The sequence below is a fragment of the Amyelois transitella genome, chromosome 5 (assembly GCF_032362555.1).
Source record: "Amyelois transitella isolate CPQ chromosome 5, ilAmyTran1.1, whole genome shotgun sequence".
Lineage (NCBI taxonomy): Eukaryota > Metazoa > Arthropoda > Insecta > Lepidoptera > Pyralidae > Amyelois > Amyelois transitella.
This window is the reverse complement of record NC_083508.1, coordinates 5,914,428-6,202,785: the sequence shown is the minus strand read 5'-3', so window position 1 is coordinate 6,202,785 and position 288,358 is coordinate 5,914,428. Positions and strand designations below refer to the sequence as shown.

At 35.1% G+C, this 288,358-nt stretch overlaps 11 protein-coding genes and 1 long non-coding RNA gene across 30 annotated transcripts; 7 read left to right on the top strand and 5 right to left on the bottom strand.

Moving 5' to 3' along the window:
- Window positions 1-37,877: 37,877 nt before the first annotated feature.
- LOC106131870 (mucin-2) lies at window positions 37,878-72,921 on the bottom strand. Its single transcript, XM_060954807.1, has 7 exons — window positions 72,609-72,921; window positions 53,133-53,210; window positions 49,343-49,384; window positions 48,664-48,870; window positions 47,809-48,081; window positions 39,759-46,962; window positions 37,878-39,299 (listed from the first exon to the last, which is right to left on the bottom strand). The coding sequence occupies exons 2-7, from the start codon at window positions 53,194-53,196 to the stop codon at window positions 39,194-39,196; spliced, it is 7,896 nt and encodes a 2,631-aa protein (XP_060810790.1). The 5' UTR covers window positions 53,197-53,210; window positions 72,609-72,921; the 3' UTR covers window positions 37,878-39,193.
- Window positions 72,922-129,506: 56,585 nt separating this feature from the next.
- LOC106131857 (telomerase-binding protein EST1A) lies at window positions 129,507-156,629 on the bottom strand. 3 transcript variants are annotated; one of them, XM_013331090.2, is made up of 26 exons: window positions 156,559-156,600; window positions 155,322-156,412; window positions 154,672-154,796; window positions 153,901-154,100; window positions 153,422-153,691; window positions 153,063-153,183; window positions 152,605-152,861; window positions 152,193-152,324; window positions 150,302-150,405; window positions 148,155-148,365; window positions 147,373-147,862; window positions 147,174-147,284; window positions 146,323-146,430; window positions 144,998-145,084; window positions 144,535-144,596; window positions 144,106-144,257; window positions 140,054-140,214; window positions 138,869-138,942; window positions 138,417-138,514; window positions 136,957-137,119; window positions 135,109-135,226; window positions 134,371-134,547; window positions 133,448-133,601; window positions 132,954-133,190; window positions 132,110-132,276; window positions 129,507-130,748 (listed from the first exon to the last, which is right to left on the bottom strand). In XM_013331090.2, exons 2-26 carry the CDS (start codon window positions 156,313-156,315, stop codon window positions 130,704-130,706), a joined length of 4,818 nt encoding a protein of 1,605 aa, XP_013186544.1. In that variant the 5' UTR covers window positions 156,316-156,412; window positions 156,559-156,600; the 3' UTR covers window positions 129,507-130,703. The 3 variants fall into 3 exon arrangements, with proteins under 3 accessions (XP_013186544.1, XP_060810926.1, XP_013186546.1); XM_060954943.1 differs by having other exon boundaries at window positions 155,322-156,629; XM_013331092.2 differs by having other exon boundaries at window positions 148,155-148,353; window positions 155,322-156,629.
- Window positions 156,630-157,425: 796 nt separating this feature from the next.
- LOC106131908 (TAR DNA-binding protein 43) lies at window positions 157,426-166,426 on the top strand. 3 transcript variants are annotated; one of them, XM_060954944.1, is made up of 2 exons: window positions 157,426-159,098; window positions 160,792-166,426. In XM_060954944.1, the coding sequence occupies exon 1, from the start codon at window positions 157,603-157,605 to the stop codon at window positions 158,833-158,835; it is 1,233 nt and encodes a 410-aa protein (XP_060810927.1). In that variant the 5' UTR covers window positions 157,426-157,602; the 3' UTR covers window positions 158,836-159,098; window positions 160,792-166,426. The 3 variants fall into 3 exon arrangements, with proteins under 3 accessions (XP_060810927.1, XP_060810928.1, XP_013186638.1); XM_060954945.1 differs by having other exon boundaries at window positions 157,426-159,111; XM_013331184.2 differs by having other exon boundaries at window positions 157,427-158,767.
- A 2,548-nt stretch (window positions 166,427-168,974) lies between these two features.
- Window positions 168,975-178,553, top strand: LOC106139046 (uncharacterized). The gene is made up of 6 exons (XM_060944500.1): window positions 168,975-169,236; window positions 174,916-175,139; window positions 176,184-176,373; window positions 177,026-177,227; window positions 177,569-177,766; window positions 178,291-178,553. The coding sequence occupies exons 1-6, from the start codon at window positions 169,019-169,021 to the stop codon at window positions 178,462-178,464; spliced, it is 1,206 nt and encodes a 401-aa protein (XP_060800483.1). The 5' UTR covers window positions 168,975-169,018; the 3' UTR covers window positions 178,465-178,553.
- On the top strand, window positions 169,531-171,270 carry LOC132904455 (uncharacterized). The gene is made up of 2 exons (XR_009657593.1): window positions 169,531-169,773; window positions 170,625-171,270. It is a non-coding gene; the product is annotated as an uncharacterized LOC132904455 (long non-coding RNA).
- Window positions 178,554-218,612, bottom strand: LOC106139045 (protein phosphatase Slingshot). 6 transcript variants are annotated; one of them, XM_060944494.1, is made up of 11 exons: window positions 218,321-218,612; window positions 216,826-216,960; window positions 216,660-216,746; window positions 212,587-216,467; window positions 193,347-193,412; window positions 186,895-187,066; window positions 186,324-186,487; window positions 184,987-185,052; window positions 183,832-184,026; window positions 180,783-181,052; window positions 178,554-180,569 (listed from the first exon to the last, which is right to left on the bottom strand). In XM_060944494.1, exons 5-11 carry the CDS (start codon window positions 193,409-193,411, stop codon window positions 178,751-178,753), a joined length of 2,751 nt encoding a protein of 916 aa, XP_060800477.1. In that variant the 5' UTR covers window position 193,412; window positions 212,587-216,467; window positions 216,660-216,746; window positions 216,826-216,960; window positions 218,321-218,612; the 3' UTR covers window positions 178,554-178,750. The 6 variants fall into 6 exon arrangements, with proteins under 6 accessions (XP_060800477.1, XP_060800481.1, XP_060800476.1 ...); XM_060944498.1 differs by lacking the exon at window positions 218,321-218,612 and having other exon boundaries at window positions 193,351-193,412; window positions 216,826-217,170; XM_060944493.1 differs by lacking the exons at window positions 212,587-216,467; window positions 216,660-216,746; window positions 216,826-216,960; window positions 218,321-218,612 and adding an exon at window positions 197,528-197,878 and having other exon boundaries at window positions 193,351-193,412.
- Window positions 202,566-205,971, top strand: LOC106139123 (serine/threonine-protein kinase PLK4). The gene is made up of 3 exons (XM_013340498.2): window positions 202,566-203,025; window positions 203,104-203,196; window positions 203,566-205,971. The coding sequence occupies exon 3, from the start codon at window positions 203,663-203,665 to the stop codon at window positions 205,682-205,684; it is 2,022 nt and encodes a 673-aa protein (XP_013195952.1). The 5' UTR covers window positions 202,566-203,025; window positions 203,104-203,196; window positions 203,566-203,662; the 3' UTR covers window positions 205,685-205,971.
- A 182-nt stretch (window positions 218,613-218,794) lies between the features above and the next one.
- On the top strand, window positions 218,795-221,999 carry LOC106139047 (large ribosomal subunit protein uL23). The gene is made up of 5 exons (XM_013340382.2): window positions 218,795-218,941; window positions 219,357-219,808; window positions 220,074-220,201; window positions 220,853-221,029; window positions 221,870-221,999. The coding sequence occupies exons 1-5, from the start codon at window positions 218,911-218,913 to the stop codon at window positions 221,952-221,954; spliced, it is 873 nt and encodes a 290-aa protein (XP_013195836.1). The 5' UTR covers window positions 218,795-218,910; the 3' UTR covers window positions 221,955-221,999.
- A 4,438-nt stretch (window positions 222,000-226,437) lies between these two features.
- On the top strand, window positions 226,438-246,258 carry LOC106139073 (NADPH--cytochrome P450 reductase). The gene is made up of 12 exons (XM_013340420.2): window positions 226,438-226,875; window positions 232,527-232,713; window positions 232,803-232,952; window positions 234,161-234,285; window positions 234,690-234,881; window positions 235,607-235,734; window positions 235,972-236,213; window positions 239,239-239,436; window positions 242,694-242,857; window positions 244,662-244,836; window positions 245,034-245,191; window positions 245,454-246,258. The coding sequence occupies exons 1-12, from the start codon at window positions 226,685-226,687 to the stop codon at window positions 245,596-245,598; spliced, it is 2,055 nt and encodes a 684-aa protein (XP_013195874.2). The 5' UTR covers window positions 226,438-226,684; the 3' UTR covers window positions 245,599-246,258.
- Window positions 246,259-248,979: 2,721 nt separating this feature from the next.
- On the top strand, window positions 248,980-256,517 carry LOC106139072 (NADPH--cytochrome P450 reductase). Of its 8 annotated transcripts, none has more exons than XM_013340414.2 (11): window positions 248,980-249,060; window positions 249,354-249,493; window positions 249,593-249,708; window positions 250,205-250,387; window positions 251,817-251,944; window positions 252,372-252,586; window positions 252,769-252,966; window positions 253,163-253,326; window positions 253,499-253,673; window positions 253,757-253,914; window positions 254,403-256,517. In XM_013340414.2, exons 2-11 carry the CDS (start codon window positions 249,386-249,388, stop codon window positions 254,545-254,547), a joined length of 1,590 nt encoding a protein of 529 aa, XP_013195868.1. In that variant the 5' UTR covers window positions 248,980-249,060; window positions 249,354-249,385; the 3' UTR covers window positions 254,548-256,517. The 8 variants fall into 8 exon arrangements, with proteins under 8 accessions (XP_013195868.1, XP_013195871.1, XP_013195872.1 ...); XM_013340417.2 differs by having other exon boundaries at window positions 249,012-249,178; window positions 249,380-249,493; XM_013340415.2 differs by having other exon boundaries at window positions 249,013-249,178.
- A 1,472-nt stretch (window positions 256,518-257,989) lies between these two features.
- Window positions 257,990-264,424, bottom strand: LOC106139071 (A-kinase anchor protein 1, mitochondrial). Of its 3 annotated transcripts, none has more exons than XM_013340410.2 (8): window positions 264,258-264,424; window positions 262,374-263,206; window positions 261,958-262,198; window positions 261,737-261,876; window positions 261,433-261,610; window positions 260,997-261,215; window positions 260,337-260,470; window positions 257,990-259,940 (listed from the first exon to the last, which is right to left on the bottom strand). In XM_013340410.2, exons 2-8 carry the CDS (start codon window positions 263,181-263,183, stop codon window positions 259,869-259,871), a joined length of 1,794 nt encoding a protein of 597 aa, XP_013195864.1. In that variant the 5' UTR covers window positions 263,184-263,206; window positions 264,258-264,424; the 3' UTR covers window positions 257,990-259,868. The 3 variants fall into 3 exon arrangements, with proteins under 3 accessions (XP_013195864.1, XP_013195867.1, XP_013195866.1); XM_013340413.2 differs by having other exon boundaries at window positions 261,433-261,604; window positions 264,258-264,423; XM_013340412.2 differs by lacking the exon at window positions 264,258-264,424 and adding an exon at window positions 263,569-264,136.
- Window positions 264,425-269,210: 4,786 nt separating this feature from the next.
- Window positions 269,211-269,804, bottom strand: LOC106139063 (eukaryotic translation initiation factor 1A, X-chromosomal). The gene has a single exon (XM_013340402.2). It carries the CDS (start codon window positions 269,681-269,683, stop codon window positions 269,237-269,239), a length of 447 nt encoding a protein of 148 aa, XP_013195856.1. The 5' UTR covers window positions 269,684-269,804; the 3' UTR covers window positions 269,211-269,236.
- Between the last annotated feature and the right edge of the window lie 18,554 nt (window positions 269,805-288,358).

Below are 288,358 nucleotides of genomic sequence, written 5' to 3'. Positions count from 1 at the left end.
AAAAATACCAAGGCAGTTCAATACAAAGGTTTTACGTAAGACACACGCAGGAAATGATCTTATTTTGTTTATTGTCAATTAAAATTTAGTTTCTCTGCTATCAAATTTCAGGAATGTATTATTAAACATCTTTGTGAGATTAATAACCAGATTTAAAGAAGGAACGTACTTACTAACAATTTTCTTGCATTTTATAATAGTTCCAAAATAAGGATTCAAAACCGAAAACGCTGTGGATTAGAGAAAGTGGAAAAAGCCAAATGTTGCAAAGGCCTCTAATGGCAGAGTGTGCCAATGATAACATGCAACTTGAGAGAGAGAGAAAGAGACAGTTCCGAAAAAGAGCTTAATAATCAAAGATTTATATCAATATTTAAATCGCACCGAGTTATAATCTCAAAGACTTCCTCATTTGGCAAGCCTTTATTTCGGCGAAGCTAAATATTTAAAATATCTCACTCGTTCCTTGTATAAAATGAAGTAAATTTACAAAAGATATAAGATAACGTAAGTTTTGTATAACTTTAGTTAGTACAAATGCTCACATTACTTATATAATATGCCAGTTGTTTGACAACCATTTCTATAAATGAAAAAGTTTTTAATTAGAAACTCCGAAGGCTCTATTCCCCTTGCCTTTGATAGGGATTTAAGACTGATAAACGAAAATGAACTGTTTGGAATGAACATGGAGCATACTTTAGCTCGTTGTGAAACCTTATAAAATCAACCAACTCTCGACCGCGGATATGGATACGAAATGGATTAAATTAGTTGTTAGTATAGTATGACTGTATCGACAAAATATATGTACGTTGGTATTAAAACACGTACATACACATATTACGTCTTTATGCCTTACGGAATAGGCAAGACCAATAGAAACATGTCTTGGAGGCTACCGTTTAGCCATCTCAAAGCAGAGAAAAAAATCTTTAAAAGTTTAAACGCCTTTTCCTTGATTGACTTTTACAATACGTATCAGAGAGAAGTAGTTGGCAAATATAATGCAATCACCTATCAGACTAAATAATAAATAGCAGCTAAACTAAAATAAGCTTTACAATTACGCTATAGATACAGACTATTACTGAACATGAACCAATTCTACCAATGAACTTGGGGTGAAAATACATTATTGTATGAATGTATGTTTGTTATGTGATAACTTTCGAACCGGTTGATTTAGATTAAACTCATAAAGTAAGTAAATAATTTTTAAAAATTCTAAAATTGGGAATCTAAATGTTTAAGTAAATTAACATTAAAGTTTACTGGGAAAAATAATAAAAAATGTGTGCTTCTCTCGTAGCACTGATATAGAGCCTCGTAGGTTTGTCGTAGCACATTACCTTTGGAAAGGTCCTGTGATCATTGAAATATTAATTAAGTATATGAAACACTAGCTGTGCCCGCGACTTCGTCCGCGTGGAATAGTTACTTTGGGCACCACTGAAGCCTTCAAGGATGAATAAGTTTCCCCGTTGTTTTTTTTTCACATTTTCCATTATTTCTTCGCTCCTTAGTATTGATGCAGCGTGATGTTATATAGCCTAAAGCCTTCCTCGATAAAAGGTGTATTCAACGCAAAAATAATTTTTCAATTCGAACCAGTAGTTCCCGAGATTAGCGCGTTCAAACAAACACACTCTTCAGCTTTATAATATTAGTATAGATTTCATTGTTGTCTTATAATAAAAAAGCTAATGTTTTTGCATTTTAATGTAATAAACTTACCTTCGAAGGGTTGTCGTAGCGTTGTATAAAATTTGCTTAGGAATTATTTTATGACCAAAATTGCATTTTTCTTTTATTTTAAAGTTCGATCTGTAAGCAAAATTTTGATCTCTCGCGTCTTCGAGTTTATTTAGATCGTACGATAAAATTAGATCGACACCCAGATAAATAAGTGGCACGGCCGTACTATTTGATTTATTTGCTGCCTATTTTAATATAAGTTTTAGCGAAATAAAAATAATGGAAATTAAGGCAGTATACTTTTTGGATTCTTCGAAATCTAGGTACAATGGTATATATACTTATTTTTTAGAGACAAAAGGTTAAAGTAATCACTACATATTATAAAGTAAAGTCACCCTATATTCTCTGTCTGTATGTATGCGCCAATCTCGGAAAGCTGTGGACGGATTTTGTTCTTGTTTGTAATTTTTGATAGAGAGTTTTCTGAGGAAGGTTAATATTTACAAATACTATCCGTGCATAAAAGGAATAGGCTTATAAACTTGGGATTTTTCTTCTAGGCGATAGGCTAGCAACCTGTCACTATTTGAATCACAATTCTATCATTAACCAAAAAGCTAAACGTGGCCTATTAGTCTTTTCAACTTTTAAGTGACTTGTGCAAAGCCGGGGCCGGTCGCTAGTTTGAATTAAAAATGGAATGTAAATTATACCCTTATAAAGACATCAACGAGCTTAAAATCTGCAAAAAAAACTTTATATTGCACAAAATTAAAGTTAATTACAATGTTTGGTCTCTCCAGTTCCTAAAATAATCATCTGCGGAATTATTATTATTTCTAGCAGTGTTAAATAAAATCATAGTTAATTTGACAATTGAAGTGGGAGTTCCTGGATGTCTCCTTCTTACTACATACATTCATACCATCACGCCTGTCTCCCATTAGGGTAGGCTGAGACTATGAATTTCCACTTGCTACGATTCTGACAGACCTCTTTCTCCCTCTTCCGCTTCTCCCACACTCACTCTACTCTTTTCGTGCATATTCGACGATTAATGATATTCCTAACATCTCCTTTTTTTAAGACCTTCGAAATTCGGTCCTTGAAAGTTCGACGAGGCCGGCCCTGTCCCTCTTTTAGAGTCAGGTATGCCTTATAAATTAATTTCATTAGTATATCTTCATCCATTCCCTCGACATGTCCAAATCGTCTAAACATACCCTTTTCAATTTTGATCACCATGTCTTCTTTCGCTCCACACATTTCTTTTCAATTTTTTTTTAATCTAACACCACATATACTTACTTCTTAAAGCTCCCATTAATTATCTCTATTACTTATTACTTATACTATCCATTCCATACTTACCTATATATGTAATGAGAAAATCTGTCTCTTTCTTGTGGTTTTTCAATTTGACCATGAAATTTCATACACACGTAGCCAGGAATACTGGAAAGAACTCTCTCCAGAGGGTATGGGATAATCAATTAATTTGCGTAAGGGATAGGTAGGTAAAGAAAGATAAAATCTATATTCTTCTTCTTATTATTCCTGGAGAGGTAGCCCGTTGCGCCTTTTTTAAGTATGATATTTGTTATAGGGAGAAAGCTAGCTATATTTAAACTCACCTTATACATATTGTATATCTTGTAGGCTCTTTCCTGTTCGTCTGTCGCTGTTTGACAAGATTCCATTTCGGAAGATTCAAATACACTGTTTTTGAAATACGAGTATAACGGTCCATTTACTAGCTGGAAATAATTATATTAGAAACACTATCGTAGTCAGTATGCTATTACTATCGTAAGTAACTTAATAAGTGAGTAAATATTATAATAAAAATAACGTAACGATTTAATTTTGCTTTACATATGTTTAACCATAACTGTCATTATTAAAGTCGGCAATGCACGGTCGTCCCGCAAGTTGCCGACGGACTTTGTATATGAGTAATGGAATGGATTATGCTTTTTTGTATTTCTACTACGTTATAGATAATATGTTATTATTTGATATTTTTTAAGACGTACTTAAAAACTTTTCAGTTAAATCTTGTGATTAGAAAACTGTTTTAAAAGTTCGAAACTTTCTTAGTCAAGAGTTAATTACGATACTATTTCTATAACTAAAAGTGTCTTTTCAACAATCGTACCATTACTAATAAATATACAAATATGAAAACTAATAAAACAACAACAACAAGTTCAATTAAACGCGTTGAAGGGTGAATCAAATTGTTTGCTATTAGTCGGCCAGTAATTACAGTTTTATCAATGGAATGCGCGTAAAAACCGGAGTGTCACCAGCAGGTGAGCCGAAGCGGTTAGCGGCGTAGCCACGTGGGCGGCACGCGGGCCCGTCTCGGGACAGGCTGAAGCCGCGAGGGAGCGCCCGCCGGAAACCGAGGTGTACCGGGGCTCCTCGAGTACAGCGAAGTGGCGACCCGCGGCGCGCTGCCCCGCGCCCGCACCCCTCACCCCGCACATGCACTGACTCCGCAGCCTTCGTCTCCACACCACACCACCCCGCATACTATGTTTGCCTTAATCGCAAATTAAGGTTCCAGTAATGTTTTCTGTTAAGCTTAGAGCTTAATTTGACGTCATTCATTACAGATTCCGTTCGCGCACGGGGAACTGGAGATTGTTTTATAGTTATTCCATTTATATATCCTTTATTATAGACATCTAAAAACACATACATATAAGTCAGCTAGGATTAAAAAATGTATATTTTACGTAGTAAACCAGTAGGTACTGTGATCATTTTCTTGCATTCTTAGCTAACGCCTTTTACATACACATGATGACCTTACATTATAAATTACTCTATTTCACAGCTCTTTTTTTTAAGCTAAATACCAATTAAATGGAAAGCGTGAATAACAGATCGATCTGCTAATGAACAGCTCATTTAAACGTATAAGTAATCGAAGTAAGCCTGAGAGCAGAAATTTAGCATATTTCCCGTTATTCTCACTAACTTAACAACAGCTAAAAATAATGAGGCATGGCAAGCCATGCATGCATTGGCATGCTAAGATCAAGGTTTTTACACGAAGCGACTTCTGTCTGATCTCCGCAATTTTTGCAGGTAAACGTATTAGTGATCATGGTTACATATCCAGTTGCCTGAATCTTTCTGTTCTGAAGGTTTCCTTACGATTTTTTCTCACACCGTAAGAGTGTCGGTTACCTTAGTGCACCGTACAGATTCGACCACTGACGCTCTTCTTTGTGAACATAAGCTTATTGGCAAGTTAGCATGTCCAAGATTTCCAGCAGTAATAAGAAGTCCTCATCGATTCGGACTATAAAAATATTTATTCAGTAACAAAAAACATTCTGTTACTTTTAAACCCTGTTGTTTTAAATTTGTGCCGTGTTCCCGGCATCAATACAAAAAAGAATAAGACCACTCCATCTCTATCCCATGGATGTCGTAAAAGGCGACTAAGGGATAGGCTTACAAACTTGGCATTCTTTTTAGGTGATGGGTTAGCAACCTGTCACTATTTAAATCTCAATTCTATCATCAAGCCAAATAGCTGAACGTAGCCATTCAGTCTTTTCAGGACTGTTGGCTCTGTTTACCCCGCAAGGGATATAGACGTGACCATATGTATGTATGTACATTTTAATGGAGAAAGAATTTTCATGATCGGTTTATAAATTTACACAATGTGTGCGGTGCCCAGGTTCGAACTATCGACGTCTTACACGTACACACATGTATACTATTCCTGTCTTTAGTGGTCACTAAGCTTCTTAGAAAGTCTGAGGAAATGCGCGTTCGGCGGCGGAAGAAATTGGTGGTCCATTCAACAAGTGCAGCAGCATGACCTCCATCAGGGAGAAATGGTCATCTTTGTGGGACGCGCAGTGGTGACTTCCTCCAACACTACATGACAACCACGACTAATCTGTCAAGTGTGTAACGTTTGAGAAGAAGAAGCTCCTTAGATAATCCAACAGGTGCAGAATTGAGGAACAGACTATGATAAGAAAGATGAGGATTTAGCAAGTTTAAGATTGTATTGCTATAAGCTTAAACATATGCTTACTTAGCTTGGCCCACAAGTTAAAAAATGAAATCTTGTAAAATATTCTTGGTAGGTATCTCCGCTGTGCGCCGTTAGCTAAAATAATTTAAAGAAATATCTAGTTAGTAGGTTGTAGTCTCTGACTACCCCTCTGGGAAGAGGTGTGATTTTATGCATGAATGTAAATATCCAGTGAAGTACCAAAAAAGTACTTAAGAAGAAATCATGCCGCTATCACGGCATTGTAGAGCAGCATTAAGACCATTGAATGATATTAATTTCCCACGGGTGTCTCGAAACTGAATATTAATTTATAATAACTTTACATATCTATACATACATTGAATTCATTTCTCTCTTCTCTTAAAATTAACGGTAGAATGTAAGTGCTACAGTCTTTTCGGGGTTTTGAACGGTATTTGCTTTAATGAACAATGCCCGGAAATTTAATGCTGGTCTAGTAGAGAAGAAAACGTAGTATGTGCTAGATGGTTCCCGCGACGAACGTACCTAAAAGTCCGTCAAGGGAAAGGTTTATTGGGATTCTACTTTAGGTGATATGCCAGAATTCATATCTGAATATCAATCATTATGCCATTACCCGTCCATTCGAGATTGTTGGCTCTGTATACCATGTACGAAATATATGTAATAGCGTTTGTTGATTTTTCGAAAATTAGGAGTGATCTTATGGTAAGGAAACCTTGAAAAATTAGTAAGTAGTGCACATGAAATGTTTCCTAACAATGATACCAGACGGCCGCTGTAAACAATCCGTACTGGAAATCTGTAAACAAGTCGGCACTATCGCTTCGAATCTGTGTCCCACGCTAAAAAAGTTGTTCCATATCGGTGTAGTGTGATTGTGGGCTCGTGGCAAGTTGTTGCGGTAGATCGCAATGGTGTTGAGTAGGTCGGTCTATTTGTGGTGACAAGGCGTGGGTGCCGTGCCGCGTGTTCAGAGCTGGAGTGGCAATGACCTTGACACTAAGCGAGTGGCCTTGGGTAGCACGTGGCGGCTGACACCCGCTGTCTGTTGTCGGAACGCCGCCGCCTTTCCCAGGGGAGCCTATTGTGGACACGCCCCCGGTAGCATTTTCCTTAACGACGAATATATTTTTGAATTTCAGGTAATAACCGTAAAATACAAAAGATGTTCAATATGTTGGCGATGGCATGAAAAATTAAAAAAAATCCCCCTTAAAATAAAAGAACTATCCGAAAATTTTAATAATTTTAGACCAAAAACTTTGGTGTGCTTTCCGGTAGGTACATTAGAATAGAACCACTCCATTTCTTTCCCATGGATGTCGTAAAAGGCGACTAAGGGATATGTTTATAAACTTGGGATTTCTCTCGTAGGCGATGGGCTAGCAACCTGTAACTATTTGGCCTTTCAGTCTGTTCGTGACTGTTGGCTCTGTCTGCCTGGCAAGGGATAAGGACGTGACTTTATGTATGTAAAAAGCTTTTGTTCCATCTTTACTCGTAAAAATGTGTGATTTTTTAATGATTTTAACTAATTAGTTTGTCATTTATCATGATTTACATAATAAACTATAACCATGAAAAAAAGCCATATAGGCAGACGATATGGAAATTATTATATACATTGTCGTCTTCTCGATACTATTTAATTAGTTATGCTTCATCATGACAGTATAAGAATACAAAACACGTTTAATTTATTGAATAGATAATAGCGAGGTGTATCCACTTCATGCCAATGTGTGAATGGGTGCGATTCAGAGCGTCGGCGACGTGCGGCAGCGTGTCGAGTGCGGTCGCCGCGGGGCGCGCCGCCGGTAGCCCCGCCCGGCCCGGCGACGGCGATACGTTTACGAGCCGACACTAACTTTAAGTGACCCCGCACTCGTGCGCCTCACTCTTGTTTATATCCCATCCCAATGAAAATAAAAGCGACGTCACTTCCTCCGCTTTTCTCGGAACGGAAGCGCTCAGCTGATTCGTGTTGATGACCCTTCGGTTACGCTTGCATGCTTAGCAAAGATTATCTCGCTGTGTATGTAGTATCTCTAAGTAGCTGATGTATGTAGTTAGTTCAATTGTATTTTTTCAAAAGAATATGTTGACTGCATCACAAGAATCGGGATTGATTGGGCGAAGATCCTTGTCTCGCTTTATACATCATTTACAATTATCTCAATAACAAGAAATTCATGTTATTGAACGTAGCATTCATGCAGAATTGTAATTTCTGTTAGTTATTAGATATTCTTGTTAATTAAAACATTGTATGCGGTAGGTTGTAAGAATTACTGTATGCGAAACCGTGGTATTAGTACAAATAAATGTATATACTTTGTCGCAAGTTTGCAAAACTCTTCTACAAAAACAAAGAAAACCAAATAAGTTTCGCAACCAAACTTAAGATGGATTCATATATTTTCTTTCGAGGGCATTGAGTCAGTAGTACGAGAGTAAACAAGGCATGGGTTAGTGTTCGCCGGCTGCGAAGAAAGCGTGTGGTATGGTGACGGGTACTATACGGATTAATAAAATAAATATTAAATAGATGGAGATACGTCAACTTTCGTAGAATATTAAGTTCGCCCGCTAATCAGCTTTAATATTAATTATGTAACATTTTACAAAGTTGTAAGTGGAAAGATAATGTAGATAGTCATGAATACTAAAAAAATCAAGTCAGATTATAATCTCGCTATGTCATAAGTATCAACTATTTATTATACTTGGCTTATCAACTTAACCAATCAGGAGAAGGTAATATGGTATTATAAATTATATAAAATTCACTCGAGTAATTTTCTGCGTATTTTTTGTTTTGTGATGGTGGCTGCCGGTGGCGAGCGTGGAGTGGCATGAATGGACGCCTCTTTTTATCGGCACTTGTCGAAAAGACCGGAACGGTTACAAACACCTGTAATTTTCTTGTTTGTGATTGTCAATCACGTAAACGGCGTTCATTCATGGCGGCCTTACCGGTACAAATTTGTAATGTGTTGGTTAATGCTTTGTAAAAGCTCAGAAAGGTCAAGATTTTAAGTAAGAACTTATAACCGGCGTAAACCTAAACCAAAATACGAGTCTTTGTAAGTTAGAAATACATACATATACATATTACGTGTTTATATCTTACAGGAAGTATAGCAACATATGTCTCTAATAGACTCAAAAAGGGTTAATAATTAGATTTCGTTTTTCATTATGACCTGATCGGGAATGGAATCATAGGTTTTCTAATAACATTTAGAAAGTACAAGACAAAAGTAAAAGTCGCTACCATAAGCTACTATAATTACGAGTAATTAAAATAAAGTCTAAAAATGCCCTAAAATTTTTGCGTTGCATAGTTATTAATATACCCAATGGGTCACAGGATGACCGTGTCTAAGGATGTCATCCTGTGACCACGGTCGGTGCAACCCGGTCAAAACGTAAGGAAAAAACAGTACGTTCGCGTTTACGAGTATACATTGATTAGTCTTAAAGTATTTTAACTGTGATTTAAAAGTCGCCCGCACCCAACTCGATTCCAATTATTGAGATACGGAAATTAATTTTAAGACTACATGTACTACCCGTACCCGTATAATATGTCTCAACAGTACATTCTCTACTCTGGCAAATTTTCTCGAAAGCCAACGTATGCCTTGAAAAGAAAAGCTAAACTACGTGCTATGAAAATGTTCTCTCTTATTACTTTACATTTTCCCAAAATTGACAAACGTGACCATTTTTAGTTTACACGGTATTTCAATAATTGGTTCGATATTATATAAAAGATACAAGCGACGAGTTTGTACGAAAGGATTGATTAATGTAAATGTATAAAGTAAAACAAATATTCATGGTTTGTGTCAGGTTCCCGATGATGTAATGGTGGTCAAAGAATCAACAAGAAAAGACATTAAAAGTAACTAAAATTTTCAAAAGGATTCTTAAGAAATTTCAAATGGTTAAAGGACTTCATGTTAGAAATGGAAGAAAATCATCCGCTGTGGTTTCCGGTTTTTATCAGACTATTCCATTTATTTATCATGATTCAGCACGGGTAAGGTTCCCCTACAAAGGTTGCGGAAGAAGACATTAGGCGGCAGTAGCTTTATATGAAAAGCTAACTTACCCAATCCGGGATCATGGATAAAAGACGTAAACCGACGATGTAACCGGGATTAACGCAAGGAGGAAGAAGGCATGTAGGAAAAACGAAATATAAGGCAACAAACTGGAATTGTATTTCTGTCAGGGATACTAGTTAAAAAATACGTTTAATTTCATCAGACTGCTACAAAAATTGCTACGAACAACGCTACGAGAGTGCTACGAAATGAAGCATGATGCAAATTGTTCACATCCGTTGCGTCTTCACTTATAAAAATTATAAATGTGTTTCTTAAGATACAGTACATAAAAAAATACATACATATAATCACATTTTACTCCTTGGTGTTACGGTGTAGGTAGAGCCTCGGAAAGATTGAAAGGCCATGCTCAGCTGTATGGCTTTTCAATTGGCGGACAGGTTGCTAGCTCATCGCCTAAAACAAGAATACCAAGTTTTTCGTTCGACTGAATTTTACAATCTGCACTTTTTATATTCATTTTTCTTGAATATAAATGAATGCATTGTATGTATGTGACCGTAATAGCAAATATCCATTCTTGACATAAACGGTAAGAATTGTCGGCCACAGAGGAAAGAAGGTTATCACTTTTTTATAATTGTTTGAATGCGTTTGACCTCAATATGCTAGTAATCGACAGAGGTGGTGCATGCAAGCTTAAATAGTGTCTATTCACTCTTGCATTGAAAACCCCCAAGATGTATGTAGCGAGGAATAGTACATAGAATAATAAAAGGAATTTCAAATCACAGAGATCATGCGAACCGCATGATAAACTAGAACATAGTGGTTTATTAGAATAGAAAACGGTTCCTAGAGCATCGGCAGAAACATAAAGGTGCTCAATTAAAAAAGCGTGATGTACAGGATACAGGTTTTAATAATAAAATATGAGAAAACATGCATATTTAGGCATCTGGGTGCATAACCATGATCCAGTATATGTGGGTGAGGCTCCGCTGGAAATGAAGATGGAAAATGCTTCGTGTAAAAATTTGACTAATTAATCAAAGATCATGGTCAAAGGGGCACCCAGAGCACCTCTCCAGAATGGTGAGAATGTAACTGGACCAATGCCAGGAAAACTAGAAACTTCTATCCTTTACATTAGATATTGAAGAAAGCAACTAAAGGTTAAATTATTAGAGGAAAAGGTGCAATTGTGGCCCCCGCATGTATTTTGGCCCCCATTGATATTAATACTTTCTAATAACGCCATATCGCATATTTTTGGTGGAACTTAATGCTGGTTGTGACAGCAATATTTAGCACCCATCAAATCCGTCAGAAGTCACTTCGTTTATCCGTCATTTGAATCAGTCGAAACACGTTTGTGAGAAAACTTTATAACTGCTGTGATTTTAATTGCGTAAAAATTGAAAACTATCGAATTTGTATTTTTGTGTTTGCACGTTATATTCATTGGACATTCTTCTGCGGGATTTCAAAGGTAATTATGAAATTTAAGCATTTTATAAATATGTTAGGTATGTTTGTTTTGATAATATCAATATTTATAATGCGACCCCCTCACACTGGTTGTATTGTGGTCCCGGGGGTCACATTACATGTAAGACCAAGAAAGGTGTTCTACCTGGATCGATTGGTAAAGTCCATCCATTTCCATCGAATTTGTTCACTGAATGGTTCAGGCATTTCATTGATAAAACAAACCCAAGTGTGGAATCTCCTATATTACTTATCTTTGACGGCCATTACAGCCATTCTCGTAACGTAAAAATAATAGAGTTAGCTCGCGAGAACCATGTCACTATTATCAGTTTCCCACCTCATACAACGCACAAGGTCCAACCTTTGGACAAAACCTTCATGGGCGCCGTAAAATGCTATTACAGTGAGGAGATTCGGAAGTTTCATTTGCATTCTGAAAGATTGCTGAAACCTTTCGACATTGCTGAGCTTCTTGGCCGAGCATATATTAGGAGCACGACGGGAGAAATTGCAGTTAATGGTTTTCGTGCAACTGGCATCTATACTTTCAATCCTCAAGTATTCACAGACGTCGATTTTATAGCGGAAGCATCTAGCAGTGGTCAAACATCTTCTATGCCTGATAATGATGATACAAGTCTTGATGCTGGCCAATGTCCACCAGGCATAAATACAGAGCCACAAGAACCGCAGAATAGTTTGATTCTTCCAGAGGACATTCAGCCAATACCTCGGGCCAAGACTAGGACTTCTAATCGTGGTAGAAAGACGACAACAGCAAAAGTAATTACATCATCGCCTTACAAAAATCAACTGACTGAATCTTTGCGCTTAGCAGAGACTCGAGGACGAGCGCGTGGACGAGGACGCGGACGTCCTCGTGGAGATGGTGTCAGCGTGATCGCGGTGGAGGAGGCACTAGCCAAGCTGGTCGGCGCCAGAGAGATGTTACATCCAGCAGTAGCTCTGACAGTGAAGCAAAAAAAAAACCGATTCCGGTGATGACAGCTCAGATTTGAATAGAGTTCCTGAAAATACAGATGTTCTCTGCGTGTTCTGCGAAACCAACTATTCAAATGACAGACCTGGAGAGCAATGGATACAGTGTCGGAGTTGCGAATTATGGGCTCATACAGCCTGTGCAGGTCCAGAAGGCGACTATTATAATTGTGATTTTTGCCGTTAGGTTTCAATTGTGCAATACATTTAATATGACCCCCCAGGGTGCCACATAACCATCACTTGATCTCATTATGCCAAATTTGATTACTTAAGAATAAATATTATTTCTGATTATCCGGTACGAGTTTTATTTATTCCATAGTTAAATATGCATAAACAAATGATTGAAGAACCCTATAAAGTATGTTTCAAGTTTTTAGGTACTTTACTTTTTTTATAAAGCCTCAAAAACAAAGTGGGGGGCCACAATACCACCTTCTCCTCTAGTAACTTCCAAGGTAAGAAATATCAATATGTTTTATGTTGATAAAATAAACAAGACGAGGACAAGGAGTAATAGAGATGCATCTAAACTATTTCTTTCACGCTGTTGTTGGAAGATAACAAGTATAATAGCCGCTAATTTAAATGGGAACATGCAATGATGAGACTTCCTTTCTCCTGTGAATGAATGATGTAACAGATGTGAAAATTCAAAGCAAAAGTAAGTATTAAAAAATGTCTTCGAGTTCAGGATGAGTGAACTAAAATACCTTATGTCTTCATACTTGTCACCAAATGAGATTGAAGTAATACGAGTACGAGTGAATAAGAACATGTCATCAGATTTATTTTATTCCATAGAGATAGGATTTGCAGGACTGTTTTACTTGTATGAGACATGTGAATCGAGTTGGAAAAGGTTGCTGGAATTTATTACGTCTTGTGAAATGAAATAAATTTTCTTTACATGAAACACTCTCGTGTGTACAGTGGGTAACGAACCACGAATGTATGCATACTATATTAATTTAAAAAATCCTTTACAGATTAAAAACACGACTGTCATAAATACCTTTTTTACTGATATGGTTTATGTCGATATCTTCTTAGTGGAGGTTAAAAATATGTGACGAATGATTATGAAATTATGGTAGTAGTGCTTACTTAGAAAACTGAATCTCTACAACGTGAAACATATGAACATATAAACAATTAAAGGATTTGAAAGAAGAAAGTTATATACGTACATTCATAAAATCACGCCTAGTATTTTCCGGAAGCGGAACAACCCTTCCTTTTTTCCACTTGTTAGCAAGATCCTTGCATACCCATAAACACTTAAAAATATATACAATACGTCTGTATTTATAATACAGGTTTTAAATTATTGTGGTTTATTTAAATATAGGTAAGCACATAACGTACGATGACATATGATCCCTGGTAACCGAGCTACTGAAAACCAGCGGGCTATTGCTTCGTCTGCACGGCAGAATATTCTTCTACCACTCAATTCTCTTCAAGATTAATTTCACTTAGGTATGATATCTTAGTAGAGTGACAGAAATTTAAATAACAAATGTTATACGTAAATTATATAAACAATTAATCATGTTATCAATCCAATTCTTTGTCTATAGTAGTTGAAGTTAGTTTAAACCAAAAGATAAATCGTCTAGGCAAAACCTAGTTTTATGATATCTGAAACACAACTTTATTACCACATATTTACCTTAGATATAAACATATCTTAGTTTAGAAAGTTCTGATATTAGTTAGGGTTATATTTCACCGAAACAACTTTCCCTCGGATTGTCTGCGGAAATTGTAATTTTCGGAATGAAGTTAAGTTAAATATTCTCTACCACATCGAGCTCTGAATCCAATTTATTTGGGGACACAAACACGATGAGCCTGAAACAGCCTGAAATAGTATTTCTCAACTATACAGAATACCATTTAATAAAAAGCTATACATATTTTGATGTTGTCTCTTTCTCTAAAAAGGTGTTGGTTAAACTAATTACTTCTAGATAGTATTCAATTCAAACTTATTATCCGGGAACACCGTTAAAGGCCCTGATAAAGCAATGTTATGTGGTATGCGGAGCACTCTAAACGCGATACAGATAATATAATAAAATAAAATTGCGATGCGAATTCGTGAGAAAATTTAAATAAATGACTTTTCTGTTTGCACATAAAAAGAAATATATTGCGGCACAATGAATGTTGGGGGTGGTGGGGGAGTGGGGACGTCGCGAAGGGTGGGAAGGGGGGCGCGGGCCCGCGGGGCCCAGGGGGTGACCCACTTTAACGGGACAAGTAATATTACTTTTTACTTTTAGGTAACTATTTCATGTTTTATCGCGATAATAACATATATGTAATAATATATATTATTATGCAACTCTCCCTCTTAACACATTTAAATATTTGTCGAATACTGCAAATCAATAACCGCCTGTTATAAAATTCAGAAATCCGTTGGCATAAATGAGATAAACTTTTGATGGAATCTCGAGTTGTTTTAAATTCTATTTATTTTGCTTAATTTAAAGTTAAGCTCACTTAACAAACTTTAGAGACTCTATAAATAATGTGTTTGCTCCAAGTGTAAACTCATAATATTAAATTTAATTTTAATTATGTCAAATAAATTTTAAAAGTAAATTGGATACTCGTTAATAAATTGTAACTTTGATCAAAGTGATCACAAAGCTAAGTAGATAGTATTTGAACCTATACTACTTATCTGCGTTATTGATGAAGGTTGTTTACTTGAACGCTTGTGTTAGGTACATACATATGTATATGTTTCGTTATAAGGACCTTTACGATACTCCCTTGTTTTTGTGAAGCAGTGTGTGTATATTCAATTGAATTAATTATGTTTCCCGGCATATTAATTTTAATATCTGGCGCATAATTGTTTTAGGCATGTGTGCTATATTCAAAATTAGTGAATAATTTAAAGTATAGTTGTTATATTTGTATAAAAGTTGTAAATCTACGTTTAGTTCAGGCTCTTTAGAATAGGACGACGGCTTTTCTTCCTGATAAGAAAAAAGGCATATTCCTCTATTGGCAGCTTCTCTGTTGGGCTGTTAGCGGAGAAATAACATAGTGCTGCAGCACGTTCTCATCGCGTGCAGACTGTAAGTCAGTCGAGGAAAAGCCTAATAAACTTTACTTATTATTTAGCATTGCCCAACCCGTCACTATCTACCTAAATCTAAATTCCATCTCTTATCCGTTCAGCTGAACATAGTCTTTCAGTCTTTTCGAGACTGTTGGTTCCGTCCATTCCGTGAAGTATAAATACGGGATATACGAGTATGTTGGTATGTCATTTTGATCTCTCTCTTGTGTCATAATCTCTATGGGTTTGGGTTCAATTCCTGTGAACCACTAAATTGTGATTTTCAGCTGCTGGGTCGTAGTTACTGGGTCAATGAAATTAATTATAATTCGACCTTAAAAGATAATCTCAGCATAATGATATGACTCTGAGATGACGGTACATACATACATCACACCTCTTTCCCGGAGGGGTAGGTGTGACTATTAATTTCACTTGCTACGATACCTATGTAGGGATCATATTTTGGTTATTATAAATAATATGAATGTATTAATAAATAAAATACAATTTTAGGAACAAATGGACAACTTTTCCGTTTTTATGTATAGAAATGCATGCGCGGAACTCTTTCGTCCCGCCATAGATTTGGCGGACGGATTTTGAAAAGTAAAAAGATTGTGTTTTGTCCGTTCATTCCTTAACGCTTGTAAGAGTATACTAATTTATTTCTTCCATATTTAGCTTATATCTTTTCCCGTCTACTCTTCCTCTGACTGCGCTTCGCCTTTTATAAAGTAAGCCTTCAAATTATCGCTTAACCTGTACACTTACTCCGTCTTCATTAACATTCATCAATTTTTTTATGCAAGCTCGTCGGTTTAGGGTATCCTTGACTGCCCTTGCACTATACAACGTCACTGATTTCATCAGGTGAGTGATCAATTTAACCTTGGAAGGGCCAAGGTTAAATGGACACTGGCCTTATAAAATTTCTTAGTTAACCAAAAATCCATCAAAAAATTTGCTTTTCTATCTAGTCACTGTATCTTCTTACATCACAAAATTTCCTTAGCAGTGAACCTGCTATCATGCCTCTTCTGCTGCACCCAACTTTCACTACCCTTACATTTAGATTAAGAACCAATAAGCCTCTATACCACCTGAGAACCTAAAATGCTCTGATGGTGATAGAAAAGTTAAGATTCTTTGTGTGTCGTTAAATCAATCGATCAATCAATCGATTTAACGACACACAACACCAAACACAAAGTAATTAGTTTTATAGAAAAAGTAAATTCCGTAGTGTGTTTCTCGTCTGATCTGGTAGATATTAAAATAGATAGATACGAGTACGAGCTTAACCAACTGAATCGTGAATCGGAAAACTATTTCTCGTAATCCTTCATTATTTTGATAGAATTTTTATACTACTACTAATAATTTGCAATTGTATAAATTAATTATTGTTTCGTGTGTTCCTTTTCTTTTCTCGCTAGTTTTTAAGAATACAATAGCTGAAATATAAGTTAAATAAAATAAATATATACGGAGCAAATTACACAGATTAAGTTACTCTAAGTAATTTTGAGACTTATGTTACGAGATACTAACTCAACGATACTATGTTTTATAACATTTAAAACTCAGACCAATCAGAGAAAGTCCCAAGTTTTATCGACAGCATACAACACAAATCACAGAATCTTTCTTTTTGCTTTTAGTTTAAAATATAACGTAAAACCTCTTTATTGTGTCCTCACGCAACCGCATCTAATTGATTTAGAAAATTCTTGTTTTAAAAATTTTCCATGATGTTAATCTTTATTAACGTTATCTTTCGCATTATAATTCCCAACTTTAATATTTTACTTTCGTATTAGTCATATACCTACTACTACATAAGTAAGTAGTATAATAAATAAAAAGGAAGGCATTAATGAATTATTGACTAACTGCCCGAAAAGTATGAGACTGCCTTTAGTATTTGAAAAGTTCATGAGAGCTCAAGGTAGTTAAAGGGCAATAAGCAGAAACTTAATCAAATAGCAAAATATACTTTCGATTCAAGACCAGTAAGTTTCGATATAAAAAGAGAAAAAAAAAACACATGGTGAAAGAGGCAGGTGAAAGCTAATGTAACTATAAAAATAATTAAAAATATACCTATTGAGGTAGGTATTCAGATCACTTTGGATTCAATTTCTATCAAATACAATAGATAGAGCTATCACAAAACGTTCATTGGACTCGCACGTGACTCGCAGACATACACACAACCATACACATAGAAAACTAATCCAGACAGAATTACAGTCGGTTATATCGGTGCGGATTTCATATCCACTTCCCTTAGAGATAACACTTCAGCTTAATCGTGATTTATATTCTTGCTATGTAGCAATGTACGGTTGATTGCCGACTATTTTGTTATTAATAAGATTATTTTATCTTTTTATTGAAAGTTTCATTCTGTCATTTGGGGATTAAACGTTAACTTAGAAATTAGCCTTAATTTTTACGGATATATATTAGCAACTTGGTTTTGCTTGCTTTGTCTATGTGAAATTACGAAAGGAATGCAAGCTGCAAATGAATAAGAAAACCACTATGTTATTTTCTTGACATATACGGGAATAAAACTCAAGACCCCATGATTCACGAGCAGAGACTTTGGAACAAACAGACTAAGCATTCTCAAACTAACAATCATTTTATACATAACAGCTTTGTAACACACATATATCACGTCCCTTTCCATTACGGGGTAGACAGAACCGCCACTCGATAAGACTGAAAAGCTTGTATGGCTTAAATAGCTTTTTGAAACTTGGTCATAAATTTTTAATCCCATGAAGAAAATAAATAAAATGTCAATCATACTTGTAAATTAAAACTGAAAAAAAAAACCTTCAAAATGTTCAATAAATTAAATATAACTTTATTTTCAGTAAGTATTTATATTAAAACTTGATTCATTCGTTTCCGTGAATGGCAGCGAGCGAGGGTTGGAAAGCTATTGTTTCTATATAGCTGTTGACCTTTTTTAATTAATTCCACCCGCTTCGATTAATGAGATCAAAAGGGTTGCTGCTATCAGATAATGGACACCGAAAGTAAAGCTGTTAATGCTAACCAATCGAATATAATACCATTAATTTTCTTTTATAGTGATTCTGATTCACTTAGTTACTTTTAGATTTAATTGTTGGGTTTAGAAAAAAAGATTTTAAGACAAAAATATTTAGTACCTACATATCTCGCGTATTTCAGACTGAAAGAAGCCTCTCCGATACGAAAGCGTTATTGTTTGTGTATCTATGGGACTGTTATGAAAACTAATGTAAGTATTTGAGTAATTTGAGGAATGAAACGAAGACGAGTGCTCGTTTATAAGCGTGATTTAACAACTCCAGCATATTGATTTTTACGTCGCCGTGGGCCCACCCCCTCCCCGCGGGAAGAGTTGTGCACGGGGGTAATGCTAAAATGCTTGTTCCCCTATTTGAGAGTACATGCTGGAGGGACGTTCAACCGCGTATGCCAGAAAACACTGTATTTCTTATTCATTTTTATAACTACATTTTACTTATCGTGAACAGTTTACATAAGATTTACGACCGGATGCGTCTTCATTCGAACGTGAATGTGACACACTTTCTATCGTATACTCTTATCTGTAATGCATTGTGTTTTAACAACTAGTTTTGTGATAGTTTTTCATGTTTTTTTTTGACAACAACAATAAGTTTCGACTGTGAAATGCCTTATTTTCTTAGCCTAGGTTAGTTTCTAATCACAAACACAGCTAAAACAATCTGTCTTTTAGACGAAATTCTTAAAACTATTTAATTTGGAGAATCCTAACATATGTTACTTCATTAATGCTGTTTAATTATTTCTAAGCAAACTGATTGATCCCTTGTTCTATCCGAAATAAACAAAGAATAGTAACTTCTACAAAACTTGGATTTTTGAACAAGAAAAAGGAAAATTCTGAAAACTGAGAGGCCGTAGTTGTAAGTCCCCGCGAGTTTGTTCAGCCCCACCCGCGCACTTTTCAGTGGGCCGCCCCGCGCCGCACCCTTCGCTGCACCCCATGTGTTATTCTCCGCTCCGTCCCGCGCCGGGACGCTCCTTCATTTTACTCCAATTTACAACTGAAAAAATTCAAACAAACATTTCTGAAATTAAATCTAACGTTATGTAAGCTTGCCGGAAAAAATTCACTCAAATACGTGGATTAATAAATAACCTTCATAATATGCCTGCGTATGTTTTCAATAAAACAATATACCTATAAATATTAAAAGGTTTTCCAAAAATAGTACTTAATAGAATAATCGATGTTATGATACGTAGAAAATTTCTCTTGATTAAAGTATAGAAAGGTAATTCTATTAAAATTTTTAACAACGACGTCTTATTCTATAGTTGTGTTGTTTTTGATAACATTAAACAAAACCAATATTTCTATAGGATGTAACAGGAAATTACGTATTTGGCAAGTGGGTAGGTGGAAGTTGGCAACATACATCTAGAGTGAAATTTAGTTTGGTAGGTATAATAACAGAGGGGTGCCACCCCAACCCGAGTTTGAAAAGGAAAGCTTTTAAGAGCTTTTTGTTTTGTAATTAATTATGTTTTTATTTACATTATTTTTACAATGTTGTAATTTTATGCCGGTTTGTTTTACGTTATGTATAAGATTGAAGGTTCTGAACACTTATGGTTGATATGGAAAACCTAAGTAATTTTCAAGCAGCGTAGTTGGGTTTACTCCAAAATTTCAAATTGCTTCAGTTTTCATTTATAAATTATAAACATCATGACAGTTTAAATATTTTTTTATATGGCATTTAAACACTAAAAAACACAAAAAATAAAGGTTATCCTAATATGTATTTTCGTTTAAAATACATTTTAAAATTGGTTTACAGTAATGAGAAGAAATAGAAAAAAAGGAATAATAGATCTACTTATATCTTTGAAATATATTTTTTTGCAAAAAGACGAATCAAGATTAATTACTTTAATTTAAGTACCCCTAAAAATTTTACTATACCTTTGATATAGACAATAAAAAATCACGTCTTAATTTCTTATGCAGTAGGCAGAGTCAACAGCCACGCAAAGACTGAAACTCTACGTGCAGCTGTAGGTATGGTTTAATAATAGAATTGAGATTCAAATAGTGACAGGTTGCTAGCCTATCGCCTAAATGAAAAAAACCCAAGTTTATTAGTTTATCTTTTAGTCGCCTTTTACGACATTCACGGGAAAGAGAGCGGTCCTTTTCTAAGGTTCCAGGAACCGTACGGTACTCCCGGAAACCACACGGCACTATAGCAAACAATATTGGCTAATTTTATCCAAAATGGAACATGGTGAATGGAGCTTTACATGCCTTTATAAGCAGTCAGGCACTGTCCAAAAAGGCCCGCGTGGCTGTGCATAAGGGCGTGTTGGTCCCAACATTAATGTATGGGTGTGGCAAAAGAAGCACGAAAGCAGAATAAATGCTGTGGAAATGAGAGCGTTAAGGAGTATGATCGGTGTGAAATTGAGTTATCGGATGTGAAAGGAGATGTAGTAACAGGAATAGAAAAGGGTATGTTAAGATGATTTTGTCATGTGGAGCGGATAAATGAAAGCAAGTTGACTAAGCAGATATACAAGGAGAGTGTGGAGGGAAAGGTCGGATTGGGAAGGCCTAAACGAACGTATCTTGATCAAATTAAGGACGTCCTGGCAAAGGGTCAGGTCAAGAGTACCCGAAACCGCCGAGCTTGCATGAAGCGAGTTATGAATGTGGATGAAACGAAGGAAGTCTCTGCCTACCCCTCCGGAAAAAAGGCATGATTTTATGTATGTATTTATTTTAGTATGTATGTTTTTTAAATTTAAACTTCGTATTTTCTATTTTTCTTCGAAAGTACGAGTAAAATTGTATTCGATTTTTAAATATTGTCAATAAGACCTTGCATCTTTTTCAGTGATTTATGGAGACATTCATTTTCGTAGCGTAACGTCATCTATTAAGCAGGTCATTGTATTTAGCGTTTTTATATATTAATTACCTACCCCTCCGGGAAAGAGGCGTGATTTTATGTATGTGTATATATTAATTATGATGTGTTTTTAATTAGGATCCCTTCTTATTTCTTGAATTAATTACCTAGTATTTTTTTGTATGTATCACTGAAACAAAGTATAGAGCCGTTTTAATTTGACTATTTTTAAGAAAAAAAAATCAAAATGATAAGTTAGAAAAGTTAGCCTGATATTTTTGAACATACCTAAGTATAATGTAAAATTTTATAGATATTTTCCTCTCTAGAACTAATAGGTCACCGATATTTCAAGCATCAAAGCTGAACAAGCATTAAGATTTTTAAATTACGTTCGCCTTACTTATTGATAAATTATAATATCATATAATTATATTTTACCCTGAATGAATATGGGTGTAAAATATTAATTGGCACTGGTTTAATCTAGGACATAGGCATATGAACATTTTTAATAGACACATATAATATATAATCTATTAACTCTACTAAGGCACAACCTAAAGACTTGTACAATCATTGTACATGGATATATTAAGTACTAGCTGTGCCTTCGTCCGCGTGGAATATTTATTTTGGGCACCATTAAAGCCCTCAGGGATTCAATTTTCCCCCTTTTTTTCACATATTCCATTATTTCTTTGCTCCTTATAGTTGCAGCGTGATGTTACTCGTATATAGCCTAAAGCCTTCCTCGATAAATGGTCTTTTTAACGCAAAAATATTTTTTCAATACGACCCGGTAGTTCCTGAGATTAGCGCGTTCAAAGAAACTCTTCAGCTTTATAATATTAGTATAGATGTTATTAGGTATAATGCTGTCGTACAATGATAAATGAATTTTAAATTTCGTAACTTATTTGCAGGCAAACTCAGCCTTGAGTTCATTCAAATGACGATAACAATTTTTTAGTGAACAGATTTTGATGAAACAAACTTGTAATGTTTTTCTGAGTTAAAACAAAGCAACTGGTGAGTTTTAAGTAAATCGGTTCAGTACTTTCGGAGATAAGCGTGATCATACATACAGACAGACACAAAAATTTTAAAATAAATTTTTGCTTTCTATGATTCTTTCTAAGCGTCCCTCTATCCATTTCAGTCAAAAGTACTATATGTACAGACAAAATATTTTTACTGTTTTATTATATGTATAGATGAACATTTAGCAAAGAAGAAATATCAAACTTGTGAAAGTGAATATAAGATGAATGTATACAAGTACTTTCAAATGTCTTCTCTATGCTGACGATGAGGTGAAACTGGCGTTATCAAAGTACAGGAGATGGTAAAATGTACGTATGAAACTTTGAAGACGAAAGGAATCAAGGAACTTATTTTAAAAGACATACTAATCTGTTTAAAAAAGAGGCGGAAATGATAGTGATTTAGTTTGGTTTCTTATATTTATATATCTAAGTTTTAAATGAAGCTATTTAAAGCAATAAGAACGATAATAAATCTTGTTCATTAAAGCATTTTGAAAACGTTGTACATTACTTATAAATATATCAAGTTCTTTCTTTTTAACTTCCGACGCAAAAACAGGGGTGTTATAGGTTTGACGTGTCTGTCTGTTTGTGGTATCATAGCTCACAAACGGATAAAGCAAATTTAGTTAGAAATTTTGGCATTTATGCAATAATTATTAGATAGGAGCCGGACACAAGATTTTGCTTTTTATTCACGGTAACCGCAAAAATAACGTTAAACAGGATTATGCCTTTGTTGTTAGTTAAGTTAAAGTACAATAGCATTAAGTTATAAATGATATTATATGTTCATACATAATGAAATCTTCCATTCGTTGTCTCTAAAGAAAAAGTTTTAAATTGTTTCTCGATGTTAATAAATTTTAAACAGATAAACCTGTACATCTCGGACTCACGGCTTAAAAAACGAGTATCGTGAGTATAGAATCCAGACGAAAAAAGTAGTCGTGCAACATTTCACAAGGCACAACGGCCCGCTGCACTGGCATTGTGCGCCTTCACAATATCACAGACCACGGGCCACGGGCCCACAACACAACGCAATAAATACAACACGTCCTCTGCGTCATTTCAACAAATCAAATGCCCTACGCAAACAAACTCAAATCGACAATTCCAGCCAATTTAAATTTTATACCCTGAACAACATGAGCGCTGCAACTGAATGGGAATAAATTCTACATGGAACGAAATTAAATTACGCAGCAGTCGTAAAAAAATAATCACCTTTTGACTGACTTGGGGTGGATTTAATGCGAAATAAATAAAATTAATTTCTATGAGCTTAACATAGAAAAATCAAAAATACGACTAAAAAGTGCAAGTCTAATGGTTTGTTAATCAAATCATATTATTTTATTTAAAAAATCTCATTTAGAACTTTTTTGATAAAATATTTAATTACTTACCAATACTTGTGCATCAATATGACGGAAAATAAGTTTGATTGTCGTCAGTCAGGGTCACTGGAGTACATCGAGAGCTCCGTCGTCCCAAAGGGAGGGGTCGCAAACAGGTTATGACCCCGACAAGTAACTTGCTCGAAGCCTCGTATGCAACCAACTTGAAAGATCTTCCGCCGTAGGGAACACGACTTTTCCCTCTTTTGTTTAAAGACCAACGAAAAGAGAATGAGAGCTCTTCATACAATGGCGATGTTCCGTGACTCGGTCCTTTCTATCCCGAACTGGGATAAGATGAATAATATCTTGCCGTGATTTTTACTCGCAGGTGACTTATAATATACCTGCTGATTGACTTTGTCTTACGTTATTTATAACAAAGGTGTTATAGAAACATTTTTAATTTCTGTTTTGAATAAAGATTTTGTGAATTTTTTTAGCATGTTAGGACACTCATTTCTTATAAAATTTAGATTTTTGCATCTTGGTATGTATGGAGGGTCATGTGAATAGTTAAGATTAATTCTTCTTGCAGTTTTCAACGTAACGTTGATTTATAGTTGTTGGGTTGACTTCATTTATCTGTGCTTGCATTCTGATACATACGTCTAAACCAAAAAGCAGTCTAGATTACATAACTCAAGTATTTTGTATGTAAGAAAAGTCTTATCCAACCCTCCAAATCGAGATAATTTATTAAACAGAGAGATTATGAGTAATCAGAAGAATGCCATTTATTATTCTATATTACTAACTTGCATAAATTCAATAAAGCTATAAATTGTACGTATTATAAATTATACATTTACTTGAGAAACGTACACGGCTTTACTTCTAATCTAAGGGAATACCCAAAAAACCCTTAAGTGGACCCCTACGTCACAAAAGATATTCGTATCTGTAAGTATAGTTTCAGGTACTGTAAATTATTAGCAGAAATAACTATAACCAAACTAACACACCTTAATAAGCACTTAACTAATTTAGAATTTGAATCTTGTTTTGGGAAAAACAATGCAGCGATTTGTTTAAATTTTTTTTTCCACGCTTATATTTTACTGCAAACGAATATATTTTCAATATTACCACATAATACTCCATTGTTCTTCAGTCCGTTGATATTTCTCCAACATTTCCAATGCTCGGACGGTATTTAAGTGATACACATACCTAGCGATGCATGAATTCCATAAAAAGAATGTAACAGCTCGCTATTAAACTTGGTAATGTAATCGTTTTATACGTTTTTTCACCTACAGTTTAGGGATGTTCTTATAAGGCTTTAAGTAGTTATTCAGCACAATGTGGCAAAAACAATATTTTCTGAAATGTGATTTTTACGATTTTTACGGATACACGGTATATAAATGTTAAAAATAGTAGAAATGTAAATAGGATAGCAACCTGTCACTATTTGAATCTCAATTCTATCATTAAGCCTAACAGCTGAATGTGGCCTATCAGTCTTTCAAGACTGCTGGCTCTGTCCAACTCTCAAGGGATATAGACGTGATGATTAAGTATGTATTTATTTGATATTATGATAGTGTAAAAGGTATATGTAATTAAGTAGGCAGGTTTTTTCAAGTACGAAATATTGTAAAAAACAAGAAGACCAGAAAAAGCAACTCAATATACCGCTATCTAAATTACTGTGGTCTATTTTCGCAATCGACTTGTCTTTGCGGTCGAGAATTTTGTTCTTATTTTTTATTTGACTCGTCGTATTTTTTGATTTACCCACAATTTTTACATGGAAAATTGGAGATATAAAATATGTAGGTTATTTTTAAAATTACCGTGTATTCGAATATTCTGATAATTTATCATAATTAGGTGTTCATCTCCTTTTTATCTGCGGTAGAAGTTTATCCAAATAATAGGCTGAAATGGTAAACCATACATACCTATCTGACTAATTCCTTGGGAAGTGTAGGAGGCGCTCAGAGAGAATATCTTGTTTTTTCCTCGGGAATAGGAAATAAATGAGATAATTCGTTTGTCGTACGGGCGTAGTTGCAGATTATTTAGTAGCAAAAATTGTTCCCGGAAAGTCCCATATTAAGTGAGATAAATCGAAGTCAGTCGGAACTCAACTATTTTGTAAAATAAATATCCCTTAGTGAGAGCACGAGGGTGCCATGTTTATATCTGTTACGAAATGAAACCATACAGTTCACCGTGAACACTATAGACGCGCCATCTGGTGGCCATCAACGACTCAAGAGAAATAAACTATCTGGAAAAATAAACAAAACCAGTATCATAAATAGACAGATCTGTTCAATCTAAACAAAATTTGACATCTTAAAATATATCGTTATTTAGTTTACGACTTGTATATTTTTTAATTAATTTTACATTTGAGTTTAGCACTGAAGAAAAAGAGTAGTAGTATGTAATGTAAAGTAGTGTGGTTTTTTCGTCTGGCTGAGTAGAAGAAATTGGTTAAGTTTATGTAACTCAAAAATGTACCTACTTTGACATTTTTGAGTAGGTTGGAGGTAGGTTGTAGGCAGGCAGACAGTCGACCGTAATTTTTTATAGCAAGTAAAGTACCTACGGTAAGATGAGATAGAGAAAGAGAGAGAACGATCAGATAGAGAAAGAGAGAGAACGATCTGAAAGAGGCAACCTCCAAACTCCAAAGATAATCATTTACATGTTTGATACAGCGTACCATTGCACACATAAGAAATTATAAAATATCACTGTATATTTTTAAAATTATTTCATTTAACTATGCAATAAAAGTTAATCAGTTGCTGACTCGTATAAACATTGTTTAGTCTGAGCGTCGTGTATACAAAAATGAAATAAAAAAGTAAAAAGAGACTAAAAATTGTAGAACCGGTCCCTGGCATCGTAGCGCGGGCCGCGTCGGAGGAGTGACCTCAGTTGGCCTTGACAGCTGTGTTCGTGAGCCTCTTGGGCACTCTCGGCTGATTCAACCACTAACATAAAAGTTAGTGTGGCTTTCATTGTCACCTATAGAGCAAGTGCAAGACAAGAATATCATCTGAAGCGGTGAATTGTGTATCTAGTACGATAGAACTTATAGTTTAATTTATCATAGATTAACTAATGCACTTTGTACTTATTACTATAGAGTTTCCATTCAAAGTTCCACTTGGTGCTTTAGTACTTCAGTATCGCGTAAAATTTATAAGCCCTGCTAATTATTAAAAGTTTTCTTTACCAAAAGGAATTCCACTACAATTCTGCATGCGTGATGTACTTTTACATATCCAATATAATAATAATAATTATAAATTAATAATACAAGTCCAAGTATGCTCTAAGAACCGCTTCAAATTTTGATGAATATGTGCCAAACATTTTATGCGCGTAAGATGCACTTCATACATTTTAAAGTTACTCTAAGGCCACTAATAACTTCACTACATCATTACAATGCTCTCGCCGAGTAACCAGGCGTTACATATTATCCACTCTCGCATTCTCCGCGACTCGACGTGTCGTCAAAACATGATTTGTTGGCCTTCATTTGTCTCCTGAATTAAAGTGTTTAGGTACTCTTTACATATACTTAATATACTTGAGCTTTTATACCATAAACCTTCATTAAGCCCTTTCAATGTATATAAATTGTATGGGCTATGCTATGGTGGGAATTTACAAGCATTTAAGTAGTAACGATGGTTAAATTGTAAGATAACACGTATTTTGTAAGGATAAGTTATTGATATATAATATAAAATACCTACTTCACATATTAGGACGTTATATAGTAATTGCCTTAAATAAGATATTTCTTCCCTATTAATTAGTACATATTTCAATTAAATTCCCGCTATCCTTATGAATGCCTAGTGTATTATGTAAGTAATAATATGTCCCAAACAATGATTTAAAAAAAAAATTGTATGAAGAAAAATAAGAAAAAGCTATGTTGTAATAATTCACTGGCATAGTAAAAATGGGGTCTTGAAAGTTTGAATAACAGGTATAACAATACTAAGATCGTACGGGCAAATGTAGCTATTGACATAAGTGGCTTGCCTTAACATCATATCGGCGGGACAATGGGCATTCCAGTGACGGGGAGGGGAATGAGGCGAGGAGGGATCGCCGTGTCCCGTCTCGATCCGACCCATTGTGGGGGCCAATAATAAAATGTTTTCAGGAAATTAAAATTTAATTAGTATCTAAGTCTCTGTCTACACAATAGGGAAAAGGGCGTGATTTTATGTATGCATATATAATCAATACTTCCATATTTATGTAAAACTTCTATGTAATGCTTTATTTAATTATTATTATGTGCTAAATGTTTTTTATAAAATAATGTATGGAGGTCGCTTAAGCCTGGAGGCCAAATATAAATAGGCTTTACGCCGCGTGAAAACGAGGGTAACAGCTATGAGTAAGCTCTATAGGTACTTATGTACTTAGACAACATGTAATTTGTAGCAACGGTTACGTTACTATAGGTAAAGTACAGATACTCGTATCTAAATAATATTAATGATAATACCTAGTACACTCAAAAAACTTATCACTAGTTACAATACGAGTATATATATGTAGATATTTTACAATGCCACATGTTACTCCAAATAAAATTATTTGTCACGTGTATCACGCACGATACCAAGAATATTTTCGAGTAAAATATAAAGTATCAATACCTTAGTAAGTATTTACTGTATTTGTTCTTACAAAGTACCTAATGATGAAAATCAATGTCGGTCTTGTAACTTTATGTTTGAATTTCATAATTATTACCTTAGCTACTTATATCATATTTACATGCTTGACTACTAGAGATCCCGGCCCGGCTTCGAACGGGTAGCATTTATGATAAATGCATGCAAACTTTAACCCCTCATTTTAGTATTTAAGAGATAAATTTATGAAAAAAATCCTATGTTAGAACGCGGGTTTTTAACTATGTACGCATACGAAATTTCATTCGTTATACAGACAGATATACAAAGACAGACTTTCGCATTTACATAATATGTATTGGTAAGGGTTTCTGCCCATGTAAGGGTCTGCTGGAAGAAATTTGTTTTTCGCTTTAAACTCTACCTTTGCATTTTTGTACAATGCACATAAATCGTGTTTAGATATTTTTCTCATACGCAGGTTACTATCCTTAAAGTTACTTATGAAATACCAGTTCCAAGTCATAAAGCGTATTTAGGTTTGTTCAAACTTAAGAACCGGTTCTTAGGAGAGAAATTGTTAACTGTACTTAATGAGTTCTTAACTAAACACAAATATTACAAAACACCGTGTACGCTGCCACAGACGTGTTATGATGAAAAATTTTATTTGCTTCTAAATAAACAAGGACTCCTTCGTAGCATTTATTTTAAACACTTAAATAAATACGAAGTACTTACTATTTAATAGTTTTAATCACTATCTCTTAACTACGAAACCAACTAAACAAGCCCACAAAAAAAAACTGGTTTATTTAATTATACTATGGAATAGTAATTTTTTTTTAACATACTCTTTCCCGGAGGGTTAGGCAGAGACCACATCTTTCCACTTGCCATGGTCGCTGCACACTTCTTTCGTTTCATCCACATTTATATCTCTTTTCAGGGCACTCTTGACTCGACCTTTTGCTAGAACGTTTCCAATTTTATCAAAGTTCGTTTTCTTTATTATCAAGATTGAAATTAGGCTCAAAATCCGACTATGACCAAGATCCAGAAGAGGGTAAGTCAGGTAATTACGCGAATGATCTCCGGAACTATTCTTAGTTATGGTCAATGTATTACTAAATGAAAGTGCTTATTCCTTAGGTCGGTTTTTATAATATTCATGGAAAAAAATGGACTGATTTTATTCTTAATAAATAACGCGTCGATGAATTTTTTAAAAAGCTAGATATAGTAGATAAATAAAATAATTCAAAAGGGAAATTACTGCTTATTAATCTAAATAAAAAAATGCAATATCGAACCCAACAAAACAACTCAAATATGCTTGTATTGCTGCTGATCGTGGAATTATATATATGTTATAATACAGACTAGTGATTTAGTACAGGTTTTGCTCGCGAGGATCTATATTTCTTAGTTCGCGAGGAGGGAAGACGTTATGACTGAAACTCGCGTCTTTAGAATAGTTTGCGAATTTCATATTTTGCAACTTAAATTTAACTGTTTTTCAAGAAAACAATTTTGGGGCAAGATATTTACTAACAGAAAGCTTAGTAAAAGACAAAAATAAATGAAATTTTCAGAGTAAAAAAAATACCGTGTTAACTGTACCTAAAGTATTTTTCTCTTACAGACATGACCTTTATTAAACTCACTTTTATAATATGATGATCGATGCTTCACTTTTGTGGTAATTTCGAAATTAATGTTTAATATAAATGGTAATCTTGTTTCGAGTCGTTAAATTTGCAAATTTCACAAATAAAATAACATTATATACCAAAAAATATAGATTCTCACAACTTTTGTTCTATTTCACGTTTAAAGTAATTTAATTAATAAGATTAAATTTAAAAAATTGTATTAATTATTAGAATTTATAATACACATATAAAAAGAAAACAAGTAAATAACCTAAAATAAGTAATCAGACGCAATATATAAATATTTCATGAATCTCTTAGGTTTTCCTGTTCTTCCAGCAAAAGTAGGTTTACTCACACTACAGGAAATCCAATTCGCTGTGTCGTACGTACGCGCGCACACAGCGACGCTTGACTTGAGGGAAAAATAAAATTTCTCGCTAAGTTTATAATGGGAAAACTTTGAGAACCACTTAATTATGTTAATGTTTGAAACAAAATTTTAGAAGAGACGTTTAAACATAGCAATGATTTAATTTGATATACTCACTTATTTTGATATTAGAATTTATTTTACCTAGGTATGTATCTGTTAAATTATATTAGTTAGTGGACTCCAGAGTTTCAAGATTGTTATGATACATATCATAACAATCTTGAAACTCTCTTTCTCGTATTACTGTAGTTTTCCTATTACTATATTATTATTGAGCATTATTTATTTATTTAGATAACTATCTATACTAATATTATAAAGCTGAAGAGTTTGTTTGTTTGTTTGAACGCGCTAATCTCAGGAACTACTTACTGGTTCGAATTGAAAAAATATTTTTGTGTTGAATAGACCATTTATCGAGAAAAATTGGCTTTAAACTTGAAGTTAAATTATAAAAATATAGTAAACGTGGTAGATTGTTTGAATTCCATAAGCGTAGCAACATCGAAGACTCTGATACTAGGCACATTAAATATGTTTTACATCTCAATAAAATGGTCATAAAATGCATTTCTTATGAGTTCTTATAGAAAGCACGATGAATCGATATCCACATAATGTTAAATTTTGTTAGAATGCCGAATACCGGAATATCAAAAATAAATAGGTATGAAATTGTAGATAGAAATAAATCATAAAACATTACCTCATTTTCATTTTAATGAAAATATCATTTCCTTCCAAGGAGGTATATCCAAACTTTACATCCGTCATTTTGCATGGGCCAACGGTCGAGTGGCGGAGGCAGGGGTGCAAGGGGGTCGGCGCGGCGGGTGGAGCGGCGCCACCCGCGGGCTCCCCGACCCCCTCGCGGGATCGATACGTCATTTGAGCTGGTCGCCATGGAGACCGCGAACCGAGCGGGGCGGCGCCGCGGCTTCGGATGGTGGGTGCACGGGACTCCACGGAACCGTTCGAGCCCGAGCCAAATGAAAAAATAGATACAGCCTTATTTGGGACAAATCCCTCTATAAAAATACGTCACTTAAGATGACATGGAACTTTACAGATTACTAGCTGTGCCCGCGACTCCGTCTGCGTGAAATAGTTATTTTAGGCATCATTAAAGCCCTCAAGGGCCAAGGGTGAATAATTTTCCGCGTTTTTTCACTTTTTCCATTATTTTTTCGCTCCTAATAGTTGAAGCGTAATGTTTTATAGCCTAAAGCCTTCCTCGATAAATGGTCTATTCAACACAAAAAAGAATTTTTCAATTCGAACCAGGAGTTCCTGAGATTAGCGCGTTCAAACAAACAAACAAACTCTTCAGCTTTATAATATTAGTATAGATTTGAATACTTACTAATTTTTTTTGGCGGGTGGTCTTTAAGAGCGTCGGTGGTAAATTCTTTAAAGTGTTCATTACAATGGGTGATGCGCAGGCACAAGGTTAAATCCTACCTAGGCCAATGACCCTTTTTAAGTTACCTAAAGTTCTCATTCGTTTGAGTGCTAACTGTTGCTCTACCACTTGCAAAGGTTGCGAAAGTGAGATACTTACTGAGGGTAGTTACATTTTTTTTAAATCCTGACTTCAACCAATCCAAAATCAATTTTAAAGGCTCCTTGCAGCGAGGTGATGATGGAAAAGGAACTAACACCATGAGAAAAAAAATCGCAGGTGCTAAGGATATTTCAAGATTCATACAAAGATAGGTAGCCTTAAGGTAGAAAAACAAACGCGTTATTCCTATATATCGTTGGCTACTTTAAAATAAATCTAATTAACAAAGATCTGCCCAATTTAAAAAGTTTACTTCTAACACCCTTTCATTTTGTTTTGATTTTTTTTAGTGTAATGCCCCTCAAAGTGCGTGTTTTTCAAGACGAATGTAGATCTGCCAAATTAAGTTTTGTTTGAGTCTATAATGGAAACCAATTCATGGCTCCTGATTGTCTATCCAATCTGACATATGCATTTTTTTTTAATCAAGGGGTATTTCAATGCCAACCAAAGTTCTTGTGAGCAACAGTAACCCGCAGTGTAATCTCGTAACAGCGAAGAGTCTAAATCGCGCAAGCAAAGATTTCACGGATTGGAGCACTTATACATCCTCCGACATAACATCGTCGGAGCCGTTCCTCAGATATAACACCTAGCCTGACGGAAGATCTTTCCTTTAGTGGTGGATGAGGCATCATCATCGCTCCCGCTACAGTTTTAAACAATCCGGTGAGTGGACGACGAGCAATCGTATAGCCCATTCCTAATCCTGAGGGGTGCTTTTGTAGACAGTCAAGGTTCCTAAATACGCAGATACTTCTGACATTTGAATGTTGTCGATAGCGCTTGACTGTATCAAAATATATAAAATAATAAAATTTTGTTAAGCATCATTCCTTCATGATAAGGGAGATTCTAAAATTAATGTCGACGTATCGAATTATGGACTATTAAGATAAAAATCTTTTAATATTATCGTGCTCTTGCTTACTATACTTACCCAAAGGTCTTAAAGGAGGCCCCGTTAAGACCATTGGTTAAGTCGTACCATAGCCTGTTCCTGTGCCTTCGTTATGAGAAATTTACATCATTTAAAAGATTTTTTACTTCGTGGCAAGTGAAAAGATATAGTCTCTGCCTACCCCTCCGGGAAGAAGGCGTGATTTTATGTATTATTTTTATTAAATTTACAAAAAGAAAAATGTGGAAGAAATGTTGGGTAATGTGTGTAAACAATTAAATTTACTTATTTATTGAATGAATGATTGATTATTATCTATCTAATTTATAAAACATATTTTGTAATGATTATATTACTAAAATAAAATTATCTAAGTAGTTTTATTCCGAATTAAATTTATATAGGCACTGTTCTCAAATTGTGTGTATGTTTTCCTTTCTGTGTAAGAGTTTCTGTAAAAAGCTCCATGATGACGGGAAAATTATAAACTCACCCTTTCCAATTACTTTTTTATTGTTCGCTAACCTGAACCTCAATTCCTTATTATGTGAGATTTTTTTTATTTCGAGTGACCAGAAGAATACGGAATCCCTGATGAGTGAAACTGCTTTGTGCTTGACCATTTATTTATATTCAGTCTGCTCAATTCATTTTACATGCACATTTTGTATTCTACGAAACAATTGAATTAGTTTTTTTATTATCTATTGCTGTAGATGTATTGAATCTTGTAATGCAAATCACTCTAGTATATTTATGTACCCAAAATATGGGTTATCTTAATATAATCGATGTCTCTCTTAGTGGGAATCTAGTAAAATAATTAAGTAAAAAAAAAAAAACAAATGAAACATGAATGTTTTTAGTAGAAAATCTTTCTATTTTTAATTTTATCCGTGGGAAGTCGAGAACTCAAGTGGGAATTTCAAGAAAAAGGGTTGATGGTCTCTGCATGTCCCTGCAGGTCTCTCCTATACTTATAGTTTCTAGGGTAGTTTATCTCTCTTTGTAATACCTAGATACTTATGCAGTTGCTATCTGGCATTTCACATGATTTTGTATACAGACGTTTGTTTGTATACAGACGGTATGCAGTTGCACTTTAAGCATTTTTGTATATAAACCTGTGTGATTTATAAATTATATCGTCATTTTATTTAAGGTTATATTTAATAAATGATTAAAGAAATAGTCGACAAAGATCGACAAAAAATGGGTCTAGTAGTCCTAAATTGGTAGTTTTAAACCAAACTAGTTTTTCTTTATAAATTAATAAGAGAAAGCCAAATGAACCTACCAAGGTACCTTGAACAAATTGGGGACGTCCTGGAGAATGGTTAGGTAAAGCTTTCACTTAAACGGAGAGAAAAAGATATATAGGGATCGTGTAGAGTATTGTAGAGATGTATGCTCTACCCACTTCTCCAGGAAAGTAGTGTGATTTCAAACCACAGTCTCATTATATTAATACATACATACATATGGTCACGTCTATATCCTTTGCGGGGTAGACAGAGCCAACAGTCTTGAAAAGACTGAATGGCCACGTTCAGCTATTTGGGTAAGTGATAGAATTGAGATTCAAATAGTGACAGGTTGCTAGCCCATCGACATCCATGGGAAAGAGATGGAGTGGTCCTATTCTTTTTTGTATTGTTGCCGGGAACCACACGGCACGTGTATAGTGTTTACATAAGAAAAAAATCCAAGATCTATTAACAAACAAAATTATATAGTCTGGCGAATCCTAGAAGACTTCTTGATGTTAGGTTTCCTATTCATAATGAAGGCTCACTCGGTAAAGGTATAAAGAAAAATAAATTAAAAGACAGAAAAACAAACAGGAAACAAATTAAGAATCTCTCAAAACAGTTTGCAAGTACCGATAGGTGCCTACTTATTATTGTACAATACAATCTACAAATACAAACTTTCAAATACGTGTATTTGCTTATACAAACAAGAAAGTTAGCGAACAATATAAAAGTAATGGGATAGAGTGAAACAACTGCACGGGTAGAGCCTTGGCGTGAAAGAGACGCAGTTATTCAAATCGAGGGTACATATTTCTACATAGGTAACAAATAGCTTGATAAGAAAAATGTGGACATTCCGATATAATTTTTTCTTCTTCTTTTGTTCTCTGCTCGTATTTTTAATTTATTAGATTAAAAATGAGAAGTTGTTTGGTATACAAATAATACACCTAATGTCTAGTTGTTTAAAACAAAATAATCATACCTATTACGTAATGGCGTTAATGAGTGAAGGTATACTTATAGAGTAATCTGTAAAACATTACATATTTGACTTTAAAATTCAGCTTACGAGTATAATAGCTTGAACGTAGATTGTCACTAAATATGGGTATGATTTGCCCTGATCATCACAGGTGTTCAAAATCTAGGTAAGAGATATTAAAACATCTTGTTGATTTAATCACGATACGGCATTTCCATATTATGATTATGGAACAAAAAGTAGAAAAGTTGAAGAGAGTTGCAGGAGCAACTTCAAGAACAGGTATTTACACTGTTTGAATATTATGTAGGTTGTGCAGGAATTTTAAGATTTATAAACTATACAAAATATGAAAATGTACTATAAACGTTTTTTGATTCTAGGTGCAAGTCTTTTGATCTGTTTTTACAGCTAAACACTGAGTATGGATACACGATATAATAATAAAATTTTGAACAGTCTTCAAAAAAGCAGGACGCTTTTTAAGTTATTTTTTAACACTGATTAATGATAAAATATTGTTATTTTTGTTAATAGCTTGCCCGTTTAATTAATGTTGTTTTGAAGAGAATGCTTATAGCAATAACTAAAGAACGCCCGCAGCTTCGCCCGAGTAATACGGAACTACTCTCTTTGTGCATCCGTGAACCTTAGGTGGAACCTTCATTTCAAACTTCTAGACGCAGTAGTTATGGCTGTGTGTAGATAATATGTTAGTAAAGAAGTCAGTCAGTTTCTCTTTTAAAATTCTGTACCTAAAAGGTTAAACCTTTTAGGTACAGAATCCTATTAATTAGCCTCCGCTGTCTGTATGTCCGTCTGTCTGTCACCAGGTTGTATCCCATCTCAACCGTGATAGCTAGAAAGCTAAAATTTTCACAGAAACAGAATTTTAAATAACAATAAAGTAATTATTAAAGGTAATAAATCTATACAAACGTAAATTTTTTACAATTTTTTGGGGGATTTTGTAAATAGATAGAAACGTAAATATAAAAATTAGGTACTATTTAAGTAACAAACGTGATGATGGTACGGATGGCGAGGTCGAACACTTGGCCGGTTTTATACTTATATTCAGATTTCAGTTTTAAGTACAAAATGAGTTAATATAAGTGTATAATGGCTTTCAACTTAGTAGTATTTTAGTTAATAAATTCTTTTTTTGTGGCGATGAAAGTCATCAAACATGCAACAGATGCTTTTGCAGAAGTGGTTGTTACGCGGTATTCACTAAATAATGTAGAATATTGGCGCAGAATCTGCGCTAAATCTGTTTTTGAATTCAATTGACTCCTTACATACTAACTCGTACGCCGTATTTCGTATGAAATGAAATGACTTTGAGGATATATTTACTTGTTTAACTATGTACTATTTGAAGAATGTAGTAGGTACATATTATTTTACTTAAACTATTGGCTATGTCAACCTCGTAGTACAAATGTTAAGAAAGCCCTAAGTGCTATGATCATAATATTTTAAACAAAATTTTAGGGATATCACTCGTTTCCATCCCAAAAAAGTTATTATGAATAGTATAGACATCTATCGGATTCATATTGAACTAAATCCTACAGGACCGACGCTATGCTATCCCGGATTTAAATAGTTCAGCCCCATATCGCGGGAAGGCGTTAACTGAATAAGAGATACGCCAAGATACATAGGATACGCCAATATAAAATTAGCAAGATTATTCGCGACCGTTGACAAGGTATATGACTTAAATTCCTATTATTGCTTTAACTTTTGTAAATAGACGTATAGGCCTGGCACATGATGCTCCTTTTACCTTTAACTGTAATAAGACTGCGACACTCCATTTTAATCTGAATATATATATATATATATATGAGCGTTGTTTGTGACCCGGAATGATTTTAAATATATATATAATATATATATATATATATATATATATATATATATTTAAAATCATTCCGTTACTGGGTCACAAACAACGCTCACCTGAACCGCATCTAAAGATTTGATATTTGACATGGCACGTTAAGTGGTCAAGAGGTGCACTAAAGAGGATTTCCCGAAATCTTACGGGAAGGTTTTATATTATCCGTCATTGCATCTTGACCTTGAAAGTAGCTTATGCTGAAAATTATCATTCAAATCGAGAGAAAGTTATATAATGACCTTTTTTATAATCGGTTGAAAATTGAAATTAATTAGTTGTTCTGACTCCGCTTTGGCAAAATAAATAAACTCCTGTAAATATATAATAAATACACGGAGGCCCCATTCTATGTGAAAAAATATACCTATGACTTTCTGATAGAGAAAAACAAAATGTTTGTATGATTTTCCCTTAAAATATTTTAATAGCAAATACAAGTTTGAATCGATGCTAAGTCAATCAAAGTACCTACCACCATCACAATTATCATAACTGAATATTCAGTTACTGAAAGGCTATATTTTGAAATACCTACGTCTTGATGACAGGTCAATGGTAAAAAAAAAACACGTTCTTGACCGTCAGAATCAGGGACTCTGATTCCGACGGTCAAGAAGATCCTTATACAGGATAACTTAGGGGAAAAAATTGAAAATACGTTACTTTAATTAGCCAATTCTTTAACTTCAGATAACTAGTTGGTTAGGTTATAGGGTATAGAATAAAAAAAGTAATGCCTGATTCATTTGAAATATTTTATTTAAACTCATTTTGCACAGATAGCTACTCGTAGTATAGCTAGACTCGGTAAAATATAATTAAACAAATTAAATCAAATTTGATTTATTTCGTAGTGAGACTTGTTTGAATCAGAAAAAAATATTACTACAATCACGAATAAAAATCAATAATTTTATAACTATTGCTAGACTTCAAATAAATAAAAAATAACTACAACGAGTATAGACAGATTGAGATTGGTACGGATGAATGCGGCGAGGCTAGCGCGGCCGCAACAGCGAGCGCCTCCGTACCCGTCTCGCTCTGCTTTGTCGACATACGTCTACCAGCACTTTATATCAAAAGTTACAAAAGATCCTACAATATGTTTACTATCGTTTTATGACATTGTATAAACGTCTTTACAAACGATTCAAAATATTGACCACTATTACTAATTAAGTGCTAGTAAATATCATGCCTTATAAGAATTAGAGAAAACAAGACGACATGCGTGTCGTTTTCCGTAAGACTCAAAGGTAGGAAAAGCGTTGGCCGAGGCTCCATGCGGACCGCATCGACCAACACTTTTCTCGTTATCGCAAAGGGTCTTTGTTACTTCTAAAATTATAATAGTCACTGGTCTCAAAACATGGCTTAAGTACTATACACCTAAAATATATAAATTATTACAAATTAAGTAAGGCATTTACAACATCAGGGTTCCTTAAGTTACTTCATATTTACACGATACTAGATCGCTTATTGTAACATCGTGTAAAAACAAAGAAATTGACTAAAAATTATATATCGGTAAAACAAATAAGTATACATGTAAAATGGTCAAGATTTCGGCGATCTATAGACCTACGAAGCTTGAAGTTTGCACACTTGTGAATTACTTTCAAATGTACAGCTTCGCTAGTCATTACAATATATTTAGAAAGACATCCACCACGAATATCTTATCATAAAGGCATAGTCGTTTACAACTTAGCACTATCGTTTGGCACTGACTTTTGTTAATAAATACAAATAATTATAAATTAGCCTTAATAAAGACTCAATGTATTGTTAAAAATTCAGTTTTAGAAATTTAAAATTTAATATTTTAATCACAGTCATGATTTTTCCATTATACTTGAGTTGTGCCACGACACTTTATGAACGTTATAATAATATCAATTACTATTTATATGACACGAAATCTTAAACTACTCCGTCGTGATTTGAGCATTATAATTGTGCATAGAAGAGTAGAGGGATGTTATCACACAGGCGCTTCCTCGTGATGGCGTGATGACGAGAGCTGCAGAGCTGCTGGAAGATTTCACCTTCGCCGCTTGGCGGACACAGCGGCTGCTATCATTTGTCTAAGCATCGGTTCCGGAGTACACGCCTTAGGATCGCATTTCATTTGACCGTCTCCTCCACATCTGAAAATATTTATTTATAGGTACATGTGTACTTTTAAATATCCTATTTGACAAAGACTTTCTGCGAAAAAACGCATTTCTTTTTTGCAAAACGCTCCAAATTTGTTTTTCTATCATACATCTGTGACATCTGTGTGTTCAATATGTACCTACCGCTCTTATAAAAGGAAAAAAGGTGAAGGAGACTTCATATTATTTGTCATTACTTAGCCGAATCCACTAATACTTTATTGCTGCATATTGGAGCAGCGGCATGTATAAAAAATATTGGAAGTGTTCCTGTAAGAGTGCTACAAGTGGTAACAACGATCGGTCACATTACGATGGGGTTAGCATAAAGTGCAGCCCATGCTGTGGGTGGTGTGCAAACATTACCTCTTTTCTAATATCAGAAAATTAGTAAAGATGGATTTACTTTAAAGGTAATTTAAAAAATTATAATAAAAAAGGGAAACTTACGTGCAATGTAAACATGGTCCAGAAGATGCGCGCACTACTTCGCCTACTTTGTATGTGTGGCCTTTTATTTGACAGCCTCTTCTTTGCACTGCACCTTGATAAGCATGTGGGAGGAAGTGTGGTGGCAAGGTTGTTGTCGTCGTGGTTGTAGTTGTAGTGACGTTGAGCGTACTGGCCATCGATACGGGACACTCGTAACGCGGACAGCAAAATCCTTGTATTGGCTCTTCGTGACAGCCGTGTATGGGAGGAGGACAGCTTTGTTGTAGACAAATAATATCACTTCTAAAGCAGAAACAGAAGTCACATGGATCATCTCTCGGTATTTGTTGGGCCGATACATAAACTTTTCCTCCATATCGACAAGTGCCAGGTCCGAATGGTTGATTCTCATCTTCGTAGTCGGGTTCTTGGCCGTAACCTCCAGTGGCACTCGGTGAGAAATGACTTTCATCCTCATGTCCAGGTTCTTCTTCAGTCGGTTGTACTTCGTTGAAACCAGGTTTAGGAACTTCTGATGGAACAACAGAAACTTCTTCAGGAATATCATGTGGTTTTGTAGTTTTATCCAAGTCTACTGAATGTGTAGATGTTTCAAATTGAACCTTTGGCGTCGAAGGTTTTGTTGTAACCGATAGAAATTCTTCTTCTGGAGCTGTCGTATCGGTAGAAATTTCTATTGGTTTTTCCGTTTCTGGTTTAATCTGATCAGGTATTTCTTCATCTGGAAGAGACGGTTTTTCTGATTCAGATAAAGAAACTATTGTTTCCGTAGAGGAATATCCAGGAGTAGTATTTTTAGTCACATGTTCATCTTGTTCATTTCTTTCATCTTGAATATCTGGTGTAGCATTTGTTAATTTATTGGAAAGATCTTCTTCCTCTATATATGACGGCGTACTTGATAAGACTGGAATAGTTGTTAATTTTTCAACATTGTGATCAGATTTCACTGTGGACGTTTGTTTTTCGTTATAATTTGTGAATTCTTCTATAGAAGGTAGAGTTGTTGCTTCTGCGGCTATTTCTAAGTCATTTACAGGATGTTCACTGGAATATGTCATTTCCTGGTCTTCCACTTCAATTTCAGGCTTTTCAGGTTCATTTGTTACTGATTCTGATACAATATCGTGTTTTGTTGTAGATGTTTCTTTCTCCTTTTCTTTAGATTTAGCTGTTGTAATTTCATACTCGTCACTCGGTATTTCTGTTTTCTCTGTAGTATAGTCTTTGTTTAGTTCTGTTTCATGTTCTGGTATTGACACTTCGGAAACTTCGGGTTCTTTGGTTACAATTTCGTGTACCTTCTGGTCGTCAGAGATTGCAGGTTGGGATGTTTTAGAATCAAATGATGAAATCGTAGTAGCTTCTGCGACTATCTCAGTGGTCGATTCTCTTACTGGTCCTTTAGTTATTTCAGTAACATGTGATAAAGTAGGTTGACTTGCCTCCGATTCGTTTGTTACTTGATCCGGTTTCGATGTGGAAAGTATCGAAACTTCTTCATCAGCAATATGGTCAGAATCAGTTGTTGATATTCTTTCGGTTGACGATTTCAATTCAATGTCTTGATCACTGCTTGGAACCGGTTGTTTAGTTATAGGTGTTTCAGTTGTAAATTTGTGTTCTTTTTCTGGTTTAGATACTAGTGTTGTAGTTTCATCTGTTATTTCATTTTCAACATCTGAAGGTTCAGGTGTGTCTTCCGGAGATTCTTTAATATTAACATCAGTTTCTGGTTTTTCTGTAGTATATTCTTTTTCAGGGAATGGTTTGAATATTTCTTTGTCAGGTTCTGTAGTGTCAATTACTACCGAAGGTTCCGTATCCTTATTATCATCTAAAGCCTCTGGTTGCTTAGTAGAATATTCCATGTCGATGTCTGTTACCGATTTTTCAGTGGAATGTTCTGGCTGGAATTCATTTTCAGAAATTGATTCTGATGGTAATGTAGAAGATAAATGAGTATCAGCTTCTGGTTTTTTCGTGATAAATTCTTGATCTGTAGTTTCTTTTTCAGTGATAGAAGATTCAGGTCTACTAGTAACTATTTCTGGTAGCGATACTTGTTCAGTAGAAGATACAATCTCAGTTTCTTTTATTGTTTCTAAAATGATAGGACTTTCCGTTGTATATACTTGAGCTGGTTTAGCACTCTCTGTTAATGGAACGACTGGTTTCTCAGTAAAAGGTTCCTTTGCTGGCGTGCTTTCTTTATGATCAGTTGGTTTCACAATCTCTTTATCCGGTTTGACTTCATTTTCAATAATAGGTTCATCTGGTTCTTTAGTTTCAGTTGTTTTGTCTGTTACAGTTTGTTCATCGATGCTTGGTTCAGCTGATTCAGGTCTTGACGATTCTTGTTCAGTCGTTGGTTTTTGGTCTATGTCTGGCCTTTCTGTGGTATGTTGTTTATCTGAGTGAATTTCTATGTCACTAGTTTCCGGTTCCTCAGTGCTAAATTCGACTTTTACATCTAGCTTTGGTTCTGTTACTATTTCTTCTGTTCGTTTAGTTGTAAATTGATCAACATCAGTTTCTTGAATTTCAGGTTTGTCAGTTTGAACAGGTTCTGAAGGCAAAGCTTGATGATCAAGTTCTGATAGTTGTGGCTGATCTGTAGAATAATCTTTTTCAGGTTCAGTTTGTTCACTGGAAGTTTCCTGAACTAAATTGTTTTCAGGCTTGGTTTGGTCCAAATCTGATTTCAATGTGGTACTCTCATCTTCTGGTTTGTTGTCTGATGGGTGTTCTGATATCGTTACCTGTTCGGTTTCCACATCTGGCTGTTTTGTCACTGTTTCATCTTTTATTTTATCTTCAATATCAAATGTAGGTGACGTTGTCGTCCGTTCAAATTCTGTTTTAGTGTCTAGGTTTATAGTAGTTAAGTCATGATATGGTTTCTCAGTGTCTGCAGAAATCGTCGTTTCTTGATTATTTGTAGAAGAAGAAACGGTTGAAACATCTAACATGCCATTATGCTCAACTAACTCGATCATATCTGGCATAGTTTCTGAATATTGGATCATATGTTCCGAAGTATGTTCCGGTAGTTTGTAAGTGTCAGTTTCTAATTCTACAGATATTGATGGTGGTTCAGCTTCCGTTGGGTTTGGTTCTAGAATAGCCGAAGACTGTGTATGCGATTCTTCGGCCGTAACCGGTTTCAACTTTACTGCGTTTGGTTCCAGTGTGGTTAAATTTTCTTCAGTTCCGGTCTCCTTAATATGTGATTCTGGCATTTGCGTTGAAGTAATATCTTGGTTATCAGTGCTGAATAATTCAGTACGCGTTGTTGTATACAATTGCTCTTCAATTGGTTGTTTAGTACTTGATTCGGATGATGCCAAAGAAACTGTTGATTTTTCTTCAGTAGGATAAGTACTTGTTACTTCATCAGTTTTTGTTGCTGGTTCAAAGATATCAGTAGTATCTTGATTGTATTTCCTGTTATCGGTTGTTGATATTTCAACAAATGACTCAGTAGGTTTATTTGAATCATATTGCTCAGTAATTATATCATTTGACGTTACTACTTCTCCGTCTTGTCCTGGTGCCATTGATTCTATTACTGATTTATCAGTTTGAACTTCTATATCTGATGTCGATGTTGTTGTTTTTATCTGGGACTCTGTTGATGCTACAATATAAGGACTTTCAGTTGTATCTTTATCAACCATATCAGGTTCTGATTTGTCATCTACTGTTGGATGCACTGGTATATATTCGGGAGTTTCTGGTTCAATAGGTTCTTGTGGAAGCAGATCTTCTTGCTGTGTTATGAGAGATGGTTCTTCTGTATTAATCTCAACTTGTTCTGTGTAGGTTTCTTCGAACGTCAGGTTAGGTATTTTATCTTCTTTATTCAGAGGCTTTTCCGTTACAGACACATCTGTTTCTAATGAAATGAATGACGGGTTTGTTGTTGAGTCTATATCTGGTGATGTTATTCCGTCTTGTTTATGTGGTTCCATATTATCATCTTGTGTCTCTGGAGACGTTGTTTGTAACGTTGGTTCTTGCTGATGTATACCGGAAATGGTTGTCTGTTCATCGTGTTTATCTGTAGAAACTTCCGTAGCACTACTTGGAGAAGTATAAAGATCTGGTGTTGCTGACGTACCTAAGCGTGTCTCTTCTGTATTCTTTTCGATAATTTGTAGCGATGAAGTTGTAATCTCTTGATCCATTATGGAAGCTTCTACAGGAGTGTGTGTCGTTTTTTCAACATCTGTGGGAGATTCTGTTTGAGAAATTTCTGTTTGACTTTCTTTTGTAGGTTTACTAATAATTTCTGTCGCTTCTTCTTCTGGCTCTTTGGTGTATTCATGTTGTTCCACTTTTGATGTTACCTCTAGTTCTGGTTTGATAGTACTTTCAGGTAAACCTTCCGTATCTGACTGAACTAAAGTCTCATGCGTTGTAGATTCAGTCGTTTCTTTTTCTGGCTTTAAGTGAGGTGATATAGTAGTTGATTTAATGGTTTCCTGAATTTCAGGCAAGTTTTCTGTTTGTTTCCCTGGTGTCGTTGTATCTTCATAAACGGACTGTTCATCTGGTAATTTTGATGTTTCTGTTGCTGCTTCATTTTGCTCAATGTTTTCAGTTACCTCTGTAGTTTCAGGAATAACTTCTGGTAACAAAGTAGGCATGGATTCAATGTCAGACTCATGTCTGCTCACTGTTTGTTTAATCAAATCGGAAACAGGCGTGGTGTCTGCTACTTGTTCATATTCCGTGGTTTCTACAGGCAAATTGGTGAAAGGTCTATCAGTTATTTCTAAATGTTCATCACTATCATGAAGTGGTTTTTCTGAACCTGCTTGTGGTATGTCAGTAGGTATTACAATGGTGTCCTTATCTGTGATGGCTTCTTCAGCTGGCACTGATGTTTGTGTATATTCCTTATTATCATATTCTGGCGATTTAGTTACATCTGGCTGCAAATTATCTGTAGTTATCGAAAATATTTCTGTTGATTTATCATGTGTTGTTATAATACTCTCAGCAGTAGGTATAACAGTACTTTCTGGTTGGGATATACAATCTGATCCATTACATTCAGAAGGCAACTGTCCTGAAATATCTGGAATATTAGTCTTTTTGCATTCTTCATCTAAACATCCCGATGATTGTACATCTTTACTACTACAATGATCGCCCTCACAGGAAGGTATCACTGGGATAATCGCGGTAGGAATCTTACAGTTTCCATCTTTGCAATCAGTTGGTTCAGTTCCACATGATTCATCCTTACACGAGGATTCAATATCGGGAATATTAACGGTTTTACATTCTTCTTCATTTTCACATGGTTTAATGGGAGGTTTTACACAATTATCATTATCACAAGGTAGCAACGCACTATCTCTATCAATCGGTTGCGATTGGCATTCACTATCAGAACAACCCTTGGGAGGAACAGATGATATTTCGTGTGGTACTGGTTGAATAGCCCCATTACATTCTTCGGAACTACACTCTGGTTTGACATCAATCTGTACAGGGGTTTGTACAATACCATTACAACCTTCTCCTCCACAGCCATTAGATTCCGGAATATCACTAGGCTTAGGCATACAATCTTCACTATTACAATTATCGGAAGGCATGGGTAATTTATCAACTTGTTGCACTTCACATTGATCATCTTGACATTCAATCGCTGACGCAGGCGTGGAACTTGTTGTTTCTGACATTTGGCTATGAGGTTGAGGAGGTATTGTTTCCTTAGAGCCATCACACACATATGTAGGACAACAAGATTCTAATGAATCATACGTGGGAACACAATTGTTCATATATTCTGGTGGCGGACTGCAGATTATGGGATCACATTTGATAATACTACTTATACATTTGCAATCAGTTTGACAGTTATTAACGCTTGGTACAGTGCTTTCATTATTATACGTTATACCATTTTGTAAGCAATCTCCTTCGCCTGGTATTCTTCCCGGACCTTGAGCTGTTGAAATATCTTCAATTTCATTTTCTTGTGCATTTAATGTTGTTGTTTCAAATTTATCAAGCATTGAAGTAGTCACTGATTCTTTTTCAGTATGATCAAATGAAGTACCAGATTCTTTATCAGATTTATCGCTTGCAGAAGTTGAAATTTCCGTTACTATTTCGGTTTGAGTAATATCCATCATAATTGGAGTAGTGAATTTAGTTTCACTTATAGTAGACATTGGCTCTTGTTCTCCTGTTACCTGTTCTTGTAACAAATCCTCTTTAGTAACTCTGGTAGATTCAAACAAAGGTGTGCTTTCTTTGGGTACCTTTTCAGTAATAGTATAATAAGGTTCATTGGTAATTTCTTCAGGCATTTTTTCTGTAATGACATCATGTGGTTCATGAGACTCATCTTCTTTCCTGAATGCTGATTCTGTTGTATGTACAGACACTTCTTCTTTTTCTTTAGCTGGTAGAGTGGTGTATTTATTATCAACGTAAGTTTGTTCCATTTCATGGCTTGTATGTGATTCTTCAGAAACTGTTGTTAATTTTGCCACTGGTGTCTCCGATGACTCTGTGACATCAGTAGGAATAGTATTAAATTCTCTATCAGGCTCGAAAGTAGTATCGTCGATTCTAACAACCGATTCAGGAGTTGTCTCTGTGTGAACAATTCCTTCGGTGTTTGAAATAATTTCATCAATTAGACTAGGGGTTTGTCTTTCTGTCTCTTCAAAAGATTGTGAAGTAGAATAGTCCTCTCCACTTCCTTCAACTTCGGACTCAATAGGAGGTAATTCAGTTGCAGGTTCAAGTTCTTCTTCTTTTCTATATCCACTGCCTTCATCAAATACTTTTCTTGTCGATTTTTCAACTGATGGTTCAGTTGTAAAATCGAGCAATGATTCGGTAGTTACCTCATCACCTTCACAAATATAAGTATCGGGGCAGCATTGGCCATCACGAGGTGGTTGAGAAGTACAATTTTTGCCTTCATTTTCCATAGGAGTACCACATTCTTGAACTACACACACAATATCACCTTTCATACAATAACAATGTTCACAAGCTTTTTCAGTCTTTATTGATGTTCCATCAGGGAATATTTGATCATTGTGAACGCAATCTTGTGTCATTTGTGTCACTGGTGACAAAGTTGTAGTTGTCAATAAGAATCCAGGTGTTGGTCGAACTGTTGTAGACATATCGTCTAATAGTGGCATTTCATCTTCAGGATGATCTGAAAATTTAAGCATATATTATTGAGCTTTGTATAGCATAGTTTTTATAGCAGTTCCATCTACAGGGTGACTTTTAATTCAACTGCATAAATTTAACTGTTAAGTCTGCTCATCTAAAGACATTTATTTACATGTTTCGTTTTTTCTTTTTGTAGTATTGGTCTTTAATAAAGCGTGTGACGTAGTTTTTGAGGGTTTTTTAAATGTGAAAATGATGACGTTTAATTTAAATAAAAATAGGCTCAAATGGCTCAGAAGCATGGGTATAGTCTATGTTTAAAAGAATGCTGTTGTTTTCAATGTCACCCTATATAGTGCTTCTTTGAATTCAATTTTATAAAAATGTTAAAATAAAAAGTGTAATATATATAAAGTTATTACAGACTTTTTTGTGGCTAGTAGACATAGGTTAGGCAAATAATATTATCTAACACTAACATTCTCAGGTTACAGGTTTCTCTTGAGTCGCGAGGGTATTTAATACCTATAACCCTTTTCACTCATTTCGGTTATCGCTGCACACCTATTTATTTATGTATATTGTTTATTTATTGTAGTTTTTATGTATGTTATTATAATTATTTTACTATAATTATTTTATTTTATATTTTGTGTAGGTTAAAATAAATTTATTTAATTTGACCCACATAAAGTTCTCTGTCAGACCCAATGGTTGACTGGTAGATAATGCTTTTAGCATTAAGTGCTTCATACATTTGTATTCTGTGTAATGAAGTTTAAATAAATAAATAAACTTTAGTACAAAAATTAAATAAGTGATCCTCGATTTGTAAAAGACGTTTTTGTTTTATATTTCAAAATAATATTTCAAAAGGTATATTTACCGCATGAGTATCGAACTGGACAACAGACATCCTTATGGTAAATAGGAGTACATCCATCAACGTGTAAAGTACACTCTTGCATTACACAAGTCGTCATATTTCGAATGCAATAACAATGTTCGCATGGTTTGTTCGGAGTCGGAGGCACCTTCGAGCCTTCAGGGAAGTATTTTCCGTTTATACTGCAGCCGTATTTGTCCAGCTTGCCGAGACCAGTTGCTCCATATTCAGCTGGCGACGAAGTTGACGTTGATGTGAGTAGGTCAACTGGAACTAAAATTAATGTTAGTTACGTTTGTGTATTATGGCATTCACTAGATAGTTAATTTTTGTCTAAATTCTGTGATGTCATACTTAATTATATTCCTTTCTTGATTTGTTTATGTTAATTAACTTTATTTTAACCACCTTCAAAGAATATACAACGGTATTCAAAATCAGTCTTTTGTAATTGATAAAATAAATTAAGTACGCGTTTATCGTATCCTTGCTACCTATTTACTTTAACTTTAGCATATTCTTTTCGCTGGCTCGCATTTATTTCGCAGTTGTACAACTAGATAAATCAAGTAAATTGCGGCATCTTTTATTACTTTATCAGGTCCTATTAACTAATGGACAAATATTTCGGAAAGATCAAATTATTTAGATTGAGCATCACACTATATTTTATTGCCATTGTACTTATAAACACATTGTTTAAAAATCAAAATACTAAGAAAGTTTCCACAAAGAAAGAACTGAATATAAATAAACAACTAGCTTAATAAAAATTAAGCTGTTGTAACAAAAGAAATGTTGAGAATATATCGTTTTTTATGGCGTAATCTATGCTTCGATAATGATTTTGCTTACCATCAGGGCAAGTAACGATGGGGCAACATTGGTCCGCTCGCTTCTCGACGGTGCAGTCCTGGCCGATGGGCTTGGTGAATGGGCACACCCGGAGGTAGCACATCAGCATCCGATTGTGACAGGTACAGTTGAGGCACGGCTCGTTAGTCATGATACGGTCTCCTTCGCCATAATGCTGGAAGTTGTAGTAACAACCCTCCGATGCGGCTGGAACATCATCATATTATTTTATTAAGTTTCATATATATATTTATATATATATATATATATATATATATATATATATATATATATATATATATATATATATATATATATATATATATATATATATATATATATATATATGATATTTATATATATCGAATAGTTGAAAATAATGGCTCTACTTCTATTTAATTTGGCAATTCAATAAAATTAAGGATTTCAAAACAACGAAATCAGGTTGCACTTACACCATTTCATTAAGTGTAACGATAACGAAATTATTATTCTAAATCCTAATCCAATCGTGAGTTAGGTTAGGATGCAGGTCAGTCTTTCTGATTAGCATAATTTTTGTTGCAATGCATCGCTTTTATTACCCGTTCCAATCAGAAATAATAAGTAGCACAACCTTTTTTAGACTATGTAATCGCTAAAATTGATTGATAGAAACAGAAATTTAATAGACACTTACCATCATATAAATCTAATCCTGTCTGATTGTTAGCTGTGGGAGCTGAAAATAAAAATGACATCGTAAATATATAAAACTAAAATAATCTGTTTGAAAATTGACGTGGAAAGGATATATGTATTAATATTATAAATGCGTAAGTAAGTTTGTTTGTTACCTCTTCACATGTTATCTATCGAATTATACTTTATGGAATATCACGTACTATAATTAAGAGTCTGGGGAAGGACATAGAGTACCTTTCAACCCGGTAAAAACTATAGATCGTGAAATTTGTGAAAAACCTGTGTTCTTTTTTAGGTGGCGCTAAATTCATGCGGGCAAAGCTGTGGTTAAAAGCTAGTAATCTATATTTATTTTTGAAGTGCGCTTGACTGTGGCACCGGAGGTCCCGGGTTCGAATCCCGTTCAGGGTATGATGAGAAACGAACTTTCTCTGATTGGCCTGGGTATTGGACGTTTTATCTATATAAGTATTTATTATAAAATATAGTATCGTTCAGTTAGTTCTCGTAACACAAGTTTCGAACTTACTTCAAGGCTAACTCAATCAGTGTAATTTGTCCCGTACATATTCAGTTATTTTTGAAATGGGATGACCTTTTATTGGTATTATTCTAGTTTCTCTATTATTGTTTAATTTTCTGTTGTAATTTCAAAAACAAGTCATCTGAGTTGAGTTATTATCCGAAAAAGAAATAAATATAAATATTCATGAAGAGTTCGCGATTCATGACGGCGTTTATAGTTTTCTTATCAGGCTTATTGCGAGTGCGTAATAAGTTCCGCCTACGTTTTGCAACAAGATCTGTCACGCTTCCCGTGGAACATGAACTTCATTACCTAGAAATGTTTTAGAATAAACATTGGCATTATTGACACAATAAAATATTGTCCTAAAGAATGAGTCATCAACCGAATTCGTAACACGAAACACAATATTTTTGTTTGTAACGAATAAACTTTAAAACTCATACACTCAGACACAGCTGTGCAGAATATTAGCTGCAAATCGTTCCATACTCAAATCGGTCATAGTCTTCAGTCGTTTTATATTTCCGTTTTACTGCATATGAGTACGAGTATAATTATTGCAGACGAACAGGGGCAACAAAGCTGTAATTAAAGTAACGGAGAGCGTCGTTAACATTGAACTTGCGGCTTTACGGCACAGGGCCGAACTCTAAACTATAGATGATAGTTGTGAACACTGAATCCTATTAAAGACATTAAATGTACCGTACTACGACACTGATACAAGGGACGATTCAACAAGTTGACTTGTGTAGTTCATAGGCAGGTTTTATACTCGTATGTTTGCACTAATCCCAAGTAATATTTTTAAATGCCCAATTGAAATTGCAAATATTTTTGTTTAGTAACTACTGCTATCTATATTCCTTATTTCGTAGAAATTTTGCAAATTGTAGGCAAAATCTAGTTATTCTACAAAGCTTTAGTTATACTGAGACTCACAATAGTTTAACAAGGAGTGTCGGCCCAACTCCAGCCACCCGAGATGTTCGATTTAACGGTCACTAGGAATGTCGTTTTTGCAGTCGTGTTTACAATTATATTCTGTTTCCGTTTGACGATTGACGACCATAAAATTTAAATGTTATTTAAATATTCATCACCTCAGAGCGCAGCTTGTATAAGCTCACACGGCTGCGCGCATTAATGATTAATATATCAGGTAATCTGGGTTACATACCTACTTATAAATCTCTGTTTATTCCTGATTGCATTCTATCTATGCTTCAAAGTTCAGCTTCTGATCAAAATTGGCGCTTTAAGATCATTTAAAGCTTCTTTTTGTCAGTTGCCTGAATAACTCCAATCAGAATCACTAATAATTTTAAAAGTCTTTGGAAAGATACTAATTCTTAATAATTAAACTTAGTCACAAAGTCTTGAATAGAGACCTTATATTAATAAAAATTCCCTGATTTGCCATGACGTAGGTAGGTGGTCAGCGTAATTCCCATGAAAACTAATGAATCGCTTTTACGTATAAGTGTGACGTTATAAATGGCTCTGCACGAACAAAAAACCACTTAATGCAAAATCGTGCGCTTAGGAACATGTCTCGAAGCAATCGAAATGAGGAGGCAGCTTGAATTTAAAATTTGCACTACATTAATATGGATTGTCGTTTCAATGAATGAATGTCATCGTGGTCGCCATGCGTGATGAAGTTCACACGGGTAGACCTAAACATTGTAGGTCGCATTTAAATATACTTCCTATGTATAACATAAATTCAAAAAGGAATTCTTTGAAGTAACCGTGCAGCGAGTACTAAATCTGGTCTTGGATTAAAATAGCACCATCCAGCCACATGGACCTTTACTGTTAGATGTTATTTATTCGCAACCACTACTCGCTCAGGGCCTGAACTGCCCTGCGGTTAGATACTCGTTTTTTTTAATACTACGGTAAGTATGGTGCTTATTTATACCTAATAAAAATAAATATATTTGATGTCGCAGACATGTTCGTTAATTTATTCATTGATAAAATATTATTATTATCAGTTCGGAGATGGAGAAAATCGGAATAAATAATATATTCTTCTGAATTTTATGGTAACCGTACTTATGTTCTCAACGTGATTTACATATTTTGTATATAAACATGGGAACTTCCCAAGTTCATTTTAATATCTGGCACCAAGAAAAAACTATTTTATTTGCTGCATCTGCCATAAATTTTATAAAGAACATACTTATAAATCTTGTGTATTGTTATATCAGAATTATAGTTTGATAATGAAAGTTGTTGCGCTCTTTGTAATCTTGTGATGACATTTCCACGAGATAACGTATTATTTAACTAGGTATTTACTTTTGCTTAATATAATTTTTATTTATTAAAAAACGGATAAGTACACTTAAAATAGTTTTCGGGAAAGTAGAGTTTTTTTAACGAAATCGTACCTATTGGTGATCTTAGGCTTCGGAAGGTCTTGGTCCAGAGTTGTATAGTTTTGATAGCATATGCTGTCTCCGAGACGGTGTTGTTCTTTTTTTAATTTGCTAAATTTTGTTATCTCTATTTTTAAGCCGAACGATGCCCAAACAGGTCGCCATACTACGAGACAAAGCAACGGTAGTTACCAGTTCTTCAAACACTAAAATTTATATTGTAATAAAGTAAAAGAATTACTGTAACGCCGTCATAACTACATTAAAATTCAAAACGTGGTATTTGAAATGCTATTTGTTTGACTGATTTAAAAACGACAAGATTATTTCCATTTTATAAGCAGAGTCATTGACCATGTTTGTGATTTACATTTACATTTATTTAGTTATGAATGACATTCCATTTTCGTTATGTAAATTTTAATAAAATTGTCTTATATTTGTAAAGTTTTATAATCATGGCTAAATTTGACATTAAATTAATTATACTTTGATCATTAAGATATATATTTAGATTCAAATATGTAACTGTTGTGTATCTAGTATCTGTATTTTTCTTTATTTTTTCATATTCATAGTTTGGGTTGTTCAGCAGGGTCGCGGGAACGTAGAGTAGACGTGTAGTATAGTTACCCTCTTCAAGTTCGTGTTCTGGCCTAGTTTATCCAGGTCAGGACCACTATCATGAAATTGGTTTACAACATTGGCGTCTTCCCCATAAACGCCAGGAGGATGATGTATTGTAAACACTTTATGTACTTACGTTCATTTGTATTTTAAACTCATCTTCAGGTTGCTTGGTGTAAATTAAATCAATATAATGTAATATTACGTTGTGCATTGCGCTGGAAGTGGCAACTTACCCGCAGCCGAGCTCGCGATGCACGCGGCCAGCGCCAGCAGCGCCCCCGCCGCGCGCCTGTCCATCTGCCCCCGCCCGTCTGTAACAATCACACAATCAATTTATATTACCCTCCGTATATTACAACGTAAGTGCGGTAAAGGGATAAAGCTTCCAAGTGAAGCGCATTATTTGGGCTTGCATGTTGCAAATTCATCTTGCTAACCATCATATTGTAGTCAAACGCACTCGAAGTTCCAATAAGAAAGGATCAAATGCAAGGCGATTCTTTCTAAGAACTTGCTTGCGATTCATTTTCAAAATAGAGAACTGTCTCTATTATGGACATGAAATTGAAAAAAAAAAATTATCACTCAGTTGAGTTACAATTTTTTTTTTCAGGTCGCGTCTTTAAAATTAAAAGAAAATTTTATACATGCGCTGAATTTCTGCACCGTCACTGTTTTGAGGCACTGAATCATCACCGTCACTATCGTTCACGCCGTCAGGCGTTCGCAAATTACTTTTGTATACGAAATGTCCCCCACAAACAACGACACACTTCTGAGAAACCTTTCTTACCTAATTACCTCAGCTGCACACGGGCCGGTCATTAATGAAAAGTTTGCATATTATCTAATTAGACATGGTAATGCAATTTACAGACGCCCATAATATGGTTACGATGTACATTTTGAGTTCAGTGTTATATATTTAGTTTACTTAGGTAGAGAAAAATAAATTATCTCAAACACAAAAATTTTGAGTAAACATTATAATGGTCAAAATTTGTTTACCATGAAAAAAATATGACACTTTCACTTTAAATAATGTTCACTATATTTAACACAGAAAATTAACGCTATTGTGGCATATCATGGATATTGACATGTTAAATTATATTCATACCATTTTAAAAAATTAAGGAGCTTTTCTTGTATTAGGTATAAACTTATATTCCAGGAGGAAATTCTGTATGAATTAACTAGATCATGATGCATTGTAAGAAAGAACGCGTGCCTGAGTGGCGAGAAAGGGCGCCACAATGTGTGCACCCTCGTTGAAGCATCCGATGGAGTGCACACTCGCGCATTCCTGTAATTCTATGAATCCCGGATGTGCCTATCATAAACATTTGCTATATCACAATTTTGTCACATGTGATACGGTACTTGCACTTGGCACATAGCCAAATTGATGGATGCTTTCTTATAGAATTATAGATGGGTTAATTATATGGGTCGAACGCTTAGAATTGTAGTATTCTAAAAATATGATTTACTTACATAAAGAAGATCGCTTGGTATAATTTAATAATTTCCTAGCATTTTCTCTCGCATCCTTGCATGGTTTTTAACAATTTTATTCGAGTACAGTAAAGTATAGGTTTAATGTGTGACATTTACTACATTTACAATGTATGCAAAGGAACGCGGAAACGCAAAAATGTGCCTATTTACCTTTGAGTGAATAGGGACTTTAACTGTCCATTCAGTGGCTGCACGCGGCTACTATTCAAAACAATGTTGGTACTTTTAAAGGATTTTCAGCACAGTCGCTCAAGTTATTTCTAGAAACCGCTAGAATATTAAAACCTTTGTACAATATTCATGTGTGGTGATTTGGTCACGCATTTTAACTAATTATAATAATTGCTTTTGTTTTGCAATGCGAATTACTTATCGTAGGCATATTAAATAAATATTTAATTATACGTACATTAAACTACGTCCCTTTTTTCGGAGGGACGTAGTTTTATGTAGGTATGTATGTACGTAGGCAACGACCATATTTTCCACTTGCCACAATCTCTGTATACTTTTTCGCTTCATCTACATTCATAACTAACTTCATGCAAGCTCTTATTATTCTTATACATACATACATATAGTCACGTCTATATCCCTTGCGGGGTAGACAGAGCCAACAATCTTGAAAAGACTGAATGGCCACGATCAGTAATTTGGCTTAATGATAGAATTGAGATTCAAATAGTGACAAAGAAGAATCCCAAGTTTGTAAGCCTATCCCTTAGTCGCCTTTTACGACATCCATGGGAAAGAGATGGAGATTCTTATACAAATGAAATGAATTATTTCGACGATCTCCCTATTGTTATTTTATTTTACCTATTATCTTTTCCTAATACATGTTAAATAATTACATTCCGTGTAAAAAATTTTAACCAAGATTATCACAGTTAACATAACTCATTAGTTGGGCCAGATAAATATTCAAAAAAGTACATTATCGAGAATCCTCTTTAAGGGCATAAAGGATTTTGCAAAGCCAACGTCGTAATAAAAATGAACTATAACTGGGAAAGAGTCAATAGGTAGCAAATTGTTGTACCTCCAGGTTTCTCTTCAAGCGTGCAGCGCGCAAGTAACCGTGGGAACGGTTCCGCACTCGCACGGTCCTGCCCACTCGTGCATACACCACACTGCCTATATTAACTGTTAGTACCTACCCGCTCATTAAGTACCGCACCTTTCACGTATTTTCAACAGCCTCCCCACAGCCACTACAACTAGCAGGAGGGACACGTTATATTCCGCCTTTGTTTTTTTCCTTTTGAGTAAGAAAGTTATTCAAAAAAGCCTTTTTTTAATAGAACAAACGAAACGTGAAGATTTTGTTGCATCAACAAATTTAATGATATTTAAAGTTTGAAATTGAACTCACTTTATAATTAATTAAAATTTAGCATAGAAAAGGGATGAATGAAGGACGCTCCACCTTAACTCTACCGACTAGAGAGACTTCTACTAAGACATGCGAAGAGAGCTCACTATGTGGGTCAAGACAGGAAAAAGAATGGTCAAGAAAAAACAAATAATTTGGAGAAAACGAAAAATTGAGGCGAGTAGACAGTGGAAAGGTGTAGTAGCTTCTGCCAGTCTACTCTAGCAAACAGCCATTATTGTATGTAAGTAGGTATTAGTTTAAATATAAGTTCAAAGGAGACACCAAGACAAATGTGCTTTAAAAACTTTATAAATTCCATGCCTATTTTATAATAATTTCGCAAAGTCGTAGACTACTAGTCTACTTAATTACCTTTTTTTAAATTCAATATTGGATTAGGCCTTTGTCTTCCATCGCACCTCACCTGGTAAGTGACGACGAAGATGTTACATGCTAATCCAAGAGATGCCCATTTTTTTCTACTTTTGTATGTTTGCGGACAGTACTTTATTAAGAGGTGTAAACGTGTAAGTTTAGATAGTTAAGTATATACTTTTATCCGGGGTCCCTCCGTCTAGACACTCACGCAAGTCACTCCAAGGGAGGGCGAGGGTGCGGAGAGAATTCACTATCTATTTATTTGCTCTACTAAAGTACCACGTGTTAGCGACGTAAAGAGCCTTCTCCTTGTCGTTGGTATAATAGGACTCGTTTATAGATTTTCATAAAATGTTTGACGGAATAGGTTGTGGAACTTTTTAAACGATGTTATGGTATGGGCAAGAAAGTTATGGAATAGTCAAATACTCTCAAAGGCCAAAAATTACATCTATTATGATGATTTCAAATTACTATTATTCTAATATTGTATTGCATATTTCAATACTGCATTTCTTAATAAAAATAAAAAATAAGTAAAAAAACTTTTTAAGTTAAACGGTTTTATGTTAAACATACATTGCAATGTTTAATATAAATGTACTAAAAACCAAAAAATAATAAAATAGATACAGTCGTGGGAATTATAAACATATGCATAGACTAGACTAAAATAAAACCGTGGGGCACGTCAATTGTCTACAAATTATAGACTTAATGTGCGATAGAAGAATCGTTTAATTCGTCGTTAGGCAGTTGGCCCGCAGACGGTGCGCAAATTACTTACTATTTTGCTGGCTAGCGAGGAATCGTTTCACTGCTCGTAGTTTGTCTTTAATCGACAAAACTTATGATAAAAGTACTACTCGCTCAACATTATAAAACCCTAAAACTCGCTTAATCGAGCTTGCTAACTTGTTTCCACATTCTAGCCCTACTTATCACACGTCCATCGTTGTCGGTTGAACAACTGCCTAATTATAGTGTAACATTACAAAACAAACATTTTAATCAACGATTGTAGACAATTGACGTGCCCCACGGTTTTATTTTAGTCTAGTCTATGCATATGTTTATAATTCCCACGACTGTATCTATTTTATTATTTTTTGGTTTTTAGTACATTTATATTAAACATTGCAATGTATGTTTAACATAAAACCGTTTAACTTAAAAAGTTTTTTTACTTATTTTTTTATTTTTTGGTTTTTAGTACATTTATATTAAACATTGCAATGTATGTTTAACATAAAACCGTTTAACTTAAAAAGTTTTTTTACCTATTTTTATTTGTTTTTGTAACGAATAAACTCAAAAACTACTGGACCGATTTGAATGAAATTTGGCACAGGGATAGACTTAACCTTCAGGAGTAACAGATTTTAATTTTGAATAGTAAATTGTATTCTACTTGTTGAGACCTTTCATTTGATACCCATGTTGATGGGATTGATAAAACCTAAGTTATCCGCCATTTTGTAGAGGCCGCCATCTTGGATTTCAATTTTTTATAGTATATTGTATTCTGCTTGTTGAGCCCTTTCATTTGATACCCATATTGATGGGATTAATGAAACCTAAATTATCCGCCATTTTGTAACGGCGGCCATCTTGAATTTATAATGATAATGAATAAACATAATTATATTGTCACCAAAATCCAAAGTGTATACAAAATTTCAGATTAATCGGTTGACAGGAAGAGGGTGAAATTTGAATTACTAAATTTGACCCAAGAATAAATAAAACAAACGGGGTGAGCTAAATAAAACCGTTTAAAAACATAAACATGAGCTAGATCATTCAAAATTGCGGTTAATGATATAGCGTATCACTTGAAGTAATACGCTACTTTAAATTGTTATGATTGTCCGATCTGGGATCATTAATTCTTGCAAACACACAATGGGGCCCAATTCCCAAGACATAATTTGGGGTACCGTTTCTTCCAGCGGTGTGGCGTAAAAAGTAACAGTTATTCCAATTCAAATCAAGCTAAATTTGAAAAGCATGCGGACGGAAAACCTCAAATGTGTGAGTTTAATTGTCTGCTCAGTGACGAGCTTGACATCATCAACGCGCGAGCTCGCGAGGTAGGCTACGCCACGCTACGAAGTGCTACGCGGTTTGTTATAATAGTAACTTACTTACTATTAAAAAGAAAATATTTAATATAAATACTTGTATGATATTCCTACGTTTTTAATGAGTTTTGTAAAAAAATTGCAAATTCCTTATGAATATACAAAAAAGATAAGCGTGGCAGAATAAATAATAATAAATAATGTCTCCAATTAAATTAAAATATTCTCTGTCATATTTTCTACTTCGTGACCTTCTAACACTTAATGTGGTCAATCTATTTATGTCAATAAAATCTTCTCTGCTATTCGTAAATGGTATGCGACATGTGTTACTTACTAGGTACTTAGTATGTACGCGGCGAACCGCTTCTGCCGTTAATCGACCGCTACACTTTACTGACAATTATCGCCTAATAACGATGCAGTGTCGCTTTGTAGCCGAATCTAATAACGACTCGCCGTCGCCATGTTCACGACTTCTATGCTAATCACTCGTAATTTACGACGGACGATAATCGCGACAAACGTACGTGAGCGCATTGTGCGAACGAGTGCTCATCGGATGACTACGCGTACTACTATACGAAGAAACGCTGCGAGCTTTTAAATTACTACGTGTGTGTGTAAATCGATCTCAGAAAGATTTAGAAGATGGTTTTGCGTAGTCGGATCGCTCGATACTTATCAGAATGACTACATAAAAGTTGTGATCGTACGCGTGTAGCATCCGCGAAGTAGCCGCACGGCATCGCGACTCCATGCCCTCCTGCCGCGTGACCCGCCGGTCATCGCATCTCAAATCTACTCCGCTATATCTTACCAAGTTAGCCTAGTCTACCCAACCTCTTTTATTCAAAAATATACAACTTTATGAAAGTACTGTTTCTTAATTTGTAAATATTGAGCAATTCTATATACTTACATTCGGAACAGGTGAAAGTAATTTTGTCACAGGATAAGTACTACCTGTTGTAATTTTTTTCATTCAATGACAAAAGGTAAGCAAAGTTTGCTATAAGTATTAGAGATAAAAGCACAGCTTCCAGATCTTTGATCCGTTGTCCAATGTTCAAGATGTTGGTGTCAATGCTCGCTGCGGTTGCAGTGTTCCGAAATTATGTGTTTCACAACGTCGGCTCGGACACGCCGCGACCGGCCACCGACCTACCACCGAACGCCCAAAGATACGCCCTTCCGATCTGGTTGTATCACTAGCTCTTTTGAACGCGATCTGTGTGCCAATTCCTGCCCGTAGATTGGCTAGACTGAAATTAAATTTAGATCAAAATCAATGTCTTTGTCGATGATAAAAGTTGATTTTGTTTTGGCAAGTCCATTAAATGCTTCAATTTTACAATAAATTATTATGTACCTACTTGATGAAACAAAAGTTTGGTAATCTTAAGTTAACTTAGATGAATTGTGTAATTTATACACTCTCATTTGCTAAAATAATAAAATTTAACAGAACGTCAAATTTGGTCAAGGTGTGCTCATTGATAAGATTGTATTAACAATTGGTGGATATAATACTCTTTAATTAAATGTGAGTACCTGAACGTTGTGTCTTGTCAAATAAGTAATACAAAGCGATTTTTATTTGCCATCGGTTCAAAAACAAACAAAGTTTCTTTCATATAGATAAAGTTAGATAAAAATTTATTACCAGCAGAATGATTAACTATAGCGACTTATTTGTAGAAGAGCAATCAAACTAATCAAAATCAATAGATTAATAAGGCATACTCCCGTTGTCGATTAAGATAACATACCTACCTACATACGTCTGTAGAGAATTCATTACATCGAGAACTATGCCATTAATTTGGTTTTCCGTAAAATGAGATGAAAGATACCTAATCAAGATGTTACAGTCATGTGGAAGTAAGTCGATGCGACAAGCCGATTCCCTGCCGTCCCAAGGGACCCGTACGAAGACGGCAAATATTAGTTTTCTTCAAGAGGAACTTACGGTTCGTTGACCCGTACAAATTTTGTGCCATAAGACTGCTTCATCACATAACAGTGCTTGGGTTTTTCAAAGACATTGTAATGCATACTACAGCTATCTCAGGTAACACATCACATTATGAACTTTGATATAAATTCTCAATTTTACACATATCACGTCTATATTCTAGTTTCCTATTCAAAGGTTAGCCTTCCCCTTGATTCTTTTCAATCAAGATACGGTAAAAATTGTTAAAATACGTTTATGACTTTCTGACTGATATTATCATCATCCGGATGCTTTCACCTAAGTTAATTAAATTAAGAGATCATATTTATTGTCCCGTATATATTTATTTATTTATATAAAGTTTAATTATATTTAAGTAAGAAACTTACAAAATATCTAACAATGTACTTGCAAATTACTACGAAATTAAAGGTACGTTTTATAATTTATGTAACACTGACCTATTTTTATAAATGAAGGTAAATCAGGCTGACCTAGAGGAACTGTTTGTCATATAAGACGTAAAGCAGCTACGAGTTGCGATGCGCCTGCGCCGATGCTACGATATCGGAGTACGCCGCAAGCACGTATCGCCAACGTAGTCCGAATAATTTAGGTAAATCCGCCCCAGACGACAAGTCACCGTTACACTTCGCTTTAACATTCCACACAAGAAGTCTTACGAATTATCTTGTTTCCATGCGATTTCGTGTTTTCAAATCTAAACGAGATTGCCGTTTAATTGAACAATTCCATGCGAATTATAATGTTGTAGTAAAAAATGTAACGCTTCTTTGAAATTTTCATACAGGTTGAATTTGCAAGAATAGTCATTAGAAGCACTATCACAAAGTCCACCAAAGCTCTTATGCACTATTCTCTATTTGTGTGCACTGAGAAAGTAAGGAAGAAGTGTGTGTGTAGTTGTTACTAGGCAAACGTTGAATTCGCGATTGTTGGTCCTCGGCCGCGTCGCTCACACGATGAGCGTTGCCCCCGCCTCGCCCGCCTGCCTCTACATATTACAATTCAGCCAGGTAAGCTCCAGACCGTCGTCGCTAACTGACACCTCTCACGTTCTGCCATACATTTTTCTTGCAATTATAAGATACAGAACAAAAAGCGTGTGGTTTTTCACGACGTTCAATAAAAACGTGTAACGGTATTATCCGGAGACATTTTCCGCCGCTTATTACTTTTCGTATTAACAGACGTGGCAAATTGATGGTTTGTCAAGCATCCTTTTATAATAATAAGTACAATTTATCTTGAGCGAGTATGGCCTATATATATATAGCTGTTTAGGTAATGAGATTATTATGGAGCGAAAGTGCAACTTCAGGCGTGTATCAAGACCTTGTGGTTCAAATAAGAGATGGCATCTCTTCGCACCCTCCTGCGGGAGCAGCCCCTGCGTTTCGACGGCCCTTGGGACTTGACCGCTCTCTGACACTAGCTATTAGGGCGACCACTGACCCATGACAGTCATAATACTCCCCTCATACATCTGTAACAATTGAGACCGAAATCGCCGACCTTTGAGTCTAACATCGCATTATGTATCTAGTCTGATGTTGACGTCTGTGCTGGGTAAAATTACGCGAAATTATCGGCCAAACCTGAATCATGGACCGGGAAGTGAGTGCTGGTTTCAACGTGATGTCTATTGAGTTGCATTCACAGCCATGTTCGAAAGCTTCGTGTCGAGCTGTGTTTACGAGCGTCTAGCCGATAGCCGCGCGGCCTGACAGTCATTACCGGCTATATCTCTGTGTAAGGAATGAATGGCAAGTACTTACAGACGAATGAAACTTCCAACTTAAATTTAAACGAGCAAGCACAGGCACGTAGTAGGGTTAAAGTATTTTAACATCCGTTAACCGTTTTACGGCTTTACCTTATTTTTGAGATACATCAGCCTGAAAATCCGTGGCTTAATTCCGTGTGGTTCAAGACACTCTTGTCTTTTTGTAAACGCATAATTTTATTCGCTCTGTCTACCCCGTGATGGTTATCTCTTACGGGGTACATTCTTTATATAGACTTTATATTTACTTCAGTCTTTAGAGACGTCATATATTTATATATGTATGTACGTAACATACACACCAAGTGGGCGAAGAATAATAATAGGCGAAGAATATTTTTTACAGCAACTTAACAATTAAAGCTTCTTGCTTTTGTATGTAAAACTATGCCAGTAATGGAAAAGTAGTGGTTGTAATTCTATAGCCGAAGAGCACATGGAAAAAATCCAATTTTACATTCTGATTACTTAGTTACAGTTCAGTTGGTATAAAGTAAGGGTACTTATATGTTACTATTCATGGAATCTTATGGGCGCTGCGTCCTATACAGAAATAGCTACAGGTCTTGTGTAGCAGGGGCGCAGGCGCAGGGACCACATCGCGGATAACTGGTTCTAGTGCAAAAACGATAAAGCGCCCTAGACATGAAATATTTATACATCACATTATCATATTACACGGGAATCATGGTCTTCGTTTAGAAAATTATACGTTTTCACTCTAAAATCACACAAATACAAAAAACGATAGAAAAACTGATTGTGAGGGAAGGTTATGCTCACTTAAGCTTAAGGCATTTGTGCTGTAATTATATAGTGTACTAGTAAATCGCAATCGAGATGGGCAATTATAAGTGTGATGGTTTAACGACAAGTCCTGATGCTGTAATTACGCATGTAGATATCTACCCCTTGTTATTATTCAGGATATAGTAAAGCAGTAAACTTGCGTATAATCAACTGTCTATTATTCTTAAAGCCATAAATGTCGGGTGTAATTTGTGGAGCTATTAGTTATATTTATAACATGGAATACAGCTTATAGTAGTTATAGAAATAATTTGTAAGATGATAACTATATTAAATTAATTTGATTGCTTGTTAATTTTAGACAACTAGAGAGTGCATTAAAGCTTCGTTAGTTGGTTACTTGAAGTTCTCCTTGGTCCGGTTTCCCACGATATCGTATATAGTAATTTAATTTCCGAAGTGAGTCACCGAAGTCACAGCATTAATATGAATTACTCTGAATGAAAGCTGCTTGCAGCATATTTACAGCGGCTACTAACACATGAATACATGCAATTTGATCACACCCATTCAACTGTTCGAGATTGATCGTCAATTTGAATAAATTACCCTTCAGAGCAACACGGGTTAGGTCACCTTGTGCGTGCAGTACCGACCCACATTTGAAGGATTACAAGTAGCTGTGGAGAAAATTTACCGCTAACATTGCCATATAAGCTGTATGAATTTTAGGTCGCTACGAGTATAGCATGCTCTTGCGCCGACATCTGCGCAAATATTGATTTAGTAAGTCGGAGTACAATGGCGCTGGGCCGGCGCACCTCTCGCGACCGCGTCCTGGCCGGTTGCGAGGCATGCAGTGGCCTGAACCGAAAACAGCACTCATTGTCACTTCTTTACCACCACTGCCTTCGGCGACAAATATTTTTGATTCTTTTCAAGATTTCATCAAAAACTGTATACGCACTTAAACGTGACGAATTTGTTAGGAACAAGATAATTGCTATTCTGCAATTTCTCATACAAAATGATAAACTGATCGCTTAATACGTATTTTACATTGTTTTTCTAATACATTTTAAATGTGCGTTACTTTCATTGTAAATGTTTTCACTTGTACATGACGACCTTTGAACAAAAGGCTTAGCAACAAAAGAATGAGAATATAAAATTGGTACAGTGACCGCGGTCCAGACCACCTTTCGCGGACTTCGGCTGGCGGCTGCTGGTCCCAATCTCAGTTACCATTAGGTCACTACGAGACATATACTATTAAATAATGTAATTATTAAACTAGGTACTTAATTATTATCATAAAAGAAAAGCTGCATGTACAAGTCAACAACATTACATTTATTATACTTCTCGGTCGAGAACATGTATTTAATCTTCAGTCAAACTCTAAGTCTGGGTTCGTTAGAGTAAAAAAATAAATTCCAATTCGCACAAATTTTGTTAATGCCCAAATGGCTTAATTGATTATGATGCCGTCTATTGTGATAAAGTATTTAAATAACGTTGATCTCGTTTGTCTAAATTTCGCACCATGTCTATATTTTTCATGGTGTGTAGACTGAAACAGATCAAAAACAAATATTTAATAGGAAATATTTATAATAGCTACCCTAATATTGTTTATATTACGAAAGCAAAATACCGATTCTCTATTCTATATTTATATGGGCTAAAAATTTCTGTTCGCAAATAAAGATTGCGTCATGCGGTAAGGCTTATGTGCCAAAGGTCCATCACCAAGACTTTTTTCGTGACCTTATAAGCAGAAGCGTGATTATCTCAAGCAACAAGATATCGAATGAATACTTCAAAAATTATCATTATTGGTGTAGAAAAAATAGACGACAAAAAATCCCTATGTTCGTTCAAGGTGAAGACGGCGCACGAATGTTTAAAAGCAAATTCAGGGAAGCGCAGTAAATCAGGAAGTACCCACCACAGATTAATACCATTAACGTAATGATCATTATAAAGTCATGTCAAACAAAGAGTTATTACTAATAATTTAATAAACCTGTTCATTTTATGTAAGTACTGAGCGCGAGAAACGAATATCATGCGCGGAAGGTGACTTTTTTTGAGAAATGCTTATTGATTTCGGGGACCCATTCACTTTCTAAGGGCTCTCTTGATGTGTGAATAATTCATGCAAGGGCTCTGTTGATATATGATTTCCATTGGGACCCTACTAATATCAAAGGAAAATGACAACTGGAATAATAAGATTTTGTTACAAGTATATCTACTTACATAATAAGAGAAAAGTCTTCCTTTCGTTTGTTAAAAATAGAACATTTATTTATGTTATTGTAAGTTTTCATCACCGTTCTTATCTTTATAAAAAAAAGTAAGACACGGCCAGCTAAAATTGCATTGGCAAAGAAGATATTTACTAATTTAATGACAGGAAATTAATTGATTAATTTCAGAGGTAAGATTTTTAAATATGAATCAAGCTACCATTATGTAGCAGTTATGAACAGTTTCCACCAGCCCAGTCAGGTAATTTGCTAATATCAAGCTGGCAGTGGTACTAATCGCGTGGTCGAGCGACTCCGGGTGCATGAGCCTGCCGTCTCTTAGGACAATGACATCGCACGTTCCGCACGATAAAACAACCTGGACACTATGAAGTCTTACCAAAGCCTTTTAGCAGCATAAAAAACGTTAGACACAAGTTATAATTGCGTCATTAACAGTTTCATGCTTGTTTCGCGAACAGTGAACTATTTTAGAACGTTCACCGAATGTTTGTGCAGGTGAGCGCGACAAGATTTACAGTACAAAATTATTTTCGTGATAAATAAACATATACATATGATAAATATTTTACAAAACCCATCGGCATTGAATAACTGTTTAATAAAACAGATTTGTTTGTGGATCACGAAAATAGGTAAAGGTTCTCGTTTATTAAGTAGGAGATAGTGTGATGTGAAATGACGATTTGTATTTCGAATGCGATCGCTTGGCACTGTCTCACGATTTTCCTTCAAGTTGTTTACTGTTGGTCAATGTCACAGTTGCAAAATGTGTAAAGCATTTTAAAGCTATGTATTGTATATAATGGCCACACCATCAAACTGTTAATGTCTACATGAAGTTTATAATTACCTATATTTTAACACCATCAATAAGTTGGAATAGAACCCTTATTCTCTCACGCCTCACATTCGTTGTCGGGCTGTCGGCCGTCACACAAAGTGTGTGGTGAGTTCCACAGACAAACCTTCACGTTATATATCGGTTCAAATACCAATTGGTAAAAGACCTATTCAAACATAACATGAGAATTTTTACTCGGTAAATGGTTAAGTGGACATGACTATTTGTCTTGTTATTTAGAGTGTGGGTGCTATGAGCGTAGGCTCCGAGCAGCCTCTTTAAACCGCATAGGGCTGGCCTGCAGTCACAGCGTGTTGGCTTCATTCAAAGACGAAGAGGGCTCACTGCTCGTTAATGCTTTTATAACTTGAGTAAAATAAATATTCGTTTCTTATTGTAATGGTTGTTAAAATCCTGTAATATAATTTGTAATAGATATGAAAGCGTCAGATTTAGTTTTGCTGTGTTCTATTCTAACAAGAACTACAAAAGCTCTGAAAGCTTTGGTAGTTCTTGTAGCTTTTGTTGACCTTTAAGATCGGCACTGTTGGTGTTTCTCATGGTAATTTATTCATTTAAATATATAATGATGCATTCAAAAGTTCTTTTGGATAAACATAACCAAAGATAAAATTAACCTGGAGTTGATTAAATCCAGGTTACTTTTCTTTGTATTATTACGTACAATTATTATGACCTAAATAGACTTACAGTTAAATAGAATAGAAATTATTTAGTTCCATAAATATTTTTTACTTCGAATATCTAAATTATTTTTTTAGTATATACTTAAGAGCGTCCTATTGCCAGAGCCGGAATTAAAGCAAAGTAGCCAACTATTTTCCACGAATGTTTTAAAGTCAAGAGTAATAACATCGAAGTTAACAAGGAGAATTTGGCACAGTGACGTCAGTACTTTCACGCCTTATACGAAACTGATTGACATGAAAGGAGATAACTATTGTAATAAAAAACTAAGACTGACAAAAAGCCGGACTAAGTAACATCATAACCTACATTCCATTTGGTGGCTCCGAGCACCTAGCACTCTCCGTGCTTCCACAATGTGAATTTTAAGTAGACACCATTTAGGGTCATATTCGAGTGTTTTCTCTTTATCGGTCATTGTGACCGGCGTCTCAGCATTGTAGCCTGCAATATTCTGATATTGATATTCAAACAGCAACCCGCGTGTCGCGAAGCTATATCATGCGCGCGACTTATGTTTATAACCTTCGGGACCGATCCTTCCACGGTAACGAACCAGAACGAACTGCATACATACGTTGTTTCCTAACAACGTGGGTTCTGCAATCATGTAACTTCAGTGACTACAAAATAGCACAAATTCGCTACCAATAGCTTTTTACGTTAGGAAAGTACAGTAACACGGAACGAAGGTCCCGCAAAGCTTTTCATCTCAATACGCCATTATAATTTCGCATTCCTATGAATATGACCACCGTTAATGTGTGCAGATAGGAATTGGAATCTGTGATGATTGTCACGATGCTGTCATTTCATTACGTTATCACGAATTGCACGGTTTGATAGTTACATAATTGTAGTGCGCGAAAACTGTCTATTGTTGATAAAACTCTTGAATATACCATGAAATCAAAGTCAAGTCACGAAATTACGATATAGCAAGTGAAACAGAAACGGTTTACGAGCTTTTTTGCGACATTTTTGTGGTCCGGTAATAACGGTTTTGGCTCCTACAGCGAGACTCGCCTTATCAGATCCCACTGCACTTGCGTCGCAGTCTGTAGACACCGCAGTTCCGATTTACCTCTCAGTGACGTTCTAAACTACGCTCGAATTATGCTCGATTAGGTACTTATTCTGATAATAATCATAAATAATAGCAAAACGATTGGCATACGCTATTATATATTGTCTCGATTGACCGCAGACGTCATAAAAACCATTAGCCTTTTCACCCCATTGTGGCTTTCGATTCTTAAGAGTCTATTAACCCATATGAACTGAAGGAATGTGGGTAAATATTAAATGTGAATGGCAACACATGTGCATTGAGTATGGCAGGTTGCACAGGTCAATGGCACCCACGAGGCCCAGATTCAGTTCCCCATAAGTTGCCATTTTCTCAGGAAGCGATGGCGGCGACAACGACGGGCCCTCCTCGCTGTCGACAGCGACTACGCTGTGTGCATTTTGTCACGCCAAGACTGCGCGCGCGCATATTGAATCGCGTTTCATTAATGCGAAGTCAGCGGAGAGCTTTCGAACTTTTAAGATGCTTCATTTTAAAACCATATCGCTTTCAAGTTGTAGATGTGCAGGCATGAATGACACAAATAACCGATCGGTTTTTATTCCATTGACTCAGTCTCTGCGTGTAATTCAGAACGGCTATTTTAATGAAACGGAAACTGCAGGGTGTTTGCGTTAAAACCCATTAACAGATTTGGTATTGTTGTTTCTTTTTGTATAGTAGGTGTAAAAACTAAGCATATAAGTAAACACCAGGGTCGCTGAGTAACGCTCTAGGGAAGACAGTAAGTCAGCCATTTTGCTCCATTCAACTAGGCGTGCTTCCGTGCTCTAGTGTGAAGAACACATAACAAAAACTTCTGAAATCCAGTGACCTTGCTAGAAAATGCCGTCACCAATGATGATGGCTCATTTTAAGATTGGTTTAAGGATAGAAATCTAATAAAATCTTTGAAATATATTTTCAGATGTGTGCCCATATAGAAAATACTTAGTCAGTCCTATTTAAAAGACAAAATCATTTAGTTAGAATTATTAATCACTTTATTAAAATAAAAGAAAACTTTACTTATGTAAAAGCCACTAAAGAGCATATTTTATGAATAACCAAGAGTTCGAAGATTGCTATGAAACAATGACATAAAAGTTAAAATAGGTTAAAACTCATCAATTATTTTCAAATTTTTTTGAAGTGGATATACACGCCACTCCATTCCTTTTTGTATCCAATAAATACATATCTTTTTATTTTTGAAATATACTTAAGTACGAAAATTTTAGAAATGTGTTACGAAAGTGAATCTAGACACTCTCGACATATTCATATTACTCAATCAAACATAAACCAACAATTCATGCCTCTATAATTATTTGCATTAAACTTCACGTCTTGTTAGGAGTAAAGGGGCTATCTTCCCATTAACAATACAATATAGTACGCATCAGTGGGAAGCGACGAAATCAACGTCGGATGTATATCCGTGCTATCTGAGGGCAATAAATAAAAAAAAAATTATAAATATATTTAAAAATAAAAAAAAAACTCCACGGCGCAAATTTTAATTACTTAGAAAGTACTGAATAATAAAGAAACAAAATCTTAAGGTATCTTATAGTATGTATTATGTAATAATTTTTAAGAAATATGTCGCTTTGGGGGACGCTTATAGTTTTTATAGCCAACCAATTTTTTAAAAGTATGTTTATACTTTGTCGCTGACTTAATAATATTTTTTTTGTGTTAAAGTTTTTTATTTTAACACGTCAACAGTTACTTCTAATTATTTTATTATTATAACAGTTATTTTAATTTGTAACTTCAACAGTCTAAGTTATACCCAAAATTAAATTATATAAGATGGAAGTTCAACCATTCTGTTTTCGAATAAATGCACTGCTTTAAATTAAACACCTTCTGTACTGTTCTTATTTTCAGGACACGCGACGTGGCATAAAACCTTCAACTTGTACTTGACCTCCCGCTTCGCCAGTGTTTCGCTATCCGGCGGTGTGGTGACAAAATTACAGAAATTGATTACAAAATGGTCACTGTCATTGTATGGCGGGGTCTGTACGGCCTTTGGAGAGAAAGACGGTGACGTGACGCGCAAATTGTACACCCTCCACTTAAACTCCCCTTCGCTGCGTTGGAGATGAGAGTTGTACATGCTGATCGAAATTGGTATCTAAATTAAGATTGGGGTCTTAGTATATAGGTTGTTTTTTACTTGTTATCATTTTCTATTTTTATAGGCTAACTTACAAAATAATCAACTTACTGGCTTTAGTGGATTCAATTTCATCGCTCTGAAAAGGAGCCCGGTAGTTATTGTCGCAACTTAAAACTCAACATAAATGAGTAAAAAGCAATAAAAAAGGCAAATTTCAAAACGGTCAAGACCAATACCGCAAAGAAATATCAAAATAAACAAAACCTATAAATATCTATTAACTACACTACCAAATTCACTCATCGCACAGACAGTCGCTAGTCTAAATGATTCGAAAATTTAGCTAGTGGGTGCCACGCTAACTACATTGCTATAAAGCAGAAAGTATCTTTGAGTAAAACCTTCACCCTGCACTTGAACTCCGCTGCATTCGAAACTTCGTGCTAACCAAAGTCCGAACCATAACAGACGAGAGGAAAATAGACTTATATATCTTGTTTATAAATTTTAAATCTACGTATTACATTTATATACCCACAAATTGCAGATGCGTACCGAGTTCGGAAAGGGCTGCATAATAAATAACGGAAGCAAAGCCCTGTATGAGGCATAAAAAATGGGTGCGATTATCCGGACGACTTAAGGAAATAGTCGGCAGCAGAGTTTCCATCCCTTTTGCGTTTTATTCCGAATGCCCTATTTTCCTTGAACGTACTACTTATTAAGAAGATGAACATCGCAATAATTTTGAATATAAGATGGAACTTAGTAAACAGGAAAATAATAGACAGTTTTACTTATCGCAATGAATAAATGAAAATAAAATATAAATCATTATTCTACAATAAAGAACTAAATCAATGAGATTTAGATAAACTAATTAACAATATATGATAATAAACGCCTATACCTGTATGAGTAGAAGACACCAGCCCAAACAAAGAAAAATGATTAAAATGGAAAAGTTTTTGACTAATCATGGAGCTTTTTACAGTTAATTTTCTGTAAGGGTCTTTAAGATTATTTAATTTAAGATTTAATATAAACACCATACTTATTTTACGGGTGAGATGTCCTTTTTTTACAAATGTTATTTCATTTTACGTGTAGAAAATCCTTATTGAAAAATGTTTTCTTTATGCACAAGGTGATGATGAATTTGATTCCATTATACCCGATTTGGATTTTAATAAAGTCAAGTTTTGAACATAATTGATTGATTTAGTGATCAACAAAACCAAAATTTCAATTGACTTTGTGAATACAATCGCGAATGATTAGTGGTGGCGACTGTGAAATATCGGATCTGTTCCGCTCGGGGCCGGCGCACGCGGCTACTAATCTGCTCACGCGATTCTATTCGATTAACCCTACAAAAATTCTTCAATTAATTAGAATCGTTACTTAAACTGTGTGTTAAGTTTTTAAGTAAGTTTAAGTTAAGTACTTATATTACTAGCCGAAATTAATAAAAATTATTATTATATAACAAATAATTCTTCACAATAAATTAAATATTGAAATGATAAATTAGTATTTATTGATCCTCAAACATATTTTATTTATGAGTTAAAATTACTGCAGGCAGACATACGATAAGAAAAATAAAAATAGCTTTTACCGTGGTTTCGCTCTTATCGAGGGCGTTTTATCGAATCATCACATTTAATTGAAGAATAACATTATGTTCTTAACAGCAAAAGTTATGCTTACTAATATAATAAATATATAAAATGTCTTGTTAAAAAAGGTCACTCAATAAAAAATATTTTTATTTTCCTCAAAATGATCTCTTATTCAATTCAATTATTGATATTATTTAACAAAATTTTTAATAATCAATGGAAAATACACGTATTTTGAATAATGATACGACCGTTAACTAGAGTCAAGTTCATTGTTCTTTGTGTGTCTGCTGCCTACTTTATGAATCAAGTAGTAATTTGTCAAGAGTTAGGTATTTAATAATTTATTTATTTTATACATGAAAACAGTTATTAAAAAATTTACTTATTAAAAAATATATTGTTACACTAGCAGTTTTATTAGTAGATGAACTGGCTCGTACCAGAATTTTCATATGTTACATATAACTGTCAGAATGTTAATTAAGTTGCTTATTATAATGAATAGTTAAATTTAATATACTGCGGACAAAAAAAATGCTTAAATTAAATGCAAGTGCAAATTGGTGGCATCACCATCAACTTGAGAAATAAAGGACTCATTTCGGTATTATTTCCCTAAAACTGTATTTACTCCATTTTCTATGATTTACTATAGTTTCTTATCAACTTGAGTAATATTTGAAAACAACATTGTTTATTATTTAATTAACTTGCAACGTTAGCTATGGCATTTATCGACATGGGCAAAATTTAATATCTAGGACTTGGATTTAATATATTTTTGAAGTATGAGTTAAAATTTCAAAAGGGAATCTAGTCGAGGTTCAACTCTTTCGGGAATACTGTGTCGGCCATTAATGTGTATATTTTTTGATACTTTTTATAGTATTTATTTAATGGGCCATGAACCAATACGATGTTTAGGACATATTTTTTTTTATGAAATTTAATAAGAATAAGTATTTATAAGATTCTATTCTATATACCGCGCAAAGCTGCAACTGTAGAAAAAGCTTGCCAAGGAAAAGCTCGCCGGTCGTGTCGGCATTTTCAAACGCGTTCGAAATCGAAATATTTACTGAAGATGTCGAACTTTTTTTTTTGCATTAAAAACGAAATATCTACATTTACGTACATATCAAAATTGAAAAATGCATTTTTTTTTTTGCACTTACCTCTCGATGAAATGAAAATAAATACGCGTTCCGTTGGAAAGCGGCAGGATATCGCTCAGGCAGTCTTTACAGTGTATATTGTCACTAAGGAGAGAGAGCAGAAGCTAATCAACAGTCGGTGGTATTGTTGGAGCGTGATGCTTGCGGCGCGGCCGGGCCGGCACTGACGCGAGGCGGGTCCTCGCGCGCTCCCGCCACTCGCGGAGGCTTCGCGGCGAGCTTTCAGCGACACACGATCCGCACGCACTGCACACTGCACTCGCCCTCTTCAACCCACGCGTTGCGATTCTCTCGATCGTCTAATGTTCCGAACGCCCGACGTACGTTTGAACTCTTCGCAGTGCCCGCTTTAGCGTATAAATATGAAGCCCGGTGGCGGGGGCTGATGTTTTACCAAGGCGCATTGTGAATCCTCGTAGGCAAAAATTGTGATGCAGCCTATGTCCTTCGACTTGATTTTATTGGTTGGCCAATTGTCGAGGACAATTAGCAAAATCCTCAGCCCCGAACATTGTCACAAACAATCGTCTTCCTACTAATTGATCATGTTGCCTATAATTATAGCACAACAGGTTCACATCAATTATCGCAAACACATAATCGATTACATGCATTATGTATGTGCTGTATGCATGAGAATACCTTCACTTACGGTAAAAGTGTTATTGGATATAAAGACGCTGAAACAGACAACACCCGACTCAAATGATGAATGATCAGGGGCTAAAATGGACATGTATTTTTTGTTATGGAAATGTATTATGTTACATTCTGTGAGGCTTTTTGATTTTCAATTTTAGGATTATATCCATCCTAAATAAATAAAGTAATAGAAAATATTGATAAAGACTTGCAAGCGATATTTACGTCACTAACGAGACAGCAGATCTTTTTTATAGCAGTGCTTCATGACCTGCTTCGGTTTCAAAGAATAACGATGACGAATCTTCGTTTTAGTTGTGCGGGGTCAATATACACTAGGAATTGGTGCGTCGAGGCAGGGTCTTGCAGCGATCGCAGCCGGATCGCAGCCGGATCGCCGCCGCATCGCATGCCGCGCGCTGCACGCCGATGCCGCATGGCAGATATGACGCCACTCGCCCGGGGAGTATACTCGTAGGACGCAACTCTTTGATAGATACCGCTACAATTTCAAATCTATTTTACACTGCTTAGGTGGAGTTATATGCGACGGAATTACAGCTGTATCCATTAGATGCGTAATATTAACGTTGATATTTATTGCGCCTGGTATTAATCCATACAAATGCATTGTGTCAGATAAGTATCTTATTGAAAAAAATGTATTTCTAGAAAGAAATAATTATTATTTTATTATATAATGTTTAAGTACTGGACTGTGTAAGTTCGATAACGTCTTCACATCATATAAATTCGAAAAGTGCATATAAAAAGCATAAATCACCTACTAAACCAATCCTAATAATTTGGTAGCATGTTCTGCATAAATAGACCTTATCATGCATTATATATTTAAATTGAAAACGAAATGAAATAAATTGAACATTTATGTATATAATATGCCCACGCGTAAAGCGTAACATATGTATGTTGTTACACGTGTATATTTATTTCAGATCTAATAAAAAATAACATATACAGCATTAAAACAAATGTAGTTTAGGAAACACCGTTACATTTCTCAAGGCATTTCATTCTATTAAGTTACCATTAAGATTTTCCGGAAGGACACTGTAAATAATGCTCAATTAGATACGAATTTCTGAGTAACCCGCATAAAAAATAAGGTAATTTACATAACTGGTTTATGGAAACGGTGTATTATTTACGATAGATAACTGTTAAAAAAGGTCCATTTGGATTAGGAACCTTGCAATTAAAAGACAAAACTACTCTAATAAGCAAAATTTGCGATAAAAAGCTCGTAAATATGGAGATCAATAACACAACTTAATTACTAACGTTTCTGTTTGATTAAACGTGATTGATTAAAAAAATAAACAAGTAGCATTCTTTTTAAATTTAATTTAATTTGTCTTTTTACTTTTATAATTTTCCTGGAATATCTCAGTTAACTCGTCTGTCTGACGTCAGCTGGGATCATGGTTGCACTTACACATTGAGTTGTTGGTTGTCTATACCATGTTTCCATTAACGCGTTAGCTTTAAAACAATAACACAGATTTTTTAAGACGTTACTTTGAGTGTGATTTTCAAAACAGGGTATCAAACAGTAGAAACAGGGTATCTTAAAACGACGTTCTTAATTAATAATAATACTGAGCCTTAATTTCTTAATTATTACCTTCTTATCTATACTAATATTATAAAGCTGAAGAGTTTGTTTATTTGCTTGTCTGTTTGTTTGAACGCGCTAATCTCAGGCACTACTAGTTCGAATTGAAATATTCTTTTTGAGTTGAATAGACCATTTATCGAGGAAGGCTTTAGGCTATACATCTGAAAATGTGAAAAAACGGGGAAAATTATTCATCCTTGAGGGCTTCAATGATGCCTAAAGTAAGTATTCAACAAAATGCCCGGCTACAACTAGCTGCTCTCTCAAGAGCATACAATTTAGAAGATTTCTTATTAATAAAAAAAATCTAAGTCATAAACTATGAAGTGAATTAATAATACGAATTGTATATAAGGCTATATATAATTCGTATTATTAATTCACTTCACAGTTTAAAAATTTGCCTTATACCAAATACGGGGTGAGTGACATTTCAAGCAGTTGTTATGACGTTGATCTTATCTGAGACACCGAAATCTTATTTGCAATTGATCATTGATTTATAATTAGATGTAAATAATATTTATTTCTTTATAAGACTTAAAAACACAAATACTCGAGTTTTGTTCGACCTCCCATTGATACAAAAGTACCCTTTGTTCCTATTGAAGGTCTCTTTATATCCGTGACTTTCATAATTATTGCATTACAAAATAAAGAAGAAAAAGGAAATAAAGAAAAAGATTTCACGATATATTTTATTAGAAAATCTTTGATAAAGTAAAATATTTGAAGGAAGACTTGTTTGTGAACATCTGTTTTTTATTCTTGATGCTGCTGGCGCTTTCTAATAATTTTATCATATCATACATAAAATATAGTTTTGGCTACTGCGACATGTCGCAGAAAAGTGGATACCTACTAATGATGAGATTAGCTACGTCATCCTATTCTCTCTTAAGAGATTGCTTTGAAGGCAAGAAGTGAAGGTGATTACGATTGAATATAGTAGAGAATTTAAAAAAAACATACAAATCGAATAATGTAATTTGTAAGCTATGAAAAGATATTTTTTAAGTTTCTGATTTGACCTTAAAGTATAAAAATATTATTTACAGCACTTTAAGTAAAAAAACGTAAAGTATAGGATTTAATTGGTGTTATTTTAATTATATATTTTCATGTGTAGTCGCCTAAGGCCAGTGACATTGGCTAGCGCCGCTTTTTTATACTAATTAAGATGAACTCAATCCTATCATAACGGCTCTAAAACATTACTATGCTAATTTATTATTAGGGTATTTTCTTGGCATCCGCAATGTGACACACATTTTTTTGAAGAATTAACTGTTGCAGAAATATGATTGATAGTTAACCGTTGTGCAAGTGTGCTTCAGCTTATCTCTTTAAAGCATACAGGTTATTTTTCGGTACATTTGTGATTAGATGCTTAATCATGAAACATTGATTAATAGAACTCGAACAAAATAAAACACATGTCACGTAGCTGCGGTGCTCTCACTAGTATATCCGCGGAATTTGGCAAATCTAACCTTGCTTAAATGCTTGCCTTAGAAACAGAATATAGAGGAATAAGTCGACCATTATACTCGTATTTATGTGGAGTATTTATCTGTTTTTTTGTGCAATTAAACAAAAATAGATACCAAACATGGTAAGAATAATAAGAATCAGATATTATATAATACTTTTCTGACTGAAAATGAGGTTCCAAATAAAGCTCAGAAGTTGACAGATAACCATCAAATTTTTAGCTATAATTTGCCTGATTCGCTTAAAATTTGAGAACTACTTTTTGCAATAAAATAATTTTGTACATATTTATTTACTGTGTTCTTATCGTGTTATATAAATTTTTAAATGTTAAATTATTATAGCTTTAAGATCTTCTCTACTGAATTAAATTTTTAACACGGAGAGAGAAATGTCGGAAAACGGTGTGCAGCAGCCCCGCAGTGTTGTGATGTGATGTGACGGGGTGCTAACACGCAAGAATAAGCACTAAACTTATTTATACAAATATTTGAGATCCACGCCAATAGGAAACAGTTAATTTTTTCATAATGTTCTAGCACGAGATTCGAACTCGTAACGTTTTGTGTCATAGGCAAACACACTCACCACTGCGCCAGAAAAGTAGTTTTACACAGATTTATTTTTTACGGCTTGTTAAATTTTTTAGTTTAAATAAAAATACTACCACAAACTTCACCAATAGTTTTTGTTAGAGTCTTTACTGAAGTTTATAAAAACTCTTGACTACCTAAGCAATAAAGCTGATGTTAGGCGCCACCTGTACCGGAGATAATTCGGGCGCACGGGAGCCAATATTAGCCGTATAAAGAATCGCGATGTGTGCACATCTTGTGCCTGTAGTGGTAGCTATTCGTAGCGACTATTGATTTTGTCCACCCCAAACCTCAGCCCGCCGAACTGCATCGAGTTCCGCTCACACTAAACTTATTACCCGTCTATTATTATCAATTTATTGACCGCTCTCGGTCCAACCTTTTTACTTTGGCCTCGTTTCTTGTGGCACGAACCTAGAGCTAAACTCTAGCTTAGACATTTTTGAGAATATTGATGCTTTTGATTTCACATCCAGTTTCATATTTTATGTTTTGAATAATAATTGACATTCAAAATCTCAGGGCCATTTATAATTATAAGGTACTTATAAAATTTTGAAAGCGCTCCCCATGACCTGAAACTTGCTTAAGAGAGGGCAAATACCACGATATAATGAACCTAATGACTTAATGAACATAATGAGTAATTGCCTCTATATTAGTAACAAAAACCATTCTTAAGTAATAAAAATATATTATATTATATTAGTTACTGCCTTGTCGATTTTCCTGGCAGCAGAAATAAAAAGCTTGGCAAAATCCCCACGAACCTTCCACGAATTTCCCGATTATAAAACCGGTCAAGCCTGGGAATCGCTCACTATCGATACGACGTGACGTGATTAGTGTTCAATTTTATAAATTCCAAGGCAGATATATTCAATCTCTAAAATCAATGCAAATATAGTTTTATAAACTAGAATATTTTATCTCTTCAAAAGTTGACCGCAGAACGTCTTGAGCGAAAATTCTTTGTTTGAGCGGGAATTCATTGTTGTAATTTGAAATGTTTGAGTCCTATAATGTATATTGAGCCTTTTGAATCCTCTTAGACTTACTTACCAACAACCATTTGAAACCAAATATCCTCAACATGGGCAAAAATAATATTTTTTTACTTGCGATATAGCGATATGTATATTGCTGTGTGTTTTCGGGCACTTCAGAATAGAACCACTCCATATCTTTCCCACGGATTTCGTACAAGGCGACTATGGGACAGGCTTTAAAACTTGGGATTCTTCTTGTTCACGATGGGCTAGCAACCTGTCGCTATTTGGATCTCAATCCACCATGAAGCCATTCAGTCTTTTCGAGACTGTTTGCTCTGTCTTCCCCACAAGTGATATAGACGTTACTATATTTATTAAAATGTATGTATTAAGTATATTAAGGGGATTCCATGGCCTAAGATACTGCACATTTTAACAATGCGAACTTCAGAGAAATATTAAGCAATAAATTAACAAAATGTTATCTAAAGCCAAAATTTTACTATGGTCATAAATATCAATTATTTTTTATGCGATCCAAATTATACAGTCCTAGGTATAAATAAAAATTGAGGACAATAATAATTATTTTGAAACTAACATATATAAAATTAATCGTTAGTAAGTAATATTTGTATTATAAAGCAAATAGCGTAATAACGCACATCGTACGATTATACGTCACAACAAATCGTATGATGTGCATTATTGCATTGCCATCATTATAGTACAAACTTGGTAAGCTATTTTTCCTATATAATTTCCCAAAATGTAGGTATGTCCGGATCGGATATCATACGACCTTAATGTAAGTAAAAATTTAATATGTAGGTATATGATTTATTTTCAAAATCTTAGTATGTGAAATGGATAAAACCGTCATCATTTCATAATCGTTCAATACTTAGTTGTCAAAAGAAAACATTATAACATAACATGAACAAACTTATTGTAATCTTATCTTAAGCAGCTTATTTATTTGTTAAAATTGATATTTCATCAGTTTTAACATTGATATTTCATTAATTTTAACAAATTAATTTTAAGCCAAAATTACAAATTGTAAAATGATAAGTTTTATTCCTATAAATAAATAAATAATATGCTCCTAGGTGCGAGTATAAAAGAAAATTAATGTTAAACTGGATAAGTTACATATTGCCGGATAATAATAAGTTGAATCAAAAACCAGTTAGGTGCCTGACCTGATGACTGCATGATTTTATTTACATATTGTAAATTGATTCCATCATTAAGTCGTCCAGCTGAACGGAGCCTTCGAGTCCGTTCGAGAATGTTGGCTCTGTCTATTTCGTAGTAGATTTGCGTACTCCATCCGCGTGAAACAAAAATCGCACAAATTCCCGTGGAACGTGAATTTGCGAATGCTCTCCTAGTGCGCCTCTAGAACATATACCAAATTTCAAATCTCAGACCAAGCCTTGCATTTAAATGTCCTCTTTTTAAATACGTCGAATAATTTGGATATTGCTTGCTCGCAAAACCTTTTTATAAAATAGAACGGTTTGTATGACTAGATCTTGTACGATTTTCATAGGCATCTACATGTTATAAGTAGCTTACCTGGACACTAAGTATTCCAAATACGATGTTTCCGTAATCATCATTTTTTAAAGTCAACAGAATAAAATTACTTTTGAACCAATTACGTACCTATATCTTCATGACACAAGTTTCTAGGTCTTCTGTTAGAGGCCTTTCACAGAAATCAATATTATTCAAAGTTCTGTGATGCTTTCCCAAAATTCTAAGGATGCAAAGGTAATTAAAATATGAATATGTATATTCATATTTTAATTACCTTATTTAACGTAATTAAAATATGAATATGTATATTCATATTTTAATTACCTTTGCATCGGTGTTCAAATCGGTAAAATGCCTACAACTATGAAGATTTTCTTTATCATCACAACAAAATTATAGAAATACTTCATCCATACTTACTTAATATATAAATGCGAAAGTGAGTTTGTTTTGCATACATACAGTATGTACAAAGAAGGCCACAAGGTACTTTCCATCCCGGTTAAAACTAAATTACACGTGGGAATTCTGAAAAACTTGTTTTCTTTGTAGATGGCGCTGAATTCGCGCGGGCGAAGCTGCGGCTTAAAGCTAGTACTCTATAAACATACAAATACATTGTGAGGATGCGAGTATAGAATCAATTCTAGTTTCAACACAGCTTTCGATATTTTTATGTGCAGAAACAGCTGTTACAAAGGCGTCTCATGTACATGTCAAGTCATTCATTAGTCATGACAAAACGCCATAAGAGGAAGAAATTCTATACGATACAATGATAGTTTGAGATGTGGAATTTTACAATTTCAAGAAAACCCATTGACGACGTTGCATGATTCACATTGCATCTTAGTTGTCATTAATACGAGTACATATAACAATAAGTTTGATCAATTCGGGGATCAGCGTGCAAACAGAAAAAGCATGGTGCATTTGTTTCGGGGGCCATATAGGTACCAATGGCTAGTATTTCTAATAAAACTATATTTTTTCTGATTTATCGGATTTATTCTTTGTTAATCAAAAATGATTACTCTTTTCTGATTAACTTTGGGCGACTCAAGGAATTCGCGCAGCAGTGGCACAAAATCCGGAGGTCTTCAGGATCACAGATATGAGCAATCAATCGGTGATAGAATACCATAGAATGTAGTGGCTACGCGAGACGTCAGATATATCTTTAGCCTAGCATTAGCATCATCTTACAATAAAATAATCAAGAAGTAAAGAAATTTCGTAAGGAGTCAAAATGGTGAGCACATAGACAAAGCGAACGCGAGAGCAGCTCACCCCTCTATGAATACTATGATATGCTCGTATAATCAGATGATTACGAAATAAATAAAAAAAAGGATAGCACGAATATAACATATTGACAGAATGACAAATATCAATACATTACATAAATATAATCACGTCTATATCTCTTACGGCGTAGACAGAGCCAATTCAGTCTTAAAAAGACTACTACTAAAATACCACCTGCAGCTGTATGGGATAATGATACATACATACATACATACATAAAATCACGCCTCTTGCCCGGAGGGGTAGGCAGAGACTACCTCTTTCCACTTGCCACGATCTCTGCATATTTCCTTTGCTTCATCCACATTCATAACTCTCTTCATGGATGATAGTTGATGATTTTTAGTGTTTTTTTGAAGTCGTTTTTAATTTTTGATATATATTTTTTTTTACTACCTATATTACTTACTCTTTATTATAGACAATGATACAAATAAAAATATATTAGCAATAATATAAGAGTATAGAAATTAGTGCTAATCTCTTAAAATTTCATGTAGGTTACTCACATTTCTGAATGTAGGTCATGCTTTTTTCTAACGAACGCTTGCTTGTATTTACTTTATAGATTGCTTTAGCAATCAATATAATACGAATACGAATACGAGACATTCATTTGAATACTCAAAATTTTAAGAAATAGCCTTATCTCTAATTGCCTTTTACTTTACCTCTTTTACTAGTCCAGATAGGAACTTTACCTGCGGAAAATTGTATGCTTAATATTGATTTTCGTCCGTAAATATACTTGTCTTTGTCTATATTTTATATGAGAACTAGAAGGCAGACTAATAATAAACTTAACAATGTAGATGGAATTTATAAAACGGGTAGTAAGTGTGGGATAGGCTAGGCCGGCAGGATTAACGGGCGGGCGGCGGCGGCCGGGCGGCGGACCTCGTCGCGCAGGCAACCTCGGCGCCGGCGACGATTCTCGTTTGCGCGATAGCTATCAGAAACGCAATCCCCTATTCCTCGCAATGCTAATCAATGAATAATTACTCTGTTTAAGGGGCACCTCTATAAATAGCCGGCTGGAGCGCTGACCTGGAGCGACGGGTTAGTCCGGCCTGACAGCCGCGGACACTCGCAGCAGCCTCGCGCCCCTGCCCCGCAACACCTCTCTCGCCCTCTCCTCGCTCCTCGACACGCCTCCGACTTCACATCCTGTCGTTTTTTGCAAAATTATCAACAGAGTAATCTTTGTCAGCGAGTTAGGACTGAAATCGATTTCCAAACACCAATGTAATTATAGTAAATCAATCATCAACACTATATAAAATCAAATAAGTACATCTTTTGAATGCAAACTAAATTATCTCATGTAATATGTGAGTGCATCAATACAATGTGTGGAGCTGTGCGTGTGATTCAACAAATAACGGCAATTCTAAGCGAAGCTATCGGGCGAAGAGTTCGGTGCCAAGGGTTATCAGCAATCGGGACGTCTACAGAATTACTGCCTACTGCCTCTACACCGATAGCTATACGTCATTCATTTCATAGGCCGTAAACGTTATTCACACTTGCTATTATTTCACCTAATGTTAAATGTTATCAAAGTTTCTTTATGAAAAGTCTGCTATTGAAATATATATTTTTTAATTCGCATTTAAACCATTTCACACAAACAACAACAACCATCAATCGTTCTTTGTTCTTTTCTCCCTATCCAACCGACAAATCTTTTTTTATGAATCAAAGATTGACGCGAAGCAAATGGCAATGACATAGACATTTGTAAGTAGTCGCAAGGCTGAAGGTGGCGCAACCAGAGTGCGGCGAACGGTGACGGAAAATGTTGAAAGCCCAGAAGAATATGCTTGATCATTTTATTCATTCAGACCAATACCAGTATGTGTGTCTGTAACGTTTTAAGGATAAACTTTTTTATTTGTTTTGAACGGACTTTGAAATGGAGGTAACTGTTAGACATACCAAAATCCAAACATAAAAAACACAACATAACGAAGACCACGGTAACAGTTAGTACTTTACATGTATATTCGCCATCAACATCGTCTCCGTAAAATAAATTAAGGTAGTATACTAAGATACGATCCATTTGAACGAAGAAGGCTCGGAGCGACGGGATTTTGGTTTTAACACAAGCCTCTCTTTCTTCGGCGCAGTCCGATATTTTATTCGTGTTAATGTTAGCGTTCATATTTAATTGCGCCAATTCTGTAATTATAATGTTTTGTAAAAGGCCCCGCGGAACAAAACCAATATTTTTCATACGTCATCAACTAATAAATTATTAGTATTTTATAAATATTCAGAAATAAGTTAAAAATATTATGATGTGATTAAACATAGTCTCGAAACCTATAAAAAAACTCACTCCACTTGCTTGTTGCTTGTCACAAGTTCTAGCCTTACGGTAATTAAGGAGGCCTAAATGGCCTTGGTCATCCACTTGGACACTTGGACCGAACCAGTCTATGCGTAACATGTAGGTACAGAAGAAAACGATAAAAATGACTTCACAGCGATTAAACTTGTTATAATGAATTACGGCATTGCAAGGACGCAGTAAAGTTGAATATTGCATCAGAGTGGCGATCGCGGGAAGGCAATGTTCTCGTGGAATGTCAGCCAATGTACAGGGCCGAGCTTAACCTAAAATAAAAACATTGCAGAGGAAGAACTCTTTTAAGTTTGCGATTTATTACTTTACATTTTTAATAAAAAGTACAAGGTATTTTCAGTATCAGTGGGTGGATTATTAGGATCAAAGATATGCTTCCATTTCGCTAATCAACATCCCATTTGTTAAAATCTAGTTCGACTTTTTAAGTATTAATTTAATTTACTTATTTATACATACATATGATCACGTCTTTATCCCTAGCGGGGTAGACAGAGCCACCAGTCTTGAAAAGACTGATAGGCCACGCTCAGCTGTTTGGCTTAGTGATAGAATTGAGATTCAAATAGTGACAGGTTGCTAGCCCATCGTCTAAAAGAGGAATCCCAAGTTTATAAGCCTATCCCTTAGTCGCGACATCCGTGCGAAAGAGATGGAGTGGTCCTATTATTTTTTGTAATGGTGCCGGGAACCACACGGCACACTTATTTATTAACATTGTTTACGTTAATTATATTACTTAGGGTAAGAATGGGTATTACCGGTCGCTTAAGGAGAAATAATCACAAATCAAATAATAATCAATATTCCTTTATTAATCTTATCGATAACAAAACTTTAGGTAATCTTCTAACTAAATCACATTAATTGAGATCAATAACTGAAACAATTTTGGCATAATTAGTCTTAAAAAAAAAACTACTTTGACTGGTATTCGACACCACGGAGGGTAAAACCAGTCAGTCGGTTGATAATACCGGTCAAGGTTTGTTATGGCATAAGTCACAGATATAACCCTCTGGAGAGTCACAACCAGAGCATTCAGCATGTGCCCAGAGGCCACACAGTACACATCTATACCACAGCTCGTTATTTTGCCCATAATCATCGCAAATGATACATTTATTTTCATAATCATCATCAGCATCAGTGTCTTCATCTTCACGTAAGTCTGTCATTTCTATTTCCGAGTCCGATGTACTATCATTACGCTTGTTTTTGTCTTGAAGCACTCTTCTTTTAGCCTTTTTCACTTCGATCGATTTTCCTTTTCTTTTAATTGTCTTTTTTTCAGGTTTTATTTTAAGTTTTTTCTCTCTTAAAATTTTTCTGTTTTCTTTCTCAATCAATGCTTGTTTGTTAGGAGTTCCTGTCAGGACTGATGCATGCTGCTTGCGAGATAGTATATTTTTTGTCTTTTCCATCGACTTACTTGGCAGTGGCAGAAGATCCCTAACTGTGATAGTATTACCACTTCCTGAGGTAGAAGGAATGGGGTTTGTATAAATATTGCTCGGCTGCTCAAATGCGGAAATTATTGGTGTATTATTTGTTGAGACTGGTTCAATTACATCAATAAGAGATGGTGATTTAGATAAAATGGTCTGAGAATGAGTTGGTGGGTCATGTGTTATTGATTCATCTAATATGATTTGGGCTTCTGGTGTCTTGTTATCCCGGTCTCTTACTTCTTCTGTCGAAACTACAACTTCGTTACTATTTAAAATTTCAGCAGCCACAAAATCTTCGTCTGTAAATACGTCGGGGTTTAAAGGATATATTCCTGTAGCAGCAAAACCTGCTTCAGCTTTTGGAATGGTTGCTATTTTTTGAAAAGCTTTTCTGAACAGTGAAGCGAGATCATTTTGTGTTATCTTTTTTCCCAATTGATTCTTTATAAAAAGATTACATTCTTGTTTATAGGCTGCTTTCAATGGACCATAGACGGAAACATCTAGGGGTTGTATTCTATGCGAGCCATGTGGTGGTAATGATAACATCACTATGTTGTTGCCTTTGCAAAATTCATAAGCTCTCAAAGAAATGTGGCTTGCATGGTTGTCCAGGACCAGCAATATGGGCTCGTTTTCTGAAGGCTTGGTGAATTCTGCAAAATGCTAAAGCCAATCTACAAAGAGATCTTCATTAATCCAGCCATTTTTCGAGCACCGATAGACTGCCCCTCGAGGGCCGTCTGTTTCTAAAGCAGATGAATGTCTCTGTCGTGGATAAATTAGCATTGGTGGGACGTAGACTCCGGTAGCATTTACAGCACACACAGCTGTCACAGTCTTTCCTCTCTCTCCGCTAGTAATAGAACCTACACGTTTCTGTCCTTTCTCTGCCACAATTTTTCCGGGGTCTTGCACTGCGGAAATCCCAGTTTCGTCTACGTTCCATATGTTTCTTGGCAGAAACTTGTATTTATCCATTAGCTCTGTAAGAAGTTTGAAAAACATACCAACTTCGTTTTTGTTAAAAGCAGTTGCTCTATTCAGACTCATACCTTGAGCTTTCCTGATAGATAAGTGATTTCTTTTTATAAATCCTTTGAGCCAATCCTTGCCAGCAAGTTCAAAAGTGTCATTAAAATTATGCTTAATGTTATTTTTTACAGCATATTCGTATGCCATTTTCCTAATTTGAAGCGAAGTGCACCCGTAAAATATTTTACCAAGGAACTTAACCTGCGTAGCCATTTCGTTTTCTTGCTCCCTCGTGAAGACAGTGTTTCGTCCCAGTTGTGGTTTATTACTGTTCTTGTTCTTTATCCTTTCTTGAAACGTAGAAAACGGTACACCACAAGATCGCGCTGCTTCTCGAATAGGTTTTCCATCCGCCACCAGGTTGAACCCTCTGCGTAGTTGATCTTGGCTCCACGCCTTTGAAACTGGTTGGCTTCTTCTTTTAGGCATTCTTTAATAATAAACAAACATAAATAACAATATTTTTTACTTATTTTACATGCGGGTAATACCGGTCAGCGCGACCGGCATTGCCCGACTAGAAACATTTCCGTAAATAAAATTCTAGGTTAAAAACTCGTCGAGATTAGTTCAAAAAAGAATATTACTTTGAATGCTTAGCATTTATGCTACAATAATCACCAGTAACAATGTTAGAAATGTGAAACAATAAATACTCACCTCTTATTGTTTTAACCCGAAAAATTACTTCAACTGGGCGCGAAAACAAGTGACGTGCGTTCATTGCAAATGGCGGCTTGGAATGAAGCGGGGGCCGGGGCGTTCGCGCTCGGCTACATCATGCGACGCGCTGTGTATGTGTGCGTGTGCGGAACGTAGTAGTATGGGAGATTTTGCGATGACCGGTAATACCTTCTGACCGGTATTACCCGGTTCTACCCTAACAATAAACTTTTATGGAAGAACTTTATTTTTAAAACAGAAGTAATGCAACGAAAAGTGGACATACTTATTTAACTCCACTCCTTGACAAATAGAGAGGGAAGGAAGGGAATAACCTCATTCGGAGGGAATACTGGAGACATGGATCACCAGAATCCTCTGATATGAGTGTAGAAAATATTATACACAACATATTTAATTCAATATACGATAAAAAAAATATATATTCTGAAAAGAAACCATTCTATGAAGTAATCTCTGTGATTTAATTAATTTATGGTTGGGTCGACCGCGTCCGCGCCCGCCGCCGCCTGTGACTCATCGCCAGTCACTCACTACACAGATTGGGGAAGTACGTCCTTAATTGCGTTCTGATCGCACTTCCAGTTAACCGTTTACCTCGATTTGACGTCAGGATTGGTTTCATTGACCGCAGGGTTCGTTTCTTTGAAACATGTATGAAAAAAACTATGATTATTTCTCTTATTGAGATACCTACTTATCTCGCAAAATACTACCAAAGTTACACAAATGCTTCTCATTTTTCATTAACTGAATAAATTCTTTAATGAAGGCAGATTTTTCTGAAATAGAAACTGCGCATCTTTTCTTAGCAAAAAATATGAAAAACGAAATCCCCTATGATTTATGTAAATGAGAAAAATGTTTATTGTTTAGTGAAATTTACTATGTAGTAAATAGAATAACCTACGTAAATTTTGTATTATAAGATGTTCCGACTGTAATACGACTAAAGATAAATAATACCTATATACTTAGCGTGGCAAGCCACTTAGTAACTCACTCAACTAACATGTCACGTGAACTCCAATAACTCAATACAAAAGTTAATCAGGGACTTCACGGAAACCAGGCGAGTAGAGGATAAGTGATCGGAATTATTTAGCACTCGGCCTATGTTGTGAAACAGACCTCGCTTGCCGAAAATCATTACTTGCAATAAGAAATTGCTTTTATTCGCAAAAAAAACCGCTTATTCCCCGTACCTCCCACACCTTATCTCTCTTACTCATTTCATCGTGTACGTGCCCCAAATATATCGCCCTTTTCATTACCAATGTTTTATGGTCTAATCCTCATAGTGTTTGTTTGTTTGCATTCTCTCTCGAACTCCCCTCCTCATTTAGAAACATTAAATAAATCGCACGATTGTTACGCTGAAGACGATTGCAAAAAATAGTTGTACTTAGCAGTGACAGGTTATTTGAAATTGGAAGTGTGAAAATAATTCACTTGATTTGTACCGACGAGTTGTACCTTAACTTAATTATTTTTGTATAAGTTAATACTTAATACCCAAAACTTTAGAAGTCATCTGGAAAACAATCAATACTTACCTAAAAAATAATAAAAAATGCGTAATGTTAAAGTTAGGTTTGCAATTTATCGATTCTTGGCCGCGTCCTATCGCGAACATCCTCATAAATTGACCAGACTACTGAGTCAGCAGGGCCGCTCAAAGGGCCATACCTATAAAGAGGCACTGGAACTTCGGTGGTTCACATATTGTACTTTATTCCAGTAATATCACACGCTAAATAATATCGATTTTATGACGGCAGATGGCGGGCTGCGGAGCCCGAGGCCGCCGTCTGCGACCCTCCCGCGCTGCATCGCCGGCCTCTCCTCACCCCCGATTGAGATTTATCCTCCCAAAACGTCCCCTACACAAGAATGGATTATTCGATTTATATTAAGTTTCCGCAATTTCCATTTAGAGGGATTCGGAATCGGTAGCTTACCATTTGTGCACACATTAGGTGTTCTTTTGTATAAATATTGTCGGGGGGCATGTCGCCCAACCACTGTAATTAATAATGACTATGCGTTGAGCATATTAGACGTTTTTTTTGACGTGTATGTATACCATCTGTTGCATTTTCTAAATCTAAATAAAAAGAATCAAATATTATGTGTAAATCTATCTGTAACAGACTGGATAAGGTGGTGTGTATAATTTATAAGGTAGTACTCAGAATAAAACAACATGGACAAACTACGTGGAATTCTCGGGATAAAAAAGAACGGGAATTATGAAACTTCGCAATGCAAATTTGCTATTGGGATAAAAGGAGGTGAAAAACGAATGAGCTTATATTCCATTTTACATAATCTCCGTCTAGACGGAAGCTTGATATGGTCCGTTTTCTCTTATTTAGCGGAGTGTATTCGCGATGCGAGCTCCCAGCTTTGCATCCTACACTTACTTGTTTGAGAACTGGGATGAATTACGAGCGATTTTCACAACTTCATAAGCACTTTCATTCCAGGTGGGCTCGTAAAGTTGCCTCTACGCGAGGAGTTTTTTAATCCTACCTGGAGCTCGCAAACGCGGGGGCGGTGTTACAAAGGATCTTATATCGCATGGAGGAGTTATCTTAGTATTGTATATATAGAACAACATTAGAAGGTGAACTTTAAAGCACTTACTCAAGCAGAAAAAATACTGGCACTGTATCGTATTTCTGTTTCGCCATGTCAACGAACGCCTTTCCGTTCATTTCTCATTAATTCTAATTACTTCCAAATGTTTTAGGTTTCACTGGGAATGGGAACACAGTAAATCCTTTGAACAAGGGATAACTTCGTTACAATAAATTAAGCACCGAGCGAAATTTGATAACACGCTCGGCTACATCAAAAGATTTTTGAGTTAAATTATATTTTATAATTAGTTTACACAAGTATTGTATATAATCATAACAAGTTGTAATAAAAACATTGTAGGTTTATTGAAGTTTTCTGTCTATTTAAGTATAAAACTAATACGATCTATAAAAAAAATCAAATAATCAAATAAATAAAAAAATCCTAAGATCTCACAACAATGTTAGTACAGGCAAAAAGGTACTTATTCAAAATGTAAACACTACAAAGATGAGCAACTCAAATCATGATTTTCTGAGAAGCACATTTGGTAATGGTTTAAACTTCCGCCTGTACTCGCAACTTTTTTCCCGATTGCAATGGGAGCCGTTCAACGAATGAATTAATTAGTTCATTATAAGCCACCAACTTCTTTGGAACAATTTCTCATTAAATGACATTCAAACTTCCACAAATAAATGAGACAGCAGCTAATAGTGGCCTTTGAGTGTCGTAATTATTAGTTCTGTTTACAGCGTTAGAGATAAAGACGTTATTTGCGTATACTCGCATATGGAGTTATAAAAAAATAGTGATAGTTTTCGCGCTGTGGATAATTGGAGAATGGCTTATTTGATGTAATAATTGTTAGTGCTTTGAACTTTCAGGTCACAAACTTTTGTGATTGTAGTAAAATTTATACCTAATTTGAATCATTATCAAAAGCTTAGAACATTTATTCCTGTTACCTTTCGATTAATACAGTTGCTTTGAAAATTATTTAACCCATATATACTTCACGTATTTAGCGTTAGCGTTTATGTTGAAATATACTAGATACCTTTGGGTCTAACCAACACCACTTACATGTAATGGCGAAATGCTCATTATTTATCAACCTCATTTGACGTTATTCCTTTTTCATGGTGTATTAATAATATACTTCAGACGGAGTAGCTCATTCTTAGAGTACTTACAAGTTAATCATGTATATTCAGAGGGTACTTGCCACTTGGGAAAAAATAAATTAACTCACATTTCGCACGTAATTGAAAAATGGTTTAATAACTTAAGTACCTATACTATATATAGACCTGAGTTGTTTTAAACAAGTTGGGTCTATATTTAGTTTAAGTGGTCACAGACACTAGAGTAACCAGCTTCTAGTAGGATGAAGTGTTGGGGCGTACACAACAGCTTTCGATAGAAGAAAATCATTTATATTAACACTTCAAGGATAATAATATGCAAGGGTAAAAAGAGTTTTTATTTATTTCACTCTTCAAGTATAGGTCCTGTAGTGTTTTCCACTCAAAACCAGTGGTGTGGCTGGCTGGGCCTGGCTGGGTGCTACATCGACTTGTTGAGAATAGTATTTTCTAAACCGTTATGAAACAGAGTTATAATGTTTTGATATGACTGATGTAATACAGCCTACTACTAACACAACAGCAAATAATAAACAACAATAATGGGAATCGAACCCAGGACCTTTAAGTAATAACAAAATGGTTATGCTTTATAAGTTTGATTCTAACAAAATTAAAGTACTAGAATCAGTGAAGGATATTTTACCGAAGTTTCCTAATTAACTATTTCCGAATACTATGGCTTCGCTATACACACTCGATTAATAGAGAAAATTATTTAGGATGCAATTATACGTACGTATAGCCGCCAAGAAATCATCACCATCGTAATATTTTTGTAGCATGGTCCAAAGCATCCCAAAATATTTTTACTTTGTTTGTCGCACCAATCAAACTAGTTTCGATTTGATAAATTCGATTAAACTTACCTACACTTCATTTAAAAATATCTTGTTATTTATACCTACATTGTATTATTTACGAATGTGAAAAGTTAATCATTATTATGGAGAGATGATGTAATTTTTGTTTTAATTATATCTTAGACCTAAAGGATAGATAAACATAATGACAAATGACCGCAGGTGTATATAGATTAAGTGAGACCATGGGACGCACCTAAACGACGATTAATCACGAGACAGCGACGGTTTGTTACACAAACTAAAGAGATTAGGAAATCAACCTATTTCCTAGTTATTCAGTAATTATTTAACTTCTTTAGTGACAAAATCATCAGTAAAATAATCTAAAATTACGCAACATTGGTCCGTAGACCTCGGCTGGATAAGGTAGAAGCCGTAGTGAAATGTAGTTATAATGTACACGTTCTTTTATGAAATTTAAACAAAACTATTGTGAAAATTATCTTTCTTATTTCTTCCTCTTGAAATAGCTAAGAATTATCAGAACTAAACTAACAATTATATGACAGCCTTTGTGGCGCAGCGGTAGTAGGTAGGTACGCTTGTTGTGACACCGGAGGTCCCGGGTTCAGATCCCGGCCAGCGCATGATGAGAAAAGAACTTTTTCTGATTGGCCTGGGTCTTGGATGTTTATCTATATAAGTATTTATTATAAAATATAGTATCGTTGAGTTAGTATCTCGTAACACAAGTCTCGTACTTACTTCGAGGCTTACTCAATCTGTGTAATTTGTCCCGTATATATTTATTTATTTATTAAAGTAAAAAAAAATATAACATAGGTACTATAGTAATAAATCATATTGCGGGTTTACTATCACAAATATAAAGGCTATGTTTGTCATAGGAACGCAAATACTAGTCACGCGTATTTTTAAGGTTCCGTTTCAAGCAAGGAACCATAGTTTCCCGTTTCGCCATGTCTGTCTCTCTATCCGCGATTTTACTCAAAGACTATAAGTGGTAGAGAACTCTAATTTGGCAGTGATTTATATATAAATAATGGCAAAAAGTCGTAGAAAGCATCTTGAAGAAGATTTACGTAAAACAAGTACCTATACTATTAGTGAGTGTGAATATAAAGTTGGCTTTCGTAACTGCGGAACCCTATAATGCGCGTGTCCGGACACGCGCTTGACGGGATTTTTCATATATAAATCATATCTTCATCACTTACCTACTACTATCAATTCTTCTATTATCTAATCTGCTACGGGTAGACAAAGCCGAAAAACTGACGTTCAGCCTAATTTTTTTCATTCTGTACATTAGTTATTTTGTCATGTGTCCGCTTAAATTAATTTTGTACATGTTTTTCCCAAACCGGCCGTTCGTAATATCTCTGTAATTCCCGAAACAATGTAACGAATTAGAGGCATCTCCATAATGTAAATATAATAAATATATACGGGACAAATTACACTGATTGAGTTAGCCCCGAAGTAAGTTCGAGACTTGTGTTACGAAATATTAACTCAACGATACTTTGTATATTTTATAATAAATACTTATATAGAAAAACATCCAAGACCCAGGCCAATCAGAAAAAGTTCTTTTCTCATCATGCCCTGGCCGGGATTCGAACCCGGGACCTCCGATGTCACAGACAAGCGCACTACCGCTGCGCTGTCACAGACAAGCGTACTACCGCTGCTAGGTGTTTTATACCTGTGGGTCACTTTTCTCATAAGAAAACAGGTTCTACAATCCTGGGGAAATGTGGTGACAAAGATTCCTATTGCGTTATACCTATTCTAGAACTAACGTACTTTATGATATGATTTTAGAATAATTTTTTTATTCTTTTTATGGATATCAATTTCTAGACCCCCAAATAAAAAGGAACAAGGTTAAATAATGAAGGGTCTGCAATAGATAGTAGATTTTTCTAATTTTCATCTGTGTCCCCCCTCTTAATACGGATATAGCATGTTCATTATTTGGGCAGACATGATCAAGACGTAACAATAATGAATTAAGGTTCTAACTGATAGCAAGGTAATGTAAAACTATTTGCACTTTACGTCGTTAGCAAAAGATATGAGGAAAAGCAATAAAATATGTATCAGACCACCGGCATCGATACATTTACAATCGCCGGTAGGTATAGAGCAGGCGCACAGTATAATGATAAGCACCACCTCCTCTGAGATAGATTGGCAGATTACTGTGAGACGTGATGCGGCTCAGGCGCAGGTCGTAGTTGCAAACATGAAACTATTCTGTTTATTTTTTTTATTTTTCACATTCACATATTACATTAAAGTGTTTGTACAACACTGAATATATAAGGACGGATTGACTATTGACACATGACTATTGAAGACCAAGTTAGTGAAGGTGGTATATAGGTAGAGATACATACATATGTATATGTACAGTACACATGCACATTTTCGCAAAGGCACCCGACGACGGCAACGAGCGGACAATGCGCAAGTACCGCAAGCTGCCGGGACGCTTGACCCCGGCTATACCTTCACTGCAATAAATACTTGCACCCTTACCTTACTCGTATACTATTGCCGGCTAACAACTTTACCTCATCATGTTTTGAAGGCTAGTTTGAAAATCTCATCAAATGAGGCGAAAATACTTTGGAACTCTTTGTCTCGTTCGTGCGTCTACCTCTGCCTCGTTATATTTTTATTGCGGCTAAATTTATTGTAACTGTTTAATGACTTCCCTTAAGTGTTCTCACGCAGTGCGCAATTAACTTTTATACTTTAGTACTAAATAGGTAAGCTGAGAACAATATACAGAGCTCGCTGGGAGAAGCTGGCTGTGTGGAGAGTGTGCCCCTCGTAATCCGCCGGCCGGTCTTCAACCGGTGATTTATCGCTGCGCACGGGCCGCCCCATTAACGTGTAATCAAACTAGTTTCGATTTGATAAATTCGATTAAACTTACCTACACTTCATTTAAAAATATCTTGTTATTTATACCTACATTGTATTATTTACGAATGTGAAAAGTTAATCATTATTATGGAGAGATGATGTAATTTTTGTTTTAATTATATCTTAGACCTAAAGGATAGATAAACATAATGACAAATGACCGCAGGTGTATATAGATTAAGTGAGACCATGGGACGCACCTAAACGACGATTAATCACGAGACAGCGACGGTTTGTTACACAAACTAAAGAGATTAGGAAATCAACCTATTTCCTAGTTATTCAGTAATTATTTAACTTCTTTAGTGACAAAATCATCAGTAAAATAATCTAAAATTACGCAACATTGGTCCGTAGACCTCGGCTGGATAAGGTAGAAGCCGTAGTGAAATGTAGTTATAATGTACACGTTCTTTTATGAAATTTAAACAAAACTATTGTGAAAATTATCTTTCTTATTTCTTCCTCTTGAAATAGCTAAGAATTATCAGAACTAAACTAACAATTATATGACAGCCTTTGTGGCGCAGCGGTAGTAGGTAGGTACGCTTGTTGTGACACCGGAGGTCCCGGGTTCAGATCCCGGCCAGCGCATGATGAGAAAAGAACTTTTTCTGATTGGCCTGGGTCTTGGATGTTTATCTATATAAGTATTTATTATAAAATATAGTATCGTTGAGTTAGTATCTCGTAACACAAGTCTCGTACTTACTTCGAGGCTTACTCAATCTGTGTAATTTGTCCCGTATATATTTATTTATTTATTAAAGTAAAAAAAAATATAACATAGGTACTATAGTAATAAATCATATTGCGGGTTTACTATCACAAATATAAAGGCTATGTTTGTCATAGGAACGCAAATACTAGTCACGCGTATTTTTAAGGTTCCGTTTCAAGCAAGGAACCATAGTTTCCCGTTTCGCCATGTCTGTCTCTCTATCCGCGATTTTACTCAAAGACTATAAGTGGTAGAGAACTCTAATTTGGCAGTGATTTATATATAAATAATGGCAAAAAGTCGTAGAAAGCATCTTGAAGAAGATTTACGTAAAACAAGTACCTATACTATTAGTGAGTGTGAATATAAAGTTGGCTTTCGTAACTGCGGAACCCTATAATGCGCGTGTCCGGACACGCGCTTGACGGGATTTTTCATATATAAATCATATCTTCATCACTTACCTACTACTATCAATTCTTCTATTATCTAATCTGCTACGGGTAGACAAAGCCGAAAAACTGACGTTCAGCCTAATTTTTTTCATTCTGTACATTAGTTATTTTGTCATGTGTCCGCTTAAATTAATTTTGTACATGTTTTTCCCAAACCGGCCGTTCGTAATATCTCTGTAATTCCTGAAACAATGTAACGAATTAGAGGCATCTCCATAATGTAAATATAATAAATATATACGGGACAAATTACACTGATTGAGTTAGCCCCGAAGTAAGTTCGAGACTTGTGTTACGAAATATTAACTCAACGATACTTTGTATATTTTATAATAAATACTTATATAGAAAAACATCCAAGACCCAGGCCAATCAGAAAAAGTTCTTTTCTCATCATGCCCTGGCCGGGATTCGAACCCGGGACCTCCGATGTCACAGACAAGCGCACTACCGCTGCGCTGTCACAGACAAGCGTACTACCGCTGCTAGGTGTTTTATACCTGTGGGTCACTTTTCTCATAAGAAAACAGGTTCTACAATCCTGGGGAAATGTGGTGACAAAGATTCCTATTGCGTTATACCTATTCTAGAACTAACGTACTTTATGATATGATTTTAGAATAATTTTTTTATTCTTTTTATGGATATCAATTTCTAGACCCCCAAATAAAAAGGAACAAGGTTAAATAATGAAGGGTCTGCAATAGATAGTAGATTTTTCTAATTTTCATCTGTGTCCCCCCTCTTAATACGGATATAGCATGTTCATTATTTGGGCAGACATGATCAAGACGTAACAATAATGAATTAAGGTTCTAACTGATAGCAAGGTAATGTAAAACTATTTGCACTTTACGTCGTTAGCAAAAGATATGAGGAAAAGCAATAAAATATGTATCAGACCACCGGCATCGATACATTTACAATCGCCGGTAGGTATAGAGCAGGCGCACAGTATAATGATAAGCACCACCTCCTCTGAGATAGATTGGCAGATTACTGTGAGACGTGATGCGGCTCAGGCGCAGGTCGTAGTTGCAAACATGAAACTATTCTGTTTATTTTTTTTATTTTTCACATTCACATATTACATTAAAGTGTTTGTACAACACTGAATATATAAGGACGGATTGACTATTGACACATGACTATTGAAGACCAAGTTAGTGAAGGTGGTATATAGGTAGAGATACATACATATGTATATGTACAGTACACATGCACATTTTCGCAAAGGCACCCGACGACGGCAACGAGCGGACAATGCGCAAGTACCGCAAGCTGCCGGGACGCTTGACCCCGGCTATACCTTCACTGCAATAAATACTTGCACCCTTACCTTACTCGTATACTATTGCCGGCTAACAACTTTACCTCATCATGTTTTGAAGGCTAGTTTGAAAATCTCATCAAATGAGGCGAAAATACTTTGGAACTCTTTGTCTCGTTCGTGCGTCTACCTCTGCCTCGTTATATTTTTATTGCGGCTAAATTTATTGTAACTGTTTAATGACTTCCCTTAAGTGTTCTCACGCAGTGCGCAATTAACTTTTATACTTTAGTACTAAATAGGTAAGCTGAGAACAATATACAGAGCTCGCTGGGAGAAGCTGGCTGTGTGGAGAGTGTGCCCCTCGTAATCCGCCGGCCGGTCTTCAACCGGTGATTTATCGCTGCGCACGGGCCGCCCCATTAACGTGTCACAATCAATAACCGCCATACCGCCGCCACTCTGATGAATTCTGTCTATTCTTCCTCCTCTATGCCATCAGCCAGCACCGCCAAAGCGTTCTCTAGTAATGGAACATCGGTACAATTTATTTTTATGAATTGGTAAGTTCCAGTAGGTACACAGTTTATCTGTACGATATCTCAATTATCGTACAAATAAACTGTGTACTGAATGACAGACCTTCAGCTTATTCATAATGAAATAACCTTTTAAGCTAAACTTTTAGGTACGTAACTGTCTAAAAAAGTATTTTTAACAGTTGATACATTTTTTGTTTTCACTCAAGGATTGTCTTATATTCTTGGTTTTCTTGATTGATTGGTGACTAGCTGACCCAACGAAAACAGTAACTTTATAAAGTTTACGTTAGGTGAGCTGGTTTGGTGGCATTTTAAAATTTTCAACTATAATATAACTCGTTATATACTCATAAAGTATTCTTATGTCTCTTGTTATATTATATTTTCCTCTTTGTTAATGCATTAAAACCACGACGTTAAAAATAAGCCCGACCAATCAAATAAACCAGGATAACTCTTGAGAACCCAACCAGATGTCCGTTCCTAGAAATGGAATATATGCATGACTTGAATATGTAGTAAAATATGAGTACAGACTATATGTACACTACAGGAGTACCTATGTATTAGGAACTGCGTGATTACGGTCTTTTGAAATAAGGCTAGCGTTTTCGGCAGCACATTTGATAATTTAGTCAATGTTTTAAATTTCATGCCCCTGTGGTATCTGGTATTTTATGATGTTTCCTTACTATATAAATACAATATTCACTTAATATTGAAAAATGGTCTAAAAATGATAGAAGGAGATTTGACTTTTTAATCTTATGCATTATTGATCCACCCACGAATATAATTTGGTAGCAAAAAATATGCTAATGAAATGCAAATACTTCACCCAGTGTTATCTGTGCAGGGTAAACAAACTTGGGCGACAGAGAGTCGGCGACCACTCCAGCACCAACGGTACCGGTAATTTATACGTACTTATCGCACGGCCTACGGTTGACTTTTGTTAATTTCCATAGGCGCTCTACTGGTGCACTAAATAAAATTACCGAGAGTCAAGGACCCTGTTAATTCAAAAGGGTTATTTTATAAAACATCGGTACTTAATTGTTTCTAAAAATTAGACGTAATACGCTTCGTCCAATACTTTTTGCACCCAGACTAGACACATAAAAACTGTACATAGGTATGTCGTTCTAGCAAAACTTCCTCATTTTGATTCAATATTTGAATAACACGCAACTAAACCACAGTTAAAAAATTAGGCACTCGCTAACAAGAATTCCTTATTTACCCTCGACGAGTATTTGCATAGAAGTTCTCAGGAGGCTTGTGATCGGTCGGCTCTCATACCTACCTACACATGTATGGTCAAGTGAACGGAGCTCTGTCCCAGCCGCCGCAACTTCTATTTGTCTTAACGCAATACCTGTCAATACCCGTCCTAAGTTCATTGGCACTCCCACTTTGGCGCATCCATCGCATAGATTGTGCAGTGTGTGAGCACATCACCATTTGTAAATCAAACCCACAAAACTGGTACCAAGCCAGGTAACATAATCTTCGGTATGCCATTAGTCTGTTTACATGTTAAATATAAAATTGTTGTGCACAACAACAGTTTAACAACGTTTAGTCTGTTACTAGTTTAATTTGTGCTTGAAAGAAGCTTCCAAGATTCATGATATCATTACTTATGCAAATAGTTCGCAAATGTGCACGAAGTTTCTTTGGTAACAAAGCACTCTAATGGCAAGCAACTTCTTTTTGCAATGACTCATTCCATTACCCTTCTAAGTACGCACTTATCTTGTAAGAAAATAAGGAAACTAAATACTAGGTTTAACGTTTATCTCACCATGAAATGGCTCCTTGTGTTTGCAACTTTGCAAAAACAAAAAATCTTTTGTAAATTTACTAGCGAGAAACCGCTTAGCAACATTCTAAACTTCGGATTAGACTTGACGACGTTAAATCAATAAAAATAAAACTGGAAATTTAGTCCAATGAAAAATTGTTGCTGCAATATGAGCCTAAAAATTAAAACGAAAACTGTGATGTGATGCGTTAGCTTCTTTCGAAATATCTGTAGGTCAAAATTGTTACAATGGTCACTTGTCAAACCAAGCATATTATATAAATAACTTCTAGTATTCTACGACCTACGGGAAAGGCTTGAAAATCCCGTAATCCTCCTATAACAAAAAAACGAATTTTTCGGAAAATCACATAAAGCCAGCTAGAAAATGTTTTGTTATGGAATAAGTAAGTAACATATAAAAATAATCATCCAAAAGACTCAGTTCAGACCGGAGATCGAACCCACAACAAAAAGATAAATGAAATCCTGCACATTCCGATTGCCTGACGTTAGTGACAGGGTGAACTTTTTTACAAAAAAATGTTAGTAGGTACTATTTCCACCTAACAGCTAGCTTTATTTCGCACTGTATAGGTACAATCTTTTGGAGTAAACCTGCTTTCAGACATATCTATAGATATACATTCATGTAAACCATATGAAAGGAATCAAGAAAAAATCTTTTAAAAGAAAAAAAAAATTACTTCTACTTACTACCACTACTACTTATTTACCTAAAAACCTTTCTTTTTCAGATATTTTTAAACTCGAAACAACGAATATATAATATTTTTGAGATTTTGAATAGAGGTATATCTAAAACAGTTCAAACCGTCGTCCCCATGTCAATATAATTTGAGAGTTAGTGTTAAATAAAACGGTGTTCAATATTTTGTAACAAAACAAGGAACACAAAGGGCGTTACACTCTCTGTGCAAACAGAGCAATAGGCACGACCACAGCGACACGTGTCTCACATAGACACGCCGATCATCAAATTATCACTATTTTCCCAACAAAAGAAGCCTCTAACAGCTAGTAACAGATTATCCAAACATTTTAAAATTTATTGGGCAATAATATTTTGGGCACCTTCAACTATGCGAATTGTGACTCACTTTTTAGCTAGAACCCATTTTGAGAGTAAAACAAACACTCGTATACTCTCGTCCCAATAACGTCAGTTACTAATGAAAGCATATACATAAGTCAACAACTAATGTAACGGTAACCACTGCCTAAGGAACTACAATTTTCACACATACTTAAATAAGCTACGTACTCATTCATAGATATAACCTCAATCTTGTTCCCTCGGATTTTCAACTCGGTCTCTCTAACGTAATTGTAAGTGCATTCATTAAAATAACATATTTATGGGTAGGAAAATTGCACTGCCTGATTGCCCTTTGTAATTTCAAGCCAACACACTCTCCGTAGAAATATTTAACTGGCTGTTTTTAATTTAACTGCACAAAGTGGTGTTCAATTAAACAAAATGGTCGTTCCTCTGCGTAATAAAATGGAGGAACCTATTCAGCTGGCATCATTAGAATGCAAGCATATTTTCTTCGCGGTTGATGGTATGTTAATTTATGTTTGTCCATCTTTAAAAGTTATGATAGAATGTCAGGACACGAATAATAATGAAGCTTAGTCATGTTAACGTGCTATTAATATTACCTATTTTATTAATTTGTATAAAATTGCATGTGTCCAATTAATCTTTCATCAATTTGTATAGGTTACGTCACGTCACAAAAAGCGCGTTCAATCATAAATTTTGTTTCCTTATTACAGAATATTTCCAAATTTTTGAAAACATATACCGACTAGATAACTTAGTCTTTATTTATACTCGAGCTAATAGTGAGTACATACTCACGGGGCAAATCATACAGACTGAGCCAGCCCCAAAGTTGGTGTAAAACTTGTGTTGAGGGATAGTAACTCAACGACACTATATTTTATTATAAATACCTTAATAGAAAAACACCTAGGACAATTAGAAAAAGTTCTTTTCCATCTTGACTTGACCAAGGATCGAACACGACACCTTTTGGTTTAGAGGTGAAATTTTTTTTTAGATTAGTTCATAAACTAACAATAAGATATATATATTTTAACAATTACCGGAATCCCGTTGATGCCTTTGAAGAGACAGTCTTCCTTTTGCTTATAAGTTATTACGATTGATACAAAGGTGAGACCGGAGAAACAAATATATTTCATAAAAATCTTTTTCACCATTTATTTAACGTTTTTTATTTATATTTTGGAAATACTGAAGGTAAGTATTGTAAGTATATAGCGCGAAAACACAGTGTTATAGAACAGTCCAACTCTACGGCCAGAAAAAAAAAAGTTAGCAGTTTAATATAAGAGTAGAAGTTAATCCCTTCAGTTCAAAAGTACCCCAACCTACGAGCTTACATGAAGAGAGAAATGAATGTGGATAACGCGAAAGAAGTGCAAATGAATTATGGCACCTGAAATGATGTAGTCTCAGGTAGAGAAGGATAGGTATCCTTCTGGGAAAAGTGGGAAGATCAACTGTTAATTTTGAGGCTAAGTAAATCTGTTCAATTTTTTATATATATTATCATTTATCGTCAATTATTATTATATATAAACGTCTCTTTCTATATGTCGTCTAGTCTATGTCCCTTGCGGGGAAGACAGCTAAGTCAAAGAGTGAAAAAGGCCACATACAGAAATTTTTGTAATAATCTCATTAAAAAAATAAAACGCACTTATGAAAGGAAATAAATAAGTCAGACAATCACAAATAACAAATTATTATGGAAAAACATTAAATCACTTACATATAATAGCAAAATTAAAATCCCAAATCTAGAACTAAGAGAGCTAAAGTCAACACCAACTGAATCGGCAAACCATGTTAACAAATACTTTTCAAATGTTGGAAATCAGCTGGCAGGCGATATACTGGCGACTGTATCAAACAATGACATAAATACGTACCTTCGCAGTCTTCCTGGTCAGATCCAATCTTTCACTCTAATAAAAACAGACTTTCAGGAAGTTGCCTCTATTATTACAAATCTGAAACCAGACAGTGCCCCAGGATGGGACAATATCTCACCTCGATATTTCCAATATATAAAGGATGAAATTGTGCCCACTATAGTTCATTTAATTAATCTTTGCTTTGAAAAGGGTACATTTCCATCGATACTTAAAGAGTCTATTATCACTCCAATTCATAAGGGTGGACCTAGAGACGATATGAATAACTACAGACCTATCTCTGTTATAACAGTGTTGGCAAAAATAATGGAAAAGTTACTAAATATAAGACTTCTAAATTACCTCGAGACTTACAACATACTCTCTGCCTCGCAGTTTGGTTTTAGAAGGGGTACTTCCACAGAAGATGCAGTGACTGCCCTGACTACAACCATAACTGATAACTTAGATAAAGGCGTAAAATGTTTATCGTGTTTCATCGACCTCAAAAAAGCATTTGACACAGTCTCTATTTCCATACTACTAACAAAGTTAGAAAAAATTGGCATTAGAGGTAAACAGTTAGCTATTTAACAAATCGGACTCAGAAAGTAAAGTTGGATGACTGCATCAGTGAGGGAGAAAACGTAATCTATTCTCTTCACCAAGGAAGCGTACTTGGCCCAACCTTATTCCTAATTTATATAAACGACCTGTGCAACATGAAACTAAAGAATTCAAAAATTTTTACCTATGCAGACGATACCGCTATAGTGTTCACTGGTCGAAATTGGGAATTAGTACGTCAAAATGCAGAAAAAGGTATGAAACAAGTCGCTACTTGGCTCAAAAATAATCTTCTTACCTTAACCATAAGTAAAACTCACTATATTTGTTTCAGCATATATAACAACACACAGCCACCAGCTTGCTTTAACATGAAAATTCACTCCTGTGACAAAATTACTAATTGTAACTGTCCTTCTATATCTAAAGTAAATCATATTAAATATTTAGGTGTAGTGGTGGATCAAAATCTTTCTTGGTATCCCCAAATTGAGCAGCTGTCTGGAAGACTGCGTTAATTTATTTACATGTTCAAGACCCTTCGTCATATAGTACCAAAACCTCTTCTTAATAGGATTTATGTCTCTTTGGTACAGTCTGTGATAGTGTATTGTATTCCAGTGTGGGGAGGAGCCTTGATCTGCAAATTGAAAGATCGCAACGAACCCTCCTGAAAGTTATGTATTTCAAGAAACGGAGATTCCCTACTGATTGTTTGTATGAAATATGTGATCTATTATCTATAAGGAAACTATATGTGTTGATGATGGTATTGAGGAGACATAAAAACCTACTTTATAATTCCCAAATTGCTGGGAGAAGAAGACAAAATCCAGCACCTGTTCCCCTAACTAGGACTAAATTTGCTAAAATTAAGTACAACAATAGTTCCGCTAAATTGTATAATAAGATCAATACAGAATTAAAAATATATAATAAAACAGCACGTGAATGTAAATTATTAACAACACCATGGCTACAAAAATTAAGCTATGACGAAATGGAGAACTTTATTAGATAAAACTTGCCTTGGTATTGATTTAGTTAAGTACTAGCAACTTATTTTCAGAAATTATTACTATTATTATTTTTCGAATAAGATGTTACTGCATGTTTTATTCATATTAAGTTTAAGTGTTCTTTTATTGTTTTAAGTAGGTATTCACAACTTTAGCGATATGGAGGAGCGGAGTCCACTGGCACAGGTACTTCCACACCTAAAAGTGGACTCCAACTACTACTACTACTATTTGTAAATGTGTTACTTACCGAAATAAACCATTTTTTTTATTTTTATTCAGTTATATGGTTTTATGATGCAATTGAGATTCAAATAGTTGATATATTCAACTAGTTAATAATAGGTTTCTAGCACATCGCCTAAAAGAGGAAGCCCAAGTTTATAAGCCTAACCCTTAGTCGCCTTTTAGATACATCCATTGTAAAAATATCGAGTGATTCTTTTATAAATAGCTGGAAACCACACGCCACTTTTTCATATTTTTATCAAAATACACAAACGATAAATTCTTTACCTTCGTTTTGTAAACTTCCATTAAGTAGACCTTTATTGGCCATTAAGTGCAACAAATTATTATTTATTTTCCCATCTGAATGTTTCTCCGAAACCACAATTCGGTGATAAATTTTAGATTAGGTACCATTGTTCTGAAGCTTTTATGTTAGCACTAGCTTCGTCCTAAGTTCGTACGAGCGTAATATATAGTGAATTGTATGCTAAACATACAATGTCCGTTTCCCAAAATACCAAAATAAAACTTTTTAATATTTTTTTTATTTAATTACAGTTAGTGCTAATGACCTGACTTAGTCCACGCAAATGGTTATTGATAAAAAATAATAAGTCAATCTGTGCATTTTTTTATGATCATATATATGTGTTCCTGCCGCACGCCGTCAAATACACAATGCCTAAAACGTTCACACTCTCCTTGAAACCTGAGTGACTCATCAATCGCTTCGTTTTTTTTTTATTTATTTGAACATAAAATCCGCATTCGTACACGTCAAGGACATCAATTTACTACTAAAAGCAACAAAGCCCACACATTACAAGGCTTATCTAAAATTAAAGTATAAGCAGACTTTTAGAAACTGTCAGCGAACAAAATCTTCCATTTTCACTCAAGTTAAAAAAGATACAGCATGAACAAATTTTAGAGAAGGTACTTAAAAGACTAAATACATCTATGTTTACAACGAAACATTTCAACAAGCCTAATCTAATTTACTTTGTAACTGTTATTTTTTAAGAGTAATGAACTTAATACGTAGAACTTTATTCATTCCTACGTATGACACATCTTTCCAGGAAAACACTCGTATAACAAAAAACAAATAAATGCAAAAAGTTTTCGTCAATTTACAGATACAGAACTAAATTTGAATTTAACATAGATATTTTACCGATATCGATTAGGTACATTCTCAGCTATATACTGATTTCGAAGCATAAAGATTCATGCAAGCTAGTAAGTGATATTTTACATACTATCTTAAACATTGGCTTACTCTAACGTTCCGCTGACTGAGCATTTTGATACGGTAGATAAGAACTACTTACTGCATTGAAAAAATAAGAAATGTTATTAACTTGTAAGAACGTAAGCGTTATTAAGGGAGGCTCAAAAATATTGTTGTAGTATTGTAGTCGGTGTCTAAACGATATCATAAGAAACTGATAAATTCATTTTATTCTAGTGTGTCTAATAAAACAAAAATACAAATATTTCATACGCTTTTTACAAGCATTTTGGAGCGCCAATTTTCAAGCGGATGTTACGAATTCAAAGCATTTAATTGGCATCATTGGGCAAATATGCGAGTTTGTGACCCGACGCGGCCGCACTCCGCGGTCAATGTTCGGCGGCCAGCTTCGGAAGGTCGTCAAGCGGCCTTCTTTCATGAACCATCAGCCTCTAACATACGCACGCCTGGCCCGACCACCCTGTATTTATTTCGATCCACAAACAGTTATGCGTGCTCTCGCATGTGAAAATGTAGGTTATGTTTCTGTGTCGGCGCGAATTAAATTAAATAAATGAAGCAGCTAATTGAATGCTCACTGTGAATGCGAATAAATCCAATGGAGAAAATATATTTAAATAATGCGTCAGTTAACGTTACAAACATAATAATTAAAATAAGACTTGATTATGCGCTATGTAGACTTATGTAAAAATTGTTTTCAAAAATCTTACAAAATGGTGTTAATTACAATTGTGAAAATAATGTTTTTGAGGTGAAGGCGAGCTAAGGTCAGCTGAAGCTTTGACCCAGCCCATTCTATCTTTCGCCTCCTTGACATCAACCGATGAAAAGTCTTTTAATATTTATATAATTAACTCTTATTCATGTTATAATACTGTTTAAAACTTTTACACTACCTATAACTTTTAGTTTAATTAACTTCTTAATGGAAATATGTAATAAAAGAATTAATTCAAATAGTCTTCCTAAGATCCATGAAACACACTCTACAAAGAGATTTGAGTGACCTCGAAAAGAAAATCATGCAGCTTTCATAACCGTTATAATAACGAGGTCATTTATCAGCTTTGTATTTGTTTCTGTCTGTACGCATTAAGAGAAAGATCAGATTGTAGTTGTGCTGTGGACTTGGACGTCAGACTGAAGGTCAACATTCAAATTTTTGCTTGATAAGCTCTTAATGTTCTATTCCCGTAACGTGGCTACATATGTCATAAAACTTTATATTTCATTACACTTCAATTAATCGATACACTAACGTTAGATGACAGTTGGAAACTATTAGGTTATATAAACATGAAAATAACATTCACTATCTGACTATGAGGAACTAATAAGTACCAGTGTCACCAAATATAGTTGAGATTTTGGCTAGGCAATGATCGGTAAATAAAAAGAGTGCTCATGTATGTTTCAGATAGGTGAACTCCTACATTTTCACCATGATTTTCAAGTCTTCTTCTCTAGTAATTATTCGGGCCGGGCATAAGTTCATGAACATAGTTTTAATTTTAAAATAATACATAAGATGAATATGGAGATTTTTCTTAATGTACCTACTTAAAACTATTGAACCTTTTTTCAATTAATAAGCTCTTCTTAATTTAAAAAAAAAATAAGTACCCGAATATTTGGTATAGGTTTAATTAGCTAATGTTCGATATGTATTTAAGTTTTACTTATCTCTCAAACAGCTAACGTGGCCTATTAGTTTCTTCAAATCTGTTGGCTTTGTCAACCCCGCAAGGGATATAGACGTGACTATATGTACGTATGCTTACTTAAAGACAACCAAGAACATGTCATCCGATATATATACAACACTTGACGACCATAGAGATCAGATCCATAAAAATATATTTGGTTGAGGAAATAACTCGTTTGAAATACTTACATATATGAAATCCTAAAAAATATTACAGACCTATGAAAACTATGAAATCACCACTAGGGTTTAAAGTTTCACGCTAAGTGGTAACCCGTAAGTTACTTCTAAAGTAAAGACATGGACAAGTTCTAAATTGAGTGAATGTATTCATTGTTACATTCACACAATTAAGAACTTTTCCATGATAAGTCACGAATCAAGAATACTCAGCAAATCCTTGCATGAAGAGGAAGAACATGTCTAAGATATCATGATTCCGCAATCGACGCTAAATCAAACGAACTCGTTAACGTAAACACTAACTCACGTTTCTATTATTACAGGGTGTTTATATAAACACTCGCAAATGGTACTCGTATGAAAATAATTTGATAATTCAATCGCTAACACTGTTGTATATCCATGAGAAATCACTATACACACCACATCACACACATCATAATTGTAGAAAATTTTGTGGAAAATAGCAATAAAGCCTTTAGGACATGATATATCGGATTACTATTAGGCAACCTATTTGGTTTTCGCGAATCTTGCAGACAGGTTCTGCAAGATTCGCGAATGCCTCTTTCTATAATTTTCGTGTCATTAATAAAATAGGAGAATTTTACAAAATTTTTGTGATCATTCCGGCCATATAAAAATATGTGATCGATCAACCATATAACATAATAGCACCATCATGTTATTACGACCAACAATGATCTATTTATCGTGATAAAATATCTAACAGTTTTATCCTGAACCTGTGGAAAATTTAACTTAAGAAAAAGGTGAGTAGGTTCGTTGAAAAATTCTCGTAAACTCCACGTAAACTTAAAAAATAATCTCAAGAGTCGTAGTCAAGGCCTTAAATGAGCACTTGAAGAAAATGGGATCCAGATGGTAAGTTCGGGACGTGGGGTGGATATAAAAAAGAATGAAATGAAATGGACTGGTTGGTGATGCGCAGTTACTGCAAATTGCTTTTTAACTTTATTTATCTTAACATCGTTGCCAATTACCACGAATACAAAAATGATATCGCCCAATAGTATTATTGAATTAAGTCTTACTAACAACCTCTTATTACGGACGTCCTTGTGAAGGCCGATCGTTTGTCTACGAGTATAACTAATGGTAGGTAAATGATGATCAGCGTATAAATCTCGTAATTTTCATCCGTGACGAGTTGTGTTTATTACGCAAACCTGTGGCTCTAACATCAGGAAGTTACCTTTAACATTTGACACAACTCAAACAAATATTGGTATAGAATCATACAATTTGCCATGCACGATTTTTGTAATTGCATTTTTTTTTTTATTTTATTTAAAAAGTCTATGATATCTATGTTATCTTCTTCAAGTTACTTCGTACATTGAATCACAATTGAACTGAACTGAACACAATTGAATCCATCCACATACACATAATGAAATAAAATTCTAATCAGTATTATAAATGCGAAGTAAATTTATTTGTATTTTTTTCTTCACGCGTTATTTACTGAATCTTCTTGCAATTTGGGATATAATTAAAAATCTGGAGAAGAACGTTGAAAATTTTCATCCCGTTAAATATTATAGTTCCCATCAAATGAATACATACAGGTTTTTTTGATTGAAAGGTGGACCTAAATTCGCACGACCGGACCTGTATACAAAAGAAAGTTCGATAAATAGTAAAAATAAAATGTACGTCTCTAACTTCTATATGTCTCTCTTTCTTTTTCTAAGCGTACTTGTTTTCCTATGTAAGATGACAAGCAATAAGTTCCCCCACCTAAAGTAAATTGATCTCTTCTTGCTGCAGCAAGTAGCAACAGATGGTGTGAACGTTTTCAACTCCACCGGATTCCACGGGAAACATTATCATCTTATTAGAATTTAACTTATTAATGTAAAATGTATAAATAAAACCTGTGTGTACCTAATATAATCGCATTTTTAATCTTTGAATGCAATAAAATTCCGATGGACGAACCCGTTTACATACTTTTTTCGTAATACAGTTTCATTGTTAAGAAATTTAGAATTTTTAAGAAAGGAATAACACGTGCTTATTCCGTCAGTGTTTTAAGAAATAAGTCATTCAATAATCCCATAGTAAAATGTGCAGACAATACGACGAACTGAGGCATCGTGTTACTATCGACTAGTGGCTAGTTAAGAAATCATTTGTTTCGTACATGAAGATTTTTTTGTTTAGGTATATTCAGTTTGTGTGCCTTTGTAATTAAATAAAATAGGCACAGTAATCACTATTAAATATATTACCTGTTGTGATGTTCAAATAAAATAAAAAAAATTAGCTTATCCTTACGTTCCGTAGGTTACGTAGTAAACAAGGAACCCTTATAGTTTTGCCATGTCTGTCTGTCCGCAGTTTTATTCAGACACTAGGTATAAGAGGAAGAAAGCTGTTATTTGATGTGGGTTTTCACATGTATATTTAAGATATCAAAAAAGTCGTAGAAAAAAAATGTAGGTTAGCTCCCTTTTAATTAAATTAAAGGGGTAATTTTTTTTCTCCTCTAATCCACACGATGGATGTCGGTTTTTATATTCAATTAGTTTTTAAAATACAACCATTTCTGGATTTAGGTAACCGTTTCTGAAATTTGGTTTAAAAGTTAATTTTTTACTTAGAAGTAAGTGTCCTTCCCCCTCTATCTGCTCAAGAGTTACATGTGATCTTCTGAAAAAAAAAACAGCAGAAATATAAATAACGAAGTTTAAAAGAACACTTCCAGAGCTGAGTAATAAGTAAAAACGTAAGTAGTACGACCAACTTATAAAATGTAGTCGAAAAAAAAATATTTCATACCAATTGGATTGAAAATTACGAAATATGAACTTGCTATAATTTAATGTTTTTTTATCATAATAAAAAAAACATTAAATTATAGCAAGTTGAACAAGACTAATGCCTAATTGAATAATAATGTCAATTAACAATGGAAAAAGGCTATCGGCAGTGAACTAAACTCGCTAGGAGAGAACGAGCCGGAAAGCCGTTCCATGTAAATGGATATTTAAAATAAAGGTTCGGTTTGTCCTCTTTCTTTAATAGCTACCGTCCTATGTATGGATTCGTTTATATATTATGTAGATACCTATTCGTGAGAGTGAACTCAAAGTTGATATTCGCAACTACGGAATGCTACAATGCGCGTTGGCGGCCACGCAGACAGACTTTCAGCAGATATCTATTGCTGCCTGTTTGCTCATGAAATAAGATACTTAAAGTCGTTATAGTGCCGCATGCGCACGCGCCTTCGCTGCGAGCTCCGCGCGGTGGCGGACGGCGCTGAATGATTGATGTAGGGCGCATAGGTGCAGTGAAAGCATTTAAGTGGATACACACATCTCGTGACCGTAGCGGTATCAAACCCTACCCACAAAAAGAGCGTGCCCAAAACTCGCGTTACAATTTTTCTCCTACATTGCACAATACGAATTTGTTAACGGGAACCGGCCTTCTACATTCTACTTTTTTGTTTGTGCACTGGCGAGTATAAATTGATAATGTCGGTAATTTGGCGCCGGCATGAATGCCGTTGCCCGCTACACTAATGAGTTTATAATGGACACAATAATGTAAGATGATAATATATTTTCAGAATCAATGTCTAGGTCGAGCAAGTTCAGAGCCAAGGAATACATATCTAATATTCAAAAACTAGACCATTTTAATCATATGTACTAAAATACAATATAAAAGTAAATTTGACCATGTTTAGAAAAATACACCTACTTACTATAGTAAATCTGTATGGATTTTCTTGGTAAACACGACGAATTCTAAGTTGATAATGTATAAATTTAGCACTATAAACAATGAGAAACAAAGAAAGTAGGTGCCAAGTAAATGCGGGCACCGAAAACAAGTGTAAATTATCGAGACCACAGTCAATCTGAGTGCCTAATAACAGAGAGAATTGTTGAAATATTGCTTCATTACCGTTTCTCATGGAAAGAACCGGTAATATCCTATTTCTTAAATTATCACATTACAACACTGCGTGAGACGCCACTGAGAAAACTTGATCTCAAACAAAAAATACTAATTGTGTACCTACTCGACTAGGTGCTGGAAACATTTTGTAAATAATATTCCATTCAAAGGAAAAAAGCGCAGGTACCTGTTACTGAATTTACAATGTTTCGACCTTCATAAAATCTATAAATTTTAAGTCAACAAGGTTTTGTTTTCTCTGAATTAAAAAATAGTAACTTCATCTTTTCGAACATTAATAAAATTCAACATTAAGATGGAATATTTTTCCGTAATAACGATTGTTCACAATACCGAGTATCAGGCTCTTCTTTGCTGGAAGCCTAGCAACCAACCAAATAATGTAAACGGATAATGCACATTTATAAACAACATACGAATATTTTCTTTAAAAACATGTAATTGTTTGTAGTATAGTAGTAGTAGTTTATAAATTTTAAGAAATTCGAAGGTGTCAAAACCAGCCTACCAAATGGGTCTTCATCGACTTTTTTGTATTGTTCACAGTTGACACCTGCTGTTCTCTTGTTCCCAGATTTATACGAGTAGAAATAAGAATACCACCCTAACAAAAAAAACTATAGAAGTTATTGGTTCGAATATTAAAAGATTTTTAAACAAATGATTCAATAATTAATTCACTTGTGTTAATCATGACTCATACCGCATGCACGATGATTTTAACAAGGTTAATATGGCCCAAAAACAACAAATTACATAATCGATAAAAATAATTATAAAAAAATATATATAATTATTTCTTTATACCCGTTTGTACTTCAGGCGATGGGCTAGCAAGCTGTCACTATTTGCATATCAATAGATACATCTATTAAGCCATGCCCCTGAACGTGGCCTGTCAGTTTTTACGAGACTGTTGGCTCCGTTCACTCCGTAAGGTAGAAAGACGTGAGTATATGTATGTATTATTTATTTATTTAAAACTTTATTGCACAAAAACAAAAATGTACAAAAGGCGGACTTAATGCATTAATTTGGCATTCTCTACCAGTCAACCAGCTGACCAAACAGAAAAAACTTTAAGTTGGTGGTGCGATTAAGTGCACATGCATACTGAAAAATACTCGTACATACATTACAAAAAAAATGCATAAATACACACAAGATAAATTACATACATACACAAAAAAATAAATACATATACATACATAAAATATCAAATTAGAATGACCCATTATTGATCTGCCGAAGAAAGAACCCATTCACAGCATATTTGAACGCAGAGGGACTAGGAGCTCTCCTAATCATTTCAGGAAGAGCATTCCAGAGCCTTATACCCTGAACCTAAAAATATTTGTTCAAAAAAGAAGACCGGAATAAAGGAATACACAGAGTCAGGTTGTCTGAAGAGCGAAGAGAACGGGAATGGGCGGAACTGAGAAGCGGGAATTTAGATTTAAGGTAAAGAAGAGAGTGAGCATCATTGAGCAGAAAGTACAACAAACAAAGAATTCTGGCTTTACGACGTTCAGGAATAGGAAGCCATGACAACTGCGAACGAAAAGTGGAAATATGATCGTATTTACGGATATTAAAAATAAAGCGAATACAGCTGTTGGCTAATCTGTCGAGTTTAAGGAGAAGGACTTGAGTAAGATCGCAGTAACACTCGTCGGCATAATCTATAGTAGGAATGACTAAGGATTGGACGAGGGAGATTTTGGTTCTCAGAGGAAGGAAGTTCTTTAGTCTATAAAGAGAACGAAGCATACTAGTTACTTTACGGCAGACCTAAGTTACGTGAGGAACCCAGCTAAAAGTTGAATCAATTTGTAGTCCAAGGTCTTTAACGCTGGGGCAGTAAGGGATCTTAGCATCATTAAATTTAAAGGGATTGATAGCCTCGAAATTAATTTTTGAAATTTGCCGGGAGCTTCCTATAATGATAGCCTGGCATTTACCGGGGTATATACTCCGTACTTAGTCGACCAGTCTGCAATAATGCTAAGATCCCTGTTAATGAGCGCAACCGAAGAGTCAATACCCTCACAATCGCATGAGTGGTAGAGTTGTAGGTCGTCTGCGTATAGATGAAAAGAAGAAGAAAGGAGTAATGTAAGCGAGTTGATGAATATGGAGAACAGGAGAGGAGACAATATCCACCTTGGGGAACGCCAGAAACAAGGTCACGCCAACTTGAGATATTTTGCTCAACACGGACTGCTTGCTGTCGGCCACGAAGATAAGAGGCGAACCAATTATGTTGGTTATCATGTATTACCTACATGATAAACAACATAATTCGATTACATGAGTAGGTAAAACCAATAAATTACCATGAAAAGTAAAAGTTTGCGCGGAAGAATATACAAATAAATGTACGAAAGTGAAAAAGTAGGTAATCGCAGTATGCGGCAAGTTGTCCCGCTAGTGACTAAATAAAGATAATGAAGAATAATTAATTATTAATGGATTTAAGTGCCTTGTTTAGTGTGCTCCGTTAGGGTTACCATCTCTATCTGCAAAAAACATCATATATTTATGTTTCAGACAGTATGGATTATAAGACTTATTGACTCTAGAAACATTACACTAACAACTAAATGTGTGAACTAGAACCATTCGTCAGGTTGCCGTGCAAAAATTGCGGAGGTCAAGCGGAAGTCGCTTTGAAAAAACTTAAATAACCCAATCCAGGTTCGAGGTCATAACGCACTCCAGGTATCTTTAGATTAAAATTCAAGATACTACATAAATACGATTTTTTCGAAATTCTTACGAAGAATTACGTTTTCAAATAAAATCATTCACATAATCAGCCCCAGCAATATTTATTTTTTTCAAATTTGGGTAGACATTTTTACGGTAAAGGAATTTTCATGATCGGTTTACTATTTCCAAAAGGTTAGCCTTTTTTAAACAAACAATCAAATTAAGAAACTTTATTCTGTATAATGTTAGTATAGATACCTAGGTATAGGTGTTAGCCCTATTGGCAGGCGGTTGTGACCACTGCTGACGCCATGACTCCCATATCTTCCTCGTACTATGACTCATTCCCATCTCGGTCGTGACCTGATGCGCGGATTCTGTTTACCAGCGCTGGCCCCGACTTACCTTCACAATGACTTAACATAAATCATTACCATTGCTAATAAGAAATTTACGTTTTACAAATCAAATTGATGTGGAAATACAAAAAATGACGTCTGACCTAACCTTAACCAAACAAAGTTACTATAAAATACTTATAGCGAGTTCCATAATGAACTTTAGGTTTCTCTAGATCCGGTTTGTATTATATGTTTATTTTATTTAAGTACATATTTTTTCAGTTGGCGTACTTATTACAGTCATAAAACTTTTATGATGCACTTAGGCTGTTTATATTTCTTTTTTTGTAAAATGTCCTATTTAATTTTTATAACAAAAATACACTGATGTAATAATGAAAAATAATTAAGTATATGCAACCGATTAACAGTCATATTAAATTTACACTTCAGCTATGGTACCTAAGTTGTTTAAAATAATTTTGTTTTAATATGACAAAACCTTAACTAAGTTTCGTTATCATTATCTGAATTATATTTAACTTTATCTAATATTATCTTTCTTTTTATCTTTCCTACATATATGGATGTTCGTATGTTTGTTATTATTTCAATATTGAAGCCGAATGCCATCAGAAATTCAATTTCCACAGACACTTACCGCAGTAACGTGTTACTTACTTTGGCGCGATTTTATTATAACCAGCCTTGTATCGCTCCAGTCATACCCGGGCTCATATAGTAATCGAAGTATCGAAGACCACATCCGGCTGACGCGTCTCATCTCCGTCTTAAGATATTATTAAATCTGTAACATACACTGATTGCAATAATGACATTTAGATTTACTTCTATTTATTACTGAGTAGTAAGCTGATGAGCACGACAAAGAATATTTGTCACTAACATTCTGCCTGACCTTCATTTTTTCAACGCAAGCTTCTTATGAAGATTGCAGACATTATCAACATTATCATATATGTACGCTGTTGATCTAAGAGGATGATCATCACTATTAATAGACGTCATTTCTAAAGCATGTATTTCCGCCTTTTGTTTTTACTCGTATAGTGCCTTAACAATCCGTCCCGTTATCGTTTAACCATTCTCTCGTGAGAATAAAGTTCAGTAATTTGCTAGAATTATGTTTACGGAAGATGCACCATTTTTTGTATCTATATTGTATATGACTTTGTAAGTTTTTCCGAAATTGGTTATTTTTTTTAGTTTAAAATTAACACTTGGTGGAACATTAACCTCAAATCAAGCAAAACATGGCAAGTAATAATTTCAACTCATGTGTTATTTAATTAAAACCTTTCAATCATTAATAAAACCCATGAACAAATTGTTCTATTAACATACATGTATTCGGTCCAAGCACGAACAACCTATTGAGCGAGTACAACATTCATAATATTATTTTTTATTGTGATGACGGGCGCCGGTAATATCTTAGCCCGAGGCGTAGACATCCCATGGTACGGCGCCCCACTAACATTAATAAAAGTTAACTACGAAATACAGGTCCACCGAGGTATGTTGTATGGACTACTTTTGTGTCAGCATTACAAATTTTCCGTGTAGTGCAGTGGTGATCCGATGTGGGCCAGCGGTCAGCGGTGGCAGTTCATCGTGTAAAGTAACGGTATCTAACTAATTATCTATTAAGGCAACAATGGTCGCACGTCGTTATCGGCGGCGAGGCAACCGCAACCTCGTGTTACACGCACCATTCCGTCTTCTTACCACCCAACACAAGATGTCCCTCCGATTCCTTATATTTATAAATGAAAGGTTTGATGTTTCATTAATGCTTTCAGAATTTTGAAACTTAAGTAATACCACTGATACGTTTGATACCTACTCCATTTATGCTTTCATGATTTAACACGAACACTTTGATGAATTTAAAAAAGAATAATAATTTTTACTATAAATATTCCTCTCATTTCTTATTTTCTTCTGAACAAGTCATCCATACTTCTTGAATTGAAGAGCGGCGGTGGTCGAATCGGTTGAAATGCGTGATGGTACAGGTTCAAATCCCACCTCGGCCATGTACCAATGACTCTTTTCAAAGTTATTAGTTTGAATACTAACCGATGCTCTTACGATGAGGGAAAACATCGTGGGGAAACCTGCATATTCAGGCAACTGGATGTGTAACCATGGATCCAATACGGGTTAGGTTTACCTGCAAAGGTTGCAAAGGTCAGATAGGAGTTACTTCGTGTAAAAACCTGACTCACTCAATTCAGGATCCATGGCCAAAGGCATAAGGCTCTCTCTGAAGAGGTGAGAATGCAACCCTTGTTGGATCATGGTTACAAATCCAGATACTTAGTCACATTATTTTGGTAATAATTAAGTAAACAAAAGTCATTATTACAAGGTTCTACGCTCGTTAGATATTTAAATTTTAATATCATCATAAACAGCATAAAACCGGCTTCTATTTTGTGCCACAATGGATTAATTTATTATGATAATTTATTTATAAGAGTAGTCTAAGAAGAAATATACTAGCAAACTCTACGTAATGTTTTTCTCTGCTTCCAACAAAAATCAAAGTGTTAGTCAGCTGCTTTATTTTCCGCTATTGTAAAAGTTGATCAAGGGAAGTTCTTATAAACTTAGGTTTCTATTTTTATGGAAAGACTAGCAACCTTTATCGCATATCAGTAATCTGTCAAGCTAAACGTAGCCTTCGAATCTTTTGACTATAGGTAGGTACTGCATGTAAACTATAAAGACGCGATATGTGTGTACGTGTGTGTATTTAATTTTAATCAAAGCAATTCATCGTTTGAATAATTTTTAAAATGCATGACTCTTATTTGTAGTTGCCAAGCGTTGCGCGTAAAAATGTTAAGGTTTTCCCTGCAAATTGAGAGCACTACATATCTGACTGAACTATTCCCAGGCCGCCTATACGAATTCTAGTCACACAGGTACGCACGCCTACAACCGCGGCTATCACAACTGTCTTGTATTAAATAAACTTATTTCCTTTACCAATTTTAAAGCTATGTTAAGTTTAGGGTTAATTTGGTTAATGCTAGTTATGTAAGTTCATTAAAGATACTTGTTTTGAATAGTACGTCAATTAATGCTTACAAACCTTCTCTATCAATCAGCAATATAGGTATGAAATATGCAGACACTCAGTACATATCGCGTGTGAAAATCAAACAATCGCTTGTAGATTTTAAAAATCAATCACTATTTGTGTTCGCATCCGCAAACAGTGAGATACACGCCGTCATAACATAAAAATCTATTATCTATAGAAGCCAGCAAATACGATGACTGCAGGGTCCCGTGAGCCAAAGCCGTCACTGCCAATCTGAGATAACACAGTACTGATTATTTCGAGATGATCTGCGTGTGAATCGAGCTAAGCGCAGTGCATTGTAACTACTTATATTCTATAAAATTACAAGAACATTTTGTAGAGGCGCCATTCTCAGGGCACTTCAATTAAGTACTTTGATGCTGGTAACAGTTTTCAGATTAAGAAAGAGTCTTATTTATCTTAAAAGAACAGATATACAAGGAAAGGGAAAGGTCAAAGTGGAAAGGCCTAGACGAACGAATCTTGATCAAATTAACGACGTCCTGGCAAAGGGTCAGGTCAAAAGTTATGAATGTGGATAAAGCGAAGGAAGTAATGCAGATATCGTGGCAAGTAGAAAAATTTAGTCTCTGTCTACTCCTCCGGGAAAAAGGCATCATATTATCTCTATTACTAGCAATAGATATATATATATATATATGTAATAGATCCATTATTGTCTAACTGCAACTGTGTTCTTAAAAATATCAAGGATGGATATGTCTTCTTCGGATATGGATAAGCGAGCACGAGATTAGGCACCCGTCATATAACGGGATCGCGACGTCGGCTCTGCACACAAATTAATGGCTCTCAAGGCCGCCTACGAGCAATCGACATAGATACATCGGTTTGCCGCTTATAAAAACAAGGTGCTTTCCGACTCACGGTCCAGAATGAGGCCGAGAAAGCGGTCAGCACAAGCACTCCACCGCCGCAGCCACTCCAGTGCCCGCTGTAACCGCCATCACTCCGCTTAGGAAATTGTTCGTAATTTGTTTGTGCGTATATTCAAGAATCTGTAATTGACCCACCTACTATTACCATTGACGAATGGAAACTCATTAAAAAATGCCCGGTCATTCATACTTAATAATGAAACGAAACTTTCTCCTGTATTATTCGATAAATAAATATTAACCGAGATCGTGTTCAGACATTATACAGTGAAAGGTTTGCTCCAAGAGATCTAGGTAAAAAAATCCTTATCATTGAATAGCTTTTGGAACGTACCGTCGACTGGTCTCTCCATTCACAAGTTGATATAATTAATTTGAATGAGTGGAGTACAAAGGTGATATCTCTGATGGCAGTCGGTCTGGGTGCTTAGTTACTTTATATTCAATCTTAGGTGTACTGTTACTGTTAGCCGAGTTTCGGTCGGTCCCCCCGCCATCAGCTAACCTTGTTACTTTCAGTTACGACAACGACGTTTATTTTGCACTCTTCTTGTTGGCGCTGTCATCTTATTGTGGCAGAGTTAACTCACAAAAAATATCAATCAACATTCTAGCACAAGAGCCCGCGGCTCGCGCGCTGTCTCTTGCCCAATAGAAAACGAGAATAACATAAAACAGCATCACTTTTATGTCGACAAAATTACCCATACTAAGTGCTTTGTGTTATTTAAGTTAACATTATTATATTTTAATTATAATTAAAAAGTAATATTTATTACACTAAAAATATCACATTATTTCTGGACATCAGTACACTCACGACTTAAGTACCTATTTGATAATAATATTTAAAGTTTCAAGGTGCATTCAATCAAAATTAATAAATTGGATACATAGTTTCCGCAAAAATAACAAAAATGTTAGACAAGAATATAATATACATATATACGTCATACTTTGTAATAACTGCACCTCACGAAGGTAATTTTACAATCACAAGAACTATGAAGTAAGGAACGAGATACAGCATGCGAAGTTCAGTGACTTCACCCTCCCTTCGGTGTTCGCAAGAAAGCCGCATTCGCGTTCCAGGAACCTGTTTACGCATCCCAATATTGTGAGAGTGGATATTTTGAAGGCCAATTAGGCGTGTATACGTTGTTGAAGAGATGTGAAATTGGCATGTATTGAATATTTCGGTGGTTGTAGCGGGCAAGTCGGCTGTTACATAACAATTAGCAGAGTGCGGCGCTGTGGTCGCCCGTCGTCGCTGTGCGGACGCCCGCGCGGGGTCATTCAACGCGGCCGCGAGTTGCCACTTAGGTTCAAGGGTATCATGGGTAGGCTCACATGCCATACGAATCTTTTGTATTTTTTTCGCAAGAACGATTTAGGTTTTATGTACCTACATAAAACCTAAATCGTTCTTGCGAAAAAATTACACAAGCTAGTATGAAATTCAGAATATACCTACCTATATTCTGAATTTCATACTAGCTTGGGTACATTTACTTTACAACTGCGGGGCAATTGTAGTATAAAAACAATTAAAGTTACATATTATGTACCTACCTACATACTTATTTTTGAAATCTAATCTATTTTTACTACGCTTTTATGAGCTACGCTTTGTATGAGAGTAAGAGAGACAGAGATAGCACCAGTGCCAGTAATCTCCATACAAGAAACCAAGAAGTTCTGACGTATAAGGAGTCCAAAAAGAGATGTAATATATTTCCATATAATGTTACTATTAACCTGAGGCTTTTTTATTTCATCGCATCGCTCCATTTAGAATTACCATTAGAAACAATAGTAGAATTAGTAGAATATTTTAAAACAATAAAAAATGTATAAGTACTTAATAAAACAAAAGTAATAAATGAAAATTTAACAACTAAATTTACAATAATACAAGAATAAAGTTACTACCTACAGAACTTTGCGATATTTAATACGTATTTAACATATTAATGCAATTCTTGAATCAACATTAGGTATCTTTTGCCTATTTATAATAGCAACACTGTAATACTCGTTTGGAAAATGAGTGACAGTTTATTTATGTCAAATAAGTTTTGCAGTAAGTTTTCAATTCGATTCGAACACCTGTAAACTTTATTTCTGTTTTTACTACGCTTTTATTAGCTTGGGTTGTATCTATGTATGTAACGGAATCTTTGAGCTTAATTTTCACTGGTTTCTAAACGTCTGATCAACTTGGAACTTTGCACACGTATCAAGGACCGATGACAATGCAATATTTTGATAAGAGTTTCTCATTATACTTATTAAAACTGCCAGGATTAATAAATTCATTTTTAGATAGCTCTGTCTCTCTTACTCTCCTACGAAGGCGTAGGAGAGACAGAGCTAGCACGCTAGCGATTTCTGGAGTTTACGACTTACTCTTTCGAACTTGCGTGAATACTAATAAGCCTCATACACGTAGATTTACTCTATTTGACATTTATATAAGATTTTTGATGACAACCTCGATTTATTAACGCTTTTCATAGATTATAATTACAATAAATTAATCAGAACATAAACTTTGAAATTATTTTACGAAACAAAACTTTCGGAAGTAAAGAGGGAATTTATCGTGATCAAAATAATTTTAATCATCAATTATCGAGTAGATTATAATCTACATAAATTAAATTAACAAAAATGAATTGCAAAAACCAAACTGGAACTTTGCATCTCGTTTTGATTGTGTTAATATATCCCTCGCTTTCTTTTCTCTCTGCCCGTTATATCTACATATTCTGATTGATTTTGTGTCACGGTCAGTCCTGGCCTAGCTTTGGACTTACAGTCGATAAAGAAGGAATTAAATATAATACAAATATATCGAACCATAAATCACTGACTAAAATGAAAATAATTTTCATTCAGAAAAACAAGGCTCGACCTTCATACAATGATCTACATATATTGGAAAAAGTCTGTTGCATGTTAATTATGTCAGTATATTATGTTGTTATCTCTTTGTCTTAGATGGTTGCGAAGGTCTTTTCTAGTAAGATAGTTATACTAGATGTGTTAACTTCCAAAAAATAATCGTATAAAAAAACTAACAAACTACTCTTTTATTGCTAATCGAACTAAAAAATAGAAAATAAATAATAGTTTAAAAAAAAAACTAAAAATCTACGCTTTTATTGCTAATCGAACTAAAAAATAGAAAATAAAATTAATGACAAAGGAATTCAGTAGTAGCAAGTCGAACAATCAGTTATAGTCAGTTGTAGTAGTAATTACCTCGGATTAAAATTATAACAAAATTAAATTTATAAACAAAACAATCTAAATCGGAGTAAAAAGCGTGGGGTGCTTGATGTAGTAAATATTAAAATCATTCTATTAGCATATATTTTATGACAAGAGAGTTATGAAAATGAAGTAAAATGCACCCCACGCTTTTAACTCCGATTTAAATTGTTTTGTATATAAATTTAATTTTGTTATAATTTTAATCGGAGGTAATTGACTATAACTGATTGTTCGACTTGCTACTACTGTTTTATAATTCCTTTGTCATTAATTTTATTTTCTATTTTTTAGTTCGATTAGCAATAAAAGCGTAGATTTTTAGTTTTTTTTTTTTTATACCGGTGCCTGTGTATTTACCTATTTGCACTTTGTTTTGTGCTGATAACTTGTCGTTATTTGGAGTTTGGAATCTTCCGTTGAGTCGAGCTTTGTTCTTCCGGATATTCGTGTGATTTTGATTGGACATCTGAGATTGGACTCTGACTGTGTAAAAAGAAAAAAGCGTGAGGGGGGGGGGGGGGAGTAAAAAGCGTGGGGTGCATTTTACTTCATTTTCATAACTCTCTTGTCATAAATATATGCTAATAGAATGATTTTAATATTTACTACATCAGGCACCCCACGCTTTTTACTCAGATTTAAATTGTTTTGTTTATAAATTTAATTTTGTTATAATTTTAATCGGAGGTAATTGACTATAACTGATTGTTCGACTTGCTGTTTTATAATTCCTTTGTCATTAATTTTTATTTTCTATTTTTTAGTTTGATTAGCAATAAAGCGTAGTTTTTTAGTTATTTTTAAACTATTATTTCATAAAATAGTTTAAAAAAAACATGTACTAATTTGAAACGAATGTAATCCTTAGATTTTACCATGAAAACATATGTACTTAATAAGTTTTACCAAATTAAGAAATAATATCGCACAAGCGATAGGGTCGATAAAAAAATTGTGAGAAACGGCCATAAAACAATTGGATGAATAAACTAAATTATAAAATGTGTGCAAACTACAAAATACCTACGTATTTTTTGTGCTACGAGCTACGACTGTCGCTCCTACGAATAATCCTTGAAGTTTGGCCTACTTATATATTTATGTCTGTACTTCCTTTGGAAAAAACAATACCTAATACAATTCATATAATGATTGACTACACCTTGCCGCTTTAACACTTTTACGTTAGCTTTCTACTTCCAAATTGGTATTCTTTTGGGAAAGTATTATACAATAGGTATAAAAATTTTTATAGCTTCAAATATTTGGTTTTAGACTTATACAATTTTTAAACTTTTTACGTAATCCAATACGGGTTAGGTGCACTAGCAAATGTTGCTTTTGTAAAATTCTAACTTACGCAATCCAGGTTCATGGTCAAAAGCGCACCCCAGACTTCTCTCCAGATAGATGAAGTAGTAACCGAGACTTACGCCAGTAGGAAGAAGATACCTTAATGAAAGTATTTTTACGAAAATTACTGATGGCATGTGAACCTACGTCCTTCTCGGTGTTCTTTGTCATTAGCGTGTTCTCACGTCTAGTGCATTAGTTAATTTGTCATCGGTGGGTGCGCTCGCCAACGTTGTTAAACGATTTCACATTATAATATAAGTTACTTCAAGCATTTCCAACTACGTTCTTCTCAGATCACAAAAAGTTTCATAATGACATGACAGCTTTTAATTTTTATAGAAATATTTAAACTGAATAATTTGTATGTTAAAATTAGATACTTAATCATTGTTAATGAACTCAATTTGTTCAATGAAATACCAACCAACACAGATTAACTTAGAAAAACTAATTAAATTGGTATATGATTCGTAGTATTCCGAAACAAATTATGACCACATAATACAATTAAATAACAATGTTCTCACCAGTTTATACTTTTGCAAACAGCGACCGCCTGATCTTTCTTGATTGTCCATAAAATTCGAAATTACATAAATGGTAGCATTATGTAAATTTCTGCGCTATTCATATATCCAACTCTGAGACCGGATAATAATACAGCCTTTCTTAATTAAGAGTCGTAAAAATTAAAAAATTCAATGTAGGTACGCTGTACCCGTTAACTTTTATTGATAGTATCAACTCGTCCCATAACCAGATTACCTATATAAAATTGCATTTTTTATTGCATATATCAATATAATTTACAGTGACAACAAATATATTATATCAAAGGAAATAATATACTCATATGTGAATCAGTTTGATTGTGAATGTAAGAAAACATTACATATTAAATAGGTAAAGGTAATAGGTAAGTGTATTTCTGAATGTGTTATAGTGTTAATCAATTGATCTACTTTAATCGGTTCGTTATGTGTGTGTTCGGTTGTATTGCTACTAAAGCGAAGGAAGCAGAAATCGTGGCAAGTGGAAATATGTAGTCTCTGCCTACCCCTATGAATGTATATACATATGTATTGTTTACGTTGTAAGATGAACTGAAGTGACGATAAAGAAATATTGTTTTCGTGATTTTAGTTTTAATATTTACTTTGGGAGGCCTTACCTGTGGTATACAAATAAATAAAGTCAAAAAAATATTTTCGTAGGTATATATTTTTTTAAATGTAGTAAAATTAAAGTATTTTTGAAAAAATGCTTCTTCAATTTGCAAAAGAAAGCTTTTAATTCAAAATTTAATCCAAGAATGGTGTTCAAAATTTGAACTTTTGTGTATAAGTTTTACAAGTGTATTAAAGTATTAATACTTATTTAAGTATTTTTTATATAACATTTTTAAGGTTATAGTTAGGTACATTATTTTTTAATTTTACACCTATAAAATAGCTTTTCAATGATCATACTATCTCTTCATTACTACATATTATCAGTACCCCCTTTTTTCTCTGTCTGTAAGTATGCGCTTATCTCGGAAAGCAGTGAATGGATTTTGTTTTTGTAAAATTTCTCATTATGAGAAGCGATGTGCTGAGGCGCAAGTTTGACGAATTATGACATTCATCACGATTGTTTATTCTTTACTTCGCCGTGTTTGAGCTATGCCCATAAATTACTATTAATAGATGCCGACCGCGAAAACCAATCTTCTGCATTTCAGCTGAGAAAGCTCGGTTCGTTTTATAACGAAGCTCATTAATGGACAAGCTGTATTCTTAGTGAAAAACATATCCAACTACCCGCAAACTAAAGTCTATTCCCTGTTACAGCTCAGTGCGGCGCTGCCTGGCGTCGTCTTGGCAACTTTGTATAATTATTACTTAATTACATAATCGATTTTAATAGCGAAATGTATTTTCAATGATAGTCTCAAAGCCTATAATACCGACTTACAACAGTTATTAAGTATCATAAAAAGCAAATAGAATGAAATATGATAAAACAATACAGTTTTTATTTTTCACACGTGAACGTCATCAAAATATATTTTCTCCATCTCGTCGTAGTTTATTGACTAGTATAATCTCAGCTTTTAATTAACAGCTCAGCGTCCGTTTGTGCACGATACAAGTTACATCATAAAGAAACTAAAACATCATAAAAAAATCTCTTTGTAATAATTATATTCTATTGTAATTAACCCCAACTCAGGTACCTAGAGTAAAAAAAATGTTCGTTGAAATCTAACGCAACACAAAGCGCGAAGTGTGCGTTCCTTTATCAGAAATACCATTCTAAATTTTCATATAAAAAAATATATTTTTAAACTTTTAATAGTAAAGAAGCTGAAGGGAAAAGCGAATCTTCAAGTACTTCATCGGCGCATGCCGTCATTTGTTTAAAGTCGTGTTCGGCGAGGCCTTCCTCACGCGGGCCTGATCACAAAAACCACCAAAATGCTTACCGGATGAGCTAACCCGCCCCGTCCTAAAGCACGATTCATTGATCACGGCATTAAAAATGTAATCATCGGCTAAAATTAATATTTTCAAGGAAATTGACAAATTTAAAAATCCCAATTTTGTTTTCCTTGAGACGCTTCAGAATCATTTTATGGCAAGTTTTTGCATTGCGCTATCAATAATCGTATTAAACATAATTTCAGTGTTCAATTTATAAGTACTTGAATATCTTTTAAAAAATTGGAAATATCCATAACATGTTTAATAATATCTAATAACATGTTTATATACCTACTAAAATAGATTTTGCCCAGGCTTTATATGTATATGTAGGTACATTTACGATTTTTATGAAGAAAGTAATACGAAAAAAGTTAGTTCCCGGCACGAAATAATAGTATCATACATCTTTTTCCCATGGATGTTGTAAAAGGCGACTAAGGGATAGGCTAATGAACAAGGGATTCTTCTTGTAGGCTATGGGCTAACAACCTGTCACTATTTGAATCTCAATTCTATCATTAAGCCAAACAGCTGGACGTGGCCTATCACTTTTTGCGAGACTGTTGGTTCTGTCCACCCCGCATGGGATATAGACGTGATTATATTTATGTATGTAAAATAAAGTGATAGGCTTATTAACTTGAGATTTTTTTTGGCGAAGGGCTAGCAACCTGTCACTATTTGAATCTCAATTCTATCAATAAGCCAAACAGCTGAACGTGGCCTGTCAGAATTCTATTTATAAGTATAACGCGCATGAAGTCGCAGAACAAACAAGCTTGATAGCTAATCAAAAACAACCAAGGATCTCAATATATTAAAAAACGCAGTTCTAAGATGATTCATAATAAACGTATAGCTGGTTGATTGTAAGCACAAACCGGATACTATTCAGATAATGATGGTCTGGGCTGATGTCAACTCGATGACGACCACGAATGGAACCCATTGAAAAAAAAAATACTCGTTACGAATATTTTTATTCTTTGGCACTAGATAATGGTAAGATATATGACGATGAAACTCGTTCACCTGTATATTTACTCCTACACTCGTACTGATTTACGAAATTTTGTAGTGGGAAATTTCTAGATGTATGTTGTAAGAAATTTATCTAAAAACTTTATCTACCTCATTAATGGACGAGTATATTTTTTGTAATAAGTAATTGGGTATTAAAATTCTCAAACTGCACCCTGATTAATCTCAGATGGCACGTGGGTTGCACCCTCAGTCATTATGCTCCGGTTTCCGACTTTGAAACAACTATGATGGTACTTATGAGTTGCTCAAGTTACCAGACTAAATTGCAACCTATACTTACTCAAACTTTTTTATAAGTCAAATGATAGCAAGAGGAAAACTTTTGCAAACACGCCACATCCATAAGGAATATTTCAGAGTGAACCACTCCCCTTTCCCGTGAATGTTGTAAAAGGCGACTAAAGGAATAATTCATCTAGTGCAAGCTTATACGCTGGTCTGCCCCTTATTCACTAAGGTTGACGAGACAACTATCTTACCATTCTCGCGTTCTATCATAACGGATAACCAAATATAAAGAGAGAGTAGATACATGCCTAATATTGCACAGACTGTTTAAGCTGATCAAGGGAAGGGCATATGAACTTGGTTTTTATTTTTAGAAGTTGGCTTGCCACCTATCATTTATCTCTGAACCTAAATCCTATCATAAAGCTATTATTAGCCTAACCCAGCCTTTGAGTCTTGTGGCTATTTTCCAGGTCTAATGGACAGTGAGGAATTAACTAAGTCATGTTATTTCGCATTGTTTGGATATTTCTTCAACGAGGTACCTACCAAATTAAATTATCACTTGCTTAATAAATTAAAATTACTGCCAATCAAGATTACTACATCCGGTTTTATATAAGAACATTGTCTAATTAAGTATGTACATGAAAGTTTTATCAATCCTATGTCACTTATAAATTTTGAACGAAGCTACTCGTAAGTATCTACTTTATCTTACGAGTGCCCACGACATATTTTCGCGAAAAAAGCTTATCTACATAGATGTGTCTACTTACTCCAACATGGGTATATTCCTAATGGCAGGAACTGTGACTGCGAGTTTGTTTGAGCTAAATGCTGTTTTTCTCTCTCCTCTGGTAATTTCGTGAATTCATCTTGCATGTGTGAAAATACATAGTATAAGAGCAATAAATTTCTTCTTTTTGTATCCGTTTATTGCATCACAATAACAATTACCTTTGTAGTTTTTAGGATATATGGCATTTGCTTGTAAACAGATTTTCAATAACCTGCCGATTTTTATAAGATATCAACTTTTCAAATAAACGGATTTGATAAAATTTTTCAGTTTAAATTCTGCTATAAAAGTAGAGATTCAAAACCTTTCCATTCCGTTAGCTGTTAAGCTATGATAGGTTTTTTTGGCCATCAAAAGTCACAAACTTAGAACAAACAAACGCAGAACTCGGGGGACACCTGTGACGATTATGAAGGAATCAAGTTAGGTTTTTACAAGAAGCTACTCGCGTCTGACGTCTGCAAATTCACAAGGAAATATAGCCCAGCTTAAATCATGGGTACACATCCTGTTGCCCAAATGTGCGGGTTTCCTTGAATATTACATAGGCTACTAGACATTGAAATCAATGTAGGAAATACATGGTAGCGGTAATATAATACGGACCTCGGAACAGGCATTCTTTTTGAAATCAGATACCCTAACTATATTTATTGGACTGCAAACTAAATAAAAGTAGCCGTAGCTTTCAGAAATTAATGATTGCGTTTCTTAAAAACTTATTCTCGTGAGGGATCAATGACAATTATGTTCCTATTTCCAGTTAGAGCTGCCCCACCACCTCATATGCTTTACGTAATACAATCGTATGTTGGAATATCTAAGTTAGAACGGGTATTAATTGTTGGGAACTTATTGTTTAAATTTCACTTATATGGCAGCGACGTGATTAACTGCATAAGAGTCATCGGCTCCGCACAGAATGCGTACAACCGTTTTCTCATTTCACTAAATAAATAGTAATTCCGAAATTCCTAATAATATTACTCGTTTAACTTCCCATGGGAAGAATGTGGTTTTGTTCACTTTTCTACTTCATTCAGTACCAGATTTATAACGTTGTTCTTCATTATCGTATTGTCTACTCAGAATTTACGTGCGTCGGTTATAGGATCGGTATGTATAAGTTATGCATTAGAACATTACTTCTTATTAATGTATAATATATATATAATATAGTATATTCTTATTAATAGATAAGCTATACTCGGCCTTACACGTGTAATATTTTAATATTTAGTAAAATCTATAAATTACCTAGACGTTAGAGGTTTTCTAAGCCATCATAAAATGTTAAAGACCAACCGAAGGAGATGACAGTGGTTGATATTAATCCCTCAGTTACATGCATAGAGTGTTACCCTCAGTAAATAATATTTTTTTTATATTATACTGCACAATTTTGTAGCGATTCATTGAATACCTTCCAAATTTCAATAATTTGCCATTCAAATCTCTGCATTTACTGTAGAGAAAATATTTTACATAAAAAATAGGACCCCTAAAAGTAATATACTTTTACTTCGTTCAAATATGTAAACATGACCTCAACAGGCTTTTTCTTTTGTAGCAAAAGTAATAATTCAATGGAAGAAATGACAGGTAGATGGGTGCATACACCACAATACATTATTTATACGTATAAATTTATTTATCGACATCAGAATTGTGACTATGTTTAATTAAATGCAAGTTTATGGGCTAATTTAATGTTCGAACCAACTGCCTTTATGAGGGAGGGCCAACTAACTCCATGAAAATTCACATGAATCCAATGATAGATAGGCTTTATAGAATCATCTGGCATTCCTTCCGGCACATTGAGTGCTGAGTTGTAAAATGTTACCTATAACTTCCATCGCGATTTAACACTAATGACATAAAGATTTTAAAGTAGAAGTGGCGAGTATTTTTCACCATCCTTACTTCATTGTGCTCTGATTACATGGAATGACATGATTGTTATTCCATGAAACACCTTTGTTGAACAGAGATATCAGATTAAGATCTGCCCAGTGAACACGAACATTTGTATTTGAAACGCCGTTCAACAATAGAAAATTGCTTGATCTTGTCAATATTGATTTATACAGAACAGTGAGATAGTTGTACAGGTAGATCGCAATTAGATCGACATTGAACGTCTATTCGTCTCGATTATATTAGTAAATAAGCTAACACAGCGCCTAAAGCAAGATGCGCACGGTAAATAAGTATAACGGTACTTTTACAACCTCGGCACCGGTGCGCCTAGCCTCGCTCGGAACATTGCCAATTCCCATTGCTCATGTCTCACGTCAGAATTTCTCACTTCTATGATCGTAAATAGATTTAATCATTACATTATAAAGAAGCGCATTAACTTGAGGATTTGAAGTCCTTTGAAATGCATTTCATTACCTAATTTAATGCACAAGCTTCGTTTTATAGCCAAGGTTGGATTATCCTCGAGGGCAAGTATCCGATTTTAATGATAATTCAATATACCGTTTTCAATTTATAAGAGAAGTTTTTGTAAAGCTCTAGCATGACCTTCGATTCAGTAAGCAACATTTGATGAACGTAATTCAAATATTATTGGCTAACTTGCATCACAGATGACAGACTTTAAATCGTATAATACAGTTCAAGAACATACTTAAAGACCAAATTTTATGAAAGGCAGTAGGTAAATTAAACTCTGTTCTCTTTAAGTAATTCAATGTTTATTAAAACTTCATGATTAAGACAAAAGTAACAGCATCAAATTTGTTTCAAAAAGAACTTGTTTCTATAACTAATATAGTTCTCAGTATTTCACATAATGTATTGTTATATAAATTTTATTATCTATTAAGTAAAATACGTTCATGTTAGTATTGGTGAGTGTGAGTTAATTGTACTCTTTAGTTTCTCTCAGCACTCTTGAAGGTTCGGAAGTATTTCGTAGATACCATTTAATTTTAATGCTTAAATTTATAAAATGGAAACGATTTTTATTAAAATATTATTTGCAGAATGAAAATGCATTTACTTTTTTCTGTATTAGGTGTCAAACTTTCTGTATATGAAAAATACACGCAACTAATATCAGTGGCAGATATATTTTAACTTGTATCAAAACACGAAATGTCATTGTAACACGAAACGATTTATAACACCATAATGAAACACGTGATACAAATATGAAGGTGAGTTATGAATGCAACAATGAAAGACTAAAAGACAGCCCTGGGTTACTTTACATTAGCTAAAATTTACCCTTTAATGCACGCCAAATTTACTCTTATAAACGAATGGCACAAGACACTGGTGCGTTCATGCAAATTCATCAAGTTAAATTAAGTTTACTCAAAACTAATTCTAAAATTCCATTAAAAATAACTTATACAGATTTCAATTCATAACAGTGTAGTTACTTTGTTTCATTCAATAAGAATAATTCGTCATTAATTTATTTTATTACATATAAACGAAAACATACTATGCCATATGTACTTGATGTTATCATAGGTCTATACAGTACATTTTGTAACTACAACCTAGCTACAAAATAAAAAAAAAATATATACTTAATATATTACAAAAAATAAAAATCAGCAACATTTTATTTACGATTTATCTGATATCTTAATAATAAAACTGAAAATAATATAAAAATAACGATTAAAAACGTAGCCCAGGAGCAAAAGAGTAGAATGTAAAGCATATTATAAAATTAAAGTGTCTATTGGTGTATTTATTTTTACTTAATCTATTCAATTCCTAAACTAGTGTGCCGCGCACTCGAGCCGCCTCCTGAGATCGTCGAATACCATTCTCGGCACCGTCATATCTACAACATTAGAAACGTCTCCGACAACAATCGTAAGGTGGCGCCGGTCATGTTCCAACAGCTAATCGCTCGCGGACCATCACTGCTTTACTGAAGGTTTTTCATCCATTTTATTCATCAGATTCTGTAAAAATAATTAATATTCAATACCAAGCAAATTCACTAACTTTTAGATCGCAATTCTCAGTGAATTAAATTAAGCATTGAGTCATAGGAAGACCCTTTTGGGGTCCTGCTCCCTTCGGTAAGACGTATCGCAAATGCCAGGAAGATGGTGAAGATGGTTTGTTATTATGACAACTCAACGCCATTAAGTGACAAAAGCATGTTAAAAGACACCAAATTATTATTCAATTAATATAGCTGATGGCTGAAGTCTTCTTCCTCCTGGCGTCAATCCCGGTTATATCCTTACCTCCTTGGAAAAGAACTCAGGTGTGCCTTTTGACCAAGATCTTAAGTAAGTCAGGCTTTTTGGAAAGGGGACTCCCATCTGGCCTCTGCAATCTTTGCAGGAGAACCTAACCCATATTGAATCATGGTAAAAGCTGCACTAGATTAATGTTCCTATTACGACATCCATGTGAAAGTGATGGAGTAATTCTATTCTAATAAAGTGCTGGGAACCACAAGATATATTCCTGTGGTTTAAGATTTATATAAATCATGAATCAAACATATTATGTACGTTTAACTGTTACTTGAAACATGACCATTGTCAAGCGAGTAGCGATTGATCTAGGCAGGCGGGTTACGTAGGCGACGCACGCGCATCTAACATAATTCAATGAAGGGTAGCGCGTGCATCCACGTATCGGGTAGTAATCACATTCGCATGACAAACGTGCGACAATTAGAAGCAATTTCGAATAACACATGTTTGTTTTATATTTACCTTTTCTGTAGAAGGATTAATTTATCATTTGATCGTGCTTGTGCTATAAATGCACTATCAAAGATATTAACAACGTACATAAGTTATACACACTTTGTACAATTTATATGAATAAATAAAATTACTTCATCACTATCACTGCATATTAAAGGGCGACTCTCTATTTTCTCTGGCTGTATGTATGCGCTATTCTCAGAGAGTTGTGGTCGGATTTTGTTTCTGTTTGAAATTTTGGAAAGAGGGTTTTCTGAGGAAAGTTAATATCTGTAAATGCTACTCGTGCGGTGCCGGGGCGCGTCGCTAGAATTCATATAAATATAAATCGCTGTTCATATGTCACTTAAACTCGAGACAGGCTGGCCGATTTCGCAGATTTAAAATGTTTCCCGTTATCCAGGAAAGATTTTAAGGAAGTACACAGGATCATTATCGGCAAGGATGTTCTCAATTCAACGATTACGGCTGAGTTAATATTACCTACTATACTTTGTTTTATTCAATGAAACAAAAGAACAGTCATTGATTTAAATATACATGGATTGGACAAGTTATTTATCTTCTCAATGAAGAAGATGATGTGTGCTACTTACCGTGTCGTGCGTCAAGCCCGCCCATTGCATGAAGGATGGCAGATCTCTGGCGGGCAATTCCGCGGCGAGCGCCTTCACCCGCAAGTTCCGGTCGTCCGTCAACAGAACCACTTCGCACACGCGCTTCACGCATCTCGCAGGATCGCCCGCTTCCTCGCGCGGCGACTCTGCAAATACGGAACTCGATTACGTTAATTGCTACTGATTGCGTACGTGTACGGTATCTAGTAAATTGAGGCGTGTTACAGAATCTATCTTATAAGATACTTTGGAAATATTGCAATGAATTTGATAGTTTTTCAATAAATAATAACGTTTGTATTGTATTCATTATGCTTTTTACAACCCTCGCGAAAAATTCAGCATGTTACAGAAAAAAAAACTCGCGTACGAAGGGTTCCACACCATCAATAAGTTTGTTTTGTTACTTAAATATTTATTTTTTATATTTAAGTAACAAAACAAACTTATTATTTTAAAGGTTATATGCCTGTTACAGTTATTAATATTAAGCATAATATAAAAAAAAATTGTATGGACAACCCTTTTAAAATATATTTTTTAAATTTTTAGGTATTTGTTGTTATAGCGGCAACGGCATACATAATTAAATAAAATTAGGGTTTCTAACCAACACTGTTAATGAAATAGTCTGGTGACAGATAGACTGACAGCGAATGTAATACCTTTTGGATGTGGAACCCTAAAATCATCGAACATAGCTCCTGGCTTAGGTCGCTTTTGGTGAAGGTCTAACTGATATGACCACGCCTTACAGCCCTGAAAGATGTCCATTGAGCACACCACCAAAAAAGGCTAAATTACTACGAAACTATTTTCATACCTGTTTGCGAAGTGAAGTTGGCCTGCAAATTAGTGGCAGTCGCAAGAACTCTGTCATCATTTGTCGCGGCCTGCTGTTCCCTTTCAGCGGTGAAGGTGCTAGACGTCAACAGCGACCCTCGTGACGTCACAAGCTTTACTCCCCCCGACTTCACCGCGCCACTCATCCACGATAAAGCAGCTTGCGCACTCTGACCCACTCGATCGCATTTCTTCAGACCTTCAAGTTCCGTCATCACTATGAACGAAACAACAAATAAGTTATCATTTATTTTATAAAACATCTAGTAATGCAATTGTATTAGGAAAATATAAGTCACTATTTTAATAATAATAGCCCAAATGGCATGTAGATACTGTTCATATCAAAAAATATTATGTTTAACAGTCTATTATGAGATTAATGTCAAGACATTGGAATGACTTATGTAATTCAAGTTGAAATCATTAATCTGTTAGTGCCTATGAGAACGTCGCTATCAATTCAATACTGACCGACGAGCGGCACGGCCAACATGTACGGCGGCGACGGCTGGCCCGCGACGGCCGCCAGCCGCGGCAAGTGGTCGATGAAGCAGTTGGTGTCGGGCACCAGCCAACGAGGCCGCACTTCGACCTCTACGCTCACCCAACCGCTGCGCAGTATTTCCTATGAAAACATCGTTGCCAATACATGCCAATTTGTCTGCAATTTGTAAGCTATTGAATATCGTACGGAAGAACAGAAAACTTGACTTTGATTTACAATTTTACTACTTCTAGCAAAATATTAAGGGCGCAAAAAGAGGTACAGCCCAGAGAGAATATATCCTCCATCGCAAATAACAATTCTTCTTCTCGTCCTTTGCAATTCTTTGAGAAAATATATTCTTTAAACTTTAAGGTCTCTTTATTGCATTATGATTCGTAGTACGAATCATAATGCAATAAAGAGACCTTCGATATTATAACATTATACTTTACGTTTTTCCTATAAATTGTTGAATTAATAACTTTTTGGCTGACTCACATTTTATATTTTCTCACGAAACAACGCTGCGTTATATCTTCTTTTAAATGCCTGTTATGGCAGTTCAGCCATCTTTTCTAGTGAGTATCACAAAAAAGATCAACCATTTATGGAAAATCAGATTCATATTTAAAGTACCAAGTGCTTAATTATGTGTAAAATATGTTCACTTACATATATAGTGTGGAATTTAGCCATATAGAGTTATAAAATTATCGGAATATGACTAGGTAGGGCCATTAAAGGTCCACAATGATGTAATTATGTGGAGAATCATTGACGTCATTTTGGTTCACATAATACTCTGGTACAAGGAACAGTACATACGTGCTTGAAACAAAGGTCCTTTTCCCTTGTTAAGTTTACATTTTTTAATTTTTGGCACTCCCATAACATCGTCTATACACACTTGCATGCGTTCCCTGCGTTTTTCCAAGTTGGCTTTCCGTGACTCCAATTGTTCTTTACGCCTGAGCAGCCTGCGTGTTGCTTCGTCCGGTGCTTCGGGACCCTCGAGCCCTTCGCCGAGACTGGTCGGCCCGCTGGTAGCTCCGCTGGCACTGTCTTCATCTTCTGAATCCTCTGACTAGGAATAAATAAACATGCTAAATAAGAACGATTATTTTATAGATGTACTTAAAAATAAATTTTATGTTATTCATAACACATTAGAATTTGCAGTAGTTGTATAGGCCTTGATGTATTATCAGCCAAAAACAATAATAAAAATACTCATGAAGAATCAGCATAGCTAGAAGAGTTATAACTTCCTTTAAATAAGTAAATAATCATAAAACTTCTGCAGGATGCAACCAAGACAACTGGTCCTGGTTGCATCCTCCCTGGAGAGTAGCCTGGGGTTCACCATTTATTAAGAAAAAGGAAAGTTAAGTACTCGTTTAATGAAACAAAAAGATTTCGGAACCAATAGCGCAGGAGTAAGCTCCTGTGTCAATCAAAATTTGCTTTTATTTCTCAAGCGATGGAGGGGCGGATGGTTGAGCTGGAGTATTATACGGCGGAAAGGTATCGCGGCAGTTCGTCACCACGGAACCTAAGTCTAACCATTGGTAGCTACAAAAACGAAGTTCTAAACAAATGAAACGGCAACTAGCTCCAGTGCTAGTGAAAATCTGCTAGTACTCACCAAGTGATGTAGCGGCGGATGGTTGGGTTGGACGCGTTGTACGGCGCTCACGTACCGCGGCGGCGCATCGCCGGGGTACTCTAGTCGAAGTACCGGCGGCTCCACACCCACGAGGTATCTGCGGACGAAAGCTGGTTAAATTAAATAAATACTAAAGAAATTTTGAAGGGAGTCGAAAAGAACGCGCTCTTAAAGAAAGCAAACGCAAATGCAGCTCACCCCTCCTGTGATCCGGCGAAAATACATAGGCACATATATATAATCACGTCTATATCCCTTGATGGGTAGACAGAACCTCCGACTCAGATTTATGGCTGAATGATGGATATTAATTCAACGAGTTTAACCGGAAGGTTTGTAATACCATATGCAATCAAACACGACCGCTCTCGACACTAGAATAACAAATAAATAGGATGTGTATTAATCCTAACTAAAATTATATCCCATAACATCCTCCTAATCCCATCGCGCTCTTATTTCCTCTGGTGTAAGATCAAAGGCGCTTTGCAAACCTTACCTTTGAAACATTGTATGCCAAGTTTAATTAAAGAACATTATAGACGCAATATAGGTAGTTTTATCACGTATAGATAGGTATCGTGAATCGTTCATGTGCAGACTCTGTTATATCGAAAAACAAAATACTACTTGTTAAGGTGTATTAACACAACACGTGATTATTTGATTAACATGTATAGATTGTTTTCAGTTTCGCCCTCCGCCCTTGACATTGTATCTTTTAATCTAAATTATAACTGTAAAAAATAAATTTTTCATATATAAAATTATCTATAGAATATATCTAGTTGAAGATCTGATAAATTTAAGAAACATTAATTAAACAACATGAGTTTCATAATACCTACTGTGCAAATCTATTTTAGCAATATTTTTATTTTGTCATAATAACAAAAAGCACCCCTCAAAACTTTGCGTCCCCATATCGAGGTCTTGCAACCTAATAAAGAATGAAAAAGGTAAAAATAAGGTGAAGACGTGTGCCTTCGGCTTTATTGCTATTTTTACAGCCTATGATGCCGACATTAAGCGTAAAATTAACTAACATAATAAAATTATAAGAGCAGGTTTACACAAAGGGGGCACTCTTGAGAAAGTAATTTTAAAGATAAAAGAACAGAATAAAACTTCGGTATAAAGAATGGTTGATTGGAAATAGCAGACGTTGAATCCATAATTAATATCGATAATATGTGACCTATTAGTGATTTAAATTTCTACACCGAAAGCATCATAATAATACAACTTTATACATGTAACATGTAAACACATTTTTTCTCTTATACCCTAAGACAAAACCTGAGCTTAGTAAACAATGACCCAATCTAACGTTGTATTATATGATTGTAATATACATATAACACTGCGCATAAAATAGTACTAATGGCAATAGTTTTAATTCCGTGTAATTGAAGAAGTGAGTAAAAACTTTTATTTTCATTTGAGTTAGGTTAGGTAGTAGCGATTGCAATAATAAAATACATGTTATAAAAAAATAATCACTGAAATTTATAGAAAAGTAAGTTACACAATAGCATGGCCGTATAAACTTATAACTTAAATAACAAACACGTGAACAAACCATACGTAGGCAAAAAAAAGTAATAATAGTCATCAAAATGAAAAATAACCTAGAATATGGATAGTTTTTTACACATAGTGGTATTTTAAGTTACAATGCGTACACTCAGTAGTTAAGACTCTCCTGTACGCTTTAGTTTTCGTACAACTTTATTTCGCTTCATTATTAGAGATTGTAAGAGAAGTTACTTTGTATAAAAACATCATTATAATGTGGAGTAAAAAAAAAACAAATTGTATACTGACTCTGTGCCGAAAAACAGCAGTTTCCTTGTCCTCAGTGCGTGTTCGGCCACCTGGAGCGACGTCGCTGGGTCGGGCCGCACCCACGCCGTCGCCGGCTCCATGTACATAAGGGGAGTGAACCCCCCCAACGATGCGTCCTCCGCCAAACGAACAGGCGTGTAACCTACACATCATAAACGTATATATCAATCTTCTTCCTCCTCCTGGCGTAAGTCCCGGTTAGGCACTTACGTCTCTGGAAAGCAGCCCGGAGAGCGTTTTTGACTATAATCATTTTTTACACATAACAGCTCACATCTGACACTCTATATCCATAGTTTATACTAATGTTACATGCAAAAATAAGATTTGTATTTATTTTTGTTACGATTTAACTTAAAAACTACTGGGCCGATTTGATACAATTAGAAACTAGGCTTTCAAGAGGAACTTGGTAAAAAATGGGTATTAAAAGAAGAGGCAATGCTGCAGTCTTCCCGAAATAAACAAAGACATTATTATTTTTAAATAAAAAATAAGATTTATTTACAAATCACGAATATATGCATGTTATATAAACACACCATAGTGTATCAGTGATTTGTGTGAATAACATTCGTTATCAGGATGTGTATATTAATAGACATGATCGCATCCATTTGCCACATCGTGTTTCGATAAAGACGAGCATCAGGTAGGACCATTGGTAAATTACACGCTAAGTTTTAATGTGAATCACGAAATTAAAGATAAAATTTTATAAGTACCTACTTCCATATTTACAAGAATTGCATTTATATACGAATGACGAACACAAATTTTCGTTAATTTTCCGTCCTAGATATCTTCACATTAAAATTCACATTAAAACAAAGAGTCTTACACTATTCAGGCTTTTTCAAATTAGAAAAATGATATATGATTATAAATTGCGATAAAAGCTTTAAAAATTACAGGGTGCTGATGACCACCTCGAATGGCCTTCAAGGTCGCCGCGAATAACGGACGAGAGATGAGTGCGAAATGTAACATGCTATAAGCATCCGCTAAGACTAATCCGCACAAAAAACAATTGTAAAATAACCGCTTACGTAATCTTTCTACTCAATGGTGGTCATAGATCTACGCCGATAAAGGTGCTTAATCATAGAAGAATTTCTTCCAGTCATGCATTACACACCTGATTGAATCGTCAAAAAACTAAATAATGTTCGCTTAAGACATGTACTATTGATCAATTATAGCTCGCGTATCGCATTAATAGGAATCACGCCATTTTTTTTCACTTCACACTGATCTGACATTTGAGTTATCTTTAACGTGATCATTATCATGTGAGTCACTTTATATTCCCGCTTTGAATATGTTCAATTTTAAATAACTGCTTTACGATTGAGCTTGAGCACTTTATTTACGTGTAAAATATGCAACCATAAAAATTGAGACACAGCGCCCAAAAGCGTCATCCTCCTCTATCTTACCTTCTTTTGGTTCATATTCCAATTCTATTGACTTATCATCTAGAGCTTCTAGGATGTTCATCAGTTTCGCCAGCCAGTCCCACGGGTCGTAATCGCTTCTGCATAGCAAGAGAAACCATTATTGTGTAAAATAAAAATGATTAGCCAAGATGGAATAGTTTTTGAGACGACCAATTTATTTGCTGCATACGAGATATTTGCAACTAACTTAATTGATATTACATACGTATATCAAGGTATAAGGCGTTATGTAGTTAACATAGCCAATAGCCTCGAAAAAAGACTGACAAGCCACGTTCAGCTAGATGAAAATTGAGATAGTGATAAGTTGCTAGCCCGTTGCCTAAAAACGAATCCCAAGTTTATTCCCTTTTGATTGATTGACAGTATGTAACAATCTGCGCGAGAAGCATTTCAATCAATTGTTCAAATTTGTTAAACAACGCACTCACTCAATATCGAAATTATTGAACGCTGGGGGAGGATTCCATACTCTACTGTGGCATAACATCCAGTCAGACCACACCTGCAACCAAAAAAAAAATTGAAATTTATTAAAGATTCAAGTTTAAATACACACACTATCAATTTAGAATTGAAATCTGCGCCATAAATATGCTTGCAAAATTTAATTTCTAATACATAGGTACCAAACATTCATTTCTTAGGATTACCCGTAAAAGCAATACTATGTTATCATACACGATAGTAGTAATGTTTACAGCATTATACGAGTAACTTTAATTGTGTGACTTTTAAATTTAACTTTGCTGAAGTCTAAAATGTTATAGAGTAATTAGTTAAACCAATGTAATCGAGTAATAAAATGTGTCTAAATAATTCAAACAAAAAATATTAAGATAATAGTAACCACTTATAAAATGACCATTAGTCAACTAAGAAGAAGGAACTGTGGTGCAGAAGAACTCTTGTCCAAATCTCCGCCTATATTTACCAGAATAAAAAACGTTCGTAAAGCTGCCACTTTTAAAAAGGTTTTGTCGACGCATTTGAAGAGATAGCGGTCATCCTGCTTTTAATCTCAAGATTTAATCGTAAGATTAAAAGCAGGTAACCGCTATATGACCGCAGGGTGGTTCTCCAGTTATTCATAGTATTACAAAATTTGAAAGCCAGCCGCAGCCGCTACGCATCAATGAGCAGCCACGCCAGTCTTTCAAAGAGATCAGCCCTGTCTGTAATCACTTTTTTCCCCCCTGGCGTCAATCCCGGTAACATCCTCACCTCCCTAGAAAAGAGTCCAAAGTGCGCAACCTTTTTGGGGGAACTTAACCTATATTGGATCAAGTAACAAGCTGCACTAGATGAATTTACCTATTCATTTAACCACCTTTAACGACATAAATGAGAAAGAGATGGAATGGTCCTTATTCGCGCTAGTCTCGGGCGCTCCAGCCAGGCGCGTTGTTTGGTGGGCTATCACGACATACGCGGGATTAGAGGTTGAGCGGATATGTGGCCGACTGACTTATTTGCCTTTGAACTTTAAATAATAACGAAGCTCTATATTATCAAACGTTTTTTTAGCAGTTCAATATATTATTTTTTTTATACAGTCCACTAAATTTCAATTAAACACAATCGAAGGATCCTAAATTGTCCCATCCTGTACTCACCTTGATGGCGGGTAACAACAGCAACGCATCAGTGTGTTGTTGCGCGTGTGGCGGCTCGGGCAACAGCGCGCAGCAGCGCTCCAACATGACGCCGTACATCAACAGTGCCACTCCTAGCGCGCATTGCAACCACGCAGACCTCTCACCATTGCTACTCGCATCTGATAAATATAAAGCAATGATATAACATTTCAGCAAACGAACCATTTTGTCACTCTTATTTTATAGGTATTAATAGAAAAAGAGAGCCAAATAAGGTTTGACAAAGCAGCTAGGCATGGTGGTTTTCCACCACCCGTACCCGACCCATGGCTCCAGAATATACCTAGGCCACCTTTCAAATACCCCTTAAGGCGAGGTGTTACAGCTCCCAAGCCCACCTAATAATTAAACAATCATAAAAGTAGTATTATTTTATTATACATGTGATTTCAATTACGCTTAGTTTATCTATAGGTAAGAATACTAATATTATTAAAAGACTACTTGGGATCTGCACTCCATGCGTCCGGGGACAACGATTGCGCCGGCAAGGCTTGCATAACAGCGCCTTGGGCAAAGTAGAATGTGGTGGTAGGTGTCGTCTGTAACCCATAATGCCGGTTAGGCAAAAAAGTCAGATCCATAAATCCATCACTAGGCCTGTCCTGTTGTATGGCAGCGAGATTTGGCCTGTGATGGAGCGGCACAAGCAAATCCTGCGTGTCACAAATATAAAAAGCGGCAGCCTGCTCAGGCTCAGCTGCGGCAGCCTTCATGTCCGTGACATAGCAGACAAAATGCAGGAGAGCCGCCTCAGCTCGTACAGTCATGTTTCGCGGAAAACGACAGACAACTTGGGGAACCGATGTCTGGCCATGCCGCTACCGTAGAAGGGACAGGTCGAAAAGATCATGGCTGTACGTCGGAAAAGATGATATGCGAGCCAATGGACTGAAATCCGAGGACGGCACAAACCGACGTTTTTTCTCTTCTCTTGGTAAGAGAACAGGCGGCCTCTGCGTGTTTCCCGTAGCAACACGCTGACATGAGACAGAAAGCCTAAAACTATTAAAAGACCAACTAATCTTTTGCTAATGTTATATTTTACAATACCTACCCATTTTTGATGAGTCAAAAAAATACGGACTAGCAGGTTTAATAAGGTTTATTAAAAAAGCCCAAGGTATCTTGATATACCTACATATATACCTACGATCCTGCGAAACAAGTCTTGCGTGAATCATCTTTATCTAGGCATTGTATTTTTATTTATTTGTGTAAAAACAAGATTTACATTTTGTCTTAAGGGGAAAACTAAGTTACAATGACGACAACACAAAATTCTTAATAGGTATTCATAGCATGATAGGAAAAAGTTGTCGTATTGATAATTAGGTAAACAGAACAAGTCCCTAGAATGGCGCTTCCCGAAGATGACCGACAAGTCGATGTTCGGAGCCGGTCGAGTATAAATAGATAGGCTAAAAATACTCAACTCAGATTGCACCTGCGAACGCAACATCACGACATCCATAAAAACATGTGTGTGCATATGATATCACAATACATAACGTGTTACGCCATCCTTACCAGATTTATTTCTACCTATTTATATACTTTATAACTTATTGAAACAGCTCGAATCAGTAAACAAAATATTTTATGCAAAACCTGCAAAATTTAATACTTCAACTTTTTGAATTAGCTAAATTTACACTTACGAGAAAGTAAGTAACGAAAAGGACAGTTATCTGAGAACTTTCTTGGAACTTTTAAGAATAAATTGCCAAAAGGCATCCTGTTTTCGAAAGGTATAATAATTAAGGGCTGTGGCCAAGTTATTTTTTCAATAATAATTCAAAATATCATTACGTGTAATTGCGTAAAAGAGCGGTCGTCACCGTTCCGTCGCAAAGTCAGTTTGTTGAACCTGTTGCCGTCAAATGTGCATTTGTGAGGTGCGCGGGCGCAGGCGGCGGCGACGCGAGTGCGGTGCATCAACCTCCGATAACTTGTAATTTGTAATTACAAACCTTTACTGCGCCTGGACGGAGCCGCAGGAAATAGCCGCATTTACAAGCTGGCCTCATATATTAATTTTCTTTATCGAATAAGTGTACGCATCTTACATGGAAACACTTGCTGTAATTTTTTTCAGAAATTTATATTTAAATATTTCATGTATTCAAATTTTATTATTTCATATATTCAAAAAAATTGGCTTGTAAAATAACAATTTTCAGATTATAGTTTGAAGTAAACGTACATACAATATACTAGTTACCTACCTAGTATAAAGAAACAATCATTACCAATACAGGTTGGTATAAGAAAGGTTGACCACCGTATGACCGTAAAAGGCGTGCCAATTCTATTTAGAGCCTGTAAAAAATTTTACACTCACATGAGTGTCATTTTGTTCTGTCTCGGGACTAGTCGGTCTTAAGTCAGTAATGTATTCCCTTAGATAGTTATGACATTGTTATATAACTTTATTGGGACATAAACAAAAGATCATCACGTTGGGCAAACATGAATACAAATCAGATTTTCAAATCGACAGGAGAACCAATTGGCTATGTTGATAGACTGAATAGAATTATGAACCTTTACTGTTAACACTAATTTATATAAGGTTTTCCCCATAATCTAATATGGCTTTCTCCTTTGACAACTTCATGAGCCTTAAAATTAAGTGCGTAAAGTCAATCAAGAAAAAAGTACCAAGGTTAGTAATATTTACGGAGTGCGTGAGAATAATTACATAATATACCCTGATATAAACAGTGATTTTAAAAGTAGGTAATACTTATTCCTTCTTACAATTTGATATTTGAAAAAAGCGGACGCAATGTGAATGCGTTGTTCTTCTATAGGTACATATAATAAAACAGTAAAAATATTTTGTCTGTACATTTAGTATTTTTGACTGAAATGGATAGAGGGACACTGCGAATGAATAATAGAAAGCAAAAATATTTTATTTAATTTCTTGTCTGTCTGTCTGTATGTATGATCACGATTATCTCCGAAAGTACTGAACAGATTTATTTAAAACAGATTTGTTTTAACTCAGAAAAACATTAAAAGTTTGTTTCATCAAAATCGGTTCACTAAAAAAAAAGTTATCGACATTTGAATGAACTCAAGGCATGAGTTTGCCTGCAAATAAGTCACGAAATTTAAAATTCAAAGTCATTTATCATTGTACGACAGCATAATACCTATAACAATATAAGTGAAAATCAGTTTGATAATATTCTGGTTTTGCCGCACATAACATGCGTAATTCTGACGTAAAGATTTTTGGTTTGTTAGTCTACTTTAGTACCTTGTGGTTCCCGGCACCAATACAAAAAAGAATAGGACCACTCCATCTCTTTCCCATGGATGTTGTAAAAGGCGACTAAGGGATAGGCTTAACTTGGGATTCTTTTTTAGGCGATGGCCGAGCAACCTATTACTATGTATATCTCAATTCTATTATTAATTAATAGCTGAAAGTGGCCATTCAGTCTTTTCAAGCCTGTTGGCTCTGTCTACCCCGCAAGGGATATAGACGTGACCATATGTATGTGTGTAATGTAGTCTACTTTAATTTCGACACCACCGAAACGGCCTCGATGGTCCAGTGGTTGGCGCGTGAGACTGTGAAGTTGGCGGTCCAAGTTCGAGCCCCAACAAAACAAGATATATTTTATTTACTAAATATATTTTTTTGCGTTGTTTCAGCATTTTTAATTAAAAAAAAAACTGAAAATCAAAATACTACATATAATAAAACGGTAAAAATATTTTGTACATTTAATATTTTGACTGAAACGGATAGACAATTTTTTTTTACATTTTTTGACTGTCTGTCTGTATCTGACTGTATGATCAAGATTAAACTCGAAATTTACGCACACGAAGTCGCGGGCAACAGCTAGTTTCAAATAAGAGAGTAAACTATACACGTCTTTTAATAACAATAAACTAAAAACACATCCAAGTGGAGTACTCTCTATCTTTATTTCCCATTTGAGCATTGGAGTATAGGGTCTTTAAGGAGGTTGAAATAAATACTTTACCTTTATTACTCGACACTATGGTCTCGACCGCGAACATATTAAGCGCAGTGAGTTGTAGCAGACGCGGGGCGGGGGTAGGCAGCGGCTGACGGGTGAGCAAGGCACGGAATTGACGGAGCATCAAAGACGCAGACTCGTAGAACGTCTCCATGCTAAAGGTAAGAATAATAATTTACTCTTCTTCGGAAAGCACAACACTGAGACCATTAGAAGTTTTGGAAGGAAGCGTTACTTTGTACTGCGACATAGCGCTCTCCTGATTACATTTCCAGCCAATGTGAATAAATTTCGGGGTTAGCTAGATATATGATCCTTCTTTTAAAGAAAGAGTAGCTTACACAAAGGCCTTCGAGACATTTGAAGCGGTGGTTTATTTGAGTTTTCAGATGACAGGATTTTCATATTTTACGACTTATGTAACAAACTTACCCAATTTTTGTTATAAGCTTGCCGTGCACGTGTACATAACTAATTATAAAATTTTTGTTTAACTGAAACAAAAGAATACATCAAATTTATAAGATCTGTTCCTTAACTTGCTTGCTCAAACCTCACTTTTTCACTGTCAACTTTGACTGCCAAAATATTATTGTTTTGTTCTATAGCCAGTGCTTTAGTATAAACTACCTACCTACACAGGGTATATAAACACCAGACTTTTCTGAATAATTTCAGGACATAAAAACATCCAGACAAAGTCTTCAGCTGATCGCTCTATATAATTTCTTTGAAATATATAACAAACCCAACTGCATAGTAATTAAGTAAGATATATAGTAAGTTACTGTGGCTACCTATTTTGCTAGACTTCTACAAAAGTTTACAGTTTTTGCATAAATGCTGCAGTCACATATAAATCAACCAAAATTTAAATTCCGAAATATCAGTATACCTCTACTGAACTCATGGATGCAAAGTCTTCGTCCATAGTTTGCGGGCGAAGTGTGGTGGTCCGGTGGCCGCTGGGCCGCACCCAAACCTATTACAAAAAGGAGCATTACTACTTTGAATTAGACATAGTATATAGACATTATATTCAATGTCTAATAAATCTATTCCCTGTCTCCTAGCGTTAATTCCAGTTAAATCCTCACCCCTCTGGAGAGGAGCCGGGGTGCGCCTTTGACCATGATCCTAAATTGGATGAGTCAGGTTTATACACGCAGCGAGTCCCATCTGACCTCCGGCAACCAACCTTTGGCAGAGAACCAGAGCAATTTAATTCAAAAAGTTTGGTCATCGTTTTTTATTAAATTTGCACAATTGCTTGGGCAATTCAGCTGTTCAGACATTGGCATCTCATCTCTCATATGGATTTGTAATCAAAATCTAAAGTAGAATGAATAATCAACGTATTAATTTTTTAAAAGTAAATAATAATATTGTTACGGATCAAATTACACATATTGGGCTTGCATGAAGAGAGTTATAAATGTGAATGAAGCGAAAGAAGTATGCAGCGATAGTAGCAACCAGAGGCGTGATTTATGTATGTATTGGAGTAGTCAAAGGTAAGTTGTAGTCCGGTCAATTTAGACCAAAAAATAAGAATGAAGCTACATTAATTCCCATCAAGCTGAAAATTAGTATAACTGTTTAAAACACAATCAAAAGCATTATTTCAAAATTACTCAAGGTTTCACTACAGTATAAATGAAGGGACTGGGTTTCATTATACTTTTGTATATTTAATATTTTGAATTCAAGTTAAAATTACCGACAGAACAATATTTTTACTTATATTACTGCTCACAGAGTATATACGAGACGTGCTTATGCATATTATGACGCTTGCAACTTCGTTATAATATATAACGATGCAAAAAGATCAAATATTATCTCAGAAACGCTTTATTGAAAAAAAATATTGATACCTTTTTATAGATAACTTTATGATCTACAATTTATGTCTGAGGTAATTTTCCGATAAAACTTACCGTTTTGAAGAAAATCGCGAAAAACCCTATTTTTTACCTTTGACCTTGGGTCAATTTTTTTCCTTAAACCGGAATCATGGGGAATTTTGAAATAATGCTTTTGATTGTGTTTTAAAAAATTATACTTATTTTCAGCTTGATGGGAATCAATGTAGCTTCGAATGTCTAGATTAAATTATACTCAAAGTTTCCAATAGTCCGGCTATTGGAAACTTTGAGTATAATTTAATAAATTTTGTCTGACGTAAGATTCGAACCTAAGATGTTCCTACATAAATACCTCACGCCGAAGCCCACAGCCGCTGTGTCCGCTCTGTGCAGTGTCCCCGTTCTCCGTAGTGCGGCTCGTCTCGGCGGCCGCGCGTCGCTTGCGTTCTGCTGCTTCATACTGGCAACACATTTATATATTTATAAATGTATTGATAACATAAAAAATAAAAATTTTAAATTTCAATAGTCATGATTTATCTAAGCCTAGAAAGCTATATTAATTTTCGTATATTGACACGTTCGATGAAAGGCATTTATAAATAGCGTTGCCGAACTATTGATAGTTTGACTATCGATAGCTGATTCAGCCGTCAGCAAAATCTCTCCGAATTAATCCAAGATTGGAAACATAAATACTTTTTAGGAATAATATATACCAGGGGTAGCCAATTAGTTTTCCTCGGAGTCCGTTTTGATAAATGAAATGATCATCGCGGTCCGCACAAATTTTAATAGAAAAAATATTTATTAAAGAAATGTGATTTCGAAAAATACAAAGGTAAAATTTTTTAACATATTAATGTGAAACATGCCATTTTTTGTTGCGAACTATCTGTCTGAAGTTTGGAGTAAAATTTGTGCAAGCTATTGACATTAAATCCTGGAGATTTTCATCAGTAGTAGTAGTAGTCGAGCTCGAAATTATTCGTAATAAAGTTCACCTTGGAAAACGCCGCTTCACAAATATATTTTAATATTTAATTACGTAGGTACTCTGTAGTGCAAATTGCTATGTTCTCGCGGTCCACACAAAATGGGTCGGCGGTCCAGATGCAGACCGCGGTCCGCCATTTGGCGACCTCTGATATATACTTAAAGAACAATTTATACTTAAAAAAGCATTCTACATTGTTAACATACCCTTCTCCTATTCTCATCAAATACTGTTATTAAACTTTCTCTCGCTGAACTAAATGGATTTGATGACATTAAACTCCTCATATAATAGTAAACTGCGTCCAATTTTCTTCTCTGAAAAGTTAACGCACTCATTAATAAATAAATGAAATACAAGGAACTATACATATATTTATAAAATAAACAAACAATGTTAACTTACAGCATATACAGCCAAAAGGGCCAACTGATTATAAGGTCTCCCATTTTTCGGATTGATTTGTTGCGCTTTAGTGTACCAATATTTACTCTTAGCATAGTTATTTGTCTCATTTACTTGTTCCTTATACCTTGCTAAATCTCCGAGGAAAATGTAAAGTTTTTGAACTGAGATCAATGCAAGGCCGATATAACCCAATCCTTTAGGCGGCAGGACGTGATTGTCATTAATATAATCATCTACATTAAATTTGTATGTCTTCTCCAACGCTTGCACCAAACTTTCAAAGTAAGTATTTCCTTCATCAATAATAACATTTAATAATTTTAATATCTCTGGTTTGTTTTCCGGGGCGATATGTGTAAAACTTTTTCTTAAAACTTCAATAAAATTGTAATACAGGATCTTCCAAAAATGATGCTCGGTGTTTTCAGCTTGGCAAAATTTTAGGTCAGACATCAAAAGATGGTGTAGAGCGTTTTGTAGGAACTTTCTGTAAAATTACAAAAATGTCACAAAATACAATAATAATAATTACATTATTTATTTCATTGGGCATTAAGTGAGTTACTTATTAAGTATAATTTAGTAACTGAATGAATTGAAATTACATACATTTTTCAATCATATTGCATAACAAAAGTATTTTTTTACTGAAAACAGAGGTAAAAGCACAAGCCCTTTACAAGATTTTTATCTAGATATCCGTCAGTCGATCGCACTCCGCCACACAATTCAATCTAAATCAAACTTTGAATAAATAAATAAATGAAAAAATAAATTACCTGGTATCAACAACGTCCGGCCAATTGGCGGCAAGTGCCAACGGTCCGCCGAGCGCATGCGTCTGCAAGATGGCGTCGGCGCGGTCCACCCTGTGCAGCAGGTCGCGGTGCCGCGCTCCCCGCGCCGCCTCGTCCGCCTCGGCCGCCTCGTCCCCGCCGCGCCACCGCGCCTCGCCCCCGCCCCCACCACCGCCCGCGCCTGCCGGGAGATCTGCTCTCAACGTCATAAACAACGCGTTAACTACTCTGTGCGACTAACTACGACTTGCGTGCTAGTAAAGCTGGCTAGACCTACTTTGCATTCAATGCTTGACCAGAAACAAAGCAGACCTGTCTGTGAGGCCGCTGAGTCTACGTTTCATATAACTGTTAAGTCATACATACATACATACATATGATCACGTCTATATCCCTTGCGGGGTAGACAGAGCCAATAGTCTTGAAAAGACTGAATGGCCACGTTCAGCTATTTGGCTTAATGATAGAACCGAGATTCAAATAGTGACAGGTTGCTAGCCCATCGCCTAAAAGAGGAATCCTAAGTTTATAAGCCTATCCCTTAGTCGCCTTTTACGACATCCATGGGAAAGAGATGGAGTGGTCCTATTCTTTTTTGTAATAGTGCCGGGAACCACACGGCACTGTTAAGTCATATTGAGTAATACATACATATATTCACGTCTATATCGTAGACAGAGCTAAAAGTCTTGAAAAGACTGATGACTGACGTTCAGTTCATTTTTAGCTTGATGATAGAATTGAGATTCAAATAGTAACAGGTTGCTATCATCGCCATCGCCTAATAGAAAAATCCCAAGTTTATAAGCCTATAACTTAGCCGTCTATTACGACATCCATGAGAAAAAAAGGGCAAACCTATTCTTTTCTTATTGGTTCTGGGAACCACACGGCACATAATATAGAGTAATAATGATATATGACAATAGTACACTATTGTTAAAGAAACAGACTTCTTAAGCCGCAATATGACGAGTTCAGCTATATTTCTGCTCAAGCTTTAATGCTGTTCATGTCTAGGTTCTCTTGAAAGCTATTGATATCAATGTTTTAATAAAGAGTATAAATGTTATGCAGTGCGTAAAATATAGTTTTATCTCAGAGACAAATGTCAAATATAAACATTTTATTACACATACTATTTTATTTGTACGGATGACAGTTATCATATCACTCAGTGGCTATTTATCTAAGATGGCGCGTATGGCGCTGCCATACCATAATTTTTAAGCATTAAATAAAATGTAAAAAATTGTATACTTATAACCTAATTATTTAGACCTAAGTACAATAATTGCATTTTACGAGCGCTACGGTCTTCTATCACAACGCAACTCGCGATTGTCGGCGCGTTCGGTCGGCGCCGAACGCGGCCAAGGCGAGTGATGCGCTTCTGCAGCGCTTGCGTAGCCCATACAAATTCGTTCTTCGCGCCGCCCGCGCCCCGCACCCTCAATCGCCTAGTATTACTCACTGAGTTTGAAACGCGGGTCTGGCACAATGAATAGCGCACTACCTAACGATGTTTCGCATGTTTTTCACGATAGTGTAGATTTGTGATAGTGTTTGTTACGTTTTCTATCTTTCTATTGATTTAATTGACGTTTCATTGAGTAATTAGCTAATAATAGACACGAAAATATCAGTTATTTCAAAGTATAGGTTCCTTAATGAAAGACTGAAAGTTGTTCAGATTGACAGTCTGAAGAAACGATTTTCAGGTTTTGCGCACTTAACACTACAACCTATATAACAAAAGCTGGAGCCACCCTAATTATAAATACCAGGTATCGCCACTGTTATCACTCCATCCTGTTGTCACAGAAATAAAGCTAGATTTGACGGTAGTTCAACTTTTTGTCTGCTCCTAAAAAGCTTTATAAGACAGTGGGGAAACATATGAAAATGTAGAGCTGTATAAACCGTATAATAAATTAACATTTGGTGCTGTCACTATCAATAAGTTTCTTTTAACATATCTTAATAATCTTAATAAGATGCAGTCTACGGAAAAATGTGAAAAATTGATTTAGTAAAATATGAAAAAGACATTGCCATTTTAATTTAAGAATAATAAGCTTTTTATATATTACAAATGTAGGTGCATGTTTTTAAAAAGCCATGCTTACCTCTTTCCATTCTACTATCTACTTTATTAAGACTAGTTTGTACGATTATAGGTTTGGATGGATTGTGGTGATCATATAACGTTTTCTGTGTTTCCGTGCCTCTCCTGAAAAAAAGAACAAATAAAGGCAATGTTAAATTGTAGTTAATCTTGTCAAAAGAAAGTTCACATGAATACCTATATATACATACATAAAACTTATAATAAAATAGTGACCGACTGATGTCTGTACTAGAAATAAATTGGTAAAAAGTCGATATATGGGATATATACAAAGCCTTCATAAACCAAAAATGTGCTCCGTTTTCTCAGATGTGTTAGGCTTTGTCCAACTTAATTGTTTTCCTCCACCCCTATGTTCAGTCCCCCATGTGGGCGTACAACAACACCAAGACGTCCTTATTTGATCAAGATACGTTCGTCTAGGTCTTCTAACTCCGACCTTTCCCTCCACACTCTCCTTGTATATCTGCTTAGTCAACCTGCTTTCATTCATCCTCTCCACATGACCAAACCATCTTAACATATCCTTTTCTATTCCTGTGACTACATCTTCTTTCACATCACAACATTCCCTTATCACGCTGTTCCTTATCCGGTCACTCAATTACACACCCATCATACTCCTTAACGCTCTCATTTCCACTGCATTTATTCTTGCTTCTTTTGCCATACCCAACTTTCATTCCCATACATTAATGTCGGGACCAACACGCCACTATGCACAGCCAGTCGAACCTTTTTGAAAAGTTTCTGACTGCTCATAAAGGCATGCAAAGCTCCATTCACCATGTTCCCCGCGTTCACTCTCCTTTCAATATCACACTTGCCATCTGATGTAAACTTTGATCCTAGATATACAAACTCTTTCACTTGCTCAACTTTTTCTCCTCCAATCAAAATATTACATGCTGTCATTTCTTTCTCCATTTCAAAAACCAGTGTTTTAGTTTTACTTACGATCACTTCTCCTTTCTCTTTCAAAGCTTCATCCATACAGTTTTCCATCTCCTGTAACTCTTCCGCTGATGACGCCAGTATAACCTGATCATCGGATTAGAGCAGAAATTTGACGAGTAACTGATTCATACTTAATCCACTTTCAGACTCTTTCAAATCTGTTAAACAACTATCCATAAATAGGTTGAACAGCCCGGTGACGCAACACATCTTTGCCAAACGCCTTTCTCAATCTTAAACCACACAGTGTGCGCTCCGTTTATCCTGACACAGGCACTCGAATCCTCATATAGGGATTTCAGTGCTCGTATTAAGAAACCTCACTCACCCTATGCATAGAAAGTGCTGACCACACTTAATTCCGTTCAATTCTGTTATAGGCCTTTTCCATATCCAAGAACGAGCAACAGACTTTTTGACTCTTAGCCAAAAACTTTTCGGCTACGCATCGCAATGAATAGACCTGATCCGTACATCCCATTTCCTTTCGAAATCCCGTTTGAACATCACATATTTTGTCATCAGTTTCATTCCTGACTCTATTAATCAATACCTTAGCATACAATTTGCCGACGACGCTTAGCAGGCTTATACCACAATAATTTTTGCAGTCCAGCTGTGACCCTTTTCCTTTGTATTGTGGCCGATATCAGCCTTACACCAATCTTTTGGTACTCGGCCGCTTCTCCAACACAAATTGAAAAGGCAGTACAACTAAACCTACGCCCTTTCCTGCTTTTAGCATCTCAACCGCCACTCTATCATACCCAGCAGCCTTACCCGCTTTCATACTCTTAAGTGCTTCCACAATTTCGAATAGCAGAAAAAAATAATTATTATATTACTGAGGAAATCATAAATATAAAAACGAAACATCTTGATCTTACCTATTTTAAGAATTTTTTTACACTACATACTTTTTAGTAACTTACCCTTGTTCTTTCTGTAAATGTGTACCCTGTGGTAAAATAATCAAGCCAGGATGAGCTGTGGAGGATTCAGTGGCCAATTTATCAGTTATTGTACTATTTTTTCTACTTCTTTGGGTAGGGATTTCTTGTTGCCTAAAAGAAATAAGATTATAAAGTACCAAATATAAATAAGTAGGAATTTTATACTTTATATTATTGTATAGTGGTATATCTACCACTCTTTACAATTAACATACATACCTACATACAATCACGTCTATATGCCTTGTGGGGTAGAAAGAGCCAACGGTCTTGAAAAGACTGATAGGCCACGTTGAACTGTTTGGTTTAATGATAGAAGATCCAAAACGAACGTAAGAAAATGCCAGAGGAATGACGAATTTATGTTTAGACGTAAAAATAGGAGTCTCACCTATCATGCGTGGAGTGCTTTTTTGACTCCAATATCTCCTCCCGCCAATTAGTGGTAGCAGAGGAGTTGGTCGTGGGTAGTGGATGATGCGCGGGCTCAGAGTGTCTCCCGCGGCGACGGGACCCCCCTTTGCGGGCGCGGCGGCCCCCGGCGGCGGCGTCCCCCGCGCCCGCGCCCGCGCCGCCGCCCGCCGGCGACTGGCGCCCGCGCTCCGCACTTCCAGTACGACCCCGGACCCAAGAACCGTTACTTTTTTTCTATAACCAACGTAAAACGTAATTAGTAATCCATATTGAATAATTTAAAGAGAGCGTACATGAAAAAAACGTTACTGCAGTTTAATCATGAAATATAAGACTTCGCATTTATAATATTAAAATGGATTTTGTGGTAAAAGTCAACTATCTTACGTATATTTATTTCATGAGACCTTGACCATTACAAGAAGCATCTTATACCTGGTTAGCAGCTGTCCATGTAGCAGATTTTGATGATGGAACTCTGAATCCATCACTATCTCTTGGACTCATGGCGCGATTCACTGATGTATCTCTACTGTTGCATTGTGATACTATCCTCCTGCACACAACCAAAAGCAGGAACTTAATAAAAGGTTTATATATATTTGCAGTGATAAGACCCCTATTTTTAATCAAATTGGTCAACAGAAACTTTAAATAAAATATCAAAAATAATTAACAAACTATAGTGTTTCTTAGTATATTATTAGCACAAAAGGCTTACAACAATCGTGTTAAAAATCCATAGATTGATTTATAAAAGTTTCGAGTGTTTTAAGAATATTGAGGTATCATACCCTTCTACACTTTGTTCACGGCTGTATGATCTCAATGACCTCCAGCGATCCAGGTCATCTCTGCTGTTTCCAAGTGTAGAGGAACGATTGCTTTTATGACTATCTTTTCGTTCTCTTTCTCTCTGCTTCAAGTTGGAAAATATTGTTTCATGCTGTATACTGACACTACTGTCTTTCCGGTGTCTTTCTGGCTCAAGTTGGATGCTTGCATTGCTATCTTTTCTGTTCCTTTCCTTCTTTTCAGAGTTTTTGTGTCCTCTGCTAGAACTTCTGCAAAAATTGTTTATAATGTATTCAGTATTATTTTTTATGTGTGACTACTTTGATAGTACATTTGTTTTTCCATGAGAGACAAAGATTACATTTTAGAATTTATGGATACTATATCACTTTGTTAAATCTTGGTACATGTTCCTCTTTTTTTTATATGAGAATACCAAATACAATTATGTGAGAATAAAGCCCTCATAAATAATTACCTTTTGTTACGTTTTGATTTTCTTTTAGATTCACGAGTTTCACCTTGCATATTTTCTTGAGCACCTATTGGTTTATTTTCTTGTGAACTGGAAGGTTTGATTTCTTGGGAAACTGGCGGATTGAAACTTTGCGAAAAAGTAATAGATGAATCAGAAGGATCATCAAGTTTGATATTTTTATCAACCTCTTCTCTCCAATCCTGTTAAATAAGAATATTTATTTTATGAATATGAATTTGGATTATGCAAAGGTTTGTGCATGGAGTATTGCAAATAGAAAGTTTTAAGTTTCTGAATAAGCCTTCAGGTAAGAGCAGCAGTAAATAAGCAGCTAGTGCTTTTAGAATAATTTTTAGATTAAATTTGAATTAAACAACCTATGAAACTGAAAACAATGCATGTTAATTTCCTTTTTTTAAAATGAACATTAATTTTACATACATTTACGTAAAAACTAGAAAAAATGCATCTGTGGATGTACAGATTATTTATTTAATTGCAATTAATTGCAACCAAATATATTTGAAAGAAAGTATTAGGTCTATTATGGCAATAGGAATTTGAAACAGCAATTGTCTGTTATTAGATGGCTGGGAACATAGTTTAATCCAGTTTTGTAACTTCTACACATTATGTAGATATGTGAACATGATACTCTTGCACATGTTTGAATTCAAATTTTGTTAACTGGTAACTGTTTTATTCCATACTTCTTTTAAACTTCATTATCACAATAAATTAAATAAAGATGAAGGAAATCAAAACACTTACTAAATTAGTCATATCTTGCAGGCTATTTGTAATCTGTGCTATTGTATCACACTCAAGTTGAGATTCTTTAATTGATTCATTTTGGCCGGAAACATCATTGGAATCAATTAACCTATTGTTTATAGCTGAAAGAACAAAAATAATTTTGTTTACAAAAAAATTAATAAAATACATACATATAACATCTTTGGAATTTATGGAGAACTTGCAAATTAATTATATTACTTTCAATGAGGGAAGACAGGTTCACATTTTATTTAAACCATATAAGGTATAAACTTCATACTATTAAATTATACTAACTGACCTTAAATATCATTTTTAACCCCATCTATATCTATGCTACATCTATGCCTATCCCAAGGCAAGGGTTTATTCAACTGTGTGTTTTAAATTACTTTAATTCACTTTGGAAATATATCACCTCACAATATTTGCCAGGTGAAATCATTCAATTAGGGCAGGTCTTTGGAATTAGTTCACCAGGGTTTGCTAACCTTGATGAATTGGTTCCAAAGTCCTTCCGTTAGAAAGTACAAATTCCAAAGTGAATTTTTACTCATGTAGTGAACTTGTACAGCCCACAAATAAATAACCAACACTTTATTTTGAACTTATAAATAGAACAATTAGCTCATGAAGAAACTTACTGCTTTCATAATAGTCTTTTGGACTGTCATTTTTAGTCATGATATCTTCCCTGTCTTGTTTTCTGTCCAGGGCATTAGTCTCACAATGATTTACATATGTACTACATGGTGTTGACCTTCCAGAGTTTGGTACTTCACAATTAGTCATGTAAGAATGAATAAATTTTTCACTATCAATCCCTTCTTGCCGCAAACGTCCACGCCCTCTTGATGGTAGTGTCTGAGACCAATTCAAATTTGAATTATTAAAGTGACTTTGATTATAACTAGACTGGTTTAAAGAATGCTTGTTTATTTGATCAAAACTATCAAAACTGTGGTGACCAGATTGTTCTAAAAATTTCTTCCTAAATCTTGGAGGTATATTATCTATATTTCCCATGAATTTAGGTCTTGATGAATCTGACAAATAACCTCCAGAATTTCTGCGACCTGATGGTGGTTTACCACCACCAGTAAAATGGCGGGCAGCAGAAGACTCCATACTCCTACTGTCACGATTTCTATCCACAGTATTTCTTTCTTGAGCAAGTGATGGTGATGTGGATCTAGAACCAGACACCTGCTTATAATTGCTATTAACATCATTACTGCCACTATCCTTAAAATGGTTTTCGAAATATGTTCTGTCTCTTCTTGAACTAGACCTAGCATATGAACCAGATCCACTGTTAAAGTTGTCTTGCCTATTGGACATTTTTTTATTGTTGAACTGACTAGAATAATCACTTCTAGATTTGGTCTGCCTGTCGTCTAAGCTCGCATCAATTAATCGCGGTACATATAATTGCTGCTCAGGTTTTTTGGGACGCGAGTTGTTCAAAGAATTATCTCGGTTGGTATCAACTGTTTCGTCTGGTATAGAATTCTGAGAACCATAATGATCCATCTTAATATCTAAACCATAACTCGAGCGTCTCAACGGACCACTGCCTGGTTTATAAAATTTTTGTTGTGGTTTATTTCTTCTATACTCCTTAGAGTCATCATCCATATTATTACAATATCACTCGGAGCATTTAGAACATCAGCGTAATTTCACCAAAACAGCAACGATCTTATCTATTTATTTAATAAACAAAAAAAATCGACTGAAAATTAAAGAGGTTATGTGTTAAATATCACCACTTGAAATAACATCAATGATTTAACACTAGCTTTTGTTTAAGTTGAAAATATCTACACTCTTATTAGATATAAAAGAATTTAATGAAAATTAAATAAAAGCAATCTATACTTCAAGAAAATCACAATTAAAAACGATTTTCGCATTTATTTATTTCACAACAGCTAAAAAATTGACAATTGATTTGACAGAACACAGAACCTCGTTTTTTAAAAAAATGGCTTATACTAAACGTCAAAATAACTAAGTATGCATTTAGTGCTAAATTACTATATTAGGATGTTGCGAAGCGTGGCGGGTGGCCAGCTTGCCAATAATAAGACTTTAGAGTCTTTACTAAGGGATAGGCTTTACAAACTTGGGATTCTTTTTTAGGCGTGGGCTATCAACCTGTCATTATTTGAATCTCAATTCTATCATTAAGCCAAATAGCTGAGCGTGGCCTATCAGTCTTTTCAAGACTGTTGGCTCTGTCTACCCCACAAGGGATATAGACGTGATCATATGTATGTATGTATGTATAGAGTCTTAACTGAACGTACGTTTAAAGTATGTTGAATTGAAAGCAATATCTAACCAGTATTGCTAGTACAAAATACAAGTCGTTCCTCTTTCTCTTCTCCTCATCCTATTGTTATTTTGTACATCTACAATCAGATCTACAATAAGATCATCATCTTAAATGATTCTTTTCTTTGTCTAATGTCGAGAAAAATGTATAAAAATTGGCTGTCATACAAAAGTTTAGTATTTTCGTAATTATTCCATTCTGGTTTAAAGTTACGTAATACGATAACGATTAGAAAATATAATCTTAATTTTCGCGTAGCAATGGCAACAAATCAATTGACAGTGGTAACACTGATGACGTAAAACGTCAATTTTAGAAAGTTGTCTATTAATATAGTACAACTGGCTATATTTGATACTTTGTTTTGAAGAAAATTGCTTGAATAAAATTTAAATTTCAGCTCAAAACGTATTGAGTATACTATGTTTTCAACTTGCAAAAATTGCAATGGGTTCCTAACCCGTGGCTGACGTTTAATTTTATTTATTTACGAAATAAAATTGTACATTTTTTATAGTCCTAAGTGTAACATTTGTGTTAATATTTATCAGTTTTTAATATTTATTGTTGATGACTAAGAAATAATGTCCTTCGAGTACTTGCCTGTGGCCGAAGACGAAAACGAAGAACCCATAGAACTCCCTATTGAAGAAGATGGAACGTTGATGTTAACAACAGTGTCTGCGCAATTTCCTGGATGCTGTGGCCTAAAGTACAGGCATCCTGAAACGAAAACTATACGCGGTATCAGATTAAGAGACGGTAGGCTATACCCTCCCCCTGAAGGATGGGGTAATCACTTATATGTTTGCAGTTTTCCCAAGGAAAACAAGCGTAAGTCGGGAGAAAATTCTGAAACCTCCACTAGCAAGAACAAGCGCAATGATAACCTATGCTCAGATTTGATTGTATTGGGTTTACCATGGAAAGCCACTGAGCAAACGGTAAGAGAATACTTTGAGAAGTTTGGAGAAGTTTTGATGGCGCAATTAAAACGCGATCCCAAGACGGGCATGTCCAAAGGTTTTGCTTTTATAAGATTTGCTTCATATACATCGCAAATGAGAGTGTTAGCCCAGAGACACATGATTGATGGAAGATGGTGCGATGTTCGGATACCTAATTCTAAGGAAGGCTCTGTATCATCAATGCCTTGCAAAGTATTTGTAGGACGCTGCACAGAAGAGTTGACAGCTAATGATTTGAGGGAATACTTTTCTCAATTTGGGGAAGTGACAGATGTATTTATTCCAAAACCATTTAGAGCGTTTAGTTTTATAACATTTTTGGATCCAGAAGTAGCGCAAAGTCTGTGTGGTCAAGACCATATTATAAAAGGTGTCTCTGTAAATGTATCAAATGCTTCACCTAAACAGAATAAGAGTGGTTCTAACCAGCGAAATCTGCCAAGTAGAAACTATGAAGAGGGACACCCCCACAATGCTTCTAACAACAACTCTTGGAGCAGCCGTAATATGGATATGGTGAATATGCAAGCCCTAGGTATGTCTAGTCAGCATGGACAGACTGCTGTGGCGGGAGGTGCTGGCCAAGCACAGGGTGGCAGTATGCCTATCGGAATGGGAGGCCTCCCTGTCAACCAAGCATTAGTAGCAGCACTCAACCAAGCAGCAGGGTGGGGACTTATCAATAATATACCATCAGGGGCTTCTGAGCAGGGTCCCTTTGCTGGACCAGCTTCATCTGCACCTCCGGGGCCACCCAACATTCTCTCTTGGATGCAACAAGGTAACTCGGCTCAGGGACCATCTAGTCAGTGGGGACAACGACACCAGTCCCAAGGCCACTCTGTTTGATCTAATATCTGATTCAACAAGCTCATGATAATCACTGTGATTGTAGCAACAATTAGATAAATTATCATTTTGTTTTATCTACCACTGTAATTTTTATTGGGTTGTTCTTTAATGAGTGGTGTACCTATGTAGTTTGCTACTGGTGTTATTTATTTATTGTGAAATTGCTTTTGTGTTTTGTTGATTTTCTTGAAACTTATAGTATAATGGCATGGTGTATCGATTTATTACACAGATCAGAAGATCAGATTTACATTTTAATGGTAGGTGATCCATGTAGGTATGTTTTTTATATTATAGTAATTATTATTCAAAATAATAAGTGTTGTTGTGCTTCTGTTTGTCTGTTTACATTTTACAAAAAGGCTTGCACTATTCCTCCACAGTTAACATAAAAAAAAACTTATATGTACAGTGCAAACTCTTTCTTCAAACAGACTGAGGTACATGGCCATGGTACTAAACTTATTGTATTAGCAGTAGATGGGTTGCATATAGGCTTGCCAACTCAAAAAGGCATTTCTGGGAATTTCCAGCTCGGCATCCGGGAGCTATATTATGTGGGCCATACAAACAAAATGGTATAAAAAACTATTTTTTTTTTCTTGTAATAGAATAAATGTAATGTTGTATGTAATACAGCGTAATACAGTGCTTGATGTTTAATAAACTAAGCTATACAGTATGATAACATCTTTAATTATTTATAAAGAAGTATGAAGTTTTTTAAATTAAAATTATATTTATTTTTTTGATGCATGAAGTGGGATGGTTGTCAAGGCTAATTGCATATTTGGTGGTGTTAAAACCTGAAACAACCAAAATTCACAAGATGTATCCACCATAAGAACTGTTGGCATCATAATTTACAAATGAGCGAGCATGATTTGATAATTGGGTACCTAATTTCTTATGTTTATCCTTCCATCCAGTCTTTAGTAGGAAGTGGTTTACTTTTCTATGTATCACTGTACCTATGAAGGAGTTTGCACTGATTTTTTTTTACGTCACAACACTCCTAATAATGGTAGCACCAAAATATTTGTTAATAATTTTGTTGTATTATATTAGAGGTTTTACAATTAAAAATACAAGGAGTTTCTTATAAATCACAATTTGACTGGTTCTCACATTATTGGATAGAATATTAATGAATTGTAAATTCCAAAATCTTTAATTGGCTTTATTTACAAAGATGTTGTTCCAAGACAAATAAATTGAGTTGTTAACAATGTCAATAGAAAACTGCTGCAATGCATCGAAATGTTGGATTACTTATAATTATTTTACGATACGATATTTAACTTTTAACGTATATCTCGCCACATACGACAAAACGTGGCACGTGCATATATTTCCGGCGATGTCTCTGAAGGCGTCTTGCCCACATTGTAGGCGTTCAAAGGTGCTTTTCCACCAGGAATGTGCAATGCAGCTCTGTCAATCTCAGCAATGCAGAATGTGGCCAGTAAAGTTTAGAGGTTGCTTCCACTGGTTCTACTAGAGTGCATGAAGACACCTATGTAGCATCTGGAAGAAAGATATACTTAGCTTCCATAGCAGGTATCCTTCGTAAAAACAAGAACACTGCAGAACTTATTTATACTTATGCTTAGCTGTGCAGCTAACTGAATGTGATTAAGTGGATATAACAAAGTTACTGCTTAATTTCAAGTGTTAATGTAGCTGATTACTGGCTATTTCACCGAAATGGTGGTACAAGCGTCCAAATTGTAGGGACTATAAAGTGTTTCAACATTTTAATGCATTTGCCGCACTAATGTACATTATACCTATGTATATTGAAGCTACATCAAACTTCACAATATTTCTTTCAACTAATTTCATTTGAGCTACATTATATTTTTCACGAAGCTCCATGTATTTTCGTGAAAACATAATTGTTCAAACATAATGTCAGGGTTTTATTTTCAAAATAATATGTCATTGTTACAGACACAAACAGCAGTTTCCAGTACAGGCAATAGAGTGTAATTGGTATTATATGTTGACTTAAATGTTGTGGGGTTATATCTCACAACATCTGTACCTACTGTAGCAAGATCCAGTCAATTCTGAACTTGATTCTCAATCAAATGTATATCTGATTGATGGATAGTTTGGGGAAATAATTCATATTTGGTTTATTTTGTCATAATATATGAATTATTCATACACTTACATGTAATAGAATTAGAGAAATGTGCTTATATTTTAATATCTAATATGTTTCAACAACAGGCTGTTTGTAAAAAATAGAAATCTATTGAATTGTTATCATTGTTTAAGAAATAATGTTGATTATTATAAATTTATTGCATGTTTTCTCAGGTGGATGTAGGCATGAAAATTGATGGCAGATGTCTATTTTTGTCAAGATGAATAGTTAGACTATTTTTGTGAATAAGCTATGTGCGATTCTTTAGTAAATGGATAAATATAAACTTAAGCTCTGACATAATAGCCTCTGTATATTTTAGGACAAAATGTTAGCATGGGTTATATAAATTAATGGCTGTAAATATATTCAGACCAACAACCACAATCATAAGATGCACTCTATTTATTCAATTTGGGACTTAGGTTATTGTCGTGCGCCCGATAGCGATATACTTAACAGCAAAGGTGAATATACAAAATAATGATATCTACAAAAGCAATCAAAATATTCGGCAAATAGGCTGTTTTACTGGAGCTTAATTGATGTATTACCCTACTATGACTATTAAGTACAATGTTAAAGAAACCTATAATTTTATTAAATAGATATTAGACATCGAAATGATATAGCGATTCTCATAGCGATGACATTAGCTTTTTCAACATTAATTACTTTAAAACTGAGTACCTACTATGAAAAACGTAATATTGACCAGGTGTTTGTATTATAGGTACTTAAAAGTACCTAAGTGCTAAATATTGTCTTTTTCTGTATAAGTACATCATAACATCATAAAAATCATATATGTCTACTAGCGACCCGCCCGGCTTCGCACGGGTGCATAATTATAAATGTTATTATTATTATACATAAAAACCTTCCTCTTGAATCACTCTACCTGTTACAAAAAACCGCATCAAAATCCGTTGCGTAATTTTAAAGATTTAAGCATACAGACAAACAGACTAAAATAGCGACTTTGTTTTATACTATGTAGTGATATACTGATATTATTCTCAGGTAAAGATTCGCGCTAAGAATGTACATGATATCACACCAATAAGACAACGTCACGTGTGAAAAAAGCTATAGGTAGGCTGGGTTGGAAGTATAAGTTTTAGCTTGATTTGTTTGTTTTATTAACTTATTTGGCCATTTGTTGTTTGGTTCTAATTTATATGCATGAAGATTGACGTTATATAGTTAGATATTTTCGAGTGTGTATTGTAATTATTTATGGGAAATCGTAATGATAACTTAATTTGAAACGTCAATTTGAAGTAACAGAGCGTAGGTATAGTAGATATTTATATCTATAGGAATATCAAGCTTGACTTAAATAGTTTAAAAATCTATTCAAAGCTAACCGCCCCTCCACTATATGTTTTATGTTACGTTTAAATGAAATTTAAGGGGTTTCCTATTTACATGTAATATTATTTTGAATCCATAAATAACAGATTGTGATATAAATAACCGTTTATCAGTATGATATGTAATATATAATGAAAAACATAGGCAGACCACGACCATTAGTTTTGTAATTTTAGCCATTTGAATGTTGGGGTCAGTCCACTCTTTTGAGTGGTCACGTAGCTGCTTTAAATAAAATATTTTTTACACACATCCCTGATGACATTGAATATTTTTATTTAAATACATAAATATTTATATGTGTTCCTTTAATCTTATACACATTTATTTTCCATCATAAATGAACAAAAAATGTATGTTACCTATATTTATTTAATGTCCATTATATATCTTTTTAAACATATATTGGTAACTCAAAGATTAAAGATTGAACTTTTAATCTGGAAAAAAATGCCAGGAACCCGTCAATGTAAAGTTATGTTTTATTTTTATAGTTTTGAGGTAAATACTGTGTATCTATTTGTTAACCTGTAACTTTTTGTGGCTTTCAAAATTTGGCCTTCATTATTATTCTTGCTTATTTCAGCTCTAATAAATCACTTTAATTTTTGCGTTACGGGGCAAAATTACTATGAGATCAGCCAAATCATAAATTTGTTTAAAATAAAAAATTGAATTTTATCTGGGGTAAGAATACAATGAAGTGACTAGGTAAAACACAATCTTTGAATAAAAGACGAAAGGTTATGGACATCTTCAATGTTATATTTTCTGGGTTTTCCTTTTTAGATATTCTTTCAATTTGATGTATTTACATTAACTGGTAGGTAAACATAGAAATTCTAGAATGAAAAATAAAACTAGCTTTGGCACTCCTTTGATGAAACCATTATGTATTACCATTGTATATTACCTAATTCAAACTTAAATCACATCTTAACATAAATTGCAATTAATGAATTCATAATTAACTGAGTATCTATACAAAAATTTTGTAATTTACGTGTTTTTATTTATGTTTTTTATTTGTCTGCATATTCTAAAATTTTATCATAATAAACTAGCTGCTGCCCGCGACGTGATCCGCCGTAAAACTAATAAAAATCAGATTGTTAGCTTCTGTTGGTCATATTTGTATACCTATATCTCCAATATCGATATTTTTATCATATGGATATATAGACTTAGCCATAGATTCCTAAGAAGTCTCAAGACTTATTATAATGCAAATTTTATGATGTCGCTTTGTATAGGGACAATGTAACACACCTGCGGGTAATTTCAACTAATTACATAATGAACCTCCCTTAAATTTATGCCTGATAATGTGTTTAAAAATATATATACCTATTTCAACATGAATACAAAGAACAGGATACAAGTACTCTTTGGCGTGAATTTAATCAATTTTCAGTCAATTTTGTGCATAAATAATACCTACAAACAAACAAACCTACTTATTTATTTGTAGTCATATTTTTGATTTACTAGTTGAAATTACTCCGACGCCCCTATACATAATATAGAAGTGGAAGAACCCCTTTTATTGAATGGGAGATAAACTATAATATATAATAGAAAAATAAATTTGAAATATAAAATATTTATTATTTTGTAAAGTAAAACAAAAAAAAATTTGTTAAAAAATTTACGAATGTCTAATCTGTCTGAAAAATGTACGTAGGTATATCACGTAAAAATAACAAGAACCGCAAGTTTATAAACTTCCTAGGAAATTTATAAAAATTCGTAGGATTCTGAACGAGAAATAAATTGTATTACTCGACCTCTCGTGGTAAATTTATAAACATACTGCTATCCATTTGTAAGATTCTAAACAAACGAAAAGAATTCTTAAAATACGGCAAATAACTCACTGATTGGTCGTTGTTGACTTTAGTAAACTAATGTAACAAAATAAAACAATTTTGACAGTTCATAACAATAGCAACATTTAATTTTGACAAAATTCACACGAGCAACCGATTCGTTTATGCTGCATAGCGATCAATGGCGGAGGAGAAGCAAGTAATGGTACACGTCAGTTATTTCACCAATCAAAGCGCACTATTTGCTTAATTATTTGGCGCGTTAATTTGGTAAGTTTATCCTACTACTATTATAAAGGCGAAAGTTTGTATGGATGTTTGTTACTCTTTCACGCAAAAACTACTGAACCGATTACCATGAAATTTGGTATGTAGGTAGCTGAAGACCCAGAATAACACATAGGCTACTTTTTATCCCAGAGTTCCCGCGGGATTGATAGGGTTTCCATGAGGACGAAGTCGCGGGCGGCCTCTAGTAAGTTAATAAATTTAAAAAGAAATATGGACGTAAATTCATAGAGTCCTACGAAAGTTTATAAACTTCCTGGAAATTTATAAACTTGCGGTTCTTGTTATTTTCCAGTAACAATTAGTTTTACATACTTTAAACGAACGATTTGCACCTTAATTTCATATTAATATCATACTTCCTTTTAATTAACTATTTGTTTAGGATTATGTACGGTGAAATATAATTTGGTTAGCTATATTGTTTTGATTCTGTTGAAAATGTACTTAAATATTTAATAGTCATCAAAGATGATAATATCTGGGTAGGTAATCAGTAATCAGTGCAAGACAATAACAGTGTCGCGTTTGAGTTGCCGAATAAAATAGAAGAAAGAAGATCTAACCGAATTAAAATAAAAACAGATATACACCCAACTTACACTTTCGTATATTGAATTAATTTCAGTTATTTTGGATAAAAATGTTAAAATTTTTGTTTTAAAGTTTATTTGTTGGGAGTTTATACTGTTTAACTTTTCTGGAATAATATTTATTACTATTTCACGATTTTTAGTAAATATACCTATACTTAGAAAAAAAATTGCACTGATGGGAAGGTACAAAATAATGTATGACATTTAAATCGCTAGATAACCACCTTTTTCCGTAGATGAAAAGATACGTGAGGTGCTTCGCGTCATGACGGTAAAAATGATGTGCGCATTGATGGCAAAAGATGTTTGTAAAGAATTTTCTTGTAAACTAGAAATGAATTGTCTATTTATTGTCCGAGTGCACTGCAGAAATGTGGTGGAAAGTTATTTGTATTGTATTTAATGTATAGTGTCATTTATTGCGAATCCCGCATATAAAAATATATGATTACCGTTTCGTTACTAATAATTAACTTACTGATCTTGAACCTAAAGCGCTTTTTTACAGATTGTACCTAATTAACTACCGGACTATTCTCATGTAAATGTAAATCGACTCAATCTGAAAACTTGGCATATTTAATTTATAATACTTACTAGATCTAAACATCTAAATACACGGTAGGTATTTTACTAACAGTTCTAAATCGCCTTTATAACAAATGTTCATCGTGTTTCAAGCTAAACTAGTATTTTTTTTTTCGAATTAAAGCTTACGTTTTTTAAAACCGTTAAGATGTAATTTTATAGTTTTCGTCAGAAGGAAAAACAAGATATTTTAGGTTAGTAAAATACCTACAGAAAAAATATACCTATTAAGTACCACACACCAATTACGAAATACATATACAATGAAAGATTTTATTTATTTTTGGGCCGTGTAATATAATAAGAATCACGGAGCGGAATTCGGGACTTTAGCTACACAGCATAACTCGACATCTAGCGAGGCAGCTACGTTTAGAGTCGAGCTTCCTCCTCACTATTACATTACCGCTGCGGCCACTAACTGATGTTTGTGGCTATGTCTACTGTCTATATCATGTGTATAACTTAAGATAGGCCGATGGTGTATATACCATATTCTGTTTCTTTTTTGGAATATAGCTTTGTATTTCGGCACTGATAAGCGACTTTTAAAGATAATATATTTCTTTAAATTAAAGCACTTATCTGTAATCATGCACATCCACGCTGCTCCGTGATGTAATAAAATAGGTAACTAAAATGTTTGTACTGCACAGGCAGATAAATTATTTATAAATGATTGTACATTATAATTTTGAGTGTGAATAATGAATACTTATTGACATGAATTCATGAAATAAAATTTATTTAGCGTTGCCGTTTAGTTTTTTTTTTTATAATTGATTCCCATTCTGTGTGGTTAATCCTATGTGGTTAAGTTTAGTCACTTCTTGGGCAAGAAAAGAAAGGTTGTAGACAGACCTCGGGCTCCAGAGGTAAGGTCGCAACCAGAACTAGTATAGAAGGATGATATTTATAGGTAGTATATCAAATGCTTGGCGTGCTTAATAATAACCTAACCGTATTCGTTCAGTTCCGATGTCGCTTTTAAGATTTTAGTCACATAAGTATAGGTACCTATGTATACAGTCTTGGCCAAAAGTATTGAGCACCTTACAAATTTCACTCGATCACGGTAATTATGGGAGAAACCCAAATCTATTGTTTAAGTATTCTTTTGTCGGTTATATACAAAGGTTTTAAAATAATGACTTATACCGCAGCTGGCAATAAAACACCTGGGTGCAATAAAATGTGTCTTTTACAATTTTTGCATTTATTTTTTAGTTCGCTACCATCGCTCGTTGTGACAAAATCCAGTGATCTAGTGCGCCTTTGGTATTTTATTTCAAAGTTTTAAGTGTTATAGTTGCGATATGCCAAAACGAAACGAACTTTCTTTAGAAAAACGAGTGCAGATACAGCTTCTGCATGAGCAAGGGAAATCACAAGTAGAGATTTCCAAAACTGTGAAATGTTCGCGCCGATCCGTGCAATATGCTATTCAGCGATTTTCTGCTACCGGATCACATGAAAATAGACCGAGAAACGGGCGCAAGCGCATCACCACAGACCGTCAGGATCGTCAGTTACTGAGAGAGTCATTAAGAAACAGGAAAAAAACATCTTCAGAGCTCGCTGCTGAGTTTTCAGAACAAATAAAGAAAACAATTTCTGCTCGAACTACTTACTCGTAGAAGACTTCAAGAAGCTGGTCTGAAAGGCTGTAAAGCTAGGAAGAAGCCATGGCTCTCCGACAGTAACAAAAAAGCTCGGTACAAATGGGCCTTACAACACCGAACTTTCACCGCTGAAGATTGGTCAAATGTTGTGTGGTCAGACGAATCAAACTTTGAGGTGAGTAGGTAAGTCAATTTAATGCCCTCACAAAATAATATAAATTGGTTTAAATTCTTAACGCATAGAGGAAGTTCTTTTTATTTCCGGAACCCAATATTTTTCTTTTTATTGCAGATTTTTGGTACACCTGGCCTTTGTGCGTCGCCGGGTCAAAAAACACAAAATTCAAAATTTTTTATTCATTATTATAGGATACTATTATATCGCTTAATAATTGTCGTATGGTTTAACAACTTGGTTGACGTCAAATAAATTACTTAAAAACTAAGTTTACTGCCGCTTCCAAGGCGTCAGTGCAGAAGAAGCGGTAACAAAAATCAGAATCAGAAGAAACGGTGGGCGAAGAATTTAAGCCAGAGTGTGTGGTCCCAACCGTAAAATACGGCGGCGGCAGTATAATGGTCTGGGGTTGCATGACCGATTCTGGAGTTGGCGAATTGTTCGTGTGTGAGGGCCGCATGGACTCTTCTAAGTACCTACATAAATGTGCTAGAAACTGCGTTGCTGCCTTCATTCACGAAACTTTTCGGTGACACGAACATGGATAGTGTTAAATTCCAGCAGGATAACGCGCCTTGCCACAAATCTGCCCGCACTATGACATGGTTTCGGGAAAATAGCATAGAGCTTCTTGACTGGCCTGCCCAGTCGCCAGATCTGAACCCCATAGAACATTTATGGGGTTTATTAAAGCGTCGAGTTAGGCGCCACATAATTAACAACAGAGAAGAATTGAAACGCTACCTGCGCCTAGAATGGAACGCGATTACTGCTGAAGACTGTAAAAATCTTGTTAGCTCTTTACCAAAAAGAATTTCTGCTATAATTAAGGCAAAGGGTGGACCCACAAAATATTAATTTTCAATTTATAAATAGTAAAATAAACCATTAAAAAACGTTTTGTTTTATTTCTATTTGATACTCCGCATAAAACTGAAAGATGTCATGGGTGCTCAATACTTTTGGCCAAGGCTGTATATCTTAAGAAAAAATACCGCTCGCGTAACTAAGGAAAAACAGTCAGTTTTTGCGGTAAATTAGCTAGTAATAAGCTATTCTGCGATGTGCAAACAAACATACAGACAGACAAATATAGTCATCTTGGCTTCTTTTAGTGCTTTAAGTATCTATTCCTCATGTAAATATTCCTCTCTTTAATATCTCCAATTGAGGTACAGACATATGTAGCTAGGTACCTACCTACTTATAAATTTAGGTGTATCGACTTAAATATAAATAATGTACTACCAGCCGTTGGCGGCATTGGCTTACTTGAAAGCACACGGATTATGAAAACCCTTTAGTAACTATATAGTTACGATTTAAGTATGCATATAAAAGAAAGAAAATATTTATTGAGCATTAAATACCGATCACTACTTTATCAATACATAGGTATAAAACAGTAAAAAAAATATGAATGTTCATTATATAAGTAGGTATACATAAGTTTTTCAAAATCTGACATAAGACAGTGACAGAGTAATATAGTAAAATTTTTTGTAAAATATTATTTATTATATATACATTAATTATAAAATGATTAGATGGACCCACAGCGAAAAACAATGCCTGGACCCATGGCTCAGTCCAGTGTTAAGTCTGCACGGAAAAGTTTCGCAGTGACGAATGCTTACGTTAAAAGTAACGCCGTGCAGAAAGAAATTATATCAGTACACACTAGCACACCTCAAGTAGAACAAAAATCTTTTAAATCTGAAAAGAGTCAAATATATCAAGGAGAAGTAAATGTTCTTTCAATTATGTGCGTATTTAACAAACGTTCCTATACTTATTGCTTTATCCTTTTATTTACCAGTTGCTAGTCCATCGCCTACAAGAATCCCACGTATATTAGCATTTCCCTTTTACGACATCCCATTTGTCTAGAAAGATAGGGGGTGGTCCTATTCTAAAGTGCTGGAAGCCACACGACACTATTATTGTTGAATTTATGGAAGCTTTCATGGTGGTAGCGAAGTAAAAACAAAGTTTGTGCCAGCTGCTTCTCGACATGTGCAGATTGTAAAGGCAATCAATTAAAAAGTTCATAAGGTAAAAGCTCCTAATACGGCGGTCGTCAAAATCGCTTCCAATTACGGTGGTATTTATATTTCTTAGTTTTATTTCTGTTCTATTCAGTTTAAGTACATCATAACGCAAATGTGTTATTCTAAATTTATTACGGCACGACTTAACCGACATTTGCAACTACAACACATTGGCAACACAACAAAATCAATCAGTTTATGTCACGGCATCGACGGGACAGGTGTTTTCATACAAACGCGGAACAACAAAAGTAAGCACACTAATATTTACAAAGGCAATTTTTCGTATTAATAGGCCGTTCAAGTTTGTTTATGAATAACTTATAGCATTTCCCTACTATTAAATTTTTAAATTAAATAGCTTGTTTCACGTTTGTAACTCAGTTTTTACCCAAAAAATAAGAAATAAAATATCGCCGTAATAGGATACGAATTTTATAGACTAATCCTAACTCGGTGGTATAACTCCGTAATAGGAAAAATACTGATAAAATTTAATTGTTTATAACTTTCAAATTATTAAGTTTTTGAATTAGTTAAAAGTTCAATTGAAATAATTATTAATCTCATAAATTAATAACCATATTCTGAGGTATGTGTTCTCAATTAGAAATCTAGTTAAATAATAAAACTGTTGAGTACAAAATGTTAGTTTCTTAGGAGGGGTAAAAATTGAGAGGTGTGTTTTAATTTATCACAAATAATATCCTGTGTATAACTGTTACTTCAGTTTTACACATCTTAGCCACAAAATAGTTGTCGTTTGATTAAAAATTTACACTCTTTTGTTAATCGGAATTTTGATGGGTCAGAATTAGGATTATTAAAAACACGAGTAGTTTTCCTAATACGGTGGTAGTTATTTCCAGGTAACTCTGTATTAGGTAATATGGTTTCCTATTATGGCTTTATTAATTAAACAGAAAATCACAAGATTTTAGGGTTTCGTAAATAAATAAAAAAATCGTCTTTTTTCTGATTCTTTATAAATGTTTTTTTTTTTTGTAAAATCAAAAACATTGAAATAATTAAATATTTTAATATCAATTAATGCAATCTACGTAATTGTTCTTTTCATTTTTTACTACGCTTTTATTCATAGCTCAATTCAGGCAGCAGTGGCAGCGGGCAGCATTGACGCAAGTTTTAAAAGAGTTTTAAACTTTATTTTCATTATTTTATAGACCAGTAATCGCTCGAAAAAATAAAACTGTTGGTGGCTGATGCGGCGTCGGTTGCTGACGACAGCCAGCAGTTTTGAAGCGAAGCTAGTCTAGTAGCGAACGTTTAAAATTCTTCCGAAGCTGTAAATGCTCTTCGGGCTGCTGTCGACCACTGTAACTGCAGCCTGAATTGACCCTAAACTTTACTTAGGTATCTTATATTAAGTTCACTTCCCATTACTAAAGTGATTATTTTTTAATATGTAAAACTTTTAGTTACAGTTTACTATCCTCTGCGGAGTGTTAGTTTTTGAAAGACTGATGTTATAAATATTTCATTATTGTTACTTTTTGTTCCTCTACGAAGTGTTGATTTTTAAAAGATTTTAGATGATTGTTATTGTTCGTCATTATTTCTTAGCCAAAGTAACTAATTGTAATAAAAAATAAAACTTAATTCCTAAATGAACCTGCATTTTTTTATATTGTTAAATCCGTGAAAGCTGTACACACGCGTGTAGAAAACACTAAATAATAATATATACATATATATACTTTAAATAAATAATATACTTTAAATTCAAAGTCGTCTTTAATTTCATTAAAGTGAAATAATGTAATTAAATAGTCAATGAACGAAAAACTTACAATAAAGGTACTTACACATTTCTATTATTGTTATACATATTATTTGTACGGAACCTAAATTAATGTACTTCCTGACCCTCCGTATTAGGAGCCGTCTACCGCAGTAATAGGCTCTGACCAAAATCATACCTCCGTATTAGGGAAAATCGACCTGCCTTTTTAAATATTTTTTTTAAATAAGAAATCGCATTAAAGGATACTTAGACTCAACAGCAATACAAAATTTAAATTCCATTTTAGATAATAATTTTGTTTGCAACCTTTAAAAATACTTACTTATGCTTATTTTTGCTTCTTACTTTCAAATGTTGCGAAATACCTCCGTAATAGGTGCTTTTACCTTACACTTTGGATTCTTCTTCAATACCTGGTAAAAATAAATATGTGAACATTTTGATTACGACAACATACCTAGTTTCCTGTCTTAAAATCATATGTAAAATCGGTTAAATTTTATATTTGTATGGGGCATTGGCGTCAACGTTATGATTTAAGCAACCTGTTATTTTCTTTAAAACACTTTAGAATGGGTCTACTCCATGTCATTCCCATAAATGTCCTAAAGGCAACCGATAATCGTTGGATTCTAGTTTAAGCGATGGGCTGGTAACCTGTCACTTTTTTAATCTTAATTCTATGATTTAGCTATAGGTACCTACAGCTCAATGTGGCCGTTCAGTTTTCGATAATGTTGGCTCTAGGGATACAGACTTAATTATTATGTTTCTCTTCTTGGATTTCACGGGTCTATACACCCCGGATTTTTGAGAGGCTTGCGTGGGTATATAAATCCAACATATAGAGGCCCTTTGAAGAAGCTGATGTTATGTTGTTCTCCTGCCAAAACTCGTTCCCGGGCATACCAATAGACGATATGTCCATAAATAGGTCTCGGCAGGAGGTAGATCTATTACAAAATAAGGAAAAGGTTGATGGGTTATGGAGTTGACGTTTGGATGGATTTAAACTGGGCTATTGCTGGAGAAGTTCGGACACCTGCCATAATCATGAATACGTGACTATTATGTGGCAGGTGGTGACTCGCCACTCACTAAATGGGCCCCTCCAATCAGTCACCATGATTGGCAACAAAGGGGCAACATCGGCGTGGGTGGCTAAGGATGTCGAGAGGTGAGACTGCGGGGCGTGAAATCGTGGTGATCCAGTCAGGCACCCCCGGCGTTATTATTGATGGGAGCGGGGGGTAATGAGAGCGGTCGGGTAATGAGAGCGATACTGTTTTTTCCAAAACAGCCCTTATTAGAGCACGAGTGACCGCTTGGGCGTGTTCGTTAACCTTCGTAAAGGTTCGCCTTCGCGGCCGGATCGCGACTGTACGCATTGTTTAGTCATGTGGGACAGATGTATGTTTTTCAGTTCGCGCTTCTAAAAAATTTTACTTTTTGATCCACGAGGTATGTATGAAAATATTTTGGTATAGTATTATATTTATGCTCTTTGCAAACCTTAATTAGTCTTCTTTCAAGTATTATTCGATAAATAGTCATTGAGAATTGAATAAAATATCTGTGTTATAATTTTTCAAAATCGAATAAAGCGGGTAATGGGAGCCTAGGATAGCTCCCATTTCCCGACATGGCTCCCATTGCCCTCACAATATTTATATATACACATACCTACTTAGAATCACGTCTTAATCCCTTACGTGGTTGACAGAGCAATAATGGATAATGGACACTAAGTATCTACCTTTTTAAAATTAAGTTTAGATACCGTCTTCAACCCTGAACAGGAACAATTTCTGGCCGATCACCTTCGTACCTTGTCCAATAAATTTTATGACCTTACAAAAGAACAATTTTGGAAAACGTACTACATCATTGCTGAAAAAATTGGGATTGCAGAAATATTATATCCCGTTGCAGGGCTATTTAATAAGGCCTACATGAAGGTAGCTAATATAGAAAAATGTATTTCGGGGTTTAAGGTTACAGGAATATTCCCAATGAACCCTTCGGTTTTCTGTGAAGACGATTACATTGATACAGAAGTTGATTTTGTGGGGAATGATGATCAGTCTTCTTTTAATATAACACAGCAACCAGCCACTGAGATACTTCCAGACCTAGCTTTAGTAAGCGAAAATCCGATTCCATCTGCATCTTACGGAACACCACAGAAACAACTTATTCAGCAGTCACCCTCGGTTATTCCTATAGGTATTGATTTCACCTCTATCATTTGCAATGCCAAATCAACCAACCATTCAAGATGCAGTTACAGACTACCAGATCAAATATTGCTCCGTCCTCATCTGATCATAATAATATACAACAAGCTGAAACCAATACTGATAAGGCTCAAGCAGAAATTACAGAATTTGCTACTGTTGTGTCTATTGTAAGCCCAATGCCACAAATACATACATCTAATAGAAGTACATTATTAAAAAACAAACAGCATTCTGAAATATTTACAAGCACACCAATGAAAGACGTCTTTGCAGAGAAAAAGAAGTAACGTATTGAAAAAGAGAGTAAAACAAAAATTACCAAGAAAAACCTAGGAAACTGCAATAAAGAAAATTGTGCCAAAAAAAATTTAATAATAAGAAATGTACCAAAGGTAAAAAGGTTAAACATAGACTGAGTAAAACTAAAAACCAAAGAGTTAAAAAAAGCAAAAATAAATTTATTTAAAAGTGACGATGAAGAATCCTTAGAAGATTTAAATGAGAAATTTATTTGAGATGATGAGTCAGAATATTCAGAAGAGGAGACTTTGTGTGCAATTTGTCTGGACTCGGGCAAAAGCGGAGAGATGTGGTATCGATGCAGAAGTTGTGGAAACTGGTCACACAAAGAATGTTCTGGCAGTGACAATGCATCTATTTTTAAAACGTTTAGTTTTTTGAAAAAAATATTTTTTATCGTTGGTTACTAAGATTTTTATACTAACATGTTACATTTTGTTGATTTAGCTATGGTAAGAATTGTTTATGGGAAAGATTTATAATGTTGGCTCCCATTTCCCATATAGGCTCTCATTTCCCGACGTGTCGGGTAATGAGAGCGAATTTGTTTTTCTGTGTTTTGTTTTGTTATTTCCAAATGCGTACTTTTAGTTGATTCAAACTGTGATTATCTGATACTTAAATACATAAGGTTTATATTCCTAATTAAAGTTAATTACAATTTCAACAGATGTCGTTTTTATAAACAATTTTCCTTAGTAGGCTCCAATTACCCCCCACTCCCCTATGTGTTAAAGTACCTTTTGGTAATTTGAGTGCTTTTGACAATCTGTTTGAAGATTGGCAAGATAAAGCCTTAGGTGGTACACGCAAGCCCACATAATGGTTATTCACTCGTGCCTTGAAAATCCCTATAATTTGGTAACGTACATAGAGGCGATCAGAACCGTGGTAGAGATTTACATAATCCTCGAGATTGGTGACAATTTCAGACACACTCCAAAATGGGAGCAAAGTTAATCAGGCTCTTTTTGATATTAGAAGACTGAGTCATCAAATCTACTTATTTCCAGTTCTTAAAAACTAAGATTAATACCAATTAGATTAGCTAGTCTAAATTTTTTTCATTTCAAAGCTATATATTTCAGTGACACAACTAAAGAAATAATGTGCTGTAAGTACACAGAAGACATGAATGACGTCGCTGCAGGTTTTACTGACGGAACTATCAGATTATTTGACTGCAATACTGGAGACTGCTCACATACATTGGTTGACGACGAGTGCAGGGCGTATCCTGGCCCAGTAACCGCAATAAAACACCGTCCAGTTAGTAAGGCACACCCCATAACAAATATGTTACTGGCTTCATGTGAGTTACAAATAATTAAAATTAGTATTGATCTATTTACTCGTATTTAGTTCTATTAAATTAGCCCCAACCCATAGCAATTTCGACTGCTAAGCCACGGTCCGCTGTATGTGTTGTTTATGTAATAATATCAGTAGCGGGAACGATGATCCGGCTGGACCGCCACCAAAGGGAAGATCTTCCGCCAGGCTAGGTGTTAGGTATGCCTGGGGAACCGCGTCTCCGACGATGTTGTGTCGGACGTTGTATTGCTCCAATCCATGAAAGCGATTTAGACTTTCGTTGTTTTTGACTAATAGCGTCGTGATTTTGTTTTTGTGACTTGTAGCGTAGAGCTATCGCCATATATCATTTGCATTTATGCCAGGCCATTATAATTTTAATGAAAGATACCCATATAATCAGAATTTTTCACAACCTTTTTGGTTCGGCGGATTTTCATTACTTTTTTCGACTTCTTTCCACAACTATAGGTTTCTTTGAGAATATCTACCTATGATAGGTCTCTTCTATAGCAATTAACAGCTTTCAAGTAGGTTACCTATTATTTAATTTCTATGGGCTCAATCAACAATTTTCGAGCTATGCCAGCTTCCTTATGAAGCGTTTATTTTATTATTATTTATTATTATTAAACTTAGATATTTTTACATTACATACATTTAACTGCTACAGTGTAACAAAAACCATAATATGTAGGTTTGAACGTACACTGGCACTCATCGTTTCACTTTGATATTTAGATAACTAGGTACTTATTTAAGAACTAGCGACCCGCCCCGGCTTCGCACGGGTGCAAAATTCGGAAAAAATTATACATAAAAACCTTCCTCTTGAATCACTCTACCTGTTACAAAAAACCGCATAAAATCCGTTGCGTAATTTTAAAGATTTAAGCATACAGACAAACAGACTAAAATAGCGACTTTGTTTTATACTATGTAGTGATAATGCTTTGATCAAGATCAGAGAAGAAGAGAAGTCTTCTCTGGTAGAAAATCACTTTCACTTTCAAATTTAATTGAGTGGGTAGATTGTCTTTAGATGTTAATGGCTGTATTAAATGTTGGAAGTATAAATATGATCAATGTTTGTACACTATACGTGAGAAACGACAGACTTTGGGTCTCACCTATCATCCAAGATATACAAAATTTATCACATATGGAGATGATGCTAAACTAAACATGTATGATGAAGAGGCACAGACTCAGGAAAGAGCTTTTTATTCTAGGTACGTAAGATTTATTAAATTGATAGGGTCAGTGACATATATCTACATGATAACCATGAAGAGAACTGACTGACCAAGGTATTGCTTCAGATAGTCCTCGATCACTGGGTATGCCACTGGTCTCAGTATATTCTAAAACTAGCTGTTGTTCACAACTCCGTTTTCGTATTATTGGAAATATAATGGTTAAGGTTATTAAATTACTACTTAAACTCACCAAAATAAAGTTCAACGAAATTCGGGCATTAGATTGGATATAATTTGGATTAACAAAAAATAATCCCGAAATTCTCTCGGCAGCGGGGCCCCAGGGCACATACAGTTGACAGCAAATATTTAATAATCCGTACTAATATTGTATGGCGAAAAAAGATTCGTATTTTTGTTTGTAACGAATAAACTCAAAAAACGAATGGACCGATATATCATCAACAAATTTTTCTAAAACGTCATTTCCGTACATATTATAGAGGAGCTGGTTCCTTTGGCTGCCCCATTACATGGATTCCATTTTTCTTCATTTCTTCATCGTAATAAATTTTTTTTTAAAACATAAGTACTCAATGTACCGACTATTTTTTTACTGTTTTATTATATGTATTGATTGATGAACTCCCCAAAGTTTTCACTATCAAAAATTATATTTTTATAGCCAAAGAAAAAACATAATGGATGGGCATACCTCAAGAATTTTTGCTTGTGCTTTCAATCCAAAATCACACCACGAGTTAATATCAGGTGGTTGGGACAACGCTGTCATTTGTTGGGACGACCGCCAACCGTTCGCGACAAGATACTTCTTCGGCATTCACATGTGTGGAGAGGGCTTGGATTTTGATAAGCCAGGGAAGCAGGTAAATTGACCTTCGATGTTCTCTCAACATACCACCACTTTATGAAAGCCAAAATCCCTAAAAATATCTCAATTAGTTATAAATACTCGTAATAAATTTGACACCGGATTATTTATCTCTGCTAATTTCTAAAGGTTGACTGGTAGAGAATACCTTTGAGGTTCAATAGTTTTAAATAAATAAATAAAAATTATGACGTTGATGACGCAAACGCACCACACCAATGCATAATTCAAAGAATATGTAACCACTACGTTGAAGTAAAATTTAACATAACATTTTCATGTAACAGGAACCTATAATGTAATGTCATAATCAGCAACGAAATTTATTTTTACCAGGTATTGACATGTTCATGGCAGGACAAGGAGAACATCCAAGTGTGGGATTACGGTTCATGTAAACTTATAGAAACAATAACTCCAGATACTTACCAAACGAAGCTCTATTGTGGGAAATTTGTACCGCACACCAATCTCATGGTGTGTGGCGGCTCCGACACCAACCTGCTAAGAGTCGTTGACGTCAATATGAAAATTGTAAGTTTTTCAAATCCATTTTCCAACGTCAAATTTAGTTTAATATAGTTTTCTCAATTCAAGTCAGAACACAATTCGACACGACACGCAGAAAAAATCTACGCTAAATCGTAGGTTATTTTTTCATATAATTTCCAATAAAGTATCAGACTTAACGGGTATCGGGTTATGCCCAAAGTTTATTCATTCCTTATTCACATCGAACATTGGAGTAGAACAACGTACCTTGATCAAATCGAGGACGAAACAAAAAAGGTCAAAACCGACAAGCTTACATGAAGAGAATTATAAATGTAGACTAGAGAATTATAAAGTAAAAGAAGAATGCGTGGCAAGTGGAAAGTTGTAGTCTCTGCTTACTCCTCCAGGAAAAAGGCGTGATTTCATTTATGAATATTTTCTTACTTCCTAGCAGTCACAATACGGTTTGGTGACATACGCTTGGCATTCCTTTATCACATACGATGGACATGACGGTTATAAAAGACTTTCTTTCACTCATACCAAAATTTTGTTTGTTACAGACGGAATGTTCAATACGAAATAATCCTGGCGGCATTTACGCATTTGACTTTGGAACAATTCGGCGAAAACCAAGAAAAGTACCCGAAACTTACAAAACAATCAGCGAGATCCATAATGTACCGCGCGTAGCGTTCGTCACAGGCAAGAGACTGCAGACCGTGGATTTCGGCTGACGTCAAGATCAGTGTTCATATGAAATATGTCTGTCATTTTGTTGAATTTTATGTTTTTAACTCACGTGTTATGTTATATAAGAAACTCAAAGTTGTACATCATTTGTTGTATTTAATTTATTCTTTCTTTTTAATATTTTTCTACGCACAAACAGCCGCATATTATACAATTTACGTGATAGACAAATACACTGTGATTTCATTTTGTAAATAGTATATAAAACTCTAGAAAGATAAAATATCGAGTTTGGCAAGAATTCATAATAAATAAAAAACATAAATACTTCTACATAGTATTATATACAGGGTTCGAACATCTATTATTCGACCGATTCATGTTGAGCCTCGTCAACGGATGAGTCTTCCCGTGTTGTAATTGTTTTTTGTTTTGAGCTTTCGACATCACAGTTGAGACGACCACGTCGGAGTAGTCGATGGGCGCCAGCGAGACCACCGTGGGCGCGGGCGGCGGTCGCTCCGCCGAGCGCGCGCCGCAGTACGAGTGGCGCAGCGCCGCGCTCGCCTCCGCCAGCCGGCTCTTCTTCGACAGCGAGTCCTTGCGCGGCGCCTCGCTCGCCGAGTAGCGGCCCACCAGCACGCGCACCGACACGTCCTCCGGCGGCGACGCGGCGCGCTCCCGCGGCGGCGCGCCCGTCGCCGCGCCGCCCGACCGCGCCTCGAACTCCTTCTTCAGGTTGGAGACGAGCCCGGGCGCGGGCGGCGCCGAGCGGCGCGGCAGGTCGCCGTGCGAGGCGCAGGCGGGCCGCCGCCGCCGCAGCCCGGCGCGCAGCCACGTGTCGGCGGGCGCGGACGCGGACAGGCGGCCGCTCCACGTGGAGGCGCGCGCGGCGCCGCCGAGCGCCTGCAGTATGGCACACGAGTGGTGCGGGTGCTCGCGGATGCGCGCCAGCGGGTCGTCGCGCGGCGCGGGGCGGCCGCGCGTGTCGTAGGAGCCCCAGGAGGAGTGCCGCGAGAGGTCGGGCACGACGGCGCTGTCGAACGAGCTCCACGAGCTCTGTCTGCTGGGCGGCGGCGCGTCCTCGTCCGCGGTCCGTCTGTCCTCGCATTCGATATTGCGATCTACTAAATTAGAATAAGCGTCACTAGTTTTCGTCTTCACGTCTATGATACCGCTGTCACTTTTCACTATATTATCACTATCACTAGTGTTTCTTCCGGTGTCCTCCCCCCGCCACGGTGCCTCCCCGGGGTCCCACGTGTGAATTTTTTCATCTTCTACATTAGGATTAGGATATTTGTGACTCGTATTTCGCGAGGGCGAAGCTTGCTGAACTTTATTCGTATCGACTGGCGGCAGCGTCGTCGTCAGCGCTTCGAAAGACTTCGGATTGCCAGGCTCGTTTTGATTACCAAAGTTTAATCTTTGATACCTTCTACTGCAATCTTTCCTTTCTCCCGTCGCGTTCTCTATTTCATTGACGATGTGTTTGACAGAGGGCGCACCCTCCTCCTTGAGCCGGATGATCTGGTTGGGCGAGACGCTGTAGGAGCCGTTGGCGTAGGGCATGAGGATGTGGCGGGTCTCGGAGGCGAGGTTCTCGAGCGAGACGGACGTGGGCGGCAGCAGCGCGCAGGCCAGGCGGGAGTCGGGCGACCACGAGCGCGGCCGCGCCGGCGCCGACTGCGCCAGCACGAAGGGCAGAGGGTCCGTCGCTTTGCTTTCCACTTTCAAAGCCGTCTTGGGCGACTTCAGATTGGTCTCCGATTTAGATCTTTGCAATTTCTCTTTATTCTTCATCGCGTCTAGTATCCCTTGGTATGTTTCCAATTGGTTAAGAAAATTAGTATTCGGTTTGATGCAATTCCTTTTCGCTTTCACGTGTTTGAGCGCTTTGTCAAAGTTCCAATTGAACGCTTTCATTGCGTAAGCTATCACGACGGATGCAGATCTACTGATGCCCATTTTACAATGGACGAGCACTTTCGAACCTGCGTTTCGCGCTTTATTTATGTACTTGTAAGTGTTGTCCCAGTGTTTAAGAAGATCAGTCTTTTCATCGTCATAAACTCTTATATTAAGATAATCAAACATGCCAGGGAAGAAATTGTCGATTTCTCTAGTCACATTCAATATGTGTCTAACCCTGAAATAAACAAAAGGAACATACATAAATAATAAGAAATAAGTTAAAATTCCTTGGATACCTACTAGATCACATGAAATTAAATATATGTTTGGAAAAAAATAATTTAAGACCAGACTCTATGGTGTAATTTTAAAAGAAGCTCGTAATTCTTGCAGAACTTATAGGGTAATTTACATGAAAAATATTGCAATCATTCTGACTTTAGCTTACCCATTCCGCTGCAGTTCCTCAAGGTTGCTCGCGTTCCATTCCGAACCGAGGTACACGTGATCGAAAATCTCTGTGGGCGCGTCCATTTGTCCGAGGATAGTAAGCATTTCCTGATCGATGAAAGACTTGTACTCAGCCAGGTCCATGTCGAGTTCCTCTTCTAGACGCCCTCGGATCACTTTGCTGGTCACTTCGTCGATGTCTACGCTCATCATAATTTCCTTCAGCGTACAGCGGATCACCCGTTCCGTTTCTTCTCGCTCTCGCGGCCTGGGAACACACGATAGCAGACTTGGGTGAGACACATAGAATTCGGGATATTATAAAGAGAAGACGTAAGTAATGTGAGGTCAGGTAAGTAATGAAAATATGGTAGGGGAGAGCGGGGCTGGTGTTAACAGGGGTAAGAATTAACAAGCTTATTCCTGCCAAACGTAAAGTGTTAAAAATATGAGACTCGGTTTAGAAATACTATATACGCAGCCGAATGTGTCCTGACTTGTCAGTTGCCGGCCGGCCATCGCATGTAATAGTTGTGAGTAGTGACCTCGGATTGACAGGTAAGAGAACTTTTCTTGTGTTGCAATAAATTGATTTAAGACTTATTTATTCCCTAAATTGATTCAAAGTTTATACTAAATCAAACTGTAATTTATTGACAGTAAAACTATATTATTTGTTTGTAATTATTTTGACTAGATTATTTGCTGTAATTGGTTAAGTAAAAAAAGTAGCCTTGGGGCTAAAATTAACAAATTGAGTGGGGTAAGTATTAACATGTTAAGTATTGAATATTAACATGTTAATACTTACCCCGTATGTATGTATAATACAGTATTAACTAAGTGTTTTTTTACAATAGTATTTTTTTTGTAGAATGATTAACTATAAAAGGAAGAGCACAAGGGGGTCTACATCTCAAGAAGTATTAGAGTTAGCAGCTAAAGAAGTTCTGGAAAATAGAAAGTATATAGACTAATGATTGTTGAGTACTTATAGTTAATTGAAAAGATTATGTTGTTGCTGTTGAAGAAGATATTATTTTATTTACCTTATTAGGACTCTATAAGACTGTTAACACTAAAAAGTTTATTTAATTTTTATACATTAAGTTTAAAGTTGTTGTGTGTGTCAATATTATATAGGCTTAAAAATCATTTGACTGTGAGAATGATTGTTAATTAGTGTAGATTTAAAACAATATACTATATTCTTTCAGTTCCTATCATAAAAAGTACTGATTTATTTAATCTTAAGTACAATAAAACATTTTTATTAATATAAAAGACATTTTATTTATGTATTTTAATAGAATTATAGTCTGTGTTAATTATTGCCCCTTACGTTAATACTTACCCCAGCTCTGTTAATATTTGCCCCAGATACGGGGTATGTCTTAACAAACGACTTTTTTGGTTTTGATTAAGTCTGTTTCTAAAATTACTTACCTAGCTGATAGTTTTTGTTACTAATATCATAGCCAGATAATCAAAGCATGTTATAAACAAAAAATAAAACAAAAATGTTAATTACTATTGAAAATATAAACCATAATGCAAAATTTGTTAGTACCAGCCCCGCTCTCCCCTATCGCAAGTGAACTGCGCAACACCATCATAATTAGTACGTATTGTTTTCTCAATTTGACAGCTATACAAGTAGCCATAAAATTCATGCGATGCAAGAAGACCATGGCACATCACATCACACAATTGGCATTACCATTGTGTTATAACTATTATACCGATTTTTTTTGGATGTAGAGTTGTAGATATACATTCTGAAAATGATATTTTACAGCTTTTAAAAGTTATTTACAGATTTACTTGTGGCGGCAACACTGTGTGATGCTAAATAACTAAATAATCATTGTGACTCTGATTGAGAACACTATCAAGTTTCAACAATGACAACGGCGCACTATATAATAAACCACTACGCGGTATAAAACACAGTCACTTCCCGTGTATGTATGCTTGGATCTACTAAACTACACAACGGATTTAATGCAAGTTTTTTTTTAAAATAGAGTTATTGAAGAGGAATGTTTATAAATGCTACCAGTGCGAAACCGGTGCGGGACGCTAGTTAGAAATGTGGCGACATCACTAACGTCAAACACTATCTACTAATCATCGCGAAGAAATTGACGCGTCAGTCATGCAGCGTAAAATCTAAATCGCGCAAACAAAGATTTCATGGATTGGAGCTTAAATACAACCTCCGACTCTACATTGTCGGAGCCGCGATTCCCCAGGCATAATACGTAGCCTGGCGAAAGGTCTTCTCTTTGCCGTGCCGATTCATAGCTACCGCTACAGAAACAGGTCAATATAAATAATAATAAAAAATAGTCAATATTGGAGGAAAGAGACTAATTTATTTAGATTTACATACGAATAAAACATTCAAAAAGTTCCCGATTTAGAATCTTCCATTATGGGAATAATAAAATATATGGGCCTAATGAACAGTGTCAAACAGGCATACTTAATAGTACCTACGAAAAGTATCCTTAATTCAAATCACTAGTCATGGATAGAGAACTCGATAAAATAAATAGGTCAATCAATTTTGCGGACGCGAAAAGTGTATAGTATATTGACTTTTCAATTATCGCGCATAAGTAATGTGATCATTGTTTGTTGCCTACAGATAGAGAGAGAGTAAGCAACAGTATTCTAATTAACACATTGGCCGACGTCCGACTTGCGAGGCCATCAAACTAGGTCTAGGCGGTCGATGCGTGATCTTTTGTGCGGATACGCTAATTGCCCAAACTCAAATATCTAATAGTTAATTACTTGCCTATTTTTTTAAAGTGCACAACTGAATATGGCAAATTCACATCAAAATACACCGATGTATCTTTACTTTCTTTAACTTAAACATAAACACCTCCACTTCCTTATTCCAAAAAGTGTGGTGAAGGTATCCTTTAAATTTAAATTTTAAGTATTAGTCAATTTGGACGAGATAGATACCACCAAAAGAATAAATATACATATTTATAATTTGAAACTGCAAATTTTATAAGGGGTTAGCTTACTTCAGTCTAAGCGAGTCCGGCGACGGCGGTCGGCGGGACTCTATACAGTCCATGGCGTGCCATTCGTTGAGGCAGGAGCGGTCGGAGTCCACATGGCTCTCGTAGTAGGCGCACCACGCGTGCGAAGTGCCTCCTGCGAAGTGGTTGCAGGCTCGAGCTCGGCTGCTGGCCCGATGGAGGGTCTGAAGTGCAGACCTGCAACCCGATGGGGTGCTCGATAACTATCATAAGTTATTTCTGCTAGCTTTATTTCAATAAACAGGAAGAAAATTTTAGGAAGAAAACAGATTGATAAATAACATAGCAACCTATGGACTTTTGATTCTTGTGTTTATCATTCGTGATGTTTTCTTTGTACATAAATTAGTAAATAAAAAAATAATAGTCTTAGAAACTGCAAAATGCTTTCTCAAGGTTTTCAGGTAAGTAAAGATGCCTGTAACTGTATACAGCCTAGAGTTAAAGATTCGCACGTTTCGCACATGTACGGAATAGAGTTTCTTGCGGTAACATACACAGACTTACATTTAATGCACAGGTATCGTGGCTGGATATATAAAACAATAAACGTGTGTATACGACAGTTTAGTTTTAGTGTAAAAGCCAAAAAAAAATTCAAAGCAATTTATTATTTCTAACAAAATAATCATATTTACAACTGTCTCGCTCTCATCTTGGCGTGTTCCCAGTTGCACCTTCTGCCATTAAGCCTCGGGGCATGGACTCCGCTTTCTTACTACTACTACTTCTCTCTTTCCACTTCTTCGGGTCTACCGCGTCTTCAGTTCTAAAATCATTGGCACGCACATCTTTCGCGGCGTCAAGCCAGAATTTCTTTGTTCTACCTAGGTGTAGGCCAGGACCGGGCGGTTTACAACCATTTTACAACTGTTGTAATGTATCTCTAATAACATTACGAGCTCTATCCCTAATTTTCCCTGTTTACAGCTTCGTGATTGCTTTACTATACCAAACAGACTAATTACTTCTTAAGCATTTCCGAGCATCAATAATGAACTAATGAATTAGATAAGTTCCAACGGTAACAATTAAATAACCAGGTTCACAAAAAACATGGAATACTGAGATAACAAGTTAATGAGTTATAACAAAAATACGTTACATTTTGTTATCTTACGTTCTTACGATACTCACCACATGGCCTGAACGGACACCGGCTTGAATATGTGTTGTTGATTGCACACGCACACGCTAAACCCTCTGCGGACAATGAATCCCTAATTAGTTATTGTTCTTAGCTTACTTAAAAGTATTGCGAACAGAATGGTTTCTTGTTATGGTCAGTGACGTATATGGGCAAGTAATGTTATGTGCTAAATCCAACTATCGTACGTATTTGGATGCTCAGTTCACTTTCTGTGTACATGTGAAATTACTTAGACAACAAATTTTAGAAAGCAATTTTATATCTCCTTGTTATTGTTATGAGGTACACAAATTAGCACAATAATGTAGCCATAGTGCCATGTGGTTCCCGGTACCAATAGAAAAAAGAATAGGACCACTTCATCTCTTTCCCATGGGTGTCGTCAAAGGCGACTAAGGGAAAGGCTTATAAACATAGGATTCTTCTTTAAGGCGATGGGCTAGCAACCTGTCACTATTAGAATCCCAATTCTATCATTAAACTAAACAGCTGAAGGTATCTTTTCAAGACTGATGGCCCTGTCTACCCCATTAAGGATGGAGACGTGATTGTATGTATGTAGGAGTAATAAACAAATGTATTCTATTTTCCGTTGTATTCAATTGAATCCAATGGGGACCGCGCTTACATACCGCATGCCTTATAATGAATTAAATATGGACATTAGTATGAATCGCGAATGGAAAATTATAGAACTATTATTGAAAAATTGAAAAAAAAACATTGATGGAGCAATTTACTCGTAAACAGTAAACACGCTGGCGTGGCGTGGCGTGACGATGTAACACATGGCGTAGTTAGTTTAAAGTTTAAGTTTTCGAACTATAACTCCGAACAACACCATTTATGGGCCTAAATTATCGTATGCCCTTCTCCACATTAGCTCGAAAATTATCTAGGTCATATATTACAATCATGATAGCACTTATTTACAGAACCGCTGGCAAATGAAATTATGTGTACCGCCCAAAAACACATTTCTTTCAGAGGCAAGGGTCGCCCTGGATTATCAAAGAGGTACTAAAACAAAGAATGTAAAGTTGTTTATTTAGTACTGACAACACATGCATTCATGATTTTAGTAATAACATATTCGTAAAACCTGTTCAGTATTATCTGTCACGCAAACAGCCGTTCAAATTTAATATATTTCTGTTCAGTAGTTAATTTTAATTATCACAAGGTCTAACAAAATAAATGAAACTATTTTAAGGTCAAGTTTAGTAGCCTTCTTTAGTCGTATCTTTGCGTAAAGAAGTTCAGCCCGTGGTAATATTCGTTTTTCAGAAACTTTTGCTTGTCTTTAAAGAGTTTATGAACTCACCCATCGCCGTCTAGCTTGATAGATGTGTCAGCTAAGACCCTTAGTACGAGTCCCACTGTGGTGCGTTCATTGCAGTCGATGCCGAGCAACGCCGCCTCTTCGTGTCTGCAGACCACCACCAGATACCGTGTACGGCCGGCATGGGCACTTTCCAGTTTCACCGCCTATACAATATAATTTAAGTAAGCAGGTAGTTGTTAAAATTTGAACAATAAAAAAACTGTTTCTATTCCTGCGCAGATTTTAGGGTCCAATCAAAAAAAAGAAAAAAAAGAAAGGAATAAAAAAATTAGGATTCCGCTTTTTTAGGCGACAGGCTTGCAGACTGTCACTATCTGAATCTCAATTCAACCATAAAGTCATTATGCTCTGTCTACCCTGTGGGGTACAGAGGCGTCATATACGTTTTAAGAAAACAAATCCCCTTTTGATTACATTTATGCCAGATATTTTACTGAACCTAAGCTGTAGGCAATGACTTCGATATAAGTCTTAACAATTGCCCTTTATCCTTATTTTTTTTTGTTTTCGAAATCGTGTAATGAACATCGAAAGGTTTGAAGGTCCCAACCATTTTAAGCGTTTCCTCGGGCCGGAGCAAATAGAACATGGACTGCAGGTGGTGCTGTATATCTGGCTGAGGGTGGGCTCGCGCCGGGGATCGACGCTGGTCCGCGCAGCCCCACTCCGAGCCGCCCAACACCAGTGCCGCCCCTTTGTTCGCGAAGTAACACTCATTAAGGCTGAAACGGAAAAATATTTTTAAATCATATACCTTTACAGTCATGCGATTTATTACCCTTTTTATTACCCTTATTTATATACAGACACGCTATGTTAATTATTAAAGAATTGATTGTTAAAGAATATTCGCTTTAAAAAGGTGGATACAATAATTATTTAAGAATATTGCAATCGCGAAAAATATGAATGACGCCATTTTTTGTGAAGTTGCCGCAATCCGTCTTGGTATAGTGTTTAACCTCCCTTTCACCAGCGCGGGCGCACACCGGTGCTCGACTTGACACTTGAGGGAACCATGACGTCGCGCTGGCTGGGCAGACAGACGGTTGACGATCTCTCAGACAATGTTTTTGCTTCAATGCATGTGACTGATTATCTATTCGTTAAAAATATATAAATTATTTTAGAAAACATTATAATAAAAGAAACGAGTGCGAGTGAGACTGTTCAAGGCAATACTCGTTTGAAGTTTTTATTGAATTCTACAGGGTGCCTTTCCAATCATTAACAGCCTTATAGAATGCTATACTTAGAAAAAAAAATTCTTTTTCAAAATCATACTGCGTAATCATGTGACAAAACTACAAGGGCGTCATCATTTTGCTTAACGTCATCTTAAAACTAAAAACACATACAATTACCAAAAATATATTTGGTGTAAATTTATTTCGTTAAAAGTGTTTAATAAAAAATATTGATAACATAATTGAACGTAAAGCGAGTGGGGCAAACCTTTCGTGAGGCTAAAAATAATAAGGTAAATGTGCGATTATGGCAGCGGTGTGACATTTAACTATGTACGGCACGAGTTCCTTTTAAAAGAGGAGCTGTTTTAAACTTAAAATCTGTGATGCGATAATCAATACATAAAATTAAATAGTAAATAAATTTTGTCTGTTCATTGAGTATATTTCAAAAAAAAATAATTTATAGTGATGGAGAAATATTAACCGAGCATGAATTTGAAAAAAAAAAGTCTGTCTGTTTGTACATATGTTTGTTTGTACACGCTAATCTCCGGAATTACTGAACGGATTTGAATTAAACATTTGCTTGGCCAACATATGATATATTTTATTTTAGAATCTGGAACAGCTGATATCGAACCATAACAACTCAGCTAAACTATAGGAAATATCGTAATGACGCTTAACAAGTTGTTCAACCTGATGAGCCTTTTTTTTTTGCTATAAAAATCGAAGATCAGAAACACCTGATGCAGAACTATGCATTATAGACGAGCTAATTCATCCGAATCATGAAAGACGTCTTAACAAAATTTGTTCAACCTGGTGAGTATTTTCATATGATGTAGAAGCCAAAGGGACCGTCTTCTTTGTTGTATGTACGAAAATTTGAGTAAATTTAATAACCTTAACCTTCGGAGTTGCGGGCAACAACAAGTTCGAAAATCACGCGAAAAGTAAGTATGAGCTAAAATGGATGATAAAAGTTAGAACATAATGTTAGAACGGCAAAATAGACACCTGAGGTGGGTTAAGATAGGCCATGATTTCAAATTGACTTAAATTAAAGCGACAAGGGCGGTTGCTTTCAAGGTTCATTAAAAATAGCGACGGCGGCGTGCTGCCAAAGCGGCGTTGCCCGCCCATACTAGTCAAGGGAGCTCGAAACCGCAAGAGCGGCGGTGACCGTCGCGTCGTGGCCGCCGCTTCACCTCCATCTCATTTATATATGTCTATACCTAAAAAAGTCATTCGGCGAAGCATGCTTCCCGGAGACACGCTAACGTAGACGTAACATTCCATTCAATAATTTCCAATATGGTTAGTATCGAAAATACTGTTATGTACTTTTATTCAACCAGGAAATATATTAACTAATAGTATTGTTATCCTGTCTGCCTGGTTTGTTTGACAGAAGATCTATAATAATCACATTATAATAATACATACGTTCCAAACTTGCAAAAAATAATAATATTTTCTCAGTTTAAGACACCGGGAGTGTCAAGTATTTTTGCAAACCATATACGTTTTTCTCCATAGCGATTAACGGAATATAAAATTGATGTCAGAATCAGACCCGAATAGGGCTAGCTTTAAGTGAACTATGTGAACTCTGAAAATCGTAAACTTCAAAGACAATACTGTCGAAAGATTCGCAACGGATTTAATACATACTTAAGCACTTTCTCTAATGTTCTTTAAAAACAATACCTTTTACTCGCTACTCAACTCATGAAAAATCCGAATACCGATTTGCCTCTTATCGCCCGTTTTTTCCTTCATTAATTTCTGTCGGTATATTTAATACAGACAGCCCTATTGTTTGTCATCAATTCGCACTTAGGTCGTTTTAACGGTTATGTAAGAAATCCTTACAGTTTCGCCATGTCTGTCTGTCCGCGATTTTACTGAGAGAGAGATGAGGTAGAAAGCTGTAATTTGGTATGGGTATGTGTAATGGGAATAAAGTCGTAAAAATCATGTTAAAAAAAACTTTTATTCATAGAACTTGATTGATCGCCACTCAGTTCTAATTTATACATATAATTAATCTGTATGTAATGTACCCTTCGTACATTAAAAATATTGAAAATATAAATAGCAGGGGGTGTTACTGGATCGATACCAAACCCAAATATGTGATTAAATTTTTTTTGTCTGTCTGTCTGTCTGTATGTTCAGGCATCACGTGAAAACTAACGGTTCGATTTCGATGAAACTTGGTATAATTATACCTTATTATTCTGGGCATAAAATGGGATACTTTTTATCGTGGAAAAATACGTAGAAAAACGATAAATCCTAATTTTTCAGTTTTATCCATAGACATTGTTCTGTAGAATCGCAAACACACGTTGCGTTACCCGCAGTGGATTCAGCGCCGTAATAAGATGTCATTGTCAGAGTTATTCAAATGGAGAAATAAAACATCCACGCGAAGACCGACATCGGCGCGGACGGAGTCGCGGGCAGAAGCTAGTTGGTCATAATTATATAAGCCCTTGAATATATGTAGCTGTAGTTTATTTTTCATGACATTCTAAACATTGTAAAAATGATATTACCTACAATGGTTAGCATACTTAAAAAATCACTACCATTATACTGATAATACATACATACACTACATAATACATCCATACTAGGTCAGACGTAGCCAATATTCTTGAAAAGACTGAAAGACCAGATTTAGCTGTTATTAAGAAATTGCTGCTGTTAAGAAAGCTTTCAATTTTTATTTATATTTGACGGATTTCTGGGGGATTATTTTATACTGCGATCTCGACTAGTTTAAACACCCAAATCAGGTCATCATAAGAGAATATCATCTTTTGTAGATCGTCCATATGTCAAAACGACTATCTGTGTGTGATATCAGAAAATATTTTTTTTTTCCGAATAGTGATTGTTTATATACTTTTTATCGATTTACTATTTTTATTACTTTGAAATGTTTTGATGAAGAAATATTAGTTCTTTAAAACATTTTGGTAATCCATAGGAGTTTTCCACGTGCTTATTTTACATTAAGAAAAATAATTCTCTACCTATGTAAATCTTACCCTAATTTGACGTAGGGCAATATCATAAAAATAAACGACCACAAGATCAAATGAATCACACTTTGATGATTACTAACGTAAGTATTGCAATTCAACAATGCATTACCTGAACGCAACCATGTCGGAAACAAAGGGGAGTAATCCAATCACTTAGTAAATGGCACACAATTGTATTGTCACTGAATACGGTACAGGCACAAAAACATCGCGGGTGTATAGTGTAGTCGCGAATTTCCCGTCGTGCGACAATATGCACAAATCGCAGGCGCATACTCCGTATCCTAATGCCCACGTCAAAAATATACGACTCACACCACAAGCGCAGAGTCCCAAACGACAACAAGGTATGTGGTGTGGCGCGTGCGAGGCGTGTGTACACAAGACTGTTGTAGATCCCATCCAGTGGGCAACGTCATGACTTCCCTCCGCCTACTGAGCACAAACTACCGTGTAAATATAGAAAATCGACGCAGCACAGAACAGGAACACGAGGCGGTCGGGAATACGTTGCGCATTATACGCGGACTGTGTATTGCATCTCGGTTTTGGATATAAATAAAATAAAACAATCAAAAAGCCGTAAATAAATGTGTAAGCTATATGCGGGTACTAACTTATACTTACTTGGAGCAAACTACAAGACAACAGTAAATTATTGAGATTAAGCCTTATTCACGTTTAGGTTTATTGTCCCTGATATTTAGAACAGAAAGGTGAGGTAATGAACTTTACGAAAGAGAATCGATTTAACAAATGAAAGGATTGTTTCCCTGTAACATTATAAATTCTTAAAGGAATGTACCTTGGCGGCAATGTGTTCAGCGAAGTTCAAGGGAAGAAAATAATTAACTATTTATAAAATAAATAAAAAGACTGAGGACTCCCATTCTAGTTCGTTTTTGGTGCAAAGAATGGCATATCTATCCAGCTTGGTAATGCGGCTGGTGTGTAGCTTGTGCAAGAGCACAGGAAACTCTAAAGGGTGGGTTGTAATTAATTATTTTTTTGACGACATTGTAATTTGATCTTTTTGCAATATTAAGTCTACTTACTTACTCTTGTAATTTTTATCCAAAATGTATATTAAATTCAAAATTAAATACTATTAATTTAAATTAACTATTTAAGTTGACAATACTAAATTATGGATAAAAACATATTTGAAGACCTCCCAGACACAAAATTCATAGGTTCAATTAAATTCAAAATCTTTATTGCATATCATCTTTATTGCAGATCGTACAGTTATTACCTAAATTACTGACGACTAAAAATATTTTTTTTACAATTTGACTCACTGACTGTTTATTTCACGGATTACCTACATGGTCAAAAACCTAACCGACTTTCAAATGAACTGGTCTGTTTACCCAATATCTGCATAATAGTTTCAGTAGTTCTTAAATATATTCGTAACAAACAAAAATACAAATATTGTCTATTCATATATTCATGAATTTCTAGGAACCTATATGGATATGGAAGTATGGATGCACTCCGAAAAGTAACATTTTAGTACAAAGCCCATAGAATATTACTTAGTCCCCATTGATTTCTGTAAATTCAATTCTATCATCAAGCCAAAAAGCTGAACGTTTCAAGACTGTAGGCTCTGTCTACCCCGCTGATAGGATATAGACGTGACTATATGTATGTATGTATGTTTTCTTTAACAGACAACTACGAAAGCCTTCATTACGACACGTAGTTGACCAGTTTTTATTAAATTAAACACTAAAATTGAGCGTCAAGTAATGGAAAAATCCCGCTTATCTGCGTTCCCCCGAGAATTTCGAGAAATACTTTCTTAGCGGATGCCTCCATCATATAAAATATCTGCATGCCAAATTTTAGCCCAATCTGTCCAGTTCGGGTCACCTATACGTTTTATATAGAAATACCTATGCGTTTTAAATAGAAATAATAATAGGGACCGCTCATATATTTATTATATAAGTATCACATGCGTACCTATTTACTCTTTGACTAGGCTTCTTAATATTTTTTGTGTTAAAGTTAATTGTAAGTATTTGTAATCTTTAGATTTGAAACGGCCCCCCAACGCGACGTTTCTTAAATATTATTACCAAATACATTATTAAGGTACCTTATGATTGAGTTTCTTTTATTATTATTTTTACTTTTTAAATATAACTTACATTTGTGTCGGGATTTTAATTTATTTTAATTTAGTTTAATTTCATACTTTATATTGGTCCCTTCTACTTCTAATATTTCTATACGCTAATTAAATTATGTGCCTGTCATGAGAAAGTCGCAAAGTCGAAAGACAACAACTGATGGTCAGTGAAATGAGGTGAGGTAATGATAAAAATTTAAATGGGAAAAAAATGGGCTAGAACTATACATTTATTACATCTTTCATCTTTACATGACTTTACACGGTAAGAAGTTTTAAAAGTGGTCAGTATTCGTCTTCTATGATGGTTTGGTTGTGGATTAGCTATGAAGGAGCAAGACTGGGCGCCGAGTAAAATGCTCGATTTTTCTTAAGAAACTAAAGTTATGAAAACTTTATCAGATTTAAAAACTGGCGATCAAATAAAATATAGTCCCCATCTTAATCCTCTGGATTATGATATAAGTTTGGTTTGTTCTTAACACCATGATGATTCCCTAAAGGCTAGTGCAGCGTGCCGCAGACTGCCAGTATTGACTTAACGTTTTCAGCAATAAATCTCGCAAAAACAGGTGCTTAAATAAAAAATTAGGCAATAGTTCATTACCTACCTCTTGCTGGCACGGTTTCCGATATCATTTTCTGTATTTTCATTGGATTTTTCAGTCTCATCCTGAAACAAAAAGATTTTCTGTATGGTGTCAAAATGCATATTGATCTTTATTAATAACCTGACCAAAATCCATTTTTTTGCTCTACCAATTTTTTGCAGTCTTAAAATTTTATTAGAATGAAAATGTTAGAAGTTTAAAATAAAAGAAGTTGATGCAAGCTAAAGTCAGACAGTGGCCCATCAACTACATATAATAAAAAAAAATTTAACTATTTCCTACAAGTTTTATTACGCATTTCTTTTCATCATTTCTTCATTTTTTGAAAAACAAAAACAGGGAAGAGATTTTTGAGTAGTTAAAAAATAACTTTTGATCAAGATAAACAATTATATCTATCATGAATGAATTTGGAATGGAGATGTTAGTTATATTATTATTATGCAGCTTTCCAGCAGTAAAATAGAAACAAAAAATAAAGGTAAGAACCAAGTTACAGAACTAAATAATTTAATCAACATATGACATGCCCGCATCACATATTTACCCTATTTGATTTAGACTGGCTATGTATAGTCATAAAACTCAAAAGCCATGTTTGGCCAGATGGCTTAAGAGTTTGTCCATTATATTACAATAATACGTAACTTAACATTAACTTTCAAGAAAGTATTGAAATCATGGATTCTGAAAAATTAAAATCTAGCAAACCCAACTACGTACTTTCTTTTTGATATGGAAGGAATAATAGGTACATTTGCCTAAATAGAATAGGTTATGGTTGTAGCCACTGAGGGTAATGTGCCAGCACTGTTATGTGCATGTAATTTGATTGATTTCTTCTTGACTTACTGGTTCTTCTTAATATTATGCCTTTTGATAAATATTATGATAATCCAATGAATAAAATTATTTTTTAGTAATTGGATTATCATATAATTAAAAATTATTAATTAATTTATCTTAATTAATAATTTTTGCACAGCTTCATTGAGGCAACATCACTAATGTCACACCAACTGACAATCATAGCGAAGAAATTTATGAATGATTGATCAAGGGTGACAACAGATGATTAAGGCGCCTAAGGGATACGCGGCAACATATAACACACCACTTTCAACAACACATCATGCACCGGGCATCGTCCCATCCCTGTTAGACCTTATAATTACCTCTTCTCTTGACAATGTTGCCTGTCATGGTCAACTTACTGCTCCGTTTTCACATCACGATCTCCTTTACTTATCATACCTGATTCGTGCCCCTAAGCGTAAGTTACAATACCGAACTGTCTGAAATTTCAAGGGTATTGACGTGGAGGCATTGACTAGGGACTCATTGACCATTGATTGGACCTTAATTTTCAATGACAATAATTAACAAAAATGTTGAAATTCTTAACACCAAGATTCTCACGTTATTTAACAGCCATGCACCATTGCGTCGTGTCAAAGTAAAGCATAAACCTGCCCCTTGGCTAACGTTGGAAATTAAGGAGTGGATGGCACGCAGGGATAAAGCGAAACGGCGATATAAGAGATATCCGTCTGAACGTAATTTGCTATTTTACAAGATGCTTCGCAACCGGTGTAGTCGTTCATGTCGTGACGCCAAGAGACGTTACTTCCACTAATCGCTTGTGAATCGAAGTCCTGCCGAGACGTGGAAATTTTTGAAGTCTGTTGGTGTAAGAAAATCCTCTTCTCCTACTTTCGCTCATTTTAACCTTAATGATCTCAATATTCATTTCTCACAACCCCCCGTTAGTTTAGATCCAAATATTAAATCAGCTACTCTCTCCAAATTATTAAATGTACCCACCCCCACTTATCCTACCTTTGAATTTTCTGCAGTTCTTCAAGATGAGGTTACTAAAGCTATTCAACATATTTCCTCTGATGCAGTGGGAAATGACTTAGTATGCTCCAAGATGATCACTTTACTTTTACCCATATTACTACCAGTACTAGCTCACATCTTTAACTATTCATTTTCATTGGGTATGTTTCCTTTAGCTTGGAAGCGGGCTAATGTTATACCATTGCCAAAAACTTCTAATCCTTCATCCTTCATCCTTCTCTGAGCTTCGTCCTATATCCATTTTACCATACCTCTCTAAAGTTCTTGAACATCTTTCACACAACCAGTTTTCTTCATTTCTCTTGAAAAATAATCTTATTAGCCCATTTCAATCTGGTTTCAGACCTGGACATAGCACAGCCACCGCTCTAATTAATGTAACGGACGACATCCGTTGGGCAATGGAAAATAAGTCACTCACTTTGATTGTGTTACTGGATTTTACTAGTGCATTTAATTCTATTGACTTTGATGTTTTGTTGGGCGTACTGCGGTCAAGTAATATCTCTCCCTCTTCCCTATCATGATTTGATTCATATCTTCGCGATCGATCACTACAAGTCCATGTTGGTGAGTCGGTTTCTGATTGGTGTAAACTTAGTGCTGGTGTTCCTCAGGGCGGTATACTCTCGCCGTTGCTATTTTCAGTATTTATAACATCATTCTCTAAACTACTGACATGCAAATACCATCTTTACGCTGATGATTTACAGCTATATTGTCATTTTAAAGAGAAAGACTCCTTGACAGCAATTGCAGAGATGAATGCAGAACTTGATCGGGTTTCTGAATGGGCAAAGTGTTATGGTCTTTTGGTTAATCCTGTCAAATCTAAGGCTATGATAATTGGTAGTTATTATATGTGTAATCAAATCAACATTTATATATTGCCAAGCCTGTACTATAATGGTTCTTCAATTGAATTCACCAAATCTGCAAGGAACCTTGGTCTTACTATGGATTCAAACGTTAACTGGTCGACCCATATTAAGGAGGTTAGTCGTAAGATCTACTACTCCTTTCATACTCTAAGATGCCTTCAATATTTCTTACCTTTTCAAACAAGGGTCTCTCTCATGCAGAGTCTGATTCTTCCAATTCTGGACTATGCTGATGCGTGCTATCTTGATGCCACAGAGGAGCTACTGGATAAATTGGAACGGTTACAAAAACTTTGTATTCGTTTCATGTTTGGCTTAAGAAAATACGATCATGTTTCCATTTACCGTACTAAGTTGAAATGGCTTCCCATTCGCTTTCGTAGAAATACTCGCATCCTCTGTCTTCTTTTTAATATTTTATTTAATCCCGCCTTTCCTTCCTATCTTAAAGAATGTTTCTCTTTCCGTCATTCGTGTAATTCTCCTTGCAGGTCTCATTTGTGCACCATTCTTACTATTCCTACCCACAAGACTTCCTTCTCTGCTCATGCTGTACGTCTGTGGAATTCCTTACCGCATGATATTCGCGATTCCCAAACTCTTTCTTCGTTTAAACGACGAGTTGAAGATTATTATCTCTCAAAATAGACTTATATTATATATATATTAGTATGTTTATGTAGTTTATTACTGTCATTTATTTAATTGTTCCATGTTTAATTATGTAAGTATTAGCATATATCTTTAGTTAAATGTTATTTATGCACACGCCATACCGCTCCAAAATTCATATCTCCTCTCATGGGTCTACTGGAAGAGATTTCTTTTGAAATAAGTAGCACCTTTGTACTATAATAACTGTATTGAATGCTCCTGTTTATAATTTCGTGTACATAAATAAATAAATAAATAATATTGCTGACCTGCAGGTCACTTGAGTTACAGTTGCACACACCTGCATGCTTTTAGTTATAAGGGTTTTCTTTGTTTTATATCTTCCTAGCAACACACAGGAATAAAATCTGTCCACAGCTTTTCCGGAATTAGCATATGCATTGATTTAAAGTAATAATTAATCACACAGTTTTTATGACTGGCTACTTGGAGAGACAATTTAACTGGAAAGAATATAATCCCATTTGGTTATGTGATAAAAAACAGTGCTACTTAGACACTATACACAGCAAATCATCTACACCCAATTAGATTGCAGTTAATTTCTAGCTTACATGAGCTGCTGTTTGTAATTGCTAATTTGTAGCTACATGATATAATCTAGTGATTTTTTTTATTTCAGCAATATTTAAATTGAGCAACTGTTCTACATGAGCAATGAAACTGCTTCCATACTTAAAAATTTTGATATCACTATTAGTCTGCAATAGACACAGAAGAGAAACAATATGCCCTTTTTATGATTCTAAATATCTTACCGTTTTCTTTGGTGTCTGCACACTCGGAGAACGGCGAATTGTAACTAGGGCCATACCACATTGGCGCTACGGAATCATTATCAAAGAAAAAATACAATCACAAACAACAAGAAATATTGACCTCTTAATCGTTATGCTATATTAAATGTATGTACATATCATATCACTTTATACTGATTTTATCACCTACATGTTACACTTTTGAAGTAAGTTATACACAAGGTGACAAAGAAACAACTTTCCGAAATATGGTCAAAATATATTCGGTCCCTAAATGAAGTAAGCACAATAAAATGAACAAGGAGCGAGAAGGAACAAGGCAAGGGTTGATTTGACTTGACTGGATGGAATTGAATGTTGCCTGAGTATAAATTAATTTCCCCAAAGTTTTGCATACTACAAGATGGGCATTAGGCCATGCTTTTTTTTTCTTCGTTTGATTTCCTAGTCACATTTTTGCGTGATTAAATAAATCTACATACATACCTAAAATCACGCCTCTTTCCCGGAGGGGTAGGCAGAGACTACCTCTTTCCACTTGCCACAATCTCTGCATATTACTGTCATTTAATAAATAAATCTATTATATGGAATAAACATTCAGGAGTAACATAGGGCATTTTCATGCCTGTCGAAACACATACAAAACCATGGTATACGAAATTCAATCAATATTTTTTTAAATTAGTAAAACTAATACATATTTTTGTTAAATATTAAAATTTCATATAGCAAATATATAATGTTCACGAAAAATAATATATGTGGTAATTCGAGGCAGGACAAACACGGTAAGTAAAAAGTACTTTGATTTTTTTTTTATTAAGTTCAAATCGAAGGTTACTTATCGTTGTATGTTCTATTCAAAGACATTATCATTATTGCCACCATTATTTGTAATACTGTTACTGTTTGAAATACTTGGAGCACTGATAAACATCATCATAATCAATAGAATAATCATGACTATGTACGGTCGCGTTCATAATTGCAGTCATAGTTCGCAAATCTTTATAGCTTGCAGTCACCGCTGTCACTCACACATTTACACAAATAACACAATAAACGTTGTTAAGCGTTGGGTAACGCGAGATATCATCAAGAAGAGGGTAGCGTAAAAAGTCTACCGCGCAGCGCTCGTCGTCCGCTAATCAACACAGCGTCACGCGATACAGCAGAGATCCATGGTGGAACAGTACGAAAATAATAGCTTCATACCGACCAGAATATTTGCGGAACAGTTCGATACTTCAGTGGTTAGGTACTGTTCATCGAGTTCTGCACCGTGAATGACTACAACACAGACAGCCATGAAGAAAGCCGTATTTATCCGAAATAAATAAGCAAAAACGTTTATAACTTGCTCGGCAGTATTTGGATTTTGACTGGAAAAAGCTATATTTACGGACGAAAATTCGTTTATGTCTTCGCAACACGGTAGGCGTCATTTATGGCGAAGAAATGCAACTCGGTATGAAGAAATAAATATTGTGCCAATTATGGAGTCTGGACGCATATCTGTAAATATGTGGGGCTGGATGAGTGCTGCTGGCCCTGGGGAACAGGTGTGGATAGCAGGACGCGCTACAGCTGCTCATTATGTGCAAGTGCTGGAAGAAACCATGTTACCAACTGTGCGGTGTATTTATCTGATTGATGATATGCCAACAATATCATTTGTGCAAGACAACTGCCCTGTGCATCGAGTCCATATAGTGCGTGAAAGGTTCTGCCAATTTATATTATAAGTACTAATTACTTGGATAGTATTTTAAGGACAGCTTCAATATCTTTTCTTTATGAAAACGAATAATTAAGCTGTAACCTTAATAACAGGAGATAAGTGGATGATACAATTAGTGTAATATACTGTATGTATAGCTTTATATAATCATCAAAATGTAAATAAAACTATGTATAGGTAAACTGTTTCAATAAAATTTACTAATTTTAATTATTTAATGTTTTATTTTGCTCCCTCTTGTTTAATATTTCTAACTGATTTTCGTGTTTGAAGACACGGGTATTGTAATTTTTAGATATCAGTTAGTTAGTTAGTCAGTCAGTTACTTAGTTCAAATGGCACCTTGAAACATTACAAATTGCCAGTAACACTAAAATAGACAAAAAAAAATCCTTGAATAACTTCGGAATCCAAGTAACGCTAGTAACTAGAACAAGCGAGATTATCTTATATATTTTAGATCTCACTTGCTCACACGAAATAACAAAATTACTACCCAATAACTTTCAAAGGGGAACCACTACCTATGTTAGGGTCGTGTGCAGAAAAACTTTCAACCTTATTGAAATGACATAAGTCTGGCAGTCGCAGGCTTCCCTCTATAGGCAAATCTTATGCAAATAATGAGAAACGACGTTATCTCATTCGACAATTATCGGGCCCAGTTCGGCCATCGTTGATTACCGTCTCTTTCTGTTTTGTTATGTTATATGTCATAGAATAATAAACTGTTTTACTTCGTAATCATTGGTATTAAAGACCGTATTCATTTGATGGAATATTTATTCTTTTTAAATAAGCATGTGTGTGTATCTAGTGGAACCACAGTGCACGCTATTTTAACCCGTATGAATTTTAAAACTATGACTGCAGATATGAACGCGATCGTACAAATCTTTACCTGGTTTTAACGTGCAACATTGTAATGTAATCTAGCAGGAGCATCCACTATTGGCTTGTTTATTATAGAAATAAGAGGTTTATAATCTGTCTCTATAATGACATCGAAACGTCCATAAATATATTCATTTAATCTCTCACATGCAAAAACACATGCATATAGCTCCTTTTCAATATGAGCATACCTTTGCTCAGTTTCTTTTAATGACTTAGAAGCTTTACAAACTGGAATACCATTTTGCATCAAGCAGTCACCCAAACCACTCTTACTAGCATCTACAGATATAACCATCGGTAAATTCATACAATTCTTCAATTATTTAAAACATTGTTCATGCAAATCCTAATTCTCAAATCTCCATTTAGCTTTTTGACAACGGTTATACTTACCTGGTAAACAACCTATTCCTTCAAATACATCATTGTATTCATTTATCCAAATTGGTTCAAATCTTTTTGTAAACTCCTCTACTGACATGATTCGCTGAATGATGTTTAACCTACAACATGCTTTACAACCCTAGACAGGTTTTGACTTCACATGTGCAATGATAAATTCCATTGGATAAATACTTCCTTTATAATCTATATATTTTACATATAGTTTCAAAACTTTCAATTTCGTTCCCAACATATCTTGTTAACTTTATAGTGGTTTCTACTGATTCATTCTTTGGCAAGTTTATTAATGTTAAATAATCATATGGTGATATATTAACATCAGCACCTGTATCTATTTTAAAGTTCACATTTATCGAATTTATTTTTAACGTCCTTAATGTCCAATTTCCATTAGTAAAATTTTTTACCTGCTCACTATTTTCTTTTCTTTTTGCAAAATGGTTCATTCGCATACATTTCAAACATTGTTTTCCATATGCTGGAAATTCATACATACCTTTTATAATTATGACCGCATTTATCACATGTTAATATTATATTATTTTTCGATGTTGAGTCGATGATTTTTCAGTTTTTATAAAAAGTATTTATAATATTACTCACACTTTTTTTAAGGTCGGTTGATGAAGTACATAAATACCATAAGAATAATTTATCGTGATTTGTTTCAGGAATTATATTTAATTATTATTTTTAATGTTTTGTACACTAGATAAACAAGGAGTTAAATAAAGTTTTTGTATGCCGGGAAGCAATGGTGCTGATAAATGGCAACACATAGGAACTCTGTGCGTTTTGTTCATGCAACTATATATTTTTTAGAGGTGTAAAAGTAACGAGAAAAAGCAAACCCGTATGTATTCGTTACTATAAAAATGAGTACTCGTTACTATCGTATCGTTTCGTTACTCGTTACTTTTGATACCTCAGTATAACCCAACGAAACTAATCGATTCGTATGTTGGTGCTTGTCAAGCATCCACTTACCGGTGTGAAATGAACCCATTATACAATAAATGCGAGGAACGACATCGTGCGATTAACGAAATACATTCGAGAGTAACGTTTCGTTACTCGGTACCAGAGCGCACACCCGTTACTCAGTACCGAATACATATAGTTTGTTACAGTTCTAATATTTTTTATATCAGACATTATGCAGTAAGAATAACTTTGTGGTAGCGTTAATGAAATACCTAAAAGAAAATATTGTAATACATTGTTGAGGATTTTCAGTAAATTCAGACAAATGGACAAATTGGGCTATAAAAACATTGTAAAAGTGATGATGATTGGAATCACCCGGAAAGGTTATTACTATGAGATGGAAAGAGAAAAAAACAATTCATTGTGTATCTCTTTCGCGTAAAGGCGTTTGTTTCAATTATTTAATGTAGGTATTGTTTTATGTATTATATGATATATGAATAATTGTAAGGGTTAAGCTTATAAACTTGGGATTCTTCTTTTACACGTTGGGGAAGAAACCTGTCACTATTTGAATTTTAATTCTATCAATAAACCCGCTAACTAGCTGGTCTATCAGTCTGTTCAAGACTGTTGGCTCGATATTGCAATGGAAATACCTAATTTATGAAAATGTTTAGTTTAGTTTTTACCTTTTAGGTACGGAACCCTAAAAATGAACTCCGGTGGCGTCTGATTTTCCTATGGTTTGTTGGATTGTAAAATACGTTTTCCCAAATTTCAGTAATACAACTTCCGACTCAACATCGTTGGGAGCCGCGGTTTCCCAGGCATAACATCTAGCCTGGCGGAAGATCTTATCTTGGTGGTGGTCGAACGGTCTGAACTATCTCTCCCGCTACAGTCTTTAGATCAGTTCTACGCGATGGAAATTTTTAGTGAGGACTGACTTAAATTCAACACTGTAAAAATTATGCTTAGGAATAGCGATTCTTACCGAAAAAGATCAATTTTTTCGCTCCAAAAGATCGATTTTTCGATTAATCGATCTAATATCGCCATCCCTACTAAATAGAGCTGCTGGCGTCGGCTTTATAAATCTGTGGTCGCCTTGGCTTGTATTGTTTATTTGCAATTTTATAATGTTTGTTGCATAATTGCAAATCAATTACTAAACTATCCAGTTATTTCGGAATTTGTTTTCAATTGTATAATAATATTCAAATTTTGAAGCATTTGTGTGAAAATGAAAATGTGAAATAATAAGATCATAATATCATCTAGATTTTTGGGTACTTATTCGTTTAGCCAGTATTTTTACTTCTAAAATTTTCTTGAATAATTTCTATTATGATTTAAGTTCTTACAGTATAACTTGAAGGCAATGTTTTATTATTGCAAACATCGCTTTTGTGTTGATTCAAAATTTGTTATGACATCTTTACATCTTTACAAATATTTATTACGCCAATGTGAAAGATTGCCGCCCGATGCGTGTAAATATTATAAATTTGCTGTTAAACAGGTGTGTTGAACGATCGCATGTTGATGTAAAATGTATTATTTTTGACCTATTATATCTTAATAGATATCACAATTTCAGAGTTTTAAGCAACATAAATTTGAACCAGATCCAGATAGAGTTCAAGAAATTATAAAGAAGAGTTTGGAAGATGCAAAGTGGATTGTTCATAAGGTAAATAAATTGGTATTGTAACTATTTGTTGCTTAGAAAGAATTGCATCTTGATGTTAAATTTATAGTCTTGAAATGCAAGACCTTTTTTTATTATGTAGATTATATTGTATCCTAGTTTGTTAGTTACACTTATGGATGCAACTAAATTTTAAATCATGCCTTTTTCTTAGATAAGGCAGGCAGAGACTGCACTTCATGCAAACTGGTCAGTTTCAGGTACGCTTGACCTGATCTGCAATATTGACTTTTAGAATTTATTACTTCTAAAAGTTGCTTTATTGCTAGGAAAAATCTAAAAATAATTTAGTTGTTGGATTTATCATGGTTTCTTTTTCTTATAAGTATAAAAATATCTGTTTATTTTCAGTACACCCAGAAATAATGGAAATTTTGAAGAACATTTATTTTTATGAAGTAAATAAAAAATTCAATTTTATTTATGATCAACAAATCTTGTAGAAAATATGTTTGGAGAAAAAATAGAGGACTATGAAATACTAGAACATCTAGGTAAAGGTGGATTTGCACATGTTTATAGAGCAAGATGCCGAAGGACAGGCCTTTTTGTTGCCATCAAAATGATTGACAAAGCCCTTATGGCACGCGCAGGTATGATAGGTCGTGTAAGACAGGAGGTCACTATACATTCACGTTTGAAACATCCTGCTATATTGGAGCTTTACACATTTTTTGAAGATGTCCATTATGTTTATTTAGTTTTAGAGCTTGCACATAATGGAGAACTAGCAAAGCACTTTAAGTTAGGAACTCGAGGACTCTCTGAGAAAGCTGCGGCTGATATTTTTAGACAAGTTGTAAGTGGAGTTTTATATCTACATACTTACAATATTATTCATAGAGATTTATCATTGAATAATTTGTTATTGACAAAAGACCTCAATGTAAAAATAGCTGATTTTGGATTAGCAACACAGTTGAATGGTCCAGATGAAAAACATGTAACTATGTGTGGCACCCCAAATTACATTTCGCCAGAAGTAGCTTCAAGAAATTTTCATGGCCTCCCAGCTGACGTATGGGGTTTAGGCTGTATGTTGTACACACTTTTGGTTGGTAGTCCCCCTTTTCATACTCAACATGTGAAAACTACTTTGAACAAAGTTATAAATGCAGATTACAAAATTCCTGATGGGCTCTCCTTACAAGCGCAAGATTTACTCCAAAAGCTTTTATGTAAAGATCCTACCAAAAGAATAACACTGAAAGAGATAATGGAGCATCCTTTTTTAAAAAGCTCCTGTAATGCCAAACAAGATTTGTCTAGAGATTCAGGATTTTTGACAACACTTCATAGCACTCAACATAGCAACAAACAAAAACAAGATGATAAATTGAGACCTGATTTTCTTGGTTTATCCAAAGAAGAAAACGTTGAGAACTTTATTGACAGGAAAGAAGTAAAAACTTCATCATTTAATATATTTACTGGCATACAAGATCTTAACCACTGTTCACAAAGCACAGGCCAAGATAAGATGGGCGTATATTGTGAAAAAGGATCTGCTGAAGTGTTTGATTATAGAAATAAGAAGCAACCTAGTAATAATTATTTACAAAAATTTGACAGTGTTTATAGCAATACACCAATACTAGATAGCTTGAAAAATATGGAGATTAAATGTAATAAATATGTGAACAGCCAATGCCCTAATATGGCAGATGAAAATAAAGAGAATGCACAAAAAACAAGTAATGTCAACTCAAATACTCTTGGTGTACCACCTCTTTGTGCTGAGAGGTTACCAACTATTTCACATAGAACTCGAAATGCTATATTGAAAATAGAACCTTCTGGAGTTATAGTAGAATTCATAAAAAAGAAGGGAAAAGAGAGAGAAGAAAAGATAGTGGAAATATGCAAAATATCTAAAGATGGTATGAAAATCATAATATACACTGTTGAAAATAAAGATAAGGCCAACATGGCCAATTTGGATCATGATCCAAGTCCCGATGAAGTATTTTCTTATCATAACTTACCACAGAAACACTGGAAGAAATATTTGTATGCTTCCCGCTTTGTGGATCTAGTCAAAGCTAAAACCCCTAAAATAACACTTTATTCTCCATTGGCTAAATGTCAGCTGATGGAAAATTGTACAGATATTGATATGTTTTTTTACAATGGTGAAAAAGTTACATTTACATCTACTGAAGGTATCAAAATAATTGATAAAGCCTTAAAAACTTACCATAGTCCTTTACCTGAATTAAAACCATTGTTGGATCATTTTGAGGAATGCTCCAATCGCATAAAAAGAGTGCAAACTGCCCTATCGTGCATACCGGATGAATGTTTCCCATTAATTATTGGTAAAAGGCCAGTGTCTTCAGTGAGTGACATATCATCTCCATACAGTGGGTCAGTTGGCACAAATTACAATACCCCTGGATTTAATATAGGATCATTTCATCGTACAACAGCAAGTTCTAGTCAAACTCATAGCGAATATAAAATTAATTAATACAGCGTTATTTCTGTGCCTCACTAAAAATACCAATCTTAGATACAAGAAAGACAAGAAGAAAAGCATACAAAATTTCATCAAGATCAAATTATTAACTGTGCAATGCGAAATAACAATGCTAAAGGAAACTGATGATTTTTGGCTTAACACAGGTGGACTCTAGTGGATAATAATTGATATACTAACATAAAGATGCCTTCAGCCTTGCTTTGTATGTACTTAGTTATAACAATGTTGAAAACGTACTTTAAAATTAATTTGGTATTAATATATTTATAGATATACATTTTTTTTCATTTACAATTTTAAGGTATATTATTATTAACTGAGTTCTTACTAAAAGAAGTAACAAGAACGTTCACAGATAGTAATAGTTGGAGAGCTAGTGAACCCTCCGAGTAACGGTCTTCCTGTAAGGCTAGAAATTTGTAGAGTGATGTGTTGATTCATAGCATATCATCAATTGGATAAATACACCGCACAGTTGGTAACATGGTTTCTTCCAGCACTTGCACATAATGAGCAGCTGTAGCGCGTCCTGCTATCCACACCTGTTCCCCAGGTCCAGCAGCACTCATCCAGCCCCACATATTTACAGATATGTGTCCAGATTCCATATTTGGCACAATATTTTTTTCTTCATACCGAGTTGCATTTCTTCGCCATAAATGAAGCCTACCGTGTTGTGATGATATAAACGAAGTTTTCATCCGTAAATATCGCTTTTTTCCAGTCAAAATCCAAATACTGCCGAGCAAATTCGAACGTTTTTGCTTATTTATTTCGGATAAATAAGGCTTTCTTGCTGGCTGTCTGTGGTGTAGTCCCTCACGGTGCAAACTCGACGAACAGTAACCACTGATGTGTCGAACTGTTCCGCAAATATTCTAATCGGTATGAAGCCATTATTTTCGTACTGTTCCACCATGGATCTCCGCTGTGTGGCGTGTCGCTGTGTTGTTTAGCGGATGACGGCCGCTGCGCGGTTGACTTTTTACACTACCCTCTTCTTGATGGCGCGTTACCCAACGCTTCACCGCTTGTTGTTTATTGTGTTATTTATGTGAATGTGTGAGTGATAGCAGCGGTGCAAGCCATAAAGTTTTGCAAACTATGTCTGCAATTATGAACGCGACCGTCTATATGTGGTTTAATATATCATTTAGAAGAAATGTGTAAAATGACAGGTGGTTCTGAACAGTATAAGACCTTGACAGGCGAGGGGAAAGATGCTAAGAGCGTGCGAGTAAGAGGCGTAACGTAAATGCACGTAGTGCAAGTGAGACCGTTTGTCTAATAAAAAGGGTCGTATACCTGCTTTCGTTCAAGATAGATCCTGCCTCACGTACGCGGACCCGGCGTGGTACGCGTACTGCTCTGAGACCAACAAGAAGAGACCATGGCCTAAGAGAACCAAAGTCTCAGAACAGTCGTCGGGGCCTCGCGTTACGTGAGGAACTCGACGATCCTCTGGGACTTGGAAGTTGGAGAACCTGGACTCATTCGTGGCCCGACTAGCCACGAAGATGTTCAAGAGGGCGGACGCGTCATCCTACAGCCACCTGCGCGGCATCGCACCGCTCCACGCCCGCCCTCCGGACCGCCAGGTCAATCCCTCCCCTCACTGCCTTGCGGCAGACTACGTCGCACATTGACGACGCCGCCGCCGATGGGAACTTCCAGAAAATCGTGAAAACCCAGGCCGCCACGGCCGCCCCATCGACCTGCCTACAGTTGTAGGCAGCGCAGAACACCACTGAAGAAGGCCAAAAGCCCTGACCAATCTGCTCCGACTCTCCATCCAGGGGAGTATGGGAAGACCCGAAGTCGTTTCGTTCAAAAATTTGTCAGTTGTGGCAACGATTTTCATTTGTGTAGACGTAGTCCACTGTAGGGCTACGAATTACTACGCTGCATATTTTGAGCGGTTTTGAAGATTCGATTTGAATCTTGATCATACAGACAGACAGACAAAAAATGTAAAAAAAATCTATCCGTTTCAGTCAAAATATTACTCGTAAATGTACAGACAAAAAATATTTATCGTTTTATTATATGTAGTATTTTGATTTTCAGTTTTTTTAAATAAAATACTCAAACACAAAAAAAATATTTTTTATAAAAAAAAAATATTTTTAATAAAAAAAAAATATTTTTAATAAAAAAAAATATCTTGTTTATGTTCGGGCTCGAACTTGGAGCGCCAACTTCACAGTCTCATGCGCCAACCACTGGACGATCGAGGCCGTTGCGGTGGCGTCGAAATTAAAGTAGACTACATACATACCTACATATGGTCACGTCTATATCCCTTGCGGGGTAGACAGAGCCAACAGGCTTGAAAAGACTGACCCAAATAGCTGAACGTGGCCAACATCAGCTATATTGGCTTAATGATAGAATTGAGATTCAAATAGTAATAGGTTGCTCGCCCATCGCCTAAAAATAATCCCAAGTTTGTAATCATATCCCTTAGTCGCCTTTTACGACATCCATGGGAAAGAGATGGAGTGGTCCTATTCTTTTTTGTATTAGTACCGGGAACCACGCGGTACTAAAGTAGACAAACAAACCAAAAATCTTTTTACGTGAGAATTACGCATGTTATGTGCGGCAAAAGCTTTGTATTTTGTATGTTTTACTCTTATGGTGCAATAAAGAGTTTTATCTATCTATCTATCAAAACCAGAATATTATCAAACTTATTTTCACTTTTATTTATATGTTATTATGCTGTCGTACAATGATAAATGACTTTGAATTTTAAATTCCGTAACTTATTTGCAGGCAAACTCATGCCTTGAGTTCATTCAAATTTCGATAACTTTTTTTTTAGTGAACCGATTTTTATAAAACAAACTTTAAATGTTCTTCTGATTTAAAACAAAGCAATTGGTGAAAGTTTGAAGTAAATCGGTTTAGTGCTTTCGAAGATAATCGTGATCATACATACAGACAGACAGACAGTCAAGAATTAAAAAAAAAATTTTTGCTTCCTTTTCAATTCAGGAATCACAATTTGAAAAGAGTAGAATTATTAGAATTATTATTAGAATTGTTTTTTGATTGCATAATTATTATGATGAGTATTAAGATAATCGAGTTCACTCATTTTAGATCATAGTTATTATTCAATGTAATAAATGAAATGTATTGCATTTAGTTCTAATTACAGTGAAAGTTAAGAATCTAAAGTCTGTTTGTTATTTGTTTAACACAAAACTGATCCCGTATTTCAGCAGTGCAATTAACAGTGTTCCTCTATCCATTTCAGTCAAAAATACTCGTACTAAATGTACAGACAAAATATTTTTACTGTTTTATTATATGTACAATATAATTGTTTTTGTTTTTCACAGTCAACTAAAACTTACTACGCTTTTATTAGCTTGGGTTGTATGTATGTATGTATGTAACGGAATCTTTGAGCTTAATTTTCACTGGTTTCTAAACGTCTGATCAACTTGGAACTTTGCACAGGTATCAAGGACCGATGACAATGCAATATTTTGATAAGAGTTTCTCATTATCCTTATTAAAACTACCATTTAATTTACTCTTGATTAATAAACTAATTTTTAGATCCTTCGTATGAGAGTAAGAGAGACAGAGATAGCACCAGTGCCAGTAATCTCCATATAAGAAACCAAGAAGTTCTGACGTATAAGGAGTCCAAAAAGAGATGTAATATATTTCCATATAATGTTACTATTAACCTGAGGCTTTTTTATTTCATCGCATCGCTCCATTTAGAATTACCGTTAGAAACAATAGTAGAATATTTTAAAACAATAAAAAATATATAAGTAATAAAACAAAAGTAATAAATGAAAATTGAACAACTAAATTTATAAAATAATACAAGAATAAAGTTACTACCTACAGAACTGCTATATTTAATACGTATTTAACATAGTAATGCAATTCTTGAATTAACATTAGGTATCTTTTGCCTATTTATAATAGCAACACTGTAATACTCGTTTGGAAAATGAGTGGCAGTTTATTTATGTCAAATAAGTTATGCAGTAAGTTTTGAATTCGATTCGAACACCTGTAAACTTTCTTTCTGTTTTTTTAATACCGGTGCCTGTGTATTTACCTATTTGCACTTTGTTTTGTGCTGATAACTTGTCGTTATTTGGAGTTTCGAATCTTACGTTGAGTCGAGCTTTGTTCTTCCGGATATTCGTGTGATTTTATCATCTGAGATTGGACTCTGACTGTGTTCACTGTGTTGTGCAGATATTTTGAGATAGGACTCCTGTAAAAAGTATCTGATTATTTGAGATAGGAGTCCCAAGTTTGTGTTTGTTTTTGTGAAAGACAGATTTTACAACAAAAGTGCCACGATGTCTTCAGATAAACATTGTTGCGTTCCTGGTTGTAAAGGCAGTGGAGGTATGTTTGAAATATTTTTGTTCCTGTATCAATCTGCCTCTTAATCTTGTGGTTTGATTCCTGGCAAGGCCACAATCGAAAATTATTATGTTTGCTGGATAGTCAAATATATTATTAACAGTGATTTATCACTATAAAATTCTTTTCAACTGGGTTGACAATCATCATACATACATATAATCACGTCTATATCCCTTGCGGGGTAGACAGAGCCAACAGTCTTGTAAAGACTGATAGGCCACGTTCAGCTATTTGGCTTTAAGATAGAATTGAGATTCAAATAGTGACAGGTTGCAAGCCCATCGCCTAAAAAAGAATCATGATGATGAGAATATTATGAGATTTAATCCAATCAGGCCACATATAACTTTAAGAAAGTTAGTTGTGAAAACCTCCGGCGATGGGCGCATGGTTGCGAAAGTCTTTTCTAGTAATCTTACTAGAAAAGACTTTCGCACTTTTTCACTTTTTTTTCACTTCACTTTTTCCAAAAAATAATTGTATAAAAAAACTAAAAAACTACGCGTTTTATTGCTAATCGAACTAAAAAATAGAAAATAAAAAAGCGTGGGGTGCATTTTACTTCATTTTCATAACTCTCTTGTCATAAATATATGCTAATAGAATGATTTTAATATTTACTACATCAGGCACCCCATGCTTTTTACTCAGATTTAAATTGTTTTGTTTATAAATTTAATTTTGTTATAATTTTAATCGGAGGTAATTGACTATAACTGATTGTTGGACTTGCTACTACTGTTTTATAATTCCTTTGTCATTAATTTTTATTTTCTATTTTTTAGTTTGATTAGCAATAAAAGCGTAGTTTTTTTTTAACTATTATTTATTTTTTCGGATCATTTGTTGTAGTTCACTAAAATGTTATTCGGATCATTCCGACATTCACGTTTAAAGGGTTAATATATAAATTATATCAATAAGTAAGAGATAAATAATATAAATTGTTTGTTGTATTTATATTCTTTTGAATCCTCGAGATTTCGTTTTTTTTTTTTTTTTTTATTTATTTATTTATTACACAATAATCATAATGAAACTTTCATGTTATTTATTTTCGATTAATATTAGCACAGCTTCGTACAAAGTCAAAAAACACGGGAAAACCGTAATAACCTCACAGTGACAACTTCCCATATGTAAACGATGCGGTAAAGTCCGATGGCGTCTGCGGCAGCAAAAGTACATCAAAGCCAAATAAGAGGCCGCTGATAAAAGAGTGTAAATGTTTTTCTCCCGTAAAACCACTGTTTTGGGAGAGGGACAGATATATTTGTTATTTCTGAGTAAAGTTGAACAATTACGGCATTTCCATATGATACTTCTTCAGAGGTCAGGCCACCTTGGATCATCATATTGTTTATATGTGTTTATATATTAGCTATGCCAGCAAACGTTGTTTTGCCATATAAATAATTTTTAAGTTATTTCTAGTTAAAAATGTTAAAGGTAGACAACCCTTATCACTAAAGGGTATAAAATAGCCAATAATCATAATGCTCGCAAAATTTCATGAGAAACGGTCAAGCCGTTTTGGAGAAGTACGGGATAAAATTTTGTGACACGAGAATTTTATATATAAGATGTACATAGGAACATAATATTATAGAATAGAATCAATCACAAAGGTATCACTTATTGACGTCTCATCACTTAAATCTAATTATAACTACTACCGCTTCCAAAGCGCATGTGTAGAAGAAGCGGCGGAACAAATTACACTGCAGCATTTTCATCGGACGTCAATTTACAAATATAGCTCTCTTGAATCTAAATCGTGGACGAATGCACATTGTCTACATTAAAAAACATGAATAAATATAGAACTAATTATAACATATGAAAATATACGGTTGATAAGTATAAAGAAATTAACCCTTCAGCTGCGGCGGCTATACGCAAACTGCGCACCTCGTCTGCGGCGTTCAAGCGCCGCGGCGGACGGGCGCGCAGTGTCTTAGATTTTGTTGTATATCTGTATATAATTATTTGGGACCTACCCAAAAATTTATTTTTTTTTAAAGATATATAAATGAAGAATCATATGCAATAAATTTTGATGCGAAAAAACACTTGCGTTTATTATATTTAGGTCACTGAATTCAAAACTTACCGAAAAATTATCCATTGTAAATATTTTACTGATTTTGCAATTTACATCTTTCATATATTCTGTTTTTGTTTACTATTCCACAAAGTCCAATAATTGAGGAATTTAATGGTGCCAAAAAGTTATTATGTCCCAAGTAAAATTCTCTAAAATCGTCTTCACAAATAATCCAGTAAGAATCACGATTTCGCCATTTTGCAACTTCTACAACGCAAACTTTATACTTCTATTACCATGAAAATATTGAAATGTAGATTTATTTGAGGCATTGTAATCGTAAATAATGTATTTGGCTTCACAAAACAACAAGTAAAATGTATCTAAATGTCTTAAAATAGTATATTTCTACTAAAAACTGAAAACTTACCTAGAAAACTATCATTTTTTCAATTGGCTCGTTCATTCACTTACATTTGTCTTTGCTCAACTGTAAGGGCAGTGTGGCAAACACGAAAAATTGTAGTTTCGTTTTTATATCAGACATATATAGCTTGCCTAGAGAAAATGAGCGAAAAACCATAGCCAAAAACTAGAAAAATGTATGTCTGTGTGCGTGACTTGTTTGCCTTGCTTGTCTGCTGATGGCCGTATCTGGACAAAATGGCGGCATGTGGTTAACGCCTAACTGCTGATGGCCGTATCCGTCCACTGTCAATGTTTGTCTAACTGCTTTAGGTCGGATCTGGGCATATCTACAGGATGTTTGTTTTTAGTTGTGCACGTTAGTAATTTGGAAAAGAGTGTCTTGTAAAAATAAAAATAAAATGTTGATTAAAATGTTTCTTTTATTGGAATACAAAAATGTACAATGTTTATTGGTTTCCACTACTCTAAACCTATTCAATTCATAGTACATACTAGTAATTATTTTTACCAATGATTCATAGTACATACTAGGAATTATTTTTACCAATGAAAAAATAAAAATAAAATTACAATTTTGTAAAAATAATTACTGAACTGTTTTTGATAAGTTTTTTTTTTCAATAAATCTATAATGATAAGAACTATGTAATATATAAAGACTTATTGAAAAAAAATACTTTCATCAAAATCGGTTCAGTAATTTTTGAGATAGGGAATAGTGTTGAAGTCGGTTGTTTTGTAAAAAAAAATACTTATTTTTAATGAATTATGAATTCAAATTAAACAAAAAAATTTTGCGTAGGAATCGAAATTTTAGATTCCCATCATTTCACTTTACTGATAACAACAACGTTTTAAAAGGGTGTTATTTAAACAGTCTGCAGAATATTCATATGCAAAAAAGTTTACACAAATTCAGAAGCGCAAGTGAAGAATAGGATAACAGAAGAATAGGCACCAAACTGCACTGCAGCAGTGTCTCTAAATGACGTCAACTTAAATTTTAAACAAAGCATGTTTGGACTCAAAACACGCATGCGTTCGATCGAGCTCAAGCCGACTGTAACCAAACTCAAACGTTTATTCAGAAAATAGGCCTTTGTAGGCACTTTTTTACGTCAAATTACATGTAAAAATTATCGATTTAGATAAATTAAATAGATATGTATTCAAAACTCAAATTTAAAATTATTAATTCTTTCAAAGCTAAAGACTACTAGCGCTTCGTAACCGACCACTGCAAGAGAAGAAACGCCGAAAGAAACTCTTTTCAACAGTATTGGTCGCCTACTCGCCTGAAGGGCTTTGAATTTTTTTTTTTTTTATTTTATTTGTATATTCATTCTATGTATCTTATAACCCGTAGACCAAACCAGTGCAGTCCTAAGAAAGAAGGGATCAAAGAGAAAAAAGTATTTTTAAACAATAATCCTAATATTAATATTTAAAAATAAAATAATGTATACATAAATAGATAAACACCCAAGATCAGAAGTCAATATGAAAAAGATAATTTACCAACTTGACCTGACTGGGGATCGAACCCGAGACCTGGAAGTAGCAGTCTGGTGTGTTGACTACTACATCACACATTTTATATAAATATATAACTAATATAAATAAATAGATAATATTTAATTATATATTTTATATATATGTAACTACAGAAGTAATTTACAAACTATAGATTTTCTAAAGTATGATACTCAAGCCAACATTGGCCAACACAAATATACACCGTGCAATGACTGCACGCGATGTTACATTTTTGCCTGCATCTAACACAACGTCCCCTCTTAAATTTATCTTGTTTTTTGGTTCGCTCCTCGGTCACCTCATTATGAACAGGGAAATGATTAAAATCCCTGTTCAGCCTGCTACAGGTGGGGATGGGGACCTGGCGCGAACGTGAGGAGACGTTTTGTCCGAATTCTAAGCAGAGCTCTTCAGCAAGCTTGAAACGAAATTGGCGGTGAGTCATTTTTTTATGCTGGCCAATGTTAGCACAATATATAATATATGCATTTAAAATAGATATATTTAAAAGACGTCTAAAAACTTTAATATACCATTTGATTCCCCTCTTTCTTTCTAATAAATACATGCTTAGCTTTTGATCTTTGAGATCGACGCCTCCCATGTATTTATTATATTCATGGACCACGACTGGTTTGGAGCAGGGTTGGCCAGCCCTGTGCCCTGGAGCCATATCTGTTTTGTGGTAAGTAGATACAGTGGTGACAAGCTTCACATCTTTCCATGCTATGACGGATACATCACCACAGTGTCTACTTACCACACTACCCCTAGCCATCCTTTTATCCTGCAAATTTTGGATTTCTACGGGCGTGTCTTTTCGGCGACGGTTCAGAGTACCGACTACGTCAGTTTTATGTTTTTTTAGAAATTGGGTCAGAGGAACAGAATTATAAAAATTGTCCATGAACAGGGTATATCCCTTGCCTAAATAGTTCTTGAAAAGCTCAAGGACTATTTTGGCAGTGGATGTAGTAAACCCGTAAACCGTTTCTGCAGTTGTCGTGCCTTTGCCGGCATACAAAATTAAATTTACTACGTATCCAGTTACGGCCTCACAGAGTTCATAACTTTTGATACCGAATCGAGCTGCTTTGGAACGAATGCATTGTTTCCAGCTTAAATGACCCTTCCAAAGCAGCAACGATTCGTCTATCGATACTTCTCTGTGAGGCACGTAAATGGACTGGAATTTTTTATTTAAATAATCTATAATAGGTTTTATTTTAGCTATTTTCTTATCACGCCCCTGTACATGTATGTTGTTGTTATCAGTAAAGTGCAAAAATTTTAAGAGCATTACGTAATGATCCCTTGACATCAGTTTTCGAAACTCCGGCATACCCATCACACCCGTCATCCAATATTCCTCTAACCTACTTCTTACACATATTGACATAAATATCATCACACCTATAAGCCTATATAGTTCGGAAACCGAAGTTTCCACCCAGTCGTTCATGCGAGATTTACTTGGCATGGAGTCTCCGGTTTCAAAGAAACCGGTTATTGTTTCCCAAGCGTAATGATTCGTTTCGTGGACAATAGAATCCATCAGAGGCTGGTCCCAAATTTGAGTAAACAAGCCTAAAGGACTTGTTCCCTCAATTTTAGGACCAGCTTCTTCGTTGAAGTCCTCCCTGACCCCTCTAAATTCGTTAAAATCAGATGACCAAGTCAATGGCTCCTCACTAACTTCATCTTCAATAAAATCGTCATCTGATTCCAACATCTGCTGTAACTGATCGAGAGTCAATTCTTCCTCGGCATCCTCATCACTTCCAGAGTCGATGGCTAATTCTTCAGCCAGCTCAGGATCCAGTATGTCTTCATCCTATTAAAAAAACCAAACCCTAAACCACATGCAAGCATACACACAAACATAACAAAAGCGGGTATTGTTAGAGATGCCAACCACAATATTTTTATAAAAAGGAATAATTAGTGTATCCCAACGATGAACAGGAATAGAGATTCCTGTTCATTTTTATTCAATTAACTTTCAATATATTCATGCCATATTGCCAATTTCGCTGAATTACGTTATTGAGCATACACCAAACACCTTTATATCAATGAAGTTACAATACATTCATACCGCATTGCCAATTTTAGCAGAATTGTGTTATTGAAGCACAAACCAAACACCCTTAGTTACATTACCTTAGTTACTGGATGGACTAGATTTCTATCAGATAGTCCGGTGCACGATGAGAGCGGCAATAAATAAAAATCCCTTTCTCAATGCAAGTAATTTATACTTTCAAAGAGTGTTATGAAAATGAAACTTACAGGTTCTCGGCCAAAAAGATTACGCGGCTGACCTTTCGTACGTTCCTCTGGTACCTAAAAAATAATTATTTTGTAAATAACATTGCATGTTGTGATAATAGGTAATATTTTGTTTCGATAATCCTTACAATAGACATCAATAAGTGAGCAATAAGTTAGTATACATCTCGACATATTATTATCTTGGTAGTTAAAAAAAAGTTGAACATCTACTAAAGTTATCAAAAAAAAGAAAACCATTCTTACAGCAGCTACTTTTTCGCCGCCATGGACCAACTCATCCACGATCTCTATGGCTTCGCCTTCCACAGATAAATTTTGGGGCCGCCAAGGCTGTAATAAAATATACGAAATAATCAGTTTTTGTTTTTAAAGTAAAAGGGAAAGTTAACAAAACTGGAAAATAACATACTCTAATCCTCCCTGATCCAGATGTCTCCAAGACTACATCTCTGCCCCGAATAAGGGATCCCTGAGGAGTTCTAGTCACCTCCAAGCCGACAAACATGCTTCTGGAAGTACTTGGGGTTTGGGGTTCCATTTTAATCTGTCAATAAAATAAAATTATTAGCATGTATTCAAACCAGACATCGATGTCATCAGAAAGTGCTCACGGAGACAAAACTAACGAGCTAAAACACAGCGCGATACGAGTTACCGGAGCGTAGATCCTGTATACCACCTTCCGACTGCATCATCAGACCCTCGATGTCACTTCATCAGAAAGTGCTCACGGAGACAAAACTAACGAGCTAAAACACAGCGCGATACGAGTTACCGGAGCATAGATCCTGTATACTGTATACCACCTTCCGACTGCATCATCAGACCCTCGATGTCACTTCATCAGAAAGTGCTCACGGAGACAAAACTAACGAGCTAAAACACAGCGCGATACGAGTTACCGGAGCGTAGATCCTGTATACTGTATACCACCTTCCGACTGCATCATCAGACCCTCGATGTCACTTCATCAGAAAGTGCTCACTGAGACAAAACTGACGAGCTAAAACACAGCGCGATACGAGTTACCGGAGCGTAGATCCTGTATACCACCTTCCGACTGCATCATCAGACCCTCGATGTCACTTCATCAGAAAGTGCTCACGGAGACAAAACTAACGAGCTAAAACACAGCGCGATACGAGTTACCGGAGCATAGATCCTGTATACCACCTTCCGACTGCATCATCAGACCCTCGATGTCACTTCATCAGAAAGTGCTCACTGAGACAAAACTGACGAGCTAAAACACAGCGCGATACGAGTTACCGGAGCGTAGATCCTGTATACCACCTTCCGACTGCATCATCAGACCCTCGATGTCACTTCATCAGAAAGTGCTCACGGAGACAAAACTAACGAGCTAAAACACAGCGCGATACGAGTTACCGGAGCGTAGATCCTGTATACCATCTCCCAACTATCATGACATCATGTCATCAAAACCAAACGACATTTTGACTAAAACCAATAAAATAAATTTCGTAGATTTAGTTTCAATCAATGAATAAATCACAGAGGCTTTTGAAAGCATGCTGTATATTAGCGTCGCGATACAATACACAGACAGTGTACGACACAAGTAAGATGGCGGACATAGTGCGTATGTGTGCGTGTAACGGATTCTCAGTCTTGAAAAATATAAGATATTTACAAAATCCATGTATTTATTGTAAAAAAGTTAGTGTATTTCAATAGTATAATAAATTTACTATCTAAAACCAATTATATCCATTACAGAGGTATTGGATATAATGCATAAACTAACACGAAAGAAATATGTAACACACTCCATCTACTTTTGAAAAAGCTAAAATCCTTCTTTTTTTACTAAATCTATAAACTTTTACACGTAATTGCTTCGAAAGTAACTATATAATAACGAAATAAAAACATTTACATACCTGTTTGTAATTACAGCCAAAAAAGACGAGTTTTCTCACACGTTCTTCAGTCACTTTGCAACACAACGAAGTCACAATTTGAAATGACTTGGTTAGCTAAATGAACGGATGAAATTCATATTTGACAGTTGTCTATGACGGCTTCATTCGTTAGAAATACATTTCAAATAATAAAACACCTTATTTCTTGTTATTAGATATTATATTTGTGTAAAAACTACGACGAGTGCATTTGGACGGATCCGGAACAAAGCATTCCTAGTACATGCCCGGATACGGCCTAAAGCTTACGAAGGGTTAAACACTATCGAAGAAATGTCGAGTGACGTCACCCAAAAAGGCTATCTATATTTATAAACTATTCTTTGCCTTTTTGGATCGCATAACAATGCGATATCCATAAGATAGAAAGAGAAAAAATACAATGGAACATTTTCCGTCCCTATCCTACGTCCATAGCGTGGCATTATAGGGCTCGTGCCGTGGGCGTAAGAAAAAATTAAACTGTCTATGTTTGTTCGTTCGTTCGTTAATTCGTTTGGCAATAGCAACACTGAACTGACAGGACAGTCCTCCATCTTTTTGTCACGATGCCTCCTAAGAATCAGCCCGAGAAATCCGGTATGTTTGTAATTATTTCGTGTAAATTTAATGAAAAATATTAGTTTAGTGAAATATGGAAACTAGATAACACGTTAAGTGTTAAATTTATTTCTTAGAATTGGTTTTCTGTAGAAAGTTCTCTTACCAAATTACTGACATTGTAGCCACGCGGTGTGTTGCTGATCTCTTATTTATTTTCCAATTATACTCAAATAATTAAAACGACCTAGGTAATTTAAAACCTTTATAATAAGACTAACATTTTATAGTTTTAAACGTGTTATAGATACGACTTGTAATTTTTTTTAGGTTATGTGTGTGTTATTTTTTTAAAGTGGAAAGAATTAATCTCTGCCTATCCCTTCGGGAAAGAGGCGTGATTGATTTTTGTTTGCACGTTGTATGTATTTTTCATAAAATCATTTGTTTTTAGGGTCTTCCGGGTCGAAACCCGCTGAGAAGAAACCTGCTACTGGTAAAACGCCAGCGGCAGCGCCAAAAGCTGCGTCTACCACCAGCGCTAAGCCCGCATCAGCTAAAACTCCAGCTCCAGCTCCCAAAGCGGCAGCAACCAAGGCTGCCGCTAAGCCTGCTGTGGCCAAGCCAGCTCCAGCTAAAGCGGCGTCAGCACCAGCTGCGGCAAAGCCTGCAGAGAAAAAAACAGCTGCACCTTCAGCCAAGCCTGGCTCAGCAAAGGCAGCCGCACTCAAGACAAAATCTAGTGCTAAACCTTCAGTAAAGAAAGCTGCATCCTCCGCCAAGCCAAAACCTAAGCCAGTTGCTGCCAAGTTGAAGATTGCACCTAAACCCAAAAAAACTGGTATCAAAGGACAGAAGAAACAGGTTGTCAAGCCTGTTGCAAAGGCTCTCAAGGCACAGAGAAAGGTAAAATATATGTTTTTAATTCAATCAAGCTATTTGTACAGACATTATTGATTTAAAATTGTATAAAACAATTTTTAATATTATTCTACTAGGATACTACAATAATGGGGTATATTTTTTTTTTATTTCAATGGTTCTATGATGATATCATTGTGGGAATCTCATTGAGTGAGAATGATATAAATTTAACACAATTCTGATTGCTGACATAAAGTATTTTAATGGATGTTGTGTATAACTTTAATAAAATATTCAAATATTACAGGTTGTTAAAGGTGAACATGGAAAGAGAATCCGTAAGATTCGCACTTCTGTGCATTTCCGTAGGCCCAAAACTTTTGAGCCACCAAGACACCCTAAATATCCAAGAAATTCTCTGCCCAAGAGGAATCGGTAAATATACTTTCATTTATATCAAAAGAGCATAAGTTTAAAAGGATCATAATAAACTTTGAATCTGATCATAAATATAAATATTTTATGTGAATTGAATGGGGAAAGTTTGTAAGTGGCTATGCCTTGCCTGATACCAAATACAAATAAAAAATTTGTACTCTTTTTTTATGGGACATTGCAACATCACTATACTTGTCATTTCTTTTGGTTTTTCCCAATATTGGTTGAAGTCAAATTCCTTAAGACAAGTTTACTGCTGCTTCCAAACCCAGTGTAGAAGAAGCAGTAACAAACTGCACTGCAGCATTTTGTTCAATAATGTCAACTTCACTATTATCCAAACTTAAAATGTGGATGAGAGAATACATTGTTATGATTAATTTGATTTTTTGTCTTCTCTCTTCATTGGGAGAAGCATGCTATTGTGACTCTGGTAACAAAGGAACTTAATCCAGATGAGATGGAATCATATTTGTTGCATTAGATAATAGTGCTCATTTCCTTATTTCTTATTAATGTCTATGGGAAATAAAAGTACACCTCAAACTTTACTATTTTTAAGTACTTAAAAGTAAAAATCAATACATTGTAATCCAACAATGATGGAAACTATATTTTATACCAAAACTTTTAAATATTTGTTGACAGCATGGATGCATACAACATCATAAAGTATCCTCTGACCTCTGAAGCTGCCATGAAGAAAATTGAGGACAATAATACTTTGGTATTCATTGTCCACACAAGCTCTAACAAGCACCACATCAAGGCAGCCGTTAAGAAATTGTATGACATCAACGTTGCTAAAGTCAATACCCTAATCAGGTTTGTTAAGTCTTGGTATCTCTCTCTCATCTCTACCTGTTCCTGGTTGCACCTTCCACAGAAGTGTTTGGGGTCCCGAGTCTGCCTAATTTTATTAATATTGGTTCTTCATTAGTATTTTGATGATTAGTATGCACTTTTAGTTTCTTTCCAATATTCAGTAGCACCTGTTAATATTATTGTGCCATTTTTCAATGAACTTTTTGATACATCTCTATGTAATCATTCTTTTCTGGCATATCAGATTCCCCTTCTATAGACTTGTAAGCTTAAAATATGTCTAATTGCCTGCTTGTACTTTGTGCTTTAATGTGTTTGTGAATTTTATTTTTTATATTGCACCCCTTTTTTTTCAATACAACCTTGTTACTTTGTTTTGACAACAAATTATTACTTTGTCCAATGTTATAATCACTATATTTTTATAATTTTGATAATAATATTTAACACCCTTATACTGAAGCTTCTATAATACACAGAATACATGGCAAGCTATAGACCATCTGCAAAGGTTTGTTACCAGCTGTTTGGTCTGCATTCCTATTCCTCCAATTTTGACATAGACCAATTAGGTTTAGGTTACTGTAGCAACTTAAATAAATAAAAAAACTGATATGTATATAATTTAGGACTAAATGCATGTAAAGTATTCTTTTTTTTCAACTTTATTTCTACATATATTACGGACATTGATTTTTGAAATGATGAAATTTCTGTGGGAATCTCATTGACTAAGAATGATATAACACATACACAACTCTGAGCCCTTTAAAGAATTCAAATTTCTCTGAATTATTGTCAACGTAATGCTAATGATCGTGTTATTCTTATCTTTTTCAGGCCTGACGGTAAGAAGAAGGCGTACGTTCGTCTGACTAGGGACCATGACGCGTTAGATGTAGCCAACAAAATTGGCATCATATAATCTGGACGGCTTTATTTTATAAGAATAAAAAATATATGAAAATAACCCAGTTTTAATTATTTCCAAAAAGAAAGAGACACCCTTAATATTAATGAGGAATATACTGCCACTAGTGGTTAAATAAGAAATAATGTTACTCTGCCGCTATAGGACTTTCGGTTAATAAGCTTCCTAATGGTGAAATAATTTTTAAAATTGTTTCAGGAGTTTATTCGTTAAAAACAGACAAGAAAACATATCTTTGACGTAAATGAAGATACACACTATTAGGAAAAACCCTAATAACAAGTACTATAGTAGAGTGAATGGGTACCTATCTCTTGGATAGGCATGGAACATCTTCGTCTTCATCGTCACTTACCATTGGTTGAGATGGAAGATTTGAATTATTAGAATTTGGAAGAATTGACAGTGGTAAAGGAAGAGAAGACCGAATGTCGGCAAATATACTCGAGTGAGAGCGCACTGATAACAAATATTCAATTTTTTTTGATGTGTGTGTGCTTGATAACTTTCACAATCTACATGGAAGAGAAGCACCTGGCATTAACAATGATTTTCTTTGCTATCAGACCAGCATGGAAGTTTGTACAATGTGTAATGATTGTGTGCTTATTCCCTTAGTCTCCTTTTATAACATCATAGGAAATAAATGGACTGGTCCTATTCTTGTATATATTAAGTGCCGGGAACCACACGGCGCAGTCTAGTATGACTGCGTCGTGCACATCTTTAACGGGGCAGACAAAGTCTTGAAAAGCCCACGTTCAGCTGTATGACTTATTGATGGGATTGAGATTCAAATAGTGACAGCCTAGTTTACTAGCCCATCGACTAAAAAAAGGAATCCCAAGTTTAAAAGCCTTCATTGACTTTTACCATCTGCACGGGTAGACACAACGCCTAGCCCTGCGAAAGATCTTCCCTTTGAGCTGCCAAATATCTACAAGATGTTGACGGAAGGCCTTGGCCACTGCCACCTTGCGGGTCAAAATAGATGCCACCCTTGATCCAGTTCGGGGGAACTTCTATCAAAAGCGTCACGTCAACGACTTCTTGGAGTGGTGGTCGACCCGAGTCTCTCGTTCGCGCAGTATAGCGCATACGGAACTCGGGTCGATCGCTTGGGGAGCGGGCGGCAAGTTGTCGAGAATTTCGGCGTCCTCTTGGGGTATTCGACGACGACGTGGGGTCTTCCCATACTCCTTAAGGAGGAGTCGGAGTAAATGGTCAGGGCTTTTGGCCCTCTTCATTAGCTTCTTCGCTGCCTACAGCTGTAGGCAGGTCAACGGAGCGGCCGTGGCGGCCTGGGTTTTCATCTTCTTTCTTCTGGGAGTTCCCATCGGCGGCGGCGTCGTCACTGGCCGACGACGTCTGCCGCAAGGCAGCGAGGGGAGGGCTTCATCTGACGGTCCGGAGTGCGGCGGAGGCGGGCGTGGAGCGGCGCGATGCGGCGCAGGTGGCTATGCGATGATGCGTCCGCCCTCTCGAACATCTTCGTGGCCAGCCGGGCCACGAAGTCGTCTAGGCTCTCCCACTTCAGGTCCCTGAGGATCGTCGAGTTCCTCACGTAACGCGGGGCTGCGACGACTGCTCTGAGACTGAGGTTCTTTTCTTGAGGAAGATCCCGAGCTTCGTCCTCAGGGGGAGGCTGGAGGAGAGGACTACGTGAAGCTTCCCCCTGGCTGCCTTGGTCTTCGCCACGACGCCACTCCCAGATATTTGACGTGCGGCTGCCAGTCGCAGTGGAGGCGGCTGGGGTCTTGTCCCCGTCATGATAGCTTGCGTCTTGCCGACGTTTACCGAGAGCCTCCATTTGGAGAGCCAGCCCGGCAGAGCATCCAGTGTGGGCTGCAGCCTCTTGGTGGCGTACAGCGGGCGTATAGACGACGCGTAGTACGCCGCATCGTCAGCGTACAGCGCCAGCTCCACCTGGCCGACGGCAGGGATATCGTCGGTAAACGCGGCGTAGCAGGCCGGGGACAAGCAGCTTCCCTGTGGTACTCCCGCGCGCACAGGGTGCACAGAAGAGACGGCGTCTTCCACTGCGACGTGCACTCAGCGATCGGATCGCGATTAAAAAGGAGGCCAAATCCCTGACCAGGGGACTATATATAGGTACAAAGGCAATTACATCGCCACGGTAGGATACGCTATTGGCGAGCAAACGCGAGAGCAGCGCACTCCTCCCAAGATTCGGCTCGTATTACCGGATGGTTGGTACACCCATTAGGCCAAATACTTATGTGGCGACATCTATACGCCACAAGTTACAACAACCAATCACGCGACATTATGAGACAAAAACAGCGAAAAGTCTAAATCGTACTAGCAGAGATTTCACAGATTGGAGCATATATACAATTTCCGACACAACATCGTCGGAGCCGCGGTTCCCCAGGCATAATACCTAGCCTGGCGAACGATCTTCCCTTTGGTGTCGGTCGAGCCGAATCATCGCTCCTGCTATAACTTACTTTTGACTTCGGTCATCGTTGGTGGGTCATGATGCCTTACGTATGGCTGCCATGACGCGGACATATGGACCTCGGGTTCGACGAAATTTAATCGCAGTCTGTGCTGCGGCTTACAACTCATGTCGGCGATTGTGTCTGTGTGAACTGCAGGAATAAAGCGCGCGTGATAGTTATAGGTTTTTCAAACAGATTTCGTCGCGTTATTCTTTATTCGTTATTTTTATTGGTGAGGACCAATAGAAAAAATAATAGGACAACTTCATCTCTTTTCCATGGATGTCGTAAAAGGCGACTATGGGATAGGCTTATAGACTTGGGACTTGTCTCATTTGAATCTCAATTCTGTGCAAAACAGCGCTACGTGGTCTATTAGTCTTTTCAAGACATCTGGCTCTGTCTACCCCGAAATGGGATAAAAACGTGATTATATATATTTTTATGTATGTTCTGCGGCGTCAAACTACCTTCGCCCATGTTAGCCATGAGAAAAATGAACAGACATAACTAGTTACTTAGGTACCTATTTCTCAGAATACATAATAGGTGTTACTTATTAGTAACTACGTCTTAAAGTTATTGTTTTATTCAGCTTTTTTATAAATATACGCGGAGTTCAGTATTGCAGGTATCACTGCTGTAGACTAATGTTGCTCCAGTGGCGACTATGTAGTACCTTTCTGGCCGTCACCTTGAGTGCCTGACCTGATATTGCGTCACACGAGCAAATAATACATATTAAAATGGAGGACGGTGTTTTTCTGCAAAATCATGTTTCTTTAGAAACTTGATAGATAGATCTCCATATTTCAATAAAATAAACAGCGCACACATTCAGCCTATTTTAAGTACGTTTTATACATAAATTAATATTCATATTATATTCTGGACGTGAATTGATGTATCTATATGTAGGTACCTACTTAACCAGTGTTTTTATTTGTGATTGTGACCTTTATTATCGTTTTGATTAGTGTGTAAAAATATAACGATGATTTCTTATAAGTTGAATTGCTATGTCATGCACAGCAACATGATTACAACTTACAATTATATCAAATACAAAAGAACGTACTTACTGATAGCACTAGTTTTATTTAAATGTAGGAACAGTTCATAGATGATTCATCTAGAATAAATGAATTAGGGTTCCATAAATCACAAGGAATCCTTGTGGATTCACAATGTCCGTTTGCATTTAGCTTAATTGACCCATGACGACAAACTAGCAGTTTATCAAACATTCCTTTCTGCAAAATATCAGTGCCAAAAATATGTATCATAAGTAGATCCTCGCCTCGTGTGTACCTACCTAATGGAAGGTTAAGTTTAAAATTAAAGTTTAAAATTCATATTTACATATGTATTTAAATTTATAATTTGCCCTGCCGTAAGTTCGCCTTCGTGTCTAGGACAGGAACACCACTGTTAAGATCGCACTCGATGTCGTGTAGCAGTTTTTGGGATAGGTACACATTCAACAAGCTACCTAAATGTGCTGCCTGGGTATGTGTGATGTAAAATAAATTTACATTCCGCTTATTATATTGTTTGTGATATAGGGTTGTTAATTATCCGAATTGCAATATGCTCTACTCTATTGCATAAGTAGTTTTGAAATGCCTAGCTCGCCACATTGCTTAATTCATCAAAAACTGCGAGAGCTATACGACTAGTGACCGCATTGTCACATTACGTGACTGACCAGACCACACACCACAGTGACCGCTGCTCACCAGTGTGTCAAGCCAGTCTCAATTTGTCGTGTTAAGTTACACTCCACTCAGTCTAGCTGACAGGTATCTGAGACCAGTCGCTACGCTGCGAGGCACGTGGACTTTAGCACAGGCAGTTTGTTTTAAGTGCCGCTTTTGTGCGAGTTGTGCATATGATTGTGAGTTGTCACTTGTGGACGCGAACGGTGACGGTGAACGACTTGCTGCTTGCGTACGTGTCTTTCCTATCGGTTTTCCTCGACTATAATCGCGGCTGTTTCGTGTATTTAGACCGAGACATTGCTATCGATTGGCTCGCTCACTATGCCAGTTCAGTCAGTCACGTCACGCACGTTCCACGAACGTACCATTATCACATACAGTAGGTATTTACGGGTCTAGTGTGGTTACATTAGTGTTTTAAGTGAGACGATATAGTGGTGTAGTTAAATGATAATTGAGTCAATACGAAGTTGGTAGATTGAATTGAGTTGCTATTAAAAATTTTTAACGAACATTTGAATAACAAGTAACCTCCAAAATGTCAGACAGTAAACAGGACATGATAAAGGATGCTGCTACAGCTGCAGCCGCAGCCGCGGGGGGATCGCTGTTCAGTACATTTGATATTGTAATGCTGGTGGTGCTGCTAGGAGCAGCGGTTTGGTGGCTGTACAGTTCTAGGAAAGAAAACAAGAAAGATGAAATAGTACTAAGCAAATATTCAATACAGTAAGTATCATTCATTATAAATAACTAAATGTTTTGGTAAATAAGTACTAAGCGTAACCAAGGTAGTCAGTATCAGATTTTTTTTAAATAACAGAACTTTAAAATTATACTTAGGTATTCCGTTCTCAGAACGACATTGATCTTTTTCATTATTCCAGTGGAAAGGGATTTTGTGAACTTATCTTTGCATTGCATCCAAAATTGCATCTATCAAAGTCAAATTGCACTTTTACGAATAGATGATACTGGTTCTTTTATCAAAGGAATTAGTAAGTAGGTACTCGTACTTACCTAAGTTGAAAAAAATATGTAGGTAAGTAAGTACCTACTTACATTAAATGTTCGTCCGTAAGGTCATCCAAATATTATTTCTTATCGAGTTAGGTTCCTCCCTAACTAGAAAGTAGGTACTTAGTAATTTATACTTCACACCGAAAAAAATTATAACAACTTAAGTACATCTTGATTGAAGACAGGTGTTTTATACCTATTATGTAGGTACCTACCTACATCTAAGTAGTAATGACACGAAGTTGGGATTGGTAAATTGTGTAATTTAGTCTATGCTCTTGATGTGTTATTATTTATGTAGTTAATGGACTAGTAAAATCTATGTATGTACTTAGTAATCTTAGTCACACTTAGTCCCCAATCCCAACTTCATGTGGTGTGAACCACATGAAATTGGGATTGGGGATGACGTTTTAAGTCTGTCTATGCGCAAGTGGCATAAATGCCATGTTAAAACTATTTCTTTTGTCATTTTAGCGATTACTTAGATTGTAATATTATCATTAAAACTTTCCCAATACGTGGCAAAAGCTACACTTACCTATTTGTACTATTGGAGTGGGTGACACAATTTTATATAATCTCTTGAAACGGATCCCTAAATTAAAATTAAAAACCGGCCAAGTGCGAGTCGGAGTCGCGCATGAAGGGTTCCGTACCATTATCACCGTTTCTACCTGTTCATTATATCGACTAAAAACTGCTTAAAATTATGTTTGTTGTATGCCCCCATAAATAATTACTAAATTTTTATTAAATTATTTATTTTGAAAGAAAATTTAGGTACACTAAATATTGTAAGAAAATTTGGAGCGTCTTCCTGTTACCGACAATTATATGGAGCTAAAATACGAAAAAAAAACGTTTTTTGTATTATTATTTTTATTTTTCTTCGTTTTGGCAATCTAACTTCTTCATAAGCCTATTCTTTTTGCCAGTGTCAAGTTTTATAAAGTTTTCAATGGACGATAGAAAGATGAACGAAAGAATATCGAAGCTCAAACATGTCATACGTGTTCTGTTGACTACGTAGTTACTGAACTTAAATTATCAAATCTGTTTTGGAAAGGGTTTCGTGTATCTCCATCCTCGTGTATACCCAACCTTACCATAAAAATATTACGCTAGACATCTCATTCAAATTCAAAATCTCTATAGTTATTATTTTGGGACATTTTTAACATCACTTAATAATTGTCATACCTTTTAGATTTTCACAACATTGGTTGACATCAAATAAATTACTTAAAACTAAGTTTACTGCCGCTTCCAGAGTGTCAGGTGCAGAAGAAGCGGTGACAAACTGCACTGCAGCATTTTATCCAATAACGTCAACTTCACAATTATCCAAACTAGCATGTGGACGAGAGAATACATTTTTATGATTCATTGCTTTACACGAAATTTAAATAGTGATCACGAGCTATTCCGACGATGGCATATGTATATTTGACCTGAAATATAATACATACTTACATGTATAATATATTCTTTTTTGTATTGGTGCCGTGTGGTTCCCGGAACCAATACAAAAAAGAATAGGAACACTCAATCTCTTTACCATGGATGTCGTAAAAGGCGACTAAGAGATAGGCTTACAAACTTGGGATTCCTTTTTAGGCGATGGGCCAGCAACCTGTCACTATTTGAATCTCAATTCTATCATTAAGCCAAATAGCTAAACGTGGCCATTCAGTCTTTTCAAGACTGTTGGCTCTGTCTACCCCGCAAGGGATATAGACGTGACCATATGTATGTATGTATGTACTTACATATAATCATGTTATCTATCACGAGGTAAACAGTACCAATAGACCTAAAATAAAGGGGAGAGATACACTGTTTTGCAAATTTATGATAAAGATATCCTGTTATGTAATGGTTCAGTCAGTGGATTAGACTCGAAAGCCTAAAATACAGACAGGCATATTTTCGCATTGTAACTTTGTATGAAAGGGCATGTATTTAACGCAGCCTCCAAAATAAGGGATATAAAACATTTAATTGGGTTGTAAAAATAAATAATAGGTTCGCAGCTACAATTAAGGATAATTTAAAGCAGAAAATAGCAGGGAAATAATCAGTTCCAAGGTATTTTAATAACCTGGCATCGATTATTTGTTTTGGGATCTGTCTTTATTATGAGGCGAATATTTAAGGGCAGATATAAAGTAGACATTTTTATGCTGTTTTTTGATCTCAAAGGTTGTTTCTTGTACTTGGACACAAAATTTCATCAATATTCGTTCATCGGTAAACGAAAACGTTGAAGAAAGATGAAGGATAATAAGTTATTTTCGCTTTTACTTTATAAGTAGTACGGTTGTAATGGTTAGGACTTAGTCGGTCAGTGGCAAGTCCTACCTCTTATCTCACCTTGCCTCAGCAATAACTTGCATTATTAAAAGCGAACGGAATCGCCACGTAATTAATTCAGTAAGTGATTTACTAAGAAACAGTTGATCATAATTTGCTTATTTTTTGTAAAAATATCAACGTAGATGCATTCTAATACTCTTTTAAAGTATTGAAGGTTTTAGGTTTAGTAATAAAGATCTTAGTACTTACGTATAGTTACATATTAGATGTACACGTATGCTAGGTGAAAATGTATGACAGTGCGTCACACTCGGTTGATAAAGCAATTTAAATTTTGTTAATGAAATTCATATAGGTTTGTAGGTATATTACTAATTTACATAATAGCGATATGGTTATTTCATCAATACCTCTGTACCTACTAACCTAACAGAGATTCTCGTATAAAAATAAAAATCATGCTAACCATCAAAACACTTATTCGATAACTCTGATATCATTATTGATAACTTTGTCTAATTTCACATGATAAACATTGATAGAGCTAAATATTGTTTTGTATGTTATAAACTTATCATCTATACATATAATAAAACAGAAAATATTTTGTCTGTACATTTAGTATTTTTGACTGAAAATAGAAAGCAAAAATATTTTTTTCGAATTTCTTGTCTGTCTGTATGTATGATCACGATTGTCTCCGAAAGTACTGAACCGATTTACTTAAAACTTTCACCAGTTGCTTTGTTTTAACTCAGAAAAACATTTAAAGTTTGTTTCATCAAAATCGGTTCACTAAAAAAAAGTTATCGTCATTTGAATGAACTCAAGGCATGAGTTTGCCTGCAAATAAGTTACGAAATTTAAAATTCAAAGTCATTTATCATTGTACGACAGCATAATACCTATATAAATACTATAAGTGAAAATTAGTTTGATAATATTCTGGTTTGCCGCACATAACATGCGTAATTCTCACGTAAAAAGATTTTTGGTTTGTTAGTCTACTTTAGTACTGTATGGTTCCCGCCACCAATACAAAAAAAGAATAGAACCACTCCATCTCTTTCCCATGGATGTCGTAAAAGGCGACTAAGAGATAGCTTACAAACTTGGGATTCTTTTTTAGGCGATGGCGATATCACTCTTTGAATCTCAATTCTATCATTAAGCCAAATAGCTGAACGTGGCTATTCAGTCTTTTCAAGCCTGTTGGCTCTGTCTACCCCGCAAGGGATATAGACGTGACCATATGTATGTACGTAGTCTAATTTCGACACCACCGCAACGGCTTCGATGGACCAGTGGTTGGCGCGTGAGACTGAAATTGGCGATCCAAGTTCGAGCCCCAATAAAAACAAGATATTTTTTTTATTAAAAATATTTTTTTTTGTGTTGTTTGAGTATTTTATTAAAAAAAACTGAAAATCAAAGTACTACATATAATAAAACGGTAAAAATAGTTTGCCTGTACATTTAGTATTTTGACTGAAACGGAGAGATTTTTGATATGATCATTGATATGAACAAAATTCAACTCGAAATTTACGCGGACGAAGTCGCGGACAGCAGCTAGTAGGTAATAACACAGGATAGTAGAGTACAGCCAAAATTTTCTCTTTACCTTGAATATTTAAGTTGACCTTACATTATTATTATTGTACCTACTTACTTACGTCTTTCATTAAACCCGGATGTCCTGTGGTAGGTCTATTTCCGAAGTTTTGTACATTAGTTTGAACACTAACCAACTTGCACTTTTTTTTTTGAAAACTAGCTAGGTATACCGCGTGGCATCGGCATAGGTAGGCAATGAATTTTTAGAAAAAAGCCAATGCCTATCTTAGTTACTCCTAAAGGTTTTGTCTTTGTGCTAAATATTATCAAACTCGGTTCAGTGGTTAAGGAATGAAAGCGTAACAGACAGACATAGAGAGTTACTTTCGAATTTATAATATAAGTAGGGATAGGGATAGAAGTGATAAATAGGTAAACATCCCAGACAGAGGTCAATCATCAAAAGTTTGTAACCTACACATAAGTATATTTGTATTTAAAAAAATATAAATGTAGCTCTTTGGTAATTGAGACGCCCTTCTCATAGTTGAGAAAGTTCAAGGTTTTATTCAAAAATATTATTTGACAACATTATTATGCCTACTTACCTTATTACATTACACTGTATTTCTCGACGTGTTTCAAGGTTATATCAACTGAGTTGTTGTGTTAACATCTATATTTAAGTAAGTATAAGAAGTAGTAATAAATGAATGTAGATGTAACAGATAAAGATTTATGCATTGAAGGAAGAGTATAGAGACTTTAGGTACATACCTAGACTACTGTAGTCTCTATTTTGTTAACTTGCGGTGATTTCCTTCATATGTTCGCCTTTTCTAGAGGCACCTACCTATCTGCCTCCAAGCATTTCAATACGGGGAGTCACATATTACTATACATAAACTCTTTTTAAATTATATAGGTAAATTATATAAGTACGGTGTTGATGTTATTTTTTTACTCTCTCGGAACCAAGGGCCGATAAGTGCGACTCATGTAAATAGTCAGTTTAGAGTTATGCATGGAGTTCGATTCGGACACACATCAAATAACGAATCACTTAATAACTCTATTATCTACTGTACCTAGCTATTTTATAATTGCAAATAAAAAATATCTACAACTATACCTAATAGTCCGGTTAAGTAAGACCAAATAATAACAGTAAAGCTATTCATTCCCAACAAGCTGAAATTTATGGTAATTGTTTAAAACATGATTACGTTATGATACATTACCTCAATAACCAAAAACCCAGTCTCTTCATCTCACATCTCTCTGTTCAATTGGTGCGTAGCTAGGTTTGCATACCTGCTGAAACACCCGCAATAAAAAACAACCTTCACGACCTCCACAAGCTAGAGCGTAAAAAAGAACCATTATGTATATTTCAAAAGATTTTCTTAAGCTCAGGTTGCTTGGAAATGCCATATTAATAATAAAGATATATTTAAAGTTGAAAGTTAATTTACTTTTTTCAGAACAGCAGCATCAATACAAGTGACCGAAAATTCATTCATAAAAAAGTTGCAAACGTCCCGTAGAAGTTTAGTAGTTTTCTATGGCTCTCAAACTGGTACCGCAGAAGAGTTTGCCGGTCGCCTTGCCAAAGAGGGAGCAAGATACAAAATGAAGGGCATGGTCGCCGACCCCGAAGAATGTGATATGGTTTGTAAAGAACTTGTGATAATAGTCGCGGTAATCTAATGCGGACATGTTTAGAGTAGATAACAAATAATATTTTCTTTATCTTTTAGGAAGAACTCACGAAACTACCAGACATACCCAATTCATTAGCCGTATTTTGTATGGCAACATATGGAGAAGGTGATCCTACAGATAATGCGATGGAATTCTATGAATGGTTGAAAAATGGAGATCCTGATTTGACTGGTTTAAACTACGCAGTAAGTATCTTTAGGTTAAAGATTAAAATAAATTAAATTACATAACTAGGCTATGTAGATAACAGAGTAGTATAAGACAGAATTAAAAGGAGAAGTTCTGGCAAAAGGTCAAGTCAAGAGTACCCGAAACCGACGTGCCTGTATGAAGAGAGTTATGAATGTGAATGAAGCGAAAGAAGTACGCAGGAACCGTTGCAAGTGGAAAGATGTGGTCTCTGCCTACCTCTCCGGGAAAGTGGCGTGATTTTATGAAAGTATGTATGTATGTTGTTTCTTAGATTTCCCGAAATTCCCACGGGAGCGGAAAAACGGGTCATTGGGCGTAAAAATTTGCGGACAAAATTTATCCAAAGCCCCTTAAGTCACCTTTCATTCAGGATAATGACTGTTTAGGTAGGGCAATAAGGTCCGCGAGCAAAGCCGCGGCCAACAGCTAGTTAATAATAAATTTAGGACACATTGTGTGGTTAATTCAGATGAAAGCTTAGTAAACAGTAAGAGGCGGAGGGCAACTTGTTTTATGATGATTTGGAGAAGCGATAAATGTCGTTAATGGTTCAAAGCACAATCACTTGAGTGATACATTTAGGTTACCCGGCTGATTAATTCTACTTGAATTAGATATTATTGTTTTGTTACAGATTGTTATGATCATTGCTAATGTCGTCTGTACTTTGTACAATAATTTAAATAAATGGCCAAAGTTTACAATTATTTTTATAAGAGTACCTATAGATAGCTGTGATATCATATATGTATATTATTATATGTGATGTAGTAGAGAAATATGCGCATATGCCCAAAAAAAATAAAATGTTTTAAAAGCAAAACACTATACATATAGATTTTTCAAATTAAAGTCGAGATTTCAATTAAAAAACAACTCGACTTTACCATATGTACTTACCTACATTTTTTTGTTTTATAGGGAACTTATATAAACAAGTATACAAGCTAGATAGTTACCCAGTTCTATACAAACCTGAAACAAAATCTGTCTTTATACTTAATCGAAGGTAAGGTATCTTAGGGTCTGTTTATAAAGATGTTATCTCTGCGCTTGGCTAATGTTGATTTTGTCTATTGGTTAAAACGATGGTAGTGCGAACGTTTTAACGTTAAATGCTGACTTATAAAGCCTCGTAATGTAAGCATATTAATAACCTTTGTAAGTATATGAATATATAATAATACTTAACTATTCATAGGTATTTGGTCTCGGCAACAAGACGTACGAGCATTACAACGAAGTGGCCATTTATTTGGATAAACGTCTGGAGGAGCTGGGTGCGACGAGGGTCTACGAGTTGGGATTAGGAGATGACGATGCAAAGTAATTTGTTGAAGTGTTTATTATTCTCACGCTATAAATCCTTAATTTAAATAAGTTAGGTTTTTTATAACGCAATTAACATAAATATGATAAACAAATATTTAACTAGTAAAAGATTAAATTATAGTAGAGGTAGTCTCTGCCTACCCCTCCGGGAAAGAGGCGTGATTTTATGTATGTATGTATGTAAATATTTAACTGTAATAGGAAGCAATTTGTATAAAATCAATGTACTAAGGTGCACTATAGATAAATAAGTAGATTTTTAAATTAAATATACATAGTTATAAGAATTAAATATTTAAATTGTTCTGAACTTATCAATGCCCGAAGTCATCATTGACTAGACTGGATTACTGAGTCGACGTTGGTTAACAAGAATAATTAGAATTTTAATATTCTAGCATTGAAGATGACTTCATCACATGGAAAGATAAATTCTGGCCTGCGGTGTGCGAGAAATATGATATTCAGAGTTCTGGCGAAGAAGACCTGACGCGGCAGTTTAGTTTGGTCACGTACGAGTGTGATGAGATCCCTGAAAATATCTTCACTGGCGAAATTGCCAGGTTAAATACCTTGCAATTACAGAGGCCGTAAGTATGATTAATTTAATCTTTTAAATTAATTACGTATTAAAATGTATGTAGAAAAGTTCTGTGACTTATACCATCAATCAACAGGTATATATGTAACCTACTAGTCAATAATTTAGACACCAAGAACTAAATCAGTGGGGGATTCTCTTTGCAACGGTTTCTTAGTGGATTGACCATGATCATACCTATACAACTCGAGAAGATAACAGTTTGTATGTTTGCTTAGATCTGAGGGACCAGTAAAAACTATTGCATCGATAACGTTATTGCAAAGAAATTTGATTTGAAATTAATTATCTACATTAATTACAAACATTAGAACCAAAATATTATCCTTAATACAAAATGAAATACCTAGTATTTAAAAATAATTCTTTTAAAAATACTAGGAAATACCTAGTATTTAAAAGAATTATTTTTAAATACTAGGAAATACCTAGTATTTTCACATTTTCCATTATTTCTTCGCTCCTCATCGTTGCAGCGTGATGTTATATAGCTTAAAGCCTTCCTCGACAGATGTTCTATTCAACACAAAAATAATTCAATTCGAACCAGTAGTTCCTGAGATTAGCACGTTCAAACAAACAAACTCTTCAGATTTATAATAGTAGTATACATAAGAAATACTTAATTAACTTATCCTGAAAGAGTGTTATAACTTTCTAGATGTCAGCAAATCTAATTTGGTGATTGATATTAGTTAATTCATTGTATTATAGGCCATTCGATGCGAAGAATCCATTCCTGGCACAAATTGTCGTCAATAAAGAGATGCACAAGGGCGGAGACAGATCTTGTCTTCACGTGGAATTGGATATTTCAAACTCTAAAATGCGATACGAAGCTGGTATGTATTATGTATAACCTGAAAGCCCATCTAACTCTTCTTTTGCAGTCTTTGATAATCCAGTCGTTGATAAATAGTTCATAACTTTAGTTGGAAATTGATTATAGACTCACGATTTATCAATAATGACCAACTATCTAAGGAGTCTTCAGTCGCATTAGTGCAAAAAAAATTGTTGAGGTATCATTAACAACAAACAAATAAATGTAATTCATATTTATATTTTTTGTTACGCAGGCGACCATGTGGGAGTGTATCCAGTGAACGACACGGATCTAGTAGACCGTCTTGGAGAACTGACCAACACAGACCTCAGTACTGTGTTCTCTCTTATCAACAACGACCAAGAGAGCAGCAAAAAGCATCCGTTCCCCTGTCCTACGACTTACCGAACTGCGCTCACGCACTACATAGAGATTACTGCGTTGCCGCGCACGCACATTGTAAGGGAACTCGCCGAATACTGCTCGGATGAGGAAGTAAGTATTTATAAGTATATAAAATCTGATGGTTGAGTAATTTTTCTGATACTTAAGAAGCACATCGATATAGGTACGTACTAACAATACCAACTTAAAACATGCACTACCTACGTCTGAAAAATTATATTCACAGTTGCGGCTTGAGATTTCGCTTAGTTATTATTAGTTTATTAGGTAAATCAATATTAGGTGTCTCTCTAAGTAAAATCGTAATAAAATAAAGAGCCTCGGTGCCTGAGAGCACCAACACAATGTTTATTATAAGTATCCAATACAAAAGCGATATGTAAGTACAGTGTTGGCAACATAATGTGGCAATTAATGGATGTACATTATGTGAAATAACCGTCAAAATTATATAACGCTGGAATAATTCATTCTCTGATGACCTGCATTCACTGAATTTTAGTGTACAAAGAAAATAAAGTATTGAGGGTATTCAGAACGAATGCACTCGTTCCTGTTTTTAAATTCCGCGACCCATATTACAACTTTTTCGTAAACACGATAATCATTACTTAACTTCGTCTTGGAGCAATTATTAAACTGGGATTTTCATCAAAATATAAATCTTCTAGGTCCCTTACAGAACAATAATTTTTTATTATATTATTAATCTACTAAGCCAAATCTACAGTTAACATTGCCAGGCTTTTAGATGTTTTAGGAATTCAAGAGAGCTAGCTACCTTTAACTTAGACACATACCTAACCTGAGTGGCATTTCTTCTTTTTCCATCAAGATACCAAGTAATTTACTGCTGATCTAAAAATAAATTCAGTAAAGCAAGGTGTATGTATGTCAACACAATTATTTACAGTGTATTAAATTGCACTGGCAAATTGCAGGTAAGTGCTTAACAAAGTATCTGAATTGTTGAAGACTGTACATTAGATATGCTTATTCATGTAAATATTATGTCGTATATGCGGAACTGCGTCGTCAATTGTTCTGAAATAATATGTTTAAACGCGGGAGTACATTGATTGGAATTAAAATACTTACTAATTTCCGTATAAAGAGTAATTTCATTTCGTTAAATGAACAGTAATTAAGTAGATTCTAGAAACATGAATAAAAAAAAATAGTAAGTATAACAATTAACAATATGAATCGGATAAGTGTTACTACGTGAGCGATAAACTGATAACAGGTTGGTATGAGACATACATTGTGTTTCATCATGCTATAAAATAAGTGTAAACATATAAACAAATAGGGAAGTCGATTTTTTATGTATGTATATCTCAGTCGTAGGTTTCTAAGCTAAGTGCTCAAGTGCATCGCTAAAGGCAGCAAGTGACTTTGCATACCGTCGTACAGAAAGAGATAGAGTAGTTCTATATAGCCAAAAACCATACCGTTCAGACATAGGTATACTCGTAGAAGTATTAGTTCCTTACATGTGAAATTGGCGTTTTCTTGTAATCCTACTTCCTACTACTATTATAAAGGCGAAAGTTTGTATGGATGTATGGATGTTTGTTACTCTTTCACGCAAAAACTACTGAACCGATTACCATGAAATTTGGTATGTATGTAGCTGAAGACCCAGAATAACACATAGGCTACTTTTTATCCCAGAGTTCCCGCGGGATTGATAGGGTTTCCATGCGGACGAAGTCGCGGGCGGCCTCTAGTTTAATCATAAATTTCTCCCGTTTGTTTGGGAATTCCAAATTCAAATTTATACAGTTACTAGATTATAATAGTAGTTTATAATAGTAGTAGGATTTACACACATGTATTTAATTGTATTAACCTTCATTCATTTGTTTCTTTCCTTAAATTTTTTCTGTTGGCGTCACTCGGTTTACAAAATGGAAAACTTGAAATATCGCGGATTTACGAGTACGAGTTTCACCGTGGCCCCAGTGCTGAGGAAACGGCTCGAAGGGTTATTGCTGTGTATGACGGTTGTGTCGCAAAAGAAAACACAGTGCGTTTTGGGTTCTTACGTTTTTATTCTGGTAATTTCGACCTGCAGAACAAGCCTTGGACGACCGGAGACCCTAGTTATTTTAATCCACTTGAAGCAAAGTGGGAAGATTAAAAAACTTGAAAGGTTGCATTACAATTACCATTACGTTACCATAAAGGTTTTTATATCAAATCATTACCTTTGATTAAAAGTGGATTCTCTACGATAATCAGAAACACCATCGCAATGGCTGGACCCTGGCCAGCCAGCCAAATCCTGCCCCAAGTGAAAATTGACCTAAACAAAGTTACTTGTAAGCGTTTAGTGGACTAGTGCCGGTGTCTCCTATTACAGTTTTCTCAAATCTGGCCAGACGATTACGGCAGACGTCTATTGTCAGCAATTGCAAACTATGATAGAAAAGCTAGCTGCTAAACAACCGCGGCTGGTCAATCGCTCCACGCCACTGCTGCTTCACGACAACGCTAGACCACACTGCACAACAGATGGCTACCAAATTAGAGGAGCTTCAATTGGAATGTCAAAGACATCCACCGTACTCCCCGGAACTTACTCCAACAGATTATATTTTTTTTTTGAAATTTGGATATTTTCTTCCAAGGAAAAAATTCAACTCCGATAGGGCAGTACAAACCGCCTTCAAAGATTTTATTGATTTCCGTCCAAATGGATTTTTTTTAGTAAAGGGATCAACTACCTACTCGTATTTGATGGCAAAAGTGCAAAGATAATAATGGTTCTTACTTTGATCAAATAAATATATCTATTATATTAAAAAAATATTCGACTTTTTGTTCCTCCTGTACCAAACGCCAATTTCATATGTAAGGAACTTATAATGTGATCTCAAACTCAAACTCAAAATATTAATTGCATAACTGTGTAGACATGTAGATGGAAATACATTTAGCATTCAACAGTTTGCCCCTTCAGGCATGCAATATTTTTTAGTATTCAATATTTTCAACTGATAATTTAGTAAAATTCCATAAGCCGTCGCTGCTCGCTTTCACAATGTCATTTTAAAATTTAAGTTTGTGTTATCTACATACTACACTAATAAATATATGCTTATTGCAGGATAAAAAGAAGATGATGCTGATGGCGACAAACTCTCAAGAAGGGAAGGCACTCTATCAGTCGTTTGTCGTAGATGCTTGCAGGAACATCGTGCATATTCTCGAGGACATCAAATCTTGTAAACCCCCACTGGACCATGTTTGCGAATTGCTGCCTCGTCTGCAACCAAGATACTATTCTATCTCTTCAAGCCCTAAGGTAATTAAACATAACTAGCTGTGCCCGCAACTTCGTCCGCGTGGAATAGTTATTTTGGGCATCATTGAAGCCCTCAAGGAGGAATAATTTTCCCCCTTTTTTTTTACATTTTCCATTATTTCTTCACTCCTAATAGTTACAGCGTGATGATAAATAGCCTAAAGTCTTCCTCGACAAATGTTCTATTCAACACAAAATAACGGTCTACTAAACACAAAAAGAATTTTGCAATTCGAACCAGTAGTTCCTGAGATTAGCGCGTTCAAACAAACAAACTCTTCTGCTTTATAATATTAGTATAGATGGTACATTACTCTGGTTCAAAGTATAAATTAAATAATAGTGCGCCTGGGAAATAAAATTTCTATAGCAAGTGTCTAGTTGTGGGTAAGGATTTGAAAAAAAATTTCTAATGACCTTGTTATGCATAACATTTAGTCAATTGAAAACGTGATTGTTTGCACAAATCCGTTTTTTTTTCTACTACCTTAACTAACTACGTATGTCAATACTACCTTAGGAATAACCTTAAAAATTTGCGTTTAAAGAAATGCCGTCATAATATCCTGTAAAAAAACCCAAGTCTCGCAGTTCAGTCTTTCTACCGTAAAAAGTAGTGAGATCGATGTAATACCAAGTCGGTTAATCTATTTAGTCTCTACTTAAAGGACCTTCTGCCTTAAGTTATTACATAAGTTATTATCATGCCAATATTTAAAATATTTTATGTTTTAAAAAAATAGATCGACTTGGACATCGCATTATTTGATTATTAGTATGTATGGTTTTCCCATGATTACTCGTAAGACACTAAACTCTATTTGTATTCTTAATTTGAAGCTTCTATGTCTACTAGAAGTGCCTAAGACTTTTGATGATCGGTGAGTCAGTCAGTCAGTGAGGGATAAAATTCAGAAACTTTAACAAGTAGTCATTCTTAAACTACTGGTTCAAATTGACTTAAATGTTAAATATACCGTATTTATATAATGCCTGATTAGTTACTGAAAATACAGGCTTGTTGTTTTATCCACAACGAAATTATAGGGGGGTCGAGAAGATTGCAGATTTGGCAGACGACGTGACTAGAAAAGTAAAGTGGAGTAACATACAAATATTTCTGAAAATTTCTATGAGAGCGAAGCAACGGGTAAAAGCTAGTCTTACAATCACACTCCCACAATAAAGTATGAGACTGCTCCCGCCATATCTACATGCAGTTCAGAGTTCAGTGGATATCGGGCTTAGAAGACAACGGCTGGAATGCAGCCTCTATCCATACATATAATAAAACTGTTACTGAACTTTGTCTGAACATTGAAGATATTTAAGAAAAAAAATTAAAAGGGGTCTTTTTAGGGTCAGTAGAAGATAAAACAATTTTTTTTAGAATTTTTGTCTGTTTGTATGTTTGTACGCGCATCACGCAAAATCTACCGAACGGATCTGAACGAAATTCGGCACAGATATAGTTAGTAACCTGGATTAGAATGTAGGCTACTTTTATCCTGAAATTCTATCCCAAGGGGATGAAATAGGGGGTGCAAGTTTGTATGGAACTTCGTCATTATTGAATCAATATAAAAAGCTATAAATAATTAATTATTATATTTATTATATGTATGGATATACGGCTCTGTTTATCTATACTAATATTATAAAGCTGAAGAGTTTATTTGTTTGAACGCGCTAATCTTAGGAACTACTGGTTCGAATTGAATTTTTTTTTTGCGTTGAATAGACCATTTATCGAAGAAGGCTTTGGGCTATATAACATCACGCTGCAACTATAAGGAGCAAAGAAATAATGGAAAATGTGAAAAAAACGGGGACCAAGTTGCGGACGAAGTTACGGGCACAGCTAGTACCTATTATAATATTATTAGAAAGTGAATAGTATGTTTTTGTACGGCTTATAATTAGTTTCAATTTAACATATATAAATAATAAGAGGTGCAAAAGCAATCAAAATATATCCGTTTAAATATTCAACTCCGATAGGGCAGTATCTAATCTATAAAAATCACTAATAATCGTTCGTTCAATAAAATGTGTTGAAGTAAAACAACATACCTACCATCATCATATCAACATAATCACGTCTATATTCCTTGAGGGGTAGACAGAGCCAACAGTCTTGAAAAGACTGAATTGCCACGTTCAGCTATTTGGCTTAATGATAGAATTGAGGTTCAAATAGTGACAAGTTGCTGCCCATCGCCTTAAAAAGAATCCCAAGTTTTTTTTTATTTTTATTTTTTATATTTAAAAAAAAAGATTGAGTTAGCCTCGAAGTAAGTTCGAGACTTGTGTTACAAGATACTAACTCAACGATACTATATTTTATGACAATCAGAAAAAGTTCTTTTCTCATCATGCCCTGGCCGGGATTCGAACCCGGGACCTCCGGTGTCACAGACAAGCGTAAAGAACATTTTCTGATTGGCCTGGGTCTTGGATGTTTATCTATATAAGTATTTATTATAAAATATAGTATCGTTCAGTTAGTATCTCGTAACACAAGTCTAGAACTTACTTCGAGGCTAACTCAATCAGTGTAATTTGTCCCGTATATATTTATTTATTTAAATACCCAATTATCTAGACTCTATTTTATGATACGAGTATTTATAAAATGTATTAGTTATCAATAAAATGGCAGAATACATAAGTAGATAAGTATGTACTTTAGCTAAATACCTATGTCCAGCTACGTAAAAATGTTTCGCTCTAATCTGTTGTGTCGTGTGGTTCCACCAAAAGAAAAAATAATAGGACTAATCCATCTCTTTCTTATAGATGTCGTTTAAGAGCGACTAAGTGATAGGCTTATAAACTTGGGATAGTTACTTCTTTTGGCGAGCAACCTATCACTACTTGAATCTCAATTCTATTATAAAGCCAAACAGCTGAACGTGGCCTATCAGTCTCTTCAAGACTGTTGGCTCTGTCTACCACGAAAGGGACTATATGTATGTATGAATGTATGTGCTAATCTATTGATAGGTAGGTGTGTGCCGATGTGCACAAAACATTTTTTTTTTGCAGTTTAGTTTTGATGAACCTTACAAAAAAACAAACTGCTAATATGTGCTTATCTTCTATGTTTTTTATGTATCTATCTGTAATTTTGGTAAACTTAAAAGATAAGATAGTTTTTATCTCTATTATGTATAATTACTGAGAAACAGCAAAACGTGGCTTAGTCACCTTGTCCTTTAATAATCCTTTAAAAAGAATTTGTATTCCTCCTGTAGTTACATCCTGAAACTGTGCACGTGACCGCAGTGGTGGTAAAGTACAAAACGACCACGGGCCGCATCAACAAGGGAGTTACAACCACGTGGCTCGCTGATCTTAAGCCGGAGGAGGGCAAGACTCTGCCTAGGATACCCGTCTACATCCGCAAGTCACAGTTTAGGTATTTATAAAAAATATATTTTATTTTTATTGGTAATATATTTATTTTCTTTTTAATATCAGTTTGATAATAAGTCCGTATTCAACTGACTGCATGGATTTTCCAAAGTCAGTAACGTGGTCAAAGCCACACCTCGGGCTTCCAGAGAGCTAAGGATGTAATCGGCTAACATCAGAAGGTAGAAGAAGAATAAAAATCACACTTTCCATCTGCTATGAATATTGATCCCACTCAGTGAAATATTTAAGTAGGTACAAACTTTTCCATTTACTCCTCTCTTTCTTTTGTAATCAAAGTATTAGGTTTACTTCATAAAATTTGTACTTTAGTAATTTTTGAGGCAACGGTCAACTACGTCAAAACTTCTGCTAGCCACTAATTTTATCACTGAGGGACTACAGCAAATGTTTTGATAGGATTGATCATGATTTGCTTATCAATAAATTATCTCTTGCCGGTATCCACGGAGATTTACTTCGGTGGTTTATGTCATATATTGACAATCGTTCTCAAGCGGTGGTTCTCCAAGGCTACATGTCCAAATGGTTAGCGATCCCCTCAGGGTTCACTGTTAGGTCCTCTCTTATTCGTCATTTTCATAAACGATGTTGGAAAGTGCTTCCTGAACGCAAAAGTATTACTTTATGCTGATGATATGAAAGTATTTAAAGTTATAAATAATATTGAGGATATATATAAACTACAGGAAGATCTCAATCGGTTTGAGATTTTTTGTAAAGAAAATAAATTGGACCTTAACATATCAAAATGTTTTTATATCTCATTCACTAGGAAGTCAACAATTTTAGATATTGGTCATATATTAAATAATAAATAATACTAAAATTACAAAAGTCAATGCTATTACCGACTTAGGTGTAAAATTCGATAGCAAATTACTGTTTGACGAACACGTGGATTATATAGTGTCTAAAGCATCTAAAGCACTTGGATTTATTATGAGAGTCTGTTCAGTCTTTCATGATATTAAATGTATTAAAGTGCTATATTGTTCTTTTGTCCGAAGTCACCTCGAATATGCCTCGCAGGTGTGGAACCCTCAATTTAACGCCTATAAAGATCGCATTGAGGGTATCCAAAAGAAATTTTTGAGATACTTGGACTACAAGGCCCGAACTAGTTCACACAGTTATGAACAAAGATGTAGGCGTTATCACTTCCTTCCACTTGAAATCAGACGTGTAATCAATGATGTCGGTTTCTTGATTGGAATAGCTAAAGGCTCAGTGGACTGCCCGGAGCTCATCTCCAAAATTCAACTTAGAACTGATTTATTTCATTATAGACAACGACCGCTACTTCGCGTTCCATTTAGTAGGACTAAATATAGACAGAACTCCTTCTCTGTACGTGCTGCTAAGCACTTCAATATATGATCCCAACGGCTCGACCTGTTCCACAGTAGTAAAAAAACAGTTAGTTGTTTACTGAGTGGATCCTTTTTTAATGATATTTAATAAGTATTTATTTTATCTGTTCTTTTACTATATGTTCGTTTATACATTTATCTATGTACATGTGTTATGACGCAGTTTTTGTGTAAATCTTTCCATGGTTGCAATTCTACTTGTGAAGTCTTGTAATTAGCAATCGCATTATATTATTATTACTTATATATCATATAAATTAGACTGTAAGACTTCCATTAATAAATAAATAAATAAATAAATAAAATATGTATTGGATAATGAAAATACCGTTGCAATCAATTCAAATGTTATTTCAGGTTATTTAGAAAGATTATTGAGAACAAAGTTAAATAAAAATTTATTATTTGTTTTAGATTACCGTTACAACCCCAAACGCCTATTATGATGGTGGGGCCGGGTACGGGGTTGGCTCCGTTCCGGGGCTTCTTGCAAGAAAGGGCGCACGCGAAGTCCAACGGCAAGGAAGTGGGAGATACCATTCTATACTTCGGATGTAGGCACCGGGAACAGGATTACATTTACAAAGAGGTAAAAATCCAAATAACTTCAGAATGGTGTCGATGTCTATCGGTCAAGCTTTCTAAAACTTTTATTTTCGGCCAATTGTGAATTTTTCTATTATTTTTATCGAAATGTAATAATTACTTACCTAATATTCAACAAAAGGTATTTAACATTGGCATTGTAGCTGCAATTGCTGTAATTCAATTATTTTAATACCTTAGGAGCTGGAAGCATACGAAAAGAGTGGCCTTCTGAAACTCAACTTGGCGTTCTCCCGAGACCAAGGGCACAAAGTATACGTGACTCATTTGCTAGAGAAGAATCTGGAACAAATATGGGAAGTTCTTGGCAATAGAAATGGACACTTTTATGTGTGTGGGTAAGTAAGCTTCAAATCAGCATAGTTCAATTAGTGAAACTATCTTCTTATCCTATATAAATTTTCCTTTTTAATGTACGTCTTTTCATTGACTTTAATTTTATATATGTTACTAGCTTGCTTAACCCAATATCATCAAAAAGTTCATTGGGTTTTGACCTATGTAAAGGCCTTTTTATGTTATACTTTAATTATTCAATATATATCCATTTATTCAATAGACGATGAGAAGAAAATCTATATTTTACTTTTTTTTACCCAGTGATGCAAAAAATATGGCTGTGGATGTGCGAAACATCGTGCAAAAAGCTGTTAAGGAGATAGGAGGAAAATCTGAGTCCGAAGCGGCGCAATTCCTCAAGAAACTGGATTCCATGAAGAAATATTCATCAGATGTATGGAGTTAAAATAATTGTACCCTACATAAACATTTAATATTTTTTAATAGTTGAATTGTCTGCAAGCCTGCTTTTAAGTTGGTAGGTAAATTTATATACTTATAATAAGTACGTAATATTGTGATATAAAGTACACTCTGATAACAGAGGACAAGGAAAATTGACTTTTGTGCACCGCCACAATTTTTTCAGGTCTTGAACAAATGATTTCTATTATTTAAGCGTTTGTTATTTAGTTCGTTTTAGTTGTACCGACATTCACCTATTGAAACTTGTGAAATAAAATGAATGTACCCATCTCTCACAGAGCTAGTAAGTAAAGTACTTATCATATAAGATAAACTACTTATTTATTGTTTTGAATTGAAAAACCTAACTAAAAAGAAATGTAGTCAATCACAAAGTCGCATTCAGGATCGTTTCAATTTTTCTACGTGTAAAGACTCTCGTCTAAATAAAAAGTTGTTACAGAATTGTTGAATCTTTTGAATTCTAACGATGGTTGTGCATTAAGTGCACTAACAAATAATTGTTGGTAAATGTGTATATTAAGTGGACTGGGCAATAGATTTTAAGAAATATTATACAATAAATATATTTATGTATATTTTGCATAATTTTAAACATAGAAATTTTATGGAATAAATGTTCTTTTTCTTTATACATTCATTGACCATATTCCTTATTTCCGTAAAATACTTTCAGAACAACTCATGTTAGGTACCTACTTACTACCCGTATTACCTACATAGGTACTTATATCATTTAGAGAAAAGATTTGTATATTTGTTTTACTTTGTCAAAATTTGGCAGAGAGATGGAATAGACCTTCAGGAGTAAACGGCCTTTTTTCTGAAAATAAGGCGGATTTCCATATTTTCCGTACTTCCTATTTCCCATAACAATGGATCGAAGGTTATGGCAGAGTGGCATCCTCAAGCGTGGTAGGTTTGCCAAATGGTTCCTACTTACTTATTTATTTGTACATATTTATAATTAGCTGTTGACCACGGCTTCGCTCGCGTGAAGGTCGCTTTTTGCGTAATCTGTGTAAATTGCATTTATCCAGACCTATTATAGACAAGTTCATACAAACTTTCAACCCCCATTTTAGTGCTATCGTTGCCAACCCCAATGATTAATAAAATAGTAGATTAGCTTTCAAAAAACTGCATAAACTTTGAAAGACGTTGCGGCAGATTTTTCCTGAATTTCTGGACGCAATGAGTTTTTTTTATGTCGCTTTCCATGAAATCTACAGTGATTAGTTACACTGGCAATAATTAAAAGATAATTTATGATATACAACACAACACAAGACGACGGTAAACTATTTCTTTGAAAACACGAGATGTGACAGTGAAAGAGTGGAGGTGACATCAAATCACATGGACGTAATAATAATAACAAATCATATAGAAATGCCGTAATTGTTCAACTGACTCAGAAATAAAAATGATATATCTGTCTCTTTCTCACAACAGTGGTTTCGCAGGCGAAAAAACGTAGAGGCTTTTTTTCAGCACCCTCTTCATTGGCTTCGATGTACTTTGCTTCCGCTGACGCCATTGAACTTTACCACTTTGTTTACATGTAGAAAGGTGTCATCGTGATGTTTTTACGTTTTCCCGTGATTTTCGACTTTGTACAAAGCTGTGCTAATATTAATCGAAAATAAACTACAAGGTGAAGTGTTCTATAGCATATTGTAGCCTATGCCAGAGTAAAAATAGGCCGAATCTAACCTTTCACCTTTTGGTAAGTGGTTAATATTTCGTTATATTATTGTCCATCACAAAGTGTATTTATAAAAATGTGTTTTAAAACCTATTACTTACATACTTACATGTCGTGTGGTTCCCGGCACCAATATAAAAAAGAACAGGAACACTCCATCTATTTCCCGTGGATGACGTAAGAGGAGACTAAGGGATAAGCTTTTGAATTTGGGATTTTTATTTTAGGCGATGCTAAGTTAAGACGCCTATTCCTCAGTTCTCTTTTACGACATCCATGGGAAAGAGATGGAGTGGTCCTATTCTTTTTTGAATAGGTGCCGACAACCACACGGCACCTGCATAACTAACTTTAGAACCTTGTAATATTCTCAATAGTTCATTCACATCGAAAACATAAACACGGGTAGTATCGAACATAGAATCTTTTCCATAAATTAGGTTCTAAGTTATGTTAAAGTATTTTTTCTCGTTTTTGTTTACCAAGGAACGAATCTTGGCAAACGGAATGGCTATAAATGATTGGCATAGAAAATATTCGGCCAAGAACAAAACATATCCATGTGTGCCGCGGTTCTCCAGGCATAAGATTTGCCTGGCATAAGATCTTCCCTTTGGTGGCGGTCGATCATCCATCATCGCTCTCGCTACAGGCCTCTTCAAAGGCCACGAAAGAGAATCGACTTTACAACAATCTTTTGGCAATCGCTTATTATAAAGTTTATATAATTTAGTCAAAACAAAATCTCGAAGATTCAAAAGAACATAAATACTTCAAAGAAGACACGAACAATTGCTATTATTTATCTCTTAATTATTGATATTATTTTTCTCTTAACCCTTTAAAAGTGAATTTCGGAGTCATCCGACAAACATTTTGTGCAAATTATAATTATTTTCGGAATTTTTATATATAAAATGAATAATTTATGATTTAAGTATCAAGGCGCATATAAACATATGTGAATATAATATGTTTGACTTAAATTAATAGAATAATTAATCAATATTCCCAGTAAAATCCTATATTGGGAACGTTGCCGGCAGCGATTCCTGCAGAATTTTCAGTCCCTGGAAATGTTCCCGAGCACGGTACATCACTAATTAGAGCCCTTTGGATGATTGATTTATTTACAAAAATAAATATATACGGGACAAATTACACTGAATGAGTTAGCCTCGAAGTAAGTTCGAAACTTGTGTTACGAGATACTAACTCAACGATACTATATTTTATAATAAATACTTACTTATAGATAAACATCCAAGACCCAGGCCAATCAGAAAAAGTTGTTTCTCATCATGCCCTGGCCGGGATTCGAACCCGGGACCTCCGGTGACACAGACAAGCGTACTACCGCTGCGCCTCAGAGGCCGTCATAAAAGTAAACTTAATTTTAACTCGAATATTTAACTACATCCACACCAAATTTCATCACAGACGGTCCAGCGGTTTAGCCATAATCTGAATCATAGGGTATTAATTATATTTGATTTCCAAATACTTTTTCGTATTAAACTTTATAGTTACCAATGTGATCGGAAATGAACAATCTTAACTCACTCATCCATCGATAAAATATTATAGACTAAATGAACAAGTGAACATCTCTACTCCGCCATGTTGGTATCCCGATTTATTTATTGCATCATGACATTATCATTTTTTATCATTTAAATATAAAACAAAACGTCAGTGAATGTTTTGGGTTTTGTGATGACTCTTAAGTCATAGGTATACATTATTATTATTGGTGTTTAATTAGAAATGAACGTACCTACGATGTTTCAAGCTTATTTTAAGGCAGTTCATTAAAATAAGCATTTGTTTCTGTATTTCCTAAAAAGAAACGGTAGTATCTGTAATAAGGAAATATTTTTTTTTCATGTTCTCTCTTATATTTATTATAAAAATCATTATATAAGTTTCATTTTAGAGGTTATTTCATTTCATCATTTTTGTTATAAATTTTGTGAGTGGGAATTATTAATTATAATTATGTAATTATTAATAAAAGTGGTTTGTAGATTCGCTAGAAATCCGATAATTTCAGTTTCGGATGGATGCACCACGAAATATGGGTACAATTATTAGGACTTTACCCCATTACTTATCAAATCTTATAAACAGAAGAATTGAAGCACCATTACGTAAATTGGAAAATAAGGTATGGAAATAGATCTTTGGTAACTAAATTCATTTAACAAGTACATATTTACAGCAACAGCAATGCTTTATTCAAATTTATATCATATAATATCTGCAGGTTTTTTATTTCAACAAAAGGTCATATGATGATAATTACTGTCACAATGATGAACATTCCAATTCCTGTATTGATGCTTGCCAAATTTGTGTAACATGGGATAAAAACTGCACAAGGTAACTGACTTTTCATTTAGTGTATTATTATCATCTTGGTATAAATAAACCTTTCAGGCAACACAAAAAAAAATGATGATCCAAAGAGGGGTTGAAAGGAAAAATAAAAACTAACGACTTGCTGGTTAAAGACCAAGGATATTTTGTATTTAACACATTTTAATTAAAAAGTACCTATTCTTTACACATAAAACACAACTTACTTATATCAGACCTTAATTTTTAATACAATGCTAAACAGTCTTATGATTTCTTTTTTTGTTTAATATGGTGTTCATTAAAAATATTTTTCATTGTCATTTAAAATTTTAATGCATTGGGGAAAACAGGCATTAATTTCAATTGGTTTATTACATTCCTGTTGTACCTTTTGACAGGGTCTGAGTTTGAATTGAATGGAAACAAATTTTTGTTATTAACTCTCTTTGTTGTTAATAGTTTAAAAGCACAGTCCATTTCTTTAGGTCTTTTTTAATTACAGTAATTTTTCTTACAGTGTTAAAGACATTTTTGTAGGTTTAAAACAGAAAATCTGGTCAGAGATACTCCATATTCCAAATTTGAACAAAAAAGATTCATCATACAAATTCCAACAAAGTAATCATGTACCCAAAAACACTAAGCTTGGCAACATATGTTATGGGAAAGCCAAGTTGCATAACATTCAAATAAAAAGATTGTAAGTTACTTAATCTTTCTTGAACTTACTTGTTCAATTCTGTGTGAATTTCTCAAAAGAAGTAGCCTGTCCTGAAGGTTTTGGCTCACTTTGTATTAAATAACATTAAGATTGGTCCAGTAATTTTTAATTTACTCAGTACAACCAAATATACACAACTGTTAATGAATTTCTAATACGAGGTGTGTGAGGAGCACTTCAAAAAATCATTTTTTTTTTCTTTTTCAGCTCCTCCTTCGATGCCATTTTATCTCATCAAGCATAGCATAACGTAGTCCTTTCATGGGTTTTTTAGTTTAGGGAACAAGAAAAAGTCACAGGGGCCAGATCTGGGGAATACGGTGGCTGCGGCATCATTAGTGTGTTGTTTTCGGCCAAAAAGTCGCGCACAAGCAACAATGTGTGAGCAGGGGTGTTATCGTGGTGCAAAAGCCAATTTTTGTTCTTCCACGAATCCGGGCGTTTCTGGCGGTTTCTTTATGTTTCCAGCAACTTCTCTTAATGGTGATTCGACGATTGGCCAATGTCATTTTCTCCACTTCATTAATTTATTCGTCTGTTGTTGAAGTTGAAGTGCTCGGGCGTCCGGCACACTCTTTGTCGTTCACATCTTCTCGGCCTGCTGAGAACATTTTGTACCACTGATAAACATTGCTTCGGTCCAAGGTAGCTTCTCTGTATGCCACAGTCAACATTCGGAATGCATCCGCGCACTTAATTTCGTTTTCACACAAAATTTGATACAGATTTGTTGATCCATTTTTTTTAATAGGTAAAAATCAAAGACGATCCAAAACACATGCAAGCAAAGCAGCTGTCAACAATTAAGTGAACATTGAACATGGCCGAGCTTGTCGTCATAAGTGAGAGACATGAGTACTAACATTAAACCACAAAAAGATCAAAATTCGAATACACGTAACCCGCGAAAATTCAAAATTCGCGATACTTTTTGAACACACCTCGTATTATAACTGAAAGTTAGTTTGTTATCTTTTCACAGTTAAACAACTGAATCAATCTCCATGATATTTAAGGGCATACTACTTATGCGGGCTAGCTTGTTATAAAATGTGATATTTTAGTTTGTATCACACAGTCTTGAAGTTCCTTTAGAGCTAGCTTATTCTATCCTATTTGTTCTATATAAGTTTTTCTATGTATTCCAGTTGTCAAAAAGTTATCTATGTACAATCATAAAAATCTTGTTAATCTTGCATGAAGATAAGTGAGATAATAACAAATGACTACATAGATTGACTTGAACACCATGTGATCACCTCAGTGATATCCTAATGATCTCACCACTTTGAACCATGTTTTACTAGTGATTTGGTCATTTCCGATGACAGTTGGTACTTACACAATAGTCTTGTCATTGTGATCTTTTATATTTAATCTAAAACATTATGTATATTTTCTTTTGTAGACCTTTTGATGCTAACAATCCGTTCTTAGCTCAAATAATTACCAACAAGGAATTACACAAAGGTGGAAATAGATCATGTCTTCATGTGGAGTTTGATATATCTGATTCTAAAATGGAATATGAAGCTGGTATGTTTGTCATCCTTAGCTACAAGGATTTCGTGCGAGACGATGATGGAAGATGAAATTCTAGTATTCCCTTTATTTTGATTTTGTATAAAGTTTGAAGTCAGGAAAGAAAGTAGACTATTTATATACATTTTGATATGTAAGAAGACTGTTCAGTTTTGTTTTTGTAGTTTATTTATATTTCATGCCACTTTTTTTCCTAGAACCAAATTATAAATTTAATTAACAATGATCAGCTTAAAAGGTTGAGTAGAAAAATATAATAAAATGTGAAAGGGAAGTAAACATTTATTCGAAGATATTTATGGTAACTAAGATTATAAACAACTTTTGCAACACAATCTAAATCCAAAAGTGACAATGAATATTGTCTATTAGAAGCATGAAGGTGCAATGCCTATTCAATATAATTCTTTCTCTATTTCAGGTGACTATGTGGCAGTGTATCCTAAAAATAACTCTAGATTGGTTGAACGCCTAGGAGAATTGACAAATACAGATCTCAGTAAAGGGATCACTTTAGCCAACAAAGGCAATCAGATAACTTCGTACAGAACGGCATTGTCCCATTATATTGAAATCACTGCATTACCTTCTACAGATGTTATTAGGAAGTTGGCTGAATATTGCAGCAATGAAAGTGTAAGTTACAAATTTGCTTGACTTAGTTTTATTTACAATCGCTATCATCATAGGCAAAATTGGATAGACCATAAATCATAACCATTAATTTTTTTAATTATCAATAACAGTACTTTAAACACTTCTTGACAACAATGTTAAAAAAGCTTAATATGATCTAAGTAATTTGTTTTCTTTTTCAGGACAAAAATAAAATGTTACTGATGGCAACAAACTCTAAAGAAGGCAAAACATTGTACAAATCATTTGTTGAAGAAGCAAGTCCCAATATTGTACATATTTTGGAAGACATTAAATCTTGTAGGCCTCCTCTTAATCACATATGTAGTTTATTGCCACATCTTCAACCAAGATATTATTCAATATCTTCTAGTCCAAAAGTTAGTAACTAGTTTTATCTTAATAAAACGTGACTTGCCTAGCAATTGGCAACCGTCAAAATTTTTACCTGTTATTGGATATAAATAAATGAAATACCCATTTCAGAACAGCTCCTAAACACTATGAGCAAACTCTTTCCTGTTACCGTATCCAATCTTTAAAATAATATGACTTTGTTTATAAACACATAAACAGTTGTTCCCAGAATCAGTTCACGTGACGGCGGTGGTTGTAAAATATAAGACCAAGTCGGGCCGCGTGAAACAAGGAGTTGCGACCACCTGGCTCGCGGGGAACAAGCCGCAGAAGGGCGAGCCCTTGCCTCGCGTACCCATTTACATAAGGAAATCAGAATTTAGGTAAGAACCCTGTAATCCAACCTTGTGAAGAGCACATGTCTAGTGTAAACAGAACCAACTTAGGCTGGCGAAACTTAGTACATCCACTTTAGAAGATGGAGGTCTGTTTGGTAGGAGGAAAATTACGTCTACATTATCCCAATGCAGTTTTAATCTGAATATTTAATTACAGGTTACCACAAAGTATGCAAACACCTATTATCATGGTGGGTACAGGGACGGGGCTGGCACCTTTCCGCGGATTTTTACAAGAGAGGGCCCACGCTCAGAGGAACGGCAATGAAGTCGGTGACACTATTCTTTATTTTGGATGCAGGCATCGACATCAAGATTTTATATACCAGGAGGTAAGTATTTCTTTTTTTTATATATTTCGTAAATGTTAATTAAAAATAATAAAATTAAAATGACGATATTTCAATATATTTAGGAGCTGGAAGAATATGAAAAAAGTGGCCTCCTAAAACTGAACTTGGCGTTCTCCCGGGATCAAGCTGACAAAGTATACGTGACACACTTGCTTGAGCAAAATCTGGAGCAAATTTGGAATGTTCTAGGCAACCGAAATGGACATTTTTATGTGTGTGGGTAAGTTCCATTTTATAGTCATCATTAATCTGTTTCCGGTTATATCCTTTGTGGTGGTACTTCAAAACCTGGTTCCAATACTACCTCACTTGACTATTTTATGAGATAATTTTTACTCAGAGCGACTGTCACCTGCCCTCTGCAAAACAAAAGATAACAGAACAGATCCTTGCGAGTAGGTTTATTTTTGTCGTATATAGCCTTCGAAAAACTAAAAAGAAAAAAGATATACCTACTTGATATATTTTTAATACTTATTTAATTTTTATACTTGATCGAAGTATATAAACTAAGGAATTTTATTAGAAGCATCTTTTTGTGAAACTGGGAACATACAATGAGGTTGTTCTTTGTTATAAGAAACCACGATTGGAATCAACAAGTTCTGGTAAATTGCACATCTAAACTTTAATTAAAATATTGCCGATATGATTCCGAGGTATGTCCGAGGTGTGCGTATAATAACTTTACATATTTTTTATGCACAGGGATGCTAATAATATGGCTGTCAATGTGAGAGATATCGTCCTCAAGAGCATAAGGGAGATTGGAGGAAAATCACACCAAGACGCCGTCAAATTGCTTAACAATCTAAAATCTACCAAGAAATATTGCTCGGATACATGGAGTTAATTTTGGATCATTGTTGTAATTAAGTAGCACGAATTTATATAACGTTAATGCTGTGTGAGGCAGGCAGGCGACCATAAAAACTTTACCTTTAGCCAACTCCGAAGTGATGTAAAATAAATTACTAGGTACATATTTTTCGTTACTATATTTCCGCGTTCCCATGCGCGTTTACTGATTTATCAAGAGATTAATGTAAAATAATTAATGTTTTTATTGCATACACGTGCACATTGTCGTCTTACGCAAATCTTTTTTGCGGGATACAAGTTACCTTATGTACCTATATTTTTCTTAGTACAAAGTCGCTAAAGGGTTAAAGCTAAAGTCAGTCAGTCAGTCAGGTCAGTATTTTAATAAATGGCTAAAATTTGTGATACTCTACACTTTCTAAGGTACATAACTTGCTGAATTCACGGTATTTATAGTTGATATGATTTTTCACTGTTTTATTTATTTTAATAAACATTTTCGTGGTAAAAAGTATCTCCTAATTTTGAGCGTAATATACCTAACTAGTAGATGTTGCATGATGCTTGAAAGCCCTACCTGTATAGACGAGAAAATATTTTTTGTGATATTTTAGTTTCGATATCGATCTAGTAACAATCCATGCTAGTTAATTCTTTTTTAATCCTTTCAATGTAGGTACTGAATTTATAACATGTCGAGCAATATACTTTTGTAGTGCTATGTAAAAAAAGTCATGAAAAATCTATGTAAGAATGCATCTTTTATTTTTTAATGAAAAAATCATTGTATATTATTTAATTTAATAGTGTTGATATAATAATTATGTATACATTTATAAAACTGCTATTACTGAGTGACAAACAGCTGGGTTGAAAAACTTGAAATTTGACATGTGGGTGTTTTCTTATGTGGTCTAGGGATGCACTAAGAAGGATTCCTGAAATTTCACGGGAAGTTAACGGATTTTTTAGATGGAGTTGCGGGCGCTCTCTGGAATTTTTACAATATCAATGTGTATCAAAGGCTAAAGCTCGATCCACGAAGATCATGTTGGGTTGGGAATCTTGCAAATGTTTGCCACAAAATTAAAAAAGTATAAACAAACAAAGTAAAGCATAGGATAGAAAATCATAGTAGCCATTATTAAATATATTTATTTTTCTGTGATGTATGTATTAATTTTTTACATTATAAATTATTATACCGTAAAATGCTATATCTTCAGTCTTTTCAAGACTGCTTGCTCTGTCTGCCACGTATAGAAAGTGCCATGTGTATGTATGTAATCATTATCTAACGGCCTCTGTGGCGCAGCGGCAGTACGCTTGTCTGTGACACCGGAGGTCCCGGGTTCGAATCCCGGCCAGGGCATGATGAGAAAAGAACTTTCCGATTGGCCTGGGTCTTGGATGTTTATCTATATAAGTATTTATTATCTATACTTATATTATAAAGCTGAAGAGTTAGTTTGTTTGAACGCGATAATCTCAGGAACTACTGTACAGTTGCCTTATTACCAGGAAAGAAGAATTGTTCACTGCAAAGTACTTAACTACGGTCTTTCTTTTAAAGTTAGATAAAACAATAGTTGCTTACATTTTCATTATTATTCTAAGACGTACATACTAATAAACGTTCGTACATCGTCTAACTCAATAATCAGCTTTGTAGTATAAATACAAGTAAGTATTCTGAGTGGCGCTGCTGTAGAATATACTCTCTAGCAGCGCACTATAAAGTATCATTTTTTCTCAAATTTACTGTACGTACGTACTTAATTGTTTTTTGTACATAATGTTCTTCTGTTGCACATTAAATTGCCATAGGTAGAACAAAAATTCCAACAGGGGGCGTTGCGGCAGAGTACAACATTACCAATCTCAATTCTGCACGTTTTCTTTATTTTATTTTAATGGAAATATCAATTGCATTGTTAAGCAAAACAAATTACAATTTTCAACATAAGAATTATGTATTTTAATAATAACTTATTTCACAAATTTGAACTTGTTTAATTAGACCGCGTTCATCCCGGCGATTACAATACGTGGACGGAACGGAAAGTTATGAAGACAAAGAAATCGTCAAATGAACAGTCATCAATCACTCACAGTGGTATAGAATCCCATACAATAGCAAATCCCAGAAATACGAGATTGCAAATTTGAATCATAACACCTTTCGAAAGAAACGTCAAAATTCTAAGATAGGATAGAGAACTCAATAAGAATCAAACTGCCACATCCGTGATGTGCGATAGGACCAAACGTGGATGAATCGCACTCATGTGGACTGTGGATATATTATTGGCACACTCAAATTGAAATCTCAATAATAGGTTAAAAATGGATAAGGATCGAATATGGGATCGGGCGTTACAGATAGAAAATGTAGATATAGTGGTTCTCTTGTATGTATATTGTCTCGTCTGCTATGCCAAAACTATTATGAACGTCAAGATGACGGAGCCACCTCGCAAAACATAAATACTGTCGAACCAACCCTTAGTACCTCGTTTGTACCTGTTGGTACCTATATCAAAAAAGTTTGTTCCTCAAAGAATTCAAAAATATTGTGATGTGGTTCCTCCATCTTGACGTCAAAATGGAGGAACCACCTTCGTTTCTTATAAAAATATAATGTATACCGTCAAGATGACCACACGAACACTTAGTACCTGGTTAGAACCTCCCAAGATCTTATCGCTATCGCTATAATCGTTTTTTAAAACAGTTTTGTAAGAAAATAATTAACAAAAAGAAAATGACAGAAGTGCCTGTGAATAATTATAGCAAAATGTATTAAACGAAAATTTTATTTCAAAATAGTTCTAGGCGTTTAGGATTTAGTACAAAAAATTATATTTATTAATTATTTAAAAGCACAATGCTAATGTTATGTTATTAAATTAAACGAGGATTCAAAGTGTAGAATAACCCATCAAATAAATTTTGTCGACTTAGAGATACTTTTATTTAAATATTAGAAATAATTTTATTTAAATATCAGAACTATCATTTATAACTTATTGAAATAAATTTAGTTACATACAATTCGTTTAAATAACATAACATTAGCATTGTGCAATTAAAAAATATGTGGTTCCTCCATTTTGACGTCAAAATGGAGGAACCACATATCACAATCGATATTTTGGAATTCATTGGGGTACAATCTTTTTTGATATAGGTACCAACGGGTACAAACCAGGTACTAAGGGCTGGTTCGATAATATTTATGTTTTGAGAGGTGGCTCTGTCATCTTGACGTTCATAAACTATTCCACCGAGACAGTTATAAACTTTTCCTCCTTGTAATGTTAGTAGTTATACAGATTTGGTAAAGCTAGTGTACGTATGAAGTATGGACGAGTAAGTTTAAAAATCAGTTTTTGAGCCGTTTGCAGATTATTTTAAGTATAGTATTACTTTAAGTATAATGTCATTGCGAAGGCCTGTGAAATAAAAAATGGTTTACTTTTTAAAACGATAATTTATTGATTTAACCGCAAATATATTAGTTTATATACAAGAGGGGCGTCAACAAAATGCAAAATTGAGAGCCAGTTACTCTGTTTCTAAGTAAATAGCACACTAACCATTGATGACCATCATTATCATTACATACATATACCAACTAATCAAACGCGAAATTTTAAAAATAAACACACTGGCTTAGTACGTAAAAAATCTAAAATAGTCTCGACGCTGTAAAAATAACTACGGACGATAGTCACACTAAGCTTTCCCAAAAAGCTTGCCAAGTTCACTACACAATACGCATACAGAATTATAACTAAAATAAACACTTAAAATGATCAACATATTAAAAATACTGAATTTACTACAAGAACACTGAATATTCCATTGTTTTTAAATCTACTTAACCAATCTATTATTTACACTATTAAACTAGTAAGTCAGGATTATCAACGTGCTCATTATAACTTTAATAATTTACTAAAGTTTCACCACAAAGCTTCAACCGACGTATTTTTCACTAAGATTGTAATTATTACATGAAGATTAGTACCATCTGAAAAAAGAAAGTATTTGACAACATAACAATTTTATTTCATATTCAATTCAATAAGATGGCTAGATTTTGCAGTAGATAAGTGTGAAATTAATGAAGAAAATATGCATTTACATTAGAAGAACATAATGATTAATCTTGAAGATAATAAAAAAAAAAAACAAAGCTTAGGAAGTCCACTGCAAAAATTTAAACCATTTTATCAATGTAAATTGATAATTGTGAAATAAATAAAATTCCGTACCAATTATTCATCTTGGTTCGAACAGGTCGGTTACACGCCGTATTGTACTTTCTTACATTTAATTTACAATTCTTTAAATCTATTACAGTCTCAAACATTCGATACATGCACACTTGCGTTATAATATTTCCATTTTCCATGTTCAATATAAAGGAAATTTAGTTTTTCACTTTTAAATAATGAAAAATTCCCTATTCTTTCAAGGTATGTTATTCATATTCTAAATCTGCGACAGATAATTCTTATAACATTACAATGTTATGGAAGGGTCAACAGAAAAAAATGTATTAAAAGGCACATTTTACAAGGCGGCATAATAGCCAACACACGCTTGCGTATTTTGGACAAAACATCATGGAAAACATACTACAAGTTCTATATTTGGCACTAGTAATAAAGCAATTAAAAGATAATCTTTTGCGCGCTATTATTATACTATTATTAATTAACCACGAAATCGAAAGGCAAATGCAGAAGACAGTACAAATAATAATTATAATGAGCATCCTGAAAGTCTTAATAAACCCACTATGTAGTAATTATCGCCATAAATTCCAATAAAAGATAATGGACCTCATATTATTGCCGAAGTCCTTTTTTATCTACAATGAATTACTGTTTTATATGAATTCTATTCATAAGCGTATTGCATTTTTAAAGTTACTGTTATGGGAGCTTAGATAAAACTAGTATTAATAGTAATTTAGAAACTAATAGGAGCATTGAAACATATAAAAAACATTTTTTATGTACATTGGTACATATTCCTATTAATGTTTTAATTTACTATTTATACAAACATACAAGTCATTTTGGATACTAACCTATGTATTGGTAGCTCCAATAACGAAAGTAAAGAACTGAATGAAACATATTAATTTGATAGCTACAAGTTAATTCTTGTACAAAACAAAAATGAGTAAATAAAAAACAATAGTATACAAGGTTGGGTTGTATGCAGTGAGAATATATCAAAGTAAACGTTTCAAATGCATGCCATATATTACTAGTCAGCGTCAATAATAAAATTAAAAGTAAGTATAGAATCATCATTGCGCGCAGTCATCGGCGCTCACGAGTCGGGCGGGATGTCCCACTCTGCCAAGCCGCGATCAACTAGTTCTCTATTTAAGTATATCACTTGCTGTAATATAAAATAAAACCTATTTAATTGATTGGCCGCGGGGCGTCGCTTTCAACCGCCTTATTGAGCATATAGTCTCTGTACTCTATGACTGTACTTATCTAAATTTCAAAATCTGTATGCTAAATTTTAAACAAAATCAGTTAAGCACGTCAGCTATGAAGATAATTGACTTACTATTTGAATACATATTTGAAAATAATTAAATATATACAGGACGAATCACCTTTACGTAAATAACGTTTAATTGCTATTAATGTATTTATAGTTTTAGTATATTGTATAAAACTATCAACACAACCTCTCTTGTGTATTCTCATAAGTATTTTCAGAATAAGTAGAAGGCATATAAAGCAAATAAATAATTTTATCGAGAGAAACGGGGAACATACATACCTGTGGACTTAGGGTGAGGTAAAGATGCACCAATGGGAGGCCGGTCTCGTCGTAGCCGGCGACCTGCGCGTGCAACAACTGCCCCGCAGTCAGCCCGGCCATGATGCGGAGCGCCTCGTTACTCCATTCCGGTTCTAAGGGATGAAATATTGATAAAAGCAATTATGATTTTTATCCAAAGGTATATTAGTTAGCTGTATTTTGTTATTTATACTGCAGATGAAATATCTATATATTTAATCTCTATAGATAGTATTTATTACTTATGTAAGAATATATAACAAAGATACTGTATGCTCGAAAATTTTTCATAGATTGAACTTCATGATAAACATAATTGTGTTAGTAATGTGGTAGTGACTTTCTATTATAAATTTTGTTAATTAAATATTCCCCAACCAGTCACTTTTAAATGTACTCACCTAACACTAATTATGGTGCTTGTTTTATTATGATTTTTGAACAAAAGACTGAATTTAAATAATATTGTAATCCGTTTTTTTATGAAATCTAAAAGATAAGCCAGATAGATAAATGTTATATAAAGCGTGTCAACAAACTAATAATAAGTACATTGCAATGATTCATCAATAATTTATGTCTGAGAAAAATAAAGATGTTATTAGAAAAGCATAGATACAGGAAAACAAGATAAATAACCATATTTTGCTGGTTTCACGAACGCCAGAAGGGCTTCTGTTGCCTGGAAAGGCAGAGTCATGAAATCAGATCGAATCTGTTTGAGCTGGTCGTTGTCAACGGTCAGGTAGCCGCCGAAATCCACCAGCTTAACCACAGATGTGTCATTTTCTTCAGATGTGGAGATCACTTGTGCACGATACCAATTGTTCTCTGTTGGCGCGGCGCATATCGATCCCTCTGTAATAATAATATCATAGATCTCAGAAACATTGTTATTATGGTAAGAGAACAGATAAAACAGGCCAGACACCGATATTTAATAAAAAATACTTAAAGTATGTGTAAGTATAAACAGTATTCAATAATCAACTGATATAATTAGTGGAACATTTTACAGGGTCACCCAGATTACATAGGTCATGCAACTATAAGAAAAAACCGGTTTGAATCGTACCTTTCACAGGGCGCGGTAAGGCCGGCACGTCCGGGTTCTGATACGTGGCGGCCATGAGGCGGTGCAGCGCGTGCAGCGACGGGAACGTGGGGTGCAGCGGCTGCTGCAGGAAGAAGTGGCCCGCGCTCACCAGGCACGTCATGATGGTGTCGTTGTTCACCGATTCCACAAGCTGCAACTAACAGAGTAAGCATACAGTGCTCTAAAATTTCGATGAACAAGCACTATTTAATTTGCAACTAATTTATTTAGTTCAATGAATAACCAGACTTATTTTTTCAACTACTGTGAAAAAGAAATTTACTTGTAGAAACTCTGGTACTAAAGGAGCCAGCCTTTGATACAGTTCTGCACTGATCTCTTGCAAAGAGAAGTTGGGGAATCTTTTCTCTGGAAATTTTTCTTTGATCATGTCTAAAGCTGCCTCTATTTCAGCTGGAGTTCCTAAAAACATTTCACAAGAAATAAGTAACTATTTGAAAGTTAAATATACATTAAAAATATCTTTTTGTATGATTAACACACCTTCAACTGCACATATTTTTTGTTTCACAGAATCCGGATGCCTCCTTACATATACGCTTGCACCAGTCTTAGCTTTAATTTGAGCTACAAAGGAACCATGTTTCCCTATTAACAAACCAACCAGGGTCTGCGGAATTATAAACTGATGTATTCTAAGTCCTGTGTCAGAAGGGACCATATTCATATTGGCTGGAGGTGGGCTAGCCGCCTCTGAACATCCCTTTCCACTGTCACTTGAACCCTAAAATGCAATTTTCAATGTAAACAAACAAAGATATTATAAGTAAAGAAATTATTTCTATTTAGTTGATACTAAACTTATTTATCTAGGAAGTTTTAAATGTTAAAAGAGCTGAACTTGTCATAAAGTTAAAAACATAAGTCAAAATTAAAATTGAATATAGGACATTGTTTACCTCGCTGTGATTGTCTGAGAAGTGGCACATAGAGGGACTAGCTAACATTGGATCCACTGGACTATGATTAGCAGAGTCTCTCTCTGAAATATGTCTGGTTTGTGCAGCAGAGAATCTGTTATCACTGTCATTACTATCACTAGGTTCATCAACTACATTATTATTATTCAACTCCTCACTGTCAGCCACTGTACTATCTTCAGCTGTCATTTCTGATGCTCCAGTTTCATCATTTGTACCATTTTGCTGCATACTTTCTTCAAGTTCACCCAGAAGGTTCTCTTTAGATTTGGTGTAAATGTCGTCCTCACTCCTTTTCACAGAATAGAGATCATCAGTTTTATTGCAAGACATTTCTGTTTGAAGTGAAGAAAATAGGCTGGAGGGTTTTTCATGTACAACAAATGAAGCTTCTTTAGTATAAGATGTTGCTATTATTTGTTTGTCACTGTAAGACATTTTCTTATCTTTTTCCAGAGACTTTTTCCTTATTATCTTTTCAATTTCTAAGTCCACCTCTTCGTCTGTCAAAACCAAAGGTGATGAACGCTGAGAGGCTCCACCATTGGGCACAATGTCAATTGGGGCTGATTTTATAACAGCACGATCAACCTTTCCTGCAGGTGAAGCTTTTCTAGCCTCAGCTTCAGCATTAAGAGCTTCTGCCAATTCTTCTTGAAGACTTTTTATCTTCTCTCTTCCACCAGGGTCAGACTTCGCGTACTCCCTTTTCTTTCTGAACCAAAATATTCCCAACAGCACTGCTATGGATGGAACTGACCACATGAGAAGTTGCCGAGATGGAGCCATTGTAAAGAGCCACTTTTAAAAATCTGAAATTAGAATTCTTGTTAAAACATTTGTCATAACTTAATTTCTACATTATTATACATAATTTCTACTAGTGGGATTAAGATCCATGAATTTTATATTTCACTTAATATTTAAATTATTTCTATGCTTAGTATGAAAATAACAGTAACTATTAGCCATAAGTTAACAAACATAAAAATTAAAAAAAGATGTAGGTACACACTACTGCATAAATTTGTATAAATCCAGTGAAATCAAAATATTTTCTATAGAATCGCTGTTGCCAGCTTCCACTTAAAACATAAGTGATAAATACTAAAACATATATTACCAAAGTAAAGGAAAGATAACATAAATAAAGATAACAAATTGACCTACTTACTTTTGGCAATGCCATTATAATTGAGACAAAAAATTTTGTGGTAGTGTAATAATACAGGCATCAGTTTAAAAAAAGTAGGTTAGGTTTGGTACATTAAAATATCATATGTTCAAGTCGGTAAATATTACCCGAAACTACCTATTCTTATTGACACAAATAAATGCATAAACATATTTAATGAAAACCTTTAAAATATCACAAATTAATTAAAAAATTCGGACGCGGCGTGTCTAATTGGATTGGAGATAGTCAAAAGTGCTCGAAGCAAGCATGGTTCACAAACACAATCGCCATGTACCGACTATCACTTTACAATATACGACAGTCATGGTACCTACTTAAATGTAAAAACAATATATTTTATTTACAGAGGAAATAAGGTGCAATACCACGTGTTATGTGATTTTTCGGCACATAACGTATGTGAACCGGTGAGGGTCACGAGCAATATGTGGGAACCTTCACGACCAACACGTAAGCAAATGTGGTTGCAGAATGAAAGGTTACGCAATTGTGTCGTGTCGATATATTTTAATAAATACAACGTATATAATAAATGTAATGACTTATCCTGGCCATTATTTTGTTATTTTATTGATAAACGTAATAGCATCGTGACCTACGAGCCTACGACGGAACCCCTTGTTCTAAATGTGGAATATGTAGCCGGCTAATGGAAAAGTACTTACTTTAAAATACAACTGAAAATGATTTTACTTTAATAAAAGCAATTGAAAACAATCCAAATATATGTGCAAACTGACAAAACTATCAAATTTCGCTTATTTTAAATCCAATAATCCACGTGCTCACAATGTTTTCGAAGCACAACAAAATTCAATATGGCGATGACAAGTTGGCAACATGCAGAAAAAAAAAATAAAACCAAAAAAGTTGAGATATCTTGTCTATGATATTCCTTTTTTTATATTGATAACTTATCGTAGACATGATACATACTTAATGTAAACCTACATACATATATATAATCACGCCTATCTCCTACAGAGGAAGGCAGAGACTTCATCTTTCCACTTGCCACGATCATTGCAAACTTCCTTTGCTTCACCTACCTTCATAAATCTCTTCCTGCCAGCTACTCTTATCCTGACCTTTCGCCACGACGCACTTCTTGTAGGTACTTGCTCTTGTCGCCAAACACTTTTCGACGCACAAATGGCCAATACCCTATGTAGTTTTAGAACTTATAATAAGGCAAATTGTAGTTATTACCTTATGCTTTCTAATAATTAGCAACTACTTGAATAGATTTATTGAAACTAAGTTAATTGAGACTAAGTCATTTTCGGGCTATAATTATCTAATTGGCAATTAGATAGTTATAATAATTATAATAAGAACTGCATATTGAATAATGCAAGTACACTACTATAGTGTTCTACTTCGGTGGTTGGTTTTAGTCATTCGAAACCAAAAACTAGATATTTACGTCCTCGTAGGTACAAGTTCATAAATTTTAGATACACGCATCAAAGCGGACGTCGATGTATGGGTTAATTTTTTTGTTGTTTCTTCAGTTATCTCTTCGATGTTGTATTATTTATACATCAACACACAAAAAGTTCTCCCGAAAGCTGTTTTTGCATGGGATGGCCAGACAGTAGATTATATACTTGCATAAGATGTAAATTACAAAAATACAGGTTTATAATAGATTAAAAAAGTTCGTGAAACAATATACCTATCTGACTTATATGTATGTGTATTTAAGTAACTACCTATAAGGTATTTTATACTATTACTACACAATGATATTAATCCTTAGACTTAAAAGTAATTTCATCAAGATAATTTTACAAAGACAAATTTTACCATATGCAGCACAATTGGATTTATAGATTTTGAAAAACGTGAAATTTTAATGAGCGCTCCACTTATTTTATGTAGGCTATATGCTTGTAGGTACTGTGGCCGGCTAGAGAGCGGCGGCGTCGGTTTACACGCCTACGAGATTATAGTGGCAAAACTCTGCTACGCGCTACGAACTACGCAGTACGAGTTATGGCTGTAGTATTTCCCCGTAACTTGAGTGTAAAATTGGGGCTTATCGATTTAGGGCTGGGCATGTGGGGTTAGAAATTTGGCTCTCCACGAGATCTGATTACTTTTTGACAGTGCGAGCTATATGGTCTCGTATTGGCAACATTTAACATGAAATGTTTTTGTGGGATTTCATTTCTTTTTGTAGGTTGCTTATGGTAGAAAGAAAAAATGAGCGACAAATACTTACACTTTTATCCCGTAATACAAGGGTTTAAGAGATATTTAAAAAAAACTGAATAATGTTTTCATTTGATGAAAAGTCTGTGTTCTCTGTACTTGTGTATAATTTTCAGATCTCAAACAGAAAATTAAGTTTCCCTATTTCAGATTCTACTTTCTTAGCCCCCTCAACTCAACATGATCCCGTAATAAACAGAATTCTTCAACGTGCTGTTATTTCTGAGATACAGGGGTGAGGGAGGGAAAGTTAGGAGGGGAGGGGGGCTTTCGGATTTTTTTCGTACACACTGCAGCACATTTTATACGACGCTATCAAAAGATTTACCTCTCCGAGGCCGCATTCAGACCTCTAGCGCCAAAACTTGCCGAAGTCTCAAACAAACTTTCACCCCCTAGTTTAAGGGGTTGGGTAAAAAATCCAAGTTTTATAATTTTTTTGTTGTTTGGGTACTAATATTAGCTTACATACCAAATTTCAGTTTTCTAGGACTTCAGGAAGTACCTTAAGAATTTTGATGATCATCAGTAAGTGAGTGACGGAATCGGGGTATTTTATATATCAATAAAATCTAAAGTATAAGAGGTATGCAATTGAAACTTTAGAGGTTTATTAAGTCTATCACTGACATCATATCACGAAAATTTTGTTTATCTGGTATAACCCAAACTCAAGTTATGAAGGTTCAAAAATACGACGAACCACTTCGAGAAAAGGTAGGCCCTTGCGCTTCGCTTGGCTCGTATTGGCGGGGGCACTACCGTGCCCCCAGATCATATACATATGTTGTCTATGTTGATATTGCGAGCAAAACCAAGGGGAATGCTTAATTATGAAATTCAATAAATTGGCATATTTGCTTCTTAGATTTCTCATAATTCCCACGGGAGCGGAAAAACGTGTCAAACGAATTCGCGGTCAAAAGTTATCCAAAGCACGCCTAAGCCCAGGAGGAAGAGAGAAATACTTTTTAGGTAGGATTTTTATTGAACAACGTCCGTGAGCGAAGCCGCGGGCAACAGCTAGTATGTTATAAAACAGTAAAAATATTCTATCTGTACATTTAGTATTATTGACTGAAATGGATATAGGGATACTAATAAGTAATAAAAAATTATAGAACTAATTTTTTTCTGTTTGTACGATGACGCTAATCTCCGAAAGTACGAACCGGTTTTTTAAGTACTTTCTAATACTTTCACGTATAGTTTTGTTATCGCAAGACATTTTCATCAAAATCGGTCCTTTAAATCATCTTTTGAATGGACTCGGGCAGAATACATATTGTAAACATCACATTAAAAAGGTTCTCCGCTTAACCCAATGGTAGACTGTTAGATAATGCTATTAACATTAAGTCCGCCTACTGTAAAATTCAAAATTTTTATTTATTACTATAGGATACTATATATCGCTTAATGTCAAAACGTATGGTTTAACAACATTGGTTGACGTCAAATAAATTACTTAAAAACTAAGTTTACTGCCGCTTCCAAGGCGTCAGTGCAGAAGAAGCGATAACAAACTGCACTGAAACATTTTCTTCAAAAACGTCAACTTCACAATATTACTACTTTACAAATTGTAATTATTCATTTCATATAATTTTGCAAACATACTATAATATCGAATATGGAGAAGCATTATAGAGGCTACATTTCATGCTGTTGTACGTGGAGCGTAAGGGCTAATGAACACGTAGAAGATATTTTCTAATCCAAGATAGTTTCTTTTGCCTGGGCAACATTTACTCGAAAACTAGGGCACTCGATGTTGTAGTATAGTACAGCCAAAAACATAATTATAGAGGGCTAAATACTTATGTTGTTGACTGTATCCTACTAGACAATTCTTCATGTGTAAAGTCATAGGCAACAGCTAGCTTCCTGAATTAAATTTCAATTTTACAAATTGGCAACTATCTCAAACGCATTGTTTGTATGCCAACATTGCACAAACAACGCCAGATTTTGTTGTACTTACTTATATAACAGTGTATTAATAGTTTTGTTCTCTTTGCTCATTGCTTAAATATTTTTGGTCTAAATCTTATAAATCCGCTTCTCCTACATGGAAATTTCCAGAAAGAAAAGGTGTTATTTCAAACAGTTATTTTCTGTCTCAGTGCCAAAAATGACCAGTAGCTTTTGAATTTATTTGTTACAAAGTACAAAACAATACATATTATGTGCAATTTTAAAAACAAAGTGCCGTGTGGTTCCCGGCACAAATACAAAACAAACAAGAATAAGACCACTCCATCTCTTTCCCATGGATGTTGTAAAAGGCGACTAAGGGATAGGCTTATAAAATTGCGATCCTTTTTTTAGGCGATGGGCTAGCAACCTGTCACTATTTGGATCTCAATTCCATCATTAAGCTAAGCAGCTGAACATGGCCATTCAGTCTTTTCAGGACTATTGGCTCTGTCTACCCCATAAGGGATATAGATGTGACTATATGTATGTGTGTTAAAAACAAAAGAGAAACTGAAGCATTCCGCTGAGCTTGACCCTGTCATACCAAAGACTTTTGATACTGTAGGCTCTGTCTACCCCATTGTTTGTGAAAATCAAATCAAATGAAGAGGATACATATGAGTGAAATTGAAAATGCGGCAATTTTAATAGAATTAATTCATTCATTCATATAATCACGTCGATATCTCTTACGGGGTAGACAGAGCCAACAGTATTGAAAAGACTGATAGGCCACGTTCAGCTATTTGGCTTTAAGATAGAATTGAGATTCAAATAGTGACAGGTTGCTAGCCCATCGCCTAAAAGAAGAATCACAAGTTTAGTTCTAAGTAATAGAAATAGTATTAGCAGTTTGCTAATTAACATACTAACAGCAAGGACTAGGAAATTGTTGATTTTATTTTAGGTGATCCCCTAAAATAAAATCAAATTTTTTTGTATATTTCAAGGTGACACAAATTTTTACTGAACTTTTCTTTAATGTCACTTGTTCTGAAACATAGCAGCTGAAATTGCAAGTGAGGACTTGGAAAATTATTTAGTATACCACATTATAAATATTTTTGAAATAATTGCAAAATTGGTTGGTAATGTATTTAATTAGGTATATACACATTCCTTATACATAAACTACATGAAAATGAGTTAAGATCATCATAATTTAAGGAATGTTTCACAATTAATTTCTTGTTAAATGATGTTTATGGTAAGGGTTTGTAGGTATTTAATAATAATAGTCTGACTGATCAATACAGAATGTGTTATAAACACTTACATTTTAATTTAGATGAATACTGATTGTAAATTGATGAAACTACTGATTTCTTTATTAGACTTGAGAAAATTTACTGAACAAAAACTTTACTGAATCACAAAGTCATGTTTATTTATAACAGCAAAATAAATTTACATAAACTTACGGTAAATATAAATAGAGCTAATTTTTTTATATAGCATCAACAGCATCAGCTTCATCCTCTGAACTCACTTCATCTCCGAACTCGATGTCCTCATCAAGTCCATCAACAGAATAGACCACAGTTTCGTTAATACGCACTGTTTCAGGGAATTCTCCGTACGTTTTCAGATTCCTTGCCTCGTCAGGAGTGTACTTTAGGATAACGTCTGCCTTTGCATCTTGATAATCTCGTAAACCAATTAATATGATGTCTCCTTGGTTTATCCAGACTTTTTTTCGGAGTTTTCCTCGAATGTGACATAAACGTTTTATGCCATCAAAGCACATGGCCTCCAGGCGGCCATTACCGAGCATCTTTGTGACTTGGGCGTACTCTTGACCATCTTCTTTAAATACTAACTCACGTTTTTCCGTTTCGTTCTCATTCTTCCCCCTTCTTCTGTTTTTACCTCCTTTTCCTTTATTCTTCGGCATAATTTATATAATCTTCGGTACAAACATATGCAATTACCAAAACGAAAACTTCATGAAGGTGTTCTGTTGTTGATGGCAGGGTTGCTTGACGGCGATGACGGCCACAAATGACATAAAGAAAAAAGTGTTACCAGATTCGTAACATAAAAGATATACCTATAATGACCGAGAGAGCGATAAAAGCTAGGTATCGTATTCGAGTTGGGGAGAAAAGACACATTTTTTGTATATGTGTACGGTACATCATGAGCGTGGTCTTAAGATTAAGGTGTCCCAATAAAAGAGGTATTGCAGAGTAAGGCACGGTTTCAAAGGATACAGCGGCTTTCTGCCACATAACAGAGACTAACGCCAGGAAGACGATGAACTCCGTAGCCGGTGTTTTGATTTTAGGCAGGTACCTAGGAAAGTATAATAAAATTTTCAAGTTCCTTGTACATTCAAATCATGTGAAATTTTCCGAGCTCTAACGGTTTTGGTATAAACGAAAATAAAATATAGTTTAACTAAAAAAAATATTTAAATAGTGTGTTAGTAATAATGAATCAATGTAACTAGTGAGACTTAACTTCGACACGTGGCTTACGTGCTTATGTCCTCCAAAGTTATTGCAGAATAATCAATGAACGTGAAATGTAGAGATTCCAATCTGGCAATACAGTAGTGATTGAATCATTGATGAGAAAGTAATGGATTATTGTCTATGGTTTGAAACGAGGAATTAAACCAAAAATATCTATGGTTTGACACGATTTTGTTTGCATCTCTATGTCTAGTCTAATGCTAATAGACTAATGCTCTGGTCTGGTGTTCATTCTGGCGATATTAAAATTACGCCATTTTTTGCCATTTTTGCCCAGCGAAAGTCTGTGGAACATACTGGTACTAGTATTGTGTAGTAGTACCAGTAGTAGTAGTGGTACTAGTATCTTGAGTTACAAGTATGATGAGGTACTAGTAAGATGACGTCAGTAGATGAGCCGCAATAGCGATAAAAAATAAGTCTTTTTTGTATTTGCTAGCGTTGAAAGCCAAGTTTTGTTTTCTCTCTCTTTCTACCTCTCCGTGGCGTGTGTTTCCGGCACCAGTACAAAAAGTACATATAATAAAAAAGTAAAAATATTTTGTGTGTACATTTAGTATTTTTGACTGAAATGGATAGAGGGACTTAGAATAAATAATAGAAAGCAAATTTTTTTTGTCTGTCTCTCTGTCTGTATGTATGATCACGCTTATCTCCGAAAGTACTGAACCGATTTACTTAAAACTTTCACAAATTGCTTTGTTTAAAAAAAACGGGGCAAATTATTCATCCTTGAGGGCCTCAATGATGCCCAAAATAACTATTCCACGCGGACGAAGTTGCGGGCACAGCTAGTATACCAATAAACTTGGAGTGAAAAAAATATTTTTTATGTATTGTAACGCGACAACTTTCGAACTGTTGGTCTAATTTTGATGAAATTAAAAATGTATGTAGGATCTGTCAATAAAATAGGGATGATGGCAAGGTCCTAAAACAATATTAAGTATGTAGTTAATAACATGATAGAATACACGTACCTAACGCCCTGTATGTTTTATATTAATTCAAATGATACTACTTATGAGAACGACCACTTAAAAATTCAAAATTATTTAAAATTAATATTGCCAGGAGTGAATAAACAAAAATATTGAATATAAATCATATCCACAAACGCAATAGCTGCCATACAAATAAAGTTCATGACGCGAACAAGGAACTCAGGTGTGAAATGAAACAAGTAGCGTTTTGTATGGGGCGTTTTGGACTCGTCCAAATAATGTGTATTGTTACTTTGTATATCTCAGGTAGTTAATTTTATATCGATGCCATTATATGACCAATGTTTTAACACCAAAAAAAAAAAATTGTCATAATGCCTATTTTAAAGTTCGTTTGGCATCAACTCAGTTAAGTTGTTTCTGAGATATTCTAATTATAACACTTTAAATATTTACATTAAAGTCTCAATTTATGTAAATTTATAGGCTCCTACTAAATATGTAAAAATTAAATAATTTGTTTAATTTAAAATATTCTTGAGTGCCTATTTTTGTTGTAGTGTGAGGGTCCTAATCCTAATCTACTGGGAGCACCGCCACTGATCTTCAATAATAAATTGTTTTGTATAATTAAATTTTACTTTTATTAGTGAATTAACTTTCCAATAACTAAAGTGAAATTTTAATTTAAAGTCATATTAATTTACAGTTTTGTAGGTAGTATTTCAGATTACGTAAGTTTAGTTTATTACAGGAAGCGGCCACGCGGCTCCCGTCTTATCTTCTCTAAGGAATATTAACACAGCTTGGACGTAGGTACCTCAATGAGCAGATTCCATCACGACCTTTTTTGGAGAAGACCATCTGTTAGCATCTATACGAGTTTCTTCGTGTTTTTCGTCATTCTTTTTTCTGGATTTACAGCTACATACTAGGTATACGACCAGACAAAGTCTAGACAACGTTCAGGCTTAATAATGATAGGTAGTAGGTAAAAAGTGTTGCCTTGCAGTGTGGCAATGCACGCGGGCGGCTTGGGGCGAGGTTGGGCGGGCTGCAGGGGTGAGGCCAGACGGGGAATGAACTGCAGAAAGGGTTAACGTACGCTTCCCCTGCACCGCCTGCGCTCGACGCCCACGTCTACGCTGAATGCTGCTACTTATGCACGTAGTTCAGGCTTTCAGGCTCAATGAAGAATAAAGTCTGTTGATCTTCAAGGACAAAACTGGAGTCCCTATTTATCTTCATTTTATTAAATACGTATTTTCTGCAAGAAAAATGCCAAAAATATTTTAAAAAGCAAAATTTGTGTCGCCCTGGCTTAAACAAATCATCAGAATTTGTACGGCAACAAATGAATAGAAAAATAAATATAGAAATAAATAATTCTATATAGGTTTTAATTTCGTTTAGTCTATCTTGTTCTACCAGTAGTTAGATAGTCGAACTGTTTAAATATTATTACCGGCTTAAAAAATATCGCTCATATAAAGCTGCGCTTTATTGCTAATAATAATCCTTGGTTCTAATGCTGCTATATAAATTCTATTATGTTAGTTTACGCTATATCATCATTGTAAGTTGATATTCTTCCAAATAAATAAATAACCATTGCTGAATTTACTCTGAAGAGTGCACGTGCCAACAGCCCTATAAATATGTGGCTGATCGAGATTCCCTTCTACAGATTTATTATTTAAGTATGTGTAGATATCATAATGTGTAAATGTAATCATGCCAATATAACTATTATTTATGCTTTTATTTATAAGACGACACTGATTAACTGACATCATCCAGCGGGAAAGAAAATTAGCGGGACTTTACATTTGACGCTAGTTTTAGGCATATTTATTTGAACTATTACTGAATCACATGCATTTGTCCTATTTAGTGGGCTAAGTACCTATATATCTAAGAAAAAGTAATTAAATACACTTAGTGAAAATTAAAGTCCTGGTTGGATCATGTTTACACTTTACCTAATAATCTGAGTTTTTCCCACGATGTTTCACCTCATTGTCTGAGGATAAGCAAGAGTACAACCTACGTTGGTATATGGTCGTCACTTGTGGTAGCAAAACACATGTGCGTACAGTTAACCGTATATCAAGTTGCCCGCTGCACTGCATAGAACTCTTGTACATATGATCACGCCAGGGACTAACATCTTTACACTTGCTATGATTCCGTGCCATGATTCCTACGTACTTATTACTGCTTTTCCTCATGCTCGTCCGTTACTTACGGGTACTTACACATTGTGTCTTTAAGAGCGTCGGTGGTCGAATCGGTAAGGGGCACGGTTAAAATGCGTGTAACGCAAAAAGGCACAGGTTCGAATTCCACCTCGTCGGAAGTTGTCCAGTTGTCGGAACAAATCGAGCAGCAAACCTTTAAATGGTGTATAAAGCGAGCTTCCGTTCTCTTGTTTCTTTCTGTGAAAACTGAATTTATGTACTTATTCTTAGTCCAATTAACAAGTACAGAGAAAGTATAATCACGTATCAAAGTCGAAGGCAACTAAACTGGCTGCCCATTCGTCGGCGTAGAAATTTGAGACTACTGTGCCTTCTTTTCAATATTCTCTACAATCCTGCTTACCCCTTTGCTCGTCCTGACGATACTTCATGCAGGTCCCATCGTATAACCATGCATAATTTCCCATACATCGTACGGCCACTTTCTCTAACTCCTTCTCTGTCCATGCTGTTAGATTGTGGAACACATTGCCTCCCGAGATAAAAAATAATTAAAAATTCTACCTCTCCAAGCCAAGCTAATTTGATATCTATTGTACAAATACGGACATTTTATGTAAGTTTATTATTTGGTATTTTATTTATGCATTTGTTTATGTATGTCTATAAATAGTTGTGTGTGTGAAGTACACGCCTGTCACCTTTTCCGTCATGTCTCCTGTCTGGAGTCTGCTGGAAGAGATTTCTTTTAAAATAAGCAGAACCTATGTAATTTTGGTTCTTGCGATTATCATTTTCGATGTATTCTGTGTTCTAATAAAAAATATGACTAAGGTTTTTATTATAACCTAATATAATATACTTAATAATTCAATTAGTTTCTGTTTTAGTCACAGTTTTAATCTAACCTAACCTTTTTTTTAACAACAATTCGTTATTTAATCGTACATTTGACTATTTGGCTACTTGACTATTGACTATTTGGTTCTAGAACAAGCAAAAGCGACAGAGAGGGTAACAATACTGGGGGTAGTGACTTTCGATGTTGACCCAGAAAGTCCCGAGAAAGAGGAATAAGTCAATCAAATGTTTGATGATAACGATGTAGATGAAGTTTTAAGCCAGAATTGCGACTTGATTCTTACATCAACGGCTTTACGGCCTCTGTGACGCAGCGGTAAATACGCTTGTCTGTGACACCGGAGGTCCCGGGTTCGAATCCCGGTCAGGGCATGATGAGGAAAGAACTTTAATATAAAATATAAAATATAAGTAGTATCGTTGGGTTAGTATCTCGTAACACAAGTTTCGAACTTACTTCGAGGCTAACTCAATCTGTGTAATTTGTCCCAAAAAAATAAATAAATAAAAATTCAATACATATGTATAATAAAACAGTAAAAAAAATTGTCTGTACATTAAGTATATTTTCAAAAAAATAATTTATATCGATATAAAAATAGTAAACGAGCATGAATTTTAAAAAAGTCTGTTTTTGTTTGTACACGCTAATCTCCGGAACTACTGAACGGATTTGAATGAAACTTTTTTGTTGTATAGCTCTTAGCTCTCTTCGTTCTCTCTTCTAACATAAAGGGTATAATTTATTTAGCTAAAATAAAGGCAATATTGAAATAACGTCTTAAAAAAAGTTGTTCAACCTGATAAGTAAGTCCTGTTAGCGTATAAAATTGAAGATCTGGAACATCTCATGCAGAACCATTATAGACCAGCTAAATTATCCGAATTATGGAAAAGACGTCTTGACAAAAGTTGTTCAACCTGATGACCATTTCCTATTGGCGAAAAAAATATGGAAGATCTGGATCATGTGATGTAGAAGCCAAAGGGACCTACTCTGTAATATGTACCGAAATTTGAGTAAATTTAATTAACTCGCCTTCGTATTTCCAATAACACGCAAACGGAGTTGCGGGCGTCAACCATAAGACGATATTGGATACAATTTCTAAATATATCAATCACTTCAGAAGTTATACAATACACGCTTATTTGACGCAATAAGAAACCGCGCCTGAACCTTCCTCCTTGAGTATGTATTACCTACTCGTTATATACCTTAATACATAAACGTATCCCTTCGTAACAGGGTCAGGGTACTGGGTGATCATGAAAGCGCGTGCGCGTGTAAAGGTCAAGGTCAGATGCCCTGGAAGATTTCCTCCGGGGTCGACGACCAGCTGCTTTCAGGGTGGTGCGGCCCGGGACTCGCGACCTTCAACCTGACTTGGCCGCGAAGCGTGGCACGTGTATCTTTTGCGTGGGCGTTCCATTTCCAAGGCCTATAAAACCCTCATTTAAAGTAGACACTTTCCTTATTGTTTACTTTAGACCATTAATGATCATTATTGATGAATGGGAAATAAGCTGATAAATTTTAAGTCATGCCAGAAAAACAATGTATGTACCTACCTACCTAGATGTGGATTTAGTGAATCTTTGAAAAAAAGATTTGTATCTATCTTTTTTTGTAACGAATAAACTCAAAAACTTCTGGGAATCAGCCCAGAAGTTTTTGAGTTTATTCGTTACAAATTTTGCCGATATAGAATATCCTTCAGCAGTAGGTAATATGTTACTCCCGAAGGTCTATTCTATGTTTCGTGCCTTTTTTCAGGAATTTCCCATGGGAGCGAAGCCTCGTGCAAAAGCTAGTTTTCAATAAACTTTTCTTATTTTCAAATGTGCTACTAGGTTTTAAGGAATTTTCTTTAATTTTTTCTTAGCATTTTAATAACATGTTTTAAGATTTCCCGAGGTACCTACATTCTAATTTAGAATTCAGTAGGTAGGTCTCATATTCACAGATATCAATTAATAGTCTATAAAAGAAATTTCTATAATAACCTATAATAATTTCTATAATAAATATATATGTTTATATATAAACTAAACACGATATAAACTTCAAAAATATTCAAAATCGCAATACAAACTTGGAAATATCCTAGTGGTCTCACCTAAGATTAAGATAGGTAAGTTCGCCCAGAAATGAAGATTCGAATAAGAGAAATTGATTCGAATCAAAGAGTTGATTCGGATCAATTCGAATCATCAATGAATCGAATCAATGGATAATACAATCCGAATGGGGTAATGACTGCGATCATTCGAATTAATCGAATTAAATGTGATTCGAGTCCCATCAGTACTTTCAGAGTTGGTGCGTGCTCATAATTTCCAGTTTCATATTCAGCTCCTTAGCTCCTTTTGTTGCGCTGACATCTGGCTGGAAATCGACATGTCGTAAAAAGCGATTCTAGTATTTCTATTTTGTTTTACAGCAAAAATCAGGAAATGAGAGACGAGCCCAAAAATTTAACTTCGAAGGCAAATGTGGTGCGACTGTTACAACTTGAGGCTATTTTTAGAAAATGGTGCAGTGTGTTAATTCTCTTTAGAACCTTTTATTATCTTACTATAAGCAGTTTAGAATATAAGTGACCACGATAGCATAATTAAGCGATAGTCATAAAAGTTATATCGTTAAGTTTTTTCATATAACTACATGGGCACTATTAGTTTAGTAAACTTTTATTATAAATTAGTAGGTACGATAAGTAGATATTTCCATATGAATATGTATATTAATTAACCATTCGATTTCACCATATAGTACCCACAGTCAGTGATTTTCAGTTCTTTAGCTCATAAAATGTGACAAATATAAAAAGTATTATTAAGTTTCCTAAAACCAGGTAGCTTCCAAGGATCAATTAGTTTTCCATATCCGGTCGAACGTTACCGAGGACGGGCGGGGGCGGGAAGGGGAGGCGCGCGGGGGGCGCGGTCACGGTCGAGGACGTGGCCTTGACACGTGCGCGCAGCCTCCGCGCCTTCGGCACCCGCCTTGTACCATGATTGATAATTTAACTTCTTTAATTCCTGTTTTATTATAAAGTACTGTTTATTTATTAAACTGGATATATGAGTGTGTAACCATAATGAAAGCCTTATAGGGTCATAAGATGGGATCACTTCATGTTATTATCTTGACTCTCGTCCAGGTTCGCAATCATAGACCGACCCCGGAATGCCCTCAAAAGACAACGAAGAAATCAACTAGGACTAATGCCAGGATATGGCGATATGCCTGAAAAATTATAGCTTTTAATCCTCATTTTTCTTTCAAACTTATGACTAGAAAAGATTTTTTAATGGATAATGTCCTATAAATAACCTATCTGAATGTTCAAACTTTGCTGTTTCCTCCTTACCCCCAGCGGTATTCAAATAAGGTGCTGCCTGTATGAATGTGTCAGGACGAAGAAATACAATGAAAATCTTTGTTGATATCTGTATTGATTGGGTGGGTAATTTGCTTGATTGATAACTTCGTTAGATAATTTTTTGCTTTTTAAAATATAACTTTATGCTTAATTCAATAAGTACCCTACAGTACACTTGAAAGGTGAAGTAAGATATAAAAATATTTATTTGGGGTCTCTATTAGCTCCCCTAATTTTTGGTATGCGCACAAACTTTTGGTATAATTTTTTTTCGCACATTTTTCCTAATTTATTATATTTATTTTTATCCTAATTTAGTTTAGCTTAGATTTGATTTGCATAAGTATTTATCGCCGCTTATCTACTTCCCAAATTTTTGATTCCGCACAATAATTAACAACTTCTTATATTTACATTTATTTATGAGTATTTCGTACTAAGCGATTGAGCACAAAAACCCCTGATCATTTTTATAGGCAGCATCATTCAGCTTTTTTGAGATCTATCCAAACCTAAAGTATCCTAGTTTTTATTTACAATTTAAAGTGCTCCACCTTTTGTGCTCACAAGATAACCCTAACCTCTAACTAGATTTCTTAAGCCTTTATTTTTTATTACTACCGCAATAAAACTGTGTTTTTAACCTACCTTGTTAATTTTTGAAATTTCGTAGTATTTTGGTACCTATTCTGTGACTATGATGATATCAGATTAGTGCCATAAATGTAACCAATTACTTACAATTATTAGTTCTATATATTTCTCCTCTTTGGTTGGTAAGTAGATACTCTACGATAATCGGAAACGCTCATCGCAACGCAATGGCTGGACCCTAGCCAGTCAGCCAAATTCAGTCCCAAGCGAAAATTGACCAAACAAAACCTACCTACTTGTAAGCGTTTGGTGGACTAGTGCCGGTGTCGTTCATTACAGTTTTCTCAAATCTGACCAGACGATTAGGGCAGACGTCTATTGTCAGCAATTGCAAAACATGATGGAAAAGCTAGCTGCTAAAGAACCGAGTCTGGTCAATCGCTCCACGCCACTGATTCACGAAAACACACACTGCACAACAGACAGCTACCAAATTAGAGTAGCTTCAAATGGAATGACATCCACCGTATTCCCCGGAATGAGCTCCAAGAGATTACTATTCTTTTCGAAATTTGGATAACTTCTTCCAAGGGAAAAATTCAACTCCGATAAGGCAGTACAAACCGTCTCAAAGATTTTATTGATCCCCGTCCGAATGGTTTTTTTAGTAAAGAGATCAATAAACTACCTATGAGATGGCAAAAGTGCATAGATAATAATGGTTCTTAATTTGATTAAATAAATATATTATATTAGAAAATATTCGGCTTTTTGTTCCTCCTACATCAAATGCCAATTTCATATGTAAGGACCTAATATTAGAGATTCTATTAGAGCTTATAATTGTAAGGCTAAATTGTTAAAGTACAAAAAATCATTAGTCCGACTAGACATATTTAGGCTAATAAGGTGACAAAAAGTGAAATTAAAAGCAAAAAATTTAAATGAAACGAAGGGCCCACATCAATTAGTTTATTAAATAACTTAGATAAGTACATATGACTTAACCCCGCTGTAGATCTTCTACTAAAGAAAGGCTGCTTGGCCTTAGGCAGCATGTAAATAATGCTTACAAAATTTTTGGGGTATGCTTGTCGCTTGTAAACCGAACTGTATTTTGCACGAATTGTTTGACCTTAGTGAATAAAGTACCTAGTCTAATTAAGTCTTAACCTAACTAACATTGAAAGAGATGCCACGCTATACTCTGCCTATTGCATTGTGAGAGATTATGAATAGTAGAACGCAATGAAAATGTCGCGAGAAACAACTAAACAAAGAAAACGATACTGCACTTCGTAAGAAGTGTTTCACTTAATGAATCAAGCTAAAAAGTCACTTCACCTAAAAAGTCCATTAATTTTCTATTTCTTTCTTCTGGTTAATCTCACATCCTCACCTTTCTGGAGAGGTTATTTTTTTACTTTGAGAACATTGTAGTTTGCCTGAAGGGCATTCATTATTACAGCGGGACAGTTTTAGGTGAGGGCTTGATGCTCCTCCAACAGCATTTTCAGCAAAAGGCCTTGGACTTTGCCTTAGAGCAATGCGAGCAAGGCAAGCTCGCGAGCGGATGCAACGCTCATAACGTCATATCATAACCTTAGTGGTTCTATCATGACTTGCTCGGGTTCGCCTTTTTATCAAGACTTTGGATTGGGTAAGCCAGGTTTTTACCCGAAGCAACCATTGTAGAGGAACATAGTCCATACGAACCTATGTGTTTTCACAAATAAAGAAAAATATATATGTATATATATATATATATTACTTATTATTTGCGAAAGTCTTTCAAATAATATAATCTTTTTCTCTTATGCATATTTATTAAAATTAAGCTTCTCCTCAATCCAAGATACTAATTGAAGGTAGGACAAATTACAAATGAATAAGCGATTTATAACGTAAGTGTAATAAATTATTTCTAGTATTCATCATCATAATAACTTTGGGTTCGAAAAATAAACATTTAATTGTGTACAGTACATGCCCGTGTTAGTCAGCCTGAGGGCGGTGAATCAAAATATATTAAACAGAAAAGAAATCAACCAACTGGCCTGGTATTCATTGTCTCAAGTATGCGAGTGTAATCAGTTTCATTAGAAGAACGAATCAACGAACCAATAGTCCAAGATCCATAATCCAGATTGTTCGGCATATTTTAAAATCTCTAAATATGGTTTTACTTATACATTTAAATATATATTTTTTTATCTGTATATCCCACTTTTGGGAAAACTAAAGCCTATCTCTTTCTCTTTTTATAAACATACACCGATAACTTTATTGTTTCAAAACAAAAATAGGTTCAACACCTTAATAAAGTTTCATCAAGAAAAGTGCGGAAATATGTTTTCACCGTCCAGTAGGCGCATCAATTAACACTGGTGTGGTATCTATATGTAGCATAACCGTTTATTATCATCGTTTGCTTGTTTCGCTGTTGTAAGTTTGTTATAATTTAAGCCCATTGAGTAAATAATGAGGATCTGCTATGTAACTTTATCTTCAGCCTTTTATAAATAAATAATATAACAAAACCAAGTTACCATACAAATACCAACTTCAATATTTGTGTTTAATCGCCAACCTTGTACTGCAGGATATATTTGTTATTTGCAAAAATATGGTATTTTATAATAAACTGTTAAAATTGTGCAACAGGGTTTTGGACTATGCGACTGGTCGATGGGACTAACGCAAAAACCGTGGTGAGTGGCTGTGGCGCAGCGCATACGGGTCCTGCAGGAGCGGATGACGGGGGGTGTGCGCGGGGAAGCGGAGGGCGTGCTCCGGGAGGGCATCGGGACGTTGACTGTCTGGGCCCAGCCGAGTTATCTGCAGTTGCCCTTTCGTACGATGCACCGTGACCCTCCTTCTACCCCCACTGCGGGGGCAGTAGACTACTGCAACCCCTCTACCATATTCCAGTATTTGCTGTTGACCTGAAATAAGATAATAAACAAGTATTCAGCGGAGTCATTGACTTCGTCGAAATACATAGTTTTAAAAATAAACGATTATTGAAAAGTTCAATCGCCTATATAATCGATCCTTTAGTAGATTATTATTCTGGAAAGTTCACTTGAAAACGATGCTAATGGAACTCTCTTCTAAATGATCAGTGTTAATGATATAACTAAGCATTACCTGTGTTAATTTCAAGATGACTTTTGATGAAGTTTAAGAGAGCTTTAGGATACTTAACTTTCACTGTTTTCTTTTAATTATTTTGTTCCTATATGATAATGGTAAAAATATGGGAAGACAGGATAAATGTAGATATCATGAAATATTAAACATACGAGATTTAGATTCTGGAAGAGATATTGACTCAGCTCAGAATCATTCGGACATCCATTCGTCATAATAGAGTGGAAGGACATGTTCAGCTGTATGTTCATTTTAATGAAGGAATTGGGATTCAAATACTGACAGGTTTTCAGCTTATTAAATTATTTGTACAATCTAGTAACAGGTCTTTTAAGTGGAAACAGTGTATGAATAAATCAGCGTGCGTAATGTGAATGCGCTGATACGAGTATATGTTGCTTGTTTTTATGTATATTCCCTGAGGGCGTGTGATAACGATAAGCGTAAGTGATGGTCGGGAAGCCTTGAACCTGAAGTGTAAAGACCTTCGTGTGTCATCTCTTATTTATGGAGCTTCGTTTTATTACTAGGATGAGATGCTGTACTATGTAAATTGTGTTATGCTTTGTGCCTCTGACTATTTGACCATAGAATACAGAATATCTGTATTTTGTGATTTAGACATAGGTGTTTGCGAATTTCATAAACGTCTGATAATATCCCATGTTGATATACCGTGCTTTTTTTATATTGCTGGTATTTGATTAGATATCTAAAATTATATTTTCCAAATAATACGAGTCATTTACTATAAGGTGGATGAAACAATTCACCCAGATCGTGTGGTCACTGTTTCGTGTCAACCAAAGAATAGGTATATAATCAATCATCAATCAATATTATACCTGTGCATATTTAAATAAATATTGATTGATTGACTGATTAACTAACGACAATGGTACAACCTTTACTACCGGATGTAGGAAGCTACGTTTGCCATGAATATTCTCGAGAGACAGAATTTTTTGTTAAAGCAGGAAAAGCTGCGGGCCTCTTCAAGTATAGGAATACTAGAGTTTTCTTCCACCCCGCATGATTGTCGCCATAGTAAGAAGCATAGACTTTGGAATAATTTACGAATTATGTGAATGTGGTAATGGTTGCGACTCCATAACGTTGTTGTTTGTGTTGTAAGACGGCGAAACATCCTTCCTATAGTTTCAAATACAATCTGCTTCTTCTTCCTGGCTATAGTTCCGGTTTCATCTTCACCGCATGGAGAGGAGCCCTGGGATACGCGCTTGACCATGAATCCTGGATTGGGTTAGTAAGGTTTATACACAAAGCGACTATTTGACCTCCGTACCTTTGCAGCGGAATGTATAAACCCAAACTTTCGTCATGATTACACATCTAGATACAGTATGCCATTTTAATCGTGCTATATTATTCCGATTTCTGCGGTTAGTAGCGATTTCGTGCCGGTCGGTTATTGCTTTAAATCTGGATAATTTGTAACAAATCGAAATAACAACGTTTATCAATATTGTGTAAAACATTTCTTGTTTTGTCAAAATATTTGAGTTAAGGCTCCAAGGTTAGTGGGCCTTGTGTCCTCGGATTTGGGCCGATCGACCTTGTAGCGGGCGTCCTCCGGCGGTGTCAACGACTGCGGCCTCGTGCTGCCCTCCTTCTGCACCTCACACCCTTCCCTCCACCCGGTTTCCAGAAATTTAGGCGTATTTTGCGTACTTCAAGTTGTATGACCTTTTACTGAGAACATTTAAGATAGGAATAATCATTTTTATTAAATGTTGAAATAGTAGGTGACTTATAAGTTTTTCGACAAATATTAGGACGAAGCATTAGTTACGATTTAAAAAATCGAAGTGCTTATTATTTTTAACTTAAATTAAGAAAGTACCTTCTATTATCGAATAAAAAAAAATATTATCGAACTTTTTTACATTACGTGCACAAATGTAGAATTATGTATATATGTATTTTTTATTTATTTCGGTTAATGAATCGAACACACTTACAATATTATTATTTTTTAATTATTTATTTGGTTGGATATTCATACTTCCTATATAAGAGGGTCGCTCTAAAAATACCCGTTTCGTTTTGAAACTACATATTGGGATATTGTTGAATATATCACTTTTAACAAAATAATTGTAATAGCCTGCATTGATGTGTTAAGAGTGCTCCATTAACTCTAGTGCATCTTGGGACTATTAGGTTATTTCTGCGGATAGCAGAACTGTCCTTCTTCCGGTCTTTGATTTCTTAAAACCAACGATGGATCTGGCTGTCATTCAATACGAGTATTGGACGCCACGTGTGTGTTTACTTCAGCGAGTTTCAATTTTAGGGAATCAGTCTTGAGAACAGGTATGGATGAACGGTGAAAAATGTGTATTAGTGACGTAAGGTGTAACAAAGTCTGCACCTTTGTACAAGAGATTTGTTTTAAACGAATCACACCCTATGTAACCAGAGAGCTGTATTGTTGTCCAACAGTTTAGTCTTTCAACGGGGAATAGTAGATAGCATTCATAGAAGCATACTTCATAAAATACAATTTGGTAAATCTAAAAAAATATGTATATCAGCATATGTCGACATTGTGAGCTTAAATTATAAAAGCTAAGTTTATAGCATTCTTAGTGTTTAATAGAATTGCAGGAGGGGTGCTAGTTGGCGAGATGAGGACGTTGACTGGCATCCAAAGGCCGACATTCAGATACCCTTGCAAGGGCATTCCACTGCTGCAGTCTTCAAGGCCCTTCGATCTAAAATGGACAATGAACTCTGCCGTTGTAGTTTGAACGAATAGTTAACGAAATAAATAAATTTTGAGATAATTAATGGAAATGTGGATTATTTTTAGATAGGTAACATTAATCCACATAAGTAATTCACCAACATTTTTTTGTAATTTTCTAAAGTACCTGTTGTGTATTATGTCCTAGTTGGCCCACATTTAAAATTTTCTTTTGATGTGTAATTTACATAAAAAATAATCTTTTCATGAGATAAATTAGATGTTGCCATAGTTATATTTTCTAATATTGTTTTATGCAACAAAGTTATAGCAACGTCAAAAACATACAAAATTTTATAGAAATCATATCTGCGGAAAATGTTGTATTGATATATACATATAATGGTTTATACAGAATACTCGTAAAGGATTTTTAACTACATTAAGGGGAAGAAATACACTGTCCCGCCGGTGCATATTGATCGGTGACCGCGACGGCGGCGGCGGCTGGTGCTGCACGCTGCGTTCACACCGAGACATGCATTTTCTTGTTAATAAAAATAATCTATATCCGTAAGTTTCACGAATTGCTTTCGAATCCCTTGTTGTCATCAGGTCATTAATAACTTGTAAATAACATGTAAGAGTTTTACTAAGCTTAATAGTCTGTTAGGTTAGTATTTCTCCACGTATGATAATGAAATCTTTATAAAATCGCGTAGGTTTTATAAAAATATTTTAACAGCCTCTGTGGCGCAACGGTAGTGCGCTTGCATGAGTAACAGTCGGTCTTGGGTTCGAATCTCCGCCAGGCCATAATGAGAAACGAACTCCTCTGATTAGCCTGGGACTGGGCTTTTTCTATCAATATAAGTTGTTACAATAAAACTTATCATTGAGTTAGTATCTCGTAACAAAAGACTCGAACTTACTTCGCGGCTAAAGTGTAAGTTTAAAGCAGATGAGCAAATTCTATGCCCGAAGTAGTAACAACCATAACTAAGTCATCATAATCTTGTTGGTGTTTTTTCCGGCTGTCCTTAATAGGAGAAGCCTGAGGTTTCCCTGTGACACTGATTGCTAATTAAGAAATCCTTTTTTTGTCGTCGATTAAAAACTATCTAGTCCGCCGAAATATTAATACATCTAATCGATGTCGGTGTAAGTGACTGCCGCATCGAAGTATGAAGAGTGTGTAGCGCATGCGTTGGCTCACACAACCACCCTTGAAGCACCCTATAGTTGTCCTGGTGCCCTTCCCATGCCAGGCAACTTTCACTCCCGAATATCAGGCAATAAAAGCTGTTGATAAATGTTAGTATGTGTGTACTCTTCGTAACAGTTTTGTACCTTTATTCTTTCCATACATACTAAGAAAAATTTTCATTTTTGTTTTTTTTGTTTGTATAAACTAAAAACTCAAAAACTATTAGACCGATTTTAAAGATTTCTGACACAGAGACAGACAAAACGACTAAAATCCTCCCAAGTCATAGTCAAATTGTGGTTCTGATTAATCTTGACAAGTATTTCTTATTTAATACTACGTGTTTAGAACAGAATTACTACGAGTACGCAAAGTAATGCCGGCCATTGGGCAGCCTATAGTACCTATTATACTAAGCAACCTTAGTTGAACCATTGACCTTTGTCGACCTAACATTTATGTAGCTCCTGCGGTCACCTACTTGTGAATAAATTTATTTACATGAGAACTATTTATGTTCTGACATAAATTTTATTTAATTTCGAATGAATTGGGGTAAATTATTGAGGGTATGTTGCCAAAATCAAACACAAATATACATTTTACTTATTGGGCTTTCGTTCTAAAATATAAATCTATTTAAATGAGCTTCTTTGTTTCATTTTAGGGATAATATATTTATTTTATTTAAATTCTTTGGTCTTGTGCTTTCACTAAAGATATTCCTTTGTTTAGTAGTAGAACTTGAAATGATCTAAATCACACTCTTGTTATATTTAACAACAACATTCTGGATTTATTTTTAAAAATTCAGTAAAAACCTTTGGCAAACGAATGAGAAAGAACATAAAAGATTTGGTGCTTATTTTAATTCGAAGAGGGGAAAATAGCGTATTGTGTCAGCATTATTTTAGTAATAAATAAAAAATCTGAGTAGTAGTTTTATCATTATTCATATTCATATCTGAGGAGATATCATCGAGCGACTCGGAGCGTGCCTAAACTAAGATGAGGACAGTATCACAAAGTTTTGTGGCGATAAGAAAATCGTGTAATATCTCCAATCAGAGATAAACTTCTCTTTAGCAGCCGTAGACACACGCTTTACTCTGTTATCTCTGAGATGGTTATCAGTAACGTGCTTCGATGGTCACCACAATAGCTGAATGTGTATTAATCGCTTAAGCGGAAACAAAATGTTTTATCTTTAACAATTAACAAATTCACATTGACCGAGTTCATATCTTCCAATTACGTGGTTCCTAGTAGTATTCCATTTTTTAACATAATATTGATGTCAAGTTCTCTTTTATATAATTGAACAAGGTTGTGTAGGTTTACCTCCAGTGGTTATTTTCAAAACATATTTTACGGTGGCTGCTATTTCAGATTAATTGGCTAATATTTTATAACTTAACCTCATATTTTTATCTGAAACGAGAACTTTTTTCAGTGTCTTATTAATTACATATTTGTTAATTTTGTAGGCGCTCTCTTCCGTAACGTACTTTCAAAACGAGAACATTGCGGAAATGTTGCCTGCGTTATACAAAAAGTTATATATGTGGTTATGTGTTATATGTTTTGTATAAAGTAATAAACTTATGTCCATGTGTTCAGTATATTAATTATACTACTGTGATTTATAATTATTTTCATTAATCAAAATTCCGTAGAATTTTCGTAGCGACGTCATTTACCTGGCAGGCCATAGGCCTTACAGTAAACAGGTTACCTGAGCAACCTGATTTTTTTTGTTAATTATTTCAATAACCACAAAAAAGTATTTTGTATTTCTAGTAAAAAGAAAAAACAGGAAAAACTGTGTATAATTTGGAATCGAACCTAGAACCCTGATGCAGACCACGCAATAAGTGGTTTATTGAACAGTTGCGCGTTTATGAAACCAGGTTGACTAAGCAGATATACAAGGAGAGAGTGAAGGGAAAGGTCGGAGTGGGAAGGAGACGGATAGACGTACCTTGATCAAATTAAGGACGTCGCGCGTCGTAGCAAAGAGTCAGGTCAGGAGTATCCGAAAGATTTTATTTTTTTGTTTCCAAAGTAGTTTAATATTAATAAATCTTATAATTATTTTTTAAGCCCTTTTGATAACAACAACAATAAATTAGATGTTTCGTTAGGAGCTTGCATGAAGACAGTAATTTATATTGCAGTGACTATAGACTTCCACTTCCTACGATCTTTACATACCTTCCTCCACACTAATTTCTCTTTTCATGCATATTCGACGACTACGGGTACTCCCAACATCTCCCTTTTTTAAGACATTCGAAATTTGGTCCTTAAAAGTTTGACGACTCTGTCCCACTTTTACAGTTAGCTCTGCCTTATAAATTCCTTTCGTTCTGTCTGTCCTCATCCATTTTCTCGACATCAAAAAATGTAAACTTAACGAAATTACAAAAGGTAATCAAAAGAGAATTCATGGCGCACATTGATTAGTTATAAATATATGACTATAATTAAAATATGAATTTATTTTCGATGACTGAAAGTGACAAAAAAATTCTCTCTCTCAAAAAATTCACTCAAAAAATATTTGTCTGTTTGTACACGGAACGATTGATGTACAATTGATGATTAGTTATTAGTAAAGTTGAGGCAACAAGTACTTATAAGACCCTGGAAACACATGAGGAAATCGCGCATTAGCAAATTAGTTGGTCAGGCTGATGAGCATATTCATCTGAAAAGTATTGAATTAAAAAAAAAACTATAAAACGAAAACATAAGTATAATTGTTTAAATTGTTTATTGATCGATATCATACATTCATATGATCACGTCTATATCATTAGCGGGGTAGACAGAGCCACCAGTCTTGAAAAGACTGATAGGCCACGCTCAGCTGTTTGGCTTAGTGATAGAATTGAAATTCAAATAGTGACAGGTTGCTAGCCCATCGCCTAAAAGAGGAATCCCAAGTTTATAAGCCTATCCCTTAGTCGCCTTTTACGACATCCGTGGGAAAGAGATGGAGTGGTCCTATTCTTTTTTTTAATGGTGCCG

Excerpts from the sequence above, each read along its gene's own strand:
- LOC106131870 (XM_060954807.1), bottom strand. The coding sequence starts at position 53,196 with ATGGACAGGCGCGCGGCGGGGGCGCTGCTGGCGCTGGCCGCGTGCATC. Across the intron at positions 48,082-48,663 it reads CATCGTTACTTGCCCTGATG|TTCCAGTTGACCTACTCACA; the intron begins GTAAGCAAAATC and ends CATTAATTTTAG. Across the intron at positions 46,963-47,808 it reads TCCAGTTCGATACTCATGCG|ATCATCCTGAAGATGAAATG; the intron begins GTAAATATACCT and ends TTAAATTTTCAG.
- LOC106131857 (XM_060954943.1), bottom strand. The coding sequence starts at position 156,315 with ATGGATGATGACTCTAAGGAGTATAGAAGAAATAAACCACAACAAAAA. Across the intron at positions 150,406-152,192 it reads CATTTACAGAAAGAACAAGG|GAGAGGCACGGAAACACAGA; the intron begins GTAAGTTACTAA and ends TCTTTTTTTCAG. Across the intron at positions 138,515-138,868 it reads TTCAATAATTTCGATATTGA|AAGCGATTACGACCCGTGGG; the intron begins GTGAGTGCGTTG and ends CTTGCTATGCAG.
- LOC106131908 (XM_060954944.1), top strand. The coding sequence starts at position 157,603 with ATGTCCTTCGAGTACTTGCCTGTGGCCGAAGACGAAAACGAAGAACCC.
- LOC106139046 (XM_060944500.1), top strand. The coding sequence starts at position 169,019 with ATGGACCCACAGCGAAAAACAATGCCTGGACCCATGGCTCAGTCCAGT. Across the intron at positions 175,140-176,183 it reads AAATATGTTACTGGCTTCAT|ATGTTAATGGCTGTATTAAA; the intron begins GTGAGTTACAAA and ends GATTGTCTTTAG. Across the intron at positions 176,374-177,025 it reads GAAAGAGCTTTTTATTCTAG|CCAAAGAAAAAACATAATGG; the intron begins GTACGTAAGATT and ends ATATTTTTATAG.
- LOC106139045 (XM_060944493.1), bottom strand. The coding sequence starts at position 197,581 with ATGGCCCTAGTTACAATTCGCCGTTCTCCGAGTGTGCAGACACCAAAG. Across the intron at positions 193,413-197,527 it reads TGCAGACACCAAAGAAAACG|GATGAGACTGAAAAATCCAA; the intron begins GTAAGATATTTA and ends TTTTTGTTTCAG. Across the intron at positions 184,027-184,986 it reads GTGTCCGTTCAGGCCATGTG|GTCTGCACTTCAGACCCTCC; the intron begins GTGAGTATCGTA and ends ATCGGGTTGCAG.
- LOC106139123 (XM_013340498.2), top strand. The coding sequence starts at position 203,663 with ATGTTTGGAGAAAAAATAGAGGACTATGAAATACTAGAACATCTAGGT.
- LOC106139047 (XM_013340382.2), top strand. The coding sequence starts at position 218,911 with ATGCCTCCTAAGAATCAGCCCGAGAAATCCG. Across the intron at positions 218,942-219,356 it reads GAATCAGCCCGAGAAATCCG|GGTCTTCCGGGTCGAAACCC; the intron begins GTATGTTTGTAA and ends ATTTGTTTTTAG. Across the intron at positions 219,809-220,073 it reads CTCTCAAGGCACAGAGAAAG|GTTGTTAAAGGTGAACATGG; the intron begins GTAAAATATATG and ends CAAATATTACAG.
- LOC106139073 (XM_013340420.2), top strand. The coding sequence starts at position 226,685 with ATGTCAGACAGTAAACAGGACATGATAAAGGATGCTGCTACAGCTGCA. Across the intron at positions 232,714-232,802 it reads ACCCCGAAGAATGTGATATG|GAAGAACTCACGAAACTACC; the intron begins GTTTGTAAAGAA and ends TTTATCTTTTAG. Across the intron at positions 245,192-245,453 it reads GGACACTTTTATGTGTGTGG|TGATGCAAAAAATATGGCTG; the intron begins GTAAGTAAGCTT and ends TTTTTTACCCAG.
- LOC106139072 (XM_013340414.2), top strand. The coding sequence starts at position 249,386 with ATGGATGCACCACGAAATATGGGTACAATTATTAGGACTTTACCCCAT. Across the intron at positions 249,709-250,204 it reads TGGGATAAAAACTGCACAAG|TGTTAAAGACATTTTTGTAG; the intron begins GTAACTGACTTT and ends TTTTTCTTACAG. Across the intron at positions 253,674-253,756 it reads AAGATTTTATATACCAGGAG|GAGCTGGAAGAATATGAAAA; the intron begins GTAAGTATTTCT and ends CAATATATTTAG.
- LOC106139071 (XM_013340410.2), bottom strand. The coding sequence starts at position 263,183 with ATGGCTCCATCTCGGCAACTTCTCATGTGGTCAGTTCCATCCATAGCA. Across the intron at positions 261,611-261,736 it reads TAGTACCAGAGTTTCTACAA|TTGCAGCTTGTGGAATCGGT; the intron begins GTAAATTTCTTT and ends TTACTCTGTTAG. Across the intron at positions 260,471-260,996 it reads CGTGAAACCAGCAAAATATG|AACCGGAATGGAGTAACGAG; the intron begins GTTATTTATCTT and ends TTCATCCCTTAG.
- LOC106139063 (XM_013340402.2), bottom strand. The coding sequence starts at position 269,683 with ATGCCGAAGAATAAAGGAAAAGGAGGTAAAAACAGAAGAAGGGGGAAG.